We start from the raw sequence: 246662 nt of genomic DNA, 5'->3' as shown, positions 1-246662 counted from the left end.
TCTCCTCTTCTTGGACAAGGTTCTTCAGTGGGTGGTCCTGGACCAGATCCAGGTACTCTTGGAAGGAACTGATTTTCACGATCTGTTTTAATTGGGGGTTAGGCCCAGTTTTGGCATTGAAACTGCTTTGGTCATCCAATATGGTTACCTCTGTCAGAAGAATGAACAGGGGAAAGGTGTCCTTGTTAATTCTCCTTGACCTCCTAGTGGCTTTCAATACCGTCAAACATGGTATCCTTGTGGAGCGATTGCCTGAGTTAAAGGTGGGTGGCAAAACTTTGTGGTGGTTCCATTCCAACTTGGATGCTTGAGGAGTGCTCTTTGGCTCTGTGGAGCCTTCAATGTAGGGTTCCTCAGGGCTTGATTTTATCTTCCATGCTGTGTAACATTTACATGAAACCCTGAATGTGGTCATCTGGAGCTTTGGAGTACGTTGTTATCAAATATGCTGATGATTATAATAATATAACAATTTATTATTTATATGCCGTCCATCTGACTGACACAGATGGGTTTCCTAAACCAGATGGCTGGGATGTTGCCTGTGCTTGATGGGATTACACGCCCTCTGAAGGAGTGGGCAAACAGTTTGGGAATATTTCTGGTTCCTCTGCTGTTGCTTGAGGCTCAGGTGGCCTCAGTGGCCTGGAGTGCCTTCCATCAGCTTTGGCTGGTGGCCCAGCTATACCGCTGTCTGCACAGGGATCGCCTAACTACTGTTGTCTATGCTCTGGTAACCTCTAGGTTAGATTACTGCAACATGTTATGTGTGGGTCTGCTTCTGAAGATGGTTCAGAGGCCAGGTTGCTGCACCCGCTGCTGATTAATTTCAAAGTGCTGGTTTTGACCTATAAAGCTTTAAATAGCTCAGGACCTCAAGAACTGGCTCTCTCCATATGAACCAACCTGGACTTTGCAATCATCACCTGAGGCCCTTCTTTGTGTGCCTCTTCCACGAGAGGTCTGGAAGGTAGCAACATGAGAATGGGTCTTTTCTTCAGTGGCTCCCCACTTGTGGAATGCTCTCCCCAATGTGGCACACCTTGTGCCTTTGCTACATTTCACGTGTCCGGTGAAAGGGTTTCTCTAGAACCAGGGCTTTGGCTGGTTAAACAATCTATGGCAGGCTTCCTCAACCTCGGCCCTCCAGATGTTTTTGGCCTACAGCTCCCATGATCCCTAGCTAGCAGGACCAGTGGTCAGGGATGATGGGAATTGCAGGCTCAAAACATCTGGAGGACCAAGGTTGGTCTGGTCAGTTGAGGAAGCCTGATCTATGGCCTTTTAAACTGGTTGAGGGAAGCCTGCTCTATGGCCTTTTAAACTGTGTGTTTGGGGACTATTGGTCTGTTTTTGCTTGTATGTATGTTTTGTTTTGGGACGCGGGTAAAACCTCAGCGTTTAGGGCTTGCTGATTGCATGGTCAGCGGTTCGAATCCCCGCGGCGGGGTGAGCTCCCATCTTTTGGTCACAGCTCCTGCCCACCTAGCAGTTCGAAAGCACCCTTAAGTGCAAGTAGATAAATAGGTACTGCTTTAAAGCAGGAAGGTAAACGGCGTTTCTGTGCGCTGCTATGGTGCTGGCTCGCCGGAGCAGCTTCGTCACGCTGGCCACGTGACCCGGAAGTGTCTCCGGACAGCACTGGCCCCCGGCCTCTTAAGTGAGATGGGCCCACAACCCCAGAGTCGGACATGACTGGCCCGTATGGGCAGGGGTACCTTTACCTTTATGTTTTGTTTGTATGGGATGTATTTTTGTGTTTTAATATTGTAACCCACCCAAATAAAATTTGCAGCAACATCAGTACATCCGTTATGTTTCTTGGTGAACAATCTTCGAATGTTACTTTCTATATTGCCCCATCTCTCTCTCTCTCTCTCTCTCTCTCTCTCTCTCTCTCTCTCTCTCTCCCTCCCTGTTGCAAGTCTTCCCATGACGCCCTTTTAAACTTTGGGAGTTTAAAGGTGGAGGGGGTTAGACTTGCAAAGCTGTGCAAGGGCTTTTTTTTACAAGGTGGCATCTCTGCTACTTGTCAAATTTGACTGGCAAAGTTGATCCTAATAAGGATCAGGCCTGTGAAGCCAAGAAATTCCACAACTCCTGGTCTGAAATGATCTAACTACACCAGCATTCCTTTGGGTGACCGTTCCTGCTCAGTACAAAACCCCTTTCCCAACCGGAGCCAGTGTGGTGTAATGGTTAAGAGCGGTGGACTTGTTATCTGGGGAACCGGGTTTGCTTCCCCGCTCCTCCACATGCAGTTGCTGGGTGACCTTGGGCCAGTCACACTTCTTTGAAGTCTCTCAGCCCCACTCACCTCACAGAGTGTTTGTTGTGGGGGAGGAAGGGAAAGGAGAATGTTAGCCGCTTTGAGACTCCTTAGGGTCGTGATAAAGTGGGATATCAAATCCAAACTCTTCTTCCTTCTTCCTTTTGCAGCATGTTTTGGAATAGGAAACAACTCAAAGGGGATATGAGCCTCTGTTTTTTATTACCTTAGAATTATCCTTGTACAATTCTCCCTATAGCTCCAATCCACTGTAGTTAGCAGGAGAAAAATCTGTTGTACATGCTGTGTTTTTGTAACTACACCCTTCCTTTAATGAAGCATTTCCTCTACTCTGGGAAGCAATTTTAACCAACTGAGCTGTTTTAAAGGCTGGTGTCAAATAATAAATGAAAACATGAGTAGTTATTTTAATTTACAGATGAATATATGCATGTAATAGATGCATTCCTGAGCCTTTTTTTTGCAGTTTCAAATACTAGAATGAAGACTATAGCATGTACAGTGTGCCTTTGTCTCCCATCATTGAGTACTGCTGTCTTTCCTTGCAATCGCAGAATTAAAGAGCATTCCATGGAGCTTCTTATTCCCACTGTAGATCTGTGCACTGGAACATCATCTTTTAAAAATTAAGCAGTGTCTCCATCTCCTTGAACAGCATTCTGAGTATATAATCCAAATATTCTTTTTGAGACTTTAAATATTTATAGTGGCCCTTTGTACTGAATTAGACCCACTGATTGTCACCACTGCCTTTATTGAGGATGAAAATACAGCCTTTGCTTTCAACAATAGCTGTGTGCATGCCAATTGGGTTTTTGTGTGTACTTTTATTTTTATTTTTAAGAGTTCTGAGCCAACAGGGCTTTTAAGCACTCAATGCTCAGTGCCAGATTGGAGTCCCTCCTCCACCAGCTTCCCAAGTTAATTTAGGTACCAATGCAACTGCTAAGTTTTCCAAGGAACCAGGAAATGCATGTTGTGCTCTGTCTGGCCTACGGTGGCCATGTGCCCTACTTTATGTCATCTCTTTGAAATAGTGCTCTCTCTGAAGGACTGTCCGGTCCAAGTCTGATTTGCAGATACCCTAAGAAGGGAGAGCAGGGTGGCTTTGCAGTTGCCCATCAACAGTTAGCACCTGGACAGCAGACTGAGCAGGAGCACAGGTCACCTAGTCAAGGTCTTCCACACTATTGTATTTCCATTTAAAATATAGTCATTATTTCTACATTTTGCATAGGTACACTTTATGCAAATAAAGTGTTCTCTTTTGTCCTCCTCCTTTTTTTGGTTGATGTCTTTCACCTTTCTCTTTTTTGGCAATGCATAACTGGCCTAAGAGCAGGTGTTTTTGGAGGGGAAGGACTTGGATCAGCTCAGCAACCATGCCATTAATTTATTGATAAACTGCATCAGACAAAGGAAAAAAGTGCATCCCCCCCCCCCGTGCTCATTAATTTTTTTAGAAAGGAGAGAAAAAGTGGCACCTTCATTTCGTGAATCATCTGCTAGAACAGAGAAGCTGAGCTATTGTTGTTATTATTATTATTACAGATAGGTAGCCGTGTTGGTCTGCCATGGTCAAAACAAAATAAAAAAATTCCTTCCAGTAGCACCTTAAAGACCAACTGAGTTAGTTCTAGGTATGAGCTTTCGTGTGCATGCACACTTCTTCAGATACACTGAAACAGAAGTCACCGGACCTTTCTATATAGTGAGAAGGTGGGGAGGGGTATTACTCAGAAGGGTGGTGGGAATGGGTGATTGGCAGATAGCTGCGATGAGCCTGTTGACGACTCTTAACGACTGCAATAGGTCTAACAGGAAAAAGCAAGGGGTGAGAAGGTTTTTTCACCTTCTCACCCCTTGCTTTTTCCTGTTAGACCTATTGCAGTCGTTAAGAGTCGTCAACAGGCTCATCGCAGCTATCTGCCAATCACCCATTCCCACCACCCTTCTGAGTAATACCCCTCCCCACCTTCTCACTATATAGAAAGGTCCGGTGACTTCTGTTTCAGTGTATCTGAAGAAGTGTGCATGCACACGAAAGCTCATACCTAGAACTAACTCAGTTGGTCTTTAAGGTGCTACTGGAAGGAATTTTTTTATATTATTATTATTGTTATTATTATTATTCCTCTTGTATCCCATCCTTCCAGATCCAAATTCTGGAGCAGCTAAGACCAGTGGCGTAGCGTGGGGGGTGCAGGGGGGGGGCCGGCCGCACCGGGCGCAACATCTGGAGGTTAGGGTTAGGGGGCGCAAATCCACGGGTTAGGGGGCGCAAATCCACGGGTTAGGGGGTGCAAATCCATGGGTTAGGGGGCGCAAATTACTTGCCTTGCCCCGGGTGCTGACAACCCACACTACGCCACTGGCTAAGACCATAAACAAGATACATTGTAAGAATAATACATACCACAATTTACATATATGGAAATATACATGGCAATCATTGGTAGGTTGAGAGGAAACCAGGGCTGTCCTGTTAGGGAATGGACAGAACATTATCTCTGGGCTAAGCATGTGCTTGGAGGCAACTCACTCCTAAAGACCTGGAGATTATAATAACTGAGTAGCCCACATTCTACTACTACTACTACTAAAATTAATTACCGTATTTTTCACTCTATAAGACACACCAGACCACAAGACGCACCTAGTTTTTGGAGGAGGAAAGCAAGAAAAAAAATATTCTGAATCCCAGAAGCCAGAACAGCAAGAGGGATCGCTGCGCAGTGAAAGCAGCAATCCCTCTTGCTGTTCTGGCTTCTGGAATAGCTGTGCAGCCTGCATTTGCTCCATATGACGCACACACATTTCCCCTTACTTTTTAGAAGGGAAAAAGTGAGTCTTATAGAGCAAAAAATACGGTATATCCCACCCATCTTGCTGGGTTTCCCCAGCCACTCTGGGCGGCTTCCCACAAAATATTAAAAATACATTAAAACATCTGTCATTAAAAACTTCTGTAAGCAGGCCTGCCTTCAGATATCTTCTAAAAGTCAGATAGTTGTTTATTTCCTTGAAATCTGATGGGAGGGCGTTCCACAGGGTGTTCCATATATAGGCTGAGGTTTATTTTTCTTCTCATGGTCCAAGATTTAGCTCTGATTTTGAATACAGATCCCTGTGCTGCATTTTGATACAAAGTGGAGAAGAGGCAGGAAGACTTTACTGGGTCTGACTATAGCTAGATGTGCTGGTGGTGGAGAACTGTGAAAAAAGGGAACATGTTTTCGAAAGGTTACTAGAAGGAAAGGGGGAAAAAACTAGTGGTGGAGTAATGGGGGCTGAGTCAGCGCTTAATTTATTAAGTGAGAGTTGGGGGGTTTAGATCTGTGTTGGAGAAATGCTATCATTGTTTTGTAATTATAAGTGTGTGCAGAGAGGAGATGCTGCAGGCGGTAGGAAGGGGAAAACATTTGATGATGCTCTGTTTCCACCTGTTAATTTTACTTAAGATTTCCCCGCAGTGGATTCACTGACTTAGTTGCTTATTGCTGTGGTTGATTGTTCCATAGCTACAAAATGGGGCAAATGTCCTCTTAATGCAGTATAATAGATACATGTGTCTTATGTGGTTCTTAAAATTGAAATTTAAAAGTTGAATTTCCAGCGCGAGAGTTTACTTCAGAATGGCAAATTTTAAGCCTCGAGACTGAAAAAACTATATAAAAAAAAATGAGATGTACCATCTTGGAATGAACTTTCATTTCATCAAATCCAAGCTAAAATCGGACCATAGGGCTTCTCTGTAATCTGCTATACATTATTTCCTGATGCTTATTTTTTCTAGATCGTTGTCTTTCATATATATTTGTATCTGAATTCCCTCGGTTCTTTGCCATGCAGGGTATGTACTGGCTTGCATTTTTCTTCTGGAAATTGTGAGTCTGGATTGAGATTGTCCTACCACACTCTTAAGTGACTCCTCCTAACTTGTGCTAGGAAGGAGACAAGCACGTCCTTCCCAAACATTGCTGTTGCTGCTGTTGCAACCTCCTCATTTAAACATATTGTACTTTGTTATAGGGGACATGGGTGGCGCTGTGGGTTAAACCACAGGACCTAGGGCTTGCCGATCAGAAGATCGGGGGTTCGAATCCCCGCGACAGGGTGAGCTCCCATTGCTCTGTCCAAGCTCCTGCCAACCTAGCAGTTCGAAAGCACGTCAAGGTGCAAGTAGATAAATAGGTACCGCTCTGGTGGGAAGGTAAATGGTGTTTCCGTGTGCTGCTCTGGTTGCGCCAGAAGCAGCTTAGTCATGCTGGCCACATGACCCGGAAGCTGTATGCCAGCTCCCTTGGCCAATAAAGCGAGATGAGTGCCGCAACCCCAGAGTTGGACACAACTGGACCTAATGGTCAGGGGTCCCTTTACCTTTACTTTGCTATTGTTCTCCCATGACTATCAAACCTTTAAAGATGCAGAGGGCATTTAATATCATGTTATAGACCAAATGTCAGCAAACTTTTTCAGCAGGGGGCTGGTCCACTGTCCCTCAGACCTTATGGAGGGCCGGACTATATTTTTTGGGGGGGGAAATGAACAAATTCCTATGCCCCACAAATAACCCAGAGATGCATTTTAAATAAAAGCACACATTCTACTCATGTAAAAACACGCTGATTCCCCGATCATCCGCAGGCCGGATTTAAAAGGTGATTGGGCCGGATCCGGCCCCTGGGCCTTAGTTTGTCTACCCATGTTATAGACCCTGCACCCATGTTATAGACACATCTCTATTTGCATTGCTCTTTGAATTGGCCACTGCACCGGCACTCTTCCATACCTTTGATACCCCTTGCAGTAATTAACTGGTGGTGGTGATGATGCTTGCTTCTGTGCCCTAAAAGTTTCATAATATAATGAATCTGCTGATGTCTGCAGATCAAGCTGCTGTTAAAAGGCACAAGAGCACAACAGGTTCTCCACTTCATCAGTTGGCAGCCCTATTCCCACCCACCCCTGGTTTTTTTGAGAAGCACAGCTGTTGAGTGGAACTAATTCAAGGTTGCAGATTGAGCAGAGGAGAAAGGGAGATGGGCCTGCTCTTCCCAGTAATTAATCATACTTATTATGTATCCTCATTACCTCCAATGATACAGATCCAGTAGGTGGTGAAATATAATCTGGGGCTGGGGAAAATTGATGGCTAATGGCTGATTCACCATTTAGTGTACTTTCTGGCACCATATGCAGCCATAAACGGCCCCAATCAGACACCTGCCCTGTGTAAGCAGGAATACTTACGGAGGTGTATTCTTCACCGAAATGTTGGGGTATAACTCAAAGAAGTTTGAATTAGGCATATATCTATCATTCCTGACTGTAACCGTGCTTTAAGCACATGTAGCTGTATTTCCCTATGTTCCTCACATAGGATGGAGCCCACAAAAGTCTGAGATGTAGCTCAGACTTCTTTTCACTGTAACCACAAAATAAAGCCTGCCTTCAGATGACTGCTGTGAACTGAATGTGAGTAAAACATTGTTCGTACTTTTAAAGAAGACTGTGTTGTGTTATTATTATTTTAAGAGGGAAATAAAGGGAACATACCAGGAACAATCCAGACTGGACAAGCCAGACTAGATTGCTTAATTAAAGGGTATAAAGAATCATCAACTTGCTTCCAATAAGTTGCAAAGGTTCTGTTGTTTACTCACTAGAGTGAGTGAGGAGGGATACTATCAAAACAATAAATCCTCTCCTACCTTCCTTAACATTCCCACAGGTATGTAATTCCAAAGAATATTTCCCTCTGATTTCCCCCCCTGCACAGTCATGTTTATACAATCCCATACTTTCTACTGTAAAAGGAAAGGTAAAGGACCCCAGGACGGTTAAGTCCAGTCAAAGGCGACTGGGGTGCGGTGCTCATCTCGCTTTTCAGGCTGAGGGAGCTGGCTTTTGTTCACAAACAGCTTTCTGGGTCATGCGGCCAGTATGACTAAATCGCTATTGGCACATAGAGGACTGTGATGGAAACCAGAGCTCATGGAAATGCCTATTCCTTCCCACTGCAGTGGTACCTATTTATCTTCTTGCACTGGTATGCTTTCGAGCTGCTAGGTTGACAGAGCAATGGGAGCTTATCCTGTTGTGCAGAACCGAACCGCCAACCTCCCGATCAGCAAGTCCACGAGGCTCAGTGGTTTAGACCACAGTGCCACCCATGTCCCTATTAATACTGTACATTTTGGTGGGAGGGGAAAGAAAGCTTTGAGATTAAAAGAAAAACAGCCAACCTTGTGTGCTCAGTCAAGCTATCATGCTGATTAGGAGCATCTAGCAAGTTTAAAACTCAATTTAATGATCCTCCAATGTTTCTTTTATTCTGAAAGCTTTTGATGTTGCAAGAGTGCAAGGAGCAGTTCTTTTCCCTGGAGTGCAGAAGAGAAATATCAATTATTTCTTCTTAGATGATTCTCTAGTTTCTTCCCTGTATTCTTATAACCCCAAAATACCTTTTATGTGATACCATCAGTAGCTAAAGGCAAGTACACATTGTTGTTCTTTGAATTAAAAATTGCTGCACCTAGCACCAAGAAAATGAATGCTGCAACCTGTATAAATGATGCAAATAAAATATGATTTACAACTGATTTACTCTAGAGCAGCAGTCACATAAGCTTTGAGAAGGTAAACTACTGTGGAGTAAGTTGCATAGCCTCCAACATTTATCCATAATAAAAGTGACATGCCTTTCATGGGACATGCAAACTGAGAGCAGCTCCACGTATAGTGCAAGCCATGCATGTTTACACAGAAATAAAATCCCCCACAGTGATTGACAGAGTTCACTCCCAGGTAAGTAAGAATAGGATTGCAGCCTAAATCAGGGGTCAGCAATTTTTTTCAGTGGGGGGCCGGTCCACTGTGCCTCAGACCTTGTGAGGGGGCCGGTCTATATTTTTATGGGGGGGAAAAATGAACGAATTCCTATGCCCTACAAATAACCCAGAGATGCATTTTAAATAAAAGGACACATTGTACTCATGTAAAAACACGCTGATTCCCAGACCGTCCGCGGGCCAGATTGAGAAGTCACTTGGGCAAGATCCGGCCCCCGGGCTTTAGTTTGCCTACCCATGGCCTAAATCAGGGGTCAGCAACCTTTTTCAGCCATGGGCCGGTCCACTGTCCCTCAGACCATGCTGTGGGCCAGACTATATTTTGAAAGAAATAATGAATGAATTCTTATGCCCCACAAATAACATTTTAAATAAAAGCACATATTCTACTCATATAAAAACACCAGGCAGGCCTCACAAATAACCCAGAGGTGCATTTTAAATAAGAGGACACATTCTACTCATGTAAAAACACGCTGATTCCCGGACCATCTGTGGGCTGGATTGAGGAGGCAATTGGGCCGCTTCCGGCCCCTGGGCCTTAGGTTGCCTACCCATGGCCTAAATAGTGCAATTGACACCTTTTGCAGAGTCTTGCCCTTAGCAACTCTCAGCGATATATTTGGAGAACTTCATTTCAAAATATAATTTCCCCTGTCAGCTGGAAAATACACTTTAGTAGTTGGAGCTGCAACATCTTTCTAGGTCAGGAATGTGCTTGGAACCCCAGTTCCCATCATTCCAAACCACCATGGCCAGTCATTAGACCTGATGGGAGTTCAGCAGCATCTAGCAGGCCACATTTACTTACACCCCTATTGTAGGTAAATGGCTCACCCAAACCTGTGGTCCCCACCATGCTCCCCTTCCCTTATTACTGTGACGGCTGGGAATATTTCATGTACAGTAATGCTGTTCTAAGTTTCAGAGATGCTTTGAGTGCCTCTGGAGAAGTGGGCATGCACACGAAAGCTTATACCCAGAACAAACTTAGTTGGTCTCTAAGGTGCTACTGGACATTTTTTTTAATTTTTAAAAATTTCTTTCAACTGTGTCAGACCAACACAGCTACCTACCTGAAGCTGAAGCTCAGCGTGAGGTCAGGGGAAGATTCTCTGTCCTTCCTAGCACTGAACTCAGAAAAGCTGTGGTTTGCCAGTTTAATTAGAGTGGGAGGGCATGTTCATGGCTCTGAGGGCTGTGTATGAATTTGTGGAACCTTTGCTGAATAATTACAGTGGTACCTCGGTTAAGAACTTAAATAGTTCTGGAGGTCCGTTCTTAACCTGAAACTATTCTTAATCTGAGCCACCACTTTAGCTAATGGGGCCTCCTGCTGCCACCACGCCACCGCTGCACGATTTCTGTTCTCATCCTGAAGCAAAGTTCTTAACCCGAGATACTATTTCTGGGTTAGCGGAGTCTGTAACCTGAAGCGTCTATAACCTGAAGCATCTGTAACCCAAGGTACCATTGTATAGGCACAAAAATGCAATGCAGAGATGAATTTATTCTGCCCATTCCATTGCAGAATCTAGAACGCATAAGTTTCCTGTTCCTTATAGCTGATGTAATCTTTCCTGGCTACTATAATGCATAAAATCCTAACACTAGTTTCATTGTGAGGTCAGTCCATCATTCAATTTCGGCTCCTCAGTTAAGTGATCTTAGGTTTTCTGGAACTTGGAATGGAATAAGGGTGTGCATTTGTTTTAATAACTAATGAAAAACAAAACCATTGTGCCTCATTGATTTAATTTGTTTTTGTTGCAAAAACAAATTAGATTGCAAATGGATGAATTCTTAATTAGAAATCACATTACTCATTTGTTTGATTCATTTTTCGTTAGTTTCTAATGAAAAATTGGAATGTTTTGGAACAGCATGTAACTGAAAGGTTAAGAAGGATAAAGAGAGTGAGGCTCCACTGAAACTCACAGATATAAATGTCAGGGAACTGCCATCGGAAAGGCAGGTGGTGGAGAGGCTCTCAGAAGCTAGGAGAGACTCAGCAGCGGGGGAAGGCACCAGTAGGGGGAGTGTGGGAGATCAGAGAGAGAGTGAGGTGCCAGACTGGCTCAAGGAATCTTCCAGCGAAAACAGTGGAGAAGTTTCAGGACCTCCTATAGGTACACCCACTCCTCACCGGAAACTGTCGCGCCGAGAGTCCAGACGACGCGTTTCCGTTAAGGAGCTTCTATGCTGGAGTCGTTTCCGTAAACGCCCACTGTCGGATTCTGCCAGCGATTAAGGGAGTCATGCTTAAGGGGCTCCGCTGTACACAGAGTCTTGAGAAACATGCCCAAGATCTGAGGGACGGAACTTTTACGCACAAGTAGCTCATAATCCCATCACAGCAATCCGACAGTCTCTGTAAGCGCTTGTGCAAAAGGCATCATGAGCAACCCAACCGGAGCCGGAGACGCAGGAGCAGCTGGAGCGGGTCCAAGCCTGGAAGAAAGGTACAGGGTGTTGGAACTCCAGCTAGCGCTGCAAACGGTGAGGCTCGAAGAGAGGCGGGCTCAGGATGCAGACAAGGGCAAAACCACCCCACTTGCCAGGAAGGTGCCAGGGTTGGTACAAAAGTTTGGGGGTGATCCCAGAAATTATCAAGCCTTTAGGACTGAGATGCAATACGCCCTCAATCTGCAGTTTGATGACTTCCCAGATGAGGAATCGAGGGTGGCGTTTGTCATTGGGCACCTGGAAGGTGGGGCCAAGAACTGGGTGAGGCCCCTGATGGCAGGGAACAGTGACGTTTTAAAGGACATGAGGAAATTTTTTCGCGCCATGGACCTGATGTTTTCCAGTGAGATCGAGCAGGGGGTGGTGCGCAGACAACTGATGGCGTGTAAACAGGGGAATCGCTCTGTCCGAGAGTACTGGACTGAGTTTACCATGTTGATCCATAAACTGGGGTGGGACCTGTCTGCAGACCCAATTCAAATGCTTTTCGAAGAAGGGTTATCCTCGGCGGTGAAGGATGAACTTTCCCGCGCGCCCAGGGTGGAGTCTATGGACCAATTGACTAAATCAGCGCTTGCCATCGGAGCGCGCCAAGAGGCAAGAGCCTTGGAAAAGCGGGAAGGGAAAGGGGAACGTTGGAGTGAGTTCCGCATTCCAGAGATACCAGGGCAGCAGTTACCGCCAGTAGAACCGATGGAGATTGGAACGGCGCGTGCGCGCGGAGTTTCAAACGCCAACGAAGGGCGGAAGAAGGAGGGAAAGAGCGCCAAGAAGTGTTTCCTCTTCCAACAGCCAGGTCACTTTGCCAGAGTCTGCCCTCAGAGGAAGGGATGGCAAGGAATGGCGGGAGCTGTTGGGGGGGAAGAGGAGGGGGTTAAAGAGCAAGTAAAAGCCAACGCCTGGTTGCCAGCATCGGGGCACAGCAACCAGGCCAAAGAGCAGTGAATGTGCCCAAGCCTGAACCCCCAAGACCAGCGCTTGTCGTGGAGGTGGTGCTAGAGCTACCAAACGGACATCCGCTAAAGATAAAGGCGCTATTGGACTCAGGCAGCTCCTGCAATTTTATGAGTAAGGAGTTTGCAGCGGAACACCAGATACAGACTGTTCCTTTAAGTAACCCTCTGCAGGTGACAACAATTGATGGGAGGGAGCTGTTGGGGGGAGAAGTTAACCTCCAGACTGTTCCCATGATAATGAGGGTGGCAAGACACACGGAGGTCATAGCGTTTAATGTGGCTACCCTGGGAGGAGCGCCCATCATATTGGGAATGAGCTGGCTAGCGCTGCATGACCCGCTAGTGGGATGGCACCAGAGAGTAGTCTCATTTGGGTCAGCGTATTGCCTGGCGCACTGCAAGGGAGGGGAAGCACAGGCAGAAGCCCAGGCCACGCTAGCAGGGATGGAAGTAACAGATAAAGGGGAGGTACCACGACAATATGCCGACTTGGTTAACGTCTTCAGCGAAAGAGAAGCAGATAAACTGCCCCCGCACAGACCCTTTGACTGTCAAATTAACTTACTCCCAGGAGCACAACTGCCAGTGGGCAAGCTGTATGCAATGTCAGACAGGGAGATGCAGGAGTTAAGGGAGCTCATTGACAAGAACCTCAAGCGAGGTTTCATCAGAGAGTCACGAGCGGTGGGGGGCAGCCCAGTGTTCTTTGTGGACAAAAAAAACACGGATAAACCCAGATTGGTCGTGGACTTCAGGGCCCTAAATGCAGTGTCAGAACCCGTGACTTTCCCCATGCCCAGAATCGATGACATTTTGACCCGGGCGAGGAAAGGGAAATTTTTTACCAAGCTGGACCTAAGGGGGGGCGTATAACCTAATACGTATGAGAAAGGGAGACGAGTGGAAAACCACTATGTTCACCCCTTTGGGGGCCTTTGAGTACCTCGTTATGCCCTTCGGACTTCAGGTGGGCTCAGCCTGTTTTCAATCGTTCATGAATCACGTCCTGGGACCATTGCTTTACAAGAACTGTGTAGCGTTCTTAGATGACGTCTTGGTGTACTCAGAGAATGAGGAGCAGCATGTGCGGGACGTAAGAGAGGTACTGAGTAGACTGCAAGCAAACCAGCTGTGGGTGAAACTGGAGAAGTGTCAGTTTCATACCAGAGAGGTGGAATTCTTGGGGTACCGGTTGTCAGACAAGGGATTGGCCATGGATCCCAGCAAGGTTCAAGCGGTACTGGAATGGAAGACACCGAAAACTAAGAAGGACGTGCAAAGATTCCTGGGCTTCGGGAACTTCTATCGGAAGTTCATCAAGAACTTTGCCCACTTAACGGCACCCATCACTGATTGTCTCAGCAGCAAGAAGAAATTTGTCTGGACGGAAGAGGCGCAGCAAGCGTTCGAAAGTTTAAAGAAGGCGTTTGCGTCGGAAGAACAACTTTTGCACGTGGATCTACGGCAACCAATGAGAGTGGAGACTGACGCGTCAGACCGAGCGGTGGGGGCGGTGCTTCTACAGCCGGGAAAAGATACGTCGGAATGGAGACCGTGTGCCTTCTTCTCGCGGAAGTTGAACAAATCCGAGAGGAACTACACCGTGTACGACCGAGAACTACTCGCCATTCATGAAGCGTTCCGGAGATGGCGACATTTGCTGATCGGAGCGCAGCACAAGGTCCAAGTGCGCACCGACCACAAAAATCTAGAATACTGGAGAACTGCCCGAGTACTGAACCAGAGACAAGTGAGATGGGCCCAGGAGTTCTCCAAATTCCATTTTGAAATTTGCTACGTGCCGGGGAAGGAGAATGTCAGAGCGGACGCTCTCTCTCGAAAACCAGAGTATTTGGAGGGGGAGGGAGCGCCAGAGGAGAGACATATCATTCCCGAGGACCATTGGGTGTGTGGGGCGGCATTGGTGGGGCAAAGAGAACTGGTAGAGGGAACCGAGAATGATGATTACGCCCAAGATAAACTCAGAGGACTCCGGGGAGGTGGAGAGAACACAGGGGGTTTTGAGGAAAGAAACGGAACGTTGTATTACAAGGGGGCACTGTACATACCGGAAGGGGAATTGAGGGGCCGGGTACTCAAACAATTGCACGACAGCCCCACAGCGGGGCACTTCGGGCAACACAAAACCATGTGGTTGGTTACCAGGGAGTTTTGGTGGCCCAAGGTGAGGGAAGACGTACGGGAATATGTAAGGGGGTGCGACCGATGCCAACAAGCAAAAGGGGAGAGGCGGGCACCAGCGGGGCTATTGGAACCCTTACCCACACCAGAAAGGCCATGGGAGGCAGTATCCATAGATTTTATGACGGATCTGCCAAAATCCAAAGGGAAGACAGCTGTCATGGTGGTGGTATACCTGTTAACTAAGATGTGCCATTTTATAGCCTGTTCACACGCGGTCACAGCGGAAGAAACCGCCCAGTTATTTGTAAAGCATATTTTTAGGTTGCATGGCGCCCCCTTGAGGGTGGTCTCAGACCGGGGGAAACAATTTACTTCCAGGTTCTGGAGGAAGCTCATGAGCTTACTGCACGTAGAAGTCAATTTTTCGACTGCCCGACACCCAGAAACAAATGGGCAGGCGGAAAGGGCAAACGGTATTTTACAACAATACCTGAGGTGTTATGTAAATGACAGAGAAAATGATTGGGTAGATAAGTTGGCCCTGGCAGAATTTGCCTACAACAACGCGGAGAATGTGTCGACAGGGATGAGTCCCTTCCTGGCTAATTATGGGTGTCATCCTAGAGCATTCCCAGGAGAAGGAGGGGAAAGATGGAGTGTCCCAGCAGCGGAACATTTTGTGGAAGAGATGGAAGTGATCCACAGACAACTCCAACTTAACTTAGAGAGGGCCAAGGAAGAATACAAGAAGCAAGCAGACAGAAGCAGAAGGGAAGGTGAAACCATAAGGGTGGGGGACCGGGTGCGGCTGTCCACCCAAGGACTGCCGTTCAAGGGAGGGTGCAGGAAAATGAGACCCAAACGGCTAGGACTTTTTGAGGTCATACAACAGGTCAACCCGGTAGCATTCAAACTCAGGTTGCCCAACCACATGAAACTGCACCCAGTATTTCATAGGTCCTTACTGTCGCCGTACCGCGAAGGGCGGGAGTGGGGGGAACGTGAACGGGAGGTCACTCGAACACCAGTCATAGAAGAAAGGGAACGCAACATGCAGGTGGCAGAAATCATTGATTCCAGGTGGAAAGGAAATCAGGTGGAGTATTTGGTGGTATGGGAAGGGGAACCGGAATCAGAAAACACGTGGGTACCGGCAGAGGAGGTCAATGACGAGGTTTTGATAGAAACGTTTCATCAAAGGTTCCCAAGGAAACCTCAGCCCGCAGCACGGTTTGGGAGGGAACACTTCGGCACCACCGATGAAGAAGAAGAGTTCGAAGGGTTCCCGGAATCAGGGCTGGAGGAGGGAATAGACTCCGACGAGGAGGGGGACTCAGGGAGAAGAGACGGGAGTCAGTGGAGAGAAGTGTTTGAATCCTCTGACGACGAGGAGTGTTCTTTCCGGGGTTTTCCATCCTCACCGCCAGTAAAGGAGGGGGCGGGAGGGGGTGAAGGGGGCCCTGGGGGGGAGGTGGATGTCAGGGAACTGCTATCGGAAAGGCAGGTGGTGGAGAGGCTCTCAGAAGCTAGGAGAGACTCAGCAGCGGGGGAAGGCACCAGTAGGGGGAGTGTGGGAGATCAGAGAGAGAGTGAGGCGCCAGACTGGCTCAAGGAATCTTCCAGCGAAAACAGTGGAGAAGTTTCAGGACCTCCTATAGGTACACCCACTCCTCGCCGGAAACTGTCGCGCCGAGAGTCCAGACGACGCGTTTCCGTTAAGGAGCTTCTCTGCTGGAGTCGTTTCCGTAAACGCCCACTGTCGGATTCTGCCAGCGATTAAGGGAGTCATGCTTAAGGGGCTCCGCTGTACACAGAGTCTTGAGAAACATGCCCAAGATCTGAGGGACGGAACTTTTACGCACAAGTAGCTCATAATCCCATCACAATAAAATGGGAACCCTTTGCTTTATTTGAAACTTTAAAATGTCTCATCTACTTGAGGAGTGGCACAATGACGGAAAATTTCATAGGAACAGGTGTAAAACACAGAAGTTACAAGCAGGAGAGGAGCACTTGGGCTTCTCATTGAAAGGATGTAATTACAACTAAATAATTTTATCTAGACAAATGAAATTAATGAGGCACATTTCCCCCCCATAGGATATCAAAGCAAGTTCCAGAGAGCATAAAATTCCAGTAATGAACATCTGGGCTCCCCATTGAATGGATTTTTTTTTAAAAGCCTCTAAAATGCCCTTTTCTAATGTGTCTCAAATTTGGCAGGGGTGCTGCATTCAAGGCATAGTAGTTATTCCTGAAGTTTCCATGCCATTTGTATGGAGCACATCAAACTTACAGTCAACAGTAAACTGGCTGGGTCTCCCATTGAAATCAATGGGGGGGGGATGGATGGGAATGATAAAACAAATGAATTACTGTATTTTTTACTCTATAAGACACACCAGACTACAAGACGCACCTAGTTTTTGGAGGAGGAAAACAAGAAAAATAAATAAATCTAAATCTCAGAAGCCAGAACAGCAAGAGGGATCGCTGCGCAGTGAAAGCAGCAATCCCTCTTGCTGTTCTGGCTTCTGGGATAGCTGCGCAGCCTGCATTCGTTCCATAAGACGCACACACATTTCCCCTTACTTTTTAGGAGGGAAAAAGTGAGTCTTATAGAGCAAAAAATACGGTAATTGCAAATCAGTTATTAAAACACATGAAAAATGAAATGAGCAAATAATGAAACAAAATGAAGTTTTCATAATAAAAAGGAATGGAGAAACTAAACTAGCCTAGTTCTTGCACATCCCTGCAATGGAATCGGTGAATGAATTAGGCGTAGCTGTTTCGATTTTTATATTTACAAGCAGTTTTGACAATGGATGGAAGGTTTCTAGATCTAAACTCATTCTAAGTATGTTTGCTTTGAACATTGTGTTAATACAAATGTAGTTGCAACCTCAATTATAATTTTTCTCTGTGCTAGGAAAAATTTTTTGAAGCTGATTTTCAAGGCTAATTTAATTTAAACCTTATTAAATATGTGTTTTAGGACATTAGAATCAACCGGGTCCCCCAAAAGCTTGAGAAAGCCATTTCCGAACTTGAGAGGAGAGGGGGTTGCGGGCCACCCCCTCCCACACACACGGGGGCTGGCCTTCTGCCCCCACGAGAACAAGGGAATCCCTGGGCGTGCCTGCGACCCTGCCTGCCAATCGGCGGGTGGGGGAGGCATGGCCTAGCCCATTTAAGGCCAGGCGCGCCCGGGGACCGCCCTCTTTGCCCCATTCCAGCTGACCGGTTTTCCCATCCCACCCACCCTTTAGGCTTAGCTAGCTATGACCTTGCTATGGACTCCGGTTGGTCGCCGCAAGGGGCCTGGTAGGAATTTTTCCAACTTGGTGCTCTTCCAGCCTTTTGGTTTTTTCGCCTACCTCGTAGCAAACATCACAACTTCCTCGGTATTGGCGGTTAGGTATTGGCAGGGGTAATTGTTATGCAAATGAAGGGGGGAAGGAAGCGCCATCACCTTCCCCCAAGGAAAGGGGTAGTCCTGTAGAGGACTCCGGGGGGCGTTGTCTTGTCCGAAACCTAGAGAGGTAAGGGCCTCCGGCACGCCCCCGAGCGGTGACACCCGTGGGATCCTAGTTGGCGTACTTCAACAGGACTCCCACGGCTTGTGGATAACCCTTCCCGGTCTCCATGCCGGGTAGTCAATAGGAGCCAATGCCTAAGGCCAATACCTTTCAATTCCTGTAATCAATAAAGTTGTGGCCTTTTATGCCCATTAACCTTAAATAATGTGTCCGGTGTCTTCATTTCACATGGGGGGAGGGGATTTGCCACGCAAAACCATTCTGCTTGGATAATTGCAAGCACTACCACTGGCAGAAGTTCAAAGTATGACTAAACCCAGCTTTAAGAATTGATTAGGTTTTTTTTTAGCACTGGGCTCCCACTGAGGGTGTTGGTTTTCTTGGCTGTTGAGGATCCAAGCAGGAGTTACATGAATTGAAGACTGGAGATGGCCTAGTGAGATCAAGGGAAGATGGCAGAAGAAAAAGGTTTCATGTACCAGGAAGCTCAAGGCAGGATAACAGCGTTATTGAATAGGCAGAGTCAAGGTAGATTATAATTGAACACAGTCATCTCAGTTTCTCCCATCGTTATTGTTAGGACCTATTCTAGAGCAAGAGAAAACAATGTATTTATACAGGTGCATGATGATTAAGCTTGCCATCTCTTAACCCACAAAACTGGGAAAGTTACACGAACAAATATTTCCTTATCTTTGCACCCACCAAATACTACTAGTCATGAGAAAAGGGTGCGTTGGAGGCCAGGTCATTTTCTACAATTCAGTTAACAAAGCATTCTCACAATAAGGCCCAAGGTAGTTAAATGTACAGTGGTGCCCCGCAAGACGAACGCCTCGCAAGACGGAAAACCCGCTAGACGAAAGGGTTTTCCGTTTTGGAGGCGCTTCGCAAAACGTATTTCCCTATGGGCTTGCTTCGCAAGACGAAAATGTCTTGCGAGTTCCTGCGGGGTTTTCCCCCCTTCCCCCCCTTTTCCTAAGCCGCTAAGCCGCTTATCAGCTGATCCACTGATAAGCCGCTTATCAGCTGATCCACTAAAAGCCGCTAAACCACTAATAGCGCTAATCCGCTAAACTGTCAATGGGCTTGCTTCGCAAGATGAAAAAACCGCTATACGAAGAGCCTCACGGAATGGATTAATTTTGTCTTGCGAGGCACCACTGTATGTATCTTGAGTCTATAATTTGCCTCTTGAAATACAGTTGTCTTAGCCCAAGTACTCCTCTCTCAGTGGTATGGGACGCGGGTGGCGCTGTGGTGTAAACTACCGAGCCTTGTGCTTGCCTATCAGAAGGTTGGCAGTTCGAATCCCTGCGACAGGATGAGCTCCCGTTGCTTGGTCCCTGCTCCTGCCCACCTAGCAGTTCAAAAGCACACAGTGCAAGTAGATAAATTGGTACCACTCCAGCAGGAAGGTAAACAGCATTACTCTGTGCTGCTCTGGTTCGCCAGAAGTGGCTTAGTCATGCTGGCCACATGACCCGGAAGCTGTATGCTCGCTCCCTCGGCCAATAAAGCGAGATGAGCGCCGCAACCCCAGAGTCATCCGCGACTGGACCTAACGGTCAGGGGTCCCTTTACCTTTAAGGTAACACATATGTAAACTTGGTGCCACGGAACATGGATAAAGTTATTCCTGCCACAAGAGAAAGGTTTCGTTTGTTTGTTTGCATGATAAATAAATAAAAGGAGCTACAGGTAAAATGCCATTGTACAAGAGGGATGAGGAATCTGTGGCTCTCCAGATGTTAAAACAAAACAAATTCCTTCCAGTAGCACCTTAAAGACCAACTAAGTCAGTTCTTGGTATGAGCTTTCGTGTGCATGCACACTTCTTCAGATTCTTCAGGTATACCTGAAGAATCTGAAGAAGTGTGCATGCACACGAAAGCTCATACCAAGAACTGACTTAGTTGGTCTTTAAGGTGCTACTGGAAGGAATTTGTTTTGTTTTGACTATGGCAGACCAACACGGCTACCTATCTGTAACTGTCTCCAGATGTTGTTAGACTACAACTCCCAACTTCTTTGGCAGTGGACCATACTGGCACAATGGCTAATGGGAGTTGGAGCCCAAAGGTGGCTTGAGAGGCCCAGCTTCCCCAGAAAGGAATGCTTTCACATATGTTTGGAGAGAGTCCAGGCCTACAGTTGAACCTAGTAACCTTGTGACTTCCTGCTTGTTAGGTCAACAGCAAATCTGGAGGCACAGTAATGCTGAGAGGAGGCCCAGAGGGCAAGCAATTAGCTGAGGTTGAGATGTGTGGGTTTGGCTGACTGTTGCACCCTGGTGACTATGATATCTTTTCACTCCAAATGCACTTCACAAAATGACCCCTCCAAGTGATTCATATGGCACCACATTAGGCCTGTATTTGAATTCACAGCACATAGCAGCCACAGTGTAGTATAGCAGCCATGTGTGTGTAGTAAGCAGTTGCAGTCGTGCTCCGCCCATGTGATGCCTTAGTAACCATATATGCATTAGGACACCTCTCATGTGTGCGCTGACAGAAAAAATGGACTTTGCACCTTCCAGTTCTGGTAACTGGCAAAGAGGGTCCATTGCTGGCCATTAGACATTCCTGTGGGACAGTGTTGAATTGATGGTGGAGCAGGGTGCTTGCACAAAGTTCTGCTGCTCCTCTGAACTGGGGTGGTTGTGATCAAGGAATAGAGATCTGTAATGCCCTCATCCGCCTTTGAAAGAAGAAAAGTGAGATTCTTGCTGGTGCATCTCAGGAAATTAAGCATTCAGATCTGCAGAATCTATTTGTTAATCTTTTAGCATATAACTAGTTGCTGGAAAACACATGGCAGGGAGGTTGTCCTTGGACCCTGCTTGTGGGTTTCCTGAAGGATGTTCTTATGTCCATATCTTCTTATGTACCAGAAGAATTAACAATCTTAAGTTTATGCATGTTGATAATAATAATAATAATAATAATAATAATAATAATAATAATAATAATCTGAGTTCAGTGGGGCTTCCTCTCAGGTCCGTGAGTATAGGATTGCAGCCTAAGTCACCTGTACAATGTGTTGCTGAACTTGATTGTTTATAATGCTAAGCCATTTTATTATCAAGGCCTCCAAAGTGGTGAACACTACCAAAAGCAACAGCAGACACTAACTTGTGTCGCTTGTTTTGAGCAGAACTTAATACTCACCATTTTCAAGACATAGTTTGAAAAGTTAATTTTAAAGCAAGTCTCTGTGTTGTATCATGTTTCCTTTCCAAAATACAAACCTTCATTTGGGTTTCCACCTCCAGTTGTTGGTATAATGATGGTGCCCAAACTGGTACATGCAAAGATTAACTTTTGAAATGAATGGACACATTAAATAGATATAAGCAAGCTTTCCTCGTTCTGTAACTGATTTATTGATTAAATAAATGATTTGCTTGGTGCAACATGTAAAGTTATCTGCCTTCACTGCATAAATAGAGATGAATACTAAATAACCAACTCTGAAGTAAGTGTCCAATGGTAGAGCTTGAATCTTTCTTATTTATGAGGACATTGATTTCTCTAGGGTTTTCTTTAAAATGTATTTTTTATTGAATTTTCTCCACATCTCTAGTTTGTGTGTGTGTGTTCATAAGGAGAACAATTGTGCCCCCAGACCTGGGAACAATTTGATTTATGATTTCTCATATAATGTAGAAAGACTTCCAACTGTCAATCAATGTTCTGTTAGACAACTGTTGACCACAGTGTGTACACTTCACTGCTACTAATAAAAGACCCAACAATGACTTTAAAACCCTCTGTTGTTAGGAAGATATTTATAGTTGTGGGGATTGAGAAATGGACTTGACCTCAGCTGTTCTGTAGAGCATGGAATGAAATTCCAGCACTTCCACTGACGTAGAATCTGGCAATTGCTGTAAGTTTTGAGAATTTCACTGCCACTTAAAAAGCCTAGCTTCTCCCCAAGCTACTAGTTTGTTTTATTCTGGAAGGCTATTTACATTAGGGACCATTCAAACAAGCAATTCTCCACCTGCAGTCTAAAATGATGCAGTCGCAGCAGCCAGTACTGTATGCTCTTCTCAACTTAACATGTAGATTAATAACTCCACCATGTAGATCAGCTCAAAAGTGTGCCCAGAAGGAAACTGATTTTGCATTTTCCTTGGGCTGCGTATTCTGTTTTCTCCAGATGTTTACTTTTGTGTTTTCCCCATTGTTAAACAGTAATATGGGGCACAGGGCTGAAGGCCATAGTCACCATCTAATTTTAACTGATTGGTGTCGTTTTTCATTTTGGATGCCCTATTACGTCAATGATAACATTTCAAGCAGAGCTTGCGTGTTAACAGGCATAGTCGTCGTGAAGGCTTGTCTGCTGTAGGAAAGAGAATTTTCAACATAGAGCTCACTCATGAGTTTCAGAAGGAGGGAAATATATCCTAAAAAACCCAATAGTGCAACCTTATGCATGTTTATTCAGAAGTTCGTCCTACTGTGTTCAAGGGAGCTTATACGCAGGTAAGTGTGCTTAGGACTGCAGCCTATGTGAGAATGCGCAGATAACGTACATATGTATGAATGGCTCCCCTTTTCCTGTGATAGACACCCTATTTTCTTGTATCTGGCCCTGGTAATGGCCCACATTTTTTCCCTGGGTGCTGCTAGGTGCAGTTCAGCAACATCTGTAGGGCCAGAGGTTCCGACAGTGCCTACCTCTGTACCCCCACCCCAACTCCCCTTTTAAACATAAACAGGGCATCTAGCCACCCACAGTTTCAGCAGCTAGAGCATCTTGCCATTAAGTCTCCTCCCTCCTAAGAGGACTTAACTGTGCATGTGGTGTGCAGGGAGGCTTGTGTATTAGCTGCTCAGGCTGTAGGTGGCTGGATGCCCTGTTTTAGAAGTTATAAAAGTTTGGGGTTTTTTTGGAGGGGAGGGATGAACCCCCTCATAAATACTATTTTCTAAAGTGCTTTGGGTGGATTTTAAAGGCTTTCCCATTAAAATACACCTTGAAATGTGATGGGAATAACTTAGTTCTCTCCCTCCAGGGAACTGGGATGGACCCCAACCCAAGATAAATATTTATAGGCCCCCGTGGCCCCCAATCCCCTCCTCTGCACAACGTTTGAAAGACTCAGTAGCCCTGCCCTCTTCTTTTTCACATGGCTAGCCTATAAACAGAAGATTGCTGCCTTCTTACCAGATGAGCAATCTGATGAAGCCCGGTGTATTTTGTACTGACTTCCAGTGTCAAGGAAGTTGTGGGAACAGGACCTCAAGGCTTACATCCTTCCCTCCCACTCCCCTTACTTTCCAAGAAAGCTCCTTAAGAATGGATTTGATGAGACAGAAGGATGGGTACCATTTGGAATATTCATGCTGCCGTGTTCCATGCTGTCATAGTAATGAAGGTCAGGTGGCTCTGGGAACAGAGTTAGCGAGGAAACCCAGCTGAAGCAGCATCTTCAATGGTTCAACCTTTCCCCCTCCCCTCCCCACCTGCCCATTAAAAAAGATTGTCTAAAAGAGATGCTTTAAGAAGTAGCAAGTGGCTTCTGTTGGGGGTCAATACCTAGTCAGCTAAATGGGTGTATGGAATGGACTCGAGCCTCCCTTTGGCTACCCAGACTTGCACCAGAAGAGAACTTAGCCCAAGACCTGGATTCTTGAACATAATTGTAGAAGAAGATTGATTCTTCTTTCTTTCTGATCTTGCACGGCTTTGGAAGATAACCATGACATCATTCAGGAACTTGCAGGTAAAGCGCTTTTATGAGGATGGATGAGTCCCCACTGGAAGCCCTGCAAATGGTTAAAACCCTTAAAGGTAAAGGTAAAGGGACCCCTGCCCATTAGGTCCAGTCATGGACGACTCTGAGGTTGCAGCCCTCATCTTGCTCTATAGGCTGATGGAGCCAGCGTTTGTCCACAGATGGTTTTTCCGGGTCATGTGGCCAGCATGACTAAGCTGCTTCTGGCGAACCAGAGCAGTGCATGGAAACGCTGTTTACCTTCCCAGTGGAGCGGTACCTATTTATCTACTTGCACTTTGACGTGCTTTCAAACTGCTAGGTTGGCAGGAACTGGGACTGAGTAACAGGAGCTCACCCCGTCATGGGGATTCGAACTGCTGACCTTCTGATCAGCAAGCCCTAGGCTCTATGGTTTAACCCACAGCGTCACCTGTGTCCCCAGTTAAAACCCTTAGGACTTGTATCTGGCACTTTCTGTTTCTTTTAGAACAGGCAGTTTGGGTGACCATAATTACTTAGAACATTGGTTAACAGTGCTAAGGCTATAGCCTTCTTTTCAGACGTGAGAACTATGTAATTCATATGAGTCTTACTCCCAGGTAAGTGGGTATAGGATTGCAGCCTAAATCAATTATGGTGTAATTATAGTGTTAACTTCACACTATGAGTAGATGGTGTTAATGTTACCATAGTAGAAGCACTTACTTAATCACCTTACAGGAAACCAGGCTCCAAAGGTCCATCAGAGCAACAACATTAAAATAAAGGTTAATGTCAAATAAAGCCAATACCTGGATCTAGTGATATAACTGAATTAGAGTTGCCAGCTTTTTCTTTTTTAATAGCCCCTGTCCTGTGCCTTTTACTGTTTTAGGGTGGTTTAACCCTAGACAGTGCTTTTTTCTGGGGGTACACAGGTGTATGCATACCCCTAAACATTTTGTGAATCCAAGTTTGGACTCATTGAAGGGCAGTATTTCAATATGAGTAGGAAAATGAGAGTACCCCTAACCATTTATTTTTTTTTAGAAAAAAGCACTGAAACAGGGACAACCCAAAGCCCAATTAAAATGGCTTACTCTGTGACTTCCTAGGGTGCCAGGGGAAGAGGTTATGTCTCTCTGAAGGACCTCAGAATTTGTTACTCTCACAATTTTGTACTAAAATATAAACAAATCAGCCTCAGCCGTAGCACAACAGCAGGGTATTGGCCATTCTGGGACTTCCTTGAAGTTGGCATTCTAACCCAGTGATAAAATCTCCAGGTATATGCATTTAGAACATGGTAGTACAATTTACTTGCTTCCTCTGAGGCCCTTTTTGTGTGTGCCCCTTCCAAAGGAGATGCAGAGGGTGGCAACTTGAGAACAGGCCTTCTCAGTGGTGGCTCCCTGTTTATGGAATACGTGCTCCAGGGAGGCACACCAGACACTATTACTATGCGCTTTTAGAAGTCAGGCAAAAACATTATTGTGTGTGTGCATCATTTTAAGTTGTTTTATCCCTGTTTCTGATGTTCGTATTTGCAAGTTGCTTCAAGTTTCACTTATCTTGGGAAAAACAACAACGAATAAATATAATAAATAATCATAATGCTCACAGTGCATTCTGAGGCATGTACAGAGCAGGCACGAGTCTGGATCTACACAGGAGGCAGCAGAATGAGTTCTATGACAAGGAGGTGATTGTGGTGGTGGTGTTAGAGTGCACTGTCATTTCAGACTGCAACTGGAGGCGCTGATTTATTTATTTTAAGTGATCCTCTATGTAAAAGATTCTCTGCTGGTGGAAAACTAGGTGGGAAAAGTGAGAGGTTCTTGTTCATCTCCCTTTTCTGTTGTTCTAGCTTCCGATGTGCAGTATTCTTGCAGCAATAGGAAAAAATAAAATGAAGATACAGTGGGGAGGAAAACCTAAGAGCAACCGAGAATACAACACCCCCAGTTTGAACTCCAGTTTGGGAAGATCCTGGCAGCAACTCTGTCTCTTCCTGAATTTTTGGATCTTGTAGTTTTGCTGTTGCTCAGGGCTGCCAGCTTGCCTTCCACATTGAGGGACTCAGCGCTGTGTGATGTTATATGCACAATGTCATGCACCGGGTGGAGGGTTCCATGGGGGCTGTTGCCCCGGGTGCGCAATGGGGGGAAGCATGAACCAGGAGCCCCTTGCAGAGATCCCCATTGCACTCTGCCGGTGACAGGGGCTGGAGAGCACATTGAGTAAATATCAATCACTGCCCTTCATCCCTGCCCAGTACAAGAGTACCTGCCCGTTGGCCGGGGAATGGGAAGCATGGAGGGCACGTATGCAGGGAGGTTGATCTGTTTTGGGACCCTCAGTATTGGGGTGGCTCAGCCCCCTGCTCACAAATATTGAGGGGGGAGAAGCCCCTTCTGGCCCCTACAGTTGGTTCCTCCTGTTGCTCATTACGGGTGGAAAGAATGCTTTTGCTTTTCCCTATGGGAAATTCTGCCTTCAGCAGAGCTATGCATTATTTATCTTTCTAGGTTGAGGGAAGAAAAATAAATAGAAGAGTGGCACTGGAGCTTGCTATTAGCAAAGTGTCCTTTCTCCTCTATCTATCTAATTATTAAAATGATGTATGGAATCACTGTGTCCTGTGAGGAAGAGCTTTATCAGGCTATATAGTAAGTGCGACAAGTCTGAAATGCATCCAGTTTCCACTTTGATAAGAGAGAAATAATCCCTTTTCCCCAGCCAAGCTTCTATGTCAGGAAACAGAGAAGGACTAAACAAGATTGTTGCTTCTCCGTACTGCTAAGCTTTAATAGTCTTAATTTTCTCTAGGACTTGAAAAATGAGTGTTGATGCATGATCTGAATTTTAACTTGGATGTTTCCCATCCCCCACATCTAAATTTGGATTGTGAGTCCCCTTGGCACAAAGGGCAAGGTAGCTTCTATAATGTCACACATCTCTGCCTCTTCTCCTACTTTTGAATTGGGGCAGGAGGAAAGGCTGGCTTTGCTAGGCAGCAGAAGGAAGGGATTTGCTTCAGACATCATAAAGTATGTGAATGTGGGGAAATTGATGAAGACAAAAAGTGGTATTTGGTGCAGCAATACATGACCATAGCCAGGGGCATCGTGTGGAGGGTGCCAGGGGGCTGTGGCCCCAGGCACACAATTTTTGAGTGGGTTTGAACCAGGTGCCCCCATGCAGGTGCCCCCAGCACAGCCTGGCCTGATACTCCTCTCCACCCGCCAAGGGCCGTGTTGGTTGGCCAGGCTGTTCCCTGCACAGGCAGGCAGACAGCTTAGCGTGGCCATGCTTTGCTGTGGTGGGAGCGAGGTCACTCCAGTGGTGGTGGCGAGGGCTGGGCTGGCACCCCCTCCCAGTCTATCTGCTGCCTGCCTGGCACATGTGCACCTGTCCCAGGCCCCGACAACTGATGCTACACCACTGATCTTAGCCTAGGGGGTGGGGTGGGGGCCCTGTGAGGCCACACAATGTTTTGGGTCAGCACTGGCAGGAGAAGTATTGATGAAAATTTGAGAAGAAGGGCAAAGTAATTGACTGGTCCTTAGACAACCTGCAACCTCTTCCCTCTAGGAAATGCATAAAGGAATAGCACTCCCTAACACAGTGCTTTAGTGACATTTTCTGATATCAGCAGCCATTATACCAATCTTAAATGACTGCACAATTTTATTGAATAGGGGTAAGACAACATATTGGCTGCTTGCATCCATATTCCTATAGCAAACATTGCCACAAAGCTGTAGGGTAGCTCATATAATGCTGTTTATATTGCAGATATTTCCAAAGGTATCCCAAAATGTGTGTGAGAGGAACTGTATGTGATTGTGTATGTACAAACATCTGGCTATATTTGGGTAGGCCAGTGTTCACATGTGACTGTTCAACAGAGGGGAAAGAATATTTGTGTGTGTCAGAAATTTACAGTATTCTTGAACAGGAATCAGCATTGACCTTCACTATTCTTTAATCTGGTTCATGGGTTAGATGCATAGATTTGTGTGTTAATAATATGTGTGACGCACCCTCATTGTTTCTCTACCAGAGACCGGAGGATGAGGCTGTTGTGGATCTGGGAGGTACCAGAAATGTTGTCAACATTCGTTATGAACCCGAAGAGCTGGAAGGTGAGGCTGTTCCTTCCTGCCCCCCCTTCTCCCCTATTTCTCTGGCAGGCCATTAATCATCATTAACTATTTGGAAAGTGAAGTAAATGTGCTTTCTATCTGAGAAGGTTCCAGATACAGTATTTTGTATACCACAGAACCAACACTGCTTATACTGCGTCTCATAAAACAAGACTCTGGTGAAAATCCAATTTCTTTAGCAAGAAAATGCAAATTCTGCACGCAGGATTTGGGAAACTTGATTATTTTGCATGACTGCTTCCATTCTGCTTTATTTCAAGTGTGAAAATTCAATATATCTTGATTTTTTTTTTAAAAAACACAACTTATATGTGGTGGTACATGTACAGGCGTTATACAATTACGGTGGTTTTAAAAGTGTGTAGGAGATAGGGATGGGGGACAAAATTGATTCAATTCTCATTTAAAGGCAAACCTACTAAACCCACGCTTTCCAAATCAATAAGAATACTGAAACACAACCCTCCTTTGAAATTTCCTCTTCTCCAGATTTTGCAATGTGATTTTCTGGCCAAGTAATGTATACAAAAATACATATACTGTCCCCAAATGTAGGGGGAAAAAATATACTGGTGAAAATGATATAGAAAACTGTGTTATATTATGGGAAACTGCTTTACAAAATACTAGGAAAAATTGTATACAAAAATGTTTGTGAGAAATTAGTAGTAAAATGCTGATGACTTTTCGCGTGAAATTTTTTAAAATTGCAAACTAATATGGAATCAGAAAAATGGGAGTGACCAGATCTGAACTATTCAGCCATCCTTAGGTTTATCTATTACATATATTTCCCTCCAATCCATACCAGATGCTGTCTTTTGCCTGTATTGATCCCTTTTCTTTTTCCATGTTACAGGGTTGTGTGTTTGTGTTACTGCAAGAGATGCATTTTGTCCTTGCAGAGTAGATGGCATATTTTGAGCTACATTTCATCTCATGGGAACAAAAAGACCTGCTTTAAAACAAAAACAAAAACACACAGACACTTTCTTTCTCTTATTTCCTATACTTTGGTGTATCAAATCATGAGGCTGCCTCAACATGCTTCCTCTCACGGTGGCATCCTATGTTTTCTATATGGGAATCAGCAAGTGTCTTCACACTCAGCTACGATTTATTAAAACATACAGAACACAGGGCAACATTGTTTGACATTACCATAAAGAGTGTGATTGAATAAAGTTTATTGTGGCTAGCATTGAGAGCCAGTGTGGTGTAGTGGTTAAGAGCGGTAGACTCGTAATCTGGTGAACCAGGTTCGATTCCCCGCTCCTCCACATGCAGCTGCTGGGTGACCTTGGGCCAGTCACACTTCTCTGAAGTCTCTCAGCCTCACTCACCTCACAGAGTGTTTGTTGTGGGGGAGGAAGGGAAAGGAGAATGTTAGCTGCTTTGAGGCTCCTTCGGGTAGTGATAAAGCGGGATATCAAATCCAAACTACTACTACTACTACTCTTCTTCTTCTTCTTCTTCTTCTTCTTCTTCTTCTTCTTCTTCTTCATTGCCCATGCCCCCCAACCCAGCCAATCTGAACCCTCTCTCAGACTTTGCACCAGAAAGTGAGAGCATCCTCTCCTGTTCCTTTTCACACTGCCTGTTTGACCTGAAGCCTTTTTGCTTGCCTCTTAGAACAACACAGCACTATAGGTTGTGAATTTTTGGGAAATGTTGAAAATATTCAACCCTTACACAACAAAGCCCTCAAGGGTGTCTGAGAAGGCATGTGAGAAGTTCAATGCATTGTATGCTGGATCCTGAGCATGGCTGTTTCAAGATGGTGCCATTGCACCCACGATGGTGCCATCCCTAGAGCTGTTGGTCTGACCAGGGCCAGTCCACCCATGATGCAGGCTGGGAAAGCTGCCTCGGGCAGCAAAACCCAAAGAGGTGGTGCCCCCTTTGCTTCTGGCAGAGAAGTGGAGGCAGCAGCAGTAGATTCCGGCAAGATTTTGTGAGATCTTGTAGAAGTCTCCTGAGATCACACTGGAACCTGGTAAGGGAATCTTCAGGGTGGCAGTGTGGGGCAGCGCATTTTTGTTTCACCTCAGATTCTGGCTCCGACAATGTATGCACACACAGTTTCACTTTAGAGACACTTCTTTCCTTCTTGTCATTGCCAGCACTGAAACAAATGTTAAGGAAGAGAGGAAAACTCAACAGGTGCATCATTGAGGGAAGAGAGGTTTAGCAATGCTAATGTATAAAGCACTGAACGAAGCCTGCAAAATGCTACCTTCCATATGCGCCATAGCATAGGGGCAGTAGAAGTCTGTGGATAGTGGTATGTGACAGGAATCCAGGAAGGAGAGGCAGGAAACCTGCTAAATCAAGCTTCTCCCCCCTGTAATATTGTGGTAATCAAAAATATTCTCCCAGGAGCTGCTGGGCTCAAACTTGAGACCTTCTGTTTGCATGTGGCTGTTCCATCTGGTGAATTGTAAGTCTGGAATATCTACTGTCCTAAGTAGTTAAGAACCTTCAGGCCTGAACTGGCCTCACCCAGGCATACTGGTCATTGGCACCTCCTGGACAGGAAGGACTATAAAAGGGCTTCCAGTTTGCACGAGCAGAGGCTATGCCTAACTCTAGTGTGTTCCTTGTCTTACCCTTTGGTCCTGATTCCTGGCTTTGTCATCTGCTCTAACATCTTCTTTGCTCCTTGGATCCAATTACTGCTTTTGTCATTCTTGCCTGCTCCTTCCCTGGTTCCAACTCCCTGGCCCAGCTGCTGCTTCCTGGCTCCTGACTTATGTTGGACAGCTGCCCGTTGATTACACATCCATGACACTTTCAAAACCACAGGGACTAGAAACTTGACTGTCATATAAGAATGACAACCGATGTCCTTCAGGAACTTGAAATGTGGGATTGGATTTTGTGCAAGCCACTCTGACACTTGGAATCTGAGAAGCCAAAGAATCTTTGGCGGTGGTGCCACAGAGAGAACTCTGTAATTCCTTTAGCAGTGGTGCTGAGGCCAAGGATTCACAAATGCTGGGTGAAGAGAACGCTGGAACTCTGCGATTGGCACGATCATCCTTCGGGTCGAGCAGCTGCTGCTATGTGGGCACTCAGATGCACACGCATGTTTAAAGTAGCTTGTGTTATGTGACAGTGTGAGTACCTCCCACTATGACTAGCAAATATTTGCCCAACAAGCACAGCCTGCTGCTTCTTCTGCTACCAAATATCGCTCTGAATGAAATTGTTCCTTAGCACGGACTGTTCCAAGCCTTCATGCAAATTTTTGACATGAGCAAAGATCTGATAGAGCTTCCTTCCAAAGCAAAATTCTCCCTCTCTGTTTGTGGATCACAAGTTGAACTTGTTTTCTAATTGTTTTAGTTGTTGTTTTACATGTTTTAGCGGTTATGCTTTTTTGACTGGCTTGTTTTATTGCATTTTTATTTTTTATATTTTATTCATTGGTCAACAACAAATTTGTTGTCTGTGTTTTTTTCAGATGATTTAGGATGAATCTGATGCGCTGAATCCAAAAATCACATTGGTTTTGCTCAATCAGGTCAAGTTTTTGAGCTATGACCACATCATTTTTTTACGTTTTTGTTCACGTTTTTGTTGTGTGGAGCATTGTTGTGTGGAGCATTTTAGAAGAAGTTGGTGGGGGTAAAATGCCATGTCAAATAATTGTTTTGATTGGAAATGATTATTTTAATGACAAGAAGTATTCAGGTCCGATAATTCTGGGTAGTTCTGGGTGATTAAGTGGAACTGGAAGCGTGGAAGGCATTTGTTCTGGTAGTGAAGAACTTTCTTGGCAAGAATAAGGCCAGAAACTACGCAGAACTTGTCAACAGCATGCTGACTGCTTTCAGAAACCTGGGCTGCAACATGAGCGTCAAGATGCACTACCTATTTTCACATATGGACCGGTTTCCTGAGAACCTGGGTTCAATGAGTGACGAGCAGGGGGATAGATTCCATCAGGACATGAAAGATATGGAGACCAGGTATCAGGGTCTCTGGGACACAGTCATGATGGCTGACTACTGTTGGACTCTGAAGAGAGACCTTCCTGCCGCTGAGCATTCCAGGAGTTCCAAGAAACGGAAGTTCAAGCCCTGAAGTTTGAAAAATGGTGAAGCAATCAATTTACGTGTACTTACCTTTATCAATGCCCACCGTTCAGTTTACAGTAATCAATGTTTCTATCAGGTAATCAATATATGTTGTTGGAAAAAACATTTTTTTCTCTTAAAAACATATTTAGGATGATATGTATTGACAAAAATCAGCTGATAATGCCACAAAAATGTAATCGATTTTGTCACAAGATCTGATTTTTTTCAAATCAACACAGCACAAAAACCTGATCTGATGGAGAGAAACGGATGCCATTTCCTGATTCAGCAGTGCAAAAATACCCTAAATCAGTTGTAGAAATCTAGACAACATTCAAAAAGTAAAAAATTGTTGCCCAGTGTATTGAGTTTTCAATATTTATCATAGCCACATTTTGTTACATACAACAATAACCTTAAACATTGCTCGACTGAGCGCCGACCTCCTTCCCTCCCTCTTTCTGACTTCTGAACATCTTTACTAAATTCTTAGCATCTCTATAACCCCCTTTTTACTTTCTATCTTCCTTTAACATTTCACTTCATTATATGTAAATTATGGATACTTTCAATACTTTGATGGAATTGTTTAATTGTGTATTTTCATAATGTATTGATTTCATACTGGTAAACCTCTTAGAAGCCACTTTGGCATGTAGGTGGTATATAAATTATTAATAATAAATCTATAGAATAAATTGTCCTTCATAACTTTGAAACATTCCAGCAGGGGAAAGCTCTGTTACCTGTGACAAGTGATAAAAACTAGTAAAAGGTGCCAACAAGAATTGCAGTCATAAATGCAGCACATCAATTATTTTTTCACTTCAAACACATCCCCCTAGGGTGGACTGAAACAAAAGTCCCCCCCCCCTTGCTTCTTGTATTCCTGCAAGAAAGAACATGGCAAAGGACTCTCCCAACAGGAATTCTAAAGGGCAAAACCACAACAGGAAATAGAAAAGGTGCTGGAGACGAAATTCAGATTTTAAAGGATTCTGGGTTGTATCCATTGTTGGCCATGCTCTAAGTAGAGCCATTGAAGTTAATGGACCTAACTTAGTCATATCATTAATTTTAATGGCTCTTCTTGGAGTAAAACATGGGAGTCACAATACCAAATCCTGAATATGCTGCACTTTGTAGTCTGAGATTTGTTACATTCACTAGTACTAATATCCTGAGATTTGCATCTGAAACTTCATCTTATCTCAGGCTGCAGCACTGCAGTGGGATAAGGTAAGTCCATTGAATAGTGGGACTTAGACCTGAGTAAATATGCACAGGATTGCACACTCTTTCACATCAGCTTCAAACAGACCCTTAAGGTGGCTTACGGCACTAATCTTCCTAACAGGATTTGGAAACAAAGGGTGAATTCTCATCTCTGTCAAAAAGCAAGCAAGCAGGGTGTCAATACCTATAAATAAATAATTCCCTTTTATATCAAAGGGAGGTCACCCTTAAGAGGAAGCCCCTCTAAGTCCAAAGGTGGAGGAGGGGGAATCTCTGCAGCTCCTTCCGCTGTTCTTTTTATTCCTTGTTCCTTTTATTCTCTCTTTGTATTCAGCATGGCACAGTGTGCTTGAATTAGTAATAAATTGCGCAGCAGCAAAATGTCACAAATCTTTTCACCTTCTCAGTTTTATATAAATAAAGGTCATGGTTTCTTGGGCCTCAGACCCAAACCTTGAACAGAAGTTACCTGTTTTCTTGGAAGGTGTGCAGTAACAACAAGGACGGGGGTGCACTGAACGAGAGCGGAGTACGTTTTCTGCATCGCCGTGTATTCATGGACTGAGCTTCCAAGTAGAACTGCATCCTTGAACCCTAAAAAAAGAGAAAAGGTTAAGTGATGGGGTGAAAAACTCATAGAAACCTCAGGGATCAAATGTTGAATGTTCTGCATTCAAAGCCAATGCTCTGCCCACGAGCTATGACCCTTCTCAAACAACATCTCACTGCCAATATTAAAATATTGGTAGCAGGGTGGCGCTGTGGTCTAAACCACTGAGCCTCTTGGGCTTGCCGATTGGAAGGTTGGCGGTTCGAATCCCAGCGATGGGGTGAGCTCTAGCTCCTGCCAACCTAGCAGTTCGAAAGCACGTCAAAGTGCAAGTAGATAAATAGGTACCACTCTGGCGGGAAGGTAAACGATGTTTCCGTGTGCTGCTCTGGTTCACCAGAAGCAGCTTAGTCATGTTGGCCACATGACCCAGAAGCTCCCTCGGCCAATAAAGCGAGATGAGCGCTGCAACCCCAGAGTCATCTGTGACTGGACCTAACAGTCAGGGATCCCTTTACCCTTAGCAGGTTTCCAAATGGGTAAATTGAAAAGTCCCCCCCCAAACCCCCCACAATTCATAGCTTACATTGGTTAGAAAGCTGCAGCTGCTTTTTCAGATTCTGAACTGGTAGTATTCATTCTTACTTTCTTAGCTTGAAGGCTAGACTTACTGCAATTAGGTCTACATAGGGCTTGAAGAGACTACTCAGAAGTAATGCAACACATGGTCTCGGCATCCAGAAAAAGATGGGTAATCAGAAACACATTAAACTGACATTCCAGAGTCTTCACTGGCTCCATATAGCCGTCTGGGCCATTCATGAACCACAATGCCCAAAACAATCTGGGCTATATATATTCATCATGTGTCCCAGCAGGCCATGCTTCTGAACTAAACCATTGGGCTAATCATTGTAGTGTATGCCCATCAGGAATGGGCCATGATCAATGGTCTGGGGATTTCTAGTGGCTGTGGGACCAGCCAGCCAGCAGGGCCAATGAATAATCCAGAGCCACAGGGTGGCCAAGAAACAAGGTAGAAATCAAGGCAGAAGTCAGTGGAAAAACTAGGGGCCAATGAGCAAGCCAGAAGTCAGGACCAAAAAAAGAGCCATGAATACAGGAACACACCACAGCTCAGGAGGACCTTGTTGCTCAAGCAAAGTTGGACTGGAAGAGGAAGCCCTCTTATACTTCCCACCTGTCAAGCAATGGCCAACTTGGGTAGATGCTGTCTTGTCCAGGAACTGAAGGTGCCTGCAATTCAAAGGTTCACTTTTTGTAGAAGACTGGAGGCCATTTTTTTGGAATATCTTCAAAGGGAGTGCATAGGAAATGGGCATTGAATCTTCCACCCTCCCTTCTGAGCCTTACTTCCCTGCAGTCCATCGCTCTACCTGCTTTTCCCTGTTCCTGTCCATGATTAACAGAAGTGAGCCGTAAGCAGAGAAACATGGGTGATGCAATTGCATGAGGGGAGAGAGAGTGGACTCAGTCCCCCCACCTCTATTTTATATGTCAATAGGATGGATATGTGGAAAGGCTTTGATGTTGTGATTCCTAGTTTTTCCAGGAAAGTTGCTCCAGAACCATTCAAGATGCTGTCACTGTTTGGGCTGTTCTGGTTCTGAAGAATGGCTGGGGTTGGAATGAGAAGGGGAGACGTTTGCACAGGATATGATTTGTATCAGTTACACCCAATACAAAACTTAAACTTCTCTGCCTTGATTCCAGGGCACAGGACTCTGTATGTTGGAGTGCGGATGCCTTTAGTGAGACAGACCCACAGACATCACAGACATGGCCAGAAGCACAGGAAGCGAGATCGGGTGCGACAAATGCAAGAAGAGCCTGGGTCTAATGGTGAGTGTGCAGTGCTGGGTTACTATGTGATGTGAACATGACAGTAGGGCAAGCAGCTTCATGGGCCAGTGTCCCATATAGATTTTCAATACCTCAGAGACAAAAGCTTTCCCAACATGGCTACCAATAGATCCTTCAATAGAATCATAGAGCTGTAGAGTAACTTTTTTTGCTGTACACTTCTGGCTAGGTAGTAAATGTATTTACTAGGTACATTTACTAGGTAGTAAATGTAGTAAGTAGCTAGCAATGCAGGAAATTGCTGCCTTTGCACAAATCTTCATTATCTGTGGCACTGCGTATTATTCTTTTGCATGTTGTGTTCTTATGCTGAGGTGCTGCTCCTGTAAGCTACAAGTCCCATGTCTAGAAACATTGCAAGGCGTCTCCCTCTTGTCCTTTTTTTTGCAGGATATTCAAAAGAGGGGGGGGGAGCAATTAATCATACTCTCAAAGCTCGTCTCCCTGTTTGTTATTTACTGATTGCTCCATTTTCTTAGATTCCCCATCTCGGAGAGTTCAGTTTATCATTGGCATGGAAGAGGATGAGGAACATACCCCCCATGACTTGTTCACAGAGATGGATGAAATCTGCGTGAAGGAGGATGAAGATTCAGAGTGGAAGGAAACAGCAAGGTAAAAATGAAGGACAACAGCTGTACGGCAGCTTCCCCTGTGGTCAGTTTAGCTCCAAAGAATTAAGCCAGAAGCATTCTTAAAGAAACAAATAACCATTTCCCCTGCTTATGGGACCAGAAAGTTAAATGGGCAGACTGCTTCCTGAATGCTGATGCTGTGACCTTCTGTCACATGGGTTGCCAGAGATGTGCAAGGGAATTGTCAGTACAGTAACATATCTGTGCGGGATTACTGTAAGTCTTGAATGAAGAATGGATAGTAGCACCCAGTTTCACTCAGGACAGTCTGGCAGGCCAGGATTTTGCATCTGGAATCCTACCATACTTTCTGCTCCTGTTCCAGAATCAGTTCCAGATGTCCCAGTTCTAATGGTATCTGGTGGGTACTGCTGACTCCAGAGGTTTTACTAATGTTATATATGGGCCGCTTTGAACATGCACACAAGCTTCCTGAGTCAGCATGAGATGGTAGTGCCATCACATCAATCCAACTGAGGAGGCTTTTCATCATTGGCTGCTGAGCCAACAACACCGGAGAAGGCTTCCAGGCTTTGCAGCAGGACCTTCTGGATTCCAGGAAATCCAGTCTCTGGGCTGTTTTGTTTCTGCTGAGCAAAGAGCTGTTAAGCTGCTGCCAAATGCCACTTTGTGTCTCTAGTTCATAAGTGCCTTAAATGCACTTCCAAATCTATTCAAAATACATGTGCTAATGTACCTGCCAAGCTCACACAAACCAAAGCACATTCACTGTTGTTTTGCCCAGTGGTGACATCTACTGGCAGAAGACATGTTGTTGCTACCAGCCAGTGCTTTCTACATTCAGCCTTGGTAGCTCCAGATGTTTCCATAGGTGTTGCTTTTCAAAATAAACAAAGCAAGTGACTGGTAACTCCTTCTGCACCAGTTTGTCTGGGAGAATTCATTCTAGTAATCTGCGTAGATCACAGCTTCATAAGCCTTGTTTTTTCAGAGCCACTACAAAGCAGGGAACTGCTATTTTGAGCCCCCTGAAGTGGCAAAATGTAAGACTCTCAGTGCTCTCTGAAAACAAGAAAACAAATTGCCTCATTTATGTTCTACTGACAGCTTCCCATAGCAGCTGATTGTACTTTCCTTGAAAGATACTTCTCATATTTTGAGAATACTTGGCTTTAGGTAAAGGTAAAGGTACCCCTGACCATTAGGTCCAGTTGTGAATGACTTTGGGGTTGCGCGCTCATCTCGCTCTATAGGCCGAGGGAGCCGGCGTTTGTCTCCAGACAGCTTACAGGTCATGTGGCCAGCATGACTAAGCCACTTCTGGTGAACCAGAGCAGTGCACGGAAACGCTGTTTACCTTCCTGCTGGAGCGGTACCTATTTATCTACTTGCACTTGAATGTGCTTTCAAACTGCTAGGTGGGCAGGAGCAGGGACCAAACAACAGGAGCTCATCCCATCGTGGGGATCCGAACTGCTGACCTTCCGATCGGCAAGTCCTAGGCTCTGTGGTTTAGCCCACAGCGCCACCCGCGTCCATACTTGGCTTTGGGAAGGGGCAATAATTTATAGGTAGAGTACAAGCAGTGCTTGCAGAAGCTCCTATGTTCAGTCATTGGCATCACAAATTAAAGGATTATGGGTAACAAGTGGAAGGTGGTGTAGAAATACTTAAAATAAAAATAAAAAGGCCCTTGAGGCCACCACCTTGCTGAAGCTAAGCAGGTCTAGTGATTGGGTAAGAGACTGCCTCCACCTTGGGTTCTGGGAAAGGATATAAATGTAATAAAATAAATTTGCACATTGGTACTCAGCACCAGGGTCAAGGTTTTTTTAGTTTTTTCCAAGAAAACTGTTCCTATTGATTTGGATTGTGTCGGTGTCCATCACTTGCAGGTGGGTGAAGTTTGAAGAAGATGTGGAAGATGGAGGAGAGCGTTGGAGTAAACCCTACGTTGCAACCCTCTCATTGCACAGTATCTTTGAGCTGAGGAGCTGCATCATCAATGGGATTGTCCTTCTGGATATGAACGCAAGCACCATCGAAGAAATTGCAGGTGCCAGTTAATGATGATTAAAAAGGAGAGGAAGAGAGTCAGCTTAAGGTGGAGTGGAGCCTGAGGCAGAAAATCCAAATGGCATCCTCCTGCTTTGCATACAGCAGACCCCATTTTCACTGCCCGGCACCTTTTCTTAGTAGTGGGGTGGAGATTAGAAGGATGTTTTTGCCAGAGACGCTGGAGGGCTGTCTCCCGTCAAACAGGCCGTACTGAGCCGTATATGGGCCAAGGGTAAAAGGCAGCTTCATATATTCATATTAAAGGAAAAGGTAAAGGGACCCCTGACCATTAGGTCCAGTCGTGACTGACTCTGGGGTTGCAGCGCTCATCTCGCTCTATAGGCCGAGGGATCCGGCATTTGTCCGCTGATAGCTTCCGGGTCATGTGGCCAGCATGACTAAGCCGCTTCTGGTGAACCAGAGCAGTGCACGGAAACACCGTTTACCTTCCCGCCAGAGTGGTACCTATTTATCTGCTTGCACTTTGACGTGCTTTTGAACTGCTAGGTTGGCAGGAGCTGGGACTGAGCAACGGGAGCTCACCCCGTCGCGGAGATTCGAACCGCCGACCTTCTGATTGACAAGTCCTTGGCTCTGTAGTTTAACCCACAGCGCCACCCGTGTCCCTTTTATATTCATATTAGAGAAGGGCTAAAACCACCCCATTTTGGCTTCCAGAAATGGGGGCATAATTTTTGGGGTGGGGTGATGAAATTGTATGAATGGTTTCTGGGGGAGGGGGGTTATTGCCATGTCAACTGGAGACTTTCTGTTTTGTTTTGTTTTTTACTGTGTAAAAAAAATGCAAGGTGCACCAATGGAGGCAGTCAGAGCAGAGATTGGAGAGGGAGGGAGTGGGGTACAGAGAGAAAGAAAGAACCGGTTACTATCATGGTAAGTGTACCACTTACCTGAAACTATTGCAACTATTTGGCTCCCCACCCCAAAATTTGCCAAAACACCCCCAAACAGGAATGGTAAATTCATGGGGGGGGGGAGGATTTTGACTTAGCCCTAGTCCATATGTGTGGCCAGTTAAGAGTTACCTAAGTGTAATTTCCTGATCTTTGCCTTGTGCCGCGTATAAACACTCCGCCACAAGGAGTTCCAAAGTTTTACTGCAAACAGTCTATAAACTTGTTACAAAGCATCGTTTCAAATATAAATCAATGCATTGCTCTTAAACAACTAGCAATGCAGTCCAGTTTTCTTTCAGTTCTTACTTGTTAGTACAGTGGTACCTCAGGTTACATATGCTTCAGGTTACAGACTCCGCTAACCCAGAAATAGTGCTTCAGGTTAAGAACTTTGCTTCAGGATGAGAACAGAAATCGTGCTCCGGCGGCGAGGCAGCAGCGGGAGGCCCCATTAGCTAAAGTGGTACTTCAGTTTCAGGTTAAGTACGGACCTCCAGAATGAATTAAGTACTTAACCTGAGGTACCAATGTATAGTCCAATAACTACCGTATTTTTCCTTGCATTAGATGAGGTTTTTTGACTCAGAAATCATGGGGTCATACAATACATGGATAGTGGCATGAGGGGAGGGGGGAGAAGTGGCAAACCTGCCTGCCGGCCAGTTGGCAGTAGTGCAACTTCCCCCCGATGTCGCTGCGTGCGGGAAACAATCTAGGGAGTTTTTCCTGCCTGCAGCTGCGTGGGGGGAGAAGCTCAACCACTTTGGGCCGTCTCCCCTCATTTTCTTAAAATTGAGCTCTGAAAAATAGGGGGATCTTATACATGGAGGCATCTTATAGATGGAAAAATACGGTATTCTCTCTCTGGTTACAGAGAGAGATTCAGAAAAGCAAGCTGCTTATTCAATATGCTTTTAGCTTCCAAGAGAGATCCAGACTCCCAGGGATAAGTAATCGATTAACTTCACATTGAAACATTAGTGCACCTTTTTGCACTTGTTACAGTTCTCTGTAAAACAGATATCCTGCAAATGCAAATCTCCACATATCATTTTAGACACATTAAATGCACATATTTTACATGGCCCTGATTAGACTTGGTCAGGTTGGCTTGCAACCTCAAGATTTCCTTGGAGTCTGAGAAAGTTGTTATGGCTCTTCATGATTTTGTCATGGTTGTTACAAGTGGAATGCACTTTCCAGCAAAAATATGTGTGTGTGTTGCATGCTACGTATTTCTACTAAACTGTGCTAGAAATGATTTTTTTTTTAAAAAAAAATGCAAATGTTTCGCTAGCTTTCATGATAATGACTTTTTATTTTTTAAAAGACATCATCAAATCTGACCGCACACCATTGGCAGCCTTGTGAGACTTGCCCATTAAGGAGCTGATTAAGATATTAGTGCCAAAGCCCCGGTTTGCTATGGGAAATGCTATCTTTGTTTGCTGTAACAGACTCTAGTCATCCTCTGCAGGAAAGTACATACACTTGTGAGTGATGGAGAAACTGCCCTGAGCTGTTAAAACCTTCATCTTTTGGAACTCTGTGAACTTCAAGCTTACGTGGCTTCCTGGAAAACGGAAAGTTGCTTGAGACATTTTTGTAGCATTCGTTTTCAGAGGCCGTTGCTCTTTTGCCTGATAACCAAAGTAATGTGTTAATGGAACAGCCAGTGGAAGACGTAATGAAGCTTTCTTAATTTTTTTCTTCCAGGAAAGTAGCTTTGTAGAAATGGGCTCTTGATTGACAAGATTCCATTCAAGCCCTGATAATTCTTAGCACATTTCCTTCCCACAAGGGTTACCAATATCAGTCAATTATGCAAGATATTTCAATGAGGCATTGTGCTGCAGATTGCTTTTTATTTGATTAGATGCGCAGAGAAATAAAACTGACTCAGATTGTGGAAGCGAACTGCATTATCTTGAATGGGGTTGCAGATGCATTATTTAGACGGTGCTTTAGCATTTCAGCAAAGCTTATTAACTGAAGGAAAACACCTCCTTTCTCAGCAGAGCAAAGAGGGATTGTCTACACTGCAGCCTTCTGCATCACAAACCTGCGCATGGACTTGGATTCTGTGGCTCCACATCTGGCATATATATGTTTTAGAGAGCCAAGGAATTAAAAGTAGACTGTTTATAGAGAAGAGGAATAGCTTGTGCTCGAGTGATGTTTCTCTGGCTTTGTTGGCACATAGGAACACAGAGTCAAACCATGGGCCCATTTAACTCAGTATTGTCTGCACTGACTGGAAGCAGCTGTCCAGGGTTTTAGGCAGGAGACTTTGTTTGCCTTACCTGAAGCTGCCAGGGATTGAACATGGAAGCCACTGAGCTATGTTTTTTGTTTAATTTTTATTAATTTTTATTAAGTTTTTCATATTTTATTACATTTCAGTATCAAAGAATTAGAGAAAATAATAATAATAATAATTCATGACTTAAAACATTGCTTAAATAAAGCCTTGACCTTTCTTCCCTCTAATGGACTTCCATATCTCATTACCGATTTCTCCACATTCCTAAATTCACTTTTTTTACCTTAAATCAATCTTTTAAAAATCACCTTCTTATAAGTAAATCAGCTCCTTAATTTCCCATTACCAAACATTTCAACTTAAACCTACAAACGTATTCAACTGTTTACAATTTTCTTTCAAATAGAGTATAAATTTGCCCCAGTCCTTTTGAAACAAATCAACACAGCGATTTCAAATCTTCCCCGTCAGCTTTGCCAGCTCCACATATTTGACCATCTTTACTTGCCAGTGTGTGTGTGTGTGTGTGGGGGGGGTTCTTGTTGCTTCCATTTCTGGGCCAAGAGTATTCTTGCGGCCGTTGTTGCATACATGAACAAATTTACATCTTTCACTTGAATTTCCTCAATTAACCCCAACAGGTAGCCCCTGGTTTTTTTTTTTTACTGAAATTATACTTAAATACCTTTTTCAATTCATTATATATAGTATCCCAAAAGGCTTTAATCTTGGAGCAAGTCCACCACATGCTATGTTTTATCTTCACTGTTTTATCTTCAGCATTATTGGGGAAAAGATTACACACCTGCCACACTTGGAGGGTGGAAATGGATATCCTACACAATAGCTGTTCAAGCACAGAGACTGTCATAGGCCATGAATGAAGGTGATTTGTTGTTATCCTCTAGGAAATTCAGGGTAGAGCAGCAGTGACTGGATGGTAAGAATGGGTGCCACTCCCCACAGTCTGGAGCTCTCACATCCTTAAGCACCTACAACATGATTACTACCAGTCTGTTCTAACTCAGGAACAAAGGATCCTGCAGGCAAAGGACCACAGGACCACAAAGGACCACAGGCCCTCTGGGGTTTCTGACAGGGGTCTCTCCCAAACCCTACCTGGGGGTGGTGGGGTTTGAATCTGGGACCTTCTGCATGGAAACCAGATGTTCTGCCATTGTGCCATAGCCTTTCTCCTCAAGTCCCCTTACAAGTTGTTCCTGTAGCTCAGTGGTAGATCACTGGTCTTGGGTTGACTCCCTGTCATCTCTACAAAGAGTAAAGAACCTTCAACTCCCATAATTCCTGGCTGAGACTAATTGGGAGTTGGGAGTCCAACAATGAATGGTGGGCCACATATTCTGTACCTCTGATGTAGGAAACACTGGAAGTCAGGGCTAAGAAAGGTCTCTGTTCAGGACCATGGACAGCTGCTCTATTCAGTGTCGCTAGGTGGTCCTGGGTTCAGTGGAGCAGTGGTCTATGAACATAAGGCTGCACGTGGTGTGCTTTCTTTTCTTACACTTAAAAATCTCATGAAAATTGCACACAACCCCATCCATCCCCTACTCTCACACAACATTCCTTTCATCTCCTGTCAGTTCCATCTTGTCATTCCTCTGGTTGTATTTTGCTTTCCATGCTGGCTCTAGGGCCACCAAGAGTTATTTTCCTTTCTTGGTTTAGATGGGTGTTTTTTAAATACATTTTTATTAATTTTAACATTCAAATTATAAAACGTACCGCACAATTTATTACAAATACAATCTTATTGGACTTCCATCAGCACCTCTGATGATCCTCCGTCTTAACCATTTCTTATGCATTTCTTAACTTTGTATTGTCTTTACATCTCTTAACATAACATCTCCCCTTCTCCATTTTTACAATACTTCCAATATTACTCCTCACAGAACTTCTTGCAAACCTATAAACGTCGTCTGGTCATCACAAATACTTTTCAATTAATTCGTAAATTTACTCCAGTCTTTGGTAAATTTCTGGTCCCGGCGGTTTCGGATCCTTCCTGTTAGTTTGTCTAATTCTGCATAGTTCATTAACTCCATCCTCCATTCTTCAATGGTTTAGATGGGTTTTTGAAAAGGTCTGGACAAATTCTTGGAGAGTAGGGTTGCTGTTGGCCATTAGTCATGATAGCTAAAGGGAACCTCCATGTTTAGAGGCAGTTTCTCTCTGCATACCACATGCTGGGGACAGAGAAGAGGAATGGCTTGCTTGTGAGCTTCCCACATATATCTGGCTCCACTTAAAAACAGTGAGACAAACTCAGTGGAACTGGGTGTGATCCGGTAAGGGCATTTTTGACATTCTTTCACTACTAAGGGCCAAGCTAGATCTTATATTAATTTTACTGTTGCATTGAAAGATGCCAGTAGCAGCTGCGATGTGTGTACACTGAAATTTACGGTAAGCCCTCAATTTACTCGGGGTTTTCATTCTGGGGATCATGCCTAAAGCCAAAATTGTGTATAGTCAAAATCCATTGGGTTCAACGGCAGGCAGGATCCCCCCCCGAACCCCCCCTTTCCACTCCCTTTTAAATGATTTTTTTTATTTTTTTGGTCACACACATAAAGCTGAATGTGCACAAGTTAAATGCACATAAGTGGAAGACTTACTATATTGGAATCACAGCTAATGGGAGAGTGCAAGCCTCTTCTCCATTTTTGGCAATCCTGAGAAAATTTGGTCCTCCCGAGCTGCTGTTGGAAGGAGAACTCTCGTTGGCTCTCGCACTACCAGCTGCAACTGGTCTGACAGCTGTGACCATTCCTGGACCAAGAAAGCTTGGCTACAGTAGTTCATACATGGGTTAATTCAAGACTGGATTACTGCAGTGCTGTCAAGCGTGGGAGTTCCCCTCTCCCTTAGGTAGCTCACAGATAAGAATTAACGAGCAGTTGATAGATTTATAGTCCTTTTATTACAGCATCATGTTGCAAGCACAAACAGAGAACCCTCCGCAAGGAGATCAGTTGCCTACTCTCAATCCTCCTATTGACTTCCTCAACAAGGGGGTGCCAATGGGAAGTTCCTCTCCCTCTTTGCCTCCTTTGTTCTCTGATACGTGTGGACCTCGGAGTCCATGGGGAGGGGGGTTCCCCCCCCACTCTCAGTTGATGTGTCTCCCAGCTGCCCCCTCCCTTCTGGATCTCTTAGCATTATCTCGTAGCTGGGTAAAAAGGTAAAGGTAAAGGACCCCCGACAATTAAGTCCAGTTGCGGACGACTCTGGGGTTGCACACTCATTTCGCTTTACTGGCCGAGGGAGCCGGCATTTGTCCGCAGACAGTTTTTCCAGGTCATGTGGCCAGCATGACTAAGCTGCTTCTGGCAAAACCAGAGCAGCACACGGAGACGCTGTTTACCTTCCCACCGGAGTGGTACCTATTTATCTACTTGCATTTGACATGCTTTCGAACTGCTAGGTTGGCAGGAGCAGGGAACGAGCAACGGAAGCTCATCCTGTCGCGGGGATTCAAACCACTGACCTTCTGATCGGCAAGCTCTAGGCTCTGTGGTTTACACCACAGCACCACCCGCGTAGCTGGCTTACTCCTCCTTAATCTGTTTAGCTTCTGTGTCTGCCTCTCTCTCTGCTTCTGAAAACACTAGAGGTGAGCCCCCCCCCGAATATTCCCCCTCCTCTTCTGAGAGGAGCTGATCTGCCTGCGACTGTATTCCTCAATCTTCAGATCCAGACCATTCCCTGACAAATGTGCTGTATGTGGGGCTTCCCTTATGCTTGATCTGGAAGCTGCAGTTAGTGCAAAATGCTGTGGCGCAATTGGTGACAGGTGTGAGACCTTGTCAGACCTGTGCTGAGAGGTCTGCATTGGTTGCCAATTTGCTATTGGACCAAATTTAAGGTGTTATTATTAGTAAAAGGTAAAAGGTAAAGGGACCCCTGGCCATTAGGTCCAGTCGTGACCGACTCTGGGGTTGCGGCGCTCATCTCGCTTTATTGGCCGAGGGAGCCGGTGTACAGCTTCCGGGTCATGTGGCCAGCATGACTAAACCACTTCTGGTGAACCAGAGCAGCACACGGAAACGCTGTTTACCTTCCTGCTGGAGCGGTACCTATTTATCTACTTGCACTTTGACGTGCTTTCGAACTGCTAGGTTGGCAGGATCAGGGACTGAGCTATGGGAGCTCACCCCGTCACGGGGATTCAAACCGCTGACCTTCTGATCAGCAAGTCCTAGGCTCTGTGGCTTAACTCACAGCGCCACCCGTGTCCCTCGTTATTATTAGTAAATAACCACTAATAACCTTAACCACTTGGAACCAGTTTACGCATAAGATTGCCTTAACTCATATATGACCACTCAGCCACTTCAGTCTGTGGAACTGGCATTTGTAAGAAACCAGTCTTTAAATGTGGCAGTATCTACACTTTGAAACTCCCTGTCTATTGACACTAGGCAGGAACCTTCACTGCACTCTTTGGGGCACCCGCTAAAAACATTTTTCTTTAGACAAGCCTACCCAGACTTAGACAATGTTGATGTATGCTTTAATCTGTATTTATTTGACTGCCATCAAAAAAAATATTTTCAATTGATGTTTATAACTGTTTTCACTGCGAATTTTATTGTTTATTGTCTTTGTTGAACTTCTTTGAGGTTTTATGTGTGTGTGTGTGTGTGTGTGTGTGTATATATATATATATATATATATATATATATATATATGGTATATATATAAAGCAATCAAGTGGTTTATGAATTTTATGAATTGCAATAAATGAATGGTGCTAAAAATTTTAATGACTTGGAGTTTCTCCCTTTCAGACATGGTTCTGGATCAATATGAACCTTCTGAGGAGATTGATAAGAAAACCCGTAAAAAAATCTGGGAAGCCCTTTTGAGGAGTCATCACCATCAGAATGGAAAGAAGAAAAACATCCTCCCAATTGTCCGCTCTTTAGCTGATGTCTCCCAGAAAAAAACTGAACCTCCCTCGACAGATAAAGCAGGTGAGAGTCCCTGGAGGTCTGTATGGTCTGGTTGAATTAGCACAATAACCTGTGCATCTCCTATCATGCCTCCCTAGCACCCAACCAGTCTTCTCAGTGCCACCTTTGTTCTGTTATGGAGTCCAGGGCAACATACACATGGTTCCCAGGAGGTCTCGCATCCCGACATAGACCTGCTTAGCTTTAGCAAGTTGGTGCGCTTGTTTGCCTTCAGGTGCTACTCTGGGACCCTTATTCTGGCTAATTTGTCCTCCAGCACTAAAAAGGTAAAGGACCCCTGACAGTTAAGTCCAGTTTCGAACGACTCTGGGGTTGCGGTGCTCATCCCGCTTTACTGGCCGAAGGAGCTGGTGTTTGTCTGCAGACAGTTTTTCCGGGTCATGTGGCCAGCATGACTAAGCTGCTTCTGGCAAAACCAGTGCAGCACATTTACGGCATTTACCTTCCCGCTGGAGCGGTACCTATTTATCTACTTGCACTTTGAGGTGCTTTTGAACTGCTAGGTTGGCAGGAGCAGGGACCGAGCAACGGGAGCTCACCTCGTCGCGGGGATTTGAACCACCGACCTTCTGATCGGCAAGTCCTAGGCTCTGTGGTTTACACCACAGTGCTACCCGTGTCCCTACCCACCAGCGCTACCTGGGTTCTAATATTAAAGGGCACTAGGGAGGTCATTGGCTCATTTGGGCAATACTCACCACCCCCTGTCCCCAACTTAACCTAGCACATGGAGCAGAAGTGAGTACATACAACTCTCCTGAGCTGCCTCTGCTGTCGTTGCTTGAAAATGCAGGGACTGGTCATCTGATCTACCGTATTTTTCGCTCTATAAGACACACTTTTTCCCTCCTAAAAAGTAAGGGGAAAGGTGTGTGCATCTTATGGAGTGAATGCAGGCTGTGCGGCTATCCCAGAAGCCACAACAGTGAGAGGGATCGCTGCGCAGTGCTCCCTCTTGCTGTTCTAGCTTCTGGCTTAGCCCCTCAGTCCCTTCCCCCACCTCCTGGAAAAGCCCCCAAGAGCCGCGCTCCCTTTAAAGAGCCACGCGGAGTGTGTGTGCAGCTCTTGGGGGCTTTTCCTAGAGGAGGGAGAAGGGCAGCCTGTCAGTGATGGGCTGCCCTTCTCCCTCCTCGGGGAAAGGCCCGCAAGCGCCGCGCACACGCTCCACGCGGCTCGTGAAAGGGAGCGCTGAGCAGAGCCTGGGATGCATATTTTTTTTTCTTGCATTCCCCCTCTAAAAACTAGGTGCGTCTTATGGTCAGGTGCGTGTTATGGAGCGAAAAATATGGTAATCCTGCATATTGTGTGCAAATTGTGTAAATGAAAATCAGCCTCCTGATTTGCACGAGAGCGGGATTAAATCAGAAGATCTGTTCCAAGTGTTCAGGCAGAGAAGGGGACAGCATACAAAGTGGCAAGGAAGGAGCTATGTGCACTTGTTTCCTTATGTACGTTGGGTTGGTGGGATTGTTGTCCAAACTGGTGTTGGCACTAACTTGCCTTATACACCCAGTCAATATCTGTGGTCTGCTGGAGACCTCAGAAGCCCACTCTGGTGTGGCTGCCCCTGTTCTGTGCTTCATGGAAATAGACGAAAACATTTTTGCCACCCCGAGTGGATAAATGGGTCTTTCCCACAATTGTCCACTTGCTATAGTTTTGGTCTTGCTTTGTTCTTGTGTTTACTGTTCTTGTGTTTTTAACTGTTTTTATCTACTTTGTGGGTAAATCGCATCAAGGTGGTGGTTTAGAATAATTGTAATTACAGTAGCAATACGGTGGTACCTCAGGTTACGTACGCTTCAGGTTACAGACTCCGCTAACCCAGAAATAGTGCTTCAGGTTAAGAACTTTGCTTCAGGATGAGAACAGAAATCGGGCTCCAGCGGTGCAGCAGCAGCAGGAGGCCCCATTAGCTAAAGTGGTGCTTCAGGTTAAGAACAGTTTCAGGTTAAGTACGGACCTCCGGAACGAATTAAGTTCTTAACCTGAGGTACCACTGTACTCTTTTTTTAAATTTAATTTTTTCATTTCCTTTTTTGTTGATACACCGAGGAAAAAAAAAGGAAGAAAAGCAAAAATCCAAATGAAAATAATAATGAACACAAAATTATTTACAAAACAATAAAGCAAGATTTGGTCTTTGAACTATAGGCCCGACCTTCCGTCTATTCCTTACTTCAATTATATATTACTTCTTGCCAATACACACTTTTATCATAATTTAACTAATCCTTAATTTGTCTTAGGTCTCACGTCTTTCTTAAAGCTACTACTGAAATTATTCGAATGCTGTGACAGAGTTTAAACTGTTGTAATTATTTTTCAAATATACTTTAAAGACCTCCCATTTTGAGACAAATTCCTGTTTCGGTTTATTCTTTATTTTTTTCTGATAGACTATCTAACTCCGCATATTCTGTCAATTTTTGAGTCCATTCATGAATAGAGGGGATTTCATCACTCTTCCATTTTGCAGCAATAAGAACTCTTGCTGCAACTGTATCATATAAAAAGATACCCTTCATTTTTTCCGGAGCAGCAATACTCTTAATGAAGAAGCACCATCCACATAAAATTGGATATGTGGATGAAAACAAATGCTTCATGTAATTTGTGCTGAGAAAATTGTGTGTGTGTGTGTGATTTCATGCATATAAATGTGCACTTGGTGAAAATGTATCTATAGACGGTGATATTCTGAAACTAACCATTAACATGCAATTCCATATAGAATTATTTCTCTTCATTTCTTCCTAGGAGTGAGCTCACCAAGTGCCCCACCTCCTCCAGGCTTGGACGCTAAGAATGGAATAATCCATGATACTACCCCAACAGACTTAACTAAGGTGCAATCTTCTTTGCTCGTCTATTCAACTTAAACACTGTTGCTTGACTCTCAGTTTACTTATGTTGCGAATAAGATACATGAATCCCCCAATAAGATTCAGTTCAAAATTAAAACAATAAAATTGTGTTGTTTGGATTGCAGAAGAATCTTTTTTTAAAAAAGAGAGCAGTGTGATAACGTGTACCCCTAGGGATATGCAAAACAGTTTCAAAGGGTACACAGCATATTTATATATTTTTTATCATAGTAGAACTTTTAAATTGTATTATATATAATAAAGTAATACTGTATATTGCTGTAGAACAGGCATGGCCAAACTTGGTCCCTCCAGATGTTTTGAGACTACAGTTCCCATCATCCCTGACCATCTGGAGGGCCGAGGTTGAGGAAGCCTGCCATAGATTGTTTAATCAGCCAAAGTTTGGCCATGCCTGCTGTAGAGGTATGTAGAGTAGAACTGTAAAAGCAAATTGGTGCCCAAGAGCAGATGGCCATTATAGACTGTCTCTTGCTAGATTATTGACTCATAGTCCTGGTCCATAGTGTTTAAAATGTATGGTGAATGTGCAGTCGTACACTTAAAGGAAAAGGTAAAGGGACCCTGACCATTAGGTCTAGTTGCAGCTGATTCTGGGGTTGCAGCGCTCATCTCGCTTTACTGGCCGAGGGAGCTGGCGTACAGCTTCTGGGTCATGTGGCCAGCATGACTAAGCCACTTCTGGCGAACCAGAGCAGTGCATGGAAACGCCGTTTACCATCCTGCTGGAGTGGTATCTATTTATCTACCTGGATTTTGACATGCTTTCGAACTGCTAGGTTGGCAGGAGCAGGGACTGAGCCATGGAGCTCACCCTGTTGCGGGGATTCGAACCGCTGACTTTCTGATCGGCAAGTCCTAGGCTCTGTGGTATAACCCACAGCACCACCCGCGTCCCAGCCGTACACTTAGGAGTGGGCATTTTCATGGGAGAGACAATCGGTGAGAGAAGGGTTGAAGAATCCTCACTGCTTGCCACTTCTTCCCTGTAATTGTCTTTCCTGCCCATGTTTTACTATGACAAGTGGACTCAGGTTTTCCTTGCAAGATATAGCTCTACTGTCTCAGTTTGCTGTTCTGAGTGTGTCCAGACAGATCTTGCTGTTCTTGATCAATTGGGCAGTGTGGAATGGTCAGTTAGGTACAGTGGTGCCCCGCAAGACGAACGCCTTGCAAGACGGAAAACCCGCTAGACGAAAGGGTTTTCCGTTTTGGAGGCGCTTCGCAAAACGAATTTCCCTATGGGCTTGCTTCGCAAGACGAAAATGTCTTGCGAGTTCCTGCGGGTTTTTTCCCCCTTTCCCCCCCTTTTCCTAAGCCGCTAAGCCGCTTATCAGCTGATCCGCTGATAAGCCACTTAACAGCTGATCGCTAAAAGCCGCTAAACCGCTAATAGCGCTAATCTGCTAAGCTGTCAATGGGTTTGCTTCGCAAGACGAAAAAACCGCTATACGAAGAGCCTCACGGAACGGATTAATTTCGTCTTGCGAGGCACCACTGTAAAGGCAGGCAGATCTCTGGTTCCTGTAACAGGAATATTTATTATGAAGGAGCAATTGTTTGTTTGTTTTTTAATGAATACATTTGAGGTAAAGTCTTGATGGCTTATCTGATCCCTTGTTACCCTGCAAAAAGAAAAAAGTCAAAGTCAGTGAAGAGGGAGTATCCCCAAAATTATGTATGAAAAGGTGGAGTAATCACAACAATACAAACACAACACGTAGGCTAATAGTTAGTAGAGAATATATAATAGAATAATGATATCATTCAAATTATAAGAATAAGCCAATCAAAGTTCATATATACAATATAAGAGAGTGGTAGCGAGGACTGTCAAGCTGTATGTTCAAAACAGATGTCTAAGGACAGTCTCACAATAGTCTTTCAAAAGTTTCAACAGAAGACGTATTGATAGACTTTACTTTTGAAACTTTTGAAACTTTTGAGACGTCTTCTGTTATTCCTATAATTTGAATTGCTTTTGTATTGTTGTGTTTGGTTCTTATTGCAACACAGGGGTTTGTTTTGGGTGAAAAGTAGGAGTACCTTGTCTGGGTGGGCAAAAATGCTGGTCAAATTGTATCTAAGCCCTAGAAATTATGCCCTGTTCTTTGGAATTAGGCAGAGCTTCATTTTATGAAGAAGATTCCCACTGGAGCAGAAGCCTCAAATGTTCTTGTGGGAGAGCTGGATTTTCTTTCTCGACCGGTTATTGCCTTTGTGCGCTTATCACCAGCCGTTCTTCTCCCAGGCATGACTGAAATTCCTCTTCCTACCAGGTAAGAGTTGTTGTTACTGTTGTTTTGTTGGTTGTTGTTGTTGTTTAGTCGTTTAGTCGTGTCCAACTCTTCATGACCCCATGGACCAGAGCACACCAGGCCCTCCTGTCTTTCACTGCCTCCCGCAGTTTGGTCAAACTCATGTTGGTAGCTTTGAGAACACTGTCCCACCATCTCGTCCTCTGTTGTCCCCTTCTCCTTGTGCCCTCAATCTTTCCAAACATCAGGGTCTTTTCCAGGGAGTCTTCTCTTCTCATGAGGTGGCCAAAGTATTGGAGCCTCAGCTTCAGGATCTGTCCTTCCAGTGAGCACTCAGGGCTGATTTCCTTCAGAATGGAGAGGTTTGATCTTCTTGCAGTCCATGGGACTCTCAAGAGTCTCCTCCAGCACCATAATTCAAAAGCATCCATTCTTCGGCGATCAGCCTTCTTTATGGTCCAGCTCTCACTTCCATACATCACTATGTTTTGTTGGTGTTGTAGGCTTAACAACAACAACAACGATTTGTGACAATGAGAACTTGTATGCATGCCTGTCATTTGCCCAGCGGTCATTTGCATTTTTATTTTTGCAGAATTTGGAATATTGTGCTTAATTATTATTATTTGTCTATGATGGGGGGGGGGAGGCAGACCGAGATTTGAGGGCAGGCATTGATATTAATTACCCCTTTATTATTGGGGAAAGGTTCCAAACTTCTGATTGAGGGACTGACCAAGTTTCCTAAATGATACCTGCCTTTCCACACTTTGAGCCAAAATTGCCAATCATTTCCCCTCTGCTTTTCTTCAAATTAGGGTAATAGAAACTTGCAGAAACACTGCAAAGTTTATGAATGCTAAAATGATGTTGGACATAAAAAAAAAATATGGCATTAGTGATACAGTGTTAAAAAGTACGCAAAAATGTAATAGAAAAAGGGTGTAAGACTAAAGTTATATTATGTCAAAAGTAAATAATATGTTAAAGGTGTTTAAACGTAAGGAGGAAAGATCGGAGACATAATAGAATTGATTTTAATAATTAGAAATGAGTTTCTAAAGAGGGTAGGGAATTGCTGTATCTGACTGGATAAAGAGGAACACAAAAAAGGGAGGCGTGAGGAAGTCAAGAAAGAAAGTTTTGTAAACATGAATTTAAAAATTGGAGTTTTTATTTTTAATTTTTTCTTTTTGATGGATGGAATTTTCTTTTTTCTGTATTTTGCTTTTTTTTATCTGTCTTATGTATTTGTGTATTTGTGATTGTTTTTGTTTTGTTTTGTTTTTATTTTATTTTTGTGGTTGTGTTGTTTCTTCTTTTTCTGTAAAAGCAAATAAACATATGTATAAAAAAATAAATAGAAACTTGCTGATTGAGTAAAACCTCAAAAAAAAAAAAAAAAAGAGAGTAGAAAGCAAGCATTTCTACAAAGCAGAAAACCTATATAAAGCAAGCATTATATATGATATATTCGGAAACGAGAGGTCTTGTGTGCTTGTGCTTGGGAGATTGAAGATGTATATTGATGCTTTATATTTACTCCAGGATACAACATTTGCTGCAGTGTGGAGATGGTCTTCCTCTGGGGAACTGACCCAGATTAATTAGGAACGGCGTGGGTGGCGTTGTGGGTTAAATCACAGAGCCTAGGACTTGCCGATTAGAAGGTCAGCGGTTCGAATCCCCGGGACAGGGTGAGCTCCCGTAGCTCAGTCCCTGCTCCTGCCAACCTAGCAGTTCGAAAGCACATCAAAGTGCAAGTAGATAAAAAGGTACCACTCTGGTGGGAAGGTAAACGGCGTTTCCGTGTGCTCCTCTGGTTCGCCAGAAGCAGCTTAGTCATGCTGGCCACATGACCCGGAAGTTGTACGCTGGCTCCCTCGGCCAATAAAGCGAGATGAGCGCCGCAACCCCAGAGTCAGTCACGACTGGACCTAACAGTCAGGGGTCCCTTTACCCTTTACCTTTACCTTTAGCTTAGTGAGTAGGGAAATCCAGAATGTTCCTTCCCTTCTGTTCCCACTTGATATGTTTCATGCTGCCGCCATTGAAACCCTTGTTATCACAGGACAGGAAGAAGGTGCAATGCCTGAATTGGAAGAGAGGTTGATGTCACCTACCACCCCAAATTCCCCAAAATGCATGAGGGCCAAAGGAAGCCTGAAACCATGAGCTAGCCCCAGGTGGCTGGGGCTGGGAGGAAAGTGAGCCTGACATTTCTGTTGGGTTGAAATAAACGATAGACGAGTGACCAGTGTCATATGGGAGGCATCTCTCGAGCATGTCTCAGGGAGTCCCTTTTATTGAATATTACAGCATTGCCACATATGTGCTTGTTGCTGATTGGTTAACATGAATACAAAGCAAAGGTTGCATATAAGCATTAATCACCAATAGATTAAAGGTTGGGAAAGGGAACACAGAATTGGACAGGTGTGAAAACCTCCTTATTAAACTATTACTAGTGATTAATATATAGCATTCATCCGTAGATGTGGTCAACCAACACTAAGAACAGGTCAGGATGCAATGTCTCATGAACTCAATGTGAACTGAACATTCTAGGGTGATGAAGGAATGTCTCAGCTTAAAATGGTTTTGCCAGAGTCATGTGCAGAAGCAAAACTTCCCATCACATTTCAGCTTGGTGCCCCAATGGGTTGGAGAGGGAACTTGACTCTGACAGTGTATATCTGGGATCCCAGTCCTCTCTTCGCTGTGATCATTAAACTACGGTTACCAGATTTTTTCCAATGAATCCGGGGACACTTTTTTTTTTAAGCTGTGTACTGTAGATCCCGGCGTATAAGGTGAATTTTGAACCCCAGAAAATCTTCTCCAAAGTCGGGGGTCGCCTTATACGCCGGGTATGGTTGTGGCAGGTGGCGACGGCTGCGCGGGAGGCAGCCAGGCAGTGGCTGCGGGCTGGAGAGAAGAACCGGCGGCGACTCTTCCTACCCACCCCGTTCCAAGTCCTTGCCCTCTCACTCACTTGCCCATCCTGCCACCATGGGGACTGCCAGATAGCAGGCAGGTATCCTGAAGCAGCAGCAACTGTAGACTCCCCTTCCCGCGGTGAGGTGGTGCGTGGCTTCAGCTGGGGCTCCAAGGAGCTGGGCATAACTGCCAGAACTACCAGCCAGTAAGCATAGCCTGCCGCTTTGCTGGATGGCCGATCGGGGCTCGCTCGCCTCGCCTCGGGCTGCTTCTAGTTGGCTGTAGGCGGGGGTAGTCTTATATGGCGAGTATATCCCAAACTCTATATTTTTACAGGAAAAGTTGGGGGTTGTCTAATATGCCCAGTCACCTAATATGCCAGAATCTATGGTAGCAACAGGGAGTCAGTTGTGGGGATGGTGAGGCAAAAGACCCTGGGCCCAAGCACACATGCATATTGTATAAAGGTGCAAAGCCCTTCTTTTGCACCCTGTGAAACATAAATGCGCAGAGTTTTTTTTAAAAAATGGGCAATGGAGCCCATGACTCCTGAACCTCCCCCGATCTGTCAAAACAAAGGGGGAAGGGGGCAGGAGATCTGCACCACCGGACATCCCTGGTTCCCCTTTGGCAGTGGTGGTGGCAGCGAGCAGCTCCTGAAGCCAGCCAGAGCCAACTGCGCTACCAGGCTGGCTCTGGGCTGCTGAGGCTGCCACTGCCACGTTTCCCAGTGACAGATTTGCAAATCTGGGGATATTCTGGGGACAGAATTTGTCCGGGGGCGGATTTGCAAATCCGGGGACTGTCCCTGGGAACCGGGGACGTCTGGTAACCCTACATTAAACTGCATCACAGCATCATGGATGTAGGTGGTTGGGAAGTCATGGAAGACAGGCTTAATCTGAGCCCAGTTTCTCTTCCCATACTTGTGAAATGTTACATGTCGATACTTGGCTTAAAGCAGGCATCCCAAAACTTGGTCCTCCAGCTGTTTTGGGACTACAGTTCCCATCATTCCTAGCTAACAGGACTAGTTGTCAGGGATGATGGGAATTGTAGTCCCAAAACATCTGGAGGGCCGAGTTTGGGGGTGCCTGCCTTAAAGGAATGTTAACTGCTCAAAGCCTTAAAAAACGTCTGCCCCATTTCCCCCTTCTCTCCCTAGGTTCATGTTTATCTTGCTGGGTCCATTAGGGAAAGGACAACAGTATCATGAGATTGGAAGGTCAATGGCTACCCTCATGACTGATGAGGTACAGTAAAATACAATATATATTTTCACTCCTTTTGTTTGCATTGCTTTGCCTTTCTGCCATAATTCGAGCTTTAGGAGGAATGACACAATGATAAGAGAATAGGAATGCAAAACTGTTGCTAGAAATATGAGACATTTTGCTCAGGCTGCTACCCATTTTGTGAAATTCAATTTTTAAAACAATAAAGAAGCAGATACATTAACATTATACATTAGAATACCTTGTTACCTATTTTTCAGGACAAACAAACCAATAGCTGGGATTGCAAATTACCGTATTTTTCGCCCTATAGGACGCACTGGCCCATAGGACGCACCTAGTTTTCAGGGGGGGAAATCAAGGAAAAAAAATGATTTCCCCCCCGCAGCTCTGGGAGCAGCGGACAGGCTGCACGCAGCCTGTGCCCTACTCCAAGACCTTCTTCCTGCTTTTGCGGGAGGTGGCGTAATTCCCCCACCTCCCGCAAAAGCCCACAGGAGCCGTGCGCGACTCCTGCGGGCTTTTCGACCAGGAGGGAGAAGGGACTGAAACGGCCAGTCAGTCCCTTCTCCCTCCTTGGGGAAAAGCCCCCAAGAGCGGCACGCTCTTTAAAGGCTGCGCGGCTCCTACGGGCTTTTCTACGAGGTGGGGGAATTCCCCCACCTCCTAGAAAAGCCAGCAGAAGCTACACAGCCGCTTTAAAGAGCGCCCGGCTTTTGCCTGCTTTTGCGGGAGGTGGGGGAATTCCCCCATCTCCCGCAAAAGCCCACAGGAGGGAGAAGGGACGGACTCCGCCAGTCCGTCCCTTCTCCCTCCTTGGGGAAAAGCCTGCTTTCCCCACCGCCAGCCTCCAAGCCGGGTTGGAGAGTAGCAGGAAGGCTTCGCGCGCCTTCCCACTGCCCCCCATCCTCTGGGGCTGGCGATGGGGGAAGCACTGCTTTCCCCACCGCCAGCCTCCAAGCCGGGTTGGAGGGTAGCAGGAAGGCTTCACGCGCCTTCCCACTGCCCCCCATCCTCTGGGGCTGGCGATGGGGGAAGCACTGCTTTCCCCAACCGCCAGCCTCAAAGAGCAGACTCTCCTGGCTTCAGCAGAAGCAATGCGAAGCCTCTGGAGCGCAGGCTTCGGAGGCTTCGCGTTGCTATCGCTGAAGCCAAGGAGCCTGCATTCGCCCCATAAGACGCACACACATTTCCCCTTCATTTTTGGAGGGGGAAAAGTGCGTCTTATAGGGCGAAAAATACGGTATTTATCTGGCAAAACATCATGCAAATTTCATATGGCTTTGTTGTTGTTGTATGTAATGTAGCAGACTGATGGCTTTGTCGTGATCTCCTGCCTACAGATTTTCCATGATGTTGCTTATAAAGCTAGGAACCGTAACGACCTTTTAGCTGGGATTGATGAATTTCTAGATCAGGCGACGGTGCTACCACCTGGAGAATGGGATCCATCAATTAGAATTGAGCCACCAAAAAATCTCCCTTCCCAGGTAAATAATGACTTTCTTCTCTGGTACACTAGAACACGATGGCTGTGTTTTTGGAAGTGATGCCCTTGGGCTCTGAAGGCTGGTCCCTTGATTAGGTGGACAGCGTTAATAGTGCAATCAAAACCATGTTACATTTTAAGCCTTTCCACCTGTTTGTCCACACTAGGGCCCTGAAGGAGAGTCTGTTCAGCCTTTTTGGAACATTGAACTATAGGGGAAAGGCCCATGTTGTCTCTCATATGGTATTGCACATGATGTACAGGATGTGGCTTTTGGTACCTCTGTTGTAAACATCACTTTTTGAGAGTTTGTAGTCTTTTGTTGCAAATTTGCGACTCCATCACCCAAATATATCTTTCGATGATTTCAATCGTTCTCCCTTGCTGCCCCTTTTGCCTAGAACCCCATCTCATTTCCTTCCTTCTTTCAAATTCCATCTCAAAGCACCTTGATTCCCACTTTCCTACAGAAATTATGCACAAAGATAATGAACCCGTTGGGTGATTGTTTCCGTGTCAGGACAGAGGACAGCCTGCCATAAATATAGCATGCCTTCATAGGCAGAACACTGATTGACTCAATCCACTGCCTATTGCTTCTTTCTTATTTTTACTTTCTTAGTTCCATTCAAGCCCAAATGCTGTTTTCATGTCTGGATTGGCTTCAGTTACTTTCACTCAGTTAATGAACTATTCCTTGATTCCTTGGATAGAAATTAATGGGATTGTTCATAATGTTCCCACTTTATTAGGAAAAGAGAAAGTTACAGGGAACATCAGGAGCCCCTAATGGAAGCATTAGCCAAGAGGACGCAGAAGATGACCATGGTGGGCCAGAACTTCAGCGAACGGGAAGGTACGTTCTAGGTGCCTCAAATGGTTTCTGCTAAAGGCCACCTTCCCTCTTCCATAGCACTAGAGCTTGCAGAGTGTTTATGCTCATCCAACAAAACTGGCAGTAGATTCAAGGCAGACAAAATAAACCACAATTCTTCACACAACAGGTGATCTAAAGTATGACCTTCACTGCCACACAAGTTGGTGATGCACAAGTACAACTTCTGTTTTTGAAACATTGGTCCAGGTGGCTTTCATAGCATGGAGGGCACTAGTCAGAAGGCTAGTTAGAAGTATTAAGTGACCCAGCAGTAAACCTCATTACTTTTTTATAGTGGAGATTCAGAAGTCCAAATGATTCTAGCAAGTGCAGATGCCCATTTATAAGTAATGCCCAAATCAGCCACAATTCAGGCCCTCGTTTTGTGAATTGGTCATCTGGTTGCCAATAGACAACAATTTTATAGAGGATTAAGGTGGTGTGATGAAGATATCATCCTCCACTATCTGCATGTGTGTGCGTGTGAAAACACACCCACACACCCACACCTTTCACCCCACACTCATTTGGGGTGAAATAAGATTTTTGCAGAACCTGACAATAATTGGATGAGCACGACTAACACTACAATCATACCACTTTCAACTATGTCTCTGTCCCTCTTTTGTTAACTCCCCTGTGGAAATCAAAAGATGTATCTGCCCACCTTTTTTGTTGTTGATCTCCCTGTATTTTCTTTGCAGGCTGTTTGGTGGCTTGATCTTGGATGTGAAACGGAAGGTTCCTTGGTACTGGAGCGACTATAAAGATGCTATGAGTTTGCAGTGCTTAGCTTCCTTCCTCTTCCTGTACTGTGCCTGCATGTCTCCTGTGATCACCTTTGGGGGGTTGCTTGGAGAAGCAACAGAGGGAGAAATAGTAAGAAAGTTCCCCCCTCTCCTTTCATGTCTTATGAATAATTCCTAGGTAGCATTGCAAGAAAGCAGCAAGCATTTAACTTAACTGCTGCTCTTCTACATTTCAGGTTTGTGTGCTGTTCAGCATTAATAGAGCCAATGTTTTTATCTCACTGTGACAGACTTCATCACTCAGTGTGTGTGGGGCCAGTGACACATCTCTGAAGTTATGGAATTTTGTGCCCCAGGAGAATGTGGCCTTCAGATGTTCATTTGTTATAGAAGACACATTCTCCATAATCTCTTTTAGAACAGAGGGTGAGGGTATGTACCGTATTTTTCGCTCTATAGGATGCACTTTTCCCCCTCCAAAAATGAAGGGGAAATGTGTGTGCGTCCTATGGAGTGAATGCAGGCTCCTTGGCTTCAACGATAGCAACGGGAAGCCTCCAAAATGCAGAGGGAGCTCTCCCTCCATGCTCCGGAGCCTTCGCGTTGCTTTCACTCTCCAGGCTTCAGGCAGCTATCTGCAAGCCTTTGGAGCACAGCAGGAGTTCACCCCATGCTCCGAAGGCTTGTGGATAGCAGCCTGAAGCCTAAACCTGGGGAGCGCAGTGCCAACTCCCGCTGCACTCCCCGGGCTTCAGGCAGCTATCCTCAAGCCTTCGGAGCATGCACCCAGCCCCGCAAGCTCTGGGAGCAGCAACAAGGATGCACGCAACCTTGCCGCCGCTCCCGGATGGTTCTGGTAAAAACGAAGCCAAGACAGCGAGCAGGATCCATCCATCCCCCCCTTTATTCCCCCCCCCCCTAAAAACTAGGTGTGCCCTATAGTCTGGTGCGCCCTATGGAGTGAAAAATACGGTACTTAGGATTCCTCACCTTGACAGATGGCCTCTGAACACTTTTCAACCATGCTTTGTATTCAGTCAGAAAATGCTCAGTGTTTGGATTTCCTTTTTAATTGATTTACTAGACTTATAGACAGAATGCAATACTTAAAGGACGTTCATGAGTCTGAATATAAATTAAAGGGTGACAGCTATTCGGGAGTAAGTTGACCCATAATAATAAGGAGTGTGAGAAATAACTTGCCACTGCAGAAAGCAGAGGCTGAGGGCTATTGAACTTGAAAACTGGTGCTATTTGAAATTGCTTCCTGAGCTATCTATCTCCACACAATTAGCCTATTTCTAGGGAAAGGGTGATTTTCCTTTATACTGCTGCAACTCCCCCACTCACCACAAACTCTGTTAAAAGAAACATGTGGTGGTGGTGGTGAGACACTCAAACAATCATTGCAAAGAAAATGCCGAAGAAGCCAAAATATGGAGGCTGTTCTATAGGTATCTGAATCTCTGAAAGTTATAACTTTGCCTCCGCTGTAGAATCTGAGTTGAATGGACCAATAGTCTGACTCAACATGGCCACCCTTCTGTTTTTATGTCTGTGTCCACACCTGCAGAGTGCAATAGAATCCTTGCTTGGAGCCTCAATGACTGGGGTGGTGTATTCCCTCTTTGCTGGTCAGCCTCTCACCATCTTGGGAAGTACTGGGCCGGTACTGGTCTTCGAGAAGATTTTATTCAAATTCTGCAAGTAAGGCTGTGTGCTCTCTTAAGGGGCAAACAATTTTTATAGTTTGACAAAAGGACGTGGAAGAGAGACAGAGACAGACAGAGACAGAGAGAGGGCGGTCGGTCAGTCTGGTGAATGGACCTAATGTTTCACCCTTTACCTCACTTCCCTGCTTTGGTGTGATCTGGAGCTAATTGTGATGCATAGCAAGCCAGGGGGGCAAGTGATGTGGGAAATGGAAAATGGCAACCTGCTATGATTTTGCTCCTCATGATTTGCTATGTTGTTCCCTAAGTTTCATGTTGTGAGTTGCCCTGATATCTGTGAATGAATTTAATAAATTATTATTATTATTATTATTATTTTATTAAATTGAGAGCTGTACCATAAAGAAGGCTGATCTCTGAAGAATTGATGCTTTTGAATCATGGTGTTGGAGGAGACTCTTGAGAGTCCCATGTACTGCAAGAAGATCAAACCTCTCCATTCTGAAGGAAATCAGCCCTGAGTGCTCACTGGAAGGACAGATCCTGAAGCTGAGGCTCCAAGACTTTGGCCACCTCATGAGAAGAGAAGACTCCCTGGAAAAGACCCTGATGTTGGGAAAGATGGAGGGCACAAGGAGAAGGGGACGACAGAGGACAAGATGGTTGGACAGTGTTCTCGAAGCTACCAGCATGAGTTTGACAAACTGCGGGAGGCAGTGGAAGACAGGAGTGCCTGGCGTGCTCTGGTCCATGGGGTCACGAAGAGGCGGACACGACTAAACAACAACAACAACAACAACAACAACTAATAATAATAATAATAATAATAATAATAATAATAATAATAACTGGAGAGGGACAGAAATGGTTGAATGCCATCAACCAAGATGCTGAACTTTGGAAGTTCAGTTATTTAATTTAATTAATTTAATTAAATTAATTTCTTTCCAGTCCTTCATCATACAATGTGGTCCACATCCAGTGGAAAAGACACATGTAGAGAGCCCTATTCACATGGTGTTGGGCCTCTAAACTTTAAAAAAGTGGCAGAAGATAAAGCAAAGTCATCTGTGATTAAAATTGTTCATTGTGGCTTGAGATAATATTTATAACCTGTGTAATCAATAGTCAAATTCAACTGGACTTAACCGTTCAGGGATCCTTTACCTTTAGTGTTTAAGGATGGTAGAGTTTGGCCACAAAGCAAAACAGAGTCAATAGCTTTTGAGGATTATTTACTTAACTCTATATTGCATTGCAGCTTTTTTCTGTTCTGATTATGGGTTTGAATTAAATACGTTCTGCAATGGAGAGAGTCTAAACTGGTCTCTATATTTATTTATTTTGCAGAGACTATGACCTAAATTATCTCTCTCTACGAACTTGCATTGGCCTGTGGACTACATTCATGTGCGTCCTCCTTGTAGCAACTGATGCCAGCTGCCTTGTGTGCCACATCACTCGCTTTACAGAAGAAGCGTTTGCCTCTTTGATCTGTATCATTTTCATCTATGAGTCTCTAGAGAAACTGATTAAGTTGGGGAGAACCTACCCATTTCATATGCACACTGATCTTGATCAACTGAGCTTGTATTAGTGAGTTACTGTTGCTCTTCTTGTTTAAATGTGACCTATTGATTTTTTCATTCAGTTTGTTTGAATTCACTAAGTACTCTGAGAATGTCTGCTGCACAGAACACCTCATTCCAGCAATGGTTAAGCAAGTGCTAGTGCATGATAGATTCACTGAAATGAACACGCTATAATAAAAACACATCTAGGTATATCAGCCCATTCATATATTGGAGGCAGTGGAGGAAATCATTTTAGTTGGATGGAGCTCATTTAGTGAAGAAGATAACAGAGGTCATTCAAAGGATTTTTATGCTGTACAGTTACACATATACACAGACCCACACTTTCTCTCTCTGGTATGGATATTGGCATTTTCAATTTATAAAGGTTAATTTATAAGCATTTTGGGCACTTATTAGCCATGGCCCATACTGTAGCATAGAGTGCGTTCCTTGACCTATTTCTCAAGGGGGTTGTTGTGTGTGCTGTTTATTTAATGATTATTATATCTGCCAGCACATCTGTTCCAGGTGGAGTCTGCTGCAGCTGCTTGTTGTTGTTGTTGTTATTTTCATACCCGCCCATCTAGCTGGGTTGCCCCAGCCACTCTGTGCTGCTTCCAACAAATATAAAAACATAATAAAACATCAAACATTAAAAACTTTCTGATACAGGGCTGCCTTCAGATGTCTTCTAACAGTTGTATAGTTATTTATTTCCTTGACATCTGATGGGAGCGCAGGGCGGGTACCACTACCGAGAAGGCTTTCTGCCTGGTTCCCTGTAAACTCACTTCTCACAGTGAGGGAACCGCCAGAAGGCCCTCAGACTGGACCTTAGTGTCCAGGCTGAATGATGGGGGTGGAGACACTCCTTCAGGTCTACTGGGCCTTTGAGGTCATTTAAGGCTTTAAAGGTCAGCAACCAACACTTTGATTTGTGCTACCCATACTGTGGCATAGGGTGGATTCCTCAACCTATTTCTCAAGGGGGTTCTTGTGTGTCCCATTTATTTACTGATTGTTATACCTGCCAGCACTTCTGTTGCAGGTGGAGTCTGCAGGGAGGATCAAGAAAGTGAAACTACAGTTCAGACAGGGAATTAGGACCATGGACAGCTCCATATTCTGGCTGCATATAGGCAGCAGCCATGACCAGGCAGACTAGAATACAGTGGTGCCCCGCAAGACGAATGCCTCGCAAGACGGAAAACCCGCTAGACGAAAGGGTTTTCCGTTTTGGAGGTGCTTCGCAAAACGAATTTCCTATGGGCTTGCTTCGCAAGACGAAAATGTCTTGCGAGTTCCTGCGGGTTTCCCCCCCCTCCCCCCCTTTTTCTAAGCCGCTAAGCCGCTTATCCGCTAAGCCGCTAAAAGCCGCTAAACCGCTAATAGCGCTAATCCGCTAAGCCGTCAATGGGCTTGCTTCGCAAGACGAAAAGACCGCAAGACGAAGAGACTCGCGGAACGGATTCTTTTCGTCTTGCGAGGCACCACTGTATTGCTCCAGCAATGGTCTGGAGCTAACGGAAGCTTTGTACAGTGGACACGCGGGTTGCGATTCGGTGCTTATGCACATGCGCAAAGTGCGATTTAGTGCCTCTGCAGATGCGCGACTGCTGAAACCTGGAAGTAACCCGTTCCAGTACTTCTGGGTTTCGGCGGTCCGTAACCTGAAAAAACGCAACCTGAAGCGTGTGTAACCCAAGGTATGACTGTAGTAATGAGGAACTACGGGTTTGTAAAGTGGTCACGTGATCCATCCATCCAGTAAAGTCGAAGAGGGAAGGCAGGGCCACCAGTTCAGACCATGTAGTTAAAGGCAGCTCTGTTGAGTTTCTCCTCTCATGAAGGATTTGGGCAGAACAAAGTCTCAATTGTGGGAATGATTCCCAAGTAAATGTTTTCCGAATGGAGGTGCTTACCACAAATGGAACAATACGGTTTCTGTGTTTTCCCCCACTCCATCCCAAATGGATATGCCATTTTGCTTTGGGATGTAAACAAGGCTGTCTTTTGAGACATTCTCAGTGTGCTTTATTAACCCTTTCCTTTGCCTGTCAGCTGCAGGTGTTCAGCCCCAGCGAATCCCAGCAATGAGACCCTGAAGTACTGGAAAGAAAACAACATCATTCCTTCAGCTGTCACATGGGCTAATCTCACAGTCTCCGTAAGTCTCTGGTCTTTGCAAAGCCCCACCCCCTCCCCATTAGAGATGGCCTTCACACACATAAAATAATAATAATAACAACAGGGATACTGCTACTAATAATGATATACGTTTCTACTCCCTGACCCCTAATGGATAAATCACTTCCCGTTCCCCCCTCAAGTTTTGTTACACAAATCTGTAAAGCCTTAACAAGAAATTTAAATGTTCTAAAGGATATACAGTGGTACCTCGGGTTACATACGCTTCAGGTTAAATACGCTTCAGGTTACAGACTCCGCTAACCCAGAAATATTACCTTGGGTTAAGAACTTTGCTTCAGGATGAGAACAGAAATCGTGCAGTGGCAGCGCGGTGGCAGCAGGAGGCCCCATTAGCTAAAGTGGTGCTTCAGGTAAAGAACAGTTTCAGGTTAAGAATGGACCTCCGGAACGAATTAAGTACTTAACCTGAGGTACCACTGTATAACTCTCAACAACTGACAGCAAAAAACAGGTCTTTGAAAGAGACAACCTTCCCTTCTGCAATCTTGGCAATGGGCACAGCTATCAACTTTCCCTTTTTTTGCGGGAAATTCCCTTATTCCAGCGCCGTTTCCTGCTGCTTCCCGCTGCTATCCCGGATTGTTAGATATCCCGTAGACTGTCTCCGGGACAGGTGAGGCTGCTGATCCCTTATTTTCAAATCCGAAAGTTGACAGCTATGTCAATGGGTGGATGTAATTGTTTCTGAGATCATCATAGAAAGGGCACTCAAAGAGTACATGAGTTATGCCTTCTATTGATACAGAGTTGCAGCCGCAAATTCTATCCTTCTTAGGAACTCCTTTATGTTGGCCCTTCCAGTCTGCTAATGGAATGACATTTAGTCTTGCCTGTGTGAAGGCTATCCTCATTTTAACATTTGGTAAATCTGCCAGATATCTTGGCAGGGATGGGTGCAATGGGATAAAAGAAGCATAAAATTTATTCGATTGACAGATGTTGATCTCAACCACTTGAGATCGCATCTCAGTGTCTCCCAGCCTTTGGAGCATTATTTAGCTCTCTCAAGAAAGGGGGCAGAGAGTCCCAAGCTTGTGGCAGCAAGCTGAATTTCACGTTTCCGCAAGTTGAGAGCCATATCTTCAAACGTTTCATGAAAGATTCTGATATCTGCTCAAAAAATGGTTTTTAATCCCAAAAGCAGAGCTAGTCTAATGGCTTTGGCTTTATTGGGCATTACACCCAATTCTGCACAGAGTAGTGCTATTTTTGTAGAAATAGGGGCTGACAGGAGTCTGCGCGAATAATCATTTTGAGCTCTCTGCAGTGAGTCTATATTGGCCATGTCCCACAGTGGTGCTTCATGTAACAACTTAGGCAACGCTTTGGTCTCATAATGTTCTAAAGTGGGCTGAACCAAGTTGTCCCCTTTTTTACGGTGGAATCGTAATAGTCCACTTAAAGTTATATAAGCTAATAGTGTGCTTGATTGGACCTATGCAGACCATTTGCCTGCTCATACAACAGTTTTAATATTTGGGAAAGGCTCGTCTTTTGGAAGAGCTGTTGTGGGCTACTCTACTGGTTCTCTGGCATCCAGCTCTAATGCTTAGGACGTGTCCACACCAGTGTTCCTTATTATATTTAATGTCCTCACCCCTGCCTTGCCCTTACTTTTTTAAAGTAAGGATCTGAACCATTACATACTTGATTATGGCCCAACTTTATCATGGTATTAAATGCCAAACATGTTCTGCACATTTAAGGATTGTGGTTTTGGGATTCTCCTACCCAAGCAATGTTGAATTTGCATAACAGCATCCATGCACCCACAGGCTGTTCTGTTGAATAGTATCACATTTAGCCCAAATGGAGACTTTATTTCAACCTCATTTTGCCCATTCTTACCTGGTAGGGATTGCCAACCTATGCCCACCTTGATTGTTGGACTACAGCTCCCACAATCCTTGGCCCTTGGCAATGATGGTTGAGGATGAGTGGAGTTGGGAGCCCAGCAATCCGGAGAGCCACATCTCTCCCCTGCTGTAAGTTTAGTATTCAAGTTGAGCAGTCCTAATTTATTCAAGGGGTCGCGGGTGGCGCTGTAGGTTAAACCACAGAGCCTAGGGCTTGCCGATCAGAAGGTTGGCGGTTTGAGTCCCCGTGACGGAGTGGGCTCCCGTTGTTCGGTCCCAGCTCCTGCCCACCTAGCAGTTCAAAAGCACGTCAAGTGCAAGTAGATAAATAGATACCACTCCAGCGGGAAGGTAAATGGTGTTTCCGTGCGCTGCTCTGGTTCGCCAGAAGCGGCTTAGTCATGCTGGCCACATGACCTGGAAGCTGTACGCCGGCTCCCTCGGCCAATAAAGCGAGATGAGCGCTGCAACCCCAGAGTCGGCCACGACTGGACCTAATGGTCAGGGGTCCCTTTACCTTTACCTTTAATTTATTCAAATGTTCATTACATCTAATAATCACTGATGTTACCATGCCTGCTGCCTGGGCTTTCTTTTCAATGCTTTGATTACACTTGTCTCTTCAGAAATGCCGGAAGATGCTTGGAGAATTCACAGGACCTTCATGTGGCGTCGATGGCCCTTTCACCCCGGACGTTCATTTCTGGTGCTGCATTTTGTTTTTTACCACCTTTATCCTGTCGAGTACGCTGAAGAAATTTAAGACCAGTAGCTATTTCCCCAAAAGAGTAAGTAGATAGCAGCAGTGAGCACAGCAAATTCAAACCCCGACAAATATATGCTGTCTACCCTGTGTAACAATGACTGGCTGAATTATTTTTCTCTGTTCTGCATAATTACCACATTACCTTGGTCACATGAACAGGCTGGATTTTTTTTTGGGGGGGGGGAGAGGCGGGAGGACTTTCTGCTTATATTCACCTCTACCCTATGGGGTAAATTAAGGCACCTGGCATTTACCATGGGGAGGGCCAAAAGGTGGCCCTGTTTGTGGCCAGCATCTGGAGCAATGGCAAAGGAGAGACACTGCTTCTCTCTCTTTCACAACAGCAGAGTACAGAGTTATAGCAGATACAATAAGCAGCAGCAGGTCAGGTATCAGGGAGGGGCAAAGTTAGGGTTGCCATATGACGAAGAGCAAGAAAGAGGACACATTTGCCAACTTCTACTTTTAGCTATGGGTCGCTATGGCGACTCTCATTTTACATACCCATGAGAAAGAGGGTGTGTCCTGGAAAAAGGGGACATGTGACAAGGTGGCAGTGAGGTTGGCATTCTGCAAACAAGCAGGCAGAGCCAGTCCAGTGCTCTTGCTGGTGTGTTTGCACCATGATGACCTTGTCACCACCTCCCTTCCTCTTCTATTTCCTGGTCAGCAACAGAAATGTGACTGACAGGAGACCAGGTGAACAGAGGCACCTCACCTCACTATGCCATTTGCTACTGAGTGCAGAGACTTTGGGCTGCATGAAGGAACTAATGAACTAAATGAGACATTTTACTGGCTTGGGTTATGTGCTCAGGTTTTACCTGCATTTTGAGTTGTAATCTGGATTCCATTAGACCAGTGTTTCCCAACCTTGTGCCTCCAGCTGTTTTTGAACTACAACTCCCATCATCCCTGACTAGCAAGACTAGTGGCAAGGGATGATGGGAATTGTAGTCCAAAAACAGCTGGAGGCACAAGGTTGGGAAACACTGCATTAGACAACGCGTTTTCTGTGAATGTTACCCCACCTAGGCTGGTATTGTAACCTCCCCATCTGCCTTTACAGTATGTGGCTTGGCCCTCCTGCTTTTAGGCCATTTTTGAGCATCCACCTAGTCTTGCCTTCTACTAATTTATTTAATTATTTTATTTATGCATTTACACCCCACCTGTCTTCTGAGGTGGTGTGCACAATTCTCTGCCTCCTGTGAAATGAGTTAAGATGAGAGAAAGTGATCATCCAGGGAGCTTCATGGCTGAGAGAGCCAGTGTGGTGTAGTGGTTTAGGAGCGGTGGACTCGTAATCTGGTGAATTGGGTTCGCTTCCCGGCTCCTCCACATGCAGCTGCTGGGTGACCCTGGGCCAGTCACACTTCTCTGAAGTCTCTCAGCCCCACTCACCTCACAGAGTGTTTGCTGTGGGGGAGGAAGGGAAAGGAGAATGTTAGCCACTTTGAGACTCCTTCGGGTAGTGATAAAGCGGGATATCAAATCCAAACTCCTCCTCCTCCTCCTCCTCCTCCTCCTCTTCTTCTTCTTCTTCTTCCTCTGAGTGGGAATTTGAACCCTTCCTCCAAGGTCTCAGTCTGACCCTCTAACCACTACACAACCATGGCTCTCATACTGCATTATATTCTGGATTATGTGCATTAATTTGCAAATAGGATAGTGTGCAAACAGTCCTGCATTGCGGTGAGGCGGCTTAACTCACGGCTTTCTGGCCTGCAGTCCTTTTCAGCCCCTGTCTTAGCCATCTGCATACTAATTAACCTGCTAAGTGCTCTGATAACCAACATATATCTTCTTGCTGAGCCCTCTTTTGGTTTTTTGTGTTTTTTTGCAATAGGTTCGTTCAACAGTAGGTGATTTTGCTATTTTCATTACCATTGCTATCATGGTTCTAATTGACTACTTAGTTGGAATCCCATCACCAAAGCTACATGTTCCCAGGGTCTTCAAGGTAGGCACCTTTCTTTTGATGATAGATTTGATGTGGCTTCTTAAGTGCAGCTAACTTTTTGGTGTGGAAAATAAGGTATGTCTATGTGATTGGGGCAGAAGAGGACAGCTTCTCTGGGGTAGAAGTGATATTTCATAGCTAAATGTGCATAGGGGGAACTGAGGTTTGGGAGTTGTCTATACTATTTGCAGTGGATGGGGCAGAGAGATGCAGCTAGGTAATTTTAGACTCTGGGCTTCAATGTCTTAGACATCACCAGGATAGTAATGTGTATTACTACACTTACTTCAATATGTGGTAAGTCATCCCTTCAGTATTCCTATACCTTTTGTTGAGAGGGGCTCTGGACATCTGCCCCAACTGGGCATAGGTAGATTACAGGGCAATGAGGCAAGATGTAGAGTACAGGAAGCGAGAGGAATTCATGGCTTGAGATAATCAGGTGGGTGCTTAAAAGCAGAGTGGGAAACAGAAAGATGAAAGTGCTAAAGAATTGTGGAATTAGAAGTTGGTGGCTCTGTCGTCCAGTCAAGGCAGAAGCGACACTGTGGAAACAAGCAAAGGTTGCGGACAGTCCCATCATAACTGAAAATGCTTGAAAGATGCTTGTGCTTGGTAAAATATTTGTGTCTTGCTACCTTAAGAAAAGGGACGTGGGTGGCGCTGTGGGTTAAACCACAGAGCCTAGGACTTGCCAATCAGAAGGTTGGCGGTTCGAATCCCCGCAACAGAGTGAGTTCCCGTTGCTTGGTCCCTGCTCCTGCCAACCTAGCAGTTCAAAAGCACGTCAAAGTGCAAGTAGATAAATAGGTACTGCTCCAGCAGGATGGTAAATGGCGTTTCCGTGCGCTGCTCTGGTTCACTGGAAGCGGCTTAGTCATGCTGGCAACATGACACGGAAGCTGTACGGTGGCTCCCTCGACCAATAAAGCGAGATGAGCACCGCAACCCCAGAGTCAGTCACGACTGGACCTAACGGTCAGGGGTCCCTTTACCATTTACCTTAAGAAAAACACCCCAAGGGTGGATTCAGGGGACCATGTTTATTCTTCTTTGCAATTAATGTTTTGCTTTGTGAAACCTAAAGCCCTCTGCTGAACTTGGCATGTGGCTCCACTCCACATTCCCTAAAGTGGTGGTATTCAAATGTCCTCCCCATCACAGTGCTAAGGAACCCCAGCATGGCCAGCTGTGGGATCCTACATGTTGCAGATGAATCTTGACTTATTCTAGAGTACACAGTTCAAGAATCCTCTCCAGGTGTGTGTTATAGGGAAAGATGGCAAATTGGGAAGGTTGGCGGTTCGAATCTCCACGACGGGGTGAGCTCCCGTTGCTTGGTCCCAGCTCCTGCCAATCTAGCAGTTCAAAAGCACGTCAAAGTGCAAGTAGATAAATAGGTACCACTCCGGTGGGAAGGTAAACAGCATTTCTGTGCACTGCTCTGGTTTTGCCAGAAGCGGCTTAGTCATGCTGGCCACATGACCTGGAAAAACTGTTGATTCCCTCGGCCAGTAAAGCGAGATAAGCACCGCAACCCCAGAGTCATTCGTGACTGGACTTAACTGTCAGGGGTCCTTTACCTTTACCTTTTTATATTGACTCCAGGATAAAATGCACATTGCCCAATTAAGTTGGAACTTCCATAATCTCTGGCTATTGGCCATGCTGGAAGGGGCTGATGGGAGCTGGAACTCAACAGCATGTGGAACGCGATGGATTGAGGAGGAGTGCTGTATTGCATGGATCAAGTTGGTCACTATATTGACACGAGAAGTAGTTACAGTGTGTGATGGGATAGTGAGCTGCTTGTGCGTAAAAGCTTGATCCCTCTGGGGTTTGGCTGGTCATCCAAACCGATGCACTAACGGAGCCCCCAAAGCATGACTCCGTCAGTCGCTGGTAGAATCTGACAGTGGGCGTCTACGGAATTTACGCCAACATAAAAGCTCTTTGACAGACATGCGCTTTCGAGACTCTCTGCGTGACAGTTTCCGGCGAAGGGTGGGCGTTCCCAACGGGGGTCCCGTTACCTCTCCACTACTCTCACTGGAAGCATCCCAGAGCCTCCCCTCCGCTGTGACTCCTGCACTCCCCCTGCTGGTTCCCTCTTCTACTGCAGATTCTCTCCTATTCTCCTGTAGCCTGTCCACCACCTGTCTCTCCGATGGCAGTTCCCTGACATCCACCTCCCCCCCAGGGCCCCCTTCACCCCCTCCCGCCTCCTCTCCCACTGGCGGTGAGGGCGGAAAGCCCCTGAAGGAACTCTCCTCGTCGTCCGAGGATTCTAACACTTCCAGCCACGGCGTACCGTCTCTCTCCCCGTCTTCCTCTTCTTCGTCGGAGTCGGCTTCTTCACCCACCCCTGACTCTGGGAACCCTTCAAACTCTCCTTCCTCATCGGTGGTCCCAAAGTGTTCCCTTCTAAATCGAGCCACGGGTTGCGGTTTTCTTGGGAAACGCTGATGAAATGTTTCTATTAAAACCTCGTCATTGACTACCTCTGCTGGTACCCAAGTGTTTTCCGACTCTGCTTCCCCCTCCCATTCTACCAGATATTCCACCTGATTCCCCTTCCACCTGGAATCAATGATTCCTGCCACGTTCATGTCGCGCTCTCTCTCTTCTATCACGGGCGTTTGGGTGGCCTCTCTCTCACGCTCCCCCCACTCGCGTCCCTCTCGGTACGGCGACAGTAATGACCTGTGAAATACTGGGTGTAATTTCATGTGACTGGGCAGCCTGAGTTTGAATGCCACTGGGTTGACCTGCTGTATGACCTCAAAGGGTCCCAATCTTTTGGGCCTCAATTTCTTACTCCCGCCCTTGAACGGTAGCCCTTGGGTGGACAACCACACCCGGTCCCCCACCCTTATAGTTTCACCTTCCCTCCTATTTCTGTCTGCTTGCTTCTTATATTCTTCCTTGGCTTTCTCTAAGTTAAGTTGAAGCTGACGGTGGATCGCCTCCATCTCTTCAAAAAAATATTCCGCCGCCGGCACGCTCCACCTCTCCCCTCCCTCTCCTGGGAATGCCCGGGGGTGACACCCATAATTTGCCAGGAAGGGACTCATCCCTGTGGACACGTTCTCCGCGTTGTTGTAGGCAAATTCTGCTAGAGGTAACTTATCCACCCAATCATTTTCTCTGTCTTTTACATAACACCTCAGGTATTGTTGTAAAACCCCATTTGCCCTTTCCGCTTGCCCATTGGTTTCTGGGTGCCGGGCAGTTGAGAAATTGAGTTCTACGTGCAGTAAGCTCATAAGTTTCCTCCAGAACCTGGAAGTAAATTGTTTCCCTCTGTCGCTGACCACCCTCAAGGGGGCGCCATGCAACTTGAAAATATGTTCTACAAACAACTTGGCGGTTTCCTCCGCTGTGACTGCATGTGAACAAGCTATAAAATGACACATCTTGGTTAATTGATCTACCACCACCATGACAGCTGTTTTGCCTTTGGATTTTGGCAGGTCCGTCATAAAATCTATGGATACTGCCTCCCATGGCCTTTCGGGCGTGGGTAAGGGTTGTAATAGCCCCGCTGGCGCCACCCTCTCTCCTTTCGCTCGCTGGCACCTGTCGCAACCCCTGACATATTCCCGTACGTCCTCCCTCACCTTGGGCCACCAAAACTCCCTGGTAACCAACCACATGGTTTTGTGCTGTCCAAAATGTCCCGCTGTGGGGCTGTCATGCAACTGCTTGAGTACTCTCCCCCTCAGTTCCCCGTCGGGTATGTACAGTGCCCCTTTGTAATACAACGCCCCGTTCTTTTCTTCGAACCCCCCTGTGTTCTCCTCTGTCCTCCGGAGCTCTCTGAGTTTCTCTTGGGCGTATTCATCTTTCTCCGTACCCTCTATCAGTTCCCTCTGCCCCACCAATGCCGCCCCACACACCCAGCGGTCTTCAGAGATTACATGCCTTGCCTCAGGCGCTCCCTCCCCCTCTAAGTACTCAGGTTTCCTGGAAAGAGCGTCCGCCCTCACGTTCTCGGAGCCGGGCACGTAACGAATCTCAAAGTGGAATTTGGAGAACTCCTGGGCCCATCTCACTTGTCTCTGGTTCAGCACTCGGGCTGTTCTCCAGTATTCCAGATTTTTGTGGTCAGTTCGGACTTGAACCTTGTGCTGCGCCCCAATCAGCAAGTGCCGCCATTTCCGGAATGCTTCATGAATGGCGAGCAGTTCTCGGTCGTACACTGTGTAGTTCCTCTCTGATTTGTTCAACTTCCGCGAGAAGAATGCACACGGTCTCCATTCAGACGTATCTTTTCCCGGCTGGAGAAGAACGGCCCCCACCGCTCGGTCTGACGCGTCAGTCTCCCCTCTCATTGGTTGTTGTAGATCCACGTGCAAGAGTTGCTCTTCCGACGCAAACGCCTGCTTTAAGCGTTCGAACGCTTGTTGCGCTTCTCCCGTCCAAACAAATTTCTTTTTGCTACTAAGACAATCCGTGATGGGCGCTGTTAAATGGGCAAAGTTTTTGATGAACTTCCTATAGAAGTTTCCGAAGCCCAGGAACCTTTGCACGTCCTTCTTGGTCTTTGGTGTTTTCCATTCCAGTACCGCTTGAACCTTGCTGGGATCCATGGCCAATCCCTTGTCAGACAACCGGTACCCCAGGAATTCCACCTCCTTGGTATGAAACTGACACTTCTCCAGTTTCACCCACAGCCGGTTTTCTCGCAGCTTGCTCAGTACCTCTCTTACATCTCGCACATGCTGCTCCTCATTGTCTGAGTACACCAGAACGTCATCTAAGAACGCTACGCAGTTCTTGTAGAGCAGTGGCCCCAGGACGTGATTCATGAATGATTGAAAACAGGCGGAGCCCCCTTGTAATCCGAAAGGCATAACGGTGTACTCAAAGGCCCCCAAGGGGGTGAACATAGTGGTCTTCCACTCATCCCCCTTTCTCACACGTATCAAGTTATATGCCCCCCTAAGGTCCAGCTTGGTAAAAATTTTCCCTTTTCTCACCCGTGTTAGAATGTCATCAATTCTGGGCATAGGGAAAGTCACTGGTTCTGACACTGCATTTAGGGCCCTGAAATCACATACAAGCCTGGGCTTGCCTGTGTTTTTTTTGTCCACAAAGAACACTGGGCTGCCCCCCACCGCTCGTGACTCTCTGATGAAACCTCGCTTGAGATTCTTGTCAATGAACTCCCTTAACTCCTGCATCTCACTGTCTGACATTGCATACAGCTTGCCCACTGGCAATTGTGCTCCTGGGAGTAAGGTAATTTGACAATCAAAGGGTCTGTGCGGGGGCAGTTTATCTGCTTCTTTTTCGCTGAATACGTCAAGCAAGTCAGCGTATTGTGGTGGCACCCTCCCTTTGTCCATCACTTCCATCACTGCTAGAGTGCCCCTGGTGCCTGCCTGAGCCTCTCCCTCCTTGCAGTGTTCTAGGCAATGTGCTGATCCAAAGGAAACCACTCTCTGATGCCAGCCTACTAGCGGATCGTGTAGCGCCAGCCAGCTCATACCCAAGATAATAGGAGCTCCTCCCAAGGTGGCTACGTTAAACGCTATCAGTTCGGTGTGTCGTGCCACCCTCATTATCATTGGTACAGTCTGTTGGCTCACTTCTCCTCCCAACAGCTCCCTCCCATCAATCGTGGTAACCTGCAAAGGCTTACTCAATGGGATAGTCTGTATTTGGTGTGCAGCTGCAAACTCTTTGCTCATGAAATTACATGAGCTACCTGAATCCAATAGCGCCTTTATCTTCAGTGGGTGTCCGTTTGCCAGTTCCAGCAACACCTCTATCACAAGCGCTGGTCTTGGAGGTTCCGGCGTGGGCACATTCATTACTCCCTGGCCTGGCTGCTGTGCCCTGATGTTGGCAACCAGGCGTTGGCTTTTACTGGCTCCGTGATTTCTTCTTCCTCCTTCCCCCCAACAGTTCCCGCCATCCCTTGCCATTCCTTCCTTTGCGGACAGACTCTGGCAAAGTGACCTGGCTGTTGGCAGAGATAGCATCGCTTGCCGCTCTTTCCCTCCTTCTTCCGCCCTTCACTGGTGTTTGAAACTGCGCGCGCGCGCGCTGTTCCAAGTTCCATCGGCTCTGCTGGCGGGAAAGGCTGCTCCGGAATCTCTGGAATGCGGAAGTCCTTCCCACGTTCCCCCTTTCCTTCCCGCTTTTCCATAGCTCTAGCTTCCTGGCGTGCCCCAATGGACAGCGCTGATTTAGTCAGCTGATCCATAGACTCCGCCCTAGGCGCCCGGGAAAGTTCATCTTTCACTGCCGGAGAGAGACCTTCTTCAAACAGCATTTGAATAGGTTCACTAGCAAGGTCCCACCCAAGTCTATGAATCAGCATGGTGAACTCAGTCCAGTACTCACGTACAGATCGGCTCCCCTGTTTACACGCCATTAACTGCCTGCGCACCACTCCCTGCTCGATCTCGCTGGAAAACATCAAGTCCATGGCGCGGAAAAACTTCATTGTGTCCTTTAAGATTTCATTATTGGCTGCCATCAGGGGCCGAACCCAGTCCCTCGCCCCTCCCTCTAGATGGCCAATCACGTACGCCACTCTAGAGTTCTCGTCGGGGAAGTCATCAAACAGTAGATTGAGAGCATATTGCATCTCTGTCCTAAAGGCTTGATAGTTCCGGGGATCCCCCCCAAATTTCTGCACCAGTCCAGGCACCCGTCTGGCAAGTGGGGTGGTCTTCCCCTTATCTGCATCTTGAGCCCTCCTCTCCTCGAGCCTCGCCGTTTGCAGTGCCAGCTGGACCTCCAACGCCCTGTACCTTTGTTCCAGGCTTGGATCTGCGCCAGCTCCCGCTCCTGCTCCTCCGGTTCCGGATGGTTCGCTCATGATGCCTTCTGCTTGCACAAGCTGCTTTCAAAGACTGTCAGATTGCTGTGATGGGATAGTGAGCTGCTTGTGCGTAAAAGCTTGATCCCTCTGGGGTTTGGCTGGTCATCCAAACCGATGCACTAACGGAGCCCCCAAAGCATGACTCCGTCAGTCGCTGGTAGAATCTGACAGTGGGCGTCTACGGAATTTACGCCAACATAAAAGCTCTTTGACAGACATGCGCTTTCGAGACTCTCTGCGTGACAGTTTCCGGCGAAGGGTGGGCGTTCCCAACGGGGGTCCCGTTACCTCTCCACTACTCTCACTGGAAGCATCCCAGAGCCTCCCCTCCGCTGTGACTCCTGCACTCCCCCTGCTGGTTCCCTCTTCTACTGCAGATTCTCTCCTATTCTCCTGTAGCCTGTCCACCACCTGTCTCTCCGATGGCAGTTCCCTGACACAGTGGTACCTTGGAACTCGAATGTAATCTGTTCCGGAAGACCATTTGACCTCCAAAACGTTCAGGTTCCAAGCTGCAGCTTCTGATTGATTCTTGCTCTCAGTGGAAGCTGCATCGGATGTTTGAGTTCCGAGGAACATTCAAAAACTGGAGCACTTCCGGGTTTTTGGCTATCGGGAACCGAAACGTTCGGCAATGGAGCCGTTCGAGTTCCGAGGTACCACTGTATTTTATAGGGCATAGGCCTATTGCCAGGATATGTGTACCTGATCTGAAGAGTGTCTCTAAACTGTGAATCCTTAGGGTCATATCAAAATGTCTGACACCCCAAGCATATGGAGAGCATTTTTAAATTTAGGATGGGGAGCCATAGACAAGGCTGTTGTGCACCGTGCTGTGACATCCTAGAATTTTCAGGACATCAAGAAGAATAGCAGCTGAGACTGGGTAGTGCACAAACCCTGTGTATTATTCTGCAGCCAACAAGAGACGACCGTGGGTGGCTCATTAATCCAGTTGGTGACAATCCCGGGTGGACAGTAGCAGCAGCTATCATCCCAGCTCTGCTCTGCACCATACTGATATTTATGGACCAGCAGATCACTGCAGTTATTGTGAACAGGAAGGAACATAAGCTTAAGGTAATGGTATACTTTGCTTGTTGAAGTCTGCAATACTTTTATTTCTATTACTATGATATGAGGTGTATAATTATGCTGCCTACTAGGACAGCAGCATTGTGATGGCATTAAAAAGCTTAGATGAAAGATACTTAGTTCTGTTCTTTCATTTCCGTGGGTCTTAGTTGAATGCCACCCACTGGTTTTAATCAGTGCTTTGGTCCCATTGCAGTTAGTAGCACATTAGACTAATGTAAGCCTCAGTGATTTTAATGGGACTAAAACATTACTACTCCCATCCTTACCTGGGAGTAAATCTCATTAATCTCAATGGGCCTTGCTTCTGAGTAGGCATGTTTAGGATTGCAATGTACAACTGGATGCAACCTCTTGCTTGCAGGTATTATATATATATATATATATATATATATATTCTTTGTCAACCTAATCTTCAGGTTTGGGGAAGTGCACATCTCATGCTGCTACATTTTTACAATGTAATGAATAAAAACTGTTCTTCCACTCAATCAAATGCCTTCCTGACACTCAGGAACACATAATTCATGCTTGTTTCTGCTGATATTCACTTTCAGCAATTACATTTATTCCTTTTCTCATATTGTGAACTGAATCCCAACTGCTTCTAAACTCTGGTGGTGATTAATATATTTAGAAAAATTCCACATGTGGCCAATATGACCACTTATTTTATTTTAAAAATAAGAGTGAATTTTCACCTTTTCAAGTATTTGAAAAATGGGAATGTGTCTGATAATTATTTAAGAATTCTGTGATAAGTATTAGTCTTACAAAAATCTTGGAAACCAACAATTTATTGGGTTGTTCCAATAAACAGATAACCTGTCTCACATTTTCTTCCATATCCACTTCTTAACATATCCTCATCTGCACTGCTAATCTTAGGTATATCCAGATCACACATAATGCCCTCATTAGATCTGGGTTATCTGATGAATAAACGGCTTTATAAAATTCAAAAGGCAAAGTTACAATTTCTTTATTTTCTTTTTTTTAATAATCTCTTTCCCTGTTCTAAATTAATCAAGGTGGTAATGTTCCTCTTTTGTTTGTCCACAAACTTACTAGCAAACTTACTTATCAGCTTTATTGCCTTTCTTGAAATACAGTGGTGCCCCGCAAGACGAACGCCTCGCAAGACGGAAAACCCGCTAGACGAAAGGGTTTTCCGTTTTGGAGGCGCTTTGCAAAATGAATTTCCCTATGGGCTTGCTTCGCAAGATGAAAATGTTTTGCGAGTTCCTGCGGGGGTTTTCCCCCTCCCCCCCTTTCCTAAGCCTTAAGCCGCTTATCAGCTGATCCACTGATAAGCCGCTTATCAGCTGATCTGCTAAAACCCGCTAAACCGCTAATAGCGCTAATCCGCTAAGCTGTCAATGGGCTTGCTTCGCAAGACGGAAAAAACGCTATACGAAGAGCCTCACGGAACGGATTAATTTCGTCTTGCGAGGCACCACTGTAGGTCGGCTTAGTAAATAAGCAGAGATCTTTCTACTTTTAAAACAACTTGCAAAACCCAACAGTTTTCTATTGACCTCCCATCAGATCTCAGGGTATGGGAAATTACATATGGGAGAAAGTGGGCTCTCTAAGAGATTGTGTGTGTGTGTGTGTGTGTGTGTGTGTGTGTGGTTTTAACTAGTTCAAAGCACTGCCAAAAGTGAAAGAATCTTGCATCTGACAGAGGTTGGATAATCTGCTTCTCACTTACTATCACCTTCCATGGTATGAAGAATTAGGGCCTGACCTTTGCCATCAGGTGTCCTGTGACCTCTCTTGCATTTCAAGCACGTGACAAACCTTTCTCTAGAACTTGTTAGTTTTTGATAGCTCTCTGAATATATAAGCTTCTAGCTGCCATCTGCTAATGACTTATATCTCCACAGAAAGGGGGCGGCTACCACTTGGACCTTCTAACGGTGGGCGTCATGATTGGTGTGTGTTCAGTGATGGGGTTGCCTTGGTTTGTTGCTGCCACTGTTCTTTCCATCAGTCATGTGAACAGCCTCAAACTGGAGTCCACTGTGGCAGCTCCTGGAGAGCAACCTAAATTCCTGGGCATACGTGAGCAAAGAGCTACTGGATTGATGATTTTTATACTAATGGGCCTCTCGGTTTTCATCACTAGTGCGTTGCAGGTAAAGAGAACATTCAAGGTTACAATATGACAATAACCCCATTTTGGGGAAAGCGCTGAAATTAGATGGTGTTGGTTTTAATATGAGAAACCAGCTTTGGCAATAGCAATTAACCCTGGATTTCTGTTCCAAAAGTGCACTTATGGTATTTGCAGAAGGTGTTTTGGAGAGATGGGCTCATTAAATGGGGGCTTTATATCCTTCTGCTCCTCAGACTATAGGCACAGTTTTTTCTGCATTAAGTTGGAGCCAGATAATTCTATTATACTCAAAATAGCAAAAATATCCTTTCTCTCGGCTCCCATGTGCTACTAAATTGACATGTAGACAATTGCACAGTTAGACCCTAATGTTAGGATTGCGGCCTAAGTCTTTGCTCAGTCTGCATTTCATTGACAAGATAAGGGTTGGAAGAGTTGCCAGGAGATATCACAGAGGCAGGGAGGAGAGGCTGAGAAGGCAGATTTAGGCTTTCTTGGTGGGTCATTTAATATTATTTGCCAATAGAATGACAGCTAGGAACTGTGCTTCAAGAGCTAGATGCATCCTATTAAGTGTGCCCCACAAATAAATATATAACTCATCTGTTTGTAATGCAAAGTTTGCTGCTTATTAGTTATAGTTGTCTCTATTGACTTTTTACAACCAAGCCTTTATGCTTTATGAATTTTGTACTATGCTTTTAAATGCTGTTTTTACTGTTCTTGGATGCTGTTTGGAGTGTTATTTTGGCAGAAGGTATGATGTATAAGTGCTTGAAGTGAATGAATAAATGAATAGTGGAATGATGTGTGTACTCCTTTTCCAGTTTATACCTATGCCTGTCCTCTATGGAGTGTTCCTGTACATGGGTGTTTCTTCCCTGGACGGAATTCAGGTATGCAATTTTACTGACTACAAGGAATTGCCAAAAAGAGGCAGATCAACACAATGTTGTTGTTGTTTAGTCGTTTAGTCGTGTCCGACTCTTCATGACCCCCTGGACCACAGCACGCCAGGCACTTCTGTCTTCCACTGCCTCCTGCAGTTTGGTCAAACTCATGCTGGTAGCTTCGAGAACACTATCCAACCATCTCGTCCTCTGTCGCCCCCTTCTCCTTGTGCCCTCCATCTTTCCCAACATCAGGGTCTTTTCCAGAGAGTCTTCTCTTCTCATGAGGTGGCCAAAGTACTGGAGCCTCAGCTTCAGGATCTGTCCTTCCAGTGAGCACTCAGGGCTGATTTCCTTCAGAATGGAGAGGTCTGATCTTCTTGCAGTCCATGGGACTCTCAAGAGTCTCCTCCAGCCCCAGAATTCAAAAGCATCAATTCTTCGGCGATCAGCCTTCTTTATGGTCCAGCTTTCACTTCCATACATCACTACTGGGGAAACCATGGCTTTAACTACACGGACCTTTGTTGGCAAGGTGATGTCTCTGCTTTGTCTCAACACAATACACATTAGAAAAAGCAGCCTGGAAATGTTCCACCATCTCTTATAGGAAGAACCTTCCTCTTTCTCCTATTTTTCTTTTCCTCTTTTTTTACCCCCCCCCCCGAATATCACTTTCACTATTCCATCTTCCACTTCCACCCATCCTTTCCCTTCCTTTCCCTTCACTCCTTCACACTATGTGGTACCCCTGCCTTTCTTCCAAGGAACTCGGGCCAGTATATGTGACTCTTCTTCCATTTTATATTCACAATATCCTGGTGAGGTATATTCTATATCAGGGAGGGAGTTGGAATTATCGTAGGTTAGACTGAGAGATGGTATCTGGCCCAAGATAAGCTTCATGGGTACCTGGTCAAACACTCTAGACAGCACAGGCATGGTTATGTCTCATGTTATCTGGGTGGGAGTTGAATGTTATGCACCTGTGTTGAAGCATTGAAGTTGGCAAAGGCCCCTGAAGGGTGCAGTGTTCCTCTCTGTGCAGCAGACACAGATTGCCACAGATGTAGAAGGGATCCTTTCTTGTGAGGCTTCAGCCCTATATACTTGAAGGAGCATCTTCACCCCCATTCTTCAGGTTGGACACTGAGGTCTAGCTCCAAGAGCCTTCTGACTGTTCCCTCATTGCGAGAAGTGAAGTTACAGGGAACCAGGCAGAGGGCCTTCTTGGCAATGCCCTTCTGTCAGATGTCAAAGATAAATAATTATGCAACCTTCTGAAGACATCTAAAGGCAGCCCTGTATCAGGACGCTTTTAATGTGTGATGTTTTGTTGTTTATGTATATTCAGTTGGCAGCTGCCCAGAGTGGCTGGGGCAACCAAGACAGGTGGGTGGGGTACAAAAAAATATTATTATTAGGCCTCCCCAACTGAAGCAGCTCACAGCATTAACAAGAGCATAATAATAAAACAATACACAGCATCCAGTGCATTGAAAGCACAGCATCCAAAACAGTACTGATATATTTTGTAATACATATAATAATATTAATCGTGTATGTCTTAATTACTCCTCTTATCCTTGTTTTGCATTTTTCCCCTGATGTATAACATTGTAGTGGGCTTTTGCCCTTCGGATCTAACACAAGGGTGTAGAAATGACTTGAATTTCATTTTTGTTGTCAGTAATCTCAAATCTCTGATGTAACACTGCACAGTCTGTTCTGTCAAAGATTAGGATAGTGGTGTCTGCTTGACTGGGGCGAATGGGGCACTCCCCTCTGCAACCTCAGCCAGTCCCAACCTGCTTGCCTTCTTACTTACAGCCATTCCAGGGGGTAGCATGGCTGGTCAGTTTCACTGTCATAGTGATGCCTTTGCAGGACTCAGCAGAGAGGAGGCTGGGGACAAATCTAGAATTAATTTGTTTTGCCTTTCACTGGCTGTGTTGGTTTCTCAGCCTCCCACATTTGCGCCTTTCCGACACTGTGCATAAAAATAAAGGCTGCTTCAAACATAATGTTGATACTGCAAGTTTCAGTGTGTGTGAAAGAGGCAAAACATGTTTTTTGGGGGAAAGGTGTCTTGAGTGTATAATTTTTTAAAAAATCTCAAAGTGGTGAACAAACTATTACAAAATATCAAAATAAAACATTACAAATGAAAGTAAGTATAAAATACACATTTAAAGAAACATAATTAGCAAGAAAGCAAATGTTATCTTAAACATATACCAAAACAATTAAAGACTGCTGCAAAACTATACATTTACAGTGTCATTAGCAAGCAAACAAAATGGCTGAAACAGAAGCTGCAGCCACACTTCTAGCTTGCACAGTAACATCTCCAGCCAGCAGTGTTGCTGCTGCTTGCCAGGAGGTAGAGGGGCAGGGGTGAGGCGGTAGTGAGGTTGGCATTGTGCAAATGCACTGAAAGGCGTGCTGGATGGGCTCCACTGGTGCATATTCACTGTGCTGACCTCATAAATGCCTCGCCCTTTACCCTGTACTTCCGGGTTAGCAGAAGCAATGCAATGGAGGTCAGGGAAGAGGCAGCAGTCTACCATGCCTTCTGCTAATGAATGGGCTGCTGCTCCCTGCCTTTGGCAAAGCATGGTTTTCTTGCCTTTCAGTGTGACAGAAATCCCTTTTATTTATTAATATGAGATAAGAACTGGAAGACAGGGAATCATTTCCTAATAAAATGGAAAGCACATTCTAGTGAAGATTAATATTGCTTTCAAGGTACACCCACATGTTAAAGGCGTTTTGCATCTGTGTCTTGTGTGGAAAATGCCCTTAGCTATTTTATGCGGGTTTGTGTAAGGTAGTTCATGAAGTAGGCACTTTATAGTAATTTATGCCTTGTTTCAAATGCTTGATTTATTCTGTTGTATGCTCTTCCTAGTTCTTTGATCGCCTGAAGCTCATTGGAATGCCAACCAAACACCAGCCGGACTTCATCTATCTTCGACACGTTCCATTGCGAAAAGTGCACCTCTTCACTGCCATCCAACTGAGCTGCCTCATTATTCTCTGGGCTATTAAGGCATCTCGTGCTGCTATTGTCTTTCCCATGATGGTAAAAACCTATAACTTAATGCTGAACAGGCCATAATGTTATCACGTGGACCGAGATTGCATCTGTAAAAATTGGCCTGTGTTTTGTGTCTTACTCCTGTTAAAAAGCCCCGTTTATTAATGGGAGTTCTGTTCCCCAAATGGCTTTTGTATCCACAGCATATTTCTTTGGTTACACAGTATTTATAAGCCAGTGTACAAAGTGGAAACAGAAGTCGAACCAGAAGGCAGGTTTGTTGTTGTTTAGTCATTTAGTCGTGTCCGACTCTTCGTGACCCCATGGACCAGAGCACACCAGGCACTCCTGTCTTCCACTGCCTTCCGCAGTTTGGTCAAACTCATGTTGGTAGCTTCGAGAACACTGTCCAACCATCTCGTCCTCTGTCGCCCCCTTCTCCTTGTGCCCTCAATCTTTCCCAACATCAGGGTCTTTTCCAGGAAGTCTTCTCTTCTCATGAGGTGGCCAAAGTATTGGAGCCTCAGCTTCAGGATCTGTCCTTCCAGTGAGCGAAGGCAGGTTAGCCACCCACAGTTTAACCAAATTGGAAGGGATGGAAGGTGTCAGTAAAAAGGTAAAGGGACCACTGAACATTAGGTCCTGTTGTGACTGACTCTGGGGTTGTGGTGCTCATCTCGCTTTATTGGCCGAGGGAGTCAGCATACAGCTTCTGGGTCATGTGGCCAGCATGACTAAGCTGCCAGGTTGGCAGGAGCAGGGACCGAGGAACGGGAGCTCACCCTGTCGTGGGGATTCGAACCGCCGACCTTCTGATCGGCAAGTCCTAGGCTCTGTTGGTTAAACCCACAGTGCCACCCGCATCCCTAAGGTGTCAGTAGTACCATCACAAATGTAAACATGGACTCTGATCTAACATCTGTGTGCAGTCCAGTTCAGATAGTTGGCAGTAGTTCCAATCAGCCTTATTTTTTTTTTTTTTTGGGGGGGGGAGATTCAATTCAGTTCCTCGCTGTCCCCTGTGCTGGCCCAGTATATTTTGATCCCTGAAGCAGAGCCTAAATGGTTCCCTCCCCACTAGGGCCAACACTTTTGAAAGTTTTGCTGCAGCACCAATTCCTGCCTTCATCTATCCTTCATCTGTCCCCATGGTGTTGTCTAAAGCAAGTTGCTTTGCTCTGCTGCATGGTGGAGGCAGCCCTGGCTTCCCCTTCATAAAGGTAAAGGTAAAGGTACCCCTGCCCGTACGGGCCAGTCGTGTCCGACTCTAGGGTTGTGCGCCCATCTCGCTTAAGAGGCTGGGGGCCAGCACTGTCCGAAGACTCTTCTGGGTCATGTGGCCAGCGTGCCGAAGCTGCAGCTGGCGAGCCAGCACCAGCGCAGCACACGGAAACACCGTTTACCTTCCCGCTATAAAGCGGTCCCTATTTATCTACTTGCACTTAGGCGTGCTTTCGAACTGCTAGGTGGGCAGGAGCTGGGACCGAACGGCGGGAGCTCACCCCGCCGCGGGGATTCGAATCGCCGACCATGCGATCGGCAGGTCCTAGGCACTGAGGTTTTACCCACAGCGCCACCCGCGTCCCTCACCCCTTCATAATAGCTGACTATTGCTATTGTTTGATTGCCTGAGCTGGGTTACAAACATGCTGGATTTTCACTAACATGTAACCCCCCAAATTTTGGATCCCCTCCAAACTGATACTAAACTGATGTGTTCCTTTTGTGCTACAGACCCTGTGTTTTGTGCTCCCCACCAGCTGAATAACTGACACAGCAAACCAGGATTCCAAGTTAACACCCCCAAATCTGGCATTGTCTAATCACCTCCAAACTGATGCCAAAGTTTTGTGTTCATTTTGTGCCATTTTGTCCTGAAAAGCCCATGTTTGGTACCTCCACCCCTTTCAAAACTGCGTAGTTAATAGACTGAGAGCCAGAGGTATTCCCCCAAACAAGATGGCACAGAAAGGACGCAAAACTTTGGCATTAGTTTGGAGGGATTTGGGGATTACACATTAATGAAGTTCTCTTGCTCTCCTGCTGGCCTCCTTGCCACAAACAAAACTCTGCAGCAAGAATGGCAATCTTTGCATAACATATGATCATCGAAGAGGAGAGTAAAGAAAATTGTGTCTTTCTCCCCCTGTCTGGTACCCTTTATCCCCTTTGTCTTCATCTGTGTATTGTTCCAGCTGGTGAATCCTCTCATTAAGAGTGTGAGTGCTCTTTATCTTTTCCCACCTTCCCATTTCTCTTCTCCTTACTACAAGGTTTTGGCGTTGGTCTTTGTACGGAAGCTCATGAATGTCTGCTTTTCAAAGCGGGAACTCAGTTGGCTTGATGACCTTATGCCAGAGAGCAAGAAGAAAAGATTGGACGATGCACAGATTGTGGCAGAGCAAGCAGAGCAAGTAGAGGTAAGCAGGTTTATTTATTGCAAGTATGTGTCCACCCTTTGGAACCTGATTATGCTGTAGCAAAGTTAGGTAAAGGTAAAGGGACCCCTGACCATTAGGTCCAGTCGTGGCCGACTCTGGGGTTGCGGTGCTCATCTTGCTTTATTGGCCGAGGGAGCCGGCGTACAGCTTCTGGGTCATGTGGCCATCATGACTAAGCCACTTCTGGCGAACCAGAGCAGCGCACGGAAACACCGTTTAACTTCCCACCAGAGCGGTACCTATTTATCTACTTGCACTTTAACGTGCTTTCGAACTGCTAGGTTGGCAGGAGCAACGGGAGCTCACCCCGTCGTAGGGATTCAAACCGCTGACCTTCTGATCGGCAAGTCCTAGGCTCTGTGGTTTAACCCACAGTGCCACCCGCGTCCCTGTAGCAAAGTTAGGCACCAGCTATAAGATCCTCTTGTACTTTCTTATAATCAAGGGCGAGCACAGACATGTTACTCTTGAGATACCCATCTCATCACTCAAGCCCTTTTTGATCTTTCCTGTGCTATCACCATCTAGTTCCCCCCAACTTTCTCTTATTGATCAGTTGCCAGACCCTTACCATTTTCCACCCTAGATTCATACAGTGGTGGAGGAAGCCGCTTGGGCACCTGGGGCAGCACGCCCAAGGGCAGGGCGAGCTGCCCATGTAGGCGAGCCAAGGGCGGGACAAGCCTCCCATAGGGGCAGGGCACACCATGGGGCCTCTGGAATCTGCCTGCCTCCTCCCACTCAGCCACCCTACAGCTGGGGGGGGGGGAGGCAGCAGGCGGACCGTTTGGGCAGTGCAAAGCCTGTGTGTACCCAAACCACCATGTCTCTCCCAGAAGAGATACGTGGCTTGGGTGGGCTGCAGACCCCACAGTGAGTGCCGCCCGGCATTTCATCAACTGTCCATCATCTCCATCTGCATGCAATTCTTATCAAAATACTGTAAGAGAGAATATTAAAGAAATGAATAAAGGAATAAAGAGAAAGGAAATGAGAAAGAAATAGATAAAAGGTCAAATGACTACCAGCTAGCCATCCCTCAGTTGTATATACAGTCATACCTTGGTTCCCCAATGCTTTGGGAGTCGAACGTTTTGGCTCCTGAACGCCGCAAACCCGGAAGTGAGTGTTCCAGTTTGCAAACGTTCTTTGGAAGCCAAATATCTGACTCAGCTTCTGCGGCTTCCAATTGAGTGGAGGATGCTCCTGCAGCCAATAGGAATCCGCGCCTTGGTTGTTGAACATTTTCAGAAGTCAAACGGACTTCCGGAACGGATTCCGTTCGACAACCAAGGTACGACTGTACAATAATTCTTCAAAGTGGTCAAATGTTCAATTTAAATTAATATCCAACTGTTTTGCCCTTTGCTAGGCAATGTTTTTCCAATCTTCAGGAACTTTGTTCTGTGTCACTTTTTCAGCCGTCCCAGATCCATCCAACTGACTCTCAGCTTGGCCAGGACCATGAGAGTCAATGCCTCACAGTTCCAGTTACGGTGCAAGGAATTTAAATGGGAGATGATCTGGCTGTGTACTGTAGCATTAGTAATTGTCCTTGAATTGTGGCCCGCACCCACCACACCCCCTTCCTCCACCCCTGGATCCATGCACACAGGCTTTCTTTGCACAATAAGGAACCTTGCAAAAAGTGGGGTCCCTGTGTACACACACACACACACACACACACACACACACACAACACACACTCACTCACTTTATATATTTGTATGCTTTGTTCACATGTTCAGAGGAATGCATAGAGACTAAGGCTTTGTTCACATTCCTGTTCACCGTGCGTTCTTATAAAATGTTACTTTTCGATGTGTTGTTTCTCAAATCAGCCTTACGCCAGTTTTATGTGTCAAACAGGAGTCTGAAGGGATGAAAGAATCTTCAGAAGAAACTGTAGTTCAAACGCCAAATTTTCTTACTGTACCAGGAGCTGGAACTCCACCACCAAAAATTCCCCAAAAAAATACCAACAGGTAAAAACACAAAACGGGTAAAAACACAAAATTGTGAAGTCAAAAAGAAAATATTAGCCTTTGGGAAGGTCATAAAATCAATACAAAGAGGGCATTCAATGGCACCAAATGAGTGATCAATGCTTGCTATAATTTTGGTGAATTCCAGATATCCAGAAATTGCATGTTTCCTCTTTTATTTTTATTTTTGAATATCTCTTATTTTGTGTTCTAGTGGCCTTTTACAATAGCAGGGATAGAAATTCAACTTAACAGTGCTGTGTTAATTAACATCTGTAGTGGGCAAGGAGACCATTGTCTCTATTCAGTCACAAATAAACAGAGCTGAACTTCTTGGTGAATTGCAATTCAGCAGTTTCACACTGGAGCTTCCCTTTGAAACTGACTTCTTCAAGAATCGCCACTTTTAGGATCAGTGGCAGAGAGTCTACCAGGACACTCTGCAACTGATCTAAAGATGGCCATACTTGTTAGTCTTTCAGGTACTACAAAACTCTTATCTTGACTTTCCATTATTTTGCAGTGCTTTTAATTTCACTGTCCTAAGAGTTAATCTCTAACTAAAATGCTTATTGCAGGCCTGATCCTTTAGAAATCAACATCACTGACGAAATGGCTAAAACAATTGTGTGGAAGAACATCGTGAATCAATAAATGCTCTAAATCAAGAGTAGAGGTATGGAGATTTTGCTGTACAGTGACCCTGGACCTGTACTTACCCATGCAATCTTCAAGCCAGCCAGCTAGAGTGGTTAATTTAAGGTACTGGTGAGAGCAGAGCATTAAACAATTTCACCCACACCCACATTCCACATTCACTAAGGTGGGCAGAACATAGCAGAGTGTGCATGCAGACACAAAACATTATGCCGTCTGGACTGTGGAAAGTCTATTGCAATGCTACACTTCGATTACAACAGTGGAGGAATCATTAGGTAGTGCTAGGAGCTCCCTGTCTGGTAGCCCATCTAATCTATTTTGCACTGTATTTATGTGTGCAAAGGATCCAAGCATTTGACAGTCACTGATAGGCAAACTGACACTGTTTCTCATGCTCTCGGACTTAGAGTCATAGATTCATAGAGCTGGAAGGGACCATGAGGATCATCTAGTCCAAGGTTTCCAAACTTGTATCTCCAGCTGCTTTGGGATTACAGTTCTCATCATCCGTGACCACTGGTCCTGTTAGCTACCCTCTGGCCCTCTGGCTTAAGCCAGGTAAACAAGGCTTTGGGAAGGAGGCATAAGGCTCTGGCAAGGTCCTAGAGCCCTCCCTCCTCCTTCCCAAAGCCTGGTAAACACTTGCCTGGCTTTGGGAAAAAGACAGGAAGACTCTAGAACCCTGTAAGAGCCCTCATGCCTCCTCCTTCAAGCCAGGCAAGTGCTTACTGGGTTTTGAGAAGGCACCCTCCTTGGTTGTGCACCCAGTGCCCCTGCGCCTCTTGTGTTACCCTAAATCATCTTGGATAGAAGAAGATGGAGCTTGGAGAAGACACCACATTGATTCCTACCTTCAGAATGTCCAGAATTAATATGTCTCTAATAGCATGTTTTGGTTCACAGCTTTGCCATTCATGCCCCTCTGTTTTGGATGAGGAGCAGCAGCACATGAAGATGACTCAGGGAAGAGCCGAGACATGCAGGCAAGGAAGAAAAATGCTTTTGCAATAGAAAAGGGTGCAAGCAAACAAACTGCCCCAGTACTTCCTTCACACAAGTAACTGGGTTCATATTAAAAAGCCATTCAGAAGTGTTTTGAATATCCTTTAGTGTGCTTCAGTGGGCATCCTAATTATCTTCAGACCAGCAAATCAAGACGCACATGAAACAATGAAAATTCAGTGTTAAAGCCTGTGTGTGTGTGTGTGTGTGTGTGTGTACATTTGCCGTGTTGCAGTTTCTTAGCTATAGAGAGACTGCTGTCTCTGCATACTTAAAGTCTCCCTCTTCAGTGTCTGTTTTTTTTAACCGTTTAAACTTTGAATGTACAACACCACCACTATGTTTGGATTATCTTTTTCATTCTTTGTATTTACTTATTCTTTGCAGAAATAGTTCAATTAGGGTTTGCCTGAGTTTCTACAGTGAATCACAGAAGCAACTGATAAGAGATTACTTATAAGAAAACGTGGGGCAGGGAATGGCCTTCTGAAATGTTCATTTTAGAAAAAATTAAGTCACATTATTTTAATTCCTTTGGTTGTTGTTTTTTTAGCTACTTTATGATGAAACCCTAATTCATCAGAACATTTACATGTTTCAGTCACAATATAGACATGGGCCAAACATTTCTGTGTTGTCTGTGTGTATGATCTTCATGGTCTAGGTAAAAGCAACCAAGCCATTGACCATAGCAATGTAAATGAGCTAGCAGGCTAGAGAAGGGCAATTGTGTCAACAGCTATTGATGTCACAGTCGGCACTCTCTTGACAAATCCCTGCAGCCCAATGTATTATGAGGGCAAAAGTGGACTGATATGGGGAGAACAGCAGTTGAGCCCAGAAATGTGATCAGAAATGTTGAGTTCAACAGTTGAGAACAAAACGACATCAAAAGTTTCCTTTGAGGTGATTGGGCCAGGAGTCTCAGTGCCTCAGTGCATGGAAACTTAGTTCATGATATTCTTCTGCCCCTTTGAAATTAATAACATCAGAGCTAATTGATCTGCAAGACAGAAATTTGGTTCTTGATTATTCTGTTTTCTATTATCGTTTGAGAACATTGGGGTTCCTTTTCAGGTCAAGAAGTGAACCTCCTCAAGTGTTAATTGGCCAAGAAATGATGGCTAGGGCTCCTGCTATTGCCCCAAGTAATGCTTGGCCATTTGAATTGATGCCATGATTTCAGGTGCCCCAAGGGCAGGTTTCAAGGAAGCCAACCAACCAGTTTGCTCCATTGGGGCCCTGTGCATTATCCACCACTGCAACTGGGAGGGAGACATAACTGTATTACAGAGCAGGGACTCACTTTGTTTCCTCGCCCATCCAATCTGGTGCTTTGACTATGTGGCAGGGGGGCTGATGGTAGCATAAGTAGTTTATGCTTCTAAAGCTGCTGGCACCTCAAAAGAATTGGTTGCATAGCATTTGACCATCCTGGGCCCCTCAAAATTCAGAGAAGTTAAAAAATTTAAACAGACAAGAAAGAGATGGGCATGGCCTGCTGACTTTTCAGAACAAATCAATAATATCTGTCCTGACTTCTGCTGCCTTTTTGTACCCAAGAGCCAGATTGTGTGTGTGTTGATTTCCTCATAAAGCAGTGCTCTGCAATGGCCAATCCATACTTTGTCAAAACCTTTGAGGGACAAGGCAGGGATGATAGGCCAGGAGAGTAGGTCAGGATTCTCTAACCTAGACAGAACACTGTTGTCTTTTCTCAAGTTCTTCCTGTAGGTTTGTCTATACCGAGTTCATTGATATTTTCAGAAGTTGGACATGTGTTTATTGAGGACACATTGGGAAAGAGGGTACTAAGATGGGAACAACAATACCACATGCTTAAAACTCATTTAAAGCTATTCCTCCCCAGTAGAAAACCCTGGAACAGAAGTTCTGTGATGGAGACTTAGCAGCGATTCTTGCTCCCAAGATTCTTTTGGAGGAAGCGATGGCAGTTTATACTGCAAACCTTTAGAAGTTTCATTCCACCTAGATCTAAGTGCAATTTAGATCTGTTACCCTTCCATGAAACTTAAGCCAAACGACATTGCTCATTTCTCCGATTCTCTCCTTATCAATATTCCTTCATCTCTTGGCTATGTGAAGAAAACCAGCATGGTGGAAAGAGTTGTGAGTGGTTTATTTTCCTTGTAGCCCAGCTGGATGGACAGGGTACAAATATTAAAACTATTATTATCAAGACCCAGAATGAAGACATGAGACTCAAGAACTGGACTGAAAAGAAGAGCACAACTTTTATTGATAGACAACATGATCGGCAATGAGCAAAAGTCCTCTCTCCTTATCCCCCTTTCAGAGTATGAGTTCTTGTGATAAGGTGAGAGCCAGAAGGTACTGTCTCCCGCAGTCTGCTTCCTTTGGGTGACAGTACCCTGGCTCAGATTCTTGTGCTGCATTGCTGGCCCTTTTATGGCACACAGAGGCAAGCAAGGGAGGAGCAAGCACTTACAGGTGAAACTCAGAAAATTAGAATATTGTGGAAAAGTTAATTTATTTCAGTAATTCAACTTAAAAGGTGAAACTAATATATGAGATAGACTCATGACATGCAAAGCAAGATATGTCAAGCCTTTATTTGTTATAACTGTGATATTATAGTGTACAGCTGATGAAAATCCCAAATTAACAATCTCAGAAAATTAGAATATTAAATGAAATCAGCAAAACAAAGACTGCAAATAGAGCAATATTGGACCTCTGAGAAGTAGAAGCATGCATATGTACTCAGTACTTGGTTTGGGCCCCTTTTGCATCAATTACTGCCTCAATGCGGCATGGCATGGATGTTATCAGGCTGTGGCATTGCTGAGGTGTTATGGAAGACCAGGATGCTTCAATAGCAGCCTTCAGCTCTTCTGCATCGCTTGGTCTCATGTCTCTCATCTTTCTCTTGGCAATGCCTCATAGATTCTCTATGGAGTTCAGGTCAGGTGAGTTTGCTGGCCAATCAAGCATAGTAATCCCATGGGCATTGAACCAGGTTTTGGTACTTTGGGCAGTGTGGGCAGGTGCCAAAGTCCTGCTGGAAAATGAAGTCAGCATCCCCATAAAGCTTGTCTGCGGAAGGAAGCATGAAGTGCTCCAAAATCTGGTAGACGGCTGCATTGACCCTGGACTTAATGAAGCACAGTGGACCAACACCAGCTGGTGACATGGTTCCCCAAATCTCTTTTCTGATGAGAGCAGTTTTTGCATCTCATTTGGAAACCAAGGACCCAGAGTCTGGAGGAAGAATGGGGAGGCACACAATGCTAGATGCTTGAAGTCCAGTGTGAAGTTTCCACAGTCTGTGTTGATTTGGGGAGCCATGTCATGAACTTTTCCATGATATTCTAATTTTCTGAGTTTCACCTGTACATACATACTTAAATCCCACTCCCCACTATTGACTGCCATCCGTGTCATCTGATCTGGCTCTGCATTGCAGTCTTGTGTTCCAAGGGTGTGAGCAAAGCCATCTCATTCACAAGCACACAAGGAGCTGTGGAGGGGTAGTCAAAGTGCTGGTATTGCCCTTTTCAATTGGCTGTAACTGTAGGGATCCCATGCTTCAAGTAAGCAGCTTTTAAGAATGGCAGGAGATCAAATGCACACATTTCATATCTGGACTTAATTCCGTATGCTGAGAGTGGTTTATGAGATTATACAACTTGAATAGAGGCGTATATTTCATGGGGGAAAGGGGGCAAGAGGTCTGCTAGTTGTCCTTGGGAACAGAGAGCATTAAATGCCCTGCAGGAATGGGCATGCTGAATTGGTCAAGGTAAACCTACCAATTCTTACCTGGGGGCAGGTTTGGGAGACAGGATGCAAGTCATTTGCAAGTCACTCTGAACCTTGGGGTGATTTTTTTCCCCTGGCGCAAAATTGAGATTGTTTTAAGATACTTCATTGGTGATAACATTTAGTATTAGGATTTGCTCGTTAGGATTTCATAAATTCTGTCCCCTGCCCAGGTAGCATTAGTGAGTAGAGCTAAGGCAAGTGGTAGCGAGATGATACCTGCCAGGTAAGGGGTTGAGCCAAAGCAGAGTTTGGTGAATTAGGAACATAAGTGTGATGGGATTTAGCTGGTCAGGGTAAAGCAGAGGCAGAAAATAGTGTGTAGCAGAATCAGGTTTCTCCTTTGTCACCGATGAAATATTGTTTTGGGCCACTGTTGCATTCCCATTTGCTTGGCCATTTCATTGAAGTCAGAGGAACTCCCAATAATTGTTAGGTTTAAGGTATTGGTGTCAGCGGCTTGAACTTAACTGGATTGCAGGTCAAATAATGGATGGAGCTATACCTACCAAGCACCACTTTATTGAAACACAGTTTTGAATTTCCTTTCTGACTTGAATTTCAAAATCTCCACCACTTGACCTGCCATGAAAGTTAAGCCGAGAAAAACCAGAGTATCTGCATTAATATTTGCATTCATTCTATTCATGGTTCTCCTTGTATGCCAAGAGACAAAACCCTTAAAGTGACAATTTCCATTTTCATGCCATGAATAATCAGCAGCTTTCCTTTCAATTCTACCCTAATCATCTCCTGCTTGTCTCTGCAAAAGGGCCTTGCAATATTTGCTTGGCAATCTTGATAGGAGGCCAAGATATTTAGCTTCTTTTGACCCTAGGGGCATCTATGGCTAAACAAAGGAAAGCAGCATGAACTTTGAGGTACCCCTACACTATCTGTAGGCCAAATCATAGAGTGCTGGATGGGCACCGAGTAGAAAGTGACAGAAACAATCTCATTTGGTCTAATGTAGAAAGGTGTTGCTGCATGATGGATCTGTGGAGCTATCGGGAGCCATAGTTCAGAGTGGTTGGAGTTATTCTGGACTAAAGAAAAGTGTGTGTGTGTGTGTGGGACCTGGACTTGAAGCAGGTCCCAGCTCCAAGAAGTGAAGACTTTTAACTAAGAGCGGTTGTCGATGGGAATTTAGGAAGGCAAGGAGAAAAACACGAAGCATAGCTGGGCGTAGCCTGGTGATTCTGCTTGCAAAAATTGAAATGTATAGGGTGGTATGCAACTAAGTTTTACTCAGAGTCACTGAAATTCATGAACATTACTAAGTTAGGTCCATTCATTTCAATGGGTGAGTAAAACTTTCTTGAATGCCACCCATTCAATTAAGTGGCCCTGCCAGTGGAGGCCCATGCAAGGACTTCTACTAGGATAATGCGGTTCAGAGAATTGCTCATGGGGGAGGACAAGGCTGGTTGTTCCATTGGGCAAGTAGATGGAGTTATCTGCTTAGTGCTACATTGAACTTCTCCTACAGCTTCCTAGCTCAAGGGTTGGGGAATTTGTCAAGATTTATATGAGTCTTAGAACATGAACTTTTGCAACCTGAGGCAGAATTGTGCAGAGTTTCCTTCCTTCCTTCCTTCCTTCCTTCCTTCCTTCCTTCCTTCCTTCCTGTGTGTGGATTTGGAGGGTAGTCAGCTGGCTAGGATTATTTGGTAGGAAAGAATCTTTGAGCACACTGGTGTTCCTTCCTAGCGCCATTCATAAGAGAAACCACAACCCAGTTGGGCCAACCTAAGCCTTTATCCCGAGCAAGCAGGAATTTTGACTTCATCCCAGTATTGATGGGAAGGAGGGAAATGGCTCATAGCTGACAGGGATTAGATGACAAATATTGTGGGGTGGGGCATAAGCTTGACTCCAGGTTCCACAGTATCTCCCAACAAGCTTGTTGTCTGAAAGGCTTTAGATAACAGAATCTGTGTTAAGGGTCTGTCTTCTTTGAAAATCGCAACCCACATGAAGTGCTTCATAATCCTTACTGAAGAAGGAGGGGAATCAAATAAAGAAAAGGTGCTGGCACATTTTTTCTAGCGTATTTCCTTCCTCCTATAATCGCTACATGTAGAAATAGAGAGATTATTTTCTTTTTAGAAATAAAAGAAAAAAAATATTTATTTTGTTGTAAGAGATGTAATTTCAAAAATAACACTCCATGTTGTAAATAAAATATGAAAATTGGAAGATTGACTCTGGCTACTTGTTTTGTGCACGACAAAAAGGGTTTTTGCTAAATTCACGTAGGAAACAAGTATTATTGACACGTACAGTTAGATGGCCAGAATATAAATAAATAAATCATCATTTTTATTTACCGTATATATTTGAGTATAAGCTGACTTTTTCAGCACATTTTTATGCTGAAAAAGCCCCTCTCAGCTTATACCCAAGTGAGGGTGCTTTCGGGCTGCTCCTTCCTCCTCCTCTGCCTTTGCTGCTGCTGTTGGCGGCGGCGGAGGAGGAATGAGCAGCCCGAAAGCAGCCCTTTCTTCCTCCAATGTTCTTCCTCTGCCGCTGCTGCCACCACCAGGTTTGTGGTGTGGTGAACCGGCTTATACTCGAGTCAATACGTTTTCCCAGTTTTTTGTGCTAAAATTAGGTGCCTCGGCTTATATTTGGGTCGGCTTATACTTGAGTATATACAGTACTATAGTATAGTTTTTGTTTGGTTCTATAGTAACAGGCATTGGTTTCTGCCTTGTAGTTTATGACTAAAATGTCACTGATGATGAAATTCTGACAATCAGGATTGTGCCTGTCATCTACATATTCGCCCAAAATAATAAGGAGAAATGTAAAATAAAAGCTGCCCTTATTTGTCTAAGCACTCTCTCTACAGTGTATTTTCAGAAGACAATGGTTTCTGTTGGAAAAGGATGTTGGATTTTTAAAGGCCTTTTCAAAACACTATCTGGAAATGGCTATATTAACACACAGTATATGCTCAATGTCTTTATTTTAATAAAGTATTTCAGTATTTTAAAGTTTCCCATAATACACCTCAGGATGCATAATCAAGACATCATAGATACAGTGGTACCTCGGGTTACATACGCTTTGGGTTACATACGCTTCAGGTTACAGACTCCGCTAACCCAGAAATAGTACCTTGGGTTAAAAACTTTTGCTTCAGGATGAGAACAGAAATTGTGCTCCAGTGGCGCGGCGGCAGCAGGAGACCCCATTAGCTAAAGTGGTGCTTTCACTGAAAAGGTGTGGTCTCTGGTAGAACCTGAGATCCAGGCATGCCCCTGTCAATCAAATACAGTGGTACCTCAGGTTAAGAACTTAATTCATTCTGGAGGTCCGTTCTTAACCTGAAACTGTTCTTAACCTGAAGCACCACTTTAGCTAATGAGGCCTCCTGCTGATGCCACGCCGCCACTGCACGATTTCTGCTCTCATCTTGAAGCCAAGTTCTGAACCTGAGGTAATATTTCTGGGTTAGCGGAGTCTGAAGACAGCATCTGTAACCCGAGGTACCACTGTATAGTCTTTCACACTTACTCCATCGCATCACAAAGGGAAGTATTTACAGAATTTACAGTTCCCTGGTCCCTGAGCAGGAGGAGGACTTTCAGAGCATGCCTGTGCAACTTGTGACCTACCAAGCCCGATGTACTCCCAGCAGCCACGTGTGGCACCCTGCTAGATGCATCCATCCTTTCCTGTTTGTGCAGTCTCAGGCCACCAGTAAAAACAGGGAGTTTATTGAACCCCAGCAGGCCACTGTGCATGACAGGTGGGTTGTCACTTAGTGAGTCACCAGTTGCGGAAGCCTCTTCCAGGTTAATTAGTGCAAAGCCGAAGGATGCAATGTTGCATTATGTATCCCATATGAATATTGAGGAAAGTGATGCAATTGGATTCGTAGCAAAGATGTCTTAACAGGAAATCGAGAACTTTGCCAGGAGTGATGTCATCACAATCCTTTCAGATTTAGTTGGGAGTGCAGTAAGCATATCGCAAGAACTACCAGAGGCCAGATTCTGTGTGAAACAGGAAACATCTTGAGACATAGATAATAAGCAGATGCTAGAGGCCAGGCTGGCCTGTCTTCACCTATTTTTGTCAGCATCCCTCTTTGCTTCTGGCTGAAATTGCTCCTTGCAGCTGTTTCCTTCTCTTTCCCTTTCCCTTTTGGTATGCTCTGAGCCTGCGTAACTATCCTCTCCCCCCTTATGAAACTCCTGAGCACCTCAATGCTGAAAGGAGGCACTGCTCTTTTAAAAATATATGGGGACCCCCACTGCAGCTCAAGACCAACTTCCATTGAACTTCGCAAATGAAGTAGATGTGCACCGGGCTTCGTATGAATGTATAATCCACAGCAGCCATCCCTGACTCGATACATTCCAGATGTTTTGGACCATAACACAGGATGGTCATGCTAGCTGGGGCTGATGGAAGCTGCAGTACAAAATGTCACATTGCTTAGAAGCAAGTCCCACATATTTCAATGTACCATATTTTTCGCTCTATAAGACACACTTTCCCCCTCCTAAAAAGTAAGGGGGAATGTGTGTGCATCTTATGGAGCGAATGCAGGCTTCATGGGCTATTCCAGAAGCCAGAACAGCAAGAGGCTGGAGCGCTGCACAGCGCTCCCTCTCGTTGTTCTAGCTTTGCTGTGCGAAGCCTCCGCAGGGGAGCCTTCATCCCGCTGCCCTGCGGAGGCTTCGCACAGCTATCCCTGGCTTTTGTGTGAGGTGGGGGAAGGGACAGAGCGCACAACTCTGTCCCTTCCCCCACCTCCCACAAAAGCCCCCAAGAGCCATGCTCGCTTTAAAGAGCGCATGGCTCTTGCAGGAGGTTGGGGGAAAGCCAGGAGGCTTGGTTTTGCTGAAGCCAGGAGAGCAAAGCGAGATCAGTGTGCACCGATCCTGCTTGCTCTCCTGGCTTCAGGGATAGCCCCACAAAGCCTCCTGAGCAAAGAGGGAGGAGCTTTCCCTCTTTGCTCAGGAAGCTTCTTATTTCTTGTTTTCCTCCCCTAAAAACTAGGTGCGTCTTATGGTCGGGTCCATCTTATAGAGTGAAAAATATGGTAAGTGTGCATAGCTTATAACTAAGAGAGTTCTGGATTCAGCTGTACCCTCGATTCAAGCCCTCAGAAGTGAAAGCCCTTGCCTTCTGTTGTTGCTCATTGGTGAGATATATGCATTCTGCATATGCTGGAAGGCACTCTCGTCTCTGATATTCTTTCAAATGTCCCAGGGTGGAAACCCAGCACAAGAAAGAGGCCTTATGTCCCCTGGAGAAGCCTTTATACATGAAGAAGCATGCAAGGCTGGAAGATAGTCTGCACAGGTGAGTGGGGCTGTGCCCCACCAAATGCAGTCTGCCCTCTTCCACCCCCCACTTCTCTGCCGTCTTATCTATAGCCAGTCCAAGTGTGGCACTCACAGCTTGCCAGTTCCCACCTCCCTTGTCTCAATATTATCCCTTGTATAATTCAGCAGGGAGGAAGATGGAGACAATATGGGAATTCATGTCATGAGCTGCCAGGACGATGCAGAGGAGGAAATGGTTCCCGCTGCTGGGTGTAGCAACAACTGGTACACATGAATGAATGAATCTTTATTTGCATCAGCCACCAGCCATAGCAATGAAACAAACAAAATGCAGTATACAGAGGTTAAAGGTAAAAAGTCAATTATATAAAATACATTGGGGGGGGGGTTGGATCAATAGTCAAATAATGGAGCTTATTCTAATTGCCCTGACTTTGCTGTCACCTGCTCATCTTGATCTGCCAAGAGAAAGGACACTGTAACAGTGGTTGGGCGACCTGGAATGGAGGGGTGATCACCTCACTCTTCAAATCTTTATAAAGAGTGCAAGCCAGAAGGACACGAGCTACCGATTCAGTACTGCCATCTCCACTGGTACACATTAGAACAAACTGCAGATGGAGGAGGAAGAGGTGGGGGAGCGTAGAAAGTACTCACAGGGTGTCAGAGGATGGCAAGGGGATCAGTGCACAGGCACCAGAGAAGCAGGACCCATTACCAGAGCTGGAGGTGTCCCCATCTCCACAAACGCAGCAGGCTCTGAGGCATAGGGAGGAATGGGAGGAACACTCTAGGAAGCGGAGACAGGCAAGGGCACACAGCCCAGCTCACTAACTGGCCAGGTGGGGCTGGCTGGATCTGGAAGGAGGTGTCTGATTGCTCAACTGGATTAGTCACAGGACAGGTGAGGGTCAAGCCCAGATGCTGCTATCAATATGCAAAGTCCCATAGGGAAGCAGAGCTGACGTTCTGTGCCTGCACAGCTTCCCATTTTGATGGACCTTGGCTTGGGTATCCTAGGCGATGAGTAGCTAGCAATCATTTAAATCTTTCATCAGCAATTATGCTGCTGCTGCATTCCTTTAACTTGGAGTTGTAGACTGTTGGAACTATTAGAGCAGTGTTTCCCAACCTTGGGCCTCCAGCTGTTTTTGAACTACAATTCCCATCATCCCTGACCACTGGTCTTGCTAGCTAGGGATGATGGGAGTTGTAGTCCAAAAACAGCTGGAGGCCCAAGGTTGGGAAACACTGTATTAGAGGCCAGACTGTTTAGAATCCACATCTTATTAACAACAGAACCTTTACATTGGTGCGTTTTGCCCCATAAATCCCAACTTTAACATCAAACACCTCCAAGGAACACAGGGGAAATCAAAAGAAAGAGGCTGGAAGAAACCACTTTTAATGTGACATTATTTAGTGCAGGCAGCTTTAGCAGCAAGTTTCATAAGTGCCTGTAGCTCACCAACTTGGAAACAATGAAGAGTTAAAGAATGATGGTAAGACCATGTCGAGCAAAAGACTCCTGTGTTGGCTGAAGCTGGACATCAAAGCAGGGGAACTTGGGATTCTTGTATTTTGAGTTTTCCTTTTACGCATATCTGTAAAAGTGATAGATCATGGAATAAGGAGATGAACTGAGTTCAGGTCAGAAGGAATTTAGGGGCCTGAGCCAATTATGGGTGGGGGCTGCACACCTCCCGCCTTCAGAAAAATAGTTTTGAACTACCGTATTTTTCACTCTATAAGACACACTTTTCCACTCCTAAAAGGTAAGGGGAAATGTGTATGAGTCTTATGCAGTGAATGCAGGCGAGAGGCTCTGCTCAGCACTCCCTTTAAAGAGCCACATGGAGCGTGTGTCCAGCTCTTTGGGGCTTTTAAAGAGAGTGCGGCTCTTTGGGGGCACAGGTCAAATCTGTGTCCAGGGCAGCTGTTTACCAGCTCCATCTGGTACGTAGGCTGAGACCCTATCTGCCTGCGGACTGTCTCGCCAGAGTGGTGCATGCTTTGGTTATCTCCCGCTTGGACTACTGCAGTGCACTTTATGTTGGGCTACCTTTGAAAGTGACTCAGAAACTACAACTAATCCAGAATGCGGCAGCTAGACTGGTGACTGGGGGCGGCTGCCGAGACCATATAAGACCGGTCTTGAAAGACCTACATTGGCTCCCAGTACGTTTTCGAGCACAATTCAAAGTGTTGGTGCTGACCTTTAAAGCCCTAAACGGCCTCGGTCCAGGATACCTGAAGGAGCGTCTCCACCCCCATCATTCTGCCCGGATGCTGAGGTCCAGCGCCGAGGGCCTTCTGGCGGTTCCCTCATTGCGAGAAGCAAAGCTACAGGGAACCAGGCAGAGGGCCTTCTCGGTAGTGGCACCCGCCCTGTGGAACGCCCTTCCAGCAGATGTCAAAGCGATAAACAACTACCTGACATTCAGAAGACATCTTAAGGCAGCCCTGTTCAGGGAAGTTTTTAACGTGTGATTTTACTGTATTTTTGGTTTCTATGGAAGCCACCCAGAGTGGCTGGGGAGGCCCAGCCAGATGGGCGGGGTATAAATAATAAATTATTATTATTATTATTATTGGGGGAACCTTAGCCCTGTGCAGCCTCTCCCAGGCAGGGGGATGAAGGCTCCCCCTGCCCGGGAGAGGCTGCGTGCGGCTATCCCATAAGCCAGGACAGCCAGCAGGATCGCTGCTCTGCAATCCCACTGGCTGTCCTGGCTTCTGGGATTCAGATTTTTTTTTCTTGTTTTCCTCTTCCAAAAACTAGGTGCGTCTTATGCTCTGGTGCGTCTTATAGATCAAAAAATACACTATATCCTATTTTCTGTAAGAAGCTCAAGTAAGAACAGCCCTATGAGGTAGGTTGGGTGGAAAGACAGTGACTGTCCTAAGATTATTTAATGAACTCATACAATCCAATACAGTAAGACTGCAACTTAAACAGGGGTTATGTTCTGGGGATCACGTCTAAAGCCAAAACACACTGGGTTCAAGGGTGGGTGGGACTGTCATTTTTCCTGGAACCATGCTCCCTTTAATTTTTTTTTGCCATGCATGCAAAGCTGAATGTGCATGAATTAAATGTGTGTGAGTTGTGGGCTTACTGTGTTTGAAGTGGCATCTGTGTGACTGGTAAAATCACTTGTAGAGTTGTACCTTGGAAGCTGAATGGAATCTGTTCCAGTAGTTGGTTCAACTTCCAAGGCGCGGCTTCCAGTTGGCTGCAGAAGCTTCCTGCAGCCAGTCGGAAGCTGTGGAAGCCCTGACGGACATTCAGCTTCCAAAAGAACATTTGCAAACCAGAACACTCACTTCTGGGTTTGCAGCGTTTGGGACCCAAAACGATTGACTGCTAAGGCGTTCGTCAACCAAGGTATGGCTGTATTTCATAGTGTATGATTTTTCCAGACATGCAGATAGGGAAGTATTTACTATTACACAAGGATTTGAACCAGTCAAATGTGACCACTTCTAGTGCATGGCACTGGCTTCTCCTTCTCTTTCCAGAAATAGGGAAAGTCAGAACCCTTGAAGCTTATCTGTCTTGAGGATGTGAGTCATACGGTAACAGTTCTCTTTTCAAATGCAGTAAGACTTACCTGAATGAGAGAAAGCCAGGTGGGTAACTTTCCTTGATGAACCTCTTTTTATAGCTGTGAATAGGAATAAGGCAACAGTTATGAAAACAACAGTAACAGTGTAAGCCTGTGCATAACTACTTAGAAAGAACTCTGAATTCAATAGGAACTGTTCCTAGGTAAGACACAGGGAAACTTTGGCCCTCCAGATGTAACTGGACTACAACTCCCATAATCCTTGACCATTGGCCATACTGGCTGGTACTAAGTGTGGAGTTGAAATCCTATAACATTTGAAGGACTGTGTGTTCCCCACCCCTGTTGCAAAGGACTGGAGCCTAACAGAGCCAAACCAATCTCAAATCACCAAACATCTAAAAGTAGGTGGAAATAACCTTTGACCATCCAGATGTTGCTGAACTACAACTCCCATCAGTCCCAGAAAGCATGGGATGAAGGGAGTTGTAGTCCAGCAACAAAAGTTCCCTACCACTGATCTAAAGCCTGACTTTCCTGCAGCTATTTTACCGTAATTAGACCAGCTAGATAAATAACCCCATTGCGGATTGTTCCTGAATTGGGAATAATTATCAATCAAGCTGTAGTAGTATTGACGAGGATATTAATAGCAATAATAACAACAACAAATGAACCTTTTACATTTCAACCAGTAGATTATTTAATTCAATTTTGCTAAATTGAGGCCCAAACAATGAAGAGTATGGTAAAATAAATGGGTTTAGGATTAAGAGTGCCCTCATTTATTTGATTCTGGAGTGTTACCATACTGAGGTTGAAAAATCAACTTCCCTTCTAATCATGGTTGCAAGCTTTTGCTTATTCAATTATAAGTTGTTGTGTTTTCTTTTTTCTTTTAAAAAAAGTTATTAAAACATTTCCTATCTACTTTTCCCTATTCTCTAATCCCAAAGCAGGGCATAATTTAAAAGCACAAAACATAATAAAGCAGAATAAAACCTTTAAACAATAAACTATAATCACTGTTTTGCTGTAGTCAAACAACTGGGACTCTGAAACCTATGCTGATCTACTGCAGAAAGCAAAGAACTGTCTTGTGTCTGCCTGCTCTTGCATAAGAAAGTATTTTTATAGTTATGCAGGAATCACCTTGGTTTTGATTCTTCTTTGTCTTTGTGCTGGCCCTGTTGCCTTTACTCTGATTGGAAAACTGATTTGCAGTCTACCACATACCTGTACTGTTTGGCATTGATGAGCCAGTGTACAAAATCCTTGGCCTTCATTTTGTCCAAATATTGAGTAAAATCACTGGTAAAGGTGCCTTCAGAATGTCTTTTGACATTAGATGTAAAGCTATGGGCACTTTCTGTTTCATAAGACTGCCACCTGTATCCGAAATCAAGAATGGAGAGAATTATACATCCTTTTTTTAACCAGGCATAGGCAAACTCGGCCCTCCCTCCAGATATTTTGGGACTACAACTCCCATCATCCCTAGCTAACAGGGCCCGTGGTTAGGGATGATGGGAGTTGTAGTCCCAAAACATCTGGAGCGCTGAGTTTGCCTATGCCTGCTTTTAACCATAGTAAGAGTATCTTCATAGCACATCACACCTTATCAAAAAATTAAATTTTACACAGAGTAAAACCTACTGAAATTAATGAACAGGACTAAGTTAGGTCCTTTAATTTCAAGAGGTCCACTCTGAGTAACACCCATCATGTTTTTTAAAACACTGGCCACCACAAGCCCTGCACAGCAGATGTCACGTGACAAGAGAACACATATTTTTGGGGTGGTAATAGTCATGCCTGCTGGCCACACCCCAACTTATTCATGACCAGTAGGTCTTGTGAACACACCTGTTATACCTACCTACAAACAGTACCTGTGTTGGCCAGTTGCACGACTCTGCTGTTTGTAAGGATTGTGCATCCACAATCTATGTATGTTACATTTGAGTCTGCAGAACAGTCTGCACACAATTTAAACTGAATGTGCACAAGCTGCATGGGTTCAGACTGGGGCATGAGCTTGACCTCCATATGCATACCCTGAACTTATTTCCACAAATAAGGCTCCCATGCAGATTACAAAGGGCACCAACGTGTACCATCTTCTTGTGTTTTAAGTAAACGCACAGTTTATATACACCGTATTTTTCCGTCTATAAGATGCTCCCATGTATAAGACACCCCCTATTTTTGGGAACTCAGATTTAAGATAATGGAGGGAGACACTATCGTGTATAAGATGCCCCCTAATTTTTGACATTATTTTTTAGGGGAAAAACCTAGTCTTATACACAGAAAAATACGGTATATAATATGTAGTAATAGATATTTCAGCTGGCATACATTCCAAAATTCTGCTTTAACTGGGTGTGGACAGAGGTTGCCAGTTAATCTCATATTTTCTTAAACTGACCGTCCTATTTCCTCCATTACAGGATTGGGGAAAGGGTTCAAATTTCTAGGAGTCAGTGTGACAGTGCTGAAAATATATTCTGAAGATTTTCACAAGGATTCATCAAGTATCTGCGTCCCTGTGATTCAACTCCATTCTGTCAATCATTCTTAAATGTTTCTTACCTGGACTCATCAGTCGAATCTTTCAGGACCATTTGCCAGCTAACGGGGAGAAAAGCTGCAACAACCAGCCCACAAAGGCAAAGCCACTGTGTGTTCTTCATCAGGTCTTCTGCACCAAAACAAGCAAATAAATGAACCAGAAATCGGATCATTGTTGTTGAAAGTTACATTTACCTACCAGTTTAGGAGATGACACATTGATGCGTTTTTAAGGGTTTCATGTATTTCAAAGGAAAGGATGACCCCCCCCAGACTCTTAAAATGAGTTTGTAAACATCCAAATCATGATTCTATGCTGCATTTAATGTTAGCCATACTCAGAATAGTAGATCGATAGGAATTATTATTTTTTCATATTTATTTATTTAGCATATGTGACTAACTTAAGTCTATAAATTTCAATGGGTCTGCTCTGAATAGAACTTATCTGGCCACAGCCTTCTGATTTTGAACGTTTGAACTTGCAGTTGGCACACACCAGCTAAGCTAAAGAAGCTGATGTGGAGTTGATTTCATGCTGTTCAGTCAAATGAGGCTGACATAGCAATCCCAAACTCATGGAGACAGAGGAGTCCTTCCTCTCTAGATCATGAAAGTGGTATGAGAGAGAGAGAGAGAGAGAGAGAGAGAGAGAGAGAGAGGGAGGGAGGGGGAGAGGGGGGGGCATCATTGTCCATGCTGTGCAGAGACTCACCTTATTGCCTTCGTTCACAAGTTTTTGTAATTCTTCAGAAACCTGATTGGAGAAAACAGGCTTTTATATAATAAAAAAAAGGGGGGGAGTTTTCAAAAACATGTTTTACAGTATGAGGTGCTGCATATTGCCTCGATCTCTTTGGAAAGGAGTCTAACAAATCCAGCAAGTAAGCATAATGAGAAAATGTATGTGTACACTGTGTAAATTGTGGCTCTGTCGTTCCACCTTCAGTGCTCTTAAAAGCTGTTCACTTGTTCCTCCAGCCTTACTTGCAGCTAAGCACGCTTAAGACCACAGCATCCATTTCAGTGCTTAGTGAGTTTGTTATTTGTATGTGTGCCTTTTTCATTTTAGTGGAACTTATTGATGCGTGCTTTTGCAAGCTATTCCCAGCCAAAGTGGCAACTATACAATGACATTTCAGAAATGCCTTGCTTTCCCCAATCTATTTCCTTTAAAAGAATGGCTGTTTGCACCTAGGATGATGTCTCACTTTGGATAAACTGAAAGCAATCACATTCCTTCATGCCTTAGCTTAGAAAACCCGATATCTGCCTTTCCCCCCACTACTTTGAATGTAATAGAGACTTCATACCCCTCTGTCATTAGTTAATGCCTCATTTAAAGTGCTATAGATTAAGTCTTATACAGACGGATGGTGCTGCTGAAGAGAATATTGCTTACCTTCTGAAAGACGCAAGATTTTCTTTAAATCCCAAGTCCTTTCTCTTTGTGAGCTGATTTTGTGGCTTAATGCTATTCCTTACCAGGGTTTTTAAGCTTGTTAGTGGAATGCTAAAAGATGACAGGTAGGTCATTGGTGTTCATGATTTTGGTTGGATGGGCCAGTTATGAATCATTACCGGATCTTTCTTTCCTTTTCTATTTTTAAGTGGGTCCATAGAGAAGATGTGACCATTGCAGGACTCCTTAGCAGTGCCTTCAGCAAGGTTTTCTCCACAATGCTCAGGTGGATCAAGTCAACAGCACGCTTCTTCCTTACTGGAGGAGTGTGTGTGTGTGTGTGTGTGTGTGTGTGTGTGTCATTGTTGCAGGGCCACATCCTGTGTGAGCCTGAAGGAGTGATGTTCCAAACACCTTTCTCTTCCAAAACAAGAAGAGGGAAAGAGAGATAAAAGAACACACACCACAACACCAATCTGCAACATTCAGAGGCTATTGGGGAGACATTTCTGTCTCTCAGGATTCTGCTGCTAACATCTAAGGTTCCAGTATGAAGGTGATAAGGGAGAATTCATTAGCAAATTCAAAGTGACTACATTTGGACTCAGTCTAGACTGGAGCATTGTTTCCACCACAGAAGGTAATTGTCCTTCTTTAGGTGCTAAAATAGCAAAGCAAGGGAAATGATCTTAGCGGCAACTGGTTGGGAAGGAGTGTCTTGGTTTGTATTCATTTGAAATTTATACAGAGATGTGATAGGCTTACGGGTATCCTTTGCATTTTGTGAGTTTTGGGCCCCACTGTCCATAAACTCCCCCCACGCTCTCTACCAAACTGCATATACCCCTTGACAACAAAGATTTATGCAATATCCAACGGATGAAATGATAAATGTGTTAGGCTTGAAGTTACCATAGGAATCTTGGTTCCTGTTATTGTAGTCAAAGGTATTGCAGTCAAAGGTGCCTTCAAATGACAGTGTCTTTTGTATGCTCTGGAAAAGATGCTGTCCAGGTATTATCAACATGAAATTTATATTTGATCAATCAACTAATTTCAAAGAGTGGTCAGTTCAGTCTTGGAAGGGCTTTAGGCCACTCTAGTTACCAGTTGCCCGTGATCTGTCTCCTCTTCCTCTTCCTCTTCCCACCACACACACATACTGAGAAAGTGAGAGAGGTAAGTGCACATTCCTTCAGAGACAGGTTTCTCTTCCAGCAAAACATAAGCAACAAGAAGGACAATGAAAGAATGGAACAGAAAAGAAGACACGGAGAGACAACGTTCACCACCTGCAGGGTTACTGCCACCAGCCTGGAGCTCTCTCATCTTCATTGCCTGGCCCCCTCCTGACATGGCTGCCACAGGGAGGATGCCGCCGCCAGTGCCTTTCTCTCTAAAGCAAGGAATGACTGCAAACCAATAATGGAAGCTTTCCCTAGCCCACTTAGAAAATAACAGGGAATATGTACAAATGGAGTTCCTTCAGCTTCGTGTTATGTGGTATGGACCTGTGGTATGTGCAGGTCCAGCCATAACATTGGGCTGAGTAAGGTGATCACCTCAGGTGGCTGATGTCAGCAATGGGCACACATGGTTATGTTACCACCAAGGAACGGTAAGTGTAGGCAAGGGGTAGGCAAACTAAGGCCCAGGGGCCGGATCCAGCCCAATCATCTTCTCAATCTGGCCTGTGGACGGTCCAGGAATCAGCATGTTTTTACATGAGTAGAATGTGTGCTTTTATTTAAAATGCATCTCTGGGTTATTTGTGGGGCATAGGAATTCGTTCATCTTTTTTTTTCAAAATATAGTCTGGCCCCCCACAAGGTCTGAGGGACAGTGGACTGGCCCCCTGCTGAAAAGGTTTTCTGACCCCTGGTGTAGGATAACCCTTGTAGGCTAGTTGCCGGCTAGTCTTGGGTAATATATGCACCTTGATTTATGTGTGTGGAGTGGAGGCGGGGGGGGGGGGCATTTGCTGCTCTGCCTTGGGCAGCAAAATGTTTTGGGCCATCCTTGAAGATTAAGAAGATAAGTGAAGCTGGAGATGCAATGAGGCTGAGGGTACGTTCTATCATATGTGGTGGACTTGGTAAAAGAGTATCGGGAAATAATTTGTAATGAATTGAAAAAAATGTTTAAAATTACTTTTCCAAAAAACAACACAGAATCCTTTTTGTTGGGGATAATTCAGATGGAAATTCCCAGGTGTCAAAAAAGGCTTATTTATGTATGCCACTACTGCAGCCCGTGTTTTGTTAGCCCCCAAATGGAAAACAAGTGAAGTCCCAACTAAAGAAGAATGGCAACTTAAACTGATGGAATATGCGCAGCTTGCGGGCCTAACATATAGAATAAGAGAACAAGAAGAACATACGTTTAAAGAAGACTGGAAAATGTTTATTCAATATATGGGGGGAAATTGTGTATACTTGAAAACATTGGCAGCATTCAGATAAATTCAACAGTGTAAATAAGTTTTGATGGATGTAACAATGGAATACTGAATGGTTTAGTTTATGTAAAATATGCAGGGATTTATGATATGCAAAATGAACCATGGAAAGAGAAGAAGGGAAGTCATTGATATGTTAAGGTTGTTTAAATAAATATTCTAAAATGTAAAATAGAAAAACTTAATAAAAATTATACAAAAAAAGAAAGAAGGTAAGTGAAGAAGTGGTCCATGTTGGTTATGGAAGGTAGGCCATAAGAACAGTCAACAAAGAAAGGCGGCCATTTTGTGGTGTCCAGAGTTAATGCTGTTGAGAACCCAGAGCTCATAGCAAGGGAAAATGAGGGAAGAGCGGGTCACGAGCTTTTTTGTTTGTTTGTTTAAAAAAGGTCTTGTGTTGCCATTAATTATCACAAGGTGGCAATTTACCTGTTGTTCTCTGCTCTGCTCCTGGGCATTGCATCCTGAGTGTTGCCACCTTCGGTCCTAGCCCAGAGACAGCCGTTCTGCTTCTGAACCCCCCTGACATTTGCAGCCTGCACTTTTCATGCTAGATATGCTTCCATTCTCGCCAAGTAATTAGACTTTTCTCTCTAGCGCTGAGTTTATTTTAATACCCTTTTCAAAATACCACTTTCCAGGTGGGGTACAAGAAACCCCTGCTAATTGGGCATCTGGTGTGGGACGAGAAGAGGCTTTCCATTGCAAATAACTTGGATAACAGGTTCATTAGCACTACCTTTGGTGAACCGGGCTTTCGACTGTGTTGATCTTTTAGGACATGATTAAGCTTCTCTGTTTATTAATGCTGCCAAATAAGGTTGAACGTGCTCTGGTGTAACATAGTGCCTTGATTCTGGGTTCTTGCGGGTATTAGGAATGTACTGACTAGGTATGTGGCAAAGACATGTTGACGTACATTCATGGGTCAGAACTGATTTTTGACATTCATGTGTAGCTCAGATAAATGAAAGTTAACCAACACCCCTTTTGGAAACATGGGTAACCCTTGGAGATTAAGGCGCAATCAAAGCAAATTTCGAAGCATTGTGATTTTGGGCTCCATACATTCATTCTTTCTTTTTGCCAAGCAGGATTTGAATTCAGATCGCATCCAGAAATTCTGAATGTAAATAAGTCTTAGGGAAATGGCTGTAGCTCAGTAGTAAAGCACATGCTTTTCTGTCACTGACCTCTTGACTCTGCCACAATCTGGCCTGCTTTGGTGGCCCCAGATGGAAGAGGATGACACTGTAGGAGAAGAAGCGGGGGGAGGGGGCTGGAAGCTTGGTACCCAGGGATGCAGGCATCTTTGTGACACCAGATGCCAGAGAGGGGGAAGTTGTCTCCATTGCCCCTGCTGTCGAGTGCAGAACCTCATTGGGGAGAGGGGAGGACTTTGACCAGCCAGTGGTAGGGCCTGTGCAGCAGGAGGAGGAGGAGGTGGAAGAGCTGGAGTCAGGAACAAGAATGCCACCTCGGTAGGTGGAATCAGAGGCACCCACTCAGGTGGAACACACATTTGAATGTGCACCTGTCCCTTAAGGTGTGAGAGTTCTGTCAGTTAGCTCATTTCACTCCACCTCTGAAAGCATAGAGAGAGGAGTATGACAACTTGTTGGGACATCTTCATTGCCTCTGTTCAGTTCTCCTTTTCTTGCCTTTCCTGCTTACCTTGGAATCCCGGCTTGCGTACCCAGTGCTTGTTGCTGGGCCTTTACTATTATTCGATTCAATAAAGCTCTCTTCCTTACTCTCAAGTAAGAGCTGCTGTTTGGGGACAGGACCGGCCCGGCCAGCCAGCCAGTTGTAGGGATGGGTGAAAAATTACATTCGGTTTACATTTTAAAGCAAATCTACCTAGCATATGAAACACTATGTGAACTGAAAGACAACTGTTTTGAAATTTGCACTTATCTGAATTTTGCAGTACAGTTCTTCAGCCAAGTCATGTGTACAAAAATGCAAATATTAGGGTAAAATGTGCAGTAAGATGCATCTGATATTGTCAAAAGAATTGGCCTTATATATGACCCTGGCAGCACAAATAGTAATTGCAGCTCAATGGAAAACAGTCCTAGATCTTACACTTTCTGTGGAATATAGCTATAATGGAGAAAATTACAGTACTCTGAATTTGAGATTTTGGCAAGGACTAGACCCTCCTGACACTTTTTATATGTTTTGGCATTCCATTATGACATATACAGCAGAACCATCATTTTCAGACAGCCCTCGTCACAAGCCTGGAACTAGACTTCTGATAATGTTCTGATAATGTTGATGGTCTGTTCTTGGACTTTGTTGTTTTAACTCATGGGCAACTACTCATTCTACGTGCCCATTTTATAATTTTGTTTTTTGTCTTCTAATTTTTGTCTATTCCCCCTGTTTTATATACAGTGGTGCCCCGCAAGACGAATGCCTCGCAAGACGAAAAACTCGCTAGACAAAAGAGTTTTCCGTTTTTTGAGGTGCTTTGCAAGATGAATTTCCCTATGGGCTTGCTTCGCAAGACGAAAACGTCTAGCAAGCTTGTTTCCTTTTTCTTAAAACCGTTAATACCCAGGGTGCATTGCTTGAAGAGGTGCAGTTGCGACTTGACTTCGAGGAGCAACTCATAGCACGTGGTTTGGTAGCCTTTTTTCAGGTTTTTGAGGATTTTGGTGATTTTTGAAGCTTTTCCAAAACTTCTTTTGCATCCATTTGGTAAGTTAAACTTTTAAAACTTTTTTTGTGGTTTTTGGATTTTGGGTTGGGGTGTTTGGAATTCAAGGACTTGGTTCTGGGTTTGAATTTCTGTGTGGTGGGTGGCTGGGTGCCTTTGAATTTTTTGGATGTGAAGCACTGATTTTTTATTTTTTTTGTGAGTTTACGAAGGTAGGAGCTGTGCTGCCATGGGACCCAAGAAGACTGCTGCTGCAGAGGCCGGCGAGAGGAAGAAGGAGAAGGTGATGCTGGAAATGAAGAAGGAGATCATCTGGAAGCACGACGGTGCAATGCGTGTGACAGACCTCGCCAGGGAGTACGGGAGGAATCCATCGACCATCGGGACCATCCTGAAGATGAGGAAGAAGATGCTTGCGACTGATGCAGCCAAGGGAGTCACCAGGATCATGAAGAACCGCCCAGCTGTTCTGGAGGAGGAGGAGAAGTTGCTGCTCATCTGGTTAGAAGAGAAGCAGCGTGCAGGGGACACAGTGACTGAGGCCGTCATTTGTGAGAAGGCCAAGGCCTTGCACACAGACCTCGTCCGGGAACAGCCAGGAACCTCAGGCAAGCCAGAAGTCTTCAAGGCAAGCAGAGGTTGGTTTGACCAGTTCAAGGCAAGATCTGGAATCCACAGCATGGTCAGGCATGGAGAGGCTGCCAGTTCTGATGTTCCTGCGGCTGAAGACTTTGCAGCAGAGTTCCTGGAGGTTGTGAAGACGGAGGGCTACGTTCCACAGCAGGTCTTCAACTGCGACGAGACCGGGCTGTTTTGGAAGAGGATGCCCAAAAGGACTTTCATCACTCAGGAGGAGGCCAAGTTGCCTGGCCACAAGCCCAAAGTACTGAGGGACATTTGCCAGAATTGGAAAGATGTGCAGGCTTTTGCACAGCTGCACCACCCTGACAAGTACCTGACACGTGACCTTGCGAACACTTTTGATACGAGGGTCCTGTCGTCTTTCAGGGAGGTGCTGAAAAGGCGGAAGAAGCAGCAGACCATGGACAGGTTCTTCAGCAAGAAGCAAAGAGTGGAAGAGGAACCTTCTTTGAGTTGTCCCCCAGAGTCTTAGAAAATGTACTGTACACTTTGTTGATTTTTAAATGTTTTTCTGTCATGTTTAGAAACTTAATTTATTGTTCCTTCAATTTTTGAAATGCTCTTTACAGTATGTGTGACCTTAAAGAGCAGTTAATAAACTCTTTTTGTACCAAATTTGGCTTTGTTTGGACTTTTTTTGACCATAGGAACGCATTAATTGATTTTCAATGCGTTCCTATGGGATTTCGTGCTTCGCAAGACGAAAAATTCGCTAGATAAAAAACTCGCAGAACGAATTAATTTTGTCTTGCAAGGCACCACTGTACATTATAAAATGAAATAAAATTTAAAACTTTACAAAAAAGGCACATGCCAGTGAGATTAATATATGAGAATCTATTGCGCTGGGGAAAATACATCTGCCAAGATGGTCATTCTAGGGAAAATACTGAAATTTCCTTTGACTTTTCATAATTTTTGAATGCGATTTCTTTTCCCATATACTGATGGTCGAAAAATGCAAGATCAATATGTGGCATTCCACTACATTTGTCCCATTCACTAGAGTTAAGCTGTTGCTGCTGTTTCTTCTTCCTTCGTCATCTTCTTCCTCTGAGAAAGCAATGAGGTTTGGTGGGGAAGAAGTTCAGCTTTTTGAGCATTATTCTTGAATATTCAAGCAAATACGTAGGGCTGCCTCTGAAGATGGTTCAGAAACTTCAGCTGTTGCAGAATTCAATGGCCAGGTTACTCACCGGAGCAAGACAGTTTGAGCATATTACACTGATCCTTGCCCGACAGCACTGGCTACCAATTAGTTTCTGGGCCCAATTCAAAGTGCTGGTTTTGACCTATAAAGCCTTAAACAGTTCAGGACCACAATACCTCCAGGACTGCCTCTTTCCAGATGAACCTACCCAGACCCTGCAATCATCTTCTGAGGCCCTCCTTCGTGTGTCTTCTTGAGAGGTGCGGAGGGTGGAGACACAAGAGCAGGGCCTTCTCTGCAGTGGCTCCCCACCTGTGGAACGCTCTCCCCAGGGAAGTTCACCTGGCGCCTTCATTATACACCTTTTGGCACCAGACAAAAACATTCCTTTTTAACCAGGCCTTTGGTTGATCTGATTTACATCCTATGCCCTTTTAAAATGTGGGGTTTTTTGGGAGGGTGATTGGGTTGTTGTTTCCATTTTTATTGTGTATTTTGTGTTTTTATATCTTAATTTTATTCTGTGAACTGCCCTGAGCTTGTAGGGCAGCGGCTGAAGAAGGAGCAAAAAGGGTTTTCTCCGGTGTGTGTTTCTTGTGGCTGATTAGCTGCTCTCCCTGTGCAAAGGTCAGAGGGGGCAGGGTTTCTGTTGAGGTAGGTGATTAGCTGTGGGAGGAGCTTATCAGAGCTTGTAGGGCAGCGGCGCGTGCAATTTGATCTATCTTTAGATTTAGGGAAGCTAGTCTCAAACGTTTGTTGGGGGATACCTAGGGTTTTTTGGGGGGGAGTTACTTGTCCTGTCTGCACGCTTCTTATGATGGAGGACTGCTGTAGCCAGCCCCAACAACACGTTCTCAAGATGGAGAGTGAGGGAACAGCTGCAGTCGCCTGCGGTTCCTGCACAATGTTTGCCATCTTGCCAAAGGTTGCAGGCAGCTTTACCTGCAGCAATTGCATGTTGATTGCCCTCTTAAAAGACAAAGTCCAGCAACTGGAGGAACGTGTGGCTACGCTCCAAAGAATTAGAGAGCTGGAGCTCTTCTTGGAAGCAACAGAGCACACCGTCTCCACCAAGGAGGAGACAGGGGACTCCCCTGAGAAGGAGGCTAGTTTACCAACACAGGAGCCAGATATATGGAGAAACGTGACTCAAAGAAGTAGGAGGCCCAGGGTTCGCTCTGATTGTTTAGAAATACACAATCGCTTTGAGGTGCTCTCCCCTAGAATGGAAGATGAAGAGCAGACTCCATTTGAGGATCTCTCCCTCGTTACAGTCGATCAGGTATATGAAGACGAGGAGCAAAGTCAGTCCTCAGGGAATGTGCAGGCAACCTTGGAACAGACAGATCACGGAAGAACCCCGACCAAACCTAAGAGGAGGCGTGTAGTGGTGATAGGGGATTCCCTACTGAGGGGAACAGAAGCAGTGATCTGTGGGCCTGACAAGATGTCTCGGGAAGTGTGCTGTCTCCCCGGGGCTAAGATCTAAGATGTAACTGAACGACTGCAAGGAATCATAAAACCCACTGACAAATACCCCTTCCTCTTGGTTCATGTGGGAACCAATGACACTGCAAGCAATAGCCTCCAGAAGATCAAAAGAGACTATGAGGCTCTGGGCAGGAAATTGAAGCAATTAAATGCACAAATTGTCATCTCATCTGTCCTCCCAGTTGAACGACGTGGCCCAGGGAGAGAGAGAAAAATAGTGGAAGTGAACAGCTGGCTTCACAAATGGTGTAAACAGGAACGGTTTGGATTCTTAGATCACGGACTGCAGTTTCTTGAAGATGGACTTCTGGCAAGAGATGGGCTGCACCTCACAACGGTTGGGAGGAATGTTTTTGCCAAAAATCTCAGAAACCTCATCAGGAGGGCTTTAAACTGACTAATGTGGGGGAGGAAGACAGTGCTCCTGAAGGTAGGAGTCTATCAATTGATGAAGATGATCATCCAAATGTCACAGACCAAATGGAGCAAACAGCACGCAGACCTAGTGGTGGAAGGAAAAAATCCTTAAATAAGAGACACGGGGGAATGATTAATGGACTTCAATGTCTGTACACTAATGCGCAAAGCATGGGTAATAAACAAGATGAGCTTGAGCTCTTGGTACAGCAAACTAAATATGACATAATAGGCATCACTGAAACCTGGTGGGATAAGTCCCACGACTGGAATGTAATAATGGAGGGTTACAATCTATTTCAGAGAAACAGACCAGACAAGAAAGGAGGAGGAGTGGCGTTATATGTCAGAGATGTGTATACCTGTGAAGAGATCCAAGATTTAGAACCTCAAAGCCAAAGTGAGAGCATTTGGGTCAAAATTAAGGGAGAAAAGAATAACAGGGACCTCATTGTGGGAGTTTACTATAGATCCCCAAGCCAAACGGAGGACATAGATGATGCCTTCCTGGAACAGATGGCCAAGCATGCAAAAGGAAGGGAGATAGTAGTAATGGGGGACTTCAATTACCCGGATATTTGCTGGATGTCAAACTCAGCCAAGAGCATAAGGTCAAACAGATTCCTCACTGGCCTTGCAGACAACTTCATTGTCCAGAAAGTGGGAGAAGCAACAAGAGGAACAGCCATTTTAGATCTGGTCCAACAAGAGGAACAGCCATTTTAGATCTGGTCCTAACCAATGTGGATGACCTGGTTAGTGGGGTAGAAGTGGAAGGATCATTAGGCGCGAGTGATCATGCTCTTCTGAAGTTTACTATACAGCGGAAAGGAGCAGCCAAGCATACTAGGACTCAATTTCTTGACTTTAGGAAAGCCGACTTTATAAAACTTAGGGAAGTGCTGGGTGAGATCCCATGGACAGTAATATTAAAAGGAAAGGGAGTTCATGATGGCTGGGAGTTTGTTAAGAGGGAGATAGTAAAAGCACAACTTCAGGCAATACCAATGAGACGGAAACATGGAAGATGCCTAAAGAAGCCAGGGTGGCTATCTAAAGAACTTTTAACTGAGTTAAGATTAAAAAAGGATGTGTACAAAAAATGGAAAAGGGGGGAAACCACCAAAGAGGAATTCAAACAAATAGCCAGCACGTGTAGACACAAAGTCAGAAAAGCTAAAGCACAGAATGAACTCAGGCTTGCTAGAGAGGTTAAAAGCAACAAAAAAGGCTTTTATGGGTATGTTCGTAGCAAAATGAAGAACAAAGAAACAGTGGGGTCACTCAGAGGAGAAGATGGTGTAATGCAAACAGGGGACACAGAAAGGGCTGAACTCCTCAATGCCTTCTTTGCCTCAGTCTTCTCCAATAAAGAAAACAATGCCTGACCTGAAGAATTTGGAGCAAATGATTCAGCAGAGGAAACACAGCCCAGAATAACTAAGGAGATAGTACAAGAATACTTGGCTAGTTTAGATGTATTCAAGTCTCCAGGGCCAGATGAACTGCATCCAAGAGTATTAAAAGAACTGGCAGATGTGATCTCAGAACCACTGGCAGTCATCTTCGAGAATTCCTGGAGAACAGGCGAAGTCCCGGCAGACTGGAGGAGGGCAAATGTTGTCCCTATTTTCAAAAAGGGGAAAAGAGAGGACCCAAATAATTACCGCCCAGTCAGTCTGACATCAATACCAGGGAAGATTCTGGAGCAGATCATTAAGCAAACACTCTGTGAGCACCTAGAAAGGAATGCTGTGATCACCAATAGTCAGCATGGATTTCTGAAAAATAAGTCATGTCAGACTAACCTGATTTCGTTTTTTGACAGAATTACAAGCCTGGAAGATGAAGGGAACGCAGTGGATGTAGCCTACCTTGAGTTCAGCAAGGCATTTGACAAGGTGCCCCATGATATTCTTGTAAAGAAGCTGGTAAAATGCGGTCTTGACTATGCTACCACTCAGTGGATTTGTAACTGGCTGACTGACCGAACCCAAAGGGTGCTCATCAATGGTTCCTCTTCATCCTGGAGAAGAGTGACTAGTGGGGTGCCACAGGGTTCTGTCTTGGGTCCGGTCTTATTCAACATCTTTATCAACGACTTGGATGATGGACTCAAGGGCATACTGATCAAATTTGCAGATGACACCAAACTGGGAGGGGTGGCTAACACCCCAGAGGACAGGATCACACTTCAAAACGACCTTGACAGATTAGAGAACTGGGCCAAAACAAACAAGATGAATTTTAATAGGGAGAAATGTAAAGTATTGCACTTGGGCAAAAAAAATGAGAGGCACAAATACAAGATGGGTGACACCTGGCTTGAGAGCAGTACATGTGAAAAAGATCTAGGAGTCTTGGTTGAACACAAACTTGACATGAGCCAACAGTGTGACGCGGCAGCTAAAAAAGCCAATGCAATTCTGGGCTGCATCAATAGGAGTATAGCATCCAGATCAAGAGAAGTAATAGTGCCACTGTATTCTGCTCTGGTCAGACCTCACCTGGAGTACTGTGTCCAGTTCTGGGCACCACAGTTCAAGAAGGACACTGACAAACTGGAACGTGTCCAGAGGAGGGCAACCAAAATGGTCAAAGGCCTGGAAACGATGCCTTATGAAGAACGGCTAAGGGAGCTGGGCATGTTTAGCCTGGAGAAGAAGAGGAGGTTAAGGGGTGATATGATAGCCATGTTCAAATATATAAAAGGATGTCACATAGAGGAGGGAGAAAGGTTGTTTTCTGCTGCTCCAGAGAAGCGGACACGGAGCAATGGTTCCAAACTACAAGAAAAAAGATTCCACCTAAACATTAGGAAGAACTTCCTGACAGTAAGAGCTGTTCGACAGTGGAATTTGCTGCCAAGGAGTGTGGTGGAGTCTCCTTCTTTGGAGGTCTTTAAGCAGAGGCTTGACAACCATATGTCAGGAGTGCTCTGATGGTGTTTCCTGCTTGGCAGGGGGTTGGACTCGATGGCCCTTGTGGTCTCTTCCAACTCTATGATTCTATGATTCTATGATTCCTGGGTATAGGGCAGTATATAAATTCGATAAAAAAGTAATTTGAATATCTCTCTCTCTCTCTCTCTCTCTCTCTGTGTGTGTGTGTGTGTGTGTGTGAGAGAGAGAGAGAGAGAGAGAGAGAGAAATACTATTATAACAAATAGAAGAGAGGGGAGAATCATCCCTTCAAAGGCAGATTTTACAAAGCATTAAAACAAAACAAAGCAACCATCCAAATTGCTTTCATGCTGTAGGTGTGCTAAGGAAAAATATTATTCTTTCTCCACAAGGTGTCTCCACAGTACAGCCATAACACAGAGCAGACCTCTGCACGGAGGTGGAAAAAGAGAATACAGAAGAAAAATACATTGGCACATGCCTGTCTTTATTCTAAAAAGCAAATTGCAGCCATGGAGTGATATGAGCCAGAGGGGTGGTATCATGGCAGCAGGGAAATGACACAGATTGAATAGTTTTCCTGTGAAAATCCATCTCTCCCAAGGAAGCTGATAATTAGTGGGAGGAAGAAAGCTGGTGTTGGCCCCAGTTGAAGCTGCCGTCCTATACCAAATAGAGGCTTTTGTGGTGGTAGAGTTGTTGGGGCTTTGATGAGGGAGGAAAGGGTTAATCCCCCTTCCCAGTGCGCTGTGGTCCCAATCTCGGTCAGTCACAGCCCCGCGGCATCTGCTATTTACAGTTTAATGATGATTCATGCACCTCCAAGTGATGCATTCAATGTCATGTGTAGTTTGTCTCTCCGTCGCATCTGCAGAAGGCTCCATGCTCAGATGAGGTAGATTGGAAAGCCTGCAGAGATGCAGAGATGCAGCGGGCAGATTCCTCTAGAGCTAAGTGCTTTCACATCCTCAGAGGTTTTAAAACGTTTAATTTATTTGCATATTATGACACACCAGTATAAGGTTACCAGGTGTCCCTGTTTCCCGGGGACAGTCCCCGGATTTACAAATCAGTCCCCTGACAAATTCCATCTACAGTGGTGCCCCACAAGACGAATGCCTCGCAAGACGGAAAACCCGCTAGACGAAAGGGTTTTCCGTTTTGGAGGCGCTTCGCAAAACGAATTTCCCTAAGGGCTTGCTTCGCAAGACGAAAATGTCTTGCGAGTTCCTGCGGGGTTTTTTCCCTCCCCCCCCTTTTCCTAAGCCCTAAGCTGCTTATCAGCTGATCCACTAAAAGCCGCTAAACCGCTAATAGCGCTAATCCGCTAAGCTGTCAATGGGCTTGCTTCGCAAGACGAAAAAACCGCTATACGAAGAGCCTCACGGAACGGATTAATTTCGTCTTGCGAGGCACCACTGTAGTGAGTAGGAAGTTGAAAAGTGTCCCTGGATTCATTGAAAAAAATCTGGCAACCTCACACCAGGAGTTTTCTGGTATGTTTTGGACAACTGTCATTCTTGATCTAGAGCAGGTGTGGCCCTCTTAACGAACGCTGAGTTCTGGGAGAAGGGGGATCAGAGATACTTTCCAGTGACAACGTGTCAGCTGGCTGCCCTGCCGCAGTTCCTCCCCCCTTCTTCTAACACTTCCCAACTCTTCTGTTCACCTATCTCTGAGCTGTGACTTCCCTTAAGCTCCTCAAACACCTGATATAAATCAATGCTGTGTTCCTCTTCTCCTGCAGCGTCAGGAGAAGGGTGCATGTGATTTCCACCATTCCTCCCCCCTCTCGCCCTCTTGAGTCCAGTCCCTGACATGCAGATGGACTGTGCAAGCAAGACAGAGGAGCAGGGAGTACCCAAAATGTATCAGGCCACGCCACTTGCTCCTTTGTGCATTAACACAGGGCTGTTACTAGAGCAAACCTGAATCCCATGCCTGGTCATAGTGTGGAGCTCAAGATTTTTGGCAGGAGTTTTAAGTGGGTGTGGTGTGGTGTTAGGTATAATTTTCAATAGCAAAGATGACAGAACTTGGCAGAGCATGATGACACCTTATATTTTTATTTATACAGGAAAATTACACACACACACACACAAAATGAATATATAATATATACTCTAAATACGTGTGCACGCACACACACAGTATATAGCTTATACTCTCTCTAAACATGTCCACACCCACTCATTATGCATATATTGTTATGAGTTTGTATGTGCCAGACAATTCTAATCCCTGGCTCCAGCAAGTGTTAAAAGCTAAACAGGCCAGGCTAGCTTTCTGTGTTCAGGTGATCACTTGGGCGATGGGCCACTAAGAGAACAAAGGAAAGGTGATGGGCCATTAGGAGAGCAAATGAGTGAGGCCCCTCCTCTATTTCTTAGATAGTTAGAAGGACAATGCCTGAGTTTGAGGGCAGAATTTGCTGTGATGTGACTGAGTGGAAAAAGTTGCCAGCTGAAAAGTGACAGTGGCTTCTGGTGAGGTCTTGTGAGAGTTCTGTGAGATCTTGTGAGTAAGCGAGGCTTCTGGAGGTGGGGTGGTGGGAAGGCACCTTCCTATTTAGTCTCAGGCAGTGAAAGAGGATGGGTTGTCCCTGTAGTTTCCAGGTCACCTTCAAAGGTAGCCCCACGTACAGCGCATCATAGTCATCCAAGCGGGAGATAACTAGAGCCTGCACCACTCTGGCGAGACAGTCTGTGGGCAGGTAGGGTCTCAGCATTTATCTAACTTCATGAAGAATGGATGCCCGAATTTATTTGCTTTCCTGTTTCCTCCCCATCCCTATGTGTTAAGTTGTGGGTGAACATATCAGACGACACAGCGATTCTTCAAACAGCTCTTGTTTATTCACAGGCCAGAACTGAACTGAACTGAAGGGTTCAGCCAGCCTGCTTATATAGAGCTCCACTAGAACGCAACAGTAACTATCCAATCACTTACAGATAGGTAGCCATGTTGGTCTGCCATAGTCAAAAGCTGCTGAATTGCAGCTGCTGAATTGCAACTTATTACCAAACTTAAAACCATGGAGAGACCTGGTCTGAACAAAGACATTGGATTCTTATCTCATTATACATGACAAAGCCATTTTTCACCTTCTCACCCCTTGCTTTTTCCTGTAAGACCTATTGCAGTCGTTAAGAGTCGTCAACAGGCTCATCACAGCTATCTGCCAATCACCCAATCCCACCACCCTTCTGAGTAATACCCCCCCACCTTCTCACTATATAGAAGGGTCTGGTGACTTCTGTTTCAGTGTATCTGAAGAAGTGTGCATGCACACGAAAGCTCATACCTAGAACTAACTTAGTTGGTCTTTAAGGTGCTACTGGAAGGAATTTTCTTATTTTGTTTTATCCAATCACTGAACGTCACTTTCAATCCCTTATTTGCATATGTGGACCTGAGTGAAAACAATCTACAGTATCCCCCTGCTGGCCCAGGGTGAGAACTTCAGTACATAACACCATGCATCTGAACATTGCAATGGATTCTCAGGGAAACTTCCTCAACCTTCATCCTCACACAGCACATCCACATGCGTCTCTCCTTGCATGGATCCTCCCATCTTTCATCCTTTGTCCAGCTGCCTTTCTCTGTGCTCCTCATCCTCTTTCCCTGATGGGGTGAAATGTCTTGCATCAGTCCTCATTTAAGAGCTAAGGTGTACCCATGAAACATTTTGTGTGCTCCCTGCCCCACCCCACAATGCGGTATGTGATAGAATCATAGAATCATAGAATCATAGAGTTGGAAGAGACCACAAGGGCCATCGAGTCCAACCCCCTGCCAAGCAGGAAACACCATCAGAGCACTCCTGACATATGGCTGTCAAGCCTCTGCTTAAAGACCTCCAAAGAAGGAGACCCCACCTCACTCCTTGGCAGCAAATTCCACTGTCAAACAGCTCTTACTGTCAGGAAGTTCTTCCTAATGTTTAGGTGGAATCTTCTTTCTTGTAGTTTGGAGCCATTGCTCTGTGTCCGCTTCTCTGGAGCAGCAGAAAACAACCTTTCTCCCTCCTCTATGTGACATCCTTTTATATATTTGAACATGGCTATCATATCACCCCTTAACCTCCTCTTCTCCAGGCTAAACATGCCCAGCTCCCTTAGGACTTTGTGATTCCCCTAAAATCACTCTGCGTCACTGCTGTGTAATGCTTGCTGCAAAAGCCAGCTCGGCTCAGCTGGAATGTCCAGTAAGGGTTGTTTTTTTTCCTTTTGGCCCCAACTCAGGTTAATAGATCTCCTTGAAAGACCTGTTCAGCCCCAGCTAGATTTACCTCCCAGGCCTTTATGTGCCAGTTGAACAAAGGAGCTTTACAGCAGGCAAGGTCTCAGGGCAGAAACACAGTGAAATTTAATGTAGGCAGAAGGCCGAAGCTTTTGGTTGCTGCCAGCAAAGGTCACGTGTTGGGAGCTGAGGAACAAAGATAATCAGGAAGAAGGAACGTATCATCACCCAATATGCCCCCCTATCTATTCATGCCTGGAATGCTAAAATGAGGGCAAACCATCCAATATTCAAAAGCATTAGGAAAAGATGGCTGGAAATATATTCCATCCGCCCAAAATGTGTGGAAACGCTTGGGTCTGTCTCACTATATATTCCCTCACATACAAAAGGTCTTTTATATCAAAAGCTTGGACTGGAAAGTTTACTAGAATTGCCCGGCAAAACAGTATTTTGCTATGTACACAGAGGTGACTCATTTCTTAGAACAGGGATTTCAGAATCCTTCCCAAATCAATTAATTCGCCAAGGAACTCCTGCCACAGAAATTCTCCCACGTTGCAGAGGATTCTGGGAACATTTTATGGCACACTCATCCTTCGTGTGGGGCAATTTTCCAGGGAGAGTCCCAGAATTGCAAGAGCCATCCCGACTTTTGATTTGATCACGGAATGCCTCAGTTTCCCTCGCCGGTGCTGCTTCTGCCGAGTTCAGGGAGGAGGATGAGGTGGTTCTTGTCATGAGTGACAGCGGCTGTGGCGGTTGCTGCAAGGGAACGTCCTGTTGCCTCTCCACTGCTGGCCTCCTCCCTTGTAGCAGCTGCTGGAGAGCAGGCAAGGAGGAGGAGGAGGCGAGGCTGCAGCTGCTGAGGTCCAGCCCTGTGTGATGTGCCAGCTCTGAGGGGCAAAACAACAATAAACCTCTGGTTACGTGAACCATTCAATAAACACACAAGACGTAACCGGCTGCACGTTTGAAAAAATAATATATACTATTAATTGTATTGAATTGTAGATTTCAACAGAAGTAGCTCATAAAGTTCAATGAAAAAAGTAGAAGACCCAGTGGATCAGTTCATTCTCTAATCAGTTTATGCATAAGGTCTATATATGTGAAAATGTCTATTCCACCTGTCCGTTCACAGAGTCCAACAATCCACACGAAAGGTTGTTGCAGTTCCACAAAATCCTTTCACGGAGTCTAAGACAAGGATTTCCGGAATATTAGCCTTGTTTCGCCGTCCTAGGCTTCATCAGTAATACAAACTCTAGGTAAAGCAAAAAATTACAATATTGTAATCTCACACATTTTTACAGCAAAATTAATATAAAAACCACCAACAACCATACATACCATATATGATATCACAGGGCAGTGGATCTTATAGCATAGTAGTAGCTGTAAGCAGCAAATTTTACAGAGTGGAGTTATCTGGACAAGCACAATACTGATTCGAGTAACTGGTGTTGGCAATCAACAGGGTCTTCTACTTTTTTCATTGAACTTTATGAGCTACTTTTGTTGAAATCTACAATTCAATACAATGAGTAGTATATATTATTTTTTCAAACGTACAGCTGGTTACAGCTCTGAGGGGCAGGCAGAGGGCAGAAAGGGGGCGTAACGTGGAGCGCAAGGAGTCTCCATGGACACACAAAGCATTAAAAAAAATAAAAACTGAGACCCCCTTTCTAAAATTTATTTATTGGTGTATGTTTTTCTTTTTGTAAAATGAAATAAAATTGGGATTAAGGGGTTTTCCCAGAATGGTGAAGGGTGTGTGTATTGTGCTCTGTCGTCCATAGTCAGAAATGTTACAGTACATGGTGTATGTTATGTTAATATAAAACAGTAAAAGCATAAATATGTATTCTGTGTTTAGAATTAGTTGATACATTAATACAGATTGAAATTAAATTGAATACCAAGTGCCAGTACTCATCTAGGGTTGACTACTAATTGGTATATTCTGTTCCAAACAGAGCAAGTGATGATCTGAACTAACAATTTTTTCATTACATAAACACAACCTCTTTAGCGGGTACTAACTATACTTCATTCTGCTACGTAATAGGTAGCCTAGAGCAGTGTGCTTTTTTGGTTTTGTTGCCTTTGTCTTTTTGCGTGTTCAGACCCAGAAACCTCCCCCCTAAATAAATTCACACTTGACTCAAATTTTGGTTTTTGGCAGAATTTAGGCCACAACTTCATTGATTACAGAAAGTGACTGGTTGCATAGGCTCTGGTTTGACTAGCTCCCTGCCATGCAGGTAGCGCTGACCCAGGGTTCCAGCATAGGTCAGCCAAGGGTGAACACCTGGATAAGTGGAAAGCCAGGAACAGGCTAACTCCGCCACCCAAATGTCCCCTTGGTCTCAGGCACAGGCACAACCCCCTCTTAGGGGTTGACCAAATCACCGAGCCCCTGCATTCCTTTAACGGAATACCCTTCACATAGGGATGGCGAGAGCGTTCTCCCATCCCTATCACCTGAACCAGAGGCTATCCGCAACCTTACAAGTTTTGACGATTTGCTATGTGGCAGGCGAAACCCAAATGGCAACAGCCAATCAGCCAATTGGGGAAAATTCCGGCCATGCCCCTGTCCCAACAAAAGACAACACACGATGGCAAAGCAAGGTCTAGCTCAAAGCCCTAAAAGTAGGGAGAGGTAGGCGGGTGTTCCGAATGCCCGCGCCGAAAGAGGAAGCTCAGGGTCACGTGCATGGCCACAAATAGGTCCCTTGAACCGTTTGGACTGTGTCCCATTGGCCAGATTGCACCCAGCTTTGAGGGACCTACGAATCGGGTGTTGTAGCTGACCAGTCATACCCACCCACAACACAGGGTGTCGGTTTTCCAGGTCTCACCACAATACATGCCCTCTTTAAGGGAGGACCTGATTTGGCAAAGAATGAGTTGCTGGTACTCAGTTCCAAGAGTTCTTGGGAAAGAGGTATTGATGGTTAAACCACTCTGGGAATTGCTGCTCTGTGAGAGGAACAGGGGTTTCCTAACAAGTCTCAGCACCCTTAAAAAGGTAAAGGTAAAGGGACCCCTGACCATTAGGTCCAGTCGTGACTGACTCTGGGGTTGCGGCACTCATTTCGCTTTACTGCCCGAGGGAGCCGGCGTACAGCTTCCGGGTCATGTGGCCAGGATGACTAAGCCACTTCTGGCGAACCAGAGCAGTGCACGGAAACACCGTTTACCTTCCCGCCGGAGTGGTACCTATTTATCTACTTGCACTTTGACGTGCTTTCGAACTGCTAGGTTGGCAGGAGCAGGGACCGAGCAACGGGAGCTGACCCCATCGTGAGGATTCGAACCGCCGACCTTCTGATCGGCAAGTCCTAGGCTCTGCTTAGCAAACTACAATTCCCAGGGTTGGCAGAAGCTGTTTAAAGTGGTATGATACTGCTTAATTGTATAGAGCAGATGAAGTGCAAGTCATCTAATGCCCAATAATCAAATTAGATTAAAGCAATTTCAATATCGTACATAGGCTTCCTTTTTTTGTGTCTTGGATATTTGTTGCTATGAGGCAAAAACAGCATCAGAGATAAGTGTTTGTTCACATATCAGGTTGCCTGAGAGGGTGTGAAGGGAACAGGTTAGCCTGAACCATGAAAATAACACATGAGGAAGCAGCGATTTCACAATTTTTATCAGAGCTTGATGTCATTAGGCAGCGTGATGCGATTAAAAGGCAAAAGCACTCTCCGCACGTTAACACAATTGATTCATTCAAAACGCGGATGTTTGGGTCCCCTTTAAAGTAAACACAACACAAAGAGGTGATAGAAGCTGTGTTATCGAAACTCAAGTGCAGGCTACACAGTAGTGTGGTCTCTGAAAGGATTAAGCTGCCACAATTGTGTATTAGTTTTGGAGAGGTTGCCCTGATGGGAACATATTTTTACCCCCTTTGCCTTTCATCACTCACAAGAATTGTTTGGACTGTTCTTTGTTGCGAAGGCTGGGATTAGACATGACCAAAAATGCAGGTTCATGCATGCTGTTCTCCTTTCTCTGCATGGACAGGGGCGGAGGAAGGGGGTGCGATAGGTCCAAGCCGCCCCAGGTGTCACCACTGAGGGTGTGACAAAATGCCGGGCGGCACTCACCTCGGGGCCTGCAATGCGTCCGAGCAATGTGTCTCTCCTGGGACAGACGCGGTGGCTTGGGCACGCGCAGGCTCCACGCTGCCCAAACAGTCCACCCACTACCTCTCCCCCAGCTGTAGGGCGGCTGAGTGGGAGGAGCAGGTAGACTCCAGAGGTCACATGGTGCGCCCCGCCAGGGGCATATGAAGTGGGGGGCAGAAGAGGCAGGCCACCCCGGGTGCCACTCGGGGTGTGTGTGACAAGGTGGCCCCTGCCTCTCCCCAGCTGTAGAGCAGCTGAGTGCGCGTGCAGTCCGTATGGGCACCGCTCCCATGCACTATCCATACAGGCTGCTGCATGTGCACAGTCCATACGGGATGCTGCACATGCACATTCTGTACAGCATGCTGCACATGCCGCACATGAGCAAGTGGCAGCGCGTATGGATGCCGTGCAAGCGACAGCCCGTACGGCTGCCGCATGGGAGCGGCAGCTCATACGGACTGCGCATGTGCGGCATCCTGTATGGAGTGTGCATGCGTGGCAGCTCATACGGTCGCTGCGCATGCACACTCCAAACGGGATGCCGCACATGCGCAGTGTGTATGGATATTGCGCATGTGTCACTGGGCGGTTTGCCCTGTCCCTCGGTGTCCTGCCCCAGGCGCCTGAGCAGCTTCCTCCGCCGCTGTTCATGGGACATGCAGTAGTGGAAACAAGGGATATGGCATCACCATGTGGTAGCCAATAGCAAAACAGGGCAAAGGAATACATGATGCAGTGATGTCATGTCATGTCACAGCCCAGTTTATTTACTACTTCCTCAAGCTGGTGGTGAAGGAATATAACATAATCACACTCCCTCTAGGGTTTGATTGGTCTCCTAGGGTTTGATAGGTGGTGTCACACGATGTGCTGCCTCAGATGTCCCACACCAGTAGTCCTGCCCCTGAGGAACACCATGCCATGCACTTTTGGGTGGTGGTGGTCATGCGAACCTTCTTTAATGGTGGTAGCCCGTGTGGACCAACAGACAAAGGTTTTGAAACTCCTAGCCAATCAGGGAAGGAACTGTGAATTTGTGGGATGTCATTTCTATAGAGAAGCCTGGGATATCACTTGCGCCAGGATTTGTAAAAACAAAATAAGGTGTGTTGATTGCTTTTAAATTCTAGGAGGCTAATGTATGCTCCAGTGATTCTGATGTAAAAGAACCACTCCATATTATAATCTGCCAGGTGGCAGCAGTAGCAGACAACATCTATATGCAGGTATGAATATGTTTTTTATTTTCCAGATCAGCTGTGTAAGTAGTTAAAGCAATTTTTTAAAATAATAATAATAATTCCCCTCTTGATTTGTTTAGAAGTTTCCAGCTCTGAAAATAAGCTAAGAGCCAGGTAAGCTTATACTTCAGGCTTATAGGGGCAACTGATTAAAAGTACTCATCTCTCTCTCTCTCTCCTCTGGAATGTTGAATCACTGTTTTATTTATTTAGAAAGGGTTTATTTTTAATGAAAACTTATTATGCCGATTATGTGTTTTCTGATACATTGCAAGCCACACTGGGAACCTTCAGGTTCAAGGGCAGGATATAAATCAAATGAATAAATCAAATAAATCATATATATATATATTGGGATGCTCCCTTACATTAAAGTTAAAAACCAAAATAACTTCCTGCACGTTCCTAACACCAGCATATCACAGAGAAAGAGTCAGTGTGGTGCTCCTGAGGCAGGAACATGCTACTGAGGGCTCTCATGATTATTATGGTTTGACTCATTTCCCCCGTCTGAAGCCAGCTGGGGCTTTAACAGGACAGCCAGCAGAAAACCCCTGAAAGGCATTCTGGAAACCAGTTGGATCTCCCAGGCTCTGCAAGCTGGGCATCCTAATCAAACCATTCCACATCCCTGCAGAGGCTAGAAGACCTGATCCTTTACTAGTCATGGCCTCTCCGTGACAAAGGAGTCATTCCTGATGCTCAGCTGGCATTGCCAAATTGCGGCGTGACGCATTTACATGCCTACACATAGATGCATTTAAGTCATTGTTATAACTTAGGTTGTCAGTTGCCTTGGGCTCACTTATGTAAGGCAGGGTATAAATGTTTAAAATAAATGAACTTGCATATTATTTTACCAAAGTTGTGGGTAGAGATAAATTGACATGTACAACTGATTGCTACTGATACGGTTGAAAAGGTCCCAACTCAGGTCAGTTGGAGGTGAGGGTTTTATTTTGGTATAACGTTTTGGAAACTGAGTTATTATTTTGTAATTATTGTTATTGCTGTTAGTGTCTTCAGGACATTATGTGGGAAGTGACGCACAAATAAATAAATGAAGAATGAAGAAGAATCATCATTACGGCTTCCGCAAAGCCAAGCCTTTCCCTAGTAACCTTTCATAGTTCATAGAAAATGATGTCAAGCATGTGGATAAGGTTGAACTCAGAGACATTATCAACTTGGACTCTCAAAACAGCTTTTGACATAGTTTCTTGTCGAAGGTTCCTGAGCAAATTTAGCAGTCATGGGAGCACAGCTCCTGTTATAGACTTTGTTGTTGTTGTTGCTGTTTAGTTGTTTAGTCGTGTCCGACTCTTCATGACCCCATGGACCAGAGCACGCCAGGCACTTCTGTCTTCCACTGCCTCCCACAGTTTAGTCAAACTCATGCTGGTAGCTTCGCGAACACTATCCAACCATCTCGTCCTCTGTCATCCCCTTCTCTTTGTGCCCTCCATCTTTCCCAACATCAGGGTCTTTTCCAGGGAGTCTTCTCTTCTCATGAGGTGGCCAAAGTATTGGAGCCTCAGCTTCACAATCTGTCCTTCCAGTGAGCACTCAGGGCTGATTTCCTTAACAATGGAGAGGTTTGATCTTCTTGCACTCCATGGGACTCTCAAGAGTCTCCTCCAGCGCCATAATTCAAAAGCATCCATTCTTCGGCGATCAGCCTTCTTTATGGTCCAGCTTTCACCTCCATACATCACTACTGGGAAAACCATAGCTTTTACTATACGGATCTTTGTTGGCAAGGTGATGTCTCTACTTTTTAAGATGCTGTCTAGGTTTGTCATTGCTTTTCTCCCAAGAAGCAGGCGTCTTTTAATTTCGTGGCTGCTGTCACCATCTGCAGTGATCATGGAGCCCAAGAAAGTAAAATCTGTCACTGCCTCCATTTCTTCCCCTTCTATTTGCCAGGAGGTGATGGGACCATTTGCCATGATCTTCATTTTTTTGATAGACTTGTAACTGGTTAAAGAGGAAGAAGCAGACAGTAACCTTTGGTTTTGGAAAGATTTGAAGCAAGCAACCTTAAGCTATTAGTATGATCAAATATGGTATATAACATATATGGAAAAATCAACTCATGAAATCAGAGTAGCACACTGTGCCAAAATCAGATAAATTTATTAAAGAGTGATATAGGTTTATTACATTTGGTGAATGTAAACACAAATAATGTGAGTCCACCATTTCATGATGATAGGATATGGAATGCATCATGATTTTAAGTAAGCTTAAAATAGCTGGATGTAAGATGTGAATTACAGGGGATCAGGATGAGGAATGCCATTGTAGCATTGTCATTTGACGGGGGCCTCAATGTGCTGAGCAGGACAACACTATAACAATCCTATACCTGTCTGCTCGGAAGTAAGCCCCTTTAATTTCCATGATGCTTATTCCCAGGTAATTGTGTACAGGAGTGCAGCCTAAATGATTTGTTATGGAGCAGGAAACACAGAACTACTAAACATTTCTCATTCTTAGAGTCTGGTCTGACTCATAACCACTTAACCTTTATTGCATTATTAATTTTTATAGGCACGATAGCGTGATTAGTGTGTAGGAGAGTATGTGTCAATAGGTTTTATAGAGGGCAACACGCGAAAATGCTAATGGTGATGTTTTGGGCGCACACCGCGCTTGACTAGATTCAAGGGGTTCAGTGTTTGCTGGCTAACAACTCCTTTTCAGCCAGTTTTGTTCCAGGCCTCGATAACAGCATAGCGGATGCTCTGTCTCAGTTTCAGAAGCTCTGGCACTCACTTTCGGGCTCTGGCACTCAGGGCTCAGCTGGAGCCAGAGTCTTTTCCCGTGGATCTGTGGGCACTTGGAAGCACACCATGATTCAGGGAGTATTACAATCCATAATCCAGGGCTTGGGCTTCCTTTGAAACATTTAGGCTGCATGTGGGGCAGGCCTGGGTCACATAGGACGAGGATGTTCTGCAATACCTTGTCTCTCTTAAGGAACTAGGGTTAGCCATCAAGACCTGCCCTCTGAAACTACTTCCATGTAGCCAGGCTGCTCAAGGGTTGGCAGTGGTACCACTCTCCAGCCGCAGACACTAGGAGACCAATTACATGTGACCTCTTTAGGGACATATGGGGAGTACTGGACACCATCTGCTGGTCAGAATATGAGACCAAGCTTTTTTGTGTGGCCTGCTCCCTCTCATTTTGGTGGGCTCTCCAAGTTGGGGAGTGCATGGCCAGCTCTCCTGCCGTCCCTACTCCTACTAAGTGACCTACAGCTTGCTAAGACTTCCCTGAGGGTGTGGATCCAGGTTTCTAAGACCAACCAGTTTGGCAAGGGGGGGGGGCATGCTGTCTATGAAAGCCTCTCCTCATGCTGAAGCTTGCCCTGTGGTCAACACCAAGTGGTTTCTGGCCAGAAGGCCCATAGGCCCTGCCTCATCCACACCAATGGAGCTCGTTTAACAAAGAGTCAATTCACAGGAGTTCTAAGGAAGGCTCTCCTCACTTGCAGTGATAACCCCATGGATTTGTTCCACAGTGGGGCAGCCACCACAACTTTCAGATGGAGGCTGTTGGCGTTCCTCCACCTACAAGAGTTAGATTAGACCTGAAATAGCCTCAATGCTTAATCCTTCCTGTTGATGGCCTTGTTTCTGGTGCGGCACACAAGGGAGTGTGGATCTGAGGCCACAGCATTGGGCATTGGGCACTGCTATGTTGTAAATTGACATGGTGGGGCCAACACGCTGGTTTGGACATTTAACATGGCTTGGCTGGAGTGGTATGATGTGGGACAGCTTGATGCCTTTTTCTGACATCTCACATCACAGTGGTGGGCCTGCTGGATGCTCAGATCGTTCAGTCAGGAGTGCCGGAAAGGCATTGACCTCACCATTGCAGCAGCAGTGGACCTTTAGGCACTGCACGTAACACACTCACTAGTGACAATGGTGCGGTCAGAATGTCTGGAATGGGGAGCCACGGAACTAGTACAAGTCAACCATGTATGGAAGAAACTTCACAGGGCAATGCAGCACATGATTTTGCAACTGGGAGGCTGGGTGATTTAGCACCCTGGAATCATATTTGATAATGGGGCGCTGTACCAAGGAATCAAGATATCCTGTTAAGGGGATTCAGGGGGAGGAGCTTCTGTCCAGATGCCCAGACAGGGGCTTATGGGCTAAAGCACTCACAAAATGGTGATCTTGGGGAGTTGCCCCAATTTGATGAACGCCATAGGGTGGTTTTTAACCTTGATTAATCTGCCAGATAATCAACCAGCAGTGGGTTGGTTGATACTGGATATACACCCAATTCCTGTGCCAAAACCTGCTGAAATCTGTAAATAATAATAATAATAATAATAATAATAATAATAATAATAATTTATTATTTATACCCCACACATCTGGCTGGGTTTCCCCAGCCACTCTGGGCAGCTCCCAACAGAGGACTAAAAACAAAATAAAACTTCAAACATTAAAAACTTTCCCAAACAGGGCTGCCTTCAGATGTCTTCTAAAAGTCAGATAGTTGTTTATATCCTTGACATCTGATGGGAGGGTGTTCCACAAGGCGGGCGCCACCACCAAGAAGGCCCTCTGCCTTGTTCCCTGTAACCTCACTTCTTGCAGGGAGGGAACCGCCAGAAGGCCCTCGGTGTCTGGGCTGAACAATGGGGGTTGTATTGTAATTGTGTTCATTGCAATTTCACCATGCCTTAGTCCCACCACACATGGCTCAACTGTGCCTGAACCCACAGTGAATGATGATGTACCATATATGATTCAATTCAATTGCTTTTGATTTATGTGTCCTTTCCAGGGATTTTAATTAATACAGATAGCCCAGAGCAGGTGCATAACTCTATTTGGGCTGAAAAGACATGTCAACAGCATTATTACATTTGACATCAGGCCAAGATGTTGCAAGACACCTCTCTGCTGTTGCTATAGTAAGCCAGTCTTTCCAGCTGAGTCCATGCTCAACCTTCAATCATTAGAGTTGAATATTCTCCCCATATTATGGCCGGTATGCTTCTGAATATGAGAGAGTACTCTTGAGCTCAGATCCTGCTGGACAGAATTCAGTCCCACAAAATTGCTCCTTGACACCTCACAGTTTAACAGCTCACAGTGTGCTCAGTACATCCCAGTTGTCTTCTACAACACTAAATCACCCATGTACCTTGTTTGTGTCCGAAAAAATTATAACAATGATGTTCCCTGCATGAATGTGTGTGGCACAGAAAATGGCACACATCTGGATTTTGTGAAAAGGAGTGTTAAGAATCCCTGATACAGAACAGTGCAATGCAGCGGTGAGCTCAGAAGATACAGAGATCCATACCCCTCCAGTCTGTCCCATATAACAGGCATTTTCCATGTGTGTGTATAATATAGACTGTCTTTCTCCACAGCCATAGGCCTTACATACTTCTTTCTGTATCTGTCCATCTGTTTGTGGCTTCAAACTATAACTGATTAATCAGACAAGATAATGGATTAAAATACTTCTGATTGACTAAACAGGTGTCCTTGGTTAATCAGAAACAGAGGTTAAGACAATGGTTTCTTATTTTAATACAGGAACTTACCTAAATGGTAGGTTGCCACCCTAAGAAAAATGTATTTCCATTTCTCTGGCACACATAATGGAAGACTTCTTCTAAGATGTTGTGTGCTTCTAAGATGTTGTGTGTTTGGGGAACTCCAGGACTGGGAGCTACCATAGATTTTGCCCTCCCAGCCTTTCTGTTTGGCGCTCAGAAGACAAACCAGACATGGCCCATGCCCACTGTGAGTGCTTTTGCCTGGCTGGACTGTATAAATCCTGTATGAATTCTTATTAGACCTTTAGCATGGCTTGGTGGAAGATATGTGAGTACGTATGTAGAGTGGAGAGCATAGAAACCTATGTTTCTACATGGTCATAGTTTAGTTTACTGTGTGAAGGAAACAGTCATATCCATTGACCCACCCACTTTTGCTTCTGGCCACACCCACTACTGGCCTGGAAGGGGTCCCATGAGGAAATGTGGCCCTTGGTCTTAAAAAGATTCCTCGCTTTTGATCCAAAAACAAGTAAAGTCTGCTGCTCTTCTTGTTCTTCTATGTGGGTTCACTAATATGTAAATTTATGCAGATTTGCATGATGAATTAATTGACTAGTTGACCAAAAACTTGTATGGTTAATAAACTGAGATTTCTTTAATCAGCCCAAGTGTCTTATATATCTAAAACACTTTTAATTTGCAAATGTCATTATCATCTTTATAATGGTTTACATCAGGGGTCAGAAACCTTTTTCGGCCATGGGATGGTCCACCATCCCTCAGACCATGTGGTGAGCCAGACTATATTTTGAAAAATATATATGAACGAATTCCTATGCCCCACAAATAACCCAGAGATGCATTTTAAACAAAAGGACACATTCTACTCATGTAAAAACACACTGATTCCTGGACCATCCATGGGCCGGATTGAGAAGGCGATTGGGCTGGATCCTGCCCCTGGGCCTTAGCTTGCCTACCCTTGGTTTACATCAGTTACTCTGTTCCCCATTTTTTCAGGGAAGGAGCTGGAAACAAGAGAACATAGGTAGCTCAAAGAATCTAGGGAAGAGATGTCTCCCAGATCTCTCTACCCTTTGGCCCAGGGATGGTGAGCCTGTGCCTTTAATAATTCTGTAGAAGATTAAGAAATTTCCTCATCAGCACTCAGATAATGCTCCGAGGGCAAGTGATGCTGTTGCATTGCTAAAACTAGTTCCTGCCTGGCTAGGAGGCCGCCTTGACAGGAGAGAGACTGCAGAGACCCAGGTAAGCTGCGTGAGTTTTCTGAGCCTTCTGGGGCAGGGGGAGGGAATTATAAATATATTTAAAAAGTGAAGGGGATGGGATTACATAACTGTTTTGTGGCATAGGAGGGAATGCCTGATGGCATGAAATGCATTGTTACGTTTCCTCTTCCACACACCTTATTAAAGGAATCAAAGCTTTTACTAAGGCTTTAATGAAACATCTCTGTAGCCTGCAGATCCTCAGTCCGGTCCCCAAGCAGAAAGCCAGAGACAACCGAAAGCATCCCTTCAAATTGCGTGCAGCGCTTTTAGGTTGTACACATCCAGCTCTTTCCTGCTCACATTATTCCTTTGAAGCCTGGCCACACTGTGGGAGAAGTCAAATTAGAACTAGTCTTGCTGGCAGATGACTCACATGTACCCGCAGGCTAGGAGAAGAGCAGAAAGGAAAACCACCTAGTTAATTAAATTGCACCGGGATACTCAAACCACCTAGTTAATTAAAGAGCAAAATATATGTCACGAGGCCTACTTTGGTCAGAATTGAGTATACACTTCCAGAGTTAACACTAAATACATTACTGCTGGTAAATGAGCCACAATAGCCGTCAAAGGGCCATGAAAATTTGTGCCCCAGACTAGTCTACCCATGTACTATCTGAAACCAAAGGGGTGCATTGGTTGCTAGGTGTGAAATATATTTGCATTATTTCCTACCCCCCCAATGTGTTGCACATTTGATTTCATAAGAGGAAACTCCCCTAAAATGAGTGGACTGGCTAAAGAAGGTTGGGCAGGAAAATGGAGAGAATCTAATCTCTCCAGTATGTTTGAGAGTTGTCCAAAGCCACAATAATAGAAGCTCAGTTTCAATGTAACCTACAGCTCAGGAAATAGACAGTGGTACCTTGGGTTAAGAACTTAATTCGTTCTGGAGGTCAGTTCTTAACCTGAAACTGTTCTTAATCTGAGGTACCACTTTAGCTAATGGGGCCTCCAGCTGCTGCCCTGCTGCCGCGCGATTTCTGTTCTCATCCTGAAGCAAAGTTCTTAACCCGAAGTACTATTTTTGGGTTAGCGGAGTCTGTAACCTGAAGCGTCGGTAACCTGAAGCATCTGTAACCTGAGGTACCACTGTACCAGCATGGCCAAGAGGGTGGCATCATAGTTAACAAGCAGGTCCAAGAAGGCTTCCTTCCGAAATGGACGTATTGGCCAAATGAGGAGGGTATAATAGCATACAGTATAAGTAAGTGACTATTACACTGACTATAGGTGCGACTTGACTCTAAAAGTGTTTATGCGAAAGAACTGTCATTTGTACATCTCAGCTATTGTCTATGCAGATTGTACACTCATGGATCATTCCCCGTGAATTACTTACATAAGTGCAGGCATAGGCAAACTCCTGCCCTCCAGATGTTTGGGACTACAATTCCCATCATCCCTGACCACTGGTCCTGTTAGCTAGGGATGATGGGAATTGTAGTCCCAAACATCTGGAGGGCAGGAGTTTGCCTATGCCTACATAACTGTATGGCTCCACTGTTAGTGTACACAGGTACACAGATGGTACACGTGTTGGATGTAATGTGTGAATCCCCTATGGTGATTTACCAGAAATAAATTCCATTCGGTACAATGGGACTTACTCTGGGGTAATTGAGTTTAGGACTGCAACCGGAATCTAGTCATTTGATTGGAACAGTACGGAATAATATGGAAGGCTTAGCAAATGCCTCGAGCTAAAACTGCACCACTTACCATGATACATGCACTGCCTTCTAATAAGTTTGTGCTCCATAAAAGAGACTGAGTCATGGTTTTGAAATGATTGGCAACGGTAAAGTGCTGCTGGGGTTTAGGGAGCATAGAAGTACCATGTGTGGGCGGTGGCTGATGTTGAGGGAGCAGCGATCTCATCATTATCTTTCGATGAGCACACTTAGAGGAAAGAGGTTGGCTCTGTACTTATTTCATGGCCTCTTCTATATTGTAAATGCCTGGCTGGATTGTCGTCTTTGATCTGGATGCTGTCAAATGGCCCACCGCTGCAACGTGGATGTGCGATGTCACACGCACACACCTGGACGTAGTGCATGTGATGTCATGCCAGTGTGGTGTAGTGGTTAAGAGCAGTGGACTCGTAATCTGGTGAACTGGGTTCGCTTCACCGCTCCTCCACATGCAGCTGCTTGGTGACCTAACTCTAAAATTTGGAGCCAGTCCTGGAGTCATGGGGACTGTCTGCCTTGTAATCAAAAGAGTGGAATCAAAGAGTGGAATTAATTTATTTTTGAAAATATTACTTTCATAGGGACGCCATCTATTTCCAAGTTCTCTAAGGCGCTCCATTGATTTCCCTTATTGCCAGACATTAGGTCTATCAATGGTGCTGAGTTGATATGCATTGTAATAGCTATTTAGCTTTGGAGTCCTCATCCTCCAACAGCAAATATTTTTAAATGTGTGGTTTGGCTGCTTGAAATATGAATTTGTTGAGTTTTCTTTAGCATTTGGGCATATGGGCTGATGGGATCCAAAATGGTAACATTTGAAATAAAAGTAATAATTTTGGAACAAGCATTATTTTAGTTGCAGCCAGTTGGTTTATGATAGAAAATTGTATTTTGTTCCAGCATCATATGTCCATTTTTATTGTTTTATTTACTTTGCTATTATTTATCTGATATATTTTGTTTAAATTATTGGTAACCTGAATACCTAAGTATATGAAGCTTTTTCTAGCTTTTGGGATTTGCAATATTTTGGCTAAAGTTTCCTAAAGTTTCGGGGGAGTATGAAAGAACGTTATTTCTGATTTTTGAAAAATTAACTTAAGTCCAGAGATATTGAAAAAGGTCTTCAATTCTATACAAAATAACTTCCCTGCATAAACTGGGTCTGATGTACATAAAACAATACCATCAGCATAAAGTCCCAGAATGTATTCTCACCATTTCCTGTCAGAAGTTGGCATATATCATTGCCAGAGCTTCTAAAATAAAAGCAAATGGTAAAGTTGATAATGGGCAATCTTGTTTTGTCCTGTGGCTAAGCTGACATTTTTGTGAATCTGTATTATTTATCCGAATTCTACCAGATGCAATATCATAAATTATTCCTAATATTCTGACATATTTAGGGCCAAATCCATTTTTAATCACTTTGATTAAATACTTTGGTTCAACTTTGTCCCCATCAATGATTTTGAGTAGTGTTCACAGAATATTCATGGAGTTTCCGAAGAGTGTTGTGCTGAAATATTGTGAAAGGTTCGGCAGCTCCCCATAAACTGTCCATGCTTTGCAAACTTTTGCCTTGATATCCTACTGTCATCTGAGGGTTTTTTAAAGGACACAGTCCATACTGTCCTCCTGTTCCTAATGCATACTGTATTCAGAGTAAGGTTACCAGATTTTTTTCAATGAATCTGGGGACACTTTTCAACTTCAATGGGTTTTGTATGGGGACTGATTTGTAAATCCAGGGACTGTCTCCGGGAAACGGGGACGTCTGGTAACCTTAATTCAGAGACATATTGCCTCTATACATTGAGATTTAATGTTGTTGTCTTGGCTAGTAGCTGATGACAGGACTAACCTCTATTAATTTGTCTAGTGCTTAAAAAAACCAAAACACCACCATGTAGGGTAATGATTATGACCAAATTCAATTAAGTTAATTATGCACTCCATGAATAAGTACTTTGTTTTGTCTCTCCTGAACCAGATTGTGCCTGTGCCACCTCAATGGGTGGAGGAGCAAAGTGGCACATGGACATCCTCTGGCCATAGTGAAGTTGGGACATTGAGGTTACCATCTCAGCCAGGAAAGCAAACTGCTTTGCAGGAACCTCCCAACTATTGCGCTACATGCTTACTTCACAATGCGCCAAAGTTCTTGCTCTTGATACATTTTATATATTATTTCCCCAAATTCTTATTTACTGACAATGAACAACTCATAATGTTACAGAAATGTTACAGAAATGACAGTTGGCAAACCACCCGCAACAATCCTTTCACGTTATAGAACTACAGTCAACACAACAGGGGCGAAAAAACACAGCTCCCCTGCTGACAAATGTTTGCAAGGTGGGACCAAATAAATAATGACATGTGGATCTGTTGTCAGCAGCCCAGCCACCCATAAATGAAAATGGCATCTTGCTCCAACAAATGAGTTCTCTTTCATAATAATAAAATGGGCAGAGGGAAACTTGGATTGAGGCAGAAACAGTTCATCGGCTCGTGGGCAGAGTTGCTACACTCGCTTCCCAGCAGGTGGGGAACTGTTGTTTACAGGAAGTGAGGTGGAGGTCAGCATGGTGAAAACACACCAGCAGAGACAATCCAGCACTGCTAGCTGTGTGTTTGCAGCGTGCCAACCTCCCTACTGCCTTGCCCCTTCCTCTCAGTAAGCAACAGTGACCAACCTGCCAAGAAGCTCCCACCTGGTGAGTGGCTTTTGAAATGTGGAAATGGGTAGAAGTCAAGGAAAGGAAAGTGTGCTATCATGAATTTATGCAGCTTTCCACACTTGGCTCTTCTGGCAACAGCCAATTGCTTCTCCTTTCTCAGACAATGCTCAGCAATGGTAGTGGTAGTCAAAGGCAGCTGGCAGAACTAGATGGGGGGGGGGGGTGTATAGCCATCCATGACTCAGACACCTTGCTTGACGGGGGAAGTCTTAGTAAACTCTGGCTGATGGGCCAAGGAGATTAAGCATCCTGCCCCTCCTGGAATAGCAATTATAAAACCATTGCACTGGGCAAACCTGAATTTTGGCTAGAGGCAGCGCCAAGATTCATACTTCCATGCACAAACATCACACCCAGTGCATAACAATGTTTGCCAGACACTTATTGGTTTGTTGGTGAGTGTGGCATGTGGAGAACCGTGTCAGTTGGTTACTGTTTAAACTCAAATGACTCACTCTGTTTCGTTTGCAATAGCTGGATGTTACTTCTCAGTGTTCTACAGCATTGTAGCAAATTGTGTGGCTGTCATTGGAATCATGTGAGCATGATAAGTAACCCACCACATGCTCAGGTCCGGAGTCTTTCAGAGTTAGTTCCAGGTGTGCTTCTCCCTTCATCTTCTGGAAGAATGAACCCTTGAACAATAGCCAGCCTCTCAGCTATGCTCAGTTTCTGAGGGTACAGAAGGTAGTTGTAAACTACAGAGGCCACGCTGGCACCAAAAATGGGTCCTAACCAGAAGACCTGTGGAAACAAGGAGATGTTTAAGCTTTGAAAGCAACCATAAGAGTCATATCCTGAAAACTGTGGCTGGTCTTCTAACCATGATTTCAGTTCTATGCACTTTTATTTATTTATTTGTTATGTCTTTATTTGTTATAAAGTGGCTTGAATGCTTCTCCCCCTCTCTTTATTACCTCACAACAAACTTCTGAGGCAGGTTCGTTGGTGGTTGACCCAAGGTCATCTAGTGATCTTCATGGCTGAGTGGGGATTTGCTCTCCCAGGTCCCAGTACAATCCTCTAACAACTGTGTCACTGGATTGATAGGGCTAGGAAGTCGAATCTGCACCAAAGCTGGTCAAGAGTCTTTATCAAATGGTAGTGAGTGCTCTTCTGTCCAGGTTACCTAGTCACAGTCTTCCCCACAACCGTTAGATTTACTGTATTTCTGTTTAAATAACAATTTAAAAGAAACCTGTGTTCTCTTTGGGGTTTTGGTGACGAATTTCCTCTTTTCAGGTGATACGTTATGTGGCCACCCTGCTTGCCAACCCAAAATTCTAGGATCAATTATGCAGTCTAGTCTGGCTAATCGATAGTGCATCATACAAAACTTACCCAGTGAGCCCCACTGAATTTTCCCATTATGACAGCAGGTCCAAAGGATCTAGCTGGATTTAGGGAGCAGCCAGTATAATAAATCTGTAAAAGGCAGAAAAGACATGGGTTTAGATTTGCCGTTCTTCTCAATTTCTTCATATATTCTTTCCCCTCTAGAAATTAGGATCCCTTCATCAAGCGGTCCATCACAGAATTGTAGAGGGACCACAAGGATCATCTAATCCTACCCCCTGAAATTTGGGGATCTTTCATGGAGCTTGAACCCACAACCCTCAGATTAAGAGTCTCATCCTCTACCAACTGAGCTTTTTCCTCCCATCAAGGTGACTTTATCTGGGTATCCAGTCTCCAGGCTCTCCCATACAATGCCATCTATGAACTCTCCTCAATTAACCTTTTTGCATGATTTTTTTAAAAAATCTTTTCTATTATTATCTTAAGTTACGTAACATACATAACGAATCAAAAATTTATCAAGACAGAAAAGAAACATTACAAAATCTAAAGTATAACTAAGAATCAGAACCAAAATACCAAAAATACCAAGGGGGTCTCTATGTGCAGATGATGCGGAAAGCTTTCAAATGAATGCAGAGATACACCATTGAAATCAAACAAAAGAGAAAACAATGTTTACCATATGGATAACATTCTTTGTTATTCTCTGTAGAACTGAAAGCAACCTGTGTTTCTCCCAATTCTACTGTCATTCTTGACGCTGAATATTCACTTCATCTGAATTTTCAGTATTTTATTTTTAACTTTGATGTTTGACAGCATTTTCTTTTATTATTTTAATACCACCCTCTCACAAAATATTAGGGTGGTACACAGCACTACAAAAGCATTTTTTAAAATCTGTTAACATGAAACTGAATTTTGGACTTGCAAGTCCAAAACTGACATGCAAGGTTATTTAACATGGATAATATTTGACTCCTAGCATATAACATTTGACTGTATTTTGTAGTTGATGTGGAACAGCACTTAATATTTTGCTGTATCTCATGAAGTTTCATTTTTGACGTGTGCCAAAATAAAAAAAACCCAAGAGATGCTAAGAAATCTAAAACACTCTGACGTCCAAATTTCACAATCAAAATGGGAAGAATAACATGTAAAATTTCAAGATTTGGAGAAGTTCGAATTTCAAAGGATGGCTGTGTGTCAGTTTGCTTATTGTTTTGGGAAGTGCAGATTGGGTAGGCTAGCTTTTCCATGTGAACTGAATTGAAATTCTCTCCCATCTCTCCCTCATTCCCTTCTCCATGAACTGATGGGATTAGGGGTCAGCAAACTTTTTCATCAAGGGGCCAGTCCACTGTCCCTCAGACCTTGTGGGGGGCCAGACTATATTTTGAAAAAAAACAAACAGACGAATTCCTATGTTCCGCAAATAACACAGAGATGCATTTTAAATAAAAGGAAACATTCTACTCATGTAAAAACACACTGATTCCTGGAACATCCGTGGGCCGGATTGAGAAGGCGATTGGGCTGGATCTGGCCCCCGGGCCTTAGTTTGCCTACCCATGGATTAATTTCTGCAGTGGGGAGCCACTTCTGCTTGTGTAAGTTACTCACCCAATGTAGAGCCCTGATTTTTCTACATGACACAGGAAGGCTGTGTGAGTAGTGGAGGTTCCCTGATTCATCCATTATCCCTGCCACTTGTGTAGAGCAAGATGGATGGTGCCCAGAGGAGAGCATGCTCACTGTTGCTCTTCCACCTCAGGTGTTGATTAAGCAGAGAAGCAGTGCATTCAGCGGCGGAACAAGCCAATCCGGTGCCTGGGGTGGCATGTGTGCCCTGCGCCCAGGGGCGGCGCCAGCAGGGGCAAACTGCGTCAGGATGCTCCACAGGGCCTCCAAGGAGCCTGACTCCTCCCACTCAGCCACCCTACAGCTGAGGGGGAGGCAGTGGGCAGACTGTTTGGGGCAGCATGGAGCCTGTGGGCACCCAAGCCACCGCGTCACTCCCAGGAGAGATTTGTGGCTTGGGTATGCTGCAGGCCCTGAGGTGAGTGCCGCCCGCCATTTTGTCACCCCCCCTCAGTGGTGACACCTGGGGTGGCCCACCCTAACCGCCCCCCTTCCTCTGCCCCTGTCTCCCATCCCTGAGTAACTGCACTGGTTTTACTGTTGTTGGGTTTTTTTTTCTTCCGCAGATTTTTATTCACTGGAGGGAGGACTCCCCCATTTTCATTTTGGCATCTCCTGGTCAAGTAAACACTGGAATTCCCTCAGGGCCCCCACTCCAAATCTTTAATTTCTTTTAAAAAAATAAATAAATAAATAGTGCACACACGCACGCACACACCAGCGCATAACCATTTCTAAATATTTTTAACTCTAGCCGAAGTAACTTTTCCTACCCTGCCTTCTAGAAACACGTCAACTCATCTGTTTCCGAAACTAGGGGGAAATGATAACTCAGGCGCTTACCCCGATGAGGTGAGCCATGGTGACTGCCAGTCCAATAGACAATGCTGCATTGCCCCTGCTCTCCGTCCTGCGTCTATCAGTGGCAGAGAAGATGCACATGACAACCGAGAAGGTTAGGATGATTTCCACCACCAGGGCCTCACCAGGGTTTGTGCCATAGGTGAGCTGGCAAAATGGAAGAGATGAATGTGAAGAGAATAGAAAAAGTTCTAACATGGAGCATCTCTGTAGCTCTAGGCTGGCTCCCTCTAATACAATATTCCCCAACCTGGTGCCCTACAAATGTTGTTCAACTCCAACTCCCATCAGCCCCAAGCAGCATTGTTAATGGAAAGGGATGATGGGAGCTGTAGTCCAATATCTGGAGGGTTCCAAGTTGGGGAAGGCTGCTCTAATGGGTGTCTATTGCTGCAATCCTAAGCACACTTACCAGGAGTAAGCCCAATTGAGTTCAGTGTGACTTACTTGTGAATAAGCACATATATGACTGCACATTTAGGATGCAGTCCTATCCTGAGCTGGGAGTAGATCCCATTGAACACACAGAGGGATTTACTTCTGAGTAAACCGACAGTAAATATGATATCTCTGTAAGGGTTCCCTTCTCTTCTGCCAACAACAGTCAGACAGGTCTTCTGAGCAATTCTGCCTTAACTGCTAAATCTTCCTTTCTCCAATGAATAACTTTCCCCTGTACAATGCCTTCTTTTGCCAATTTTCTCAGTTTTACTGTGGGAGCTGGAAAGCTAGATTAGAAACCTGTTTTGCCCAGGTGACTCTCCCAAGGATACAGGATCACAGGCGAATGCAGATAGAGATGTTGCTGGTCTGCTTTTCACCCAGATGTTCCTCCTTTTCCATTGCAACACCACACACACACACATCAACTTTTCTCCACATGGGACCAAAAATAAAAATAAAAAATCATTTGGGAAAACTGGATCCCAAAGTGACCAACCTAAAGAAAAACCATATTGTCAGTTAGCAGCCTATTCCTCTTGTTCAACTGCTTTCCCTTGGGGAAAATCACTGTTCAGCACTCAATTGGAACAAACCACAACTTGAGTTTTCTCCGGATTGACATTTGCTGTGATTTAGAGCTTAAAAATGGGTTTTCCTGAGAAGGAGTGGGGCAAAGGGAAAACCGCTTGGACACGTGCTTTCTAGGCACGAGACAAGTGGAAGATCTTGTGTCAATCTGTTGTGCAATGTTGATGCAGCCAGTGTTCCATATTGTAATCCAGGAATGCACATTAGCTAGAATCAACCCATATAGAATTGCTGGTTTTGTTCACATTCCTTCATCTGTCTAATTTGGAAGGCTGGGAGTCACTTGTGCAAGATTCTTCTTTTTGACAAGGTAAAAATAATAAATAAGTAAAAATATGCACCCCACCTCCAAAACCATTCCATTGTAACTATCCAACCTCCCAAAACTTCAACATCTCTCGTGATGGTTTGACCCCTTTCCTTTTTAACAGTACAAATTCTACAAATACCTTCCAGATTTCCTAAAAATAATAACCCCGGCATATTCCCTGTCTTACCTTAATAGCACATGTTAATTTATCATTAATAGCTATATACCGCCCCTCTTTATATCATTCTTCCATTTTATATTCACTTTGTCCCTTCCACTTCCTAGCTATAATAACTCATGCAGCTGTCAATAAATTTGTGAGCAAGTCCTTCATATCCTGCAAACCTTCCACCCCATAGTAAATTGATAACAATGCTACCTCTGGACTTTCAGTCAGTTTAACCCAGTGATTTCTGTTATCTCCTTAAACACCCTTTGCCAAAAAAAATTGTACATATTTACACCCCTACCACATGTGAACATAAGTCCCAGTTTCCTGGCATCCCCTCCAACATAACATTGAATATTCCTTGTTTATTTGATTTAATCATATTGGTGTTAAATACCATCTCCATACTAACCTATAGTAATTTTCTTTTATCTTATAGACAACATTTTCAAAGTGCATTCTCCCATATTTCCCCCCAGCTTTGACTATTTATCTGCCCTGTTGTCTCCTTTCCCCACACCTCTTTTAATTGATCTTGTTGATCCTTCATTTTTACTAATATTTTATAAATTTCACTAGCTTCCCCTTTAATAACTATATTTTCTTCTTTATCTCCCCTTTTTATAATCATTTTTTTTCAAATTTTATATATTCTTTGCATTTCTTGTTTTCCCTTAACCACTTCTTTGTCCATTGCTCCAGTTAAACCAAGTTATTTTACTTCCTGTTAGAGCTTCTCTTATTTGTTCTTTGCTTCTCATTTTCTCCACCTATTCCTTTATTTTAAGTATTTTCTTCTCTTTCGCTTACTTTTTCAATTTCCTTTTTAAAATTTACTGGGAAGTCTTATAGCATCATCACCAGTGTTAGTGGGGAATTTTCAGGTATCAATTCTTTATATTTCACCAATATCTCAATGATGTTTCTTAATAAGGGATTTTCAATATTCTGCCACCATTGCCTGTTTGGTTTGATGAAAATATATATTCACAAACGTCTCCCTCATTTCCTGTGTACCATTCTAGAACCATTCTATCTCTCCTTGTCCCGTCTACAATATATCTTAACTGATTTGCTATATAATATAACTTGATGTTGGGGAGACCCAGGCCACTTGTTTTCAGGGGTTTATACCATCTTATTTTATTAATTCTAGGTTTCTTATCCCCATTACAAAATTTATTAATCATACTTTGCCATCCCTTTATCTCTGTCTCCAATATCATAACTGGTAACATTCTAAATAAATAAAAAATATTATACTTGTGCAAGATTCTGTTGATCAATCATTTCTTTGGCAATGGAAGGACTTACGTCATTGAGGGCTAATGTATGGCGGACGTCTTTGGGTGTCACGGAGTAGATGATTCCTGCACCAGTGACGGCTCCCAACAGCTGTAACACCACATAGAGCACCGAGCGGACGATAGAGATCTGGTTCCCTACAAAGTAGGCGATGGTCACTGCTGGGTTGACGTGCGTGCCGCTGACATGACCGAACGCTTGAACCAAGGTGCCAATGGTTAGGCCAAAGGCCATGGAGATCTGGAGGACACTGGGCAGCTGTAAGGGCCACTTGAAGGCTGAGCCCAGGACAATGAAAATGAAGATCACAGTGGCGACAAATTCACAGGCAAGAGCCTGGGTAAACCTGAGTGTGAACAGTTCCTGTTGCCTTCGTGGTGGAGCAGCCGCCGCCATTGTGAGATCAGAGAGGAGGTAGGAGCAGTGGAGATGATGAGGTGGAAAGTTATCCTGCTTGTAGGCAGGGATTGGTGTAAAGTGTAGGGCCGTGCACACATTTATAAGGGACTCATTTAATGGTGTGTGGGTGGAGCCAAAAAACCAGTCAGTCATCCTGAATTCTCCTTTGGAATTGGAAGCATTTTGAGAATAAAATTACCAGAGCCATTTTCAACATTTAAGCGAAGGCCCCGACACTTTGGGGTGTATGAGTGTGATTTCCTCTCATTCTCCTCAAAGCAATAGGTTTCTGTGGAATGCCTTTGGACATTTAATTTTCTTCCTTTATTTCCCATTGTGTGGGAGGTGGTATTTCACACATTTTATTTTGAGAACATGCACAGACATGCTTATTCGTTTATTAGGCATATTTATAACCCACCCATCATCGACATGGATACCACTGTGAGGCTCAAAACAGTTTTGTTTTTTTAATCAACCCAAATGATGCACACTAAATATCCCATGTTTAAAATCCTGTGTGCATTGCATGTATATATATGGCTGGACCAGCTCACAATTACTCAGTGAAGACCCAATTATATTAATGGGCATGACAAATTTGGTTTCATCAATGTCAGTGGGTCTACTTTAAGTAGGAGTAATGTGGAAACCACCCACCCTCCCACCCCCCTATTATATATATGAGCTGTTTGGTGTGTATTCTTTGCTTTTAATGTTTTTTTAGCTTGTGGTTTGTACTCCACTCTGATGTTAGAGAGAGGGGGCTGGGAATTTTGAGGGACTCTAAATGGTTCCTTCAAAACACATTCTCTGTACCCTTTTTGGTGTTTGTTTGCCTATTCACAACCTTTGTTTCTTTCTTTTCCTGCAGCTTCTGTGCCATTCCCTCTTATTCCCTGAGTGACACCTCCAGATGTCATAAATACACATATATTATGATACCATCAGATCTTGCTAAATAATGTTGTCAACAGGCCAATTCAGTTAGACAGCAGAAACTCTGGAAGTGAACTGCAAACATTTTCTTTCTTTTCTCACAGCTCGCCCCACACCCCACAATTTCTTTTTCCACCAGGGCATAAAAATGTTGGCACTGAAATCTCGCTTAAAGCAATATTAGCAGCAAAGCAGGTTATTCGTTCTCCATGGAAATATTTGATAAATTTTGAGGGAAGCTAAAAAGTTTATGTTAAGAGTAGTAGATTTCATGGGGAGGCTCCTTACATCCTAAGGTTGTTACTTTGTTGTTGTTGTTGTTGTTGTTGTTGCTTAGTCGTTTAGTCGTGTCCGACTCTTCGTAACCCCATGGACCAGATTTTGGCTATTTTGGCTATATTTACTAGATTTTGCCTATTGTAAAATTCTCCCAAAACATCTCAGGATTCTTGAAGACAACTAAAAGTGATGTTTTAAGAAATGTAACAATTTTTTTTGAGGAGAATGAGTTTCCACACATTCAACTCTGAGTGGTCATCATTTTCCCAGAATGTACCAATCATGTTCTTTTGGGGAAATGATAGTTGTCCATAATGGCCATCTTTCCCCCACACAGAATGACACATTCTGTAAAAAAATAAAATGGTGGTCACTAGGTGACTGTGAGCTTTCGTCTGAACACCACCTTAAATGGTCGCAAAAATGTAAAAAAATCATTATATTATTATTAGTACCAAGGTATGGCATTTTAATGAATGAGACATGATAGGTGCAAAGTTATAATGAATGAAACATAAAATTAATGTGGCTTTCAGCAACAAAAACAAATGGAGTCCTTACATGGTTCCCCCACCACTCTTTTTTTGAATTATATTCTTTGTGAAAGAAATATATGATATAGATGAAGAAAATATTCACTTTGGGTACCATCCAGTGGAAAGTTGTCCCCCACAAGCTCCACTGAAATGAACACTTAGTTCTTCAACTGTAGGTCCCCAGATATTGTCAAATATTAATCATCCCCAGCCATCCTAGCCAAAGGTCATGGATGATGGGATTAGTAGTCCAACAACATATGGAGATCCAAACTGAAGGATTCTGAATTAGATGATGTCTTGTCCCAATGTTATTTTAATAGGAACACAAAAACACTGCACGTAGGTTGTTTCCAGGACATCTGCATGATAGATGTAATGCAATGTACATGAGCAATTTAAAAGCACTCAGGATGCACATTCATCAGTTTTTCCCCCTACACAACACACTGATGCAGAGGGTGACGTAAGGCCCCATGACAAGCTCAGGAAGGAGAAATGATGGAGGTGGAAAGCAAAGTGATGGCCTAGAATGAGGCAGATGCTCACAACAGTATTTCTGCCTAAGTTAGGAGGAAAAAAATACTACTTGGAAGCCACTCCCTGGCTACTAATTACTCTTTATTTCTCCCAGTTCCCCATCGTGTTCTTCCACTGTGCTGCAAATGCCCACATCCATATGACCTCTTTCCAATTCCTCCTCTTCTCCAGCTTTCTTCCCCTTGTCACCAGAACCCTAAAACTGTCTTTCTTCAACGCACTCCTACCTTATTCTCTTCCTTCCTCATTCTCTCTCATTCTTCCAAATGCCATCTTTACCCACACCTAATTCCTCTTGCCCTTTCCCCATTTCCCCTTTTCTCTCTCCTCGTCACCAAAATGACTAAAACTATATACACAACCTTCCCTTAACACCCAAGTCATTGCCTACAGAACTTAGTCTCCCCCTTTTTCTGCTCCTGCCTTTAGAACCAACCAATGAAAACAGCACAATGACAGACGACTGCAAAAATAATATAGAAAGCTATAGTGTTAGGAATTCAAGATAGCACTAAGTGAACATCCCAACAGTGCAAAGTTTTCTACCCCTTGCCCCTTGAATCTGTTCTAAAGGTTCCTCCAACCCTGGATTTAGGGGGCTGGCATAGGGCACTTACATAGGGGGGACAGGGAATCCCATTGTGCTAGTGCTAATTCTTGCACTAGATCAACTATTTAGTTCAATACCACCTACAACATATCACATTGGGGGTGAGAGGTCAAATTTACTTGGTCAGTTTTGGCACATTGTGTCTGCTTCTTCTCATTACATCACTGCACACTTACATATTACTAGGGCTACGAACCACTGATGGCATTTTCAGCTCCGTGTTTCTCATGATCCACTGATTAAGATGAAATACATATAAAATCAAAAGAAGAGCCTTGCTGAGTCAGACTAAGGTTGAGCTAGTCCTCGTCTTGCATCAGACCTAGTCCTGCCAACCAGATTATTCTAGGAAGCTCAGAAGCAAGGTGTGAGGGCAATAGCCTACTCCTACTGTTGCTTCCTGGGAGCTGGTATTCAGACATGTGCTGCCATTAAAGATGCATGTCCTGTATAACCATCTTGGCTCATCGCTGCTGAAAGATCCAGCCTCTGAAAATTTGTCTAATCCCCTTTCGAAGTTGTCTAAGCTAGCACTTCCTTTATTGTTGATGCATAGGAGCTTATATCTTGATGCATCATGGTAGTTGGCAGTGCCGTGGTATTTGTGAAACTGCTAGTGTGCTCACATAACAATAATAACTGGGACAAAAACTACCCTCTTTGCCAAAGTTCCTCTTGGGCTTGAATGTCAAAGTGGCTTATGAGGAAATACAATGAAGAGGTGCATGATAGCAAGTGCTACTGTCTTTTTGTGGAGAAGAAGGATTTTCACTTTAAATTAGGTCTGTAGCAGGCATTGCATCATTCTCAGGTAAAGTAATAATTTAATTAAATTTTTGTTTTGTTTATAAGTTCTTTTAATGTCTAGATTATCCTGTCCAGAGGGCTCAAAACAAACTGATTCATCGTCTGCATCTATGTATATTGCTAGGAACATAAACAATGGTACCCTCAGTGATTACTGCTGCAAAACAAATAAATGGGTGCAAAGTACTAGTTATGCCTGCTAAAGACACAGATTTGTTTGTTTTAAAAGAAGGAGGGGGGCTTTTGGACCTTTGTGGATGACTTTGCAAGTGAGGCCCTCCTGATTATACCTCATCTTGCAGATGTCCACCTTGTGGTCACCATGGAGAGGGCCTTCTCTTATGGGCAGGACCCACCTCCCCATAGAAGTTAGGTGCCAACAATGATGGAGTTTAAGTGCTTATTGAAAACTACTCAGGCCAGTTAGCACAACTTGCGGCATTTTCTTCATTTGAATGTCTTCTTCACCTGCTTTTCATGGGTTTCCAACTCCAACCTTCACAGTCAGTGAATGAATGAATGAATGAATCTTTATTTGCATCAGCCATCGGTCACAGCAATAATAAAACAACTATACAATATACAAAGAATAGAAATAAAAAGTCAATTATATAAAATACATTTTAGGGTTTTGAATCAATAGTCAAATAGTGGATCTTATTCTGATTGCCCCAGCTAAAAACCTTGCAGCCTTTGCTGTCATCTGCTCATCTTGATCTGCCAAGAGAAAGGACACTGTAACAGTGGTTGGGTGACCTGGAATGGACAATAAAAGAAGGGTGATAATCTCATTCCTCAAGTCTTTATAAAGAGTGCAAGCCAGAAGCACATGCGCCACTGATTTGGTACTGCCATCTCCACAGGGACATAAACGTTTTTCATGTGGAATCTGTTTGAATTGTCCCTCAAGTACAGCCGAGGGCAATACATTCAATCTTGCGAGACTAAAACTGCTTCTATATTTTAGAATTGCTAGGTTATGCAGATAGAGTGCCAGAGAGTCAAAATGGGAAGGTGGAAACTAGTCATACCATGGGCAAAATTTTCTTATTGTGGCCAAGTTGTTCTGACACTCAGTATCATTTAGGCGCTGACAAATTAGACTGTTTGCTTTACTAAAACCCAAAGTGAGGAGCTGTTGTGGCGATAAACCACAAGAGTGAAGTTTCTGGTAGACAATTTTAGTCCAGGCGCTTTTGTGACTATCTTGCAGCACTACGGATATTAAACCGGGGAAATTTGAGTTTAGGCGAAGCCAAATAGTTAAGTGTCCTACGCCAGATCTGTAATTCTACCGAGGGAAGATTATCCTCTAGGTGCAATGATGCGTTTGTGACACAGGGTGGCACAGAGAAAATTTGCCTTAGGAACTTTGGTTGGACAGCGTCCGTCGATCCAAGGTGAGAGCCTGTCCAAATCTGAGCCCCATACAATAACTGTGCTAGGGGTTTAGCTTGGAACACTTCCAGGACTGATGGTATCTGTTTACCACCTTTTGTGTGAAAAAAATGTGTCAGAATTTTGGCACTTTGTGCCAAGCATTTCTTTCTGCTTTCTGTCTTTTCCATTTTATCAGAATTTATACTTCTGTCTGAGGGAGACACATGCAGTAAGAGGGGAGATTTAGTGTCCTTATATTTGTGGTAAACTCTCTTCAGGTATCTTTTAGCCTGTTTGCACTCTTTGTCAAACCAGCTGATAGATTCTATTAACCTTTTTGAGCCACTGTTTGTAATCTCCATTCTTAAGTGGCCTTGCAGCCTATCAGTCAATGTCTTAAATGATTTCATGGCCTCAGCAGCGGAAGTAGCTGAAATAATAGCAGTGTGGATAGCCTTTAAATCATCTGTATGAAGAAAGTGAGTCAATGCTAAATTAAGTAATGGCATCCATTTAATTCTATTGGCTGTGGTTATGCCTAAGTTTGAGCTGGAGATAAACTGAGTTTTTAAGGAAGAGTTGTTAAGTTGCAGAGCTGAGAGTACCATTGTTAAGGGAAGGTGATCGCTTTCAATATTGTGGCCCACATCAAACTCCATAACAAACTAATGTGCAAATCGTGAGGTTGCGATATAATCTATGACACTGCCTCTGAACTTTGTAAAATGGGTATATTTCCCGGGGCCAATCTCCCTCTCTATTACTGTTTAATATTAGCAGGTCACTCCGCCTTACAGCCTGGGCTAAACAAAGCCCTGAGTAGTTACATCTATGATCTTTAGATAGGTGGGAGGTGCCTCCATCTAAATAGGTATCGGATTCCGGAAACTGATTATAATGGGTGTATAAGTTAACGCCGTTAACACCCGTGCATTCATTGAAGTCTCCTCCAATGATAAGCAGTGCTGCAGAATAAGTGGATTCGAGGAATTAACAGTCAGTGTGTTGTTAGAATGGCATCATGAGAACATAGGAAGCTGCCCTATACTGAGTCAGACCATTGGTCCATCAAAGTCTTGTTTACACTGATAGGCAGGGATTCAGGCAGAAGTCTCTCTCAGCCCTACTGCTGGGGATTGAACCTGGGACTGTCTGCATGCAAAGCAGATGCTGGCCCACTGAGCTATAGGCTCTGCATATGCAGAAATGGGCCTTTATGCATGATTGGGAACCCTGGAACAATCAGGGTTCCTGATCACAAGTACAGGCCCTACAGACAAACAGTTGTGTGGGTCTACAACCTTAGCTAAGTGCATGGGGGCTGGAGGTGAGGGTCCAGAATGCAGCTCAAAGTAGCTATTCTAGATTACCCAATGTGGCAGTAAAACCCAGTGGTTTGGCTTACCTCCCCTCCCCATAGCTTGGTTGGCAAAGGTAAAGGTAAAGGGACCCCTGACCATTAGGTCCAGTTGTGGCTGACTCTGGGGTTGCGGCGCTCATCTAGCTTTATTGGCCGAGGGAGCTGGTGTACAGCTTGGTCATGTGGCCAGCATGACTAAGCCGCTTCTGGTGAAACAGAGCAGCACACGGAAACGCCGTTTACCTTCCCGCCGGAGTGGGACCTATTGATGTGCTTTCAAACTGCTAGGTTGGTAGGAGCAGGGACCAAGCAACGGGAGCTCACCCTGTCGCGGGGATTCGAACCACCAACCTTCTGATCGGCAAGTCCTAGGCTCTGTGGCTTAACCCACAGTGCCACCCGCGTCCCTTGGTTGGTACTGGCCTGTAAACCAAGAAGACAGAGTTGAACGATGCCCTTTCCCCTAGTCGTCTCTGAGCTTTGTAGAAAATATTTGTCATATCCATTTTCTCTCTGGTTTCACAACAGTTTAGAATGAGGGAGGGAATACTTTGTCTTTCATCACCCATTGCTCCTGCTTTTAACTTATCTTGCTTCCTTCTCTCTCTCTGTGTGTATATGTATAACTGGCATGCAAACCAATTTTATCCATGCTCTCTCTTGCTCCCAAATAAGTGTCTATAGGATTGCAGTCTTGGTTTGACTCTCTCCGCTTCAAAACAAATGGCATGTGTGGGTATATAATTACCTTTGTTTGCCAAAAATATACTGGCATGTGCTTTCCTTATTTCCAATCCCCAATGTGCTAAAGAATAGCCTCTTTCCCCCTCCTAACATTCTCAACACGTGGCAAAACAGTGAAGCACTCATTAGAGGCCACCTTCTTAATTGGTCACGGAGATCAAGATTATGTCAAAGGTCCTTGCCACAAGGTTAAATGTGATTATTTCTGACATGAGCCACCTTCAATTAGGCAAGATGCATAAAGAGCTACTATGGAGTGGATGGTATCAAAGCTTTTAATCAGTGTGTTTTTGACATTTCATTTGGACTCTTAGTGGTTCAGTGACAGCAATCCTACTCCAAATTGAAAATGCCAATTCTTAGACAGAAAGCAGTCCTACATAGCTTCCAAAATATGTTTTTATTGGTGTTAGAGCTCTTCTAGAGGAAGAACTTTCCTATATTTGTAACATCTACTAATAAGCCTTAAATTGTGACTTGGTTCACTTAGGTTCAGCCCCAGAATTTGTTTTTTGTACCAATAGGCTCAATTTGGGAGGTTGGGAGGTAATAATAAATAAAAGAGTCTCTGAGCATGTGCAGAGTTTCTTTCCCTTACTGATCTGTCCTCACACAGGATTAGGGATCACAGAATCTAAGGCAAATGAGAAGGCTCTCAGACAAGCTTGAGCCTGGGGCATCGCTCTTTGTAGAAACTGATCCCTGTCCAGGTAATAAAAAGAGGATTTTCACTTCAAGGCTCTAGTCAGGAGCTCTATGGATCCGACGCTGACTTCCTGGACCACCAGGACTTTGGGAAGGGGTCTAGAAACAGTTGCAATTGACAAGAGACCCTCATGCTTGATTAATACATAGAAAAAAATGTGACTTTGTTGGTATGTAAGTTCTTGTTCAAATTGCTTAAACCATGTTGCTTAGAGCAGAGGATTATAAAACGCTAACTGCTAAGACAGTACATCTGTTGCAGAATTAGTAACCTGCAATAATGGTCTGATGACAGTAATGGTGGTTTGCTGACTGCAGCTTGCACAAAGCTTGGTTTTCATCTCTCTCTCTCTCTCTCTCTCTCTCTCTCTCTCTCTTATTTAAAAAGGCAGTTTCCCAACATTCTGTCCCACTGCCATGTGACTAGGGGCACGTCCACATAACCTGTTTTCTGAGCATTCATCCAGATTTGTTAGCTGGGAGGTTAGATCATGTTGTTTCAAGGCAAAAGTTACCCAATACTGCCCAGTCCATTTTCCCTTCACTTGTCTTATCGCAAAAAGTCCAATCTTTTGGAGAAGGTGGGTTTGCAGGCCCCAGGCACACTGAAGTCATGAACGATGGGCTGAGACAAGGTGAAATTGCAATAAACACGACAACTTGGGATGTAAACAGGCCACAACTTTATTGATTACAGATGTCACCAGGTTTTGGTGCAAGCATTGGACATGTATTTTGAATCAACCAGCCTTTCAGCTATTTCATTATTTCACAGGGTTAACTAAGGTGAAGGATCGCCCTGTGACGCATATCAAATCAGGGTGACCACACCCAAGATCAGCCAATTTGTGGTGCTATGGCTCATCAGCCCTCATCTGGGCAACTGGAGAGAAGCACTTATGCTCTGGAACCCTTTAACGGGATAGCCTGATTTCTTGGACAGTGGGCAGGGAGGGGCTCCCAACCAACTGCCCAATGAGACTCAGGATCCAACCCAATGCCTTATCTGCTGCTTGAGTCAGTCTCTCCCCACCGCCTCAATGCCAAACCAATCACAGCTGCAAGCAACCCTTAATGCTCTTGCCAAGCAGTTAGAGCTCATTGCCTGCTGGTGAAATGGGCATCCCTACGATTGGCTACAACCACAGGTGAGCCCCAATGGCCAGGGGAGGAGGAAGTGATGTTCTTCCATGGCTGGATGGACACCTCGCTGCCACAACCATGCTGGAATGCAACCGCCGCCTCCCCTCATGTGGAAGGTAAGCAGCCATTGTTGCACCGACCAATTGTAACCGCATAGACAGAATTTGCAAGCATGTGATTGAACTCTACCTCAAAATAGGGACAGTCTGAAAGATCCCCATGAAACAGAACCCAGGATGGGGCTATGCAGATGAAAAGTGAGGGTTATGCTGAGAGCAGCAGGGTTGCTTATCAATAACTAGGGGTCATTAAGTCATGAACGAAGCTTAGCCTCCTTCTCCATTATTGTCCCTGAGCACGCCCATCTTCCCTGTGGGGAAAAGGAAAGTACTGCAGTTGGGAATACTGCTGCATTAACATAGAGGAGGGAGAAAGGTTGTTTTCACATAGAGGAGGGAGAAAGGTTGTTTTCTGCTGCTCCAGAGAAGCGGACACGGAGCAATGGTTCCAAACTACAAGAAGATTCCACCTAAACATTAGGAAGAACTTCCTGACAGTAAGAGCTGTTCGACAGTGGAATTTGCTGCCAAGGAGTGTGGTGGGGTCTCCTTCTTTGGAGGTCTTTAAGCAGAGGCTTGACAACCATATGTCAGGAGTGCTCTGATGGTGTTTCCTGCTTGGCAGGGGGTTGGACTCGATGGCCCTTGTGGTCTCTTCCAACTCTATGATTCTATGATTCTATGATTCTATGATTAAAGCACACACCTGCTTTCCAGTTTGATGGGCTGGCCCCTTCTACTGGGGATATGGCATGGCAGGGGGTCTGTGCAATATTTGCAGGGCCCTTATTCTACCCGGTGTCTGGGACTGGACTGAGGAGGAGTGGTGGGGACTGTCCCCCTCTTCCTGAGTCTTCCCGAGAAGAGGAGGACAGTATAGATTTAGAACAGTGGTTTGCAGAAGGACATAGTTCAGAGGCTGCAGAGGGGAGAAGCTGGGAAATATTGGGAGAGCAGCAGGGGAGAGACAGTCGACACACTCAATGTTTTTAGAAAGACCCACCCCCTCTCCTGACCCACCCCCACTCCCAGGACCAGGCATGCACTGAGTAGAACAGAAAGCTCAGAGGCAGAAAGCACAGATCAGCCAGCACAGGGATGGTGTAGAATAGGAGAGACGGAGGGGGTGGGACCTTACTCAGAGCAATGCCATTTTCTAAGAGAGACCACATTCCTTAGTTTCTCTCTGTGAATATTGAATAAACCACTTGGTAAGAACTCTCTTTTTTATCTGCTTCTTGGCTGACACCATGGGAGGGATTGGATTCTCTGAAGCCTGACACCTGAGTGCCATCACAACAACAGGGATTTGGTAGTATGAAGCAATCAGAGCTGTAGTTCAGGGATAGTTTCCCTGGAATCCACTTCATCACATCTTCAGTGCTGTTGGTGATGATTTGCTAGAACTGATGCAAGGCTTATTGACATTTAATCTTTCTACTAGGGTCACAGCTAAAGGTAAAGGTAAAGGGACCCCTGACCATTAGGTCCAGTCATGACCGACTCTGGGGTTGCGGTGCTCATCTCGCTTTATTGGCCGAGGGAGCCGGCGTACAGCTTCCGGGTCATGTGGCCAGCATGACTAAGCCACTTCTGGCGAACCAGAGCAGCACATGGAAACGCCGTTTACCTTCCCACCAGAGAGGTACCTATTTATCTACTTGCACTTTGACGTGCTTTCGAACTGCTAGGTTGGTAGGAGTAGGGACCGAACAACGGGAGTTCACCCCGTTGCGAGGATTCGAACCGCCGACCTTCTGATTGGCAAGTCCTAGACTCTGTGGTTTAACCCACAGCAGCACCCATGTCCAGGGTCACAGCTACTCAGGCACTAAAACAGAAGTATTTTAGCAATCAGCCAGCACCAACACCTGGAAGCCAGTTGCCAAGACCCAATTCCCCTGCTGAAGCCTTGAAAGAGCAGCAAAACCCAGCTCCAAATTTGAAAAGGAAAAGACTGGATGGAATAGATCAAGGGTTACCAAAAAAATTGGTGTTTTGACTATTGTGGAAATACGGATATTAGATATTTCTGCTGCTATGAAGTATGAAAAGATCAAATAATGTGAAAACTCAAAAGTCACAATGTGGATTAAAGCATAAATTGTAAATGTAAACATGTAAAATGTGTGTAGTGTTAAACTCTAAAAACAATGTATTTTCTATTGCTTTGCTTTTTTAAATACAGTGGTGCCCCGCAAGACGAATGCCTCGCAAGACGAAAAACCCGCTAGACGAAAGGGTTTTCCGTTTTTCGAGGCGCTTCGCAAGACGAATTTCCCTATGGGCTTGCTTCGCAAGACGAAAACGTCTTGCGAGTCTTGCGAGTTTTTTCCCTTTCCCCCCCTTTTTCTAAGCCGCTAAGCCACTAATAGCCGCTTAGCCGCTAAGCCGCTAATAGCGCTAATCCGCTAAGCCGCTAATAGGGATGCTTCGCAAGACGAAAAACCGCTAGACGAAGAGACTCGCGGAACGGATTATTTTCGTCTTGCGAGGCACCACTGTAATAATAAAGTTAAAGACTTTAAAAAGATATATATATAAGAGTATGAAAAAAGGGATAGATATTGGAGGAAGATTTGAATAGTACAATATGTGAAGGTATTTTTAAAGGATAAAATTAATAAGAATGAACTTGCTAAGTTAATTTTAAAGTGGAATACAAGAAAGGAAGGCGGGTGGAAGTCAGGAAAATAAGTTTATGAAGGATAAGAATTTGAAAAGAGGTTCTTTTTTTCTTTTTTCTTTTTTAGTTTAAATTCTTAAACTTTTTTATGTTTTTTATATCTTTTTCTTTTCTTTTTGCTGTGTGTTAATTGTTTGTAATTGTTGTTTAAATGTTTGTATTTGTTGATGTATTGTTTCTCCTTTGTATTATCTCTTTTTGTAAAACCTAATAAAATATCATTTTTAAAAAAATAAAAAATAAAAAGATATATATAATGCTTTGTATGCAGAAGGTCCTGGGTTCAATCCCTTGTAGAGCTGGGAATTGTCCAGATATGAAACCCTGGAGAGTTGCTCCAATCTGTGTAGACAGTGCTGAGACAGATGGCACCAATGGTCTGGCATGGTATAATGCAGCTTCCCATGACCTTAATCAACATGTTCAGAGCCTCTGGACTCGACATGTTTTCTTGCAGTAAGAGATAGGTAGATAGCTAAATATAGATATATAGATGCTGGGTTAGGGCAGCAGCACTCACAGCTGAGTCTCTGCTGGTTACCTGAAAGGAGGGGGGAGGGGGGAGGGACCAGCAAGGTTGGCACCATGCAATCTTGGGTACTCTGATGAATCTTCTGTTGTGGCCAGATATTTCTGGAAGCACTGCTATTGTAAGTGCTCCACCCACCTCCCTTCTGTCAAAGCAATCGCTGCAGAAGCATTGGCAAGCTGCTCAGTCACATTTGCCGAACCCCCTCCCCCAGCCAACCCTTTTCACCAAAACATAACGGGCTTATTTCTGGATCATAGTTAGGAATGGGGGTGGCTAGCAGGGATGTAGGAGAGCTTTTTGAGAGGTACAGTGTTTCATTTCCCCACTGTGGTTGGATGGGATCTCTACAAAAGAGATACCAAGCATCAGCTACAATTAAGGTGAGGGAGGGAAGCATTATTTTGTTTTGGACTGAAGTGGGGTTCATAGATGCCCATGTAGCATGCCTTGCGATGGTTCTTAAAAGCACATTTAGGGTGTCTTCCATTTAGGGTAGCCACTTACATGCTGCCCAAAAAGAGGAAACGCAGCACGCTAAATAAAAATTACAAACACACACATATTTGCATATATTCTGCATATTTATGCTAATTGATATGTACTGACGTAAATTTAGGGGAGGGTTTTTTTAATTTAAATAGAAAGGCAAAACATCTCACCTTAGTGGAGAACACTGTGACCAGTTGTCCTGTGTGCACCTTTAAACCAGATAGGAGGTCCTTTATATAGGGATATCAGAAGAGGATCAGTCCACAGCCACATCTAGCACTTTATCTCCCATGGTATAGAAAGACTGCAGGCATGGCGTAAGTACCAGAACTGCCCTTAGCTGTTCCCCAAAGTATAAAGCCTTTGTGACTGGTAGCCATTGATAATGTTATCCTCCATTAATTTGCCAAATCTCCTTTTGAAGCCATCTAACTGAATGAACACCCCTACATCCTATGGTTGTGAATTTTGTATAAGAACAGAGGACTCTGCAAAGTATACCACCCTGCTCTCATTGTCCATCAGCGTTGCAGTGCAACTCTTTGTTCATTTGGTTTATTGGCCATGCTTCTTTCTTTTAAGATTCATGGCAGGTGAATTATGCTGTGCTTCTGAGCAGCTGCAGCAAAAGTATCTCTCCTTACAGAACAGTGCCCTGGATTATCTTGTGACAGCATATGGCAGAAACCCTTCATGTGTGTGTGGGCAGGGTGGGTGGGTGGGTGGGTGGGGAGGTCAGGAACCTCAGACCTAGGGGCCAAATGTAACCTTCCTGGCCTCTGTTTGCCCCTTGAGATTTTCCCCAGGCCACACATCCTACTGAGTCACAGTCCTCACCAGGAGTAAAAAGGTAAAGGTACCCCTGACCGTTAGGTCCAGTCACGGATGACTCTAGGGTACTTGATTTCTAATAATGCCTCTTCCTTGCCTGGATGGAAGATGGAAGATAGATACGAGTGCATAGCTGTCAAGCGTCCCTTATTTGGCGGGACAGTCCCTTATCCCAGCACCATGTTCTGCTGCTGTCCCTTATTGATGATGTCTCTTAAATTTCCTGGGTTTCAAAGGAAGCAGCCAGGGAGGAGGGAGGCTCCAACTGTGTTGCTTGGCTGCATTGCTCACCCAATAATGAGTCTAAGAACAACTGGGGGATGGAGCTGGCATGCCTTGTGCTGATCAAATCAGCCGTGTTGCCTGGGGACTCGCCTTTGCTCAGCGCTTCCCAGCGGAGAGGCGACGGTGGTTTTCCTTGCTGCATCCCCTTTGCCGGGTTGCTGCACTATGGGAACCACCGCTTGAGGCTTTGTTTGGCTGCTGGCTGGGCTTTCTGCCTTTGGCTCGGAGGGGCTCAGAAGTTTAACATACCTGTGCTTGGAAAATCCCTTATTTTGGCTGCTGATCCCTTATTTTCGAGGCTGCTGGTCCCTTATTTTCAAATCTGTAAGTTGACAGCTATGTACGAGTGTTGCCTATTGTTGTTGTTGTTGGCATCCGTCTGTCTCAAGAGACAATGGTGTACACCTCCGGGGGTGAAGTCAAACCGCTGGAGAATCACAGTGCCTGTGGGGTTGCGGAGACTGGTAACATAACTGCTGCCTCCCACATTGGTTTTTGCTCTGTTAGCCGCAGCAAAGTGACCTCTCCACTGAAGAGAGCCAGTGTGGTGTAGTGGTTAAGAGCAATGGACTCATAATCTGGTGAACCGGGTTTGATTCCCCGCTCCTCCACATGCAGCTGCTGGGTGACCTTGGGCCAGTCACACTTCTCTGAAGTCTCTCAGCCTCACTCACCTCACAGAGTGTTTGTTGTGGGGGAGGAAGGGAAAGGAGATTGTTAGCTGCTTTGAGACTCCTTAGGGTAGTGATAAAGCGGGATATCAAATCCAAATTCTTCTTCTTCTTCTCTCTAGGGCGTAAGCCTGGGCAGTGTATATGGAGGTCCTGGGCTGCCCAGATGACCAGACCCCCCTCTTGGCTTTGCCAATGTGGTCCAAAGGAAAGCAGAGCAATGCATTTGACACCAGTACAGAGGTAAAATTCACATTTGTTGCTCTACTCACTTTTGCCTGTGCCCCCTACCCACTGGCATGTGGCCCTCAGTAAGTGTCCAGAAGGAAACATGGCCCCGAGCTGAAAAATGTTCCCTCTCTCAGCCTGACAGGTTACCATTGAGTCTCCCTGGTTCTCTGTGAGGACCACTATACCCACATTGACATATCCCTGAGCCATTGATGTTGTTGCACTGGGTTTTTTTAGTTTTTTTATTCATAATAAATAATACAATATATTACAGAGACCCTCATAATAATAAATGAAATTGCATTAAACAGGAAATAAACGCAGCAAGACACCAGCCAATGCAGAAAACAGCAGTCTTTCCCCACCCAGCTCAAGTTATATAACACTTTGGAAAGGGTCAATGGACAGATCATTGTTTCTGGATTGATTTTCCTCGCACATCTCTGACTTCCCCCACAGCTGCAGGAGGACTGACTTTTGGTCCAGTTCCTCATCATACCTGTGCTCACCTCTGGATGAAGCACCCAAAACTACCTTCCCTTTAATTGGGCTGCCAACCAAGCAAACAACAAAACTCTCCCCAAACATTTCAGTGTTGTTTATTTGTTTTAAAATCTGATTCTGTTGCCAAATTATTTTGTTCAACAGCCAGAATTTGCGGCTAGTAAGATTTTTGTTTCAAGCTGATTTTTCTTTTCTTGAAGTGAAATTCAGCTGCACCTCTCCCACTTAGTGCACCTGCAACGTGTTTTGAACTCCGAAGGTGACCCCCATCCTATCCTCAGGAGCTGAGCCAAATGGTCCATTTCACACACTGCTGCGTGAGTGACTGAGCTAGCAGCCTGCAGTTATGCCTGTTTCCTCTGTGGCCAACACCTTTCCTCAGACCAAGCAAGGAGGAGTTGCAAGGGCCCAGAGCCACAGGGGAGATTTTGTTCAGGGGCAGCAATTGAGAATACTCTCACATGTGATCTCCTGTGCAGATCCTTCACCCTTCAAGCACAGGTTGGGTCTGACACCTCTGCCAACACCAGCCGCAGCAGCAAACCTCTGGATTTTATTGGCTCCACTCCTACTAATCCCATTCCCCCATCCCGACTCCTGGCTCTGCCTCCTCTAGGTCTTAACCTCTTGATACCTGGTCAAACGCAAATGCTAGCAATCCTCTCACACACTGACTAGAGGCAGAAGTGTCGAGCTGGAGCAAGGATGTCCACCCGTCTAAGGAAAGGGCCTTGTGCTTTATACAGTAGATCTAGAAATTGTTTCTCTTCCTTTTGCTGCTTGCTTGAACCCATGGAAAATGGAAATCAAGGCAAGGCAAGAGTCAGGATGGTGTTTTCCTTTTCTCCGTGAATGTAGCAGTCTTTTTCTTTAAAGGCTGGGGTGTTTCACACGAATTCTCATCTCACTGTCCAATGTATCACTCCATAAAGCCCACTGTAACTTCAACCTGAGGGGTTCATGTGAATATTTACAGTGTATGTGGGCTGGAGATGTATTAAGCATACAAAAAAGGGCTAGTTGCAAGCATTATTGCATATATGAAGCTGGACCTAAGAAATTCAAGCTCAGGCAACTTTGCCCCCAAACCCTGAAAGCCCAGAGTATATGTGGACCTGGGGGTACTTGTCCTGCAGCCCATCAGGAAGGGAAATATAAACTGCTAAAGAAACTATTAACACACCCACCCCTCGCACAGTTGCAAAAGCTAAGGTGCCAGGCATAACTCTAGAACACTTGCAGGTCTTTGCCGGTCCTGAGACGTTACAATACGATTCTTGTTTGGTGCGGCACTTTGAATGAATGCCTTGCTCCCAAAACGGACTGTGCTCAAACCATCCATTTTCCAGCTTTCTTCTTCCCATGCACCCACACACACACATGCACACTCACACTCACAATGGTTATTTACAGAAGTAATGTCCCCCTGATTCCCTCTTCGGTCCCCAGGCATCAGTGGAAGCTATCTTGGTTCTTTAAATTGCAAGGCATTTGGTCAGTGTTCATTTGGCATCAGGGGGTGTTTGAGTCTTCTCTACCTTCTCATCCAGAGCGTTCTCATTTGCAGGAGGCCATCTCTATGCTTTTCTCTTTCTCTTCCCACTCTTCTTCCGACTCGTAAGTGCCTTTCACAATTGCGACCCTCTCTGACATGTTCATTGGATGAGGCATCAGAAGGTAGTTGTAAAGCAGAGAGGCCACAATGCCTCCAACAATGGGGCCAACCCAGAAGACCTGAGGAACCAAGGGAAGGAGTTAGAAGCTGTCCAAAGACTTTCAGGCTCCTTTGTGCCAGTGAGGCCAGAGCAGAGGTGGTTGATTCATCTTGTGCCGTATCTTCCATGCAAGAAATGCCTCATGGGTTTGGGCAGAGGTAGGCAAGCCCTTGGCCTAATTTCAAAAGCATTTTGCAAGCTAGCCATTCACATGCCCTCCAACATTTCTCCAATGAAAATAGGGATGTCCTATTTAATAATAATGATAATTTTACTATTTATACCTCGCCTATCTGACTGGGTTGCCCCAGCCACACTGAGTGGCTTCCAACACTAACAACAACAACAACATTAAACATTTAAAAACTTCCTTATACAGGACTGACTTCAGATTGCTTGGGAGTCGAATAACTCCATACCCCCCAACATTTCTCCAATGAAATTAGGGACATCCTAAGAAAAGACGGGACATTCCAGGATCAAATCAGAAACTGTAAATCTCTGGGACTGTCCCTGGAAAACAGTGCATTCTGACTTAGCTATCTGCACACAGTCTACTAAGACAGAATTGAGAGAGAGAGAGATTGAACGGGTAGCACACAGTGAGAGAGAGGTGGAGGGGCAGAGAGAAATAGGAAAAAGGGAGTGGCACAGAGAAAATGAGGGAGAAGGGGTGACAGAGAGAGAAAGAGAGAAAGAGAGAAAGAGAGAAAGAGAGAAAGAGAGAAAGAGAGAGAGAGAGAAAGAAAGAAAGAAAGAAAGAAAGAAAGAAAGAAAGAAAGAAAGAGAGGGTAGGAGAGTGAAAGAGGTTGACACACTCGCTTTTGGCTCTAGCCCCACCCACTGCTGACTTCTTCCTAGCCCCCTGCCACCATGCAGCCCCCAACAGATTACTCCTAAGGGGATGTGGCTCTGCAATGTAGATAGTTGCATGTGGAGCAACAGAGAGCAACCCTTTCCTCTTTGGTTGGCCAGTCCCAGAACAGGAATGGGTGATCTCTGAACCTGGGGGGCCAGGCGTTACAGCTATTCCCCCACGGTTCCTGCTTGGGCAGATCTTCTGATGAATTTCAAAGGAAGCAAAAGGAATTTTACTAAAATTTGCATAATTTCTCAAGGGTGCAATCTCTCTTTCGTCAAAAGCAAAATTTAACAGTAAATTTGGAGGTCCCTGGCTGGGCCAAAACAGTCAAGACATTTTAAAGGAATCAGAAATGGTGGTTGGTGATCTGCACTCCCTCAGTACATATTTGGATTTCAACTCCACATTTTAGGGACCACAGATGCAGCTACAATACGAAGGAGAATATATGGGAAGGTGGCCAATTTCTGAGTCATATATCACCACCATTGTGCTCATGGCATTGCGAATCTTGTTGAAATTTGGTGGCCCAACACAGTTCTAAAACATAGATGAAAAGTTACACACACACCAGAGTTACCCAACATGGTGCCTTGTAATTTAAAGCTCCCATTAGTTTCTGCCATTCCATTATTCTGGAATGATGGAAGTTGTAGTCATCTGAAGGGAAGCACATTGTCTATTTCTACTGTGCATTATCTTTTACACTGAAATACTTCTGTATTAAAATATGTGTGACTTTGGTTTTGCATCCAGTAAACCCTAGCCGTGCAGCAGCTAAGGGTCAGTTTTCACTGCTTATTTCCTGTGACTGTCTTTTACTTCCGAGTGAAAAGCTCTAACTTCTTACCCAATGAGCACTGCTGAATCTTTTCATGACAACAGCAGGTCCAAAAGACCTGGCAGGATTCATAGAGCAGCCAGTAAAATAGATCTGTGGAGAAGAGGGGAGGTGTTCGTTAGGCATCTAAACATTTCTTGTAATTCCAATGTTTATAATCTTTTTTTAAATTCAGTTTTGCAGTACACATTTAAATTCAAACATTAGACATAACCATCAACATTTAGGATTCCCTGATTCATTGGACTTCCCTCCACCCTTCCATGGTTTTCATTTTCAATCTTTTTCAACTGCATCATATATTTTCTCTATTTTTCTTAAAGTAGTCCATTTTTACCTTCGTTTATAGTACATTACAAGCATTACTCAAATTCTGCCAAAACTTTTAGCTGTTTACAGTGTTCTCTTAGGTAATTTGTAAATTTTTCCTATTCCTTATTAAAGTTTCTCTCTTCCTGGTTTCTGATTTTCCTGGTCATTTTTGCCATGAAGCCTAGGATGGAGAAACAAGGCTAATATTCCGGAAATCCTTGTCTGAGACTCTGTAAAAGGATTCTGTGGAACTGTAACAACCCTTCATGTGGATTACTGGACTCTTTGAACAGACAGGTGGAATAGATACTTCTACATGTATGGACCTTATGCATGAACTGACTAGAGAATGAACTGATCCACTGAGTCTTCTGCTTTTTTCGTTGACTTCTGTTGAAATCTACAAATTGATACAATGAATAAGGTAAAGGGTAAAGGGACCCCTGACCATTAGGTCCAGTCATGGCCAACTCGGGTTGCGGCGCTCATCTCGCTTTATTGGCCGAGGGAGCCGGCATACAGCTTCTGGGTCATGTGGCCAGCATGACTAAGCCGCTTCTGGCAAACCAGAGCAGTGCATGGAAATGCCGTTTACCTTCCCGCTGGAGCAGTACCTATTTATCTACTTGCACTTTGACGTGCTTTTGAAATGCTAGGTTGGCAGGAGCAGGGACCGAGCAATGGGAGCTCACCCCGTCGCAGGGATTCGAACCGCCGACCTTCTGATCGGCAAGTCCTAGGCTCTGTGGTTTAACCCACAGCGCCACCTGCGTCCCACACATGAATAGTATACCTTATTTATTCAAAAGTACAGCCGGTTACATTTTGTGTGTTTACTGAGTATGTTCCACGTAACCATAGGTATGTTGTTGTTGCTTTGCAAAAGTCAGGCAATCCCAGCAAATTCTCCCTTCTAGCATTCCCCACACCATGGAGCTGCTATCAGATTCTCAGCCCGGCCATGCTTGGTGCGGTAGGAATCCTGCTTGTGTGCATAAGCACTTTCATGCGAATGCTGCATCTCTACACGAGGGCCATGGGTTCCCTGCCTCTGCTCTACCCAAACAGGCCATAGCTCTATAGTACAGCACACCTTTAGCATGCAAAATGTATTTGCTTCCAATCCTGGCTTCTTCAGTTAAAAAGGTACCGGTAGTAAAGGATGAGAAATATGATTGTATCCAAAGCTAGTCCTGCTCAGAGTAGACAGACCTAAGTTAGTCATGTCTGTTCATTTCTATGGGTCCAGGGTTATCATTGGATTCAACCCATACTCTCTGTCCGAAACCCTGGAGAGCCATTGCTGGTCAGATAGGGAAACAGTCTGACTTGGCATAAGACTCTCCTTCCTTGGAGGTTTTTAAGCAGGGATTGGATGGCCATCTGTCATGGATGCTTTAGCTGGGAATCATACATTGCAGGGGGTTGGACTAGATGACCCTTGGTATCCCTTTCAACTCTACAGTTCTTTGATTTTATGAAGACTGCTTCCTACTGAAGAAATGACAGAAGCCATAGGATTCTTTGCATGGAGCTCCCACCTCTCATCTCCGCCAAGCTAAGCAGTTGGTTCCTTACCTCTCTCACCCTGACCTAGACACTGTGATCCACGCAACATTCACCGCCAGACTTGATTATTGTAACTCACTCTACGTGGGGCTGCCCTTGAGACTGACTCAGAAACTCCAGCGGGTGCAGAATGCCGCGGCGAGACTCCTTAAGGGGTCTTTACTGTGGGATCACATTCACCTGGTGCTATACCAGCTGCACTGGCTCCCGGTGGAGTACAGGAACAGGTTTAAGGTGCTGGTTAAATCTTTAAAGCCCTATACGGCCTAGGCCCCTCGTACCTATGGGACCGCCTCTCCTGGTATGTCCCATGGAGGACCTTGCGGTCTTCAAACAAAAACATCTTGGAGGTCTCGGGCCACAGGGAGGTTAGGCTGGCCTCAACCAGAGCCAGGGCTTTTTCGGGTGTGGCCCCGATCTGGTGGAATGCTTTGTCACAAGAGACTAGACAGAGCCGTTCCACCAGGCCTTTGGCCAAGGCACAGCCTGACCCCCTCCTTTGGCAATCCTCACAGAACTCTAGCCCAATGGTTGCCATTAATTTGAGTTTGAATTGATTTTAGAATGAATTGATTTTAGAATGCTGTATTACTTTTACTGTTTTCAGCCACTCTCAGCCTGGCTTCGGCTGGAGAGGGTGGGATATAAATAAATTATTATTATTATTATTATTATTATTATTATTATTATTATTCTCCCTGTGCTCAAGTGACTGTGGCCCCACATCCCCCCCCAAGTGATCAGCACTCAAGGCTGCCATGATGTGGGGCATTTCACTATTTCCATCTCCCCCTTCCTTTTGTTTCTGTACCACCACTTTGTTTTCCACGCAGAAAGTCACAGGTTCAGCCCCTGCCACCTGCACCTTGGAGAGCTGCTGCCAAGTATTTCTGGACAAACCTGAGCTCGACTCAATAGCCTGACTCAAAACATCGGACAGCTCCCCATGTTCCTAAAAGAAAACCTGAGTAGAAAAACACTTACCCCAACGAGGTGGCCCAGAGTGACAGCCAGTCCGATAGACAGGGATGGAGAGCCCACATGGTCACGCCGGCGGCTGTCAGTCGAGGCAAAGATGCACATAACAAGCATGAAAGTTAAGATCATCTCCACCACCACAGCCTGGCCTGCGGTTGTGTTGTTGCTGAGCTGTCAGGATGGAAGAGAAGAGACTGCGGTTACAATCTTGCACATTCATCTCTGGAACTAACTCCTGCTTAAAACCAAGAAAAACTACTTCCAACGAAGTAGAGGTTACTCTTAAGGGTGGTTGTTAAGAAAACAACAAACCCCAAAGTGCAATAAGACTTCACGGTTGCTATTAGATTTCATTCCTCTGAGCTGCATTTCACTCTCTACTTGGACGCTGCCAAGCTTGCTGGAGGTGTGGTGCTTAATAATACTAAATAAACAATTCAGCTCACTGAGCTTCAACAGAACTAAACTGGAATTACCTTATAAACCCCTCTCTATAGGACAGGAAAGGATCTTTAAGAAGCAACAGGAGTTGGAGTTATACAAGGCATTCATTGTTTTTTAAATGGTCTATCACTCTGTCCATCTTTTATTTCCTTCATTTATCTCTCTTTTGTTACTGATTTCTCATACAGCCTCATCAACCTAGCCCTGAGATATTATCTCTTGGCAAATGCTTTATCTCCTTCAAATGCTCTTTACAACAGCTAATACCTGCTGAAGAACAATGCAGGGGGAAGCTATGGGATTTGCAACAATTCAGGAGCAGATACCAGGATCCTCTTTTAGGCAGCCTTAAAAGAATGTTCCCTGGCTCCATTAAATGAGTCTCTAGCTTACATTTAGAAGAGGGGAGTTAGAAGGAACTATAAGCATTTGGGATTTACATAGGTATGTTGCGGGTCAATGAAATTCGGGGGGGGGGAGGGGAATAGATTTTAAGCCCTCTGGTTAGGCAGTTTGCATCTTTACACATATGAGGTTTAAGGTAATTCTTGCTTTGGGGGCAGGTTTGTAATGCAAATATCAAACCAACAGTGGGCAGGTGGCTTATCTACATTACAAATGTTTCTCCTTCCAGCTTCCTCTTCTACATCGGACAACAATCCAGAGCTACAATTCAGTGTTAATGTGGATAACGCAAGAGAGATTGAAATGCAGAGCAGTCCGAAGATTCCCTTTTGCAGTCTCTGCATGCTAACTAAAAGTTTAATAGGAGCAGAAGAATGGTTGCTGGTGAAAATTTAGGAAACAAGGGGAAGTAAGCTGGATCCTTAGCTATAGCACAGCATTGAACAAGTAGGTAAAAACATCTGATTTCCTTTGGTAGGAAATTTGGGCTCTTACAATGGAAACCTGGAACTTCCAGTTGCCTTTAACACTGACTCCCTTCCCTTTCCACAGCAGGCGCTGTAGCACTACAAGTTTGACTTCACCCCTGAAGGCACACTCTTCTCTGTCTCCTGAGAAAGATCAATGCCAACCAACCAGCCTTAATGCCTTACAGCTGCTTTGGACTAAAACTCCCCCCATCCCCTAGCATTAGCTCTGCAGGCTGCAGTTGAAGGGAGCTGAAGTCCAAAACATCTGGGGAGCACCAGGTTGGCAAAGGGTGTTCTGAATTTTCACTGTGTTGTGCTTCCCATATCCTCCTCCTGCTGGCTTAGCTGGTCTTGTGCCTTTTCCTGTCCAGGTCTAATGAGGATTCTAAACCTTCCCGGATGGTCCATTTAATTCAATACACAGCCCAGCATAGAGTTTAGTGTGCTGAAGACTGTCGGATCTTTCAGCTTCATCCTGGGCTGAACTGACCTTTCACAGGGATCTGAAGAGATCCATGCTCACACACGGGAAGCAAATGGGAAACTCTGTGTTCACAGTTGTTGGGCTTGTGTGTAGCTAATTTACTCTTCCTTCCCACATCCCTGAGCATAGTACTGAATGCTGTCCACTGGACTGCAGGAGTAGCTTTTGGAGTGGGAAACCCAGCCAGATGGGCAGGGTATAAATAATAAACTGTTATTATAAATTATTGTTCCATTGGGAAATAGTGGGAAAGAAGTCGATGCCTTTCCAAGAGGACACAAGGCAACATGCACCAACTGAGCACCAACAGTTTGAAATGGTTCCAAATTATTATCGTTTTGAAAAACAACAACTCTAAAAGGAACCAACATCTGCCCTGCTCCCCAGATCATTCTTCAAATGGTAAAGCTGGAGTTAAAGAAAAAGTATAGTTCTCTCTCTCTCTCTCTCTCTCTCTCTCTCTCTCTCTCTCTCTGGGACTGGCTGACTCATTCGCTTGGATATGAGAGACCTTTGGAAGAAACGCCGCATTGAAAATTACAAGGCACAATTAACCTGTCCTACCAGCAAGCTTCCATGCCTATTCTTACTCTACAGCATAATGTGCTGGTGGGATCTCTTGTGCCACAAGCTCTCCAGAGGCTAAGTTCAGGTCTCTCCTGAGAAGCCAGTTCCCCTTTGAGGGGCACTTGCCAGCCCGAGGTGCCAAACCACCAATATCACGAATCTAATCCACAGCCGCAGCAAGTACTTACCGCGTTGACTGCCAGGTTGCCACGGGCGTTAGAAGGAGTCACCCCATAAAGTATGCCTGCTCCGGCGATGGCACCGATCAGCTGGGCTGCAACATAGAACAATGTCCGGAGGAAAGAGATCTGGTTCCCCACAAAGAAGGCAATGGTCACTGCTGGGTTGACGTGGCCGCCGCTGATGGGACCAAATGTCTGTACCATCGTGGCAATGGCCAAGCCGAAAGCCAGGGCGATCTGGAGGACGCTTGGCAAGGCCGAAGGCCATTTCAGGGCTGAACCCAAACCGAAGAAGACGAAGAGCAGCGTGGCTAAGAACTCGCAGAAGACAGCTCGGAGAAAAGCGATGGTGCAAATTTCTTTTCTCATGGTTGCACCGGAGCAGGTGGAATGGCAACGAAGGTGTGAAAGTCTCTGCTCTGTCTGGGATGCCAAGGGAGTGAAGCAAAGTGCTGGGCCATACAGAGAGAGATATATATCTACAGGTGCTGCAATAAAAGATCCTCTCCAGGTATGGGTGGAGCCAATAAATGTGGCCAGTCCTCCTCTTCCCCCTCCTGTTCCTGTGGAGTTTGGAAACTTTCCATCTTCAGACAACAACTGCACCTTCCTCTCTTGTAGGCTCCAATATTGGTGCTGATTTTCTTCTTTTCTCCTTCAGACAATGGGGTTTCTATTGAATAGCCTTGCTGTCATTAGATAACCACAATATTGCATAATGCCACAGAGATTAGCACCTCGTCTGTTTACCTTCTTTTCTTCTCTTTTCTTGTTCTTTCAGTTTGTAACACAAGGCATTCCATCTCTATTAAGCTTTTTTTATTTTTTAAAAATGCACTCAGATATTAGGCTTCTAATATGCCACTATTCCACCCTCCCCCTGCTCAGGACTGAAGAGTGGAAAGTAATCGGGCAATAATTGTGGACAACTCTGCAGAACTGGATTCTCCAGTATGCCAGCGCAGGTCTTGAATGCATTTCTTTTGAATCGTTAGGAGTTTTTGGTAGTTTGCTCCAGAAAATGTGACAGCTTTTGCCCTATGTTCCTATCTATCAAAAAAGAAGGTAAAATAAAACAATGGGTACAAACCTACATGCAGCCACTTGCTGCAGGGCCGTGAAATGTATCAGCAGTGTAGAGGTTTAGTTTACAACCTGTAAAGTTTCAATAGGAGTGCAGAACCCGGGGCATTTGTTTATTTAATACCATTTGGATAACTGCCCAGTATTACATGTTATCTGGGTGGCTCACAAAAATTAAAAGAAACACACACACAATGCAAAACACTATAAGTAGTACAAAAGCAGCACTTGTTCTTGTTTGGAAGAGAAAAGAGCAAAACTATTAATAGCCCATCAAGCACAATTCATAAATTGAGACAGGTGGTAAAAGCACAGGTTGCTTAAAAGATTGGATGATTAAAAAGGTATTTCACCTAGTACTGAAAAGACCATAAGAATAGTACCAGGTGAACCTCTCTGGGGAGACTGTTAGTAACTGGGGTGCCACCACCAAGAAGGCTCTCTCCCATCCGCCTCACTTCATTTGGTGAGAGCACCCAGAGTTGGTCCTCTGAATAGGACCCGCCTATCTCTTTATCTACCTGGCTGCACTGGCTGCCAATTTGTTTACTGGCCCAATTCAAAGTGTTGGTTTTGGCCTATAAATCCTTAAATGGCTCAGGACCACAACACCTCAAGGATAGCCTCTCCCCATAAGAACTGACTCGGACCCTGCCATCATCACCTGGGGCCCTTCTTCATGTGCCTGCTTCACAAGAGGTCCAGTGGGTGGGAACATGAGAAGGGGCCTTTTCTGTGGTGGCTCCCCATTTGTGCAATGCTCTCCCCAGGGTGACTTGCCTGGCACCTTCATTACAAATCTTTAGGCACCAGGTGAAAACATTCTTCTTCTACTAGACGTTTGGCTAATTAAACAAATGATGTGCTTTTAAACTTTGCTTGTGTGGGGTGTTATTATTTTGTTTGTTATTATGTTATGCATTTTTGTGTTCTATCTTGTAAACCACCCTGTGATCCTCAGAAGAAGGGCAGTATAGAATAATAATAATAATAATAATAATAATAATAATAATAATAATAATAATAGAAACGGTTCAAAAGAATCCCATGGTCAACCATATCAAAAACCACTGAGAGAGCAATAAGGTTGTACTCCCCATGTTTCTTGGACCCAGTCCGATTCTTTCTCTAAACAGTGTCTGAACCCTAAATTTAATAAATAATAATAATCTAAAGCAGGCTGCTGTTTTAGTTGCACTGGGGAAAACATTCAGGTGTCTCCTACATAACTAATTAGGTATTCAGGGAAAGACAATTTAGACTGTAGAGACTGCAAGGAGGGAAGATTTGAGTGTGCCTAGTACTTCAAAGCAACTGCATAGGGCTGCTAATTTGTTTTAGAAGGAGATAATGCTCATGAACTAGTTTGACCCTAAGCATTCCCACGATTGTCTATATTGCATTGCTCTTGTGCGTAGTGAAACCTCTCACATTGCTTGGATTACCTGGTTAACCACACAGAATATTCAGCTGATCAGAGAAACAAACAATGTGCATTTCAGCTTCTGTGAGGAAATGAGAAATTGTCAGTTTGGCTGGGGTTAAAACTCCAAACAGAGGCAGGCTAAGGGCTGGGAAGAGGTCCTTGGATATAGAGACGCTAAGGGGCAGGGAGCTCAAAGGCAGGGAAGGTGAAGGAAAGTTCCAGAATCAACTGAGTATCTGAAGGAAAGGTAGGTGGGAAATGAAATTTAAAGGAAAGGCAAGAGGAGGCAGGAAGCTGCAACAAGAAGTGGGCTTTCAAGGAGGGAACACACACAACTGAAGCTCAGGAGAGGCTGGATTTCCTCAGAGGGAAGAAGACAGGAAGACTGCAGAAGGTGGGCCAAGAGAATGAGTGGCTATGGGAATGGGATAAAGTGTACAATAAAAAACAATGCTTGGTGGAGATGTGAAGAAGGAGGCAAGTGGAAGTGAGGAGAAAGCAGGATAGGGACAAAACTGGAAAGCTGAAAGGAGCTGTGTCCCACAGGTAGGAAGTAAGTCACCAAGAAAATGAAGCTGTGAAACGTGGGGACTCAGCTAGGAAGCCAAGGGGGCATGAAGTTTGCTAGGTCTAGAATACAGGCCCTGGCAGAGTAAATCAGGCAGTTAATGGCTTTAAATGTTGTGGGTGGCGCTGTGGTCTAAACCACTGAGCCTAGGACTTGCCGATCAGAAGGTCGGCGGTTCGAATCCCTGCGACAGGGTGAACTCCTGTTGTTCGGTCCCTGCTCCTGCCCACCTAGCAGTTCGAAAGCATGTCAAAGTGCAAGTAGATAAATAGGTACCACTCCAGCGGGAAGGTAAACAGCGTCTCCGTGTGCAGCTCTGGTTTGCGGCTTAGTCATGCTGGCCACATGACCTGGAAGCTCTCTGCGGACAAACGCCGGCTCCCTTGGCCTATAGAGCGAGATGAGCACTCCAACCCCAGAGTCGTCCGTGACTGGACCTAATGTTCAGGGGTACCTTTACCTTTACTGTTGCGGTAGCATTGTGGCCTTACTGTTTTGAAGGACCAGAATAAAACCCCCAAAGACATGATGGATTGCATGTGAAATAGATTTGAACTAACCAGCTATTTACTTGGCTTATTGTCAAACCGGTGTTCTACGTCACAATCTTTATCTGTCCCCAAAAGATCTTTATGGGGCAGGTTCTGAGAGTGCCGATTTTACAGGGAAAGAGCTGAGGTTGGGACAGCAACTCAGCCAGGGCCATGCGGCAAGTCCTAATGGCCAAGCAAGGATTTGACTGCCAGAACAAATCCAGGGGGTGGATTTTACCAAACAGAAAAGACTGGAGATTCCACAGGCAGATGAGGACTGAAATAGGTGAGGCTTTGCCGGGGGGGGGGGGGGGATCAAGCCACTTTTCAATGCTCTTCAATGATCATCCTTATATTTGCATTTTGAATGTATGATATTATTAGGCACGGACTCGGGGCACAATTGGCATCTGCAGTGGGTTAATGGACTTGCTGGTTGCATCCAGAATGATAATAGCAAAGGCATGTGCAAGGGTAAACCGGCAGCTGCCAACACACACACACACACACACACACACACACACACACACACACACGCGAACACTCACACATACTTTGTGCTCTGCTCTAAGCTTCAGCGAACCATTATTCTGAGCAGCCAAAGGTCAAATAAACAGTACTGTTTCTCTGCACAGTGTGTACATGTGTCTGCCTGCCCGTGTGTGCACAGGGCAGGGTGTGCACCTTTAGGTGGCACAGCTGGGATGAGGTCAGTATCATGCACGTGTTAGAATCATAGAATTGCCGAATTGGAAGGGACCCCGAGTATTGCTAGTTTGTGACTGATTCTGCCTTCTCTTTTGAGAGATTTGCTGCCTTCTGCTCTTGAGCTGGCTCGGGTGATATATTGAACGGCCCTGTGATCCTAAGTACGTGATGCCAGAACAAATGTTGTGTTGTGGATGCAGAGTGTTGGATAGGAAAGCCTGCATTTCGAGGCAAATCAACCTAGTTTGTGCTTTTCGAAACAATACACCAACTGAAAGAAAGCCATCCTTCAACATTCACACCGCTCTGAATTTTGCAAAGCAGTTCTCTAGCCAAAGTAATGTGTACTAAAATGCATATACCAGGCTGAAGTGTTTATAAGAATGCATTATATTGGGGAAAATTGGCTGGCAAAAATGGGTATATTAGGGGAAATCTGCAGAGAAATCTGCATTAAAATGCTGATGAATTTGCATGATTACTTTTTTTAAAAAAGGGTGATATTTAACTCACTTTCACTCAGTAGACACATTGAAATTAATGAACATGATTTTAGGTTTGCTCATTTCAATTTCTGAGAATACTGTAAGTTTACTGTGAGTAAAACTTTGTTGACTTTCACCCAATATCGCAAACTGGTGTGTAAGTGCGTAGAACTGAACTTAACACTGGGAAAATGAGAAACCAAAATTGACGGATCCACTTATTCCTAATGTTGAGGGAGAGATCCAACCCCTACAAAGTCATGAAGCTCACTGGTTGGCCAAAAGTCAGACACAATGGGCAGAATTCAGTGTCACGTTATTACAAATGTTTCGTCTGTTGGTACGACTGCCCCATCGGTTGCACATCTACAATAAGCTGAAAGATGTAAGACTGATGGACATGCCTTTCTCCAGTGGCGTAGCGTGGGAGGGTGCAGGGGGGGCCGGCCGCACCGGGTGCAACATCGGGGGGAGGGGGGCACGCTCGCCGCCTCCGGAGTCGCCAGAGAGCCTCGGGCGCAAGCTGTAGCAGAGCCCCATGTCTCGCGGAACTGGCAAGCTGTGCGCGCATCCGGGCTGAAGGCGTCCAGCAGGCAGCGGCTCTCAGCGCTCGCCGTAGTCCCCGCGCGTCAGGACCACGGAGGGCACGCCAGGCAGCCCCTCCTCACAGCCCCGCCGCCGCCACTGCTGCAGCTGCTGGACCATGTTGCATTTCCCCCGCCTCTCTGCCCTCCTCCTCCTCCGGGCAAGCGGCGTCGTTTGGGCAGCAGTGCCAGCGGCAACTCGCCTCAGATCACCTGACACGGACCCGCCGCCACCGCCATGGCTACCTTACCGTAAATACCCCAGCCCAGGCAGCAGATAGAAGAAGCTGGCAGCAGCGGCAGGTTAGGGGTTAGGGGCGCAAATTACTTGCCTTTCCCCGGGTTAGGCGGAGCAAATTACTTGCCTTGCCCCGGGTTAGGCGGAGCAAATTACTTGCCTTGCCCCGGGTTAGGGGGCGCAAATTACTTGCCTTGCCCCGGGTTAGGGGGCGCAAATTACTTGCCTTGCCCCGGGTTAGGGGGCGCAAATTACTTGCCTTGCCCTGGGTTAGGGGGCGCAAATTACTTGCCTTGCCCCGGGTTAGGGGGCGCAAATTACTTGCCTTGCCCCGGGTGATGACAACCCACGCTACGCCGCTGCCTTTCTCTAACTTGCAGTGGTAGTTTTCTAAAAAAAGAGATGCTGTAACTCACCATGAACACACCCTTTGTTCTCTTATAATGACAATGGAGCCCACCTGAGAGGCGTTGGAACTGAATTCTGGTGAGTTCAAGGAAGAAAAAAGTCCCGCTTGTAAGTGTACTTTTGACAATAAAGACTTAATTCCTCACTCTGGACCAGAATTCCTCAACCTCGGCCCTCCAGATATCTTGATACTACAATTCCCATCATCCCTGACCACTGGTCCTGCTAGCTAGGGATCATGGGAGTTGTAGGCCAAAAACATCTGGAGGGACGAGGTTGAGGAATCCTGCTCTGGACATTCCTTGCCTGACAGCGGTGTGACACCCAGCGTGGTCAAGCATCATGGGAGTTGTAGTCCAACAACAAAACATCTGAAGGACATCTGATTAGGGAAGGCTGCCTTAGAGGAAGGTGGGATTAAAATGTAATCAATATTTAGAAGGTCTTTTTTTTAATTAAAGTTTTTCCCATGAGATTTTACTCTATGCTGTTTACAATTAAAAATACATGAGAAAATAGAAGGTGACTTCTATCAAAACCAATAATTTCTAGGAATAAACAGTGCTTTTTTCCCCTTAAAAATGTTTAGGGGTACTCTGATTTTATTGAAATACTGCCCCTCAATGAGGCCAAACCTAGATTTGCAAAATGTTTAGGGGTATGCGTACTCCTACGTCCCTCCCAGAACAAAGCACTGGGAATAAATATTTTGAGTTAAGATGCTAAGATGCAGCTCTGATTTACATAGCAAATCGTTATGAGTGTTTTAATTGTCCTTCCCTCTTCCTCTCTTTAGCTCGCCTTCTGTCCCCTTGTCCCCCCTGCAGGCAAAAGCAGATGAGTTGTTAAGGAACTAAAATGCTCTGGTAACACAATTTTTCCTCTGGCTACGGAAGTAAAAGTAAGGCGCTGTGAGGAATCTGGGTGTAACTGCAAAGCTGGATGTGACTTTCTTGGAAATCTGGGACAATGAGAGCGCTTGTAGCCCAGGTGCCTGTAGTAGCTCTCGGAATGAATAGCTGCAATGGGCGTATTGAGGCTTATTGGTATATTTGATGCCTCATTTTGAGAGTAGAGTCTAAACAGAAACATTTGTCATAGCCAAACATAGCCAAGGGCTTTCCCCCACCAAGCCTCTTCACACCTGTTGGAGTCATTGCAGGACCTATGTGAGCCTCACCACAGTGCACAAACCCCTGTGTTGCAAAGAGTACGTCAGCAATGCCTTCAAGCTATAACAAGTACAAATTGAATCTGAACAGTGAACAGTGATTCCCGATATTGACCACTGTTGGACATCATAATTGCGTGACCGACTCTGGAGTTGCGGCGCTCATCTCGCTTTACTGGCCGAGGGAGCCGGCATACAGCTTCTGGGTCATGTGGCCAGCATGACTAAGCCGCTTCTGGTGAACCAGAGCAGCACACAGAAACGCTGTTTACCTTCTCGTCAGAGTGGTGCCTATTTATCTACTTGCACTTTGATGTGCTTTTGAACTGCTAGGTGGGCAGGAACAGGGACAGAGCGACAGGAGCTCACCCCGTCACGGGGATTCAAACCACGACCTTCTGATTGGCAAGTCCTAGGCTCTGTGGTTTAACCCACAGCGCCACCCGCGTCCCACAAAGTCTGGTACCTCGCTTCATTTAAAGATCTTCAGAGACTTTGAGACTAAAGTTTCAATTTGTACTTGTTATAGTTTGAAGGAATTCTATCAAGATTGTTTATTGCGTATGTACATGGTCATCGTGTTGCCTAAACTTTGCTGACACAGTGCACAAACCACAGAGCAGGTGCACTGCATAAAAGAGCTGGCAGAACCAATACTTAGAAGGTGACTCATCCACGCCAACCGGCTCACATGCCTCAGACGTAAGGGGGAAATAAAATCCCCATGGTCAATGGCCATGTGGCCTAGAGGGATGTTCCCTTTTGCCCCTCATGGTAATCCGGACAATTCCTCTACTGCAACACTTAGCAAACTGTCACTCACAGGCATAGGTTGCTCCTCATTATTTAGACGAACAGAGATGGCTACCCAAGATAGTATTTGGAGGCCAGGGGGGAGGAAACTTCCCCAACTCCCAAGTTACCACAGCTGAGGCATATCTCTCTTCTCTCTCTCTCTCTCTCTCTCTCTCTCTCTCTCTCTCTCTTTCTCTCTCTAGTTATATGATATCCTTCATATAAATCTGACTTGAACCCTGTCTGTGTCAGGTATTTGCTCTTCTGAATGGAAGAGGCCATAGCTACTCATAGCTTAACCATCTCATTCCCCCTGTTGCCTTCCTGTGACTGTTTTAAGATTGGTGAAGGCACTTGCCCTGCTTATTTCTTGTAAAATGGCATGCATATAGATGGCACACCCTCCAACATTTCTCCAGTGAAAATAGGGACATCCTATTCCATTATTATTATTATTATTATTATTATTATTATTATTATTCCCCATCCACCTGACTGGGTTGCCCCAGTCACTCTAGGTGGCTTCCAACACATATAAAAACATAATAAAACACTGAACATTTTTTTTAAAATCTCCATATAGGGCTGCCTTCAGATGTCTTCTAAACGTTGTATAGTTACTTATCTTATTGGCTTGGGGGTCGCATTGTCAGTATATGGAAACATCACCGCTGCAGACAGCCAGATTGTTGACACCACATGATGTGCTTATCTGTGGGAAAGAAGATTTTCCCAGGACGTTCACAGGCTAGATAAGTCTTTGTGAAGAGTGTAACTTGAAACCTTCTGTGTGCGCATGTTCAGGAAGTTTGTCAGACTTGCTGGAAGAACTGAACTGAAAGGACGTGTTTTTCTCTAGTGCTGTAATGTCAGAAATAAACATCATGTAAATAGATTTCTGACTTATTTTCTTTCCCCTGCGGAAGCAGGAGGGAGAGGTTGTGCATTTTGCCCATGCTTGGGAAAATGTCGCCTATCAAAATCTCCCTGGTCTGTCTGGATATCAGCCAGAGGAGGTTACCGGTAAGCAAGCTCCGAGGACAGTGAGAGGGGCCAGCCTCTATGGAGGGGGCTTGCAAACCAACACGCATAACTCCATACCCTCCAACATTTCTCTGATGAACGTAGGAATGTCCTAAGGAAAAGTGGGACATTCCGGGATCAAATCAGAAACTGGGATGGCTTCTGTAAATCTGGGACTGTCCCTGGAAAATAGGGAGACTTGCAGGGTCTGAGATGGCACTGTGTAAATCACAGGTGGGGGACCCTCCAGGTCTCTCACACACTCTTGGGCCTCTTCCCCCAGCCACACAGCTCTGATAGTTTATGGGATGGCAATATATAAATACTGCTACAAGTAAATAATAGAATATCCCCTCCCCCCAGGCACACAGCCCTTTCCCTAGGCCATCGCTCTCCCTGGCTTTGCTTCACACCCCACCAGAATACTTTTGCTTGACTGTGTTGTGTCCTTGAACTCTGCTTCCCTGGATGGAGGAGAAGGGGGGTCTAGAGAAACGAGCCTTCTGCACGAAGGTAAAATTTACAGCCATTGCTCCACAGACTTTTGCCTGGAAGGTTGTCCATAAGGCCACACTCAGCCTCAAAACAGTTTCCCACCACTGGTGTAAGTAAACAAGCCGGCCTGTGGACAGAAAGTACACAGAGAGCTTAGTAGGGACTCACAGCTCCATGTGAATACATCTGGCAACCCACATGTCTCTATAAAGGAGTTGAGGGACCTTGAACATTCTGTTGAGGGTTCCTCTATATCGACCCCCATCTTCTGTTGCTCTGTTGTCTACCCCATTAGGAAAACCATGGGAGCTTTTCTCAAAGTTGGCAGGATTCATACCCCCTGAAATGGTGGCCTTAGCTGCATATTTCATCCAATTCTGTATCAAAATTAGAAAGTTATAAGTGTTTCCTTTGAATCAGGCCACTGGAGGCTTCTTGGAATTTTTTTTGATATATGTTTATTTACACACATATATACAGGTTGAGCATAGATGAATATGCATCTTAATCTCAAGAGATGTCGCAGACAGACTGCTCCAGATCGGCTTTCTATGGGATGTACCAGCACCAGAAAGCAACTCAGACTGTCTGCTGTGTCCTTTCCCCCATCCCCAACTCAATCCAAATAATGAAAAAGCACTTTCTGTTTTGTTTCCTGCTGAAACGGATCCCTGCATTAACACATTCTACAGGAGGGATGGGGGACTATAAGCCCTGATTCCTACCTTCAGAAGAGCCTATCCAATGATAGAGAGATTCATAACAAACAGGCAAAGTGAGATGACCACCTCAGGTGCCAGGATCCACAGGGGCAGCAGACCCTGATGTAGATCTTCATTTCTCCCTTGTTCCTGGTGCAGACCTTCACTCACCCCTTCCTCCCTGGCATGGAGGGTGATGCCATTTTGTGCTTACCTCAAAATGTCTTCGGCTGCCCCTGTTAGCAAAGGGAAAATGCTTGGTCACTCTGCCAAAAGCCATCAAGATCAGCTCCTGTTGCAGGAAATTAAAATGGTGGCTCCAGGGGGGAAAGGGCTTGGGACAAGTTCTCAGAAGTCTCCAAAAGAAAGAGACAAATAAAAAATATATATCTCGTGCTCAGTGTGGTTTAACAAAGGCCTTTGTTGAGTATGTATTTTAATCCCTTGATTCATAATTCTGAGAGCTGGCTTTATCTGTAATTCATAATTCTGAGAATAGCCCTGTGCTTTATGTATTATAAAAAACAGATGGGGAAGGGGAGGGGAAATAATTGCAGCTCCACTCAAGTTACAAGCCATTTACTCTGGTTCATTTTGTACTACTCCCTGAGGTTCTCTCTGTACATTACCATGTTTTTGGGTAACACACTCTCTCTCTCTCTCTCTCTCTCTCTCTCTCTCTCTCTCTCTCCTGGTCAGTTAACACCTAACATGTTCAGCTCAGTTGGCATGGAAAGGATTATGTTACAAGTTGGTTCTCCAAGTTGTCCTGGCTGGATTCCCAAGCCTATTTGTGGTTTCTTCCTAGTCTTAAAAATCTTGTTAGCTTCTGATAGTCATCATGGTGGCAGTTACCGGTACTTCTCCCTTCACAGAATCAGAGAACTGGGAGGGATCAGAAGGGCCTCAGGATGAATCCACATCCCTAAGGGATTGACTATACAAAATGGCTAAATTTCCCCTAAAGATAAATTTAGGAGATTGGGCAAATTTAGGAGATTGTTGTTTAGGTGAGATGGGTGAATTTTTTGAAGGAAAGCAGGAGGCAGAGTTTCTGTAAGAGTAGCAAAACCGGTTTTGGAGCACGGATTATCCCCAATAGATCAACCTACAGGGTAGGAATAGGGAACCTCTTGGCTACAGCTCCCATTATCCCTGACTATTGACCATCCATGGTTGGGGGATGATGGGAGTTGGAGTCCAACAACTTCTTGATGGTCACATTCACTTCTTTCTGCTATAGCAGTGCAGGGGAACTTTTAGCCCTCCAGATGTTGCTGAACTGCAATTCCCATCATTCCTGGGCCTTTGGCCATGCTTGCAGTTCAGCAGCATCTGGAGGGCCAAAGGTTCCCCATTCTTGTGCTATATGATCTATATTGCACTGTAAGGAGAGATTGATTGAACCCCTTCTCAAAGGTTTTTGCATTTCAAAAGGTTCCATGTGATTCAAGCAAATGAGCCAAGAAACATACTGCAAAGCACCCTTAGGCATTTTTGACCAACACCAATGACTATTGAAGACTATTGATGCTTTCATACAGTGGTGTCCAAACTTTTTTCAAAGAGGGCCAGATTTGATGAAGTGAAGGGCCATGAGGGCCGACCAAAGGGCCAAGCATAGTTGTTGAACTTTTTTAAGGATTGAAGTTGTTGAGCTTTTTTATGATTTTACCCCAAAGTTGTTGAGCTTTTCTTTGGATTGAAGTTGTTGAGGTTTTTTTAAAAGAATTTTAACCCAGGAAATAAACTGTCATAGAAGCCGGATTATACCCCCAAAATGGACTTTGAACATGCCTGCTTTAATATATCTCTGTCTTCCAGATCTCTGTTAATGCAGATAAATTTCAATGGAAATTTTCAGTGGAAAATTCTTTTCCCACTGAATAGTCACAACCTGCCCCCATAGATCTTCAACTATCTGTGCTGTTAACTATTAAATATTGCAGGAAAGACACTGTACAGTGCTGCATAACCCAAAGCAAGGTTCTCTGCAGGTAATGAGCACCAAGGGTTTACAAGCATTCTTTTCATTCTCTGCAGATGTTTTGTGCAGAAAGTTCTCAAATAATTAGTGACAGTTTTTATTTTGCTCCATGCTCATAAAAGCAGCTTATACAAATCATAGACAACTTGGAGAAATTTGACCTGGCCAGCTCTCCCTTTCTACTTCCCTCAACATTTCTCTTCATTTTTGAGGCAATTTCCTCCTTTGAAATTAAATATGACTGTGTTGGATGCCTTTGACAACTTACTTTTGAAATATATGTTGGATTTGCCAGGGCCATTATCACTTAGAATCCAGCCAGGGCAACTTGAGAGAACCTGTTTGTAGCAAACTTCCCTCCATGTCAACTGAACATCTTGAACCAAATTCTGGCCACCCCTCATTATTTTTCCCAGCTGTGAAATTGAAGTAATGATGATGGGGCTAAAATGGTCTGGGCCAAATTCAACTAAAAACTATCACAATGTCTTCAGGAAACCATGTCTACATTGGCTTGTGGGCTGAGGAGAACCTATGTATTGCATAGGATTCTGTGTTCTGTTCTAGGCTATGAGCTATATGGCCTTTCCGATGTTGGACTCCAACTCCCATCATCCCCATCCAGCATGGGTGAAATTCCATGTTGAATGTTATAGGTTTGTGCGGGTGGTAAATGTCTGGGCTCAGTAAACGTTAGAATTTAATTAGAGCTTGTGTGTTAAAATGGGATGACAGACCCATGTGTGTAATTGAGCTGTGTATTAGGCATTTCTGAAATTAGCATGTGATTAGGGTTAATTAAGGCAGACTGGTGCTAATTAATTTGGACTAATTTCTTTGGAGGTGTTAGTCTGGGGTAATGGGTCATTAACACAACAAGAGGATTAAAGGGAGAGGATACCTTCCTGTGTTAGAAAAGCCAAGAGTTCAGAAGAGAGGGGGAGAAATAGTGAGGGCAGGAGTGTAGTTCAGAAGGTAGAGCTTCAGCAACAGATTTAGGAAGCAGCAGGTGGAGACAGATTATGGGGAGTGCAACTGATTCACCCACACTGGGCACCGAGCTGAGAGGGTGCCACAGGGGGTGGTACAACAGTGCTGAGCAACAGAAGGTTGGAGTCAGGGGGTGCTGAATTTTGGCGTCACACAAGGTGCTGCTGATTTTTTTTTTTCAAATTTCCAAATTTGATTTTGGTTTCCAAGGTGAATTATAAATTTTCCCCATTCCTTGTTAAAGTTTTGGTCTTCCTGATTTCTGATCTTTCCGGCCATTTTTGCCATTTCAGCATAATCCATTGACTTGATCTGCCATTCTTCTCTGATAAGGACTTCTTTCCATCTCTGGCCTAGCAACATCTGTGCAGCTATCGTTGCATAGATGAACAGTCTTTTCTGTTCCCTTGGAATTTCAGCACCTAAAATTCCTAATAGAAAAGCTTCTGTTTTTGTGTGTGTAAAAGTTATTTTAAACATTTTTTTCAGTTCATTATGTATCATTTCCCAGAATGCTTTTATTACCTTGCATGTCCACCACATATGATAAAAGGTGCCTTCTTTTTCTTTACATTTCCAACAGATATTTGTACCTGTCTTATAGATTTTTGCCAACTTACTGGGAGTTAAATACCAACGGTACATCATTTTCATATAGTTTTATTTTAATGTACAACATGCCGTAAATTTCAAATCGGTTCTCCATAACTTCTCCCATGATGAAAACTGTATATTATAACCCCAAATCTCTTGTCCAGTGGCTGCTGAAATGTTAAAGCCCAAAGTCTGTCACTGCAGTGGACTGGAGAGAGGATGAGAGAGAGCAATGTTTGAGAGCAATGGGTGGAGTCTGTTAGGTTCAAGGCTGCTGTGGCTGTGGAAGAAGACAAAACCTCTTAGGGTAGGAATGCTGTGGACTTCTTCGCTATAGGCTGGTGCTCTCTCTCTCTCTCTCTCTCTCTCTCTCTCTCTCTGTAGTTAGCATTCAAATGGCTGTCCCAAGGCATTTGGCTGCCTGAGGCAGAAGGGCAAATGCCACCTCCTAAATCAAAACATGTGACACCCAAGACCAGTATGGTTATTTTGGCAGCCTAAAGCAGAAAAGTATGTTGCTATTATTACATTTCTATCCTGTCCTTAATCTGAGGATCACAGGGTGGTTTGCAATATAAAATCCCCAAAGTGACTCTCCCCGGAAGTAAAAATACAACAACAAATTAAACAGCAATATCCTGTCTATTCATGATACCCCAAAGGAGATGCCTGGAGTGGCTGTGTCTCACTCTGTCTAATAGTTGGGCCAGGCCTGTTGATGTGCACGTGTTCTGCTATGCAAACAGAATCCACAGGAAGCCCATGGGATTGGTACAAAGGAGAGAGTCCCTTAAAAAAAAAATGTGGATAGGAGACTATGAAATGCAATTGTGTTAAAATGAAATACAACTGTATCAACCATAGCTTTGGGAGGCATTTTTGTCAGAGTGGTTTCATAGCCAAAAACATGTACTCTAGTATCATCGACGCAATGAACATCACATCTCATTTGTCCGTTCCTCCTCTGAATTACCCACCCTCTGCCTCCAGGCCTTTCCTGGATGAATCATTGGGTAAGGACAGCGCCTAATTCAGTTTTGTTCTTATTGCTCACTCTTCTTTGGGCTGATACCTTCTGGCATTCCTGCCGGCCACTGCCACATTGTACCCTCCAGAGGAGATAACTCACACACCTGGCCAGCCCCAGCATGCCAAACCACAACTTGAAGAAAATAGGAGACATTGTGGTTCTGTCTGCTATTGTCTGGGAAAGTGCTACTGGGGACCTAAGTGATGTCTGTTTAAACATCATAATGCCCTAGAAAAATAGGTGCTGGTTTTCACCATGAAGTAAGTGCCACACTTTTTAACAAAAAAAAGAGAGAGGTGCCATTACAGCTTTACTCAGATAACCAGACATCAGATTCATCTTAGAAACAGAAAATCTGAACCTTACAGTTGCTCAAAGCTTCAGCCTCATTCTGCATGAGCTCTTTCTTAATACAGAGGGCAGCTGACTCAGCCATTCCAGTTTCAATTAAGAATAAAGTGCATTTCAGAGATCATAAAGTTCATTCACCTTTGCTGCTTTTCCCATATGCCTTTCTTTCTCGTGACAGCCAACATTTTTGACAGCTGCTAATTGCCAGGCACACCCTTTCCATTGTCGTTTTATTAGGTGGCTTGTGATTCTTTGAGTCAGGTTTCCAAAGAGGAGTTGGCATAAATGCACATTCCAGTGGGGTTTAAGTTCCCACTTTATCTTTGGGCATATTCAGTACCACAGGGCAGAATTTAGGATACATCAATTGTCTTAGCCATGCCCAACAAAGGCACCATGACTTGTGCGCAAGGCTGTTACTAAGGGTGCTCTGAGTGTCAGCCCACTGGAGAACCTAAGTGTCTTCTTCCCACTGGCCATGCTTCCTTCCACCCTGGTATCTTATCTGCTCATTGTGTAATAATCCAATATGGCCTGTTCCATCTACAAGCATGTTTGATTGTAGATAAACCTCAGATTGAGTTTACATATGTTGGGATTGGCCCACCAGACCTTGTTCAGCTCTCATCAGCTCCAGCCAGCATGGACAAGGGATGATGGTATCTGGAGTCCAACAGCATCTGGAGGACCACAGGTTCCCAAGCTCTGATTGACACACTAAAGGTAAAGGGACCCCTGATCATTAGGTCCAGTCGTGGCCGACTCTGGGGTTGCGGTGCTCATCTCGCTTTATTGGCCAGCATGACTAAGCTGCTTCTGGCGAACCAGAGCAGTGCACGGAAACGCCGTTTACCTTCCCACCGGAGCGGTACCTATTTATCTACTTGCACTTTGATGTGCTTTCGAACTGCTAGGTTGGCAGGAGCAGGGACCAAGCAACGGGAGCTCACCCCGTCGTGGGGATTTGAACCGCCGACCTTCTGATCGGCAAGTCCTAGGCTTAACCCACAGCACCACCCGCGGATTGACACACTACTTGTTTTTAAAACCTGATCCTTTTCCTTAGAGCTCAGGGTGTTGTGGCAGCATTTCCCTCATTTTGCTCTCAGAGCAACCTTGTGTTGTGAGTTCGACTGAGTGACTGGTCCAAGGTCAGACTGTGATTTACATGGCTGAGCAGGGATTTCAATGTCGTAGCTCCCTTCCATGCCAAGGCTCTGTGACCCCTTGCCCCTGATGTGATAAATAACCAGACAAGACAGAACTCACCAGAACTCAGTCCTGGCACCTCTCAGGTGGGTGCCATTGCCATTATAAGAGAACAAGGAAAGAGTCATGGTGAGTTCCGGCACCTTTCTCTAGAAAAATAGCACTGATTAAATCCATGCTTGACAGCTTACAACATGGGAAGGGTTGTTATACATCCAGAATTCCCCAGACATTGCAGGGATTCGGCCATCAAAAACAGTGTCTGGGCAGAAATCGCTTAAGTGTCTGGAAAAATCCAGACATATGGCAACCTGTATCGAAAGTGTAGATTTTGGGAAATTTCCTTAAAAATTAAGCTAAAAAGAAATTTCCTTTAAAAAATCTCTGGCTAAAGCAACAACAACAACAACTCAGCACCTTTTGTGTCCGGATTTTCACTTTTTGAAACATGGCAACTCTAAACATGGAATTGCTTTACATAATTACAAATATAACAAAAATAGGCATAAACAATATATACACAACCAAATCGAGCAATTTCCACATTAAATCATAAGATCTAAAAATATAGATACAAAACAAATACTATCAATAACAGCAACAAATTCCTCCCCCCCCCCAGCCCAAACCCCTAAACAATTATCCAACTCAAGAGTCTGTTCCACAGCCTCAGCTTTTGTAGTTGGAGTCAGTCAGGGCCAGGTGAAGAAACGCCAGCAAGGCAACAAGCGAGTCTTGCAGGACTCACAGATAAGATGATTTTCAAGTGACATAGTTCATACTACAAATTACAATGGTACCTCAGGTTACATACGCTTCAGGTTACAGACTCCGCTAACCCAGAAATAGTGCTTCAGGTTAAGAATCATAGAATCATAGAATCATAGAGTTGGAGGAGACCACAAGGGCCATTGAGTCCAACCCCCTGCCAAGCAGGAAACACCATCAGAGCACTCCTGACATATGGTTGTCAAGCCTCTGCTTAAAGACCTCCAAAGAAGGAGACTCCACCACACTCCTTGGCAGCAAATTCCACTGTCAAACAGCTCTTACTGTCAGGAAGTTCTTCCTAATGTTTAGGTGGAATCTTCTTTCTTGTAGTTTGGATCCATTGCTCCGTGTCCGCTTCTCTGGAGCAGCAGAAAACAACCTTTCTCCCTCCTCTATGTGACATCCTTTTATATATTTGAACATGGCTATCATATCACCCCTTAACCTCCTCTTCTCCAGGCTAAACATGCCCAGCTCCCTTAGAAGAAGAAGAACTTTGCTTCAGGATGAGAACAGAAATCATGCTTCGGCGGTGTGGCAGCAGCAGGAGGCCCCATTAGCTAAAGTGGTGCTTCAGGTTAAGAACAGTTTCAGGTTAAGAACAGACCTCCAGAATGAATTAAGTACTTAACCCAAGGTACCACTGTACATGATAGAGAATCAATGATTATTATTTTTTTTGCTGGCCATCAAACAGTAAAACACATCATGTGAATTTATAATTATTCTGTGAAAACAGCTGTATATATGCATGGATTCACAATAATTTCATATATTTTGCCTACTTGTTTTATTTATGTAATTGTGTATTTTACACCAGTTTGCCCCAGCACATGATCTATGTGTGCTATTCATTTTTGTCATGGTTGGTGATCTGTGCAATTATATATTATACACCTCATACATCCACAATAGGTCATAGAACCATGGAATCTTAGCGTTGGAAGGGTCCCAGGGGCAATCTAGTCCAACCCCTTACATTCCAAGAATATCAGCTAAAGCATCCATGACAGATGGTCATTGTCAGGGGACTGCCATCGAAACAGGGGAGGGAGGCAGGGGACACAGAGAGCCTCCGATGCTGCTGAGGACCAGCGCCTCGTCCAGCGGTGGGAAAGCCACACCTCCAGCAGAGCAGAGGGGGAAGTGGGTAGCCAAGCAGAGGGAGGACTTGAAGATGCTACTGAGAGCCCAAGCGCCTCATCTAGCCTGGCTGTCCAGGAGACAGACACGCCATTTCCGTCGCCCAGTTTATGCAGGGGTGTGTGTGTGAAACGTAAGGAGGGGAGGAGAAGATTTGGGGTGTCTAAGTTCTTATGCTGGGGGAGAAACTGGAAGGGGCCACTCCCAGAATCTGCTAGTGACTAGGACGGACTAGGCTGGCCTCAACCAGAGCCAGGGCTTTTTCAGCTGTGGCTCCGATCTGGTGGAACACTCTGTCACAAGAGACTAGGGCCCTGTGGGACTTGACATCTTTCCACAGGGCCTGCAAGACAGAGCTGTTCCACCAGGCCTTTGGCCAGGGCACAGCCTGACTCCCTCCTTTGGCAGTCTTCACAGAACTCTAGCCCAATGGGTGCCATTAATTTGATTTGAATTAATTTTATAATGAAATGATTTTAGAATGTTGTATTATTTTATTCTTGTTAGCCACCTTGAGCCTGGCTTCGGCTGGGGAGGGCGGGATATTAAAAAAAAAATATTTATTTATTTATTTATTTATTATTATTATTAACTTTGTGTTTCTGCACTGTATATAGTTTGCACCAATAAAACCTGTAAAAGACAGGTCGGAGTCCTGCCTGGTTACTCGTGAGCAACCACCACCAGCACCTGACAGTCATCAAGGTCTATTTGCTTTCTTTTATATTTTTAGTCATAAGAAACCCCCCCCCTCTCTGTTTTTTTTTTTTTATATAGAAAGAATCTAATATCAGAATAAGAGAATATTCAGCATTGCCCTTATATTAAAAATTCATCTCTGATGATAACGACACAGGTGACTCCTAAATATGGAATAGTCTCAGTTTATCTCTAAGTACAGGAGTACACTGGTGAGCTGTGCTTGTGAACAATGTGATTTGAAAATGTGATGGGTGGGACCAGAGGCCAAAGTGGGTGGGGCAATGGACGTGTCTCTTATTTTTGTACAGGAGCCTACATTCCAGTCACACCAAAGTCAGATTTTGAGAAACACACCCAACCTATCTCTTCATCCAGGCAAGCAAGAGACACAGTCACATTCCACCCAAGGGAAAGCTCTTGAAAATAAAATGGGGACATGCAAATTGTATTTTATGTCTCTTCCTCCTTCCCCAATTCATTTCATATTTTTGTGCAAACCTGCGTAATTTGCTGTTCCCAAATCAAGATGCAGTGGGAAATGTGCATACCAATGTATATATTAAGGGAAAGTGTGCAAAAATGTTTGTATTAGTGAAAACAACATGGAAAAATATTATAGAGAATTGCTTGCAGAAATGTGTACGTTAGGGAAAATTGCATGCAAAAATATGTATCAGGATAAATGTGACGAGTATGTATGAGATTGCATTTGGCCTTTAAAAATAAATAAAAAACAGATGGATGCAGAAATGAGGGCAACTTAATATTAGAAGACTTAGAGAAACTGAAATTGACAGATTGAGTCATCCCTACAGCACAGCTTGACTGCTGATCGACATTAAATGTTTGCTGGAAACCCTTGACACATATTGCTAGTCTTCCAAAAACTTGTTTCTCTTGACATTCTTTGGATCTGTCTACCAAGTAAGAACCTCCAAATTACTTTTGAAACTTCACCCTAGGCTAAGGATAGACCTTTGGGCTTTTGGACCACAACTCCCACCATCCTTGACTTACAGGCCAGGCTGGCTGGGGATGATGGGACAAAACATCTGTAGGTCAAGACACTGGCTAACCCCTGCCCTAGGTAGAATGCAGTAAGAACTCTATCTGCCATCATATTTCTGGTCCTATTGTAGCCCCTTCCTGATACTCTGGTCTCTTTGGCTTGCAATGGCCAACGGGGAGCGTGACACTCCCTTCCTCCCTCCCTCCCTCCTGGCTCAGATATGAACATGAGAAAAAAATATTTTGACTCATCCAGCAAACATCTCATTAATTCCACCAGTAGTCATTGAATAATAGTCATGCACCAGTGGATCTTAAAGAGTGTAAATATAATTCCCACTTAGAGTTACTGACAGATGCCTAATCTAGGGATGCAAATGTGTGCATGGTAAAATGCTTCACAAATAGACGATAATCCGGCTTGTCTTTTCCAGAACTGTAAAAAGTTGGTAGCTGCTATTCATAGCTCGGTAGACCTGGGTACCACAAGACAACTTGCTACTTGCCATGTGTTGTAGGAAAAAAGCCCAGCCCCTTGGACAATGACCAGAATATACACTGTGATCTACATACATAACAAGAGAAGAGCTTTGCTGGATTAGACCAAGGCCTGTCTTGTCTGGTGGCCAACCAGATGCCTATGCAAAGCCCACAGTTAGAGCATGAGCACAATAGCCCTCTCCTGTTGTTGCGTGTCAATACCCCTCCCCCCCCAGAAATAAAGACACAGGAGACGTTGATTAAGTTAATTGGGCATGAAAGGCCACAACTTTATTGATTAGAGAATTGAAGGTATTGGCCTTAGGCATTGGCACCTATCCACTACCCGGCATGGTGACCGGGATGGGTTAACACGAACCGTGGGGGTCCTGTTGAAGTACGCCAACTAGGATCCCACGGGTGTCACCGCTCGGGGGCGTGCCGGAGGCCCTTACCTTCCCAGGTTTCGGACAAGACAACGCCCCCCGGAGTCCTTTACTGGACTACCCCTTTTCTTGGGGAAGGTGATGGCGTACCTTCCCCCCGATCCATTTGCATAACAATTGAACCCCCAGCCAATGCCTAACCACCAATACTAAAGAAAGTTGTGACGTTTGCTACGAGGTAGGCGAAAAAACCAAAAGGCCGTAAGTTCGCCAACTTGGAAAAATTCCTACCAGGCCCCTTGCGGCGACCAACCGAAGTCCATAGCAAGGTCATATCTACCTAAGCTAACCTATACCTAAGGGTGGGTGGGACGGGAAAACCTCTCAGCTGGCCAGGAGTGAAGAGGGTGGTCCCTGGGCGTGCCTGGCCTTAAGTATGCCAAGGCCACACCTCCCCCAGCCCGCCGATTGGCGGACGGGTGGAAGGCACGCCCAGGGATTCCCCCAACTCTCGCGGGGGCAGCAGGCCAGCCCCCGCGCTTGGGGGGAGGGGCAAGACCGCAACCCCCTCTCTTCCCCCATGGGGTCAGAAATGGCTTTGCTCCCCAGTGACTGCTATTCATAGACATAGTCCTGTACTGTGTCAAATTGAATGTGCCCCATAGCATTACAGAGGGGGGAAAAGTGTACTATTATAACACAGAAGACGAAGAGTTTGGATTTGATATCCCGCTTTATCACTACCCTAAGGAGTCTCAAAGGGACGCGGGTGGCTCTGTGGATTAAACCACAGAGCCTAGGACTTGCTGATCAGAAGGTCAGCGGTTTGAATCCCCACGATGGGGTGAGCTCCCATTGCTTGGTCCCAGCTCCTGCCAACCTAAGCAGTTCAAAAGCATGCCAGTGCAAGTAGATGATTAGCTCCGCTCCGGCAGGAAGGTAAACGGCGTTTCCATGCACTGCTATGGTTCGCCAGAAGTGGCTTAGTTATGCTGGCCACATGACCCAAAAGCTGTATGCCGGTTCCCTTGGCCAATAAAGTGAGATGAGCGCTGCAACCACAGAGTCGGTCACGACTGGACCTAATGGTCAGGGGTCCCTTTACCTTTAAGGAGTCTCAGAGTGGCTAATATTCTCCTTTCCCTTCCTCCCCCACAACAAACACTCTGTGAGGTGAGTGGGGCTGAGAGACTTCAGAGAAGTGTGACTGGCCCAAGGTCACCCAGCAGCTGCATGTGGAGGAGTGGAGACGCGAACCCGGCTCCCCAGATTACGAGTCTACCGCTCTTAACCACTACACCACGCTGGCTCTCCAGAAGAGAATGAAAATAGAAACCATGTGGAGGTGGGACTGCCATTGGGACTAGCATGGTGGGCAAAGGATTAAGAACCCCTCTCTCATGACATGGTCCAGCTCCTGTGGACCCCACACAACTATTTGTTTCACAAAAATCAGGTATGCACTGGCAGAGTACACGACTGATTAAACTATCTATGGCCTTTAAAACTGTGTGTGTGAGAGAGAGCGAGAGAGCGAGAGAGTGGAGAGAGAGAACGAGAGAGCGAGAGAGCGAGAGAGAGAGTAAGTAAGTAAGTGAGAGTTATTGTTTCATTTGTTATTCATAGAATCATAGAGTTGTAAGGGACCCTGAGGGTCCTCTGGGCTAGCCCCCTGCAATATCAACTATGTTATATATTTTTGTGTTTTTATATTGTATATCGCCCTGTGATTCTTGGCTGATAGAGTACTATAGGAATTTTTAAAATAATAAAAATAATTTAAAAATGACAAAGCCTTATCCAGTTTGGCCATTTCTACTAAAAATTTTGTCTGTGTGAACACAGCGGTAGATGCACCACCCTGTCTTCTGCTTTCTTTCTTGTCACACTGCTTCCTTATCTTTACAATCCTGGGCTGCACGAGCCTTGGCTTCATGCCATTTCATGATACCTGTCAGTAGCAGCCATTACTACCAACGCGATCGCATCATAAATAAGGACTGGCTCAGCTTGCAATGCCGTTACAATGCCACACTATCACCGCTTCCACGCCCTAACCCTCGAGTGTGTGGGTACAATGGCTCATAAGCACCTGGCCACCAGTGGTTTATCCAAGGTCACAGAACAAAGCAGGGAACAGAGGTATGTTATCGTCCCATCGTATCAGTGTGCCAAGGTCACAAAGAGCTTCTGTTTGTGCTGGAGCTACGGTTTCGCTCAGGCTGCATTGGTCCACTAAGGGGAATCACTGCATTGTGTTCTTAAATACAAATTGGATTTTCCATATGATGCCTTTTCTGCTTGCAGGAACTGAAAAAGTTTTTCTTCCACACTGCTTTGCTTAGTGTAAAGGTAAAGGGACCCCTGACCATTAGGTCCAGTCGTGACCGACTCTGGGGTTGTGGCGCTCATCTCGCTTTATTGGCTGAGGTAGCCGGAGTACAGCTTCCGGGTCATGTGGCCAGCATGACTAAACCGCTTCTGGCAAACCAGAGCATCGCATGGAAACGCCGTTTACCTTCCCGCCAGAGCGGTACGTATTTATCTACTTGCACTTTGACATGCTTTCGAACTGCTAGGTTGGCAGGAGCTGGGACAGAGCAATGGGAGCTCACCCCATCACGGGGATTCGAACCGCCAACCTTCTGATTGGCAAGTCCTAGGCTCTGTGGTTTAACCCACAGCGCCACCCGCGACCCACTTTGTTTAGTGACTCAGTTGCATTTCCCTGCACTGGGAGGTTGTATATATTCTACTTGGCTTGTAATAAAAATAAAAGGAATAATTCCTGGAATATAAAAGCAGAATGACATTTCTGCACTATTCAGCTGTCTTTGGGAATTGTCACAGAGCACACCAATTCAGCAGTGCAGCATATGCCTGCGCTGCCCAGGGTGGGCGCGCTCCTGAGGGGGGCATTGGTGCAGAGGGTGCCCACTCAGGCGTGAGATAGCCGCTTGGGTGCCTGGCGGACATTCGGTGCACGGCCCACCCGCGACTCCCAAGCCTCCCCCAAGCTGTCAAAGAAGAGAAGAAGAGTTTGGATTTGATATCCCGCTTTATCACTCCCCTTCAGGAGTCTCAAAGCGGCTAACATTCTCCTTTCCCTTCCTCCCCCACAACAAACACTCTGTGAGGTGAGTGGGGCTGAGAGACTTCAGAAGAGTGTGACTAGCCCAAGGTCACCCAGCAGCTGCATGTGGAGGAGCGGAGACGAGAACCCGGTTCCCCAGATTACGAGTCTATTGCTCTTAACCACTACACCACACTGGCTCTCGAAGTGGGAAGGGGGGAATGCTGTTGGCAAAGCAACACAGCTCCCCCCCTTACCTCGATGGCTCAGGGTAGGCCTGGGAGTTGCAGGCGGGTGGCATGCTGAATGTCACCACCCCCCTCAGTGAGGGCACCCGGGGCGGACTGCTCCCACTGCCCCCCTTCCTACGCCCCTGCACTGATTACAGCATAATCTCTTGATCAATCAGGCTGTACTCTTGTATTTTCTTATATCATGGCACTGCTGCTTTCTACAAAATGCATTTAAAAAAAATAATGAAAAGCAGTATCTGGGGTTGGGGAAAATAAGTGAACAAGCAAAAGGAACTAGTGTGGCAATACGGAAAGTAAATCTTTTCAGGTTGATGCTTTTTAGCTTCTGTTTTATTTGCCATGTACTGATCCATCCAACATCTTTGCCCCATTAAGGCAAAGTTTACATTAGGTTGTCAAGTAAGGTTGTGCACAAGCGTATGACCCAGCAGAATCTAGGGTGTGCTGTGCCAAACACAAGAAGATGTAGTTAAAGTACAAAAACCAGATCATGGTATGAAAAGGTACCCCAAAACTATGAGGAAGAGGATCACATTTGCTTAACAGCACAAGTAAGTAACATTCATCAAAGCATTTTAAAGGCAACATACACACCATGCAGTCTAAACACGCACACCTCCCCAACATTCAGAAAAATGCTGAAAGCAATAGGTTGATCTGTTTGGCTATGCAAAAGTCACAGTCATTAGTGATGATAAAGGACATGTATAAGACTATAAAACTTTGTCAACGGCTAATATGCGTGCACAGCTCTCTTCTAAAAGAAAAATGGAGGTGGGGAGAGGATAGTCTGTAATCTAGTTGGGGCTGCTTCTTCTCTTTGGTCTTTGCCAAGTGTGCCATCCCACAATTCGAGTGCGCCAGTGGAAGTGGAGGTAAGAGGGTTAAGAAAGCAAAGTGGAAAAAGTTAACTCTGTTAAGAAGGGTAAAATCAGGGTTGGCTACAAACACATATTGAGAACACTGTGTGTGGCTTTGATCAATAGGCATGGGCTTATCCTAATTATTTTCTGGACAGTCATTCTGCTTTAGTTTAATACACTCACATGCATTTTAATATGTGGTCAAACCCTCACAAAAGAAGGACTTGCTCTGTGCAGAGTAAGAATTTTGCAGGGAAGCTAAAGGATTTGGCTGACGTCTGCAAGATTAGTGGTGCAATTCTAAGCACACTTATTCAGAAGGAAGTCCCAATTTGTCGTACAGGGCTTATTGTAATCATGATCACTTGGAAGTAAGTCCCACTGAATAGATCATGACTTGCACTTGGGTAATCATGCTTAGGATCAATAATGCAAAAAGCTCTTGCTTTTTACCAGTTCATCACTCTGAATGCCAACATGAGAACTCTAAAAGTTGTGGCTATTATTTCTTCAAGGGAAATGCCCAGAGACCATTTTATATAGCTGGACCGTCATAGTCAATGACTCTTTGACCCAAATTCTAGAGATCCACATGAAGTTTAGATAACTAGACTCAAGGAAGAAGAAAAAACAATGTTCTTTCATTAATTTGTCAGGATGCACAAGATAGTGGCATGTGATGGTTTCCACTGATCAATAAGTGGATCTTAAATCTCCTCGGGAGAATCTTTCAGAGCAATGGGCACTTCTCTTACAGCCTGAGCTAAAGATTAAACTCCACGGGTGGCCCATCACAGATGACCATACTGCTCCCAGGGGAGATATTCATTGTGCATTGACAACATGAAGATGAATGCACATTTGAGCCAGAAGAAAACACCAGTGGATGTAGCTAGCTATAGCCTGCTCCTTTCACTGTTTGTTGGGGTTGATCTAGACTTTCTCCATCACACTTCGAGGCAGGGTCTGTGGGGAGTGGAGCTCCATTGATTGCCTCCTGCGAACATCACGCTCCTCCCAGTCTTCTTCCGGCTCGTAGCCTTTGAAGATTGCTAGCCGCTCCGAGAGGGTCTTTGCATGGGGGAAGAGAGCATAGTGGTAGAGCAAGGAAGCCACCACCGCTCCAGCCATTGGACCCAGCCAAAAGACCTGAGGGAGGAAAGGAGAGAATGAGAGAGATACAAGGTTGATGGTTGACCAGGATGAACATTCTTGGATAAATTCTGGTACCAAACCATTTATAGAAGGTAGCATCGCTTCTCAGCCTTTCGGCTAAGATTAAGTGTAGTATAGAAGATACTCCTCCCCCATTAGACCTCACAATTCTAGTTCAAGGTTTCCCACAATAGGGCATTAGAGATTTTTTTCAATATATTGCAATTAATGTAATTAGGGGGAAAGAGGTATGGGTGTGTCGGCGCAGTTGGAAAACTCAAGATTACCAAATAGCTTTTGGCCAAATATTTAGTTGGCCATTCCAGTTTCATGTGCAGTTCCTCATGTCTGCAGCTCCTGGTCACATGCAGCTTCCCCCTCCACTCCTTTACTCTCCCAGTTGTCCTGCTCCTTTCAGATTCCTCCCTCTGGCTTTCTCCTTGCTGTTCTGGACCACTTCCTCTTCCCAACCCCATCTGCATTTACCAACTCTTTCCATCCCCAGCTTCTGTTGAGCTCATGTCCTCTCTTCTGCTTGGTGATTGAACCTGCTACTTTCTGCATGCAAAAGTTGTGCTCTGTCTCCGAGTTACAGTTCTTCCCCTAAGAAATCAAGAAAGTGTTGCCTATAACAGATCAAAGGCAATGGCCCTCTATTGTTCCATATCCAGCTATTTGCCACTGTTGAACCTGCTTAGCATTTGATCCTAAGCAGTTATAGCTGTTGTTACTGAGGTATAATTACTGCCTCATTTTATCTCTGGGCCCTCCTCTCTGCCCTGCTCTCAAGAATCCAAGTAGTTCGGTGAATGGCAGCCCTCTTTGTTACAGCAGGGCAGCTCAGGGACGCTTCATAACTACTATAATAATAATAATAAAGCCTTATCACATGTGTTTTTGGTTTGGCCCAATATGTGGGAAGTTAAAGAATCAATGGATATCTGCCAAACTTGCTAATAGCTTTTACTTCCTTCATTCTTTCACCTCATTGAACATAAATGTTAAGTTGTCTCCATATTTAAAAAAATAGACGAAAGAAAGATCCAATGAAAAACTACCCTAAAGCTGGCTAAAACCAGAATGTGAAGAACTCATTCTGGTGTTAACTAGAACCAGAATGGGGTTGTTAATCTACTGCCAAATCACAAAGAACAAGCCACTTAAGCCTTTTTTGGCTTCAAACCAGTTCAACCAATGGAAGACAATCTTACTTGGCTACAAGTGATCACCAAAGAAAAACTTGCCTATGGTTCTTGTTGCCAATCACTACATCTTTCTTTCAGTTGCCAGCTCTTGTATCCACATAATAGTCTTCCTTTGCCAACAGGCTTTCTGATCCCTGAAAAGTAGGGAAATCCACATGGCCATAAGCATCTCATCTGACCCAAGCCTTGGGTTTGTCTTGCATATGCTTCAATGGTCCATATTTTACCAGGGATGGTTCCAATTACTGCTACGTGTCCCTGTGAAAACACTGACCCTGTTTTGTTGCTGTTTTGCATTTTGGGGATTCCCAAAATGTTGTTTTGAGTTGCTAGGCTTGCTGTTTTCCAGCTCTCGTACAGCCTGTTTCTCTATGTCTCCCAAAAGCCGTATCTCTCAGAACAGGAGGGGATGTATCTTGTCTTCTGTGAACATGCATGAATGCAAGGCTGGCTCCAGGTATAAGAACCCCCATCATTCCCTCCACCTTCTCCTCACACTCAACTCTATCAGCCATAGGTATGCTACAGGCAGCAGTGAAATGTGTGCTGGGGCAGAGCAATAGAACTGCCTTCCTAACACCAGCATTATACTTATCTCAGTGGGGATGGGCAGAGTTGTGGGGAGGTTGGGGCCATGCAGGTACAGTGGCAGGACCTCCTCATCCCACCTGACCCTCTCACTGGTTCACTCATGTGGCCCTGACCTTGCTGGTTGCTGTCCCAGCTCAGCCCCATCCAGGTAAACAGTAGTGATGCTGGTATAAGGAGGATAGCTCTGAAGTTCTGAAGTCCACCCCCACTACTGGGAACAATCCATTAGGAGTCTTACCCAGTGGTTCTCAAATTCACCCACAATCACAGCAGGACCAAAAGATCTAGCAGGGTTCATGGAGCAGCCGGTGTAGTAGATCTAGGGGAAAAAAGAAAAGCATTTATTGAAGAGGAGTTTGGATTTGATATTCCCCTTTATCACTACCCGAAGGAGTCTCAAAGCGGCTAACATTCTCCTTTCCCTTCCTCCCCACAACAAACACTCTGTGAGGTGAGTGGGGCTGAGAGACTTCAAAGAAGTGTGACTAGCCCAAGGTCACCCAGCAGCTGCATGTGGAGGACTGGAGACGTGAACCCGGTTCCCCAGATTACGAGTCTATCGCTCTTAACCACTACACCACACTGGCTCTCAGTGCTATGGATATTAGTGTTGGAGTCAAAACATTAGCTTTATGTGGGTAGTGACTTGCCTAGTTAAAGAGGGGGAAACAAATGATGCCCTAAATATTGAGACTGTTCTTGTGGAAACATCAAGGGTCATTATATTTTATCAGTTTCCCAAGACCACCAAGTATCATCTGGTCATCAGCCCTTTCCCATGGTTCTTGGGCATCTGATGGTAGCCATCAGGCAAGAGAACAGGGCCTAGGGCATGCCTGAGGGCCTCAGATAAGTACATTATTTCTGTCTCACCAAATACTTCTTACTACAGAGCCATGTGGGCTGTAAATGGTACAGAAGGACTGCGGAAAATGCTTATTCATCTCACAGTGCTTCCTCAACGCTGTGAGTATACGGGACTGTTTCTATGGGTCTTTCCCGGAGAATTAGTGCAACTCTTTAGTGTGTGACTTTTAAAGGTCACCTGATAAGGGAAACATTTTCTGAAAGAACTTCACCAAATAAAGTATGCTTGAGTCATGTGTCCTGTCCACCCCCCTTGATTTTATTGTTTTATCATTTGGTAAACCACTTTGAGGTCTTTTTCTTATAATCAAGTGGTGTATACATTTTATGAAATAATAATTTTAAAAACATGACACTTGGATGAAAGCTTGGATTTTCTATTATTAGTTATTCAAGGATACTTTCACAATCACTCTTTGGAAGGTCAAACAACACATGGTGAAAGGGGTGGTGGTGTAGTGGTTAGAGTGGGCAGATGCAGGTTCAAATCCGCACTCACCCATGAAGTCCACTGGGTGACCTTGGGTCAGTGACTGTCCCCCAGCCTAATGCACTTCACAGGATCAATGTGGGGATGAAAGGGGCTGAGACAGAAAGAACTGGCCGAACTGGAGGAAGGGCAGGGTGTAAAAATGATAAATATCTGTGGTTAGCTCTTCTGACATTTTCCTTTAATCAGTGGCATAGTGTGGGGGGTGCGGGGGGGGGCTGGCCGCACTGGGCGCAACATCTGGGGGGCACGCGCTCGCACTCACAGCTCTCTGCCCCTACCTGGCTCACTCACTCTCTCTCAGCGCTGTCACAGATTTCTCAAAAATGTCGCTATTGTCACACGGATCCTCCTCCTAGCCAATCAGGAAGTGGGATCCACTTCCTCATTGGCCGAAAGGCAACTGTATGCAATTGGCTGAGCTGCCGAGCAGGAGGCGGGAGGACTCGAGGAGACGCGGGGAACTGAGTAGAAGCCGCCGCTGCAGGTAAGTCTCTCTGCATTGAAAGTGGGCACACTGGTCATTCTGCAATGAAAGGGGGCACGCTGGTCTCTCTGCACTGAAAGGGGGCACGCTGGTCATTCTGCATGTTGAGCTGACCAGATGGATTGAAGTTTGGTTGGTTCAACAGTGACGAGACAGATTTCGATCCATATGTAGCTGCTCCAGCTCAACATAAGTTGATGTAAGCCAGTGGGTCTAGCAACCTTTAATTTATTTTTATATTTTTTTGCTGAAAGAGTAAGGCAATAGGCATGAAGGTGAATAAACATTATGTTAAGAGTAAAGAAATGGTTATACAATGAAGGGGTGCTAAAAGTGCAGCAAGGCAAGAAAGTGATTTTCTTTTTTTCCTTTTTTTAGAATTTTAGCAGAATACTACACCTATATCATGCCATACAAAAAAGAATCTGGTGCACAAGGCAGGAAAAGGAGAAAGATAGAGACAGAGCAACAAGTTAAGTTAGCTGGAAGCCTTCACCGGTTTTTGGTGAGTACTGCTGAAATTACAGCAGGACCATCAGCAGCACCACAGGAGCCGCATCTATGCTCACCGAAATAACTTGACTGCGGCACCACATTATCTTGTATAAGGAGGTCAATCCTGATGAGCAGGTTGCAAACTGGTCAGCTTTAGATTTGCTTCGCTGGGGGTATAAGTGGAAGCTGCAAGAAAGTTTAACTAACTTTGTTGTCACATTAAGAATCTTTCTTACTATCACTGTTTCTACAGCGAGTTGTGAAAGAAGTTTCTCAAAACTTAAACTAATTAAACTAATTAAAACATATCAAAGATCTACAATGAGCCAAGAAAGACTGAGTAATCTAGCAATACTGTCCATTGAGAGAGACTTTAATGTAGATTTCAATTCCGTTGTTGAAAAATTTGCGCTAATTAAAAGCAGGCAAATTTAAATTAATCTGTATATACAGATTGATATCTTGGACTTCTATGAAAGAATTACAATTAGAGGTACAGGATTGAGGAAGTTGGCTCCATCTAGCCCAGTCTTGGATCATCTCCAGGGTATGGTTCCATTTTGATGTTTAGTTTTTGTTCTTGATATTTTTTGTCATTTACGATGGTTGTGAGACGACATATAATAGCATGGCCCATGCTAGGTTACTACATTTGCCAGGTTACTACATTTGTAGATTTGTATTCATAGACCTGCTTCTAGTTCCCCCATAAAACTCTCTGGATTTGGTTGTCTGCAATTTGTCAGTCTTAATCCACTAGGGAATAGCTCCCATGCCTGTAAATTTCATCCACTTTGGCCAAAAGGTGGAAAAGTTCTATCCATTTTAATATTCTCCATCCTAATGAATGGGGAATAAAGAGCTTCACCTTATACAGAGTGGTTTGGAATCTGAAACACAGGCTGAAGCAGAGAGAGCACAATGTGACTTAGAAACAGAATACAAATACTACTACTACTACTACTATTACTAATAAACACACAGATCCAAGGCCAATCTTGAGGCCTCGTTTTTCCCCCCAAAGAGAAAACAGCCAGTGGGGTAGGGGAGATTTATAGTGCAATCCTAACCACATACCGTATTTTTTGCTCTATAAGACTCACTTTTTCCCTCCTAAAAAGTAAGGGGAAATGTGTGTGCGTCTTATGGAGCGAATGCAGGCTGCGCAGCTATCCCAGAAGCCAGAACAGCAAGAGGGATTGCTGCTTTCACTGCGCAGCGACCCCTCTTGCTGTTCTGGCTTCTGAGATTCAGAATCCCCCCCTTGTTTTCCTCCTCCAAAAACTAGGTGCGTCTTATAGTCTGGTGCGTCTTATAGAGCGAAAAATATGGTATATACTCAGAAATAAGTCCTGTTGAATTCTGTAGGGTGTACTCCCAGGTAACTAGGGATGGAGCCTTAGACCAAGATTGATTCATTTTTTTAAAGTTGATAAATCCACTAATAGATCTTCATTACATGTGAAGTTTGGCCTCGTGGCTTTAAAGAATGCAAGTGGAGTCAAGCGTGGCTGTAGCTGTCATAAGAGATTGTTGCTAATGGCAGAGCATGTACTCCTGTGGATTAGGGAGCTTGGTCATGGCTTTCAGAAGAATTCTTGAACTATCTCTAGCTCTTCAGAGAGAACAACATCTGATGCCTTATGTAGTGCAGTGCTTCAATACCTCTGGTGCTAAGGAGTGGCTAAGATGTGGCCTATGGGTTGTATTTGACTCACCCCAAGGCTTAGGAGCTGGATAGAGCATTCTTAGATTGCAGTTTTGTGCATATTTACCTGGGATTAAGCCCCATTAAAGGAATGCGGGTGGCGCTGTGGGTTAACCACTGTGCTGCTTGGGCTTGCCGATCAAAAGGTCGGCGGTACGAATCCCCTCAATGGGGTGAGCTCCCGTTGTTTGGTCCCAGCTCCTGCCAACCTAGCAGTTTGAAAGCACGTCAAAGTGCAAGTAGATAAATAGGTACCACTCCGGCGGGAAGGTAAATGGTGTTTCTGTGCGCTGCTCTGGTTTCGCCAGAGTCATGCTGGCCACATGACCCGGAAAAACTGTCCACATGACCCGGAAAAACTTAGTCATGCTGGCCACATGACCCGGAAAAACTGTCTGTGGACAAACGTCGGCTCCCTCGGCCAGTAAAGCGAGATGAGCACTGCAACCCCAGAGTCGTTCGCGATTGGACTTAATTGTCAGGGGTCCCTTTACCTTTACACCCCATTAAACACAATGGGACTTACTTCTGAGCCAACACGTACACAATCTCACTGTGAATGAGTGACAGCAGGCCAGTTAATAGTCACTAGCTCACATGAGAGTCACATATCAAATGGAAAAACCCTTATTGCAGTCAAGCTGTCATGAGTTAGTAGCAAATATCTGAGAAAGCAGCCCAAAGGCAGAGGGGCAAAGACTGAGGGGGGGGGGGCTATTTAAGAGGGCAAGAGAGTCCTTGTTTGTAGAATTTCCAGGATCTCGCCACCCCTGCTTTCCAGTTCTAGCCAATCAAGACAGAGAGCTGGGAGCCATTCATAGATTAAGATATACTCAAAGAAGAAGGGAATATTTTATTGCTTCCCCAGACACTGTATGCTAGTTGGCCCTGTGGTGGAAGTCTGTGTCTTTGAGGACCTCAAAATCCAGCCATTTGAGTAAAAGCTGCCTGCTATTATCATTATTACCAGATTTTTCACTGGAAAGTTGTTTCACTAACAAATGCTCAACTTACTACTTTTCTATCTTAATGCTAACATTAGGTCAGGAATTATGACCAACAACTATGCTATTGTGACATTTTGTTTCGGAAACTTTGATCCATTAGCCTTTTCATTTCTCTGTGGCTCATTTTTCTATCCATAAAACAAGAATAATTTTGGGAATAAATTCAACCTTGCACTAAAGCAATCATTCAATCAGGGCAAGCTTTTGGGTTACTTCTGAAGAAACTGATGAAAATGAAAATGATTACCTGCTAAGCCAGGGCTGAGTCAACACCATTTCATCTGAACATATTTTGGGCTGTACTAAAAATAAAAATAATAATGCCTTGCATCCTACCTTTTGGGAAATGTGTTTGTGTGTCCTTGTGAAAATATTCAAACATTCATTTAACTCGCCCCCATGTCTTCTAGCCAAGTCTGACTAGGTACCAGATGATGGTGTTTACTGAATATATGGGCGAAAATTTTGTTTAATTAAAAATGCTGGTAGCATTAAGATAAATTCAACAGTGTAAATAAGTTCTGATGGATGTAACGATGGATTACTGAATGGTTTAGTTCATGGAACATATGCAGGGATGTGTGGTATGCAAAATGAACCATGGATAAAGAAAAAGGGAAGTCTTGATTTAAGGTTGTTTAAATGACTATTTTGAAATGTAAATTAGAAAATTTAATAAAAATTATTTATACATATAAAGATGATGTCATCTTGTTCAAGATGTGATCTCTGATTGGTTGGGATGTGCAATGCGATTAATCCAAGGAGGTGGAAGCAGCAAAGGGTAGAGAATGGCACTGATGTTTCAGCAGCCCAGAGGAAACAGCAATGTTGAAGAGGATTTATTTTTAAAGAGATGCATATTTGAACATTTGAAGTGGGTGTCAGGAGAAATTTCCACCCAACCAAAACAGGTGGATTAGAATGAAAAATAGAAACCGATGCATATTTGGTGCAGTCCCAACACCAACCTTTCCTCCTGATCTCCCAGCCCTGGGAAGCTAAGATGGGTGTATTGCACCCTCTTAAACTCAGGGATCACATGCCCTGCTGTCAGTATTTCCATCCATGCATACTCAACAGTTGTCAATAAATGCTCTTGAGATACACACCCCAAGCAGGTGACCCAGGACTACAGAGAAACCAATGGATAAGGCTGGGGATCCCAGGTTATCGCTCCTGCGGTCATCAGTTGAAGCAAAAATGCACAGGACCAACTGGAAGGTGAGGAACAGTTCCATGGTGACCGCCTGACCTGATGTTGTATTATTGTGTACCTGAAAAAATAGAAGAAAATTAAGCACTTCCTTGAAGATTCTTGCCATTGTATCACAGACTGAAGGAGAAGATGGCATGTTGTTGTTGTTTAGTCGTTTAGTCGTGTCCGACTCTTCGTGACCCCCTGGACCGGAGCACGCCAGGCATAACTACTAGCATTAAGATGGCATAACTACTAGCATTTGGCTATGTGACTGTGTCACAGAGGGCAGTAAAGGGCAGTTATGAGTGTGAGCAATGCAACTGATTATGTGATATATATTTTTAGCAAATAGTGATAAATATGTGCGTGTGTGTGCATGTGCGCGCGCGCGCACACACACACATATGTGTACTTGGGTGAACCTTTGTTTCCACTTTGGCACAAGGTCTCTGCAATAGTTATCTGTTGACAACCTTGAATGAACACAAAGATAACATCTCTATTATTTGCCTCTTTTGCAACTACAATGGCATTTTGATTTGCCTTAATCTTATGTAAGTCATGGGCAGGTGGGGAAGAGAATGATTTGCAATGCCACTGGCATTCTGGCAACAGCAAAGATTTTCATCTGTGACGCACTTGCACTGCTGGACACAATAAATATAAACATGCTTCACTCTTGAAATTTTGAATACATGACTGCACAGATTCCTGATATGCTTATGCCTAGCTTGAAAAAGGCACAGCTAAAGCTCAGACCTGCCTAACTGTATTGTTCTGAAGAGATGCTGTAGTAGACAACCTCTCTGTTCTTGGGCAGCCCAAATCAAGGAGCAAAAACAGGAGATTTATTGAGGCTCTGGTGCACCACCATACATGACTGGTTGACTGCATTCATCTTGGTAGATCGCAAATTGTGTCTAGGGGTGGTTCAAATTCTTTCCACATGATTGTTCTGGGTGTGGCTCACAGGAGCACTCCTGCAAGCTAGCATTCCACACTGAGGTCACTCTAAAACTACACCATTTGTGTAATTTATTATCCTGCTGGAAAGGAAGTGGGATGGGGTGAGGAAGAGCTCCCTAACCCAAACATATGAGATCTCTCAGTCATCGCCCAAGCTTCTCTTTGAAGCATAGAGTCTTGCTTTACTTAGAAATACAGTGGTACCTCGGGTTAAGAACTTAATTCGTTCTGGAGGTTCGATCTTAACCTGAAACTGTTCTTAACCTGAGGTACCACTTTAGCTAATGGGGCCTCTCGCTGCCGATGTGCGGCCGCCGCCCGATTTCTGTTCTCATTCTGAAGCAAAGTTCTTACCCGAGGTACTATTTCTGGGTTAGCGGAGTCTGTAACCTGAAGCGTATGTAACCCAAGGTACCACTGTAATGAAACATCGTACATTAATGTCGAAGTGCAGAATCTGATGCTCTAATGACAACATTTGCATTTTTGTAGCACACCCTGGGAATCATGGAACACACACAACAGCCCTACAGAAGATGTATGGCAATTCATGCTGTTGAAGAAATTGTTTTCCTCCTTGTCCAGTGGAGATGCCTGATGTGACTCAGTCAGTAGCTCATTAGGGAAGTAAACTGAGTGATAAGAATCAGAACTGAGTCCATGGAGAGAAGGGAAAGGATCCCAAAGCATTGCATCATCCAAGAGAATTCTGTTGTGGTAATCCTGTGAATGTTCCAGCACATATGGCTTGATGGCAACTTGTCAACTTCAGGAAGAATTTCCAAAGTTTCATGCCTTTCAAACCTAGCTATTTAATTAATATGGTTTCCCAATGAGAACACTGAGTTCAGAAGATAATGGTGGGTACTAGATTTATTATACCTAATACCATTATGTCTGGAGCAGATATCTTTATTCACACTACCTCAGCTTCCCCCTTCCCTAATTTGTTTCCTGGAGAATTCGTGTTTCCTCTCCCCCTCCTTGGAGTAGACAATGTGGAGCCCTCCAGATATTGGTGGACTACAACTCCCATCATCCCTGATCATCGACTGTGCTGGCTAGGGTTGATGGGAGTTGTAATCCCAAGCGTTTGGAGAGTACCACATTGGCTCTTCCTGTGTCATTCCATATATTTTCTACCTTTGTGCTAAAGCTTTACAAAGTGCAGTTTGACCAAAAGGGAACTGTCAACAAAAGCATGCTATTCGTTCTAGCAGAACAAATAAGTAAACCAGGGACAGGCAGCCTAAGGCCTGGGGCCAGGATCTGGCCCACTCACCTTCTAAATCCAGCCCATGGACGGTCCAGGAAGCAGCATGTTTTTACATGAGTAGAATGTATCCCTTTATTTAAAATGCATCTCTGGGTTATTTGTGGGGCATAGGAGTTCGTTCATTTTTCTCCCAAAATATAGTACGGCCTGGCTGAAAAAGGTTGCTGACCCCTGAAGAAACTTTAATAAGTTTCCACAGTAGTATCATGAGCTATCTCCTATGCCAAAAAACTATAACACTGAGAGTCAAGGGAAGTAATAGTGCCACTGTATTCTGCTCTGGTCAGACCTCACCTGGAGTACTGTGTCCAGTTCTGGGCACCACAGTTCAAGAAGGACACGGACAAACTGGAACGTGTCCAGAGGAGGGCAACCAAAATGGTCAAAGGCCTGGAAACGATGCCTTATGAGGAACGGCTAAGGGAGCTGGGCATGTTTAGCCTGGAGAAGAGGAGGTTAAGGGGTGATATGATAGCCATGTTCAAATATATAAAAGGATGTCACACAGAGGAGGGAGAAAGGTTGTTTTCTGCTGCTCCAGAGAAGCGGACACGGAGCAATGGCTCCAAACTACAAGAAAGAAGATTCCACCTAAACATTAGGAAGAACTTCCTGACAGAAGAGCTGTTCGACAGTGGAATTTGCTGCCAAGGAGTGTGGTGGAGTCTCCTTCTTTGGAGGTCTTTAAGCAGAGGCTTGACAACCATATGTCAGGAGTGCTCTGATGGTGTTTCCTGCTTGGCAGGGGGTTGGACTCGATGGCCCTTGTGGTCTCTTCCAACTCTATGATTCTATGATTCTATGATTCTATAATCATTCTCTAAGAATGCTCATTATGACATCTGGATTGATGTGCATTTAGCAGCTCTAGATCCTAACTGAATATAATTATAATTATGTAAGTGTCCTGATTCTATTTTATGACTGGGTTGAGTAAAATCAGTATGTTAATAATGATTAGGGCTGTGAACAGAAAACAACATTTAGCTCAAAAGGTCTGCTTACGGGCTCAAATAAACATCATGCTTGGCCTCAGAGTGGTCTCACCTCATTGCCTCAAATCTCAGGCAATTTGTTGACAAAGTGGAAGTCAACAAATGCACCACAAAATCATTTTTGGTAGTAGCATGGAATTTGTTGGCAGAATGGATGGAACCTGCGATTTTCAGACAAGAAGATGCAGGGAGGGGGTTTGTGCTAGGAAACTCTAAAGTTTTGGATGTTTTTCAAAAGAAGATGATTTCACACTGTGAGCAATTTGCACATGACATGCAACACTGAGATGGCCCCTAGGTTAGTACTCTGCAAAATATAACAAGGATAAGTCGATAATTGGATTGTTAAACTTTTCAGAAACATTTGAATGTACATATGGTTAAATCAAATTAGTTCGGATTAAATAGAATTTTTTTCTCTCCAAAGCTGGGGAACACCCCAGTTTAGGGCCCCTCTAGACAACATTTTTATTGCACATTCATCATTATTTGTGCTTATGATGCTATTGGAGCAGTTAAACACAGCCACCCTTTCAATATTCTAATCAGTGCATATCCTGTAACTTCCCATTGAAATCCCCTATCTTTTCATAACACAAACACTCTGGTCCCCCACCCCGCACATTGTTACTGTGCTATCAGTCCTCTGGGCAGCAATACAGTGGTACCTCTGGTTACGTACTTAATTCGTTCCGGAGGTCTGTTCTTAACCTGAAACTGTTCTTAACCTGAAGCACCACTTTAGCTAATGGGGCTGCTGCACCGCCACCGCGTGATTTCTGTTCTCATCCTGAAGCAAAGTTCTTAACCCGAGGTACTATTTCTGGGTTAGCGGAGTCTGTAACCTGAAGTGTCTGTAACCTGAAGCGTATGTAACCCGAGGTACCGCTGTAATGCGGCTACGCTGGGAAGCATCACAGATGAACTAACAAAGCAGAATCAATCCACACACTATTGTTGTGTCAAGAACATGTTGCAGAACACACCCAAAATAAACACTAGCCTTGAGAAGCGCTTTACGTGAGCCAAAACAAACTGATTCAAACCCATCATATGCCGAGTCAAGGATGCAACAAGGTCAATTCCTTTCCTCAACTTGTGAGTCTCCAACCTTCATCCCATGCCTCGATAGTCCACCACCTTTCAGTTTCCAAACTCCTTCCTTTGTTCTTTCTCACCTGTTTAGTTTGCTGCTGCTCTTTATTTTTGTTTTACTGGCAACAACACACAACAGGTAAAAGTGCCTCTTGCCCTGTAGTTTTAAGTTTTAGCTTCTTTTAATTTGCACTGACAATTGATAGTTCCATCTGAGTCTTTTTAAACCTAGAACAATTGCCTAACCCAGTGTTTCCCAAACTTGGGTTTTTGGACTACAACTCCCATCATCCCTAGCTAGTAAGGCCAGTGGTCAAGGATGATGGGAATTGTAGTCAAGAAACAGCAGGAGACCCAGGTTTGGGAAGCACTGGCCTAACCTATACAGGTGTATAATCAAACTAAATTGGGAGCCCCCTCTCCCGCAAGCCCCCCCCCCTTATAACAGCCTACAACAAAGTCTGGCTGTCACTGCTATAGATCACAACAGGAGTCCCATTGCAATTTGTCCTCCACAATCTTGAATTGTACTGAAGGATGTCAGTAGTGGGCCAGTTTGGTAAGGAAAGGTGTTGGACAGGTCTAGGACACACAAGGCTTGGGCTCAAATCCCCACCCAGCCATGAAGCACACTGGCTGACCTTAGGCCAGTCACCATCTCTCAGACTAAGGTACTTCACAAGGATGTTGTGAATCTAACGTTGGAAGTGGGAGAACTATCTAGGTCAGGCACAGGCAAACTTGGCCCTCCAGATGTTTTGGGACTACAACTCCCATCATCCCTAGCTAACAGGACCAGTGGTCAGGGTTGATGGGAGTTGTAGTCCCAAAACATGGAGGGCTGAGTTTGCCTATGCCTGATCTAGGTAGCCCCAAGCTCCTTGGAGGAAAGGCAGGAACAGAGAATAGAGAGAAACTGGGGTCCATGATTTCTTTTTAGCAAAAGAGCAGTGCAAGAGACTAATCTGGGTTTCTTGAACATCCTAGTATGGACACACCCTGCTTTAATCCAGTGTTTCCCAACCTTGGGCCTCCAGCTGTTTTTGAACTACAGTGGTGCCCCACAAGACGAATGCCTCGCAAGACGAAAAACCCGCTAGACGAAAGGGTTTTCCGTTTTGGAGGCGCTTCGCAAAACGAATTTCCCTATGGGCTTGCTTCGCAAGACGAAATGTCTTGTGAGTTTTTCCGACTTTCCCCCCTTTCCCCCCCTTTTTCTAAGCCGCTAAGACGCTTATCCGCTAAGCTGATAAGCCGCTAAAAGCCGCTAAAAGCCGCTAAACCGCTAATAGCGCTAATCCACTAAGCCGTCAATGGGCTTGCTTCGCAAGACGAAAAAACCGCTGGACGAAGAGAATCGCGGAACGGATTCTTTTCGTCTTGCGAGGCACCACTGTACAATTCCCATCATCCCTGACCACTGGTCTTGCTAGCTAGGGATGATGGGAGTTGTAGTCCAAAAACAGCTGGAGGCCCAAGGTTGGGAAACACTGCTTTAATCCTCCATCCCTCCCACTTTTGCAGGTCCTGGAATCCTTACCCTGTTGATGGACAAGCTTCCTCGGATGTGAGGTGGTGTGATTTGATGCAGGAGGGCTGCCCCTGTCACAGCTCCCAGGATCTGTGCCACCACGTAGAAGATGGCCCTCAGGAAGGAGACCTGGGAGCCTACTAGGCACGCAACAGTCACAGCAGGGTTAATATGGGCCCCGCTGACATGACCCACAGCCTGGACCAAGGTCGCTATAGCCAAGCCAAAAGCCAGCGAGATCTGGAGAACATTGGGTGGGGACACAGGCCAGTTGAGTGCCGCCCCCAGCCCAAAGAAGATGAAGAGCAGCGTAGCTAGAAATTCGGCAAGGACAGCTCGAGTGAAGGCCACGGAGCGGAGTTCCCACATCATGGATGACCCGAAGACAGAAGAGGCTGAGACCAGTAGCTTCAACTCTCTGGCTTAGTGATGGGTGCTGTGTATTCTGGATGGATGAGGAGGTACAGTCTGCAGGTCTATGTGTGTGCATATATATCTGACTGCAAGAGATCTCTAAGTGGAGGTGGAGTTTGGAAACTTAATGCTTTTCCATGCCTGTTCCACCTGAGGAGGTTTCAGACCCTGCCTTCTTCCCTGGTAACCTGGGAAATTAACATTTGCCAACCTAATACCATTTTTTTTTTTTTTTGGCCTTGAGAGAGTTCACCCGGCAGTCACAGGCTAAGTTGCAATATTTCCTTCCACACATCCACAGTTTTCTTCACCTCTGCCCTTTTCTTCTTGTCTTTTAAGTTGCTTTTTTAAAAAAAGTGCTTTGTTTGTTTCATTCTTTGTCTTGTTTTGCTCTCTAAACATGTTTCTGAAAATAAGAGACTTACTTAGGGTCCTTTGTACCCTTGACAAGGAGCTGTATCTCCCCCCCCAAAATACACAATTTGCAGTGGACTTTGTGCTACGAGAACGATGTGGGTGGATGAAATGCCCTTCTCAGGGTCAGAATTGGCACCAGATGCCCTCTGTCAGGCTCTGGCACCAATGCACCCTGGCAAGTTCCAGGTATTGCATTGTGGGAAATTTTAAATCAGCAGTGGGGAAGCTATTCCAGCCTAAGGGCCACATTTCCTCCCAGGCAACCTTTTGAGGGCCACATGGCAGGGGTGGGCAGGGCCAGAGGCAAAAGGGGGGGGAATCAAATGCAAACAATACCTGTGTAATGTAGGCTAACTTCTAAGTACTCTCAGACACCCTTCTTTATCCTCCATGCAGGCATGCAAGAGTTCAAGCATCCCTTGCAGCAAGGCAAAAACATTAATTTCTTATGCGCGGCTCCGTTGAGAATGACAAGCACCATCGTTGAGTCTGACAAGTGCCGCCATTGTGAATGACAAGCGCTGCCGCTGGCGTGGCGCGTCTTTGGTAAATGAGTGCACAAAGTTGAAAGTCCTTTAGTGAAACAGTAGGTACCGTATTTTTCGCCCTATAGGATGCACCGTCCCATAAGGCGCACCTAGTTTTTTGGGGGGGAAAGAAAGGGAAAAAAATTATCCCCCCCCCCAGGTGCGGGGCTGGGGCGGGGGAGGCCCGAGCTTCCCCTGCCCCAGCCCCCAAACAGGCAGCTCTCTGCAAGCCGTGGGAGCCCAGCACTGGCTCCCGCTGCTTGCGGAGAGGTCCGCGAAGCCTGGACGCGCTGAGTTCAGCGCGCGCAGGCTTCGGCATGCAGGCAACTCTCCGCAAGCAGCGGGAGCGCTCCCGCTGCTTGCGGAGAGGTCCGCGAAGCCTGCAGAGCGAGAGGGGTCGGTGTGCACCAACCCCTCTCGCTCTCCAGGCTTCAGCGAAAGCCTGCATTCACCCCATAGGACGCACACACATTTCCCCTTCATTTTGGGAGGGGAAAAAGTGCGTCCTATAGGGCGAAAAATACAGTATACATTTTGGTAATAACTAGGTATATATGTATTTGGTTTTTCTAGCTTGATCAAAATTATTTATTATTGCATAACAGGTAGATAGTTAAGAGCTTAGCCGGCTTCAGTGGCGGGTGCCTGGCGCCCCCCAGAATTTGGCACCCAGGTGCCCCGCACCCCTTGCATCCCTGGGTAAAGATGGCCCTGGTCCTGCTTATGGGCTTCTCAGAGGCTTCTGGTTGGCTACTGTAAGAACAAGATGCTGGCTAGATGGGCCTTTGACTTGTCCAGCAGAGCTTTCTCTCTCACACTCACTTTTTAAGAAAAGTGAATTGCATTTTTATGGAAGTCCATTAGAAGCTTCCATTGAATGCCATGGAACAAATGAGTATAGTGGTACCTTGGGTTAAGAACTTAATTCGTTCTGGAGGTCCGTTCTTAACCTGAAACTGTTCTTAACCTAAAGCACCACTTTAGCTAATGGGGCCTCCCACTGCCACCACACCGCCGGAGCACGATTTCTGTTCTCATCCTGAAGCAAAGTTCTTAACCCGAGGTACTATTTCTGGGTTAGCGGAGTCAGTAAGCTGAAGCGTCTGTAACCTGAAGCATATGTAATCTGAGGTACCACTGTATATAAAATCATAACCAAAAGACCTTCCAGTAACACCTTAGAGACCAACTAAGTTTGTTATTGGTGTGAGCTTTCGTGTGCATGCACGCTTCTCAGCACACGAAAGCTCATACCAATAACAAACTTAGTTGGTCTCTAAGGTGTTACTGGAAGGAATTTTTTTATTTTGTTTTGACTATGGCAGACCAAGACGGCTACCTACCTGTAACCATAATCAAAAGAGACAAGTATGAAAAGAACAACATGTCTGCTGAATAAAATAAAATGTCAATAAACATAAAAAGAGTTCTACTGTCATTATTCTCATGAATGGAGGTAGCCCCACCGCATTGCCATTTGGGATGCTTGCTGGCCTAGGGGAACTATGATATTTATTAATATAACTAATGAGTGGAAACCATGCAACCTTGAAATCACCCCATTTTGCTTTATTCTCAGTTACCCGCCTAAGTTTGAGCAGAACTCTTCTTAAGTTCTTACGGGGCTTGCTCTAGAAGAAAAGGTTCACCACCCAGTAGTTTGCAGATGTGTGGATGAAATATACTCGGAGTCGAGAGTGGATTTCATACTCTTTATTCAGCTCATAGTGGTGAGGAGGAATGGAAGTTCTCCCACAATATCTGCTTTATATACATTATTTACACAATGGGCTGCACGTGATTGGCTAATTCCGGGATTCTCCTGTAGGCCAATCAGGTTGTGGATTGATTTCCACCTGGAGCTGGATTGGGTGGCTTCTGAGGACCAATCAGACTGCTGCATTGTTCTAGGACCAATCAGACTGCTGCATTCTGAATCCTATTGTTCTAGGACCAATCAGACTGCTGCATTTTGGATCCTATTGTTCTAGGACCAATCAGACTGCTGCATTTTGGATCCTATTCAACTCAATACATAACAGTGGATATGTTTGCTTCTCAAACCAGTGTCAGAGGTCATTCTGGTCAGGCCATTATGAAGGCCTACACGCTAGAAGGAGCCCCATTGCCTCTAGGCCCAGCTCTTCCACCTTGGTGTTGATTCACTTGCCCACCCTGAACAAGTGAGCAGTGGGGAACAAGCAGCAGCTGTAACTTCCATAAGCCTTCTTCACTCTCTCTCTGGGAGGCAGTGCCAAATGGGCTCAATGGAAGTAAGTGGCAGCAGCAAGGCAGGAAGCACCATAGCTCTATGGTAGAGCATCCATTTGCATACCGAAGGACCCAAGTTCAATCCATTGGCATCTCCAATTAGGGCTGTGAATTTTCCCAAACTGAAACCCTGGAAATCTGCCAGTCAGTGTGGGCAACAGAACTAGATGAAGCAATGGTTGAGGAGATTTCACCCCTCCCATATCCAAGAATCTGCTGATGAGTCTGGTGATTTTCCAGAGAGGAGGGGTGGTGTTCTGCTCTCTACTTATTCCGCTCCAGCCTAACATCAAAAAGTCAGTCAGTCAGTGTGTCGGAGAGAGAGAGACTGAGTGTTAGAGATCGTGTGTAGAGATAAGGTTGCTGCTAAGAGCAGCTGCAGGCACTCAGTGCAGCATTCATTTATGCTTAGACCTCATTTAGCTCTGTATATAGTTTGTATATTATAGTTGTAGATAGAATAAAAGAAGATATTCTACAGAGCTGCTCTCCGAGTCGTTTATGCTCTGCTGTACTCTGCTATACTCTGCTGTGCGACGACTGTCTTCTTGTGGGAGTGAATCCGGTGCTCACAACACTAAGCTGTGACTCCACAGCACTTTGACCTGTTCCTGTGCAGAAGGTGGTCTCTGGAAGTGCTACCCAGCTCGCCTAGCCCAGTCGGGGCTGAAGTGGATGAGTCCAGTTAGTGGCACTGGCTCAAGGGCGATGCTGACAATGGTACAAGTCAAGTTCCTATGTTCCTATATAAGGAGAAGGAAGGAGCTCTACTGAGCCTATCTTGCACAAGGGACCCAGAAGAACTGGAATTGGCCCTGGGCACCTGGAGATTCAATATTTGGATATTGATGTGTGGATAGGCCTCATGAATGGAAAAAGTAGAACGTTGACACCCAAAATATCCTTGCTTTGTTCACCCATCCTGTTTCTATAGCTTTGGCACATTTCAGGAGCAAGTTATTGATGGGTCCATTTGGGTCCAGTTCTTCAAAGACAATTGCAGTAGCTTAAGACTGCAGAGAAAGTGGTTTAAGACTGCAAAGAAATTAAGCATGCGTTGTCTTGGAAACCGAGGAGTCAAAAGAAGATATTCTTGAAATGACTTGAGATAAACAAGGCTCGCTATATTCCAATTCTGTCATTCCATAGACTTCATATGTGGTTAACAACTATGGACTAATTGTTATGCATCCATTGGCCCACCTCATTGGAAAAGTCCCAGGTTCAACACCGATGTCAACAATCCAGGATAATGGTTGCACTAGGTGCAGGACCCTATATCCTAGAAACTCCTAGCTAGTGCTTCCCATGAGTGCAGAACATAAGTGCCAACTACTGGGGTTGAGAGGTCTTGGCCTCCCTGTGAAATATTTGAGTGATCAGTTATGTAGGGCAGGGCTTACCTGGGCCTCCTCAATATTTTATTCAAGTCGGCACCCCTGGTGCAAAGATTCATTTCTTATTTCCTTAACTTGGCTTGGCCTCTATTGGACTTTTATCTGCTGTCTTCCTCTGTCACATATGTGGGAAAAGCTGACTTTTGCCTACAGAAGCTCATGTCACAATGAAATAGCTAGCAGCTGAGGCAGGGAAGGGGAATTTGTGGAACTCCATCTCCCATCAGCCCGACACAACATGGCGAATGGTCAGGAATGATGAGATTTGGAGTCTAGCAACATCTAATAATAATAATAATAATAATAATAATAATAATAATAATAATACAGCCAAACCTCTACTTACCACCTCCTCTTCCTACAGTCATTCCAAGTCACGACCGCGGCAAACCTGGAAGTAACTGGCGGGTTTGCCACTGTTTGCACATGCGCAGGGGTGGCGATCGCCGTTCACACATGCGCAGAAGCAGGCAATTGGCACCCGTGCCTGCGCACAACAGTGCCTCTCCCAACAAATAGAGGTTCCATTGTACTACTACTACTACTACTAATTTATTACTTATACCCCGCCCTTCTGGCTGGGTTTCCCCATCCCTTGAACACAACATTTCTTTCTTTTTTTTCTTTCTTTTTTGCTTTTCAGGAAACATGGAGTATTCCCTCCCTGACAATTTCTAAAAGACCAGTTAGCATTGTTGTTGATATCCACATCAACAGCAATTAATATAATAAGCAGTCACACCCGTAGTACAGACGACACCTATATCAGACACCTCCTAGCTGATAAAGAGCCCGAAATTAACAGGCCTGTGGCAAAGTACTGTTACATTGCAACAAGAATAAGACGAGCAATGATGTCAGCAACGGAGTTCAAATTGTAAACACCGAAGGAACGATAACAAACAGTAGCGACATTTGAATTTAATTCTTAAGACCTTAACAGACGAAAACTGGTCATAAATATAAGCACCAATTCTGTGAATTGGCCATATTTCCACTGTTATTTGTAGCACAATACTGCTTATAATGTCGTATTTCTTTTATAAATTGCTTTCTGGTCATTGACCGTATTAAAGATATTAAATAAGCAGTCACAATGAATTGCCCACACACAAATAGCCACATCCTGATATGATTCATACGGCCAGCAGACTTGCTTTTGACTACTCTTCTATTTGGAATGCAGCTCTTTATTTTGCATGTGTGTGAGAGTGCGCCACATTTACAAATTGCCCATCCTCAAAGAAATGCAAATCAGAGTGAATGGGAGCATTTTGGCTTGATTAAGAGGTGAATGGGGAACCATTGCCATGTGTGTCTCAATATTTTCGTCTTCTAGGAATTTGATCCAGGAAGTTATCATCATTTCCCCTGAGGCAACCAGAGAACCCAGACAATGTTTTGAGAAAAAGAAGGAGCCATTAAGCAAAGTCAAGACAAACAGTATCTTGAATGGACAAGGCTCTTCTTTTTTTGCTTTTCATGAAAGATGGACAATTCCACGACTGACAATTTCTAAAAGACCAACTGGTGTGGTGTGCAATGTTTGTAAATTGCCATTCCTTGAAGGAAGTCACAGGCCATATAATCCAGAACTGTAACTTCTAGGCCCGCATGTTCACACTGTGAGTAGGAAAGGGGACCAGTATTTTAGTATTGTTATTGTTTTATTTATGGATCGCTTCTTCCAAACAGCTTGAAGCAATTTTACAACATATTAAAAACCAACTGCAAAACAATTGCATACATAAACAATTAAAACAACTGCATATGTGAAAAAGAATACTGCCCTTGTGGCACAAAACAGGTCGAATCCATCACACACGTTTTATTTGATTGTCCATTTTATGCAGAAATATATGACAAGTATTTATTGAAGGAGGGGATTTATCACACTGACTCTTCCAGGGTGTCTTATGTGCTGAACAATTGTAGGAATGACATTGTGGAGAACGTGGCAAGATTATTGAATGATGCCATGAAATTACGTCACCATAGGTCCTAAGAGCCATTTTTGTACCTCACAATGTCTGGACAGTTTTATCCTAAAATATATCCTACTATGTTTCATTTTCTGTGTTGTGTTCTGATCCATGTATATGATGTACTTTTTCTATGCCAATAAAGGAGATTGATTGATTGATTGACTGAAAAACGATTAAAATAATTACATATATAAGCAATCAAAAAATGACATATAGCAAAACAACTGCCTATATAAAACAATTTTGAATAAATTCAGATTATGATTGGGATAAAAGTCTTCAGCAGTGACTGAAAATACCATAAAAACAGCATCAGTTTGATTTGCAATGGGGGCCAGTTGCAAAGAGTAAAGGTAAAGGACCCCTGACAGTTAAGTCCAGTCGCGAACGACTCTGGGCTTGTGGTTCTCATCTTGCTTTATGGGCCGAGGGAGCTGACGTTTGTCCGCAGACAGTTTTTCTGGGTCATGTGGCCAGCATGACTAAGCTGCTTCTGGTGAAACCAGAGCAGCGCACGGAAACGGCATTTACCTTCCCGCCGGAGTGGTACCTATTTATCTACTTGCACTTTGATGTGGTTTTGAACTGCTAGGTGGGCAGGAGCTGGGACAGAACAATGGGAGCTCACCGCATTGCGGGGATTTGAACTGCCAACCTTCCAATCGGCAAGTCCAAGGCTCAGTGTTTTACACCACAGCGCCACCCGCATGTTGCTTAAAGGCCCTATTCATAATAAGATGGTATCTGCAAGTTGCCCTCTTCTGCAGAGCACAGTAATCAGCTGGGTATAGAATAATACACACCCACCCACCCACCCTGCACTTTGGGCATTGGCCCCATTCCATTCCACTTGGCACAGCATGTCAGGAAATTACAGGCGACCAGCTTACCATGCACATGTAATGGTAAGTAACAAGCTCGGCAAATGGTTACTAGGGAACATTCTCTGCCTCTTTCATTTCCGCCTCTATCTCTCCCCACATGAGTTATGCTTATTCTGTTTATAAATTATTAACAAATGATTTTTGTGAACTATTTTTTTGGGGAAAATCACATGCTGAATTGAGCAATTGACAGTATTCACATAGCACTCAGGCAGAGAAAAGTGCAGTGGAGCAAAACACCTGAGATGAGCCTATTAGTGAAATACAAAGCCCCACAGTGAAATACACGGAAAATGGAATTTAAGTCATCTGGAGCAGAAACATACCTGGCGCAAGAAAAGGACTAGTTTGGCCAACACTCAAACCATGTTAGCGGACTAAGGAAGTAACTGTAATATCCACCTCCAAATTATTATTCCACCCTCTCCATTTTGCATAAGTCTTTAGTACGGTGGTTGGTTGAAAGTTTACTGAAACTAACTCACGGATGTCATGCTAGCAGTGCAACAGCAGGGCTCATTCAGCTTGAAACTTAAGGGTTAATTCTGTTAAGGTTAAAGTCAATGAGCCATTCACCTATAAAATTTTGTGCCTAGTCTGTGGAAGTCTGTTGGACTCATAAGCAGGATAGTCTCACAATATTTAAGTTTCAATATTCTTTTTTTTAAAAGATAATTTTATTGGGTTTTACATTTTTATCACAATCACATCATAACAAATAATACAAATTTGAATTTCCCCATGCCTTCCCTCAACTTCCCCTTCTGGACTTTTTTTTACATATAAGCTTGTCCTGCTTGCAATATTATACCTGTACATCAAAATCCTTTCAATCAGATGTTGTTGTATTTTTGTCACTTTAACCTCATCTTTATAGCTTCTATATTGGTTTTGTTAATTGTAATTATCTTCATAAATATTAATGTTTCTAGTCAGGAATATTTTACTTTCTTTGAATCTCTATTCCTATAGCATGAAATAATTCCTTTTTATCTACTGTTGTAAGGTTTTTGACTAATAATGTTGTATTATTTTTATTTAATTTAAAACCTGTGACTTGCCCAGACTCCAAGTTTCAATATTCTCACTTGCTTAAGTTTCAGCCCCACCAGGAATGAGTGGCAGTAGTCAGCTCTTGAGGTTATGAAAGCACAAATGATGATGTCAGGGATCTTATTCTCCGATGTAGGTCAGGTGAAGAGTTTGACCATTTGATCAGTGGCAAACCATACCCATGAGCTCCTGGAGCGGAACACTTTTTATCAGCATTTCACAGTGATCAAACATTAATGGTTGTTAGCGAAGCTCCTGTTGCTCCCTTATGTTTGAGAAGAGAGACCGGCGGGCTTTGGCTTCCTCTGACTACAGAAAATGAAGGAAGTGAGCCAATAATGTGTGTTTGATAGCTGTTTTGCAATGCTAACTGTGGCTTAGATCTTGGAGATATCCATGCTTCTCAGGCTCCAAAGAAGACATAAACAATATCACAAGCTGAGTTCCACCTGAAGAAGGTATGCTGAGCTTCATTAGTATTGCAAAGGGAGGCCGGGTTGCTTTCCACTTTCCCCCTGCTTGCGTTTGGTGACCCAGTTAAGGGGTGGCATGCATACTCCTTGCCCAGCAAACACCCAAGTGCTGCCACCATGCGTCTGGCTTGTTTTTGATCCACAGCTTCATCTCAAAGGTGTCTGTGTTGGGGGAAAAGGAGGCTCACTCTCAACAGGGTGAGGACGGCACTTCCTGTTATCAATATTTATTCTATGCCAGCCTTCCTCAACATGGTGCCCTCCAGATGTGCTCGACCACAACTCCCATCAACCCCAGCCAGCTTGGTCAATGGTCAGGGATGATGGTAGCTGGGAGCTCAGCAACATCTGAAAGGAGCCTCATTTGGGAAGGTCCTGGGAAGTATCTTCTGAAGTGCCATCCTTCCTTTCAGCCTGAGCTTTGCTGGTGCTATGAGGGGGAAATAGTCTGAACATCACCAGAGAATGAAGGTGGACTTCAGGTGAATGGAATTATTCCCTACTGACCTAAGGCCAAAATGCTTTTTACTACCTTGGAGTCCTGAAGAAACCTGGCCTACTATTGGGATTGCTAATTATTAAGGGGTGGGAGAAGTGGCCTAGCCAGGAATTCTGTTTGGGGTCACAGTTTTTGTTTGTTTGTTTCTTATAATTTTCTGTATCCTGCCTTGAAGCCCCATGGGGAACTCAGTAGTGCAGATGAGGCAACAGTGAGCCCTGGAGGCCACTGCACAAACAGGAGTGTACCCATGTCTCTACTTGTCCCATATCTGACATCACATGTGATGTTTGGTGTGAGATAGGTGGCTGCGGTTTGCGGGAAATGGCCTTGTGGGCCAGACTGGGACCTATGTTGGGCCTAATTGCACCCATAGGCTAGAGGTGCCCACCCCTGCTTTAAAGATATGAACACCTCCAAGTAAAATAACAATCGTCAGTAAAGCCACAATGAAACCAAACCAACCAACGTAAAACCAGAAAATATAAACTTCTGCCTTCTAATCTTTCTTTTCTGTTTTATATTGGTTTGGCTTTATTGATATATTTTATGTGATATACACTGAGTACAACAAAGCACCTTTTTAATATTCTAGGTCTCATGGCTGTTTATGCATTAAGAACCATCCAGAAGTGGGACATGGGGCAGAATGCTGCACTTTGCTCCTGTAGTGTTCTATGTTCCAGCCAGCCAACAACCTTTTCAGTTTACTCCATTCCATCCCCACTGGTTTTCAACGCACACACAAAATACGTAGTCAATATTCTATGGCCACTAAGCATTCTCAAACTGGGGTGTTTGGGGGTTTCTACTGCCTCAACCCTAGAGTCGTCCGCGACTGGACCTAATGGTCAGGGGTACCTTTACCTTTACCTTACCGCCTCTTAGGTCCCCCCCCCAAATATTTTGTTCTGAAACTTTGGGATGCCTCCAAGCCTGCTGATACCTCTCTCTCTCCCCCCACCCCCAGTGCTCCTGTGTGGCTGAGCAAGACTTGTGCCTTGGGTCACAAATAATTCCCTACATGTGTCTTCAAGATGGCTAAGCCTTTTCTTTTATCCAAGTCTTCCTTCCTCTCCTTCCTGTGTCTTCGCTGTGTCCACAGAATAGTTGAGGGCAATGTTCTCTTTCTAGTACATTCTGCTCCTGAGAGATCTGCTGCAGGTTCCAACTGTGTGTTCCTCAGCCAATTGGCCAGGTCTTTGGAAAATTAATAATGTATATGTGTGTACATTGTGTGCATATCAACATATTCATGGCTTCCATTTCCTGCCTAACTGCATCATGCTGCCTAGCTCCTGTTCCAATATCATTTGTATGACAGCCTTCCCAGTTGTGGGTTTCAGGAACTCAGCTTGAGAACGCCAGTGTTCTTGGAAAGGACAATTTGCATGTCTTGGAACCACACCTGTCACGATAATGTAAACTTGGAGAAGTATTTATAATTGATTGCCACAAGTACAACAAGCAAAGTTATTGTCTGTTCCTCATGATTTCCTCCTAAGCAGGCAGAACACTGGCTCTCAGTCTTCTTGTGAGAAACTATTGACATACAGGATCAAAACATAAAGTTCAGCCAGACTGCTAATTATCAGTTCCCAGCAATGCCTGCCTGCCTGTTTTGTTTTTTGTTTTCTTTTTTTTAAAAACCATGCCAGTTTCAAAATGTAGTTTGCTTTATTAATCAACTTTATTCATAAGGACACAAAGGAACTAAATACTTTAAATACAGAGCCCCTCACCTGTCAATCAAATGTCAGAATCCCTTGTGCTTTGCAACTCTTCCTGCACTCCCCTTTTACATTCCTGATCTAGGAGGCTGAAAGGGGAGTGTGGGGAGTATCACAAAGCCTTTTGCAAGAGGGTTGCAAATGGCTGTACGGCAGCCCCCATGTTTCTGTCTTAAACCCTTTGCAAAAGCACTCTTTGTTGTAGCGCTCGTGTGATCTGTTTCATAGAACACTTTTGTAAAGGACTATAATTCCTTCTCACATGATAAGCAGGGATTAAATTATGCTGCTATGACCATGTGATCTTGTTGGATCACACAGCCAGTACAGGATTAAACCTGTCCTATTGCCCATCAGCTGACATCACTGGCATGGTTTGGGAAAAATGTCCTTGTGGGCCAAATTGGACCCCCTTCCAGGTGATGATTGACCCATGGGCTGAAGGTTTCCAATACCTGGCCTACAGTAACAGCCACTTAGACTGCAGCCCTATACACACTTACCTGGAGAAAGTCTCACTGAACTCAGTGGGAGTTACTCATAAGTAGACAGGCACTGTCAATACTACTGATAGAAGAAGGTTTCCTTACATAGCTGTGAAATCCTCCTTCATTTTTTTAAAAAGGTGCCAGCATAATTTCCAGTTTCACACTTGCCAGTTCAGGCTGCTGCCCATAATTTGCAGAGAAAGAGGTGCATTAACCTTCCCTCCTCTTCCTTTCCTAAGCCTACACAGATAGTTCACTGGAGAGCTAGGGCCAGATGAAACAACAACAACGTGGCACATGGCAATAAAGCCCTCCATTGAGTAGCAACACCTTGTTCGTCATGTCAGAAGGGATGTCAAGATGGAATGCATTTCCTTGGCAAAACAAAGGAACCCAGAAGTGGCCTAAGTCAATACAACTGCCTCTGCACTGTGGCTAATTATGGGTTGATCTGCTCAACCTGTGACTACAGGTGATGAGGGAGCAAGATTTTGCACAACTGGCACATTTTCAAAGGTAAGAACATAAGGACAGTTTGCTGGGTGAGGCCCAGGGCTCATCTAGCTCTGTGTCCTGTTTTCACAGTGGCCAAGCAAATCCCTGTGGGAAGTCCACAAGCGGAGGGATGCAGGTGGCGCTGTGGTCTAAAACACTGAGCCTCTTGGGCTTGCTGATCAGAAGGTTGGCAGTTTGAATCCCTGTGACGGGGTGAGCTCCCATTGCTCTGTCCCAGCTTCTGTCAAGCTAGTAGTTCAAAAGCATGCCGGTGAAAGTAGATAGATACCACTGCAGCGGGAAGGTAAATGGCATTTCTGTGCCCTCTGGTTTCCATCACGGTGTTCCATTGCGCCAGAAGCGGTGTAGTCCTGCTGTCCACATGACCTGGAAACCTGTCTGTGGACAAACGCCGGCTCCCTTGGCCTGAAAGCGAGATGAGCAACCCCATAGTTGCCTTTGACTGGACTTAACCATCCTGGGGTCCTTTACCTTTACCTTTCACCTTTACCACAAGCAGAACCTGAGGGCAATAGCATTCTCCGCACGCCTGACTCCTGGCAATTGGTATTCTGACCATTCTGCCTCCAGCTGTGGCTCGTAGCCATTGACAGCTTTAGCCTCCATGCACAAGGCACCCCAAATGTTCTCCATGTGTGTCTGTGTCATTTCTGTTTTTGTTCTAGCTGCTTCTTCCTAGGCAGGTGAGGAACAACTGCATCTGGTACAGCACCTATTTCCCTGTGCATGTTGCCAGCTCATCATCTGAAGAGGTGCAGAGAGGCCGCTGTTGCTACAGGGCACAGATGCAATAAGTCACACCTATCCATCTTCTGCGTGTGACTTCTTCTGTGAACCTTACGGTTGTTATAGGGATTTCTAAAGTTGCAAGGCAGCATGCCTGTTATCTGTCGGATCTGTGTGGGAGGGGAATGAGTTGGCGTGCTCACACTATTCATCAATCAGAGTCTTTTTTTCCCCTTTCACTTATCTGAAAGGTTAAGTGCCCTTGGGGCTGCTTTACAGTGTAAACAGAAAGGACCCAGAGGGGAGATAGCATGGAGCGTGTTGAAACTGTCTGTCTACAATTAACACCAATTTGGGGAAGGGGTGAAGCACTCACTTTTCATGCGGAAATGTCCCAAGAGGTTGTATCTCAGTGAGCCTCACACTTGCGCTCCCCGCTCACCTCTTCCAGTGTGCCCATAAGGTGGAAACCATGTTATATTAACCCCAGCATAATTTTATACCAGGGGTCAGCTACCTTTTTCAGCCGTGGGCCGGTCCACCATCCCTCAGACCATGTGGTGGGCCAGACTTTATTTTGAAGGGGGGAAAACGGAATGAATTCCTATGCCCCACAAATAACCCAGAGATGCATTTTAAATAAAAGCACACATTCTACTCGTGTAAAAACACGCTGATTCCCGGACCATCCGCAGGCCGGATTGAGAAGGCAATATGGCTGCACCCAGCCCACGGGCCTTAGGTTGCCTACCCCTGCTTTATAAAGGTAAAGGTAAAGGGACCCCTGACTATTAGGTCCAGTCGTGACCGACTCTGGGGTTGCGGCGCTCATCTCGCTCTATGGGCCGAGGGAGCCGGCGTTTGTCCCCAGACAGCTTCCGGGTCATGTGGCCAGCATGACTAAGCCGCTTCTGGTGAACCAGAGCAGTGCATGGAAACGCCGTTTACCTTCCCGCCAAAGCGGTTCCTATTTATCTACTTGAACTTTGACATGCTTTCGAACTGCTAGGATGGCAGGAGCTGGGACCAAGCAACGGGAGCTCACCCCGTCACAGGGATTCGAACCACTGACCTTCTGATCGGCAAGTCCTAGGCTCTGTGGTTTAACCCACAGCGCCACCTGCGTCCCTCCCCTGCTTTATACCAAACCCTAAACTGGTTAATATAACAATGGTTTGCTGGAAGCCACCTTCTTTAATTAGATGTTGGCTTGTCTCAGCAAATCATTTAAAATACAGTGATACCTCAGGTTAAGTACTTAATTCATTCCAGAGGTCCGTACTTAACCTGAAACTGTACTTAACCTGAAGCAGCACTTTAGCTAATGGGTCCTCCTCCTGCTGCCGCACCGCTGGAGCACGATTTCTGTTCTCATCCTGAAGCAAAGTTCTTAACCTGAAGCACTATTTCTGGGTTAGCAGAGTCTGTAACCTGAAGCGTATGTAACCTGAAGCGTATGTAACCCAAGGTACCACTGCATAGCAGCTAAACCAGGATGTGAACCAGGCAGATTTGCCTGAAGATGAAGAGTTTCATAGCCACATCTCTACACCATTACCATTCTTGGTTGAAAAGTACCAAATTCAGTACCTAAAGGAGCAGCGATTTTTACCATTTTGAACAAAGGGTCCTCTGAAGTGATAAAAGCAGAGGTTTTTCTCTCTCTTTGCTGGCATCTGATGAAAGATGCCCTGTTGGGCAGCCAGAAATAATGAAGCTATAAGATTCCCCTCCCCCAAACTTGACCCAACAACATATGTAAATTGCTGTGCTGTTAGATGTCTGAACCCGATATACCACGGTCAGTTTTAGCTCCGCATTGGAAAAAGTGATGACTTATAAACAGAATGTCAAGTTGCAACCAGGGGCTGTCGACTTTTGAAGAATGAATAGATAGGGAATTCCTTCTCAGATGTATGTGGGAGTCTGATATGTTTAACGCCAGTCACGAAACCTATGCTATCTATAGGTTAAACCCATCATTAACATTAGCAGCCTAAATATTAAAAAGGAAAAGGAAAAAAAGCCTGCGTTGGATATCTGATGGGAATCGTGGTCAAATGCAAGCTGAGCACAGTAATTCAGTAATTCATGTTCATAAAAAATTCTGACTCTGCAGGCAGCGCTGTGGTGAAGTATTTCTAAATTCAGAGCAGATATCCAGTTAGATACCTGTTGACCTACTAACTAAGAATGAGGGAGAAATTGGATTATCTTCTCATATGAAGTTGAACCTGCCTTTCCAAAACGATACATGAACTTGCCTTTTAAACACAGCCATCCCTTGGCAAAACACCCTCTTGTGCTTAGCTGGTGGTATCAATGGGTGGCCATTTAAATTTCCCACAATGCTACCAACCACCACGCTCTCTGCCAAGCCCTTTCTGAGGTGTGTGTGTGTGTGTGTGTGTGTGTGTGTGTGTGCGCTTTCATTTGATGGAACAGCAGAGAACCTGCTAACTGGAAAGCGTGAGGGGTTAGAATTCCAATTTTGGGATAACACATTTATTTATTTATTTATTTAGTTAGTTAGTTAGTTAGTTAGTTAGTTCTCCATTTTTTTTCAATATTACATCATAACAAATAACATAATTCACAATTCCAAAATTTCCCCATCCCCCCCCCAGACTTCCCTCAACCTCTTTCTCTGGTTTATTTCAAGATAATATCATTTCCTGCATGTTTCCCTTTTCTCTCCTTTTTTATATTTTAGCTTATAAATTGTATAAATCTTGCTAATTGTAAATGATTATTCAGAACCTACCAATGAGTCCAGTTCTTTGCACTGATTCTGTAAACAGGGCGAAAATGGTTCCCAGTCTTTCTTAAAGGATCTTTTGTCCTTATTTCGAAGTCTTTCAGTTAGTTTTGCCATTTCGGGATATTCTATAAGTTTCTCTTGCCATTCCTCTTTGGTCGGTATTTTATCGCTTTTCCATCTTTGTGCCAGTAGCATCCTTGCTGCGGTTGTAGCATACATGAAAAGTTTTTGTTAGCTTTTTGGTAAATCTTGACCCAAAATTCCTAACAGAAAAGCTTCTGGGCTTTTAACAAAGGTTATCTTGAACATTTTTTTCATTTCATTATATATCATTTCCCAATATTTTAAAACTATTTTACAATTCCACCATAAATGATAAAAAGCGCCTTCCTTCTCTTCATTCTTCCAACACTTATTGGAGCCTGTTCTATACATTTTAGCTATTTTCACAGGTGTAATATACCAACGGTACATCATTTTCATATAATTTTAACAAAATACAGTCAATAAATGTCAAATTCACTTTCCATAATTTCTCCCAGTCCTCCATTTGTATTTTGTGTCCTATATCTTGTGCCCACTTAATCATTGCGGATTTCACCTCCTCGTCTTTCGTCTCCCATTCTAATAAAATATTATACATATTTTTTAATGGTTTGAAATTTTCATCTACAATTTCTTTTTGGAATCTGGATACTGTAAAACTAAAACCTTTCTTATTATCTACTTTAAATACCTCATTTAATGGTTGATATTGCAGCCAGTCTTGAACATATTCTCTAATTTCATCAAAATCCTTAAGTTTCAATTTTCCTTCTTTCTCCTCAAACAGCTCTCTATATGTTGGCCATTCCTTTTCTCTATTTAGGGATAACACATTTATTGAATACTAGTTGTAAAAGGAAGTCAAGGCAGCTGTAACAACTAGACAGTTGTTGTAAACCACATTAGGTAAAGGTAAAGGGACCCCTGACCGTTAGGTCCAGTCATGACCGACTCTGGGGTTGCGGCACTCATCTCGCTTTATTGGCCGAGGGAGCCAGCATACAGCTTCTGGGTCATGTGGCCAGCATGACTAAGCCACTTCTGGCAAACCAGAGCAGCGCACGGAAACGCTGTTTACCTTCCCGCCGGAGTGGTACCTATTTATCTACTTGCACTTTGATGTGCTTTCGAACTGCTAGGTTGGCAGGAGCAGGGACCGAGCAACGGGAGCTCACCCCGTCACAGGGATTCAAACCGCCGACCTTCTGATCAGCAAGCCCTAGGCTCTGTGGTTTAGACCACAGTGCCACCTGCGTCCCACATTATCATCATTATTATTACATTTCCATTCCACCTTTCCTTGAAGGAGCTAAATGTGATGTACACAGCTCTTTCTGCCTCCTCATTTTATCAGGACAACAACCCTGTGAGGTAGGTTAGGCGGCGAGACAGTGACTGGCCCAAAGTCACTCCAGTGAGCTTCTCAGCAGAGTGGGCCCTTTCCACCAGTTCCAATCCCCATCTGAAATATAGAAATCATAATACATGGTAGCCGTTGTAACAGAAACTGGAAAATCATTAAGCTGCTAATCGTTAGCTGCTTAATTAATTACTGTTCTGTTAATGGATGGTCAGTACTGCACTTGCTTTCCTATTGTTACTTTCAATAGAACTTAACAATGAGAAAGGAAGCGCAGTATTGACAAGCCATTAACAGGACGGTAAATAATTATGCAATACGTGAATAGTGGTTTAATGATTCTCTAGCTTCTGTTACAACCACCACTTAGTATTATGATTCTGTATAAAAATAAAATTAAAAGGCTGAAGAATCACAATCAGTGACGGTCTGACCTGCCCGGGGGGGGGGGAGTGTGGGGCAAGCAGGGATATTGCTACAAAGCAGGGATGAGGAGCTTATAGTGGACTTCAGGTTGTTCCTTAGCAATTGGGGCTCACTGACAGTGCTGATCAACTGGAAGTCTGGTTAATTTTCATTGTATAAAAATTAGATATTCCTGGCTAACATAATCTATTTTAGCAAAAGTTATACAGTGGTTTGTTGTTGTTGTTTAGTCGTTTAGTCGTGTTGGACTCTTCGTGACCCCATGGACCAGAGCATGCCAGGCACTCCTGTCTTCCACTGCCTCCCGCAGTTTGGTCAAACTCATGCTGGTAGCTTTGAGAACACTGTCCAACCATCTCGTCCTCTGTCGTCCCCTTCTTGTGCCCTCCATCTTTCCCAGCATCGGGGTCTTTTCCAGGGAGTCTTCTCTTCTCATGAAGTATATACAGTGGTACCTCGGGTTAAGAACTTAATTGGTTCTGGAGGTCCGTTCTTAACCTGAAACTGTTCTTAACCTGAAGCACCACCACTTTAGCTAATGTGGCCTCCTGCTGCTGCCGCGCCACCGGAGCACGATTTCTGTTCTCATCCTGAAGCAAAGTTCTTAACCCTAGGTACTATTTCTGGGTTAGCGGAGTCTGTAACCTGAAGCGTCTGTAACCTGAAGCGTCTGTAACCCGAGGTACCACTATATGTAGATCTGCTCATGAGCAGGACTTGGGTAACCCATAACTAATCACACCTTATTTCAGTCTGGAGGGCAGGCACACCTTACTGCCGCAGAACGTGATACATGATGGCAGAAGATGATGGGATAACCAAAGGGCATCTCTCGCTCATGCAGAGTTCTGTAATGCGAATCCACAAGAGGGAAACAGGTAAGAAATTACTCATCTTCCCTCAAAGCAAACAATTAACCCCAAATGTTGTCACTATCTCCATCCTGATCAATGTCACCTGAGAAATGACAAGGAAAATGATTTTCCTTTTGTGTAAAATGCTCAGTTTCAACATGACCCCAAACAGGGAGGTGTCCGAACCACATCACATCTTTTGCCTAAGGGGAAGTTTCCTAAGGCAATTTACCAAATAAAGGTTTTAGTACATAGCCCAAGGCTAGCACACAATGTACAGTACTTTTTTTTTTGGTTGGGGTAGGCCTAACTGTAAAGGCACATACGCTGTGATGCCAATAAAGTTATTTGATTTGATTTGACACCTACCCAACCTGGTGTTGCTAAACTCTGAGTGTTGTTCAGCTCTCAAGCCCATCTGTGGTTAGGGATGCTGGAACCTGGAGTCCAGGAGGATTTGTGGGCACCAGGTTGGGGAAAGGCTATTGTAGATTTACAACAGAGTCTCCCTCCTGTTAGATATGTTTTAAGAGATGATAAGCCACAGGTTGCTATATTGCATAGTGCACCTTGTAGCAAGGGCACAGAGAACATATCACTGATGTGGGGATAAACCAGAATTTTGATAACAACTGAAAGCTGAAAGTTTTATCTTTCTACCTACCAGAACTGCGCCCTTATACACACATACCCCCAATGTTGTTGTTGTTTAGTCATTTAGTCGTGTCCGACTCTTCGTGACCCAATGGACCAGAGCACAACAGGCACTCCTGTCTTCCACTGCCTCCTGCAGTTTGGTCAAAATCATGCTGGTAGCTTCGAGAACACATTCCAACCATCTCGTCCTCTGTCGTCCCCTTCTCCTTGTGCCCTCAATCTTTCCCAACATCAGGGTCTTTTCCAGGGAGTCTTCTCTTCTCATGAGGTGGCCAAAGTATTGGAGCCTCAGCTTCACAATCTGTCCTTCTAGAGAGCACTCAGGGCTGATTTCCTTAAGAATGGAGAGGTTTGATCTTCTTGCAGTCCATGGGACTCTCAAGAGTCTCTTCCAGCACCATTCATGGATCACTGCCTTGCCGTGAGCCTTGAATAACTCAGAGAAGCTATGCACTATGCCAAGCAGGGCCACCCAAGACGGACAAGTCATAGTGGAGAGTTTTGACCAAACGTGATCCACCTGGAGCAGGAACCAGCAAGCCACTCCAGTATCCCTGCCAAGAAAACTCCATGGACACCCCCCCAATACTGACCACAATTATCTGCCTTAAAGCATAGGATTTCAAATGTGGGTGGGTAATCTCAGGTGTGTGTGGGGGGGCAAATGTGGCCCTCCATGCCTCTCTGGAACTCCCCAGGTCACACTGCTAACTGGTCCGGCTTTGCGCCCTGAATGTTTTGGCCTGGCTAGACTGTGTACTTCAACTCTGATCATGCCTCATAGCTGTCAACTTTTCCCTTTTCTTGCGAGGACTCCTATTCGGAATAAGGGAGAAGTTGACAGCTATGTCATGCCTTCTGCTGGCTTTCATGGAGGACAGAGGGAGATGGGTATGTGAGTTTGAGTAGAAACTAGCACACTGTTCTTGGCATCTGCCTGTCTCAAAAGAAAATGGAGTGTGTCTCCAGGGGCAAAGTCAAACTGCTGTGTTAGTGACTTCCCCAAGGCACAAGCCTGGGCAGTGTGTATGGAGGTCATGAACTGCCCTGTATAAAGTAAAAATTTATATTCGTTGCTCCACCAACTTCAAGCAAGCATGGGGGAACATTTTCCGTCTGATGTCCATGGTCATCAAACTGAAAAAGTTTCCCACACTAGATTTAAAGAGAAAGTAAGAAGATTATTCTGTCCCAGACCTATGATTAGTCTCCAGCCAGTGGCCAGCTAGGTGCCGTGGGGAACTTCACAAGAACATGGCAGTGAGATTGATCCTCTGTGGCCCTATGAAATAAATAATAATAATAATTTATTTATACCCCGCCCATCTCACTGGGTTTCCCCAGCCACTCTGGACAGCTCCCAACAGAGTATTTAAAACATGGTAAAACATCAAACATTAAAAACTTCCCCAAACAGGGCTGTCTTCAGATGTCTTCTAAAAGTCAGATAGTTGTTTTTTCCCTTGACATCTGATGGGAGGGCATTCCACAGGGCGGGCACCACTACCGTGAAGGCCCTCTGCCTGGTTCCCTGTAACCTCACTTCTCACAGTGAGCGAACCGCCAGAAGGCCCTTGGAGCTGGATCTCAGTGTTCGGGCAGAACGATGGGGGTGGAGATGCTCCTTCAGGTGTACGGGGCTGAGGCCATTTAGGGCTTTAAAAGTCAACACCAACACTTTGAATTGTGCCCGGAAATGTATTGCGAGCCAATGTAGGTATTTCAGGACTGGTGTTATATGGCCTCGGCCACTCCCACTCACCGGTCTAGCTGCCACATTCTGGATTAGTTGTAGTTTCCGGGTCACTGTAACTGTTATGTGTGCCGGCGTGGTTGCTCGAGAGCAAACAGGCAAGACTCCCCGTTGGTCTTTGCAAGGCTTTATTATCTGTCCAAAACGTTCACAATGCCGATCAACTCAATTCCATGTCTGCTCACTTGCTAGCAGAATTTGGGAGTGGGCAGTCCTTAAACTTTCCCCAGCAGAGTAGACTTTTGACCCCCACCCTACGCTTCTCCTCTCTGCGCGTAAACCGACTGCACAGAGAGGGCGTGGGCAGAGGAGGACCTGCCTCCCCCCCCGCTTTGTTCATGCTCGGTGCTGTGTCACTCCCTTGCGTCCTCCGAGCCCTGCACCCCTTCCCCACTCCTCCTCCGCGGAGGAAGTGCTGCTCCTCACGATCTTTGGAGGCTCCCTGTAACCCAACTGCCCTTCCACCTCTCGCCTCTGAGCTGATGGCAGTTCCCTGACAGTAACATTTAATCATTTTGTTTTCCTTAAGTATGGCTAAGTTTTACAGTCTGCAGGGGCAACAAGTGATTGAAACTCCATTGGTCAAGCTCCACAGACAGAACTGTGCTGTCACCTTACTTCACCCCACAATATGATTCCATGGAGTCATTGAGCTGTGAGTCACCAAGTGTTGGGTAACCAAGGGACAAAAATGCCTGCAAATACCACCTGATCAGGATGTCCGTTTGCGGCACCTACCCTTAGGAATTCCCTCCCCTTGAATATGAGTCAGGCTCTGTCTCTGTTGGCCCTTCAGCACCTACTGAAGACTTTCCTCTTTCAACAACTCTTCCAAAGTAGAAATCTTTCCCAGTCTGCACCTGTTTTGGGATTGATGTTTTGAGATGCTTTGGTTGTTTTAACGCTTGTAATATTTGCCATCCCGGGCTCCTTTGGGAGGAAGGGATATAATTCAATAAATAAACAAATGAGTGAGCCTTCACATTGTGCCTGGATCTTTGCTCCCTTCCTTTCCCATTGTGCTGTGTTTCAATTTGCCCCTCATTGCTCCTACTCTTCTCTTTCTATGTTTACAGTGCCAGTGTTTAAACACCACTGGGACTAATAAACCAGGACTGGCAGAAGTACAGTGAGAAACGCAGGACAGGCTTGAATGCCGCTTAGCTAGGAGACCCACTGCTGGAAAAAGACTCCTAAATCACTGTCCTACAGTGGTACCTCAGGTTACATATGCTTCAGGTTACATACGCTTCAGGTTACAGACTCTGCTAACCCAGAAATAGTGCTTCAGGTTAAGAACTTTGCTTCAGGATGAGAACAGAAATTGTGCTCCGGTGGCACAGCGGCAGCAGGAGGCCCCATTAGCTAAAGTGGTGGTGCTTCAGGTTAAGAACAGTTTCAGGTTAAGTACGGACCTCCAGAACAAATTAAGTACTTAACTTGAGGTACCACTGTATCACTCTTTTTGAGGCAGGTCCACTCATGGACAGTGATGGGGGGGGAATCCCAAAGAGTGGACTTAAGTGTTCAACCCCTGTCAGTTCAACAAGCACCACTCCTTTTCAAGATGGACTTAGTCTCCTTTCAATTCAAGCCTGACTAAGAATGGGATTCACCCCTCTCATCTTTCCTCCTAGGGTCCTAAGCATAAAACATCTGAGAAGCTCTGGAGTAATATGTTTGCAGTGCCCAGCTCCAGATAGCAACATAGACTAGTGACCATTTAAACAAAAGCCAGCAATCCTAGCACTGCTCTTTAACAAGAGGGGGAAGTGGGACTAAACAATCCAAATCTATTGTCTCAAAAACACCTCTGAACTCTTCATGGGGCCATGGGCAAAAAACTCTGGCTCCCACAGTAAAGGCATTAAAACACGTGCTTATCCTATGAAGCAGCCTTGTCATTGTAAAAAATAATAATAACACAGACGGCTTAGCTTCAGTTTTGCCTTTCTGATTGCTGTCTCTTTAAAGCCTCCGGTCAGCTCTTGGTTGAAATAGCAAGAAGAAAGCATAATCTGCGCAGATCTCCTTATGCAAGAGGGAGTGCCTCATAGCATGGGAATATCACCTTCCTTTGAAATGCATCTTGACTCTGTTGAGCTCTCCACCACCACCTCCCCCCCTCCAGCCCCCCCTAGCTTCAATGGCACACCTTTGCATACCTGTGCACCAGCCATTCACTAAATGCACCTAAATCCGTGCCATAATGGCAGGAACATGTTCTTCAAGGGGTGGTGACCCAATCATTCTCCTAGATGGCAGAATAATTTAATCCCAGGGAGTGGCTCGATTTTTGCAATGAGCTGATACGCTCTGATCCTCCTACCCCACTCATTGCCACACCACAGAGTTTGGGTGTTGTTGTTTTTTATCCGCTGGAGCAAATAATAGCTTTGTGTTTAGCTCCAGGTCTGCTGGGACCGTTGATTTGGAATTAATATTACAGGTGCGTTTTAAACCTGCAGTAGATTTGACACTGAATTGCACCTGTAAAGTGAAATTTCAGGGCACAGCAAGCAGCTCCTGCTGGGGGAAAAGAGATGAGGAATGTTGGTGGAAGAAGAGATTAGATAAAGAACAGTAAAATTTAGGGAATGGAGAAGTTCTGCCTGTCTGAGACATGTTGAAAATGCTAGGGCCTATTTATACCTTGTCTTAATGTAGATTGTGAATATCTTGTGCCTCCTTTAATTCCCCCTCACCTATGCAGCCTTCTCCTCCAACCTCAGTTGTCCCACACTTTCTCCCATGTAAAGCAAGAGATTCCCTATGGTTTGAAAATCTGAACAGCAAATCTACATCAATTGCACAGGGAACCTTTGGATTTAGGGGGCAGAAAATGTGGGGCAGCAGCAGTTTGGAGGAGAACTCCACATGAATGAAGGGGAATCAAAACAGGAACAAGGGGTTCCCAATCCACATTAAGCCAAAGTATGGATGGGCATTTAGTTTAGCTGTGATGTTTGTAGCAGCTTCTTTTCCATTTACTGGGCAAAGCTGAGGTTACAAATGCCACTAAATTTTACCTGAAGCAAATGTTCAAGACTTCTGCACGAGAGGCACACCCAAAGATTCTGGAACCTAACTCCCAACCCTGTGATTTTAAAATGAGGAAAGTAATCATCTTTAAATGTCTGTAAAGATATAGCAAAGTTGTCACCCCCCCCCCCAATCCTGTCAATTTTTTGACAGGAAGAAATTTAGCAGATGCAGGGTTTTCCAACCTGGAGATATAGTCATATACTGTTATACAGTGGTACCTCGGGTTAAGTACTTAATTTGTTCCGGAGGTCTGTACTTAACCTGAAACTGTTCTTAACCTGAAGCACCACTTTAGCTAATGGGGCCTCCCGCTGCCGCCACGCCACCGGAGCACAATTTCTGTTCTCATCTGGAAGCAAAGTTCTTAACCTGAAGCACTATTTCTGGGTTAGCGGCGTCTGTAACCTGAAACGTATGTAACCTGATGCGTTTGTAACCCGAGGTACCACTGTATTTCTTTCCATGATCTTAACAACTCACCCACCTGGAAATATACTTTGCCCCTTCAGTGTCCCCCCTTCAGTGTTCAGTTTATTCCATGCCACAACTGCTCCTCCAAGATCCCACAGATCTTTTTGTAGCTGTGACAAAAGCAACATTTTTTTAAAAAAGTAGAGTCCAGCATCAGTGGCGGAGCTTCATGCTCTGGCACCAGGAGGCAGAGAGCAGGTGGGGGCAGGGCTGGCATGCATCCTGGGGCCGGGACGTGGTCCCTGCGGGGGCGTTGCGCCCAGCAGGAGCGGGGGGCAGTCGCGATGGCACCCCACCGGGATTGCGCTGCCGGGGGCAGTGCGCTCCCCCTGCACACCTCTTCCTCTGCCAGTGCCCAGCATTCTGACGGGGGTGCAAGTTTCCTTCTCCTTGGACATCAGATGGACAAATCATCAAAGGAGGGGGCTGCCTGCTTACCTGTGTCCCCTGTATCTGTGCATGTGACAGTGCGAGGTAGCCATGACCATTGCTGTCATGGATGAATGTGGCCATCAAGCCAAATCAAGGCTGGCCACACCTGGCACAGAGCCGTAACAGGAAAAGCTGCCAACTCTACAGTTAGGCTTCATTTAATTCTTGATTAACCTTTGATGTTTGCTTTCATAGACTGGTTTCTCTCACAAAGCCTAGTTCCTCCCTCAGCTTAATATTGTTGTGAGTTGCTCACAGGTGTGTGTGGGTAGGGGAGTTGGCTGCATGCCTAATCCTGGATCCAACAAGTGTCAAAATCAAATGGATGATTCAATTACTTGAATAGCCAGACAATCTCCTTGGTAAGGACCCCCTAAGTGCGGGTTGTTAAGGTAACAAAGGAAGTGGCTCTGTGCCAGAGAGCAAATGTGTGGACCCCCCTCCCTCAACTGTCTAGAAGTTAGAAGAGCAAAAGTCAAACGCTGAGTTGAGGTGTGTGAGCTGGAAGCCAGAAGCAGGTAGAAGCCAGAGAGTCAGAGCCATGTTTAATTTCTACTTGATTCCAAAGCTATGGCTATGGGAGAAGTAAGACCTTCCTGGTGGCGCTGTGGGTTAAACCACAGAGCCTAGGACTTGCCGATCAGAAGGTCAGCGGTTCGAATCCCCACGACGGGGTGAGCTCCTGTTGCTCGGTCCCTGCTCCTGCCAACCTAGCAGTTCGAAAGCACGTCAAAGTGCAAGTAGATAAATAGGTACCGCTCTGGCAGGAAGGTAAATGGCATTTTAGTGTGCTGCTCTGGTTCGCCAGAAGCGGCTTAGTCATGCTGGCCACATGACCCGGAAGCTGTATGCTGGCTCCCTCGGCCAATAAAGCGAGATGAGTGCCGCAACCCCAGAGTCGGTCACGTCTGGACCAAGCGGTCAGGAGTCCCTTTACCTTTACCTAAGACCTTCCTGGGGTGTTAATGCTATGAACCCGTACATCATAGTCTCAGGTTGTGTATGTATGCAAATAAACTATATATTACAATTAGACCACAGTCTTTGCTGTCCCTCATTCCAAGGAAACTGAACCCTGGGTAAATGCCTGGAACCCCTGGAATCTTACACCGCTCAGAGATTGGGGTGGTGTGCAACACTGGTGTTAGAAGTGGGATACATGTTTCCTGGAGGAGGACCCGTTAGCAAGATATGCCCGAGCCAAAATGGAAAGAGGAACAGCAGCACTCCCAGAGCAGTGCAAGTTAATGCTTTAGCAGCAAAGCAAGCAAGAGATGGAGCAACTGCAAGCAGAGAGGTTGAAAACCTTCTTGGTGAGGAACATGTGGCTCCATGCAAGTTGAAAGCCCTGCCTGATGAGATGCTACAGGGAGCCATTGGCAAGAACTGCTGGCTCCCACTGTAAAACCATTAAAACATGTGTTTATGCGGCATTTCTATTAAGTATTTTAGATAAAGAGATCCCCAAAAATCTAAGGGAGGTATTCTTGTATGCAACCGCAGCGGCTTGTATACTTGTGGCCAAGGGATGGAAAGATCACGAGGCTCCAAAAATAACAGATTGGCAAATCAAATTACAGGAATTGGGGGAGATGGCTCAACTGACTAGTAAACTCAGAGGAAACTCAAAGCAAAAATTTGCGGGAAAATGGGATGGTTATAGAAGATATGTTCAAAAATACAATAATAGTTTTGACTCCATGCTAGCATTTGAGTGATAAAGGAACTAAAAGGAGGTGGACAACAATTAAGGATTTTTTATTATGTGTAATGCTTATAAGGGGTTACTTGTGCGTAAGTTGCCGTTACTTTTGACTAGATTGCCTGGCTAACCATGCCTTGGCTGACAGCCCTCACTCCGTGGCTGTTCAGTCGCTTGCAGAATCCGTCAGTGGGCGTTTCTTGAACCTCTTCCAGCATAGAAGCTGTTTGACGCCAAGTCTCCTCCTACTCTCCCTGCGCGGGACTCTTCTGCGCAAGGAAGGAGTGGGCAGAGGCGTGCCCGTACTCTCTCCACTGGTCTCGGGTGAAGAGTCTTGGAGACCCCTCTCCGAATCCTCCATCTCCCTCCCTTCTCTGCTGGTGTTACGTTGAATTCCTTCCCCCCTGCTGGTCCCCTCTCCTGCATCGCTTTGGAGCCTTGCCTCCACCTCTCGCTCCGATGTCAGTTCCCTGACATTATGTTTTCAGAATGTATTAGAAAAATTATATAGAAAGGTTTATTGTTTTGTGTACATTCAAATGTAAGATAAAATATATGCAAAGGGACTTGACAGGAAGTCAGAGTTGAAGAAAAGATTTTGGAAAATAAAAGGGGAAAAATATTTACTTTCATTATTATCATTTTGTGTGCGGGTGTGGGTGTGTGGGTGTCTGCACATATGTGTGCTGTTGTATGCAATGTCTGGGAGGAAATAAGATGGTAAATAACACATAACAAACTAAATATCGATGTATGTAATTTTTATTTCTTAATTATATTTAGTGGTAGTATGGCTGTATTGTTTTTTGTAAGATAAAATCATTCAATAATTTTTTTAAAAAACAAAACAAAACATGTGTTTATGCAGTAAAACAGCATTGTCATTGTAATAAAAATAAGAATGACAACAACAAGTGACTTAGCTTCATTTTGCCTTTCTGATTGCTGTCTCTTTAAAGCCTCTGGTCAGCTCTTGGTTGAAACAGCAAGAATAAAGCATACTCTGCTCAGATCTCCTTATATAAGAGGGAGTTCCCCATATCATGGGGATATCACCATCCTCTGAAATACATCTTGACTTTCTTGAGCTCTCCAAAACTGTCTTCTCCTACTAGGCTCCTCTAGCCTCAGTGGCACCGCTCCACATACCTGGCACACAGCTAAATCCATGCCATAATGGCAGAAACATGTACTTCAAGGGGTGGTGACCCAATCATTCTCCTAGATGGCAGAATAATTTAATCCCAGGGAGTGGCTCACTTTTTGCTTTCATTGCCACACCCCAGAGTTTTGGTGTCTGTGTTTCACCTGCTGGAAGAAAGAATAGTTTCATGTTTAGCTCCATGTCTGCTGGGACCGTTGATTTTGAATTAATATTACAGGTGCGTTTTTAACCCACAGTAGATTTGACACTGAAATGCACTTGTAAAGTCAGATTTCAAGGAACAGTAAACGTCTTCTGCTTGGGGAAAAGAGCTGAGGAATGTTGGTTGAAAATGAGCTTGGATAAGACCAGTAAAATTTCAGCTGGTTCTGCTTAGCCAAGATTTGCAGAAAATGTTAATATAGGTTGTTAGGGCCCATTCATTGTTGTTGTTTAGTCATTTAGTCGTGTCTGACTCTTCCTGACCCCATGGACCAGAGCACGCCAGGCACTTCTGTCTTCTACAGCCTCTCGCAGTTTGGTCAGACTCATGTTTGTAGCTTCGAGAACACTGTCCTACCATCTCATCCTCTGTTGTCCCCTTCTCCTTGTGCCCTCCATCTTTCCCAACATCAGGGTCTTTTCCAGGGAGTCTTCTCTTCTCATGAGGTGGCCAAAGTATTGGAGCCTCAGCTTCACGATCTGTCCTTCCAGTGAGCACTCAGGGCTGATTTCCTTAAGAATGGAGAAGTTTGATCTTCTTGCAGTCCATGGGACTCTCAAGAGTCTCCTCCAGCACCATAATTCAAAAGCATCAATTCTTCGGCGATCAGCCTTCTTTATGGTCCAGCTTTCACTTCCATACATCACTACTGGGAAAACCATGGCTTTAACTATACGGACCTTTGTTGGCAGGGTGATGTCTCTGCTTTTTTAAGGGCCCATTCATACCACAGCTTAATTTAAGTGGCGATATAATTCCTTTTGGGAATTATAGGGCCAGAACTACCCAAACTGAATAGAAATTTATTCGTGTATGCGACTACGGAGGCAAGAATGTTACCTGCCCAAAAATGGGAAGAAGAAGAAGAAGTCCCAGCAAAAGAAGAATGGATACAAAAACTTATGGAATATGCAGAAATGGCGAAACGTACCAGAAAAATAAGAAATCAAGATAACAATTTTTTTATAAAAGAATGGAAATGGTTTATTGAATAATAAACTGTAAACAGATAGATAGATAGATAGATAGATAGATAGATAGATAGATTCTTTATTGTCATTACACAAGTGCAACATTGCACAAGTGCAACGAAATTGGATGCCATCCCTTAAAAACAACAAAAGCAAAACAACAACAACAACCAAACAAACCACATTCCAGCCACACCCACACCCACACCCATCAAACTCCCAGGTCACACTATCGAGTTACTGCATTTAAGAAGGCCACAGCTCTTGGATAGAAACTATTTTTCAGTCTATTTGTCCTTGACTTGATGTTTCTGTATCTCCTGCCAGAAGGCAGTAGTACAAACAGACTGTGTCCCGGGTGAGATGCATCCTGCAGGATATTGTTTGCTTTCCTAAGACAACGGGAACCGTACAGTTCTTCCAAAGATGGGAGGGGATGACCAATAATCCTTTGGGCTGTGGTTATGACCTTCTGGAGCACCTTCCTCTTCCTAGCTGTACAGCTGGAGAACCAGGCACAAATACAGTATGTGAGAATGCTCTCTATGGAGCCTCGGTAGAAGGACACCAGCAGTCTCTCACTCAGATTGTTCTTCTTTAAAAGTCTGAGGAAATAAATTCTCTGCTGGGCCTTCTTCACCAGAGCAGTGGTATTTGCGCTCCAAGTCATGCCCTGATCGATAGTCACTCCCAAAAACCTGAATTCCGCCACCCTCTCCACCCGTTCCCCTGTGGTGAGCCGGTGTTAAGGCTAAGGGCTGTGGACATATGTGACCCTACTCTAACCCTCTGAGAACGGTCTGACAAAAAGTCCAAAACCCAGAGACAGGTGGAGTTGGAGAGTCCAATCGCCTCTAGCTTGGACACCAGTCTATGGGGGAGGATAGTGTTAAAAGCAGAGCTAAAATCCACAAACAGCAGCCTCACATAACTCCCCGGCTGCTCCAGATGGAACAGAGCAGCATGGAGAGTGGTAGTGATAGCGTCTTCCGTGGATCTATTTGCCCTGTATGCAAACTGGTAGTTGTCAAAAGTTGATGGAAGACAGGAAATAATGTGACGGCGCACCAGTTTCTCAAAACACTTCATGATGATTGGAGTCAGTGCAACTGGTCTGTAGTCGTTCAGACTACTGATTGTGGATTTTTTAGGCAGAGGAACAATAGTTGACGACTTCAGGCAGGGTGGGACAATAGACTGGTGTAAGGACTTGTTGAAGATCTTAGTAAAGACCCTCGCCAGCTGATCCGCACAGCCCTTCAACACCTTTCCCGTGATGCCATCAGGTCCAGCAGCCTTCCTCGGATTCACCATCCTCAATACCTGTCTCACCTCATGCTCCTCTACAGTGAATGAGGGGCCCCTATGGGCTGGTGGCTGTAATACCGGCGTCTCAGGTGGCTCCTTCTCGAAGCGAGCAAAGAAGAAGTTAAGCTCCTCCGCCAGCAAAGGGTCACCGTCGACAGCACCAAGGTTAGGTTTGTAGTTGGTAATATGCTGAATCCCCTGCCACATCTGTCTTGTGTTGTTACTCCTTAAATTATCCTCAATCCTCTGCCTATAGACCAGTTTTGCCCGTCGAATACCCCTCTTCAAGTTTGCTCTTGCCACACTGTAAAGCTGCACCTCGCCCGACCTAAAAGCCCTGTTCCTTTCCCGCAACAGGCACTGGACCTCTCTATTCATCCAGGGTTTCTGATTGGGGTAAAACCGGATGGATTTATTTACTGTGACAGTGTCTGTGCAGTGATTGATATAGCACAGAACTGCCGCCGTGTGCTCCTCCAGGTCTGAACGATCGAAAATGTCCCAATTGGTTCTCTCAAAACAGTCCTGCAGCTGATGGATAGCACCTTCAGGCCAGATTTTAACAGTCCTTGATATTGTGGGAGCCCGTTTCCTGAGTGGGATATATGCTGGTACCAGGAACAGAGACATATGGTCGGACTGGCCCAAATGTGGCAGCTGTAAAGCCCTATAGCCGTGATTTACATTCGAATAAACTTTGTCCAGTGTCTTGTCCCCTCTTGTGGGACATTTCACATGCTGATAGAGCGTTGGGAGCACTGTTTTAAGTTCAACATGATTGAAGTCTCCCGCAATGATGTGCACAGCTTCAGGATGCTTGTCTTGCTGGCTGCTGATAAGGCTCTGCAGGCATCCCAGCGCCAAGTTGGCATTGGCATCTGGTGGCACGTACACACCACTTAGCATAACAGCTGTAAACTCCCTAGGGAGATAGGCTGGTCTACATTTAACAGCCACATATTCCAAATCCGGTGAACAGTAACTGCCAACGGTCTTAGAATTATTGGACCAGCATTTGTTCACATATACACACAGCCCCCCTCCTCTGGTTTTTCCGAAGTCCATGCCTCGGTCATGACGATGTACCACACAGCCTTCCAACTGAATAGCTGTGTCTGGTATGGACGGTTGAAGCCATGTCTCAATGACAAATAAAACGCAGCAATCTTTTACAAGACTGTTCTTTGCCGCCAGCAGCCTCAATTCATCCATAAGAACCCTGGCAGGATTATTGTAATTAACCTGCAGTTTTATGAAAGTATACATTTAAAGTAGATGAATAAATGAGCAAATTAAGTTAATTTGGATGTGCAGAAAATATTAAAAATAAATTTAAGAAAGCGAAGAAAGATGGGGAGGAAAGTCAAGTTTTGAAATGTTAAAATGATTATAAAATTATTGAAATGCATAAAATTGAAATGATGATGATGATGATGATAATAATAATATAATTTAGGTGGCAAATATCTTGTGCCTCCTTTAATTCCCCCTCACCTATGCAGCCTTCTCCTCCAACTGCAGTTGTCCCACACTTTCTCCCTATGGTTTGAAAATCTGAACAGCAAAGCTACATCAATTGCATAGGGATCCTCTGGATTTAGGGGGCAGAAAATGTGGGGCAGCAGCAGTTTGGAGGAGAACTCCACATGAATAAAGGGGAATCAAAACAGGAACAAGGGGTTCCCAATCCACATTAAGCCAAGGTATGGCCCTTAGTTTAGCTGTGCTGTTTGTAGCAGCTGCTTCCTCAGGTACTATTAAAAGAATAGAGCAGGGATATCCTAAAGAGCAGGCTTGAACCCCTGGAATCGTCTGCCGCTCAGATTTTGGGTTGGTGTGCAACAATATTTTGTTAGAGACTTATAATACTCTAAGACACGTGACTGTCAGTGTCTGAAAGAAGGAGAGTGACATGGGATGAATCCATTCCTGGGATGAACCTAATACTAGTAACTGCAATAATCCAGTTACAGGCAGGTAGCCGTGTTGGTCTGCCATAGTTGAAACAAAATAATAATAACAAAATTCCTTCCAGTGGTCTCTAAGGTGCTACTGGAAGGATTTTTTTTTTTTAATTTTGTTGCAATAATCCAAACACTTTTAAAGACACAACGCTCGGGGACGGGCAGAGAAACTCTGTTCAGTTCACATTTTAATTTGAAACCAATTCACACTTAGAAAATAATGACACACAAACTAAAAGACAGCTAATCTTCAAAATTTTCAAAAATTCAGAAAGCTTTCTGAATTTTCTGATGCAGATCTCGAAACAAAAAAAATGCTATATTAGGGGAAAGGGTGACTATAAAAGTGCATATACCCTCCTCCTCCTCTAGTTGTTGAAACTTTGAATTATTCTAAGTCCTCTGAGAAAAGCAGATACTTTATAATCAGTAACAGGCAGTGGGGTGGAGGCTTACCTGACCTCCCAATTGGTGAGTCTCTGTTGCTTACCATAAACCATAAGCATAAAAAGCGGCTATCCAGAATTCTGCTTGGCTTGAGCGAATCCAAAGAGTTCTTTGCCTAACAATCTTCAAACACGGTCTACAATTTAGCCTTAATGTGCTCGTCAAGAAAGCGGGTTTGCAGCCCAGGCTAGTCTTCTCCGGGTTTCCCGAACCCATGTTAAGTTTTCTCTTCTTTTATCGCTAGGTCCTCACAACGGTAGATATCTCTTTTACCTTTCGTGTTTATAGAATGGCATTTGTCTGTTTTGCTTTGTTTGCATACATCCATAATTTGATTGACAATCATGATTCTAGACAAATAAAAACCTTTTTGCAAGGCATTAGTTATATATGTAAACAGAGTAATGCTGATCTGCCTACAGAACATACACATTGGTTACATAATTAAATAAATTGTCTTTCTAGCTGCTGATTACTGTAAGTGATTATAGATGTTGTCTTGTAAGTGAAGTATGTATCTTGGGTTTTGCGGTTAATTAACTGCTGGCTTTCTTCCCCTTACATAGTGCTTTGTAATTTAGCGTTAGATTACTGTGGCTTGTGGTTTTTACCTAGAGGCATCTCCACATGGCAAACTTCCTTGAAGAAATTAGTTGTGCTGACTGCGGCCTGCGGGAAGGAGGGACCAAACCACGGCTACCTAACCATAAAATAGTTCTTAGGAATGGTATTTGCAAAAAGCATGGAGCAGAGATGGGAACTTGTGTAAGCTGCAAATTCAGACCACAGAAATGCTGAATCATGGCCTTATTAACTTGTTAACCATCTTTAAAAATGAGGGTGTGGGCGTCTTAGCACATAGGGTGAGAGTTTTCTTGCCATTGACTGAGAACATGGGAGTGTGAAGACTTCAAGCAGACTGGAACAGTGGCAGAGCTTCATGCTCCAGCACCGGGGGCGGAGAGCAGGCGGGGGCAGGGCTGGTGCGCATTCTGGGGGCGTGGTGCATGTCCTGGGTGCATGGTGACCATCTGTGGGGGCACGGCGCCCAGCAAGGGAGTCGTGGTGCCACGGGCGATGCGCTCCCCCCACTCCCCTCTTCCTCCGCCAGTGGACTGGAATAATTTATGAAGACAGGCAAGCTATGGACTAACGATTTATGCATTACTACGAAAGGTTATAGACCCTCTAAGTATCTCTATTTTCCAGGGATGTCCCGGATTTAGGTAAGCCACCCCAGTTTCTGATTTGATCCCAGAATGTCCCACTTTTCCTTAGTATGTCCCTATTTTCATTAGAGAAATGTTGGAGGGTATGGAGTTATCCGATCCCTGATTGGTCTGAGGTCGTCCTGTACAGTGGTACCCCAGGTTAAGAACTTAATTTGTTCTGGAGGTCCGTTCTTAACCTCAAACTGTTCTTAACCTGAGGTACCACTTTCGCTAATGGGGCCTCTTGCTGCCGCCACACGATTTCTGTTCTCATCCTGAAGCAAAGTTCTTAACCCGAAGTTCTATTTCTGGGTTAGCGGAGCCTGTAACCTGAAGCATCTGTAACCTGAAGCATCTGTAACCCGAGGTACCACTGTATAGGGAGGGTTTTTGTTTTTTGTTTTAAAAAGAATGTTTAATGTTTTCTTATGTTTTCATATATGTTGGAAGCTGCCCAGAGTGGCTGGAGCAACCCAGTAAGATGGGTGGGGTATAAATAGTAAAATTATCATTATGGAATGGGATGTCCCTATTTTCATTTGAGAAATGTTGGAGAGGATGAGAGTGTGCTTCTGGAGCAAGAAGACCAAACCCCCTTTTGGGCTCAAGGGGGAGAAAAAAACTGTATTGAACTGAATGTATAAATATTTTTTTGTTGTTTAGTCGTTTAGTCGTGTCTGACTCTTTGTGACCCCATGGACCTCAGCACACCAGGCACTCCTGTCTTCCACTGCCTCCCGCAGTTTGGTCAAACTCATGTATAAATAATACAACTTGTTAAACTGTTGCCATCCTGACAGGTAACTATTCATCTTCAAGTCTTGTATAAGGAGTTTACTTTATCGCTAAAGTCTGAGGGTGAAATTGCTGCATCACTCTGAATGACTCAAAAATAGACAACAATTTACAGGGATGAAAAAAGCAATAGTAGTATTTTTTATGGGGACATGGGTGGCGCTGTGGGTAAAACCTCAGCGCCTGGGAATTGCCGATCGCATGGTTGGCGGTTCGAATCCCCGCAGCAGGGTGAGCTCCCGTTGCTCAGTCCCAATGCCTGCCAACCTAGCAGTTCGAAAGCACCCCCGGGTGCAAGTAGATAAATAGAGACCGCTTACTAGCGGGAAGGTAAACGGCGTTCCATGTGCTGCGCTGGCTCGCCAGATGCAGCTTGTCATGCTGGCCACATGACCCGGAAGTGTCTGCGGACAGTGCTGGCTCCCGGCCTCTTAAGCGAGATGGGCGCGCAACCCCAGAGTCGGACACGACTGACCCGTACGGGCAGGGGTACCTTTACCTTTAGTATTTTTTATGACACAACAGTAGCTAAGTTATAATGCACTGTGCCTATAGCTTTAATAAAACAAACTCCTGAATTTCCAACTTTGTTCTGGCAGCATTCAAGAGCAAAATGTTTTCTGGACTGTATAACTAATTAGCAGGTTAAAACTATAAACTGCAGGTTAATTGTTGAGATAAGTAAGTAAATAAGTAAAGCAAATCTTGTCGCAACATCAGTAGTACTTTTTACAGTATCCTAGCAAATGGCCAGGACCGGCCTTACTGTTAGGCAAATAACTGTGGCAACTGCCTCAGGCAGAAGATGTTAGGGGTAAGTGGTGGCCATCTGTCCCGGCTATTCCCCTCTGTTGGAGGACAGAGCTGTGTGGCTCGATGGTTGTTCTTGTCTCTTCTAAGCTAGTCTGCTGCCCTCAGATGCAAGGGAGAAATGGGCTATGCTATCACTAGTGGCAAAGTAAGATTACACTGCCAATGGAACAACCCCCAGATTCCCAGCTTTCATTTTCTTTAAAGAATCCCCCCCCCCCAAGCATTTGTAGAACCTGGGATATGAGGCAAAATGTACAGGAGCTATTCTTCTTTTCTCTTTCTCTCTGTCTCTTATCTTTCATCTGCTCCATCCTTTTGGTACTCCTCCCTGCAACCTGAAAAAATTCCTGCAGGCTGCCCTGCAAGTGGGCCCCTTAGCCATAATGCTTCAATTTAATTTTATGTTATTATATTATATTATGTTATAATTATATTTATTATATTTTTATCCCATGTTTTAGGTGAAAATGGGCTTCCAGTAATTAAAATTCAGTATGCAATGCCACATAAGGATGCGGGTGGCATTGTGGTCTAAATCACTGAGCCTCTTGGGCTTGCCAATCAGAAGGTTGGTGGTTCAAATCCCTGCGATGGGGTCCCATTGCTTTGTCCCAGCTCTTGCTGTTCAAAAGCAGTTTGAAAGCATGGCAGTGCAAGTAGATGAATAGGTACCTCTCCGGCGGGAAGGTAAATGGTGTTTCTGTGTGCTGCTCTGGTTTGCCAGAAGCGGCTTAGTCATGCTGGCCACATGGCCCGGAAACTGTCTGCGGACAAACGCCGGCTCCCTTGGCCTATAGAGCAAAATGAGCGCTGCAACCCCAGAGTTGTCCGCAACTGGACCTAACGGTCAGGGGTACCTTTACCTTTACCTTTACCTTTACCTATGCACTGCCACTGTCAAGCACCATCTAGGAATGCCAGTGGGGCACACTCAGGGCTCTGGTTTGCATGCAGAATATAAGGCACACAAAGGGGAAGGCCAAGAATGCGAGTCTTGCAGCACTTT

At 44.8% G+C, this 246662-nt stretch overlaps 6 protein-coding genes and 1 long non-coding RNA gene across 10 annotated transcripts; 3 read left to right on the top strand and 4 right to left on the bottom strand.

Annotated features, from left to right (window-relative positions):
• The first annotated feature begins 22593 nt into the window (after positions 1 to 22593).
• SLC4A8 (solute carrier family 4 member 8) lies at positions 22594 to 89469 on the top strand. Of its 3 annotated transcripts, none has more exons than XR_014151995.1 (25): positions 22594 to 22752; positions 28036 to 28117; positions 35744 to 35872; positions 36373 to 36508; positions 38385 to 38545; positions 46542 to 46727; positions 49488 to 49576; positions 51737 to 51894; positions 55979 to 56066; positions 57392 to 57538; positions 58290 to 58393; positions 59119 to 59293; positions 60737 to 60870; positions 62187 to 62432; positions 64475 to 64580; positions 67107 to 67268; positions 69096 to 69209; positions 76966 to 77127; positions 79032 to 79283; positions 80092 to 80160; positions 83066 to 83239; positions 85468 to 85614; positions 87505 to 87620; positions 88199 to 88382; positions 89184 to 89469. XR_014151995.1 is itself a non-coding variant. In XM_081844359.1 (25 exons), exons 1-24 carry the CDS (start codon positions 22699 to 22701, stop codon positions 88272 to 88274), a joined length of 3267 nt encoding a protein of 1088 aa, XP_081700485.1. In that variant the 5' UTR covers positions 22594 to 22698; the 3' UTR covers positions 88275 to 88296; positions 89184 to 89469. The 3 variants fall into 3 exon arrangements, 2 of the variants coding, with proteins under 2 accessions (XP_081700485.1, XP_081700486.1); XM_081844359.1 differs by having other exon boundaries at positions 88199 to 88296; XM_081844360.1 differs by lacking the exon at positions 22594 to 22752 and adding an exon at positions 23645 to 23996 and having other exon boundaries at positions 88199 to 88296.
• Positions 53682 to 119436, top strand: LOC309336282 (tigger transposable element-derived protein 1-like; the record flags this gene model as incomplete). The annotated part of the gene is made up of 3 exons (XM_081851911.1): positions 53682 to 53695; positions 110829 to 112025; positions 119414 to 119436. The coding sequence occupies exons 2-3, from the start codon at positions 111293 to 111295 to the stop codon at positions 119434 to 119436; spliced, it is 756 nt and encodes a 251-aa protein (XP_081708037.1). The 5' UTR covers positions 53682 to 53695; positions 110829 to 111292.
• On the bottom strand, positions 99700 to 105995 carry LOC309334822 (exendin-3-like). The gene is made up of 6 exons (XM_081849411.1): positions 105938 to 105995; positions 105251 to 105292; positions 104557 to 104665; positions 103198 to 103350; positions 102007 to 102060; positions 99700 to 99996 (listed from the first exon to the last, which is right to left on the bottom strand). Exons 3-6 carry the CDS (start codon positions 104655 to 104657, stop codon positions 99987 to 99989), a joined length of 318 nt encoding a protein of 105 aa, XP_081705537.1. The 5' UTR covers positions 104658 to 104665; positions 105251 to 105292; positions 105938 to 105995; the 3' UTR covers positions 99700 to 99986.
• A 14630-nt stretch (positions 119437 to 134066) lies between the features above and the next one.
• On the top strand, positions 134067 to 167214 carry LOC309332517. The gene is made up of 3 exons (XR_014152099.1): positions 134067 to 134120; positions 160325 to 160445; positions 167070 to 167214. It is a non-coding gene; the product is annotated as an uncharacterized lncRNA (long non-coding RNA).
• On the bottom strand, positions 139044 to 145644 carry LOC309336140 (aquaporin-5-like). The gene is made up of 4 exons (XM_081851615.1): positions 145217 to 145644; positions 142374 to 142538; positions 139926 to 140009; positions 139044 to 139328 (listed from the first exon to the last, which is right to left on the bottom strand). Exons 1-4 carry the CDS (start codon positions 145601 to 145603, stop codon positions 139152 to 139154), a joined length of 813 nt encoding a protein of 270 aa, XP_081707741.1. The 5' UTR covers positions 145604 to 145644; the 3' UTR covers positions 139044 to 139151.
• LOC309332267 (aquaporin-5-like) lies at positions 160663 to 171722 on the bottom strand. Of its 2 annotated transcripts, XR_014152068.1 has the most exons (5): positions 169773 to 171722; positions 167221 to 167385; positions 164365 to 164448; positions 160933 to 162671; positions 160663 to 160892 (listed from the first exon to the last, which is right to left on the bottom strand). XR_014152068.1 is itself a non-coding variant. In XM_081845335.1 (4 exons), the coding sequence occupies exons 1-4, from the start codon at positions 170133 to 170135 to the stop codon at positions 162495 to 162497; spliced, it is 789 nt and encodes a 262-aa protein (XP_081701461.1). In that variant the 5' UTR covers positions 170136 to 171722; the 3' UTR covers positions 160663 to 162494. The 2 variants fall into 2 exon arrangements, 1 of the variants encoding a protein (XP_081701461.1); XM_081845335.1 differs by having other exon boundaries at positions 160663 to 162671.
• A 24036-nt stretch (positions 171723 to 195758) lies between these two features.
• On the bottom strand, positions 195759 to 210337 carry LOC309332277 (aquaporin-2-like; the record flags this gene model as incomplete). The annotated part of the gene is made up of 4 exons (XM_081845352.1): positions 209904 to 210337; positions 203943 to 204107; positions 198015 to 198095; positions 195759 to 195974 (listed from the first exon to the last, which is right to left on the bottom strand). The coding sequence occupies exons 1-4, from the start codon at positions 210264 to 210266 to the stop codon at positions 195759 to 195761; spliced, it is 825 nt and encodes a 274-aa protein (XP_081701478.1). The 5' UTR covers positions 210267 to 210337.
• Between the last annotated feature and the right edge of the window lie 36325 nt (positions 210338 to 246662).

The sequence above is a fragment of the Podarcis erhardii genome (assembly GCF_964252035.2).
Source record: "Podarcis erhardii genome assembly, chromosome: 2".
NCBI lineage: Eukaryota > Metazoa > Chordata > Lepidosauria > Squamata > Lacertidae > Podarcis > Podarcis erhardii.
The sequence above is the reverse complement of the archived record's forward strand: the minus strand, read 5'-3'. Positions and strand labels throughout refer to the sequence as shown.

What these genes read in the sequence shown, in the direction of transcription:
- SLC4A8 (XM_081844359.1), top strand. Translation starts at nt 22,699, where the DNA reads ATGCATGTTTATTCAGAAGTTCGTCCTACTGTGTTCAAGGGAGCTTAT. An exon ending in GATCAACTGAGCTTGTATTA is followed by an intron (nt 62,433 to 64,474) that starts GTGAGTTACTGT and finishes TTTGCCTGTCAG; the next exon opens with CTGCAGGTGTTCAGCCCCAG. An exon ending in GGAAGGAACATAAGCTTAAG is followed by an intron (nt 77,128 to 79,031) that starts GTAATGGTATAC and finishes ATATCTCCACAG; the next exon opens with AAAGGGGGCGGCTACCACTT.
- LOC309332267 (XM_081845335.1), bottom strand. Translation starts at nt 170,135, where the DNA reads ATGAGAAAAGAAATTTGCACCATCGCTTTTCTCCGAGCTGTCTTCTGC. An exon ending in CTCTGGGCCACCTCGTTGGG is followed by an intron (nt 164,449 to 167,220) that starts GTAAGTGTTTTT and finishes TCTTCTCCACAG; the next exon opens with ATCTATTTTACTGGCTGCTC. An exon ending in GATTCAGCAGTGCTCATTGG is followed by an intron (nt 162,672 to 164,364) that starts GTAAGAAGTTAG and finishes TTGGTTCCTCAG; the next exon opens with GTCTTCTGGGTTGGCCCCAT.
- LOC309336140 (XM_081851615.1), bottom strand. Translation starts at nt 145,603, where the DNA reads ATGGCGGCGGCTGCTCCACCACGAAGGCAACAGGAACTGTTCACACTC. An exon ending in ATACATTAGCCCTCAATGAC is followed by an intron (nt 142,539 to 145,216) that starts GTAAGTCCTTCC and finishes CCATTTTGCCAG; the next exon opens with CTCACCTATGGCACAAACCC. An exon ending in AATTCAGTGGGGCTCACTGG is followed by an intron (nt 139,329 to 139,925) that starts GTAAGTTTTGTA and finishes TTGTTTCCACAG; the next exon opens with GTCTTCTGGTTAGGACCCAT.
- LOC309334822 (XM_081849411.1), bottom strand. Translation starts at nt 104,657, where the DNA reads ATGAAGAACACACAGTGGCTTTGCCTTTGTGGGCTGGTTGTTGCAGCT. An exon ending in GATTCGACTGATGAGTCCAG is followed by an intron (nt 103,351 to 104,556) that starts GTAAGAAACATT and finishes TTTCGGATACAG; the next exon opens with GTGGCAGTCTTATGAAACAG. An exon ending in ATCAATGCCAAACAGTACAG is followed by an intron (nt 102,061 to 103,197) that starts GTATGTGGTAGA and finishes TCCTATTCACAG; the next exon opens with CTATAAAAAGAGGTTCATCA.